Source organism: Macaca fascicularis, chromosome 11 (assembly GCF_037993035.2).
Source record: "Macaca fascicularis isolate 582-1 chromosome 11, T2T-MFA8v1.1".
Taxonomy (NCBI): Eukaryota; Metazoa; Chordata; class Mammalia; order Primates; family Cercopithecidae; genus Macaca; species Macaca fascicularis.
In genome coordinates this window covers 8407831-8696188 of record NC_088385.1, presented here as the reverse complement: position 1 = coordinate 8696188, position 288358 = coordinate 8407831, and the positions used below count along the sequence as shown (strand labels likewise).

At 40.5% G+C, this 288358-nt stretch overlaps 4 protein-coding genes, 1 long non-coding RNA gene and 3 pseudogenes across 17 annotated transcripts; 4 read left to right on the top strand and 4 right to left on the bottom strand.

The window, feature by feature from the left end:
- Window positions 1-1573: 1573 nt before the first annotated feature.
- Window positions 1574-7275, bottom strand: DPPA3 (developmental pluripotency associated 3). The gene is made up of 4 exons (XM_005570022.4): window positions 7057-7275; window positions 3733-3989; window positions 2911-2952; window positions 1574-2161 (listed from the first exon to the last, which is right to left on the bottom strand). Exons 1-4 carry the CDS (start codon window positions 7139-7141, stop codon window positions 2054-2056), a joined length of 492 nt encoding a protein of 163 aa, XP_005570079.2. The 5' UTR covers window positions 7142-7275; the 3' UTR covers window positions 1574-2053.
- A 15507-nt stretch (window positions 7276-22782) lies between these two features.
- GDF3 (growth differentiation factor 3) lies at window positions 22783-28692 on the top strand. The gene is made up of 2 exons (XM_005570021.4): window positions 22783-23097; window positions 27771-28692. The coding sequence occupies exons 1-2, from the start codon at window positions 22830-22832 to the stop codon at window positions 28595-28597; spliced, it is 1095 nt and encodes a 364-aa protein (XP_005570078.3). The 5' UTR covers window positions 22783-22829; the 3' UTR covers window positions 28598-28692.
- Window positions 28693-42380: 13688 nt separating this feature from the next.
- Window positions 42381-60795, top strand: APOBEC1 (apolipoprotein B mRNA editing enzyme catalytic subunit 1). Of its 3 annotated transcripts, XM_065523495.1 has the most exons (6): window positions 42381-42393; window positions 49469-49494; window positions 53615-53642; window positions 56434-56831; window positions 58499-58617; window positions 60503-60795. In XM_065523495.1, the coding sequence occupies exons 2-6, from the start codon at window positions 49479-49481 to the stop codon at window positions 60650-60652; spliced, it is 711 nt and encodes a 236-aa protein (XP_065379567.1). In that variant the 5' UTR covers window positions 42381-42393; window positions 49469-49478; the 3' UTR covers window positions 60653-60795. The 3 variants fall into 3 exon arrangements, with proteins under 3 accessions (XP_065379567.1, XP_065379568.1, XP_065379569.1); XM_065523496.2 differs by lacking the exon at window positions 42381-42393 and having other exon boundaries at window positions 49451-49494; XM_065523497.2 differs by lacking the exons at window positions 42381-42393; window positions 53615-53642 and having other exon boundaries at window positions 49451-49494.
- A 23388-nt stretch (window positions 60796-84183) lies between these two features.
- Window positions 84184-252583, top strand: CD163 (CD163 molecule). 11 transcript variants are annotated; one of them, XM_074005845.1, is made up of 19 exons: window positions 84184-84441; window positions 89826-89913; window positions 217553-217661; window positions 218749-218835; window positions 219873-220196; window positions 222121-222441; window positions 224215-224535; window positions 225934-226254; window positions 235369-235683; window positions 235783-236097; window positions 236469-236561; window positions 236642-236956; window positions 238042-238362; window positions 239807-240115; window positions 240481-240519; window positions 240721-240837; window positions 242230-242325; window positions 243891-243944; window positions 252358-252583. In XM_074005845.1, exons 3-18 carry the CDS (start codon window positions 217616-217618, stop codon window positions 243911-243913), a joined length of 3363 nt encoding a protein of 1120 aa, XP_073861946.1. In that variant the 5' UTR covers window positions 84184-84441; window positions 89826-89913; window positions 217553-217615; the 3' UTR covers window positions 243914-243944; window positions 252358-252583. The 11 variants fall into 11 exon arrangements, with proteins under 11 accessions (XP_073861946.1, XP_073861948.1, XP_065379746.1 ...); XM_074005847.1 differs by lacking the exon at window positions 217553-217661 and adding an exon at window positions 85017-85143; XM_065523674.2 differs by lacking the exon at window positions 217553-217661 and adding an exon at window positions 85017-85143 and having other exon boundaries at window positions 243808-243944.
- Window positions 97714-98189, bottom strand: LOC102136194 (clathrin light chain A pseudogene; annotated as a pseudogene).
- On the top strand, window positions 101195-102500 carry LOC102135790 (MKI67 FHA domain-interacting nucleolar phosphoprotein pseudogene; annotated as a pseudogene).
- LOC141408124 (WW domain-binding protein 11-like) lies at window positions 154941-156501 on the bottom strand (annotated as a pseudogene).
- LOC107126633 (uncharacterized) lies at window positions 217159-219883 on the bottom strand. The gene is made up of 2 exons (XR_001483248.4): window positions 219825-219883; window positions 217159-217562 (listed from the first exon to the last, which is right to left on the bottom strand). It is a non-coding gene; the product is annotated as an uncharacterized lncRNA (long non-coding RNA).
- Window positions 252584-288358: the final 35775 nt, after the last annotated feature.

Below are 288358 nucleotides of genomic sequence, written 5' to 3'. Positions count from 1 at the left end.
AACTCCATCTCAAAAAAAAAAGAAATAAAGAAAAAAAAAGAAATATAACCAATGCTCAAGTCTACCCCACGTTGTACTTGCTGGTAGACCATGTTAGATTTAGTTCTTCAGTGGGGTAACTTCTGATGACCAAACTTGGCAGTGTGGTCCCGCACTCCAGCCTGGGCAACAAAGTGAGACCCCATCTCAAAAAAACAAAAAACAAAAACCACAAAGAAATCACTGGATAGCATCTTCTTGGGTTATTACATATCATGCAGATATCCTTTCCAATTCTCCCTGTGATATTATGAAATATATTTGTTCTTAGTGACCATTTCCTGTCATATAGCTCCTAAAATCTTCGAAATCTCTGGAGTAATAACTTTTGTATGCTAATGCTGGCTGGGGGCTCCAAGATAGCCTCAGGATGTGGGCTGGTTGCCAGGAGAAACCACCAAGTGACTGGAGGGTTGAAAGTTTCACTCCCATTCCGGGACCTCGGGGGAAGGGACAGGGGCTGAAAGTTGAGTTGATAAACCAATGGCCAGTGATGTAATCAATCATGCCAACCTAATGAAGCTTCCCTAAAAACACAAAAGGAGTGAGTTCTGAGGGCTTCTGGATAGCTGCACACATGGAGGCTCCTTAAGGGTGGTTCACCCTGCTTGTCTTTTCTCCTGTACCTCGCCCTATGCACCTCTTCCATCTGGCTGTTCATCTGTATCCTTTGTAATATCCTTCACAATAAGTAAGGTGTGTCCCTGAGTTCCGAGTCACTAGAGCAAATTAATCAAACTCAAGCAAGGGGTCAAGGGAACCCTGATTTGTAGCTGGTCAGTCAAAAGCACAGGTAAGACACCCTGAAGCTTGTGATTGGCATTAGAAGTGCAGGCAGTCTTGTGGGACTGAGCCTTCAACCCGTAAGATCTGGAGTTATTTCCAGGTAGATAGCTGGAATTGAATTAGACACCCAGCTGATATGTAAGGGCAGAATTGCTTGCTTGGAGGCCAGGCACCGTGGCTTACACCTGTAATCCCAGCACTTTGGGAGGCCAAGGAGGGCAGATCATCTGAAGTCAGGAGTTTGAGACCAGCCTGGCCAATATGGTGAAACCCTGCCTCTATTAACAATACACAAGTTAGCCAGGAGTGGTGGCAGGCACTTGTACTCCCAGCTACTCAGGAGGCTGAGGCAAAGAATCGCTTGAACCCAGGAGGTGGAGGTTGCAGTGAGCCAAGATAGTGCCATTGCACTCCAGCCTGGGCAAGAAGAGCAAAACTGTCTCAGAAAACAAAACAAACAAAAAATAATTGCTTGCTTGGTGTGAGGACCCCTGCATATTTCCTATCAACAACATAGGAAGCTCTACTTCTGTTCTATCTCCTTCCGATTTTCCCATCTCTAATGGGAAGCTGATATTTGCAAATATCTGTGCCTATGTTTCCAATCTCACCCATATGTACAATGACGTTTCTTCCCAGTGGGAAGATATCACAAAATATTAGAATGCCAGATATTTACATTCTAGGAATGTAATGATAAAACTATTGATCGTCTAATTGTTAGCAAGAATAAGAAAATCAAGAACAATTTTTAAAAGGTACTCAAATGTCAACTTTATTGTTTCTATATAAACACCTTTTTGTACTGAAAACTGTAAAAATAACAAAGTGTGCTGTGATTGCAATCCAAATTTTTGAAAGCCAGAAAATCTAGTTATTATGCTATAGCCAAACTACCTAATGCTTTCTTTATCCACAAGTAACTTTGCTTCAATTTCTTGATGTTGGGTTTCATCTCACTGACTTTGGGCTTCTAAGACACATGGGAATACTTATGTCGTCTTTGGGTCAAATCAAACAGTAGAGCTAAAGTTATTCAAATACATTCAAATGACACAGATCCCTTACAAATTACTAGTATCATAGTAGGAAGAAAAAGATACAAGAAGAAAAATACATCCTAGAACTCATTAATATTGTTGGTGTATAGTCTATACTAGCATAGAGTAGCTTTCACAACCTGCTACATAAAATTACCAGCAAGAAGAAAAAGGTGCAAGAGTAAGTTTTATGGCTGAAGCGGCTTGGTGTCGTAATTCCCTATTCTAGCATTCTCAGAAGGATCCCATCCATTGGACACGCAGAAACTGCAGGGACATTTGAATGGTCTTGATTCCTTAAAAAATGATGAAATGGATTAATCAGAATATTGTACCTCAGAGAAATGTAATAAACCCTCAACTAGAATGTTGTTTATTTGGGTAAGCGTTGGAATGGGGAACTCACACAAAAAGGGCATAGAAGCCAAAAGCAAAACATTTTAGGAGACAAAAAAGAGGGAGGGTGGAAATATGGGTATCACAGAATGGCAGCTTGCGGGTCATTTTGTAATGGTAACAAGTGCAGATGGTCAATAAAACATTCTGGTCTCCGTTCTCTGAATGCCTTAAATGTAACTCATTCTGCTGCTAGACACGCTGCTGAAGCATTTGTCCTCTCACTATACCGTGCTACCGCGAAGATATCTGTGACAGCACGTGAAAGTATAAACCTAACACCAAGAGTGACCCCTAGTGTAAACTATGAACTCTGGATGATAATCCTGTCAGGGTAAATTCATCGGCTGCCAAGTGTGCAGTTCTGGTGTGCGACGTTGACAGTAGAGGCGGCATGTGTGGGGGAAGGGCATATATTGGAACTCTACACTTTGCTCAATTTTGCTATCAACGTAAAACTGCTCTGAAAAATAAAGAATATATTTAAAGAATATATTTTTTAAAACTACAAACATGAATTGACTTATCCAGGGCTCCTGGGGATTCAGAAAGTCCAAGCAAATTCCCTATTCCGACAAAAGGAAACAAACCAGATAGATACCCATCCACATATAGAGCCAAAAAGAAAAAGAAAAAAAATTATACTTACCCTAACTCCCTTAAGCCCAGTGTTTGTTAGTATTCTTTGATGCTACATGGGAAGAAAAAAATATGTTTATTGAAACCTCTATCAAGAAAAAGATTACTAATATTACACATCAATATAAGGGAGAGAAACTAGGGAATTTGTTATTGAGACAGGGTCTTTCTCTGTTGCCCAGGCTGGATTGCAGTGGAGTAATCATGGCTCACTGCAGCCTCAACCTCCCAGACTCAAGTGATCCAGCTGTGTCAGCCCTCAGCCACCCGCCCCACAGCAGCTGGGACTTACAGGCACATACCACTACACCCAGCTAATTAATTTTTTGTAGAGATGGTTGATTTTATTAATTTTTTATATTGCCTAGGCTGGTCTGGAACTCCTGAGCTCAAGTGATACTCCCATCTCAGCCTTCCAAGGTGCCTGGATTACAGCCGTGAACTGGGGAGTCTTTTTTTTTAAGACCGAGTTTCGCTCTTGTTGCCCAGGCTGGAGGACAATGGCACAATCTCGGCTCACTGCAACCTCTGCCCTCCAGGGTTCAAGTGATTCTCCTGTCTCAGCCTCCCGAGTAGCTGAGATTACAGGTGCCCACCACCAGGCCCGGCTAACTTTTTATATTTTTAGTAGAGACAGGGTTTCACCATGTTGGCCAGGCTGGTCTGAGCTCCTGCCCTCAGGTGACCCACCTGCCTCAGCCTCCCAAAGTGCTGGGATCACAGGCCTCAGCCACTGCACTGGGCCTAGAGCTAGGGAGTCTTAATTAGGTCTTAATTTATGAGTGTCACTTCCTGGAATCGGGCAGCCCCCACCCACATCATATCAACATACCGTACGAACTCTGCCGAGTAACATGTATCTGAATCTTGCCATTCTTTCTCTCTGCACAGACAGCAATGTTCTTACTCCTCTCCTCCTGTAAATCAAGTCATCTCTGATTTCCCTGAGGACTGGTGCTCTTGCAGCAATTCCATCTATCACTCGATGGAGTGAATCTTCTGACAGAGGGGAAGGGGATTCGTTACTGGCGTTGATAGTCAAGTTACTAAGGTTCTTTATCAACATCTCGGAACAGATCTCAGAGGCCCCTGAAAGAGAAGGTTAAAAACCATTACATTAAGGGGATCTTCAACATTCACACTTCAACGAGGTCTGCCCTTAAGCAGGGGAACAGACAGCTGTGTGGGAAATTTCTCAGAGTGGAAGGTTACAGTAAACAATGCACAACCTCTAGTCTTTTCTCAAAAAGAAAGTTAGCCTGGTGCGGTGGCTCACACCTGTAATCCCAGCACTTTGGGAGGCCGAAGCGGGCAGATCACCTGAGACCAGCCTGACCAACATGGAGAAACCTCATCTCTCCTAAAAATACAAAATTAGCCAGGCGTGGTGGTGCATGCCTGTAATCCCAGCTACTGGGGAGGCTGAGGCAGGAGAATCGCTTGAACCCAGAAGGTGGAGGTTGCAGTTGACCCGATTGTGCGCCATTGCACTCCAGCCTCGGCAACAAGAGCAAAACTCCCTCTCAATAAAAAGGCAAGAAGACGTGGCCGGGCTTAGTGGCTCAAGCCTGTAATCCCAGCACTTTGGGAGACCGAGACGGGCGGATCACGAGGTCAGGAGATCGAGACCATCCTGGCTAACACGGTGAAACCCCATCTCTACTAAAAAATACAAAAAACTAGCCGGGCGAGGTGGCGTGCGCCTGTAGTCCCAGCTGCTCGGGAGGCTGAGGCAGGAGAATGGAGTAAACCCGGGAGGCGGAGCTTGCAGTGAGCTGAGATCCGGCCACTGCACTCCAGCCTGGGCGACAGAGCGAGACGCCATCTCAAAAAAAAAAAAAAAAAAAAAAAAGGCGGGAAGTCAAGGCAGGAAGAAATCACTTGTACAGAGGCACATGGTAACACGGTTGACCCTTGAACAACACAGGTTTAAACTGTGGGTCCCACTTACACGAGAATTTTTTCCAACCAATCACAAAATTCGAAATCCCCACACACATTGTTAACTTTTCTGAAGGTTTCTCAGGGCCCACTGTGGCACTTGATTACTCACAGATTTTGGGGATGCCCTGGAACCAATTCCCAGAGTATAACCGAGGGATGACTGCAATCCCTTGGTCTCTAGACTGTTATTTTTTGAAACAGGGTCTCACTCTGTCACCCAGGCTGGAGTGCAGTGGCACGATCATGGCTCATTGCAGCCTCCAACTCCCAGGCTCAAGCGATCCTCCCACCTCAGCGTCCAGAGTAGCTGGGACTACAAGCGTGTGCCACACCCTGCCCTGAGCTACCTTTTACTGTTTACTTACACTTAAGAGATCCACTGAGTATCTCACAAGCATTACCTACTGTGCATTCTGTGGAATCTTGTGAAACAGACAAGAAAAACCCATATACTATTTTCTCCCAGAATCCTCATCCTTAAGCAAAACTGGGCAGTCGAGGCGGCTGTTACCCTATCCAGTTAGCCCTAATTTAGTTGCCCAGCTCCTTCACGGTATTAGATCTCCTCACTCAAACTCAATTATTTTGGGAAATCAACCACTCATTCTTCCTTTCTCATCCGAACTGCGATGCGTATCCCATACATACGCATATCTCATATAATAAGACGGTTATCGTTAACTGCCCCCTGTATATGTGTTTTGTTTTGTTTTTTGCCCTCTATATGTGAAAGTATTAAACAATATCAAAGTTTGAGATCGATTCTCAAAGTCTAGGGACCTGTGCACATAGAAACGAGGATCCTTTGTGGAACTGTCAGTTACTAAGACGCAAGGAAAGGGAGAGACTGGGGATACGTTAATTCATTTTTCTTTCCCACTCGGATATATGGACCAGCATTCTTTCTTCTGGACGCAGGGGACACAGCCAAGATCAGGCGCACAGGGCGTCAGCGCGCCAGCGGCCCAGTTCCCAGACCTCCTGGCATCGGGGAGTTTCTGCCGCCACCACCCTAGACACCCAGCCCCGCCGTCAGGGTCATAAATAAGACTTCAAACCACGTGGAAGGCTTCTGTGGCCAGGCCCGCGCTTGAGTCCTGCTGTAAGAAAGGAGTTCCTCCACCGGAAGACCTGGCCTATCAGGGACCAGAATTACCGGAGCAGTTTCTAGTTAAGCCGCCCTCCGGTGTAGGTCCTGCTACTAATTTACATTACGGAGCACGTTTACAGCCTCTGCCTTCCATTTCCCCGATAAAGCTGCTGGTCTGTTTATTAACATTCCTGAAGGGTACATTTAGCTGGAAAGCCAGTCTCAAAAATGTTGGCTTAGAGCCCGGCCTCGGTGGCGCACGCCTGCAGTCCCAGCTGCGCAAGAGGATGGCCTGAACCCAGGTGTGGATAGCAGCCTGGGCAACATGGAGAGCCCCACTGTCAAAATAAATAAATAAATAAATAATAAAAATAGGCCGCGGGCGGCGGCTCACGCCTGTAATCCCAGCACTTTGGGAGGCCGCGGCGGGCGGATCACGACGTCAAGAGATCGAGGCCAATCTGGCTAACACAGTGAAACCCCGTCTCTACTAAAAATGCAAAAAATTAGCCGGGCGTGGTGGCGGCGCCTGTAGTCCCAGCTACTCAGGAGGCTGAGGCAGGAGAATGGCGGGAACCCGGAAGGCGGAGCTTGCAGTGAGCCGAGATCGCGCCACTGCACTCCAGCCTGGGGACAGAGCGAGACTCCGTCTCAAAAAAAAAAAGAAAAATTTTAGCTTCAACTTAAGTTTAAGTTTCTCATATTCTTTCATTTTTTTTTTCCTATCTTTTATTTGGTCTCTGTATTTGTTCCTTTTTACCGTTCCTGACATGTGTTGCTGCGGGGGTAGATGCTGATGCAACCACGCTATGAGCCGCGTTTTGTGATTCCAATTATTTCTCCCCAGAAACTGGTCTTAGAAATCTGAAGTACTCCTAAGCATAGTGAATAACATAATACAATTCTCACCACCACCATCACCGCTTTTAAAATAAAGTCTTTGACCTCTGTGTTTTCTCACTGGAGGAAGCTGGACTCCCTCTGGTTTGAGGTTTACTTAAATACATTCCTCTTCCAAAGACTGAAGTCAACATTAAAAAAAAAAAAAAAAAAAGACGGCAGCCTTTTGACTTCCCAACCCCGCTATAGTCTTACAGTCAAGAAGGGCATTATCTGACTTACCTGAATCGTCCCGAGAATTTTCTTGGGTCAGCATTTGTGAAGACTCTGGGATGGAGGCTGGACTAAACTGCTGTGATGGGTCCATCTGCGTCTTGAACACTAAGCTTCTCCTGGATCTTTGAAACCAAGCAGAAACTGACGACTGACCCTCAAATTGCTACAAGGTAGCCCGGAAAGAGGCTGAAAACCCGAGCTCCAACGAATGGTCAAAGAACCGACGTAAAATGTAGGTCCGGCTTCCTCTTAAAATACAGATAAGCCAATCTTCCAGGATATTTGAATGTTAATGATCCAATGATTAGAGGATTAAGGGGTCCAAATGATTAAAGGTTAATGGGCGTAGTTTAGACTAGTAGGGTAGTTCTTCACTGCTTTGCATTAAAATAATATGTCCTATGTCATAGCTGCTAGAAAATTTATAAAACGCCTCTCTTTCGTTGTTCTGTCTCCCTAAGGTTGCCTTACATATAAGTTGGTTTTTTTCTTGCTATTTTTTGTTTTCCCAAACTCTACTCCTGAAGATGGCTTCTGTTTTGTGAACTGGGCTTAAGTGTTCTAGTGTAGAGAGGAGAATGGCAGTTTTTACCGCCCCCACCCCACCACCACCACTGCCCATAAACTCCCAATTAAGCTAAGAAAGTTTCCTTTAAGTTTTCCTTGCCTAAATCATCTTAAACCTTTGCTGCTACGAAGAAGACAGGAAAAATGAACAAGTATCTGTTATGAACACTTTCATAGCTTGATATTTTAGGGACATGTATTTTTTATTTGTTTCATAAACTATAAACCTAATAGTACTTAACATTTCTGAGCAGCTGAAATTAACTAAACTTACAAATTGCTACTCCTTCCCCACCAAAAAATGCTTGTATTCCTAGCAAAGCACACCAACATTTAACCACTGATTGTCTACAGGAGGTGGAAGAACAAGTCCCCAGCTGCCCCGCTCATCTTTTTACCTCTTACTCAAATACGCACCCTCCCCCATTCTCTCTCTAGGTGGAAACCACGAGAAAATACTCAAAGGCAATCTTGTTTGGGTTTGGTAAAAAGCAAAAATTGAAGTTATGATTTAAGAAATATTTTCATAGAGAATGAGCAACCACAGACATAGACTGTGTCTCAACACTTTATGCAAGTGATTCTCAAAAGTGTGGTCTCCAGGATGGCTTAATCACCCAGGAGGTGATTGCAGTGACCTATGATCATGCCACTGCACTCCAGCCTGGGAGACAGGGCAGGACCCTGCCTTTACAAAAAAAAAAAAAAGGTGCGGACTACAACAAGCACCTAGTTAACTTAGATACACAAATTCTGAGCCCCGACCCAGCCCTACTGAATCAAAGACTGGGGCCCAGTGGTCAATGCTTTAACAAGCCTCCCAGGCAATTCTGCACTTAACCAGAAGACCCAGAAGCTACCCCCAGGTGATTCTGATGGGTGCTCAAGTTAAGCAGCCCTGCTTTATGGCACTGTGAACTTTCTACTTCTGTTGTTCAGCTCTTGGCTAATCTCCCTCATGCCCTGGGAGTCTCTCTGATATCAGTCCCCAAGAATTCCACTGGAGAGATAAATACAAAAAAATCCCATTGCAGGGGGTTTAGGATTAGGTGGTGAGACAACAAAAAGGGCTGAAATAGACTCTCATTTATAAAAAACCTAGGCTGGGCACAGTGGCTCACGCCTGTAATCCCAGCACTTTGGGAGGCTGAGGCAGGTGGATCGCTTGAAGCCAGGAGTTCGGGACTAACCTGGCCAAAATGGTGAAACAGTCTCCACTAAAAATACAAAAATTAGGCCACGCACAGTGGCTCACGCCTGTAATCCCAGGATTTTGGGAGACTGAGGCGGGCGGATCACAAGGTCAGGAAATCGAGACCATCCTGACTAACACAGTGAAACCCCATCTCTACTAAAAATACAAAAAATTAGCTGGGAGTGGTGGCGGGCACCTGTAGTCCCAGCTACTTGGGAGGCTGAGGCAGGAGAATGGCGTGAACCCCGGAGGCAGAGCTTGCAGTGAGCCGAGATCGCGCCATGGAACTCCAGCCTGGGTAAGAGTGCGAGACTCTGTCTCAAAAAGAAAAAAAAAAAGGCTCCATCTCAAAACAAAACAAATATAACAATTAGCCGGGCATGATGGCAACCACCTGTAATCGCAGCTACCCAAGAGGCTGGGGCAGGAGAATCACTTGAATGTAGGAGGTAGAGGTTCCAGTGAGCCGAGATTGCACCACTTCACTCCAACCTGGGTGACAGAGCAAGACTCAGTCTCAAAAAAAGTAAAAATAAAAAAGAAAAGAACCAAATTAGAAGGATGAGGAACCAAATTTGAAATATGTTAATACATGATAAGGAAGAGGAAAAAAGCCACATCTGCAAGTTAGAAGTCAAGAAAGAATGCCTAAATGGAAAAAATCAAGACATATCATTACAAACTTGCTCTATAGGCCAGTAACGGTGGCTCATGCCTGGACTCCCAGAACTTTGGGAGGCCAAAGTGGTGGATCACCTGAGGTCGGGAGTTCGAGACCAGCCTGGCCAACATGGTGAAACCCCATGTCTACTAAAAATACAAAAATTAGCCAGGCGTGGTGGTGCACGCCTGTAGTCCTAGCTACTCTGGAGGTTGAGACTGAAGAATTGCTTGAACCCAGGAGGCAGAGGTTGCAGTAAGCTGAGATCATGCTGTTGCACTCCAGCCTGGGCGACAAGAGTAAAACTCCATATGAAAAACAAAACAAAACAACAAAAAAACTTTCCCTATAGAAATACACAAGGGCTGGGCACGGTGGCTCAAACGCCTGTAATCCCAGCACTTTGGGAGGCCAAGGTGGGCAGATCACTTGAGACCAGGAGTTTGAGACCAGCCTGGCAAACATGGTGAAACCCCACCTCTGCTAAAAATACAAAAATTAGCCAGGCGTGGTGGCAGATGCCTGTAGGCCCAGCTACTCGGGAGGCTGAGGTAAAAGAATCAGTTGAACCTGGGAAGCAGAGGTTGCAGTGAGCTGAGATCACACCACTGCACTCCAGCCTGGGCGACACAGTGACAGACTCTGTCTCAAAAACAAAAACGAAAACAGAAAGAAAAGAAATACACAAATACCCCCCAAAAGCCATCCAAACCAAAGTTTAAAGTGGGTGCTTCCAGGAAAAAGAAAACAAAGAATGCAGCATAGGACGGCAGTTGGGACATGTGTCTGTTTTACGAAACTTAGAACTACTTGCTACTTTATAGTATATGCACGTACAACTTCTTGAATTTAAAAAAAGCCGGGGGAAAAGGGGGTAAAGGGGCCAGGCATGGTGGCTTATGCCCATAATCCTAGCACTTTGGAAGGCCAATGGAGGGGCAGATCACTCGAGGCCAGGAGTTTGAAACCAGCCTGGCCAACGTGGAAAAACCCCGTCTCTACTAAAAATATAAAATTAGCTGGGCGTGGTGGCACATGCTTGTAATCCCAGCTCCTTGGGAGGTCGATGTGGGAGAATCCCTTGAACCAGGGAGGGGGAGGTTGCAATGAGCCTAGATGGGCCACTGCACTTCAGCCTGGGCAACAGAGCAACACTCTGTATCAAAAAAAAAAAAAAAAAAAAAAATGCAGGGAAGGAAAGAGGGGAGTAAGAAAAAGAAAAAAATGGGGGAGAAAACAGTTATCAGATGTAAAACACATAAGAGAAGGGGAAAGGGAAGCAAGAATGAATGTAGGGAAATCCATAAGAATATTGCATTGCAAGAGTCTGGATGAGTAATGAAAATTATTTAAGTGTTTAATAATACATGATAAAGTTAGAACTTTAAAAAGTTCATAAATTCAGTTAAGAAAGTCTGTTATGTGTATAGAGGAAACAGGGCCGGGCCTGGTGGCTCAATCCTATAATTCCAGCACTTTGGGAGGCGGGAGCCAGAGGATCTCTTGAGCCCAGGAGTTTGAGGCCAGCCTGAACAACAAAGCGAGGCAAGGTCTCCACAAAAAAAATGTAAAAATTAGCTGGGGCTGATGGCACAGACCTGTGGCCCCCTATATGGGTACCCAATAGGGGTCACTGAGGCAGGAGGATGGCTTGAGGATGGCTTGAGTCCAGGAGTTGAAGACTGCAGTGAGCTATGATTGCACCATTGCACTCCAGCCTGGGCCACAGACACCCTGTCTCAAAAATATATATTTTTTTGCCCTCCCATTTTGAAACAAATTCATATAAATAAACACACATGTATACGTGTGTGTGCGCGTGTAGGTGTGTGTATCGTATTCCAGAGAGCGAAAGCCTGGTAAGGGGAAGAGAAGGGCTGCTATTTTGGAAAACTCTATCAGACATGCAGCTATTTTTCTTTTTTCTTTCTTTATTTTTGAGACACAGTTTTGCTCTTGTTGCCCAGCTGGAGTGCAATGGCACGATCTCGGCTCACCGCAGCCTCTGCCTCCCAGGTTCAAGCAATTCTCCTGCCTCAGCCTCACCAGTAGCTGGGATTACAGGCATGCACCACCACGCCCAGCTAATTTTGTATTTTTAGTAGAGATGGGGTTTCTCCATGTTGGTCTGGCTGGTCTCAAACTCCCGACCTCAGGTGATCCGCCCGTCTAGGCCTCCCAAAGTGCCGGGATTATAGGCGTGAGCCACCGCGCCCGGCCTGCCATTTTTTTCTTTCTTTCTTTTTTTTTTTTTTTTTTGTTTTTTTTTTTTGTTTTTTGAGACGGAGTTTCGCTCTTGTTGCCCAGGCTGGAGTGCAATGGCTCCATCTCGGCTCACTTCAACCTCTGTCTCCCGGGTTCAAGCAATTCTCCTGCCTCAGCCTTCTTAGTAGCTGGGATTACAGGAATGCGCCACCACGCCGGGCTAATTTTGTGTTTTTAGTAGAGACGGGGATTTCTCCATGTTGGTCAGGCTGGTCTGGAACTCCCGACCTCAGGTGATCCGGCCACCTCGGCCTCCCAAAGTGCTGAGATTACAGGCGTGAGCCACCGCGCTCTGCCGACATGCAACTATTTTGCTTGCAATCTTTCCATGGTTTCTGACCCTGGCGGCCCAGGCGTCCCCCGGGCCTCTTTGCCCCGGAAGCCCCACCTCAACCCTAGGCTCCCTTTGCATTGGCCCTCACTCTCCACCCTAGCATACGTGCGGTTCAAACCGTACGTTTCCACCTGGCTTTGAAGGTTACCCGCCTTGCATTCCTGCAGTGGAAGCCCAAGGGGCACGATGGAGTCGAGCAGCCCCGCTGGGGTGGGGCGGGAGGGTCCGGAGTTCACCTCGGCGGGACGCCACAGGCGAGCAAAACAGCTCCTGGCGTCCACGCCTCCTCCTCACCTCCCACGGCCCTCAGTTACCTTCCTCTCCAGGAATCCTTAGTTTTTGGAATTCTACAGTGAGAAATTAATACTCCCAGGGCCAATTATTTAATAGCTTAGTGGAAAATACTTAATGATGATTTAAGACGATGACAGCCCTCTAAAGAGCTTGCTGGAAGAAATGGTGGCTCTGATGGAAAGAGAGGAAGATGGGTGGTAGATTTCCAGAATTCGCTGTTTGAGTGAAGATAGCTGGAACCCTGACTAAAGGTCACTTCGGCCTCTCAGAAGACGGTAGTAAATACTGTTAGCATTCCCAGGTTTGCTTAAGGATGGGATTTCAGGAAAGACTTGTTTTCTTTGTCTATTTATAGGGCCCCACAGAATGTACAGGAAGTAATGATGGTGGGGTGTTGCCTGAGAATAACTTCGTGTTTCATTGTTTCCTTTTCTTTTTTTCTTTTTTGAGACAGAGTCTCGCTCTGTCGCCCAGGCTGGAGTCCAGTGGCACGATCTCGGCTCACTGCAACCTCAGTCCTCCCTCATCAAGCGATTCTTGTGCCTCAGCCTCCCAAGTAGCTGGGATTACAGGCACGTGTCACCATGCCCGGCTAATGTTTGTGGGTTTTGTTTTTTTGTTTTTTTGGTTTTTTTTTGAGACGGAGTCTCGCTCTGTCACCCAGGCTGGAGTGCAGTGGCCGGATCTCGGCTCACTGCAAGCTCCGCCTCCCGGGTTTACGCCATTCTCCTGCCTCAGCCTCCCGAGTAGCTGGGACTACAGGCGCCCGCCACCTCGCCCGGCTAGTTGTTTGTATTTTTTAGTAGAGACGGGGTTTCACCGGGTTAGCCAGGATGGTCTAGATCTCCTGATCTTGTGATCCGCCCGTCTCGGCCTCCCAAAGTGCTGCCGGCTAATGTTTGTGTTTTTAGTAGAGACGGGGTTTCGCCATGTTGGCCAGGCTGGCCTTGAAATCCTGTCCTCCGGTGATCCGCCGCCTGGGCCTCCCAAATGTTGGGATTACAGGCGTGAGCCGCTTTACCCGGCGACATCTTACTTTCTAATAACATTCTCCAATTAAAAAAAAAAAAAAAAAAAAAAAAAAAACGAGAGCTCCTTGGAGAAATGGCTAATTCTAGGACTGGGAAGAAAATATGTAAGATAAGAGCATTGTAAGACCAGGCATGGTGGCTCACACCTGTAATCCCAGCACCTTGGAAGGCCAGTGCAGGTGGATTACTTTGATACGGCTCCGATGAGTGAACTAACACCAGGGCTCTTGTCTCTTGTTGAATTAGATAAAACAACAAGGCCAGGAGCGGTGGCTCATGCCTGTAATCCCAGCACTTTGGGAGGCTGAGGCCGGCGGATCACGAGGTCAGGAGTTCAAGACCAGCCTGGCCAATATGGTGAAACCCCATCTCTACTAATAATGCAAAAATCAGCTGGGCATGGTGGCGCACACCCATAATCCCAGCTACTCAGAAGGCTGAGGCAGAAGGATTGCTCTAGCCCAGGAAATCAAGGCAGCAGTGAGCTTCGTTCATACTACTGCACTCCAGCTTGGGTGACAGAGCAAGACTCTGTCTCAAAGGAAAAAAGAACCAAAAACAACACACCTATTGTTAGGCACACAGGAGCCAGCTAAAAGACCTGGAACAGCTTCAGCCACAAAATCAATAAGTACTATTAGATTATAACCCAAAGTTTAAAAGAAATACTCGTGAGGTCACTCTGATACAAATAAATGATAGGACAAATTAATAATTGGACAGAAAGTGACAACTCTCTGGGCTGTTTTTTGTTTGAGAAAGTCTCCCTCTGTCACCTAGGCTGGAGTGCAGTGGTGTCATCATAGCTCACTGCAGCCTTGAACTCTTGAGCTCATGCGATCCTCCCACCTCAGAGACTCCTGAATAGCTGGGATTACAGGCATGAACCCCAACAGTCAATTATTTTTAAAGTTTTGGACAAGAATTCCAACTCCCTTTAGAACTGCAGAAGAATTACAAACAATGTATGCTCAAGGGGGGTGGGCACACCCCACTACCCACTTCTTAGGTGCGAGCTGCACATAGTGACTCCTTTCAAAGTGTACAGTATGGCCGGGTGCGGTGGCTCACTCCTGTAATCCTAGCACTTTGGGAGACCAAGGCAGGTGGATCACGAGGTCAGGAGTTCAAGACCAGCCTGACCAACATGATGAAACCCCGTCTCTACTAAAAATGCAAACATTAGCTGGGTGTGGTGGCGCATGCCTGTAATCCCAGCTACTCAGGAGGCCCAGGTAGGAGAATCGCTTGAACGTGGGAGGCGGAGGTTGCAATGAGCCGAGATCACACCACTGCACTCCAGCCTAGGGGACAGAGTGAGACTCTGTCTCTAAAAACAAAAACAAAACAAACAAAAAAAGTGTACAGTACGGCGTGGTGGCGTCGTGGCGTGGTGGCTCATGCCTATAATCCCAGCACTTTGGGAGGCCAAGGTGGGTGGATCACTTGAGGTCAGGGATTCAAGACCAACCTGGCCAACATAGTGAAACTCTGTCTCAACTAAAAATACAAAAGTGCGGCCGGGCGCGGTGGCTCAAGCCTGTAATCCCAGCACTTTGGGAGGCCGAGACGGGTGGATCACGAGGTCAGGAGATGGAGACCATCCTGGCTAACACGGTGAAACCCCGTTTCTACTAAAAAATACAAAAAACTAGCCGGGCGAGGTGGCAAGCGCCTGTAGTCCCAGTTACTCGGGAGGCTGAGGCGGGAGAATGGCGTGAACCCGGGAGGCGGAGCTTGCTGTAAGCTGAGATCCGGCCACTGCACTCCAGCCTGGGCGACAGAGCGAGACTCCGTCTCAAAAAAAAAAAAAAAAAAAAAAAGTTAGCCGGGCCTGGTGATGTAGGCTAAGGCACGAGAATCGCTTGAACCCAGGAGGCAGAGGTTGCAGTGAGACTAGATTGCACCACTGTACTCCAGCCTGGGCGACAGAGCAAGACTCCATCTCAAAAATAAAATAATAAAATAAAATAAAATAGTGTTGGGATTATAGGCATGAGCCACCAGGACTGGCCCTTTATGTACCCTGAATTGATAATTAGACATAATTTTTTTTCTTTTTTGTTTTTTTGAGACGGAGTCTTGCTCTGTCGCCCAGGCTGGAGTGAGGTGGCGGGATCTCTGCTCACTGCAAGCTCTGCCTCCCGGGTTCACGCCATTCTCCTGCCTCAGCCTCCCTAGTAGCTGGGACTACAGGAGCCTGCCAGCACCCCAGGCTAATTTTTTTTATTTTAAATAGAGATGGGGTTTCACCATGTTAGCCAGGATAGTCTCGATCTCCTGACCTCGTGATCCACCCGCCTCGGCCTCCCAAAGTGCTGGGATTACAGGCGTGAGCCACTGCGCCCGGCCTATTTAGACATAATTTAATAAGAAGATAATATAGCTGGGCTCGGTGGCACGCGCCTGCAATTCCAGCGAGGAGGCCAAGGAGGGCAGGTCACGAGGTCAGGAGTTCAAGACCAGCTTGGCCAACATGGTGAATCCCCATCTCTAGTAAAAAAACAAAAAATTAGCCAGGTGTGGTGGCAGGCACTTGTAATCCCAGCTACTCGGGAGGCTGAGGCTGAGGTAGAAGAATCAATTGAGCACCTGGGAGGTGGAGGTTGTGGTGAGCTGAGACCACACTACTGCACTCCAGTCTGGGCAACAGAGCAAGACTCCATCTCAATAAAAAAAAAAAATACAGGCCGGGCGCGGTGGCTCAAGCCTGTAATCCCAGCACTTTGGGAGGCCGAGACGGGCGGATCACGAGTTCAGGAGATCGAGACCATCCTGGCTAACACGGTGAAACCCCGTCTCTACTAAAATACAAAAAAAATTAGCCGGGCGAGGTGGCGGGCGCCTGTACTCCCAGCTACTGGGGAGGCTGAGGCAGGAGAATGGCGTGAACCCGGGAGGCGGAGCTTGCAGTGAGCTGAGATCCGGCCATTGCACTCCAGCCTGGGCAACAGAGCTAGACTCCGTCTCAAAAAAAAAAAAAAAAAAATACTATAAAATGTAGATAATTTTTTTTTTTGAGATGGAGTCTCGCACTGTCGCCCAGGCTGGAGTGCAGTGGCACGATATCTGTTCACTACAGCCTCTGCCTCTAGGGTTCAAGCAATTATCCTGCCTCAGCCTCCCGAGTAGCTGAGATTACAGGTGCCTGTCACCACGCCCGGCTGATTTTTTTTTTTTTTTGCATTTTTTTTTTACTTGTTTTTTTTTTTTGAGACGGAGCCTCTATCTGTCGCCCAGGCTGGAGTGCAGTGGTGCGATCTCGACTCACTGCAACCTCCGCCTCCCGGGTTCACTCCATTCTCCTGCCGAGTAGCTAGGACTACAGGCGCCTGCCAGAACGCCTGGCTAATTTTTTGTGTTTTTGGTAAAGATGAGGTTTCACTGGGTTAGCCAGGATGGTCTCGATCTCCTGACCTCGTAATCTGCCCACCTCGGCCTCCCAAAGTGCTGGGATTACAGGCGTGAGCCACTGCGCCCGGCCTTTTTTTGCATTTTTAGTAGAGTTGGGGTTTCACCATGTTGGCCAGGATGGTCTGGATCTCTTGACCTTGTGATCTGCCCACTTTGGCTTCCCAAAGTCGTAGGATTACAGGCGTGGACCACCGTGCCTGGACATGAGATTATTTTCAAAAGTTATTTTTGGTATGTTGGCTTCGTGTGTACCCTTGGCAAATTCTATTCAACCTATTTCGATAATGTCTCATGGCCTGTGCTCATTTCCTTTCTTTGAAAACTAGTAAGAAAGGTAGAAATGGTCACTAGGGCATGGCGTGTAATTAGTACAGGAAATCTCAAGGAGTTTTCCTTAATTTCTGAAGATTCTTCTCAACTTTCTTTTTTTTTTTTTTTTTGAGACAGTCTCACTCTATTGCCCACGTTGGAATGCAGTGTCGTGATCTCGAATCACTGCCACTTTTGCCTCCTGGGTTCAAGGGATCCTCATGCCTCAGCCTCCCAAGTAGCTGGGATTACAGGTGTGTGCCACCATGCCCAGCTACTTTTTGTATTTTTAGTAGAGATGAGGTTTCATCATGTTGACCAAGCTGGTCTTTAACTCCTGACCTCAAGTGATCCGCCTGCCTCGGCCTCCCAAAGTGCTAGGATTACAGGCATGAGCCACCGTGCCTGGCCTCAACTTTCTTATATCCCCACTAATGATCATATCATGTTTAGAACAGATGGAGGATGTGTCCACAATTCAATTGAGGAAAAAAAGGTTCAAACAACAACAAGGAGACATTTCTATTAGGAAAAGAAGCTCATTTATCAATGGGAGGGTGTAGAGTGTAAGGATTGAAAAAGAAGCTTCATTATGTTTGAAGTTCTCCTCCTGAGTGTTTGTTTGTTTGCTTTTTTCCAAGACAAGCTCTTGCTCTATCACTCAGGCTAGAGTGGAGCAATTACACTTTTTTTGTGTGTCTTTTTTTTTTTCTTCCTTTTTGTGGAGAATGGGGTCTCGCTATATTGCCCAGGCAGGTCTCGAACTCCTGGGCTCAAGCTATCCTCCCGCCTCTGCCTCCCTGAGAGCTGGGATTACAGGCGTGAGCCACCGCGCCGGGCTGAGTTGAGCAATTACGTAGTGGAGCAATCATAGCTCCTGGGCTCAAGGGATCCTCCTGCCTCTGCTCCACCCAAGCACTGGGATTACAGGCGTGAACCACCATGCCCAGCTGGGTTTTTGAATTTTTTTATTTTTATTTTTATTTTAAAATTTTAAATAGAGGTGGGGTTTTGTCATATTGGCCAGGCTTCTCTCGAACTCCTGGCCTCATGTGATCCACCCTCCTTGGTCTCCCAAAGTGGTAGAATTACAGGCGTGAGCCACCGCGCCTGGCCAGAAATAGTTTTTAAACTTTTAGCAATATTACAAATTTTTCCTCCGGATAAGTTATGTTAATGTGTACCCAGACCTGTGAATAACAGTGTTACTTTCCTTGTTTCCTCATCCACACAAGCTGTTGTCTTTTTTCATCTTGCTAATTGGATAGACAAAGACATTTCATTGTTTTAATTTGCATTTCTTTTTTTCACTAGTGAAGTTGAAAAGTTTTTATGTTTATGATAACAATAATTCTGCTGCACTGATATTTTTCTCATTTTATTTTATTGTATCATTTTAACTTTTATTTATTTATTTATTCTTGAGGACAGAGTTTCTGTTTGTCGCCCAGGCTGAAGTGCAGAGGCACAATCCCGGCTCATTGCAACTTCCACTTCCTGGGTTCAAGCGATTCTACTGCCTCAGTCTCCCGAGTAGCTGAGATTACAGGTGCGCGCCCCCATGCCCAACTAATTGTTTTCATATTTTTAGTAGACCCAGGGTTTCACCATGTTGGTCAGGCTGGTCTCGAACTCCTGACCTCAAGTGATCTGCTCGCCTTGGCCTCCCAAAGTGCTGAGATTACAGGCATGAGCACCTGCACTCAGTCCTTAACTTTTATTTTAAATTCAGGGGTACATGTGCAGGATGTGCAGGTTTGTTACATAGGTAAATGAGTGTCACGGGGGCCCGTTGTACAGATTGTTTAATCATCCAGGTGTTAAGCCTAGTATCCATTCATTATTTTTGCTGATTCTCTCCCACCTCCTTTTCTCATTTTATGGATTAGAAAACTAAAGATTGGAGAAACAATTTCTCCAGGACCCCACAGCCGGTAAGTGATTGAGTTAGGATTTTAGTCTTAAGTCCATGACTGCAGAACCAGTTCTATACTACCTAGCTATGTTGCCTTGATTTGGTTTTCTTTTTTCTTTCTTTTTTTTTTTTAAACGGAGTCTCTCTCTGTCACCCACGCTGGAGAACAGTGGCGCGATCTCAGCTCACTGCAACCTCCACCTCCCGGGTTCAAGTAATTCTCCTGCCTCAGCCCCCTGAGTAGCTGGGATTACAGGCATGTACCACCACACCCGGCTGATTTTTGTATTTTAGTAGAGATGGGTTTTCACCATGTTGGCCAGCCTGGTCTCAAATTCCTGACCTCAAAGGATCCACCCGGCCACCGCACTTGGCCGATTTTGAATTTTCTGATTTGGGCTCAAAGTCCAGAATTACAGTGGCTTTGCTTATAGAATCTTTTTTTTCTTTTATTTTTTGTTTGAGACAGAGTCTCATTCTGTTGCCCAGGCTGGAGTGCGGTGGCATAATCTCCGCTCAGGGCAAACTCTGCCTCCCAGGGTCAAGCGATTCTCCTGCCTCAGTCTCCCGGGTAGCTGGGATTACAAGTGTCTGCCACCACGCCCCACTAAGTTTTGTATTTTTAGTAGAGATATGGTTTCACCATGTTGGTCAGGCTGGTCTTGAACTCCTGACCTCAGGAGTTCACGTCGGCCTCCCAAAGTGCTGGGATTACACGCGTGAGCCACCGCACCTGGCCTGCTTATAGAATCTTTAAAAACAATAAAATTCAATCCTGTGATTTCTTAGGTAAGCAAAGTGAGGCCCAAATAGGTTAGCCCTGTATGACATATCAGACCATTCCAATTCTTCACTTTGAAAAATTTCCATGTCTGAGTATATATCATAAAAGACTGAGTGAATTGCCTAAGATTACATTGTTTATTTATTTATTTATTTATTTATGAGCTGGAGTTTCACTCTTGTTGCCCAGGCTGGAGTACAATGGTGCGATCTCAGCTCGCTGCAACCTCTGCCTCCTGGGTTCAAGCGATTATCCTGCCTCAGCCTCCTGAGTAGCTGGGATTACAAGCATGTGCCACCACTCCAGGCTAATTTTGTATTTTTAGTCGAGACGGAGTTTCAGTATATTGGTCAGGCTGGTGTCAAACTCCTGACCTCAGGTGATCTGCCCACCTCAGCCTCCCAAAGTGCTGGGGTTACAGGTGTGAGCCACCGCGCCTGGCCTACGATTACATCATAATTGGAGATGCTGTGCTTAACTCAGATCCCCTGACTGATTTGGTGCTTTTTCTGCTAGGCAACTGCACATTCTCTATTACTTCTTTTTTCCTCCATGATCAAACTACCTCTCTCCCTACTTTTTTTTTTCTTTTTCTTTTTCTCTTAGCTGTGCTCCGATGAACCTTTTTATTTTCCCTTTAGGAACTGGGTCTTGCTATAGTACCCAGGTTGGCGTCGCACTCCTGAGCTCAAGGGATCCTCCCACCTCAGGCTTCCAAGCGGCTGGGACTACAGGCACAAGCCACTCCACCTGATCAACCTCCTCTTTAATTAATAATAATGACGATAATAATAATAGCTAACTTTTATTGAGTGCTTTCCATTCGGCAGACATTGTCCTGAGTGTCATATATACATTATTTTATGAGTTGCCCTCAGCACCTTAACAAAGAATGTTTTATTCCCACTTTACACTTGAGTGGCTTGCTCATGGTCACATAACTAATCAGTGGTGGAACCAGAATTTGAACCAGTTAGTCTGATTTCTGACCTTAAGTCAGGAAAATCAAATAAAGAAAACCCAAATGCAACCTACTCTTATTGTTGAAAAAAGGTTAAGATTGTAGATTAATTTAAAAGTGTTAGATAAGATACAAATAGGAGATAAGAGAAGTGGGACCTGGGAGTGGTGGCACATGCCTGTAGTTCTAGTTACTTGGAGGCCGAGGCAGAAGATTCCCTTGATCCAGTAATTCAAGGCCAGCCTGGGCAACATAGTGAGACACTCCCTAAACCTAGTCTCTAACTCTAAAAAAAAAAAAAGGAATGAGGAAAACCTCACTATATAAAAGAGTGAGACCTCTAGAAATAGCAACCAATTAATTCCTTAATTTATTATTTGCACAGATATTTATCGAATGTCTACTACCTGCCGGACACTTTCCTCACCAGTGGAGATACTTTGGGGAAAAAAGACACACTGAAGATACTTAGGCAAAGAGACGCAGTTCTGATCCTCAAGGCATGAGTTGTCTGAAAGGGAGGGAGGCACACTGTAAAATGCACTGCAAAAACTGGAATGGAGGGCAGGGCGCGGTGGCTCACACCTATAATCCCAGCACTTTGGGAGGCCGAGGTGGGCGGATCACCTGAGGTCGGGAGTTTGAGACCAGCCTGACCAACATGGAGAAACCCCATCTCTACTAAAAATACAAAATTAGGCGGGCATGCTGGCACATGCCTGTAATCCCAGTTACTAGGGAGGCTGAGGCAGGAGAATCGCTTGAACCTGGGAGGCGGAGGTTGTGGTGAGCTGAGATAGCGCCACTGCACTCCAGCTTGAGCGACAAAAGTGAAACTCCATCTCAAAAAAACAAACAAACAAAAAACTGTAATGGATGCCCAAGTATGGCTGAGTGGGAGAAAGAAGTATCTCAATCTATTTTGGTGAGTCGAAATTGTGGAAGTAGAGGTGACCTTTGCACTTGGTCTGTGTAAAGGCTCTGAGAAGAAATCAGCTCACAGAACTACAAATAGGTCAATATAATTAGAGCCTCCACACTAAGGATGGTGGGTGGTGAGAAATAAGGCTGGTGGCAGGGTGTGGTGGCTCATGCCTATAATCCCAGCACTTTGGGAGACCGAGGTGGGAAGACTGCTTGAGGCCAGGAGTTCAAGACCAGTCTGGACAACATGGCAAGGCTCCATCTCTATAAAAAATAAAACAATTAGCTGGGAGTGGTGCCCTACGCCTGTAGTCTCAACTACTCCAGAGCCTAAGGTGGGATGGTTTCTTGAGCCCAGGGAGTCGAGACTTGCAGTGAGCCAAGATCAGGCCACTGCACTCCAGCTTGGGCGACAGAACAAGACCCTGTTTCGAAAATAAATAAATACATAAATAAAAATAAAATAAAATCATGAAATCTACTTGGGTATTTGTCTAATACAGGGGTGTCCAATCTTTTGGCTTCCCTGGGTCACACTGGAAGAAGAGGAATTGTCTTGGGCCACACGTAAAATATACTAACACTAATGATGTTAGCTAACACTAATGATAGCTGATGAACTAAAAAAAAAAAAATCACAAGAAAGATTCATAATGTTTTACAAAAGTTTATGACTTTGTGTGAGGCTGCATTCAAAGCCGTCATGTGCCTCATGCGACCCTCTGCATTGGTCTGTGCAGATGATGAATTATAAGTCTATGAATTATTCACTGCTCTGTTCCTAGCACCTACCTCAGCACCTTGCACATAATAGATGCTGAGTAACTGTTTGTTAAATGAATAAATGCATGTCTCCTTTTCACTCTGTCTACTGCCGACAACCTCACATAGTTGTAGAGTTTATGTCCATGCATTGGTAATCTTTATTCTGTGAACTTTTTCCTGGAATAGTAGAGCAAGAGAAGAGAAAAAAAAAATTCCGTCTTCACATCCAATGGCCTTTGAGGAGCTGGGAAGAGAGCAATTCACACTTGATTATCTTACATCAGATAAATTAGCAGCCCCTGAATTGTTGGGCAGTCTGGCAGTGGAGCTCTCCCCAGCCTGATAGCCACTCTAGAGGCCATGCTTCGATTCTTGCCAGATTTGGCTTTCAGCTTCCTGTTAACTCTGGCTTTTGGCCAGGCAGTCCAATTTCAAGAATATGTCTTTCTCCAATTTATGGGCTTAGATAAGGCGCCTTCACCCCAGAAGTTCCAACCCGTGCCTTATATCCTGAAGAAAATTTTCCAGGATCACGAGGCAGCAGCGACCACTGGGGTCTCCCGAGACTTATGCTACGTAAAGGAGCTGGGCGTCCGTGGGAATGTACTTCGCTTTCTCCCAGACCAAGGTAAGGAAATAGGAGTGTTATCCAGAAAAACATCTGGAACTGGGTGGTGTGAAGAAAGGACAATAGGAAATGGCAATTACTAATGTGGCCTTGTGCTGGTATTTTTCATATTTTATCTCATTTAATTCCAGCCCTCGATCCTGAGAGGAAGTTAGATATTCTTATCAAGTTTCTAACAGTAAGGAAATGAGGCTCAGACAGTAGGTAACCTGTAATCTATTCAAGATCATACAGCTAGTGTGTGAGAAAAAAGTCAGAATTTGAAACAGGTTTTTGTTTTTTGAATCAACTGCTTTGTGCTTCAGTTGAGATGAAAGAGGTGAGGGAGGAATCGGAGCTCAGTGTCCCACTCTTCAGCCCATATATACACATCCTGCCATCTTCTGTGTGGCAAGCAGGGTATAAAAATTTTGAGGTTGGTTTGCCCAGGACTCCTGCTTCCCTTATTTGCACCTCCTGGCTACTCTTGTTGGGTGGCAAAGGTTATTCTAGATTTGTGAATAGAGAGTAATAATATATACAGTTGTCATATCCTTTTTTAAAAGGATCCCAGGGAGTGGCATCCAATACTTTCCCAAACTGACCACCCACCAAATAACTTAGGTCTTCCATTAACAGTAGATCCTCCAACTCCATTCCTGCCCCTTGTTCTCCCCACCCAATTCTTATTCAAAGTCTGAAATGGGTGTTGAGAATCTGCATGTCTATACAACCTCCCGGGTGTTTCAGATGCAGAATTTAGAGCCTGGGTTAGTTTTACAGCAACTGGAGAGGAGATTTGAATATTTATTTGTCCAAGAAGCACTTATTGGATACCTATGGTGAGCAGGAACTGTGTATGGCCTTGAGAATACAAGATAAATTTTGCTTTTTTTTTTTTTTTTGAGAGTCTCCCTCTGTCTTCCAGGCTGGAGTAGAGTGGCACGATCTCAGCTCACTGCAACCTCCGCTTCCTGGCTTCAAATGATTCTTCTGCCTCAGCTTCCCAAGTGGCTGGAATTACAGACATGTGCCACCACACCCAGCTAATTTTTTAGTAGAGACAGGGTTTCACTATATGTTGGCCAAGCTGGTCTTGAACTCCTGACTTCAGGTGATCTGCCTGCCTCAGCCTCCCAAAGTGCTGGGATTACAGGTGTGAGCCACTGCACCCAGCCCAGAATTACCTTTTTAAAATGCATATTGAGTCATACTGCTCCTCCACGTAAAATTCTCGTCTGCAGAATTCTGCAGGAGTTGACCCACCGTGCCCTGCCTGTTCTGACGCTGCTGCTTACTTCCCCAGTCTCACCTTTTACAACCTCTGCTTGCACACTCAACTCTAAGCTCATAGTCTATTCCTCCTAGAGCATGCATTCTTTGCTCATCTTCAAACGTGCTATATCCAGGCTACCTGAAGTACTCCCTCAGAATTTGCCTGGTCAAGTACTTCAGGCTTTTCTTTTTTTTTTTTTTTGGAGACGGAGTCTCGCTGTGTCACCCAGGCTGGAGTGCAGTGGCCGGATCTCAGCTCACTGCAAGCTCTGCCTCCCGGGTTTTTACGCCATTCTCCTGCCTCAGCCTCCCGAGTAGCCGGGACTACAGGCGCCCGCCACCTCGCCCGGCTAGTTTTTTGTATTTTTTAGTGGAGACGGGGTTTCACCGTGTTAACCAGGATGGTCTCGAACTCCTGACCTCGTGATCCGCCCGTCTCGGCCTCCCAAAGTGCTAGGATTACAGGCTTGAGCCACCGCGCCCGGCCAGGCTTTTCTTCTTCTTCCTCTTCCTCTCTTTTTTTTTTTCCCTTGAGACAGGTCTTGCTGTGTCACCCAGGCTGGAGTGCAGTGGCACAATCTCAGCTCACTGCAGCCTCCACCTCCTGGGCTCAAGTGATCTTCCCACCTCAGTTTACCGAGTAGAGTAGTTGGGACTACAGGCTACAGGTGCGCACAACCACGCCAGGCTGATTTTTGTATTTTTTTTTTTTTTTTTTATAGCGATGAGGTCTCGCCGTGAGGCTGGTCTCTAACTTCTGAGCTCAGGCAATGGCCTGCCTTGACCTCCCGAAGTGCTGGGATTACAGGCATGAGCCACCTTGCCCAGCCAAATTTTGTTACGTTTTGAATGATGCTTGAGAATGAAGAGGCATGGTGGTGGGGCGCCTAAGAGTGTTTGGGTTTGAGTTGCAATTTCTCCCCAAGCTGAATGACTTTAGAAAATACCTATTTAGGCCGGGCGCGGTGGCTCAAGCCTGTAATCCCAGCACTTTGGGAGGCCGAGACGGGTGGATCACGAGGTCAGGAGATCGAGACCATCCTGGCGAACACCGTGAAACCCCGTCTCTACTAAAAAATACAAAAAACTAGCCGGGCGAGGTGGCGGGCGCCTGTAGTCCCGGCTACTCGGGAGGCTGAGGCAGGAGAATGGCGTAAACCTGGGAGGCGGAGCTTGCAGTGAGCTGAGATCCGGCCACTGCACTCCAGCCCGGGCTACAGAGCGAGACTCCGCCTCAAAAAAAAAAAAAAAAAAGAAAATACCTATTTAAGGCTGGGCGCGGTGGCTCACACCTGTAATCCCAGCACTTTGGGAGGCTGAGGCAGGCAGATCATGAGGCCAGGAGTTTGAGACCAGCCTAGCCAACATGGTAAGCTCTCCCGCCCGCCACCCCCACCCCTGTCTCTACTAAACATACAAAAAAAAAATTAGCCAGGTGTGGTGGCGAGCACCTGTAATTCCAGCTGAGGCAGGAAAATCCATTGAACACCCAGGAGGCGGAGGTTGCAGTGAGCCAAGATCGCACAACTGCACTGCAGCCTAGGTGACAGAGCAAGGCTCCGTCTCAGGGGGAAAAAAAAAAACAGAAAATACCTACTTAAGCGTGAAGTCATCCTACCAAACAAAATGATGGCGTTAGGCCAAATAAGTTATTTGTGGAAAGGGAAAAATTGAAGATGCAAAAAATAAAATAGTAAAAGTATACTTATTGGGTCTTTTCCTAGAGGAATAGGTAAAATTTGAAAATTCAGGCAGGAAAGTTAGCTTAGAAAACGGAGAGCACACTTGTAACTTCAGAAGAAGGGCATCCATGGACAAAAATCAAAGAATCACATTGTACTTCAATATGAGGAGAGGCTGGAGCAGTGGCTCATGACTGTAATCTCAGCACTTTGAGAGGTGGGAGGATCCTGTGACCTCAGGAGAGCAACATAGGGAGACCCTATCTCTACAAAAACTTAAAAAAAAATTGGCTGGGCGTGGTGGCTCACGCCTGTAATCCCAGCACTTTGGGAAGCCAAGGTGGGCAGATCACCTCAGGTCAGGAGTTTGAGACCAGCCTGGCCAACATGGTGAAACCCCGTCTCTACTAAAAATGCAATTAGCCGGACATGGTGTGCTCCTATAATCCCAGCTACTCCAGAGGGTGATGCAGGAGAATTGCTTGAACCCGAGAGGCTGAGGTTGCCATGAACTGAGATTAAGCTAAGCCACTGCACTCTAGCCTGGGTGACAAAGCAAGACTCCGTCTCGGAAAAAAAAAAAAAGTAAAGCCAATCTGAATGATTGGACTTTGGCCAACAACACCTGACAGTCTAGGTTACTCTTTTTTTTTTTTTAATTGAGACGGAGTTTTGCTCTTGTTGCCCAGGCTGGAGTACACTCGTGTGATATCAGCTCACCACAACCTCTGCCTCCCAAATTCAAGCGATTCTCCTGCCTCAGCCTCCTGAGTAGCTGGGATTACAGGCATGTGCCACCATGCCTGGCTAATTTTTTTGTATTTTTAGTAGAGATAGGGTTTCTCCATGTTGGTCAGTCTGGTCTCCTGACCTCAGGTTATCTGCCCGTCTGGGCCTCCCAAAGTGCTGGGATTACAGGTGTGAGCCACCGCGCCTGGCCCAGTCTATTGATTTTTTCTCAGAATAATGGTTTAAGTGCCTGAAGTAAAATATTTAGGATTTCAAAAGAAACCAATTAAGTATTGAAATACAGTTTTAAAATATTTTTTAAACAAATGTATATATAGTAATGTATATAATGCTTTATCAATGTATTACATAACAAGATCTAGGGAGGTGACTATACGTATAGCTACCATAAATTTCAGTATAGTGTTAGCATAAGTGTTTTTTTTTTTTTTTTCTTTTCCTTTCTTTATTTATTTTTTGTAGAGATGGAGTCTCACTATGTTGCCCAGGATGGTCTCAAACTCCTAGCCTCAAGCAAATCTCCCATCTCAGCCTCCCAGTGTGCTGAGATTACAGGCATAAGCCACTTGCCTGGCCTCCATAAATGTTTTCAGTTATTTGCAACAACTAAATGTATGAACACACCTATGATTATTAGTGATAACAATGTCATAGGCCCTGATGATATTACTGGGATTTGTTGCCTATATTCATAATGAAGGAAATGCTAAATTTCCTTTAGTTTAGTGGAAATAATGATGTAATTATTTTTCCCATCTAAGTTCGTGCACCCTCTACATTTCGTCCAGGAATCTCTGGGAACCTGTGGATGTGAAGATAAGAACCTCTGGCTTTCAGGAATAGAGAAACAAACCCTACCACATAATAGGGCTTGGGCTCTTCCCTGCCCTTATATTGTATATGTGGATATCTGACATTTATATCATATAGGTGGATATGAACTAAAAGGTATTATTATGACTCTGACATGTCTCTTTTCCCATCTAGGTTTCTTTCTTTACCCAAAGAAATTTTCCCAAGCTTCCTCCTGCCTGCAAAAGCTGCTCTACTTTAACCTGTCTGCCATCAAAGAAAGAGAACAGTTGACACTGGCCAAGCTGGTCCTGGACTTGGGGCCCAATTCTTACTATAACCTGGGACCAGAGCTGGAACTGGCTCTGTTCCTGGTTCAAGAGCCTCATGTGTGGGGCCAGACCACCCCTAAGCCAGGTAAAATGTTTGTGTTGCGGTCAGTCCCATGGCCACAAGGTGCTGTTCACTTCAACCTGCTGGATGTAGCTAAGGATTGGAATGAAAACCCCCAGAAAAACTTTGGGTTATTCCTGGAGATACTGGTCAAAGAAGACAGAGACTCTGGGGTGAATTTTCAGCCTGAGGACACCTGTGCCAGACTGAGACGCTCCCTTCATGCTTCCCTGCTGGTGGTGGCCCTCAACCCTGATGAGTGCCCCCCTTCTCGGAAAAGGAGAGCAGCCATCCCTGTCCCCAAGGTTTCTTGTAAGAACCTCTGCCACCGTCACCAGCTGTTCATTAACTTCCAGGACCTGGGTTGGCACAAGTGGATCATTGCCCCCAAGGGGTTCATGGCAAATTACTGCCACGGAGAGTGTCCCTTCTCACTGACCATCTCTCTCAACAGCTCCAATTATGCTTTCATGCAAGCCCTGATGCATGCAGTTGACCCAGAGATCCCCCAGGCTGTGTGTGTCCCCACCAAGCTGTCTCCCATTTCCATGCTCTACCAGGACAATAATGACAATGTCATTCTACGACATTATGAAGACATGGTAGTCGATGAATGTGGGTGTGGGTAGGATGGCAGAAATGGTAATAGAAGGAGTGTTCTTAGGATAAATCTTCTAATAAAACTACCTATCTGGTTTATGACCACTTAGATCGGAAATGTCAATATATCTGTGTTTATAATTTGTCTTCCTGAAAAACCCAGCATAATTAATGATGCCCATACTTGCATGTGCGTGCACACAGACACACACACACATACACACACACACACACACACACACTGGAGCCCTAATAATCATGGTTAATTTCTGTTCTAACATACTCATTATGCATATGACAGTATGGACACTGGCATTTACTGATGGCCAATTATGGGCAGGCATTATCCTATGTGTTACTTTACAAACATTTCACTGTTGTTTGAGGGAAGCATTGTTGTTTATGCTTTATAGATAAAGAAGCTGAGGTTTAGAGAAGCTAACAAATTTTCCTAAGGTCAGCAGCTATCCCTGGCTCTCCCTGGCAGATCTGATATGCTAATAGTGTTACATTAAAAAATTTTTAGACCGGGGGCGGTGGCTCATGCCTGTAATCCCAGCACTTTGAGAGGCTGAGGCAGGCGGATCATGAGGGCAGCAGATCGAGACCATGTTGGCCAACATGGTGAAACCCCGTTTCTACCAAAATACAAAAAATTAGCCGGGTGTGGTGGTGCTTGCCTGTAGTCCCAGCTACTTGGGAGGCAGAGGCAGGGGAATCGCTTGAACCCTGGAGACAGGTTGCAGTGAGCTGAGATCGTGCCAGTGCACTCCAGCCTGGCTACAGAGCAAGACTCCATCTCAAAATAATAATAATAATAATTTTTTTAAAGGAAGCCTCGGCCTCCCAAAGTGCTGGGATTGCAGGTGAAAGCCACTGCGCCCAGCCCTAGTTAGACCAGCGCCTTCTGGTCTTTTATTGATGTTCCATTTGATTCCTATAGTGCAGATCACATTGTACATACAATTTTATTTTATTTTATTTTATTTTATTTTATTTTGAGGGCTGGGCACGATGGCTCATGCTGTAATCCCAGCACTTTGGGAGGCTGAGGTGGGCAGATCACCTGAGGTCGGGAGATCGAGACCATCCTGGCTAACTTGGTGAAACCCTGTCTCTACTAAAAATACAAAAAATTAGCTGGGTGTGGTGGCACATGCCTATAACCTCAGCTACTTGGGAGGCTGAGGCAGGAGAATCACTTGAACCTGGGAGGTAGAGGTTGTGGTGAGCTGAGATCGTGCCATTGCACTCCAGCCTGGGCAACAAGAGTGAAACTCTGTCTCAAAAAAAAAAAAAGAAAAATTTTGAGACAGGGTTTCACTTTGTCACCCAGGCTGGTGTGTAGCGGCACCATCTCAGCTGTCTGCAGCCTCTACCCACTGGGTTCAGTCGATTATCCTGCCTCAGCCTCCCGAGTAGCTGGCATTATAGGCACAGGCCACCATGAACAGCTAAGTTTTTTGTTTGTTTGAGATGGAGTTTTGCTCACGTTATTCTATTTCTCTACTAGAATCTTCATGTTCGTCAGACCAGTCTACAATAGGCAGAGTATGCACCCTGTAGGCCAAGTTATTGGCTGTAATTTGGGCAGATTGGGGCAAGATAGGACTCTTTATTCCAAAATTTAAGTAAATTAAGCATGTGTGTACAGCACAGCTATTTCAGAACATTTTAAGACTCATGATTTTATTTAATGGCAGTAATTTTTACCATCAATTTAACTTATTTCTATTCAATTTCACATTTACTGAATGCCTTTGTTGGAGGAAAGAGATTTCTTTCTTTACCCATTGCTAAATTCATGACTGAGGCACATATAACATGAGAAAAGAAGGATTGGTCGGGCACGGTGGCTCACACCTGTAATCTCAGCACTTTGGGAGGCCGAGGTGGGCAGATCACGAGGTCAGGAACTGAGACCATCCTGGTCAACATGGTGAAACCCCGTCTCCACTAAAAATACAAAAATGAGCCAGGTATGGTGGCGTGCGCCTGTAGTCCCAGCTACTCAGGAGGCTGAGGCAGGAGAATGGTGTGAACCCGGGAGGCGGAGGTACTGCGGTGAGTGGAGATTGCACCACTCACTCCAACCTGGTGACAGAGCGAGACTCCGTCTCAAAAAAAAGAAAAAAAAAAAAAGGATTAACAAGAGAAAAGCAATCAAATTTATTTAAGTTTTAGTGAGCCGGGCGCGGTGGCTCAAGCCTGTAATCCCAGCACTTTGGGAGGCCGAGACGGGCGGATCACGAGGTCAGGAGTTCGAGACCATCCTGGCTAACACGGTGAAACCCCGTCACTACTAAAAAATACAAAAAACTAGCCGGGCGAGGTGACGGGCGCCTGTAGTCCCGGCTACTCGGGAGGCTGAGGCAGGAGAATGGCGTAAAAACCCGGGAGGCAGAGCTTGCAGTGAGCTGAGATCCGGCCACTGCACTACAGCCTGGGCGACACAGTGAGACTCCGTCTCAAAAAAAAAAAAAAAAAAAAAGTTTTAGTGAAAAGAGAATCTTCAGAAATGAAGACTCAACGAAACAGGGAAACTTGTGCTAAGTTTGATAAAGGGGTGGACAGTTGTGCAGAAGTATGATTGGACAAAGGGAGTCTGATCTAATGGTAATATACTGGGAATGGCTGGGCACTGTTGTGTGAGCCTGTAGTCCTTGCTGCTTGGGGGGCCAAGACATGAGGGTCACTTTAATCCAGGAGTTCAAGACCAGCTTGACCAGCTTGGGCAACGTGGTAAGACCCCCACCTCCAAAAACAGAAAAACAAACAAACAAAGGAACTGGAGAACTTAGCAAGGCCTGTTTGTTCAGATTCTTCTTAGTGCCTCTGTGTCTTTAAGGATAAAGATATTCCTTTTCTTTGGGAATAGAGAGGATACATCTAGAATGAAGGTTTTGTGCAGAGGAAGGGCAGAGCATTCTTTCATGGCCTGCTTTAAGAAGAAGGGCAGGAGAAAGTGCAAGAGACTTTCAGGCTTCTGTTTCCTCAAATACCAAGGTGCTGTATTTTGGGGTAGCATGTCCTGAGCCCCATTACCTTGAAACGGAGAAAAAAAATAAGATACAGATTCTGCCTTTGAGTAGTAGTTTATCGTAAAATTGTACTTTCTCAGATCAGACTGGGTTTAATTTTTGTTTCTTTTTTTGTTTTGTTTTCTTTCTTTTTTTGCGGGGGGGAGGACGGCGTCGCTCTGTTGCTCAGGCTGGGGTGCAGTGGCATGATCTCAGCTCACTGCAACCTCCACCTCCCGGGTTCAAGTGATTCTCCTGTGTCAGCCTCCTGAGTAGCTGAGATTACAGGCTCATGCCACCACGCCCAGCTAATTTTTCTATTTTTATTAGAGATGGGGTTTCACCATGTTGGTCAGGCTGGTCTCGAACTCCTGACCTCGTGATCCACCCACATTGGCCTCCCAAAGTGCTGGGATTACAAGTGTGAGCCACCGCACCTGGCAATTTTTCTTTTAAAATAAAACAATCTTTGCTCCTTATCCACTCCTGCTGCTTCACTTGACTAGCCTAAAATAAATAAATAAATAAATAAATAAATAAATAAATAAATAAATAAAACCAGGCTCAGTGACGTGCACTCAGCTACTCAGGAGACTGACAGGGGAGAATCACTTAATGCCAGGAGCTCCACTCCATCCTAGGCAACATAGCAAGAAATTAAAATCCCTAAAAAATTTAAAATGAAGGGATTCATTTTTATGAGATGAAGGGACTAATATAGGCTCACGCCTATAATCCCAGCAGTTTGGGAGGCCGACGTGGGCAGTTCACTTGAGGTCAGGAGTTCGAGACCAGTCTGGGCAACATAGTAAAACCCCATCTCTACCCCAAAAAAAAAAAAAAAGAAAGAAAAGAAAAAAAAAATTGCTGGGTGTGGTAAAGCGGGCCTGTGGTCCCCAGCTATTTGGGAGGCTGAGGCGGGAGCATTACTTGAGCCTAGGCAGTGGAGGTTGCAGTGAGCTAAGATCACGCCACTGCACTCCAACTTGGGTGACAGAGTGACGCCCTATCTCAACATAATAATAATTAAAAATGAAAAAATTAAAATTACATAAAAAAGCAATGGAGCATAAACATCAGTACACCAGGGGTTGTTGTAGGATTGTTTTCTCAACATTTTATTGTCTCCTCAAAATGATGTTGAACACTTCAACTCTTATCGCAGTGGTTTCTGTGCTTTGCTTTTGAGTGGAATATTTGGAGCATGTGTCTTTAAAGATCTGAATCTGTTGACTTTTGACAAGAATTTTGACTGAAAACAGGCACCTGTTTCAACAGGAAAAGGGTATGTTCTGTCGTTTTTTTCCACTTTTTGTAGGGTAGAAATCATTGTCAGTGATTGCATATGCCGAGATTTTCTCCTGGACCAAACTTTGGTCGGGCTCTTCTGAGCTTGCTTTTCTACTCAGCCTGACCTTGAGCTTTTTTGTTCAGTTCTGGCAAGAATTCCCCACCTTGATATAAGATCACCGTCATTAAGCGACCAAATTCCTCATCCTGCATTGCCCCCAGGTGATGTCTGATCACCTTGGCCTGTCTTCAGCAAGAATTCTGTTAGGTTGATTTAGCCAGACTCCCCCTTTACTCCTAATGTTTTTTCATAGTAATTTTCCATCAGAGATAAAAGTTTTCCGTCAGAGACTGGAAAATTACTGGTCCTTGGCACTTCATACTTTCATACCCATTTTTCCTTGTTATATTTGGAATTAAGCCCATTCTAAACTAGGCCCCTTTTCCCCTATTGCAATTGTCCTGAATAAAATCTATTTTGACCACTTCAGCTACTGTTTAGCTCTGGGTTTTCTTCAATACATGCAAACGTATATGCATTCCTTTAGGTCCGGGCACAGCGGCTCATGCCTGTAATCCCAGCACTTTGAAAGGCTGAGGCACAAGGATCTCTTGCGCCCAGGAGTTTGAGACTAGCCTGGGCAACACAGGGAGATTCCATCTCTACCAAAAAAAAAGAAATTAGTCGGGCGTGGTGGTAGGCCGTGTAGTCCTAGGCTGCAGCCGCATCTGAGATGGTAGGACCACTTGAGCCTGGGAGTCGAAGGCTGCAGTGAGCTGCGATTGCACCACTGCACTCCAGCCTAGAAAACAGAGCAAGACTCTGTCTCAAAAAAAAGAAAAAGAAAGAAAAAGAAAAAGAACATGTATATCACACAGACACACATATGTACCACACACATGCATACATATATATATATATTCAGGTGGGTTTAATGGACAGATAGATTCTTTCTTCTCTCTTATAATAACAAAAAGCTTTAAACAGCAAGAGTAGGGGTAATTCTTTCTAAGCAAAAATTTATCACTGCCATCATTTTACCCTGTTGCGATAACGTAGAATTTATCTTTCTGAGACAGTGAAACTTAATTGAGAAGTGTTTTAGCCACAAACTATTTCCTGCTTCTCCTCCTCCTTTGTTTTGAGACAGAGTCTCACTCTGTTGCCCAGGCTGGAGTGCAGTGGCTTGATCTCGGCTCACTGCAACCTCTGCCTCCCGGGTTCAAGCGATTCTCGAAACTCAGCCTCCCGAGTAGCTGGGATTACAGGCATGGCACCACACTCAGCTAATTATTGTATTTTTAGTAATGACAGGGTTTCGCCTTGTTGGCCAGGCTGATCTGGAACTCCTGACCTGAAGTGATCCACTAGCCTCGGCGTCCCCAAGTGCTGGGATTACAACTGCGGGCCACCGGGCCCAGACCTATTTTCATCTTTCAAAAAGTAAATCATATGTAATAATTATGTGGTAAGTGATATGGGAGCTTTAGGCTCCTCATGGGGTAATTGTTTTTTTTTTTTTTTTTTTTTTGAGACGGAGTCTCGCTGTGTCTCCCAGGCTGGAGTGCAGTGGCGTGATCTCGGCTCACTGCAAGCTCCGCCTCCCGGGTTCACGCCATTCTCCCGCCTCAGCCTCCCAGGTAGCTGGGACTACAGGCGCCCGCCACCATGCCCGGCTAGTTTTTTGTATTTTTAGTAGAGACGGGGTTTCACCATGTTAGCCAGGATAGTCTCGATCTCCTGACCTCGTGATCCACCCGCCTCGGCCTCCCAAAGTGCTGGGATTACAGGCTTGAGCCACCGCGCCCGGCCTAAAGACTTAGTCCAACTAAATAAAAGAAGAGGTAGGACGCGGTGGCTCACGCTTTAATCCCAGCACTTTAGGAGGCCAAGGGGGATGGGTCACCGGAGGTCAGGAGTTCGAGACCAGCCTGACCAACATGGTGAAATCCTATCCCTACTAAACACACAAAAATTAGCCAGGCGTGGTGGTGGGCTCCTGTAGTCCCAGCTACTCGGGAGGCTGAGGCAGGAGAATCGCTTGAACTCAGGAGGTGGAGGTTGCAGTGAGCAGAGATGGCGCCATTGCACTCCAGCCTGGGTGACAGGGCAAGACTCCATCTCAAAAAAAAAAAAAAAAAAAAAAAAAGAAGAAGAAGAAGGGCTGCTTATCTTGATATGGTTATTCAGAGATAGTAGTATTTTGACAGAGGGAGATGTCAGGGAATTTGATCTAGAGCAAAAGCAGGAAACAGATGGCAGAAACTGAGAGAGACTCAAGGGGTTTTAGCAATTTCTGTATTGTTGTTGGCTCTGCTAATTCTATTGTTTTTCTGCCCTCTGCTGACTTAAATGGGGAAAAGCAAATCTATGAAAACATGGTTCCTTTCATCTGGGGGATTGAAGGACCCATTAAGAGCCTGATAAAACATGTAGACACTCCCCCAGAAAATAATGCACATAAACACAAACTATTTTGCACATAATTTCAGTGGCTTCATGGATAAACCATGGGATGATGAAAAGCACACTCCTCTTGAGTCAGGTATTTTCCCTTTGTCTCTGTTTATAATTGTGTGTGTGTGAGTACGCATGAACTCCTTCGTAATATTCAATTCCTTTTAAGAAACCTATTTCCCACTCCAACTCTTTCTTTCTCTTCCCGTATGGGGTTTCACCATCTTGGCCAGGCTGGTCTCAAACTCCTGGCCTCATGTAATCTGCCCGCCTCAGCATCTCAAAGTGCTGGGATTACAGGCGAGAGCCACCGCGCCCGGCCAAAATTGGGTTTCTATTTCAGGTTTGATAGATGATTAAATAGGGCTTGGAGTCCTTGGTTACAGGTATATTATTTTTGAGACTCTGGCTGCATTTTGAGAACGGCAGTACAGGAATTGGAGACTAAAGATTTTGATTTATGGCTTGATCACCCAACAGAGGTGTCATAGTGCCAGATGGTCTCAGAGTCAGTGGCATGAAGGAAAAAGGAAGTCTGTGGACCTCACTGTAAGAGGCTCATGACAATAAAATTGAGTCTGAGGACTCTTCTCAAGCTAATATTTTTAAATAATAATCACTTGGCTCATATTGATTGAAAATTTAGGTTGGGTGCAGTGGCTCACACCTGTAATCCCATTGACTTAGTACAAAATGCAGCTGGTTCAAATGATTCTGGCTGGGATGCCAAATATATAATTCAGATGTTTATCTTAGAAGTATTGTTGTTTCCCTTTTTCCTCTGTTAAATAGCTATTTACACACACTCACACACACAGACATATATACAATACTCTAGGACACCAAGTGAGTATTTTTTGCAACCCAAACTGAAAATCCATAAGCATGCGCATGGCAAACCAAATGGTAGAGATAAAAAAGAGAAGTATTCTTACACAGAAGGCCCTCATCTCCTCAAAATTCCTGAGTTGACATTTAATGTCAATGATGTTCTTGCCATTGAAACAAACATAAAACAGGCATCACTCTGTTGACTTGACTAGAGTACCGGTGGTGTGATCATAGCTCACTTCAGCCTCCTGGGTTCAAGCAACCCGCCTGCTTCAGTTCCTAGTAGCTGGAACTACCCTGAGGAAGCTGAGTGCAGTTTCCCACACCCGTAATTCCAGCATTTTGGGAGGCTGAGGAGGGAGGATTGCTTGAGCCCAGGAATTTGAGATCTGCCTGGGCAACATAGTGAGACCCAGTCTCTACAAAAAATTAAAAAATTAGCTGAGCATGGTGGCAAGTACTTATAGTCACAGCTACTTGAGAGGCTGAGGCAGACAGGCTGCTTGAGCCCAAGAGTTCAGGATGCAGTGAGCTGTGATTGTTTCACTGCACTCTAGCCTAGGCAACAGAGACCTTATCTCACTTAAAAAACAAATACAAAAGAAAACAAAACACTTAGAGGGATCTCAGAGAGATCTTTGCACACCTGTGTTTATAGCGCCACAATTCACAATAGCCAAAAAGTAGAAGCAATACAAATGTCACTGACTAATGAAAAAGCAAAACGTGATATACACATATAATGAACATTATTCAGGCTTTAAAAAGAAGCAAATCCTGTCACATGCTACAACACGGATGAATCTTGAGGATATTATGTTAGGTGAAATAAGAGTGGTTGGGTGTGGTGGCTTACACCTGTAATCTCAGCACTTTGGGAGGCCGAGGCGAGTGGATCACCTGAGGTCAGGAGATCAAGATCAGCCTGACCAACATGGTAAAACCCCGTCTCTACTTAAAATACAAAAAATTAGCCAGATGTGCTGGTGGGCACCTGTAATCACAGCTACTCGGGAGGCTGAGGCAGGAGAATCGGGAGTCGGGGAGGCGGAAGTTGCAGTGACCAGAGATCTTGCCACTGCACTCCAGCCTGGGCAACAGAGTGAGATTCCGTCTCAAAAAAAAAAAGAAAAAAAATTACAAAAAGCCAAATATTGTATGATTCCACTTGGCTGAGGTATCCAAAGTAGTCGAATTTATATAAATGAAAAGTAGAATGTGGATGCCAGGGGCTAGGGAGGAAGGGGAAGTAGAGATTTGTTGTTTAATGGGTATAAAGTTTCAGATTTGTAAGATGAACAAGTTCTGAAGATCTACTGCACAGCAATATGAATACTCCTAACACTGCTGAACTGTACTCTTTTTTTTTTTTTTTTTGAGACGGAGTCTCGCTCTTGTCGCCCAGGCTGGAGTGCAATGGCACAATGTTGGCTCACTGCAACCTCCGCTTCCCGGGTTCAAGTGATTCTCCTGCCTCAGCCTTCTGAGTAGCTGGGATTACAGGTGTGCATCACCATGCCTAGCCATTTTTTTCTCTTTTTTTTAGCAGAGACAGGATTTCACCATGTTGGCCAGGGGCCAGGCTGGTCTCAAACTCCTGACCTCAGGTGATCCGCCCGCCTTGGACTCCCAAAGTGCAGAGATTACAGGCATGAGCCACCGCATCCGGCCCTGAACTGTACTCTTCAAAATGGTTAAGATGGTGTATTTTATATTATGCCATTTTACCACGATTAAAATTAAAATAAAATGAATTGACCATAGATGTGCAGGCTTATTTCTGTGTAGAGGTCTTGCATATGCCTTTTTTCTTTTTCTTTTTAAGTCAGAATCTCGCTCTGTCGCCCAGGCTGGAGTACAGTGGCATGATCCTGGCTCACTGCAAGCTCCACCATCCGGGTTCATGCAATTCTCCTGCCTCAGCCTCCCGAGTAGCTGGAACTACAGGCCCCCGCCACCGTGCCTGGCAAAATTTTTTTTTTTACTAGTTTTAGTAGAGACGAGGTTTCAACGTGTTAGCCAGAATGGTCTCCATCTCCTGACCTCGTGATCCGCCCTTCTCGGCCTCCCAAAGTGCTGGGATTACAGGCGTGAGCCACCGCGCCCGGCCTTTTTTTTTTTTTTAAGATGCAGTTTCACTCTGTTGCCCAGGCTGGAGTGCAGTGGCATGATCTTGGCTCACTGCAACCTCTGCCTTCTGAGTTCAAGAGATTCTCCTGCCTCAGCCTCTGGAGTAGCTGGGATTACAGGCATGCGCCACCACGCCTGGCTAATTTTTGTATTTTTGGTAGAGATGGAGTTGCGCCATGTTGGCCAGGCTGGTCTCAAACTCCTGACCTCAGGTGACCCACCCGCCTCGGCCTCCGAAAGTGCTCAGATTACAGGCGTGAGCCACTGCGCTTGGCCGCGTGTGCTTCAAGAGATAAAAAGAGAGAGAGAGGGGGAAAAAAAATCAAGGTTAAGAGAGAGAAAGGCAATAAAACTGCAAATATGGATAAAATAAAAAGAATGATGAGAATATTATGTGATAATTCAATATTAACAAAGGGGAAAATCATATAAATCATCCCAATAGACGCTAAAAAAAAATCATATGATAAAATCCATACCCAGCCGGCACAGTGGCTCACGTCTGTAATCCCAGCACTTTGGGAGGCCATGGTGGGTGGATAACCTGAGGTCAGGAGTTCTAGACCAGCCTGGCCAACATGGCGAAATCTCATCTCTACTAAAAATACAAAAATTAACTGGGTGTGTTGGCGGGCACCTGTAATCTCAGCTACTCTCGAGGCTGAAGCAGGAGAATGGCTTGAACCTGGGATCCCGAGGTTGCAGTGAGCCTAGAATGTGCCACTGCACTCCAGCCTGGGTGACAGAGCAAAATTCTGTCTGAAAAACAAAAGAAAACAAACAAACAAAAAACCACACCCATTCATGATGAAGATTCTCAACAAAATAGAAATAGAAGGGAGCTTTAACCTGATAAAGGGCATCTATGAAAAACCTACAGCTAACATCATGTTTAATGGTGAATAACTGAACAGTCCACTTAGACTGAAAACTAGGCAAGGATGTTCACTTATACCTTCTCTATGCAACATTTCACTAGAGTTTTTAGTGACTCCACTAAGGTAACAAGAAGAAATAAAATGGCATACATATTGAAAAGGAACAAGTAAAACTGTATTTTTTTTTTTTTTTTGGAAATGGAGTTTCACTCTTGTTGCCCATCAACAATGGCTTGATCTCGGCTCACTGCAACCTCTGCCTCCTGGGTTCAAGTGATTCTCTTGCCACAGCTTCCCGAGTAGCTGGGATTACAGGCACACGCCACCACGCCTGGCTAATTTTTGCGTTTTTAGTAGAGATGGGGTTTCACCATGTTGGTTAGGCTGGTCTCGAACTCCTGACCTCAGATGATACACCTGCCTCAGCCTCCCAAAGAGCTGGGATTATAGGTGTGAGACACTGTGCCCGGCCTGTGAAACTGTCTTTAAATGAAGACAACATGACCACATGCCTGGAAAATGCTAAGGAATCTACAAAAAACCCTACTCGAAATAAATGAGTTTAAGCCGGGTGCAGTGGCTCACGCCTGTAATTCTAGCACCTTGGAAGGCCAAGGCAGGGGGATCACCTGAGGTCAGGAGTCTGAAAACAGCCTGGTCCCCGTCTCTACCAAAAATACGAAAATAGTCAGCCGTGGTGTCGGAGGCCTGTAACCCCAACTACTCGGGAGGCTGAGGCACAAGAATCGCTTGAACCCGAGAGGCAGAGGTTGCAGTGCCACTGCACTCCAGCCTGGGTGACAGAGTGACACCCTGTCTCAAAACAAAACAAAACAAAAAGTAAAAATAATAAATAAATAAATAAATAAATGAATTTAGCAAGATCACAGGTTAAAAGGTCAGTATACAAAATCAATTCTATTTCTATACACTATGAATGAAGAGTCAGAAAATGAAATTTAAGAACCAATACCAACACACAATGGGGACTTTCAGAGGGTGGAGGGTGGGAGGAAGGAGGGGATCAGGAAAAATAACTAATGGGTACAAAGCTTAATACCTGGGTGATGAAATAACCTGCACAACAAACCCCCATGACACGAGTTTAGCCATGCATTACAATAAACCTGCGCTTGTACCCCTGAACTTAAAAGTTAAAAAAAGGAACCAATACCATTTACAATCACAACAAAAACAATCAAATATTAAGGAATATACATAATAAACTATGTGTAAGACTTATACACCAAAAATTATAAAACATCGCTAAATGAAATGAAAGAAGACCTAAATAACTGGAGAAATATACCGTATTTGTGATTTGGAAGCCCTTTTATTGTTTATGTTTCAATTCTGTCCAAGTTGACCTATAAATTTGACACAATGGCAATCAAAATTTCCATAGGCATAGCTATAGAAATTGGCAAACTAACATTTATTCTTCCAAAGCCGCTTTAAAATTTTGGAAAAATCAGGATTTATACTATCTGATTGTAAGACTTACTATAGCTGGGCACAGTGGCTCACGCCTGTAATCCCAGCACTTTAGGAGGCCGAGGCAGGTGGATTGCCTGAGGTCAGGAGTTTGAGACCAGCCTGGCCAATATGGTGAAAACCTGTCTCTACTAAAAAATATGAAAATTAGCCATAATTTCATAAAAATTGAAAATTTTCATAAAAATTTTCATTTCATAAAAATATGAAAATATGGTGGGCTCCTGTAATCCCAGCTACTCAAGAGGCACCATTGCACTCCAGTCTGGGTGACGAGAAACTCCGTCTTAAAAAAAAAAACTTACTATAAATTTATGATAATCATAACAATGTGGTGTAAACATAATAATGGACATATAGATCAATGGAATGAGAGGATTCCAAAATGAATTCATGCACATATATGGCCAATTAATTTTTTTTTTTTTTTTTTGAGATGGAGTTGTACTGTTACCCAGGCTGGAGTGCAGTGGCATGATCTTGGCTTGCTGCAACCTTTGCCTCCTGGATTCAAGCAATTTTCCCGCCTCAGTCTCTTGAGTAGCTGAGACTACAGGCACAGGTCACCACACTCGGCTAATTTTGTATTTTTAGTAGAGACGGGATTTCACTATGTTGGCCACACTGGTCTCAAACTTCTGACCTCAAGTGATCCACCCGCCTCAGCCTCCCAAAGTGCTGGGATTACAGGAGTGAGCCACCGCACGTGGTCTTTTTTTTTTGTTTGAGATGGAGTCCCGCTGTCACCCAGTCTGGAGTACAGTGGCATGATCTTGGCTCACTGCAACCTCCACCCTCTGGGTTCAAGTGATTCTCCTGCCTTAGCCTCCTGAGTAGCTGGGATTACAGTTGCACACCACCATGCCCAGCTAATTTTTGTATTTTTAGTAGAGATGTTTCACCATGTTGGCCATGCTGGTCTCGAACTCCGGACCTCAAGTGATCCGCCTACCTCAGCCTCCCAAAGTGCTGGGATTGCAGGCCTAAGCCATTGCACCTGGCTGCCAATTGATTTTTTATTTTTTTTTATTTTTTATTTTTTATTTTTATTTTATTTTTTATTTTTTTTTTGAGACGGAGTCTCGCTCTGTCACCCAGGCTGGAGTGCGGTGGCCGGATCTCAGCTCACTGCAAGCTCCGCCTCCCAGGTTCACGCCATTCTCCTGCCTCAGCCTCCCGAGTAGCTGGGACTATAGGCGCCCGCCACCTCGCCCGGCTAGTTTTTTGTATTTTTTAGTAGAGACGGGGTTTCACCGTGTTAGCCAGGATGGTCTCGATCTCCTGACCTCGTGATCCGCCCGTCTCGGCCTCCCAAAGTGCTGGGATTACAGGCGTGAGCCACCGCGCCCGGCCTATTTTTTATTTTTTGAGACTGAGTTTTGCTCTTCCGCCCAGGCTAGAGTGAAGTGGCTAGATCTTGGCTCACTGTAATCCCCGCCACCTGGATTGAAGAGATTCTCTTGCCTCAACCTCCCAAGTAGCTGGAATTACAGGCACCTGCCACCACGCTCGGTTAATTTTTGTATTTTATTTTATTTTATTTTATTTTTTTTTGAGAGGGAGTTTCGCTCTCGTTGCCCAGGCTGGAATGCAGTGGCTTGATTTCGGCTCACCACAACCTCCACCTCCCAGGTTCAAGCAATTCTCCCACCTCAGCCTCCCGAGTTGCTGGGATTACAGGCATGCGCCACGATGCCCAGCTAATTTTTGCATTTTTAGTAGAGGTGGGGTTTCACCATGTTGGTGAGACTGGTCTTATACTCCCGACCTCAGGTGATCCGCCTGCCTCGGCCTCCCAAAGTGCTGGGATTACAGGCATGAGCTACAGCACCTGGCCTAATTTTTGTATTTTTAGTAGAGAAGAGGTTTCACCATGTTGGCCAGGCTGGTCTTGAACTCCTGACCTCAGGTGATCCACCTGCTTCTGCCTTCCAAAGTGCTAGGATTACAGGTGTGAGCCACGGCGCCCAGACTACCAACTGGTTTTTAAATAAAGGTGCCAAGATAATCCAATGGGGAAAATGTACATACACATACACACACACATATATGTATTTCTTTCTTTCTTTCTTTCTTTCTTTCGAGATGGAGTCTCACTCTGTCACCCAGCCTGGAGTACATTGGCGAGATCTTGGCTCACTGTAACCTCTGCCTCCCAGGTTCAAGGAATTTTCCTGTCTCAGCCTCCCGAGTAGTTGGGATTACAGGTATGCACCACCATGCCCGGCTAATTTTTGTATTTTTAGTAGAGACAGAGCTTTACCATGTTGGCCAGGTTGGTCTTGAACTCCTGACCTCAAGTGGTCTGCCCACCTTGGTTTCCCAAAGTGTTAGGATTACAGGCATGAGCCACAGTGCCTGGTGGGAAAAGTATATATTTTTTGAAACAAATGATGCTATAAAACTAAATCTCCATACGGGGGAAAATAATGCAGATATTCATATGTACAGAAAAGAATCCTGGCCAGGCGCAGTGGCTCTTGCCTGTAATCTCAGCACTTTCAGAGGCCATGGAGGGTAGATCACTTGAGCTCAGGAGATTGAGACCAGCCTGACCAACGTTGTGAAATCCCGTCTCTACTAAAAGTACAAAAAAATTATCTGGGCATGAGGCTGCACACCTGTAATCCCAGCTCCTTGGGAGGCTGAGGCAGGAGAATCACTTGAACCCAAGAGGCGGAGGTTGCAGTGAGCCGAGATTTCGACACTGCACTCCAGCTTAGGCGAAAGAGCAAGACTCCGTCTCTGAGCCTGACATCACACCACATACAAAAATCACTCCAAATGTATCACAGGCTTAGTGTAAAAGCTAAAACTAAAAATATATAAGCACCAGAAGAAAATATAGGAGAATATCTTTGTGCCTTTTGAGTAGACAATGATTTCATAGACAAAAAGCACTAACCATAAAAAGTAATCCTGCCGGGCGCGGTGGCTCACGCCTGTAATCCCAGCACTTTGGGAGGCCGAGGCGGGCGGATCACAAGGTCAGGAGATCGAGACCACGGTGAAACCCCGTCTCTACTAAAAATACAAAAAATTAGCCGGGCGCGGTTGTGGGCGCCTGTAGTCCCAGCTACTCGGGAGGCTGAGGCAGGAGAATGGCGTGAACCCGGGAGGCGGAGCTTGCAGTGAGCCGAGATCGCGCCACTGCACTCCAGCCTGGGCGACAGAGCGAGACTCCGTCTCAAAAAAAAAAAAAAAAAAAGTAATCCAATTGATAAACTGAACTTTACTAAAACTTAATTAAACTTCTGCTCTTCAAAAGACACCATTAAGGAAATAAAAAGGCAAACCAGAGGCTAAGGGAAATATATACAGACAGTCCCCAGCTTAATGATGGCATGACTTAGATTTTTCAATTTTACAATGGTGTGCAGGTGATATGTGTTCAGTAGAAATTCTATTTCCAGTACCCATAGAGCCATTTGATTTTTCCTGTTAAGTGCAGTATTCAATGAATTGAATGAAATGTTAAGCACTTCATTTAAAAATAGTCTTGTGTTGGATGATTTTGCCTAAGTGTGTGCTAATATAAGTGTTCTGAGCATGTTTAAGGTAGGCTAGGCTATGATGTTTGGTAGGTTAGGTATATTTTTTATTTTTTTATTTTTTTTGAGACGGAGTTTCGCTCTTGTTGCCCAAGCTGGAGTGCAATGGCTCAATCTCGGCTCACGGCAACCTCCACCTCCTGGGTTCAAGTGTTCCTCTTGCCTCAGCCTCTTGAGTAGCTGAGATTACAGGCATGTGTCACCACGCCTGGCTAATTTTTGTACTTTTAGTAGAGACGGGGTTTCTCCATGTTGGTCAGGCTGGTCTCGAACTCCTGACCTCAGGCGATCCACCCGCCTTGGCCTCCCAAAGTGCTGGGATTACAGGCGTGAGCCGCTGCACCCATCCAGGTTAGGTGTATTAAATGAATTTTCAACTTAACCATATTTTGAATTTATAATGGGATTATGGAGACATGACTTCATTGTAAGCTGAGGAGCATTTGTATACAGATATGACAAAGCTTGTATCCACAATACGTAAAAAACTCTTACAACTCAGTAATGAGACAAAGAACCCAATTAAAAAATGGGCAAGGCCAGGCGTGGTGGCTCACGTCTGTAATCCCAGCACTTTGGGAGGCTGGGGTGGGTGGATCACCTGAGGCCAGCAGTTTGAGTCCAGCCTGACCAACATGATGAAACCCCTTCTCTACTAAAAATGCAAAAATCAGCCACGTATAGTGGTGCGCGCCTGTAATCCCAGCTACTCGGGAGACTGAGGCAAGAGAATCACCTGAACCCGGGAGGTGGAGGTTGCAGTGAGCCAAGATAGCGCCATTGTACTCCAACCTGGGCAGCAAGAGCAAAATTCTGTCTCTGGGGTGGGTGGGGGGTGGGCGACACAGGAAGGGAAGACAAAAAATTTGAACACGTTTCAGAAAAAAGATATATAAATAACTAATAAGTACATGAAAAGACGTTCATTGCATTTAATTTTAATGCAAATTAAAATTACAATGAGATACTAACACACACTCACAAGTATGATTGTAACTGACAGGGCTGACATTACTAAGTGCTGATGAGGTTGTACTCTTACACACCTGATGACAATGGAAACTGGTAACAACAATTTGGCATTTTCTTCAGTTAAGTGTCGCTGGGTGTAGTGGCTCACACCTATAATCCCAGAACTTTGGGGAGGCCAAGGCAGGAGGATTTCTTGAACCCAGGAGTTTAAGACCAGCTTGGGCAATACAGTGAAACCCTGTCCCTATAAAAAATAAAATCAATAAAAAAAGAAAGAGTTAAATGTGCATTTACCTATTTGATCCAGCAATTCCACTCTTGGGTATTTACCCAAGAAGAAGAAAAAGAAGCATGTGTTTACACAAAGAATTGTACCCAAATGTTCACAGCAACTTTATTCATGAAAGCCTAAAATTGGAAATAACCCAAAGTACATCACACTGACAGAAGAATATACAAATTGTAGCATACCTATGTAATGGAATACTATCCAGCAGTGAAAATTAGCCACCAATACACCTAATCATGTAGACCAATTTTACAGAAAAGCTGAAGACCAGCCTGGCCAACATGGTGAAACCCCATCTCTACTAAAAATACAAAAAGTTGTATAGTGAGATCCTGTCTCAAAAAAAAGAAAAAAGGAAAAGCTGAGTAAAGAACACACAAAAGTGTATACAATGCACGATTCCATTTGTATGAAGCTCTATAGTAGTCAAAACTAACCTATAGGGACAGAAAGAGCAGTATTTGCCTGGGACTAGGAGTAGGAGGATAATGGCTAACACAGAGAATTGTGGGGTGGGGGCTGGCCAGGCATGGTGGCTCACGCCTGTAATTCCAGCACTTTGGGAGGCCGAGGTGGGTGGATCACTTGAGGTCAGGAGTTTGAGACCAGCCTGGCCAACATGGTGAAACCTCATCTCTACTAAAAGTACAAAAATTAGCCAGGCATGGTGGTGCGTCTCTGTAATCCCAGCTACTTGAGAGGCTGAGACATGAGAATGGCTTGAACCTGGGGGGCTGAGGCTACAGTGAGCCAAGGTTGAGCCACTGCACTCCAGCCTGGGAGACAGAGCAAGACCCTGCCTTAAAAAAAAAAAAAAAAAAAAGAACTTTTGGGGCGATGGGAATTTTAAATATCTTGACTGGAGCAGTTACATAAGTGTATGTATACATTTTTCAAAATTCATAAATTTCCAGATGCAGGACAGACTTAAACTGAATAGCTACATTTCATACTTGATTATCTTTGACCTCACTTACAAATAATTAACCACATGATAGCCTATCATATGTCATATTTCCAAGTTTTCTTAAACAAAACGGAAGGCGGATGAAGCGCTCAGTAGGCATTCTAGTAGAAAACAAACCCAAGTTTTGCATCCTCTTGGCTGCTGCACGTTTACTTCCTGGGAGCATGTCCTACCATATCAGTTTCCTGTTGCTGCTTTACAAAATTGCCACACACTTAATAGTAGTAAATGACCCACATTGTCTTATAGTTCTGGAGGTCTGAAGTACAAAACGGGTCTTAATGAGCTGACATCAAGGCGTCATCAGGGTAGCATTTCTTCTGGAGGCTCTGGGGGAGAAGCCATTCCCTGCCTTTTCCAGCTTCTACAGGCTTTCCTCATTCCTTGAATCGTGGCCCCCTTTGAGCCAGCAAGCAGAACTCTGCTCTCATCCTCACATCTCCATTTCACATCCTGACTCTTGACTCTTCTACCTCCCTCTTATATGGACCCTGTGATTAGACTGTGCCCGTCTGGATAATCCAGGATTGTCTTCTCATCTCAAGATTTTTAATTAATGACAAAGACACTTTTGGCATTTAAGTTCACATGTTTAACAGATTCCAGGGATCAGGACATAGATACTGCTGAGGGCTATTAGCCTACCTTTTTTTTTTTTTGAGACATAGTCTCACTCTGTCGCCCAGGCTGGAGTTCAGTGGTGCCCTCTCGGCTCACTGCGAGCTCCGCCTCCCGGGTTCACGCCATTCTCCTGCCTCAGCCTTCCGAGTAGCTGGGACTACAGGCGCCCGCCACCACGCCCGGCTAATTTTTTGTATTTTTAATAGAGACGGAGTTTCACCGTGTTAGTGAGGACAGTCTCGATCTCTTGACCTGTGATCCGCCCACCTCGGCCTCCCAAAGTGCTGGGATTACAGGCATGAGCCACCACGCCCAGCCTTTTTTTTTTTTTTTTTTTTAGATGTAGCCTCACTCTGTTGCCCAGGCTGCAGTGCAATGGGGAGATCTCAGCTAACTGCAACTTCTGCCTCCTGGGTTCGAGCAATTCTCATGCCTCAGCCTCCTGAGTAGCTGGGATTACAGGTGCCTGCCACCACGCCCAGCTGACTTTTATATTTTTGGAAGAGACTGGGTTTTGCCATGTTGGCCAGGGTGGTCTCGAACTCCTGGCCTCAGGTGATCCTCCCATCTCTGCCTCCCAAAGTGCTGGGATTACAGGCGTGAGCCACTGCGCCTGGCCTAACCTACTTTTATTCTACAATTATTCTACTCTTGCCTAGCTTAGAAAAATTTGGTCTCTGAAGGGCCTCTATTGATGATGTGGGATTTCTGCCCCTTCTTCAAAACACTGGTCTGTCCCTGTCCAAACACCTGCTTTATCTCATGGAGGCTCCAGATTGACTTTCATAACTAAGTAAAGTCTTGCATGTAGGATTCAAGTTTCAGGTTCATGGGGCCTTGAGATTCAAAGTTCAGGGGTTCTAGATTTGAGACACTAGAGGGAGACTTAGGCCTTGAGAAAGTGACCTCAATCTAGAAGTAGGTGATGATACTCAGAGGAATTTTTGACTTGAACTTGACCCAGGGTTCAGGCAACAGAGAGCAATGGCACAGGGAAGTACGGCATTTACTTTTTCAAGGGGGATAAAAAAGCGGAAGTGGCCGGGTGAGGTGGCTCACGCCTATAATCCTAGCACTTTGGGAAGCTGAGGCGGGTGGATCACCCTCGGTCAGGAGTTTGAGACCAGCATGGCCAACATGGAGAAACCCCGTCTCTACTAAAAATATAAAAATTATCTGGGCGTGGTGGTGGATGCCTGTAATACCGGCTACCCGGGAGGCTGAGGCAGGAGAGTCACTTGAACCCGGGAGGTGGAGGTTGCAGTGAGCCGAGATCGTGCCACTGCACTCCAGCCTGGGCGACAAGAGTAAAACTCTGTCTTTAAAAAGAAAAAAAAAAAAAAAAAAAGCAGAAGTGGACTTGGCCACACGCTTAATCTCAGCTTCAAGGATGAAGAGAGCACCAAAGACTGGCACACAAATGAGCTGACTCAGAGGCCAAGGTCCTTGTCGTTTTGCATCTAATAGTGCCCCTCCCCTCTTCAACAGGGATGTGGGGCAAAGAGCAAAATGAGAGGAAGTTGGAAATAGGTGAATAATAGCTGAAAGCCAAGGCCACAGTGTGCTTACCAGATAACATAAAAATTTTCAAGCTATAGTTACAGGTTAAATTTCTCTTAACTTTATTCTTCCTCTCATCTCTCCATTAAAGAATGATGGATGCATCCTAGGCTAGGCCCGGTGGCTCACGCCTGTAATCCCAGCACTTTGGGAGGCCGAGGCGGGTGGATCACCTGAGGTCAGGAGTTCTAAAACAGCCTTACCAACATGGTGAAACCCTGTCTCTGCTAAAAATACAAAAAATTAGGCGGGCATGGTGTTCGATGCCTGTAATCCCAGCTACTCGGGAGGCTGAGGCAGGAGAATCGCTTGAACCTGGGAGGCAGAGGTTGCAGTCAGCCGAGATCGTGCCATTGCACTGCAGCCTGGGCGACAAGAGCAAAACTCTGTCTCAAAAAAAAAAAAAAAAAAAAAGAATGCTGCATGTTTGATGCAGAGTAGGAGATAATGAAAAATAAATAAGTAAAACAAAACAAAAAAATATACAAAGAATTACAGATGATCCACCTTGCCTTAATCTTTATTTAAAGAAAGAGAAAGGTTACTAAATTCAGATGTCATCGGAGAAGAACTTTGGAATTTGGTAACCCCAGTGATCCACTCTACAGAATTCATGTCATTTGCATCGCAGGCTTTCTCATCACTGAAGATGCAAATCCCCACGATAAGGTCCCTCTCAGTCAGCCCCCTGTTTGTACAGGCAGCCCAGATTCCCATAACTGCCTGAGATGCAGGAATGAGTCATCCTCTGCCCAAGCAGGTGGCAGTGGGCACACCTGAAGAAACAAAGTACAGGAACAATCAGCACAACTTATGACTCCAGAGGAAGAAGTCCAGAGACAGAGCACCATGACTTCTGAGAAAGGTAAAATGGATCTGGGGGCCTGGCAAGTATTCTTGAACAATGCAAGAATGGTGTGTGTGTGTGTGTGTGTGTGTGTGTGTGTGTTTTCTGCTGATTCTTGCATCTGTGGGTGTTTTCAAACTTCCCCATTATTGATTAATATATTAGTCTTAAATAAGATGATTTATTATTATTAAGTATTTACATGTTCAAGTGACTTTAGCCAAATCAGTGTTTGTTTCACCATAATAAAAAATTAAGTAGCTGGGTGTTGTGGCTCACACCTGTAATCCCAGCACTTTGGGAGTCCAAGGAGGGTGGATCACTTGAGGCTCAGGGTTCGAGACCAGCCTGGCCAACATGGTGAAACCCTATTTGTACTAAAAATACAAAAATTAGCCAGTCATAGTGGCGCATGCCTGCGGTCCTAGCTACTCCGGAGGCTGAGGCAGGAGGATCGCTTGAACCCAGGAGGTGGAGGTTGCAGTGAGCTGAGATCATGCCATTGCACTCCATCCTGGGCAACAGAGCAAGACTCTGTCTCACAAAAATAAAAAAAAAATTTAAGTAAAAGTACAACTGTTTAAATAACAGTTTAAGGAAACAACAGATGTGATAGCATGAGAACAATGTGCTAACTGATAAATGAATTGACAATAACTAATTGATAAATTAGTGCCCAGTAAGTGTTAGAAAAATGCATGGGAGAGGAAGAACACTTCAGGCTGAAGGAAATAATTTCAAATGAGGTAGGATTTGAACTGGATTCTTTTTTTTTTTTTTTTTTTTTCTCTGAGACAGAGTCTCGCTCTGTTGCCCAGGCTGGAGTGCAGTGGCGCGATCTCGGCTCACTGCAAGCTCCGCCTCCCGGGTTCACGCCATTCTCCTGCCTCAGCCTCCCGAGTAGCTGGGACTACAGGCGCCCACAACCGCGCCCGGCTAATTTTTTTTTGTATTTTTAGTAGAGACGGGGTTTCACCGTGGTCTCGATCTCCTGACCTTGTGATCCGCCCGCCTCGGCCTCCCAAAGTGCTGGGATTACAGGCGTGAGCCACCGCGCCCAGCCTGAACTGGATTCTAAGAGACGTGTAGACCTAAAATTTTTTTTATTTTATTTTATTTTTAGGGACTAGGGGGTTGGTTCACTACTTTTCCCAGGCTGGTCTTGAACTCCTGGGCTCAAGCAATTCTCCATCCTTGGTCTCTCAAAGTACCAGGAATACAGGCATGAGCCACCATACCTGACCAATTTTTTTTTTTTTTTTAAGACTCGCCCTGTTGCCCAGGCTGGAGTACAGTGGTGTGATCACTGCTCACTGCTGTCTTGACCTCCTGGGCTCAAGAGATCCTCCCGCCTCAGCTTCCTGGGTAACTGGGACAACAGGCAAGGGTCACCAGGCCCTGCCAATTTTTTTGTAGAGATGAGGTTTTGCTTTGTTGCTCAGGCTGGTCTTGAACTCCTGGGCTCAAGTGATCTACTAGCCTTGGCCTCCCAAAGTACTGGGATTACAGGCATAAGCCACCATGCCGGGCCAGAAGGCAGACTTTGCATCGACAAAGAAGAGGAGATTGCAGGTTGATTGAATCCTATTGATAAACAGAATTTAAAAGCTTTAACAGAGACTTGTGTCTGGAATATAATGAATAAACTGGTTAGGCTACAAAACAATTTATGTAAACAATTTGCAGTAAGACTAGAAAGCAAATTTGAAGTGTTGTTATACCATAGAGGACTTTGAATGCTAGGTTCAAGGAATGAAAGTTTTTCTTTATGGTAGAGGGAGTATCTTTGGAGAATTTATGAATAGCACAGAGATATGACTAAAATAGTGCTTTAGACACATTTACTTGACATGTGATGGGTTTTGGACTGGAAGCAAGGAGACCAGTTAGAAGACTATTGCAATAGTGTGAGTGTGATGGGGCAGGAGGTAACATAGGTAACAGTTTGGAGTTCAAGTAACAATTTATTTTCTCCATTATGTTCTCCATCTACTAGAATTCTTTTTTAAGTTCGGGCATGGTGGTTCACACCTGTAATCCCAGCACTTTGGGAGGCCAAGGCAGGTGGATCATCTGAGGTAGGGAGTTCGAGACCAGCCTGACCAATATGGAGAAACAATGTCTCTACTAAAAATACAAAATTAGCCGGGCCTGGTGGTGCATGCCTGTAATCCTGCTACTTGGGAGGCCGAGGCAGGAGAATCGCTTGAACCTGGGAGGCGGAGGTTGCAGTGAGCCGAGTTGCACCATTGCACTCCAGCCTGGGCAACAAGAGGGAAATTCCATCTCAGAAAAAAAAAAAAAAAAAAAGAATTCTTTTTTAAGTGGCATACTGGGGGAAAGACCTAACACATTATTTAATTGTAGTATCTACTACCTTCCCTGGACTTTTCTTATGAAGGTGGTGTGTTCTATACCTCAAACTGTCCCCAGTCATGTGGCTGGTATCCTCGTCTTTGCACCCCAGGAATAATATTGTAGACACAGCATATATCTCACTGTCCCTTTCTGAACTTCTCACTGCTGCTTCAGTTCCTTCAGAGAAAGTGTCTTCCCATCATCAATATGCCTTTTTCCTATGATACGGCCTCTGTTTTTGTAAGGCTCCCTTGGAGTGGATTACCGGTTCAAGGGCCCCAATTTGTACTAAGGTCTGAGAAGAGCTCATTTCAACATGCCAGCCACGCCCTTCCTCCTTCCTCCCAATGCTCAAATTCCCCATTCCTTCTTTAAAAGAGATTTGTTCTTCAGGTCACACTTGGAATAGTGTTTTCTGACTTCATCCTATTTCCTAGATATCTGGCTAATTTCTCATTTTAGTTCCTCTCCCCAGCTAGAACCACTCTCCATCTACCAAAAAAACATGCCATGGCCAAGAGTCCTTTCTACGACTCCTCTACCATCCAGTGCAGATGCATAAAAAGTAACACACACAGACAGGCACACACACAGCCTAGGGTAAAGCGTGCTCTGTTTTAAAGGAAGTGTCTCCCAGAGCCTGTGACTCTTCTTTGTTCAAAAGTAGCACCTGCGAGTTAAGGTTTGGCCAGAAGAGTGGGATGAATTTCTTGCCTGAATCTCCCCAAATCACCCTTAGAGGTTCAGGCCTTGTCAGTGCCCATTTTTTTGCTAGGAACATCCCCAAGGCTCTGAGTCCTGAGAGGCGCAGGTCTCTAAAATCCAGTACTTTCCCTTGAATCATCCCCATATTCTCTAACGGCTTCTTACACTTAACATACTATCCAGTGCTGGTAAGGCCGTATGGCTTACTCCTTCCATTGCCCATCTCCCTCCACTGCATGTCTTGATCACTCTGACCCAGCCAGGCTGACTTCCTTGCTCTTCGTTGAACAAGTCAAGGTCCACACTTCAGGTCGTTTGCACCTGCTGTTCCCTGTGCTTGGAATCCTCTCCCCTTCCCCAATGTCCACATGTCTTGCTCTCTAACTTTACCTTCAGGTCTCAGCTTTAATGTCCCTCTTTACAGATGTCTTCTCTGACCGCCATCTCTGATGTGGTTGATATGGTGCCCCCACCACCTTTTGTCTCCTTCCAGTACTTTTCTTCTTCTTCTTTTTTTGTTTGAGACAGAGTCTCTCTCGCTCTGTCGCCCAGGCTGGAGTGCAATGGTGCAATCTCGGCTAACTGTAACTGCCACCTCCTGAGTTCAAGTGATTCTCCTGCCTCAACCTCCGGAGTAGCTGGGATTACAGGCACGTGCCACCAAGCCCGGCTAATTTTTGTATTTTTAGTAGAGACAAGATTTTGTCATACTGGCTAGGCTGGTCGGTAACTCCTGACCTCATGTGATCCACCCGCCTTGGCCTCCCAAAGTGCTGGGATTACAGTCATGAGCCACCACGCCCAGCCTCTAATTGCGCTTAATCATTTTTGTTGAAGCCTTAAGGCAGACTACCTTGCTTGGGATTGGGCATCTGGGAAAACAGATTTTGGCAAAGCCCTTAAAATCTTGCTTTTCTTGGGTGCAATGAGCTGGTCCAATACAATTCATCCATGAAAGAATCTTCAAATTCCCTCTTCTGAGATGATTTGCAGGTTTGGAATAATAGAACACTTTTTCTTAGCAACTCATTTGATATTTGAGTGTTATTTGACACAATCCTATCTTGGTCAACAGGTCCTTCAACAGGTGACCCCACTCTGAGGTAAGAATAATACTATCACAGTGCACATTTAATTCGATCAAGAATCACTGGGTGTTTAAGAGCTGTGCATGGTGGCACATGCACCTATAGTCCCAGCTACTCAGGAGGCTGAGGCAGGAGTGGGAGGATCGCTTGAACCCAGGAGGTCAAGACTGCAGTGACCTATGATTGCACCATGGCACTGCAGCTGGGGTGAAAGACTGAGACCCTGTCTCAAAAAAAAAAAAAAAAAAAAAAAAAAAAATGGAGCTGTGGATATAGCTTTCTTTATTGTTCCTTTTCTCTTTTGTCATTTTCCCATTCTTTCTTTCATTTTTGCCTTTTCCAACTTCATTTTCTATGGTTATTGTTTTTTATATCTTTATAAAAAGATTTTCATTGCTTTAAATAAATGATTTTCTAGCTTGCTTATATGTTATTGTCTTTCAATTTCTCTTCTCTTTTTAAATCGCATGCTTTTATAGCCATCACTGAAATACCTGGGAAACTCATTTGCCACTTTAACTTCATCTTATTTTATACTGTCTGCCCGTTTTTCAGACATATGACAGGGAAGTCATGTCAAGAAATATATTATCTAGTGATAGGTGGAAGGATTGATCTATATAAATGAATGTGATACTTTAGGGATGAGTGGGAACTATTAGGATGTAATAAGCTTGTGACTTAACCATATTTCTTTCTTTTTTTTTTTTTTTTTTTTTTTTGAGACGGAGTCTCGCTCTGTCGCCCAGGCTGGAGTGCAGTGGCCGGATCTCAGCTCACTGCAAGCTCCACCTCCCGGGTTCCCGCCATTCTCCTGCCTCAGCCTCCCAAGTAGCTGGGACTACAGGCGCCGCCACCACGCCTGGCTAATTTTTTGTTTTTTTGTTGTTGTTGTTTTTTGTTTTTTGTGGGTTTTTTTGTTTTTTTTTTTTGAGACGGAGTCTCGCTCTGTCGCCCAGGCTGGAGTGCAGTGGCGCAATCTTGGCTCACTGCAAGCTCCGCCTCCCGGGTCACGCCATTCTCCTGCCTCAGCCTCCCGAGTAGCTGGGAACTACAGGCGCCTGCCCCTGCGCCCGGCTAATTTTTTCTCTTTTTTTTTTTTTTTTTTTGAGACGGAGTCTCACGCTGTTGCCCAGGCTGGAGTGCAGTGGCGCGATCTCGGCTCACTGCAAGCTCCGCCTCCCGGGTTCCCGCCATTCTCCTGCCTCAGCCTCCTGAGTAGCTGGGACTACAGGCGCCCGCCACCGCGCCCGGCTAATTTTTTGTATTTTTAGTAGAGACGGGGTTTCACTGTGGTCTCGATCTCCTGACCTTGTGATCCGCCCACCTCGGCCTCCCAAAGTGCTGGGATTACAGGCGTGAGCCACCACGCCCGGCGACTTAACCATATTTCAAAGAGGACTCTGCAGCTCAATTCTGAGTTTCCCTTGAGTCACGGCTTTCAGACATAGAGAGTGCTAAATCTAAAGATACCACTGAGAGCAATTAGAATTTCTTTCTTATAGGAGTTAGTATATAGAATCCTACTGTGGAAGAATCTTGAGGCTAAATTGCTCTTTTGTCTGTTCTTGACAATACAATCTTGTTGGCAATTTGGGGCTTCAACACTTGAGAAAATCTGGTTAGAGTCCCTTGAGGAATAGAAAAGATAAGGATTGGAACATGGCACCTTTAGGTGTGAAAGAGAAAAATTGGAATATAGCTAGGCATGGTGGGGCACACCTGAAGTCTCGGCTACTCAGGAGGCTGAGGCAGGAGAGTAGCTTGAGCCCAGGAAGCAAGACCAGCCTGGCCAGCTTAGAGAGACCCTGTCTCAAACAAAAACAAAAACAAAAACAAAAACAAAAAACAGGTTAGAATATAGTGAAGGAAACTTTAAAAGAGAAACAAAGCACACAAAGTCAAGACTGAAATATAATGGTATTAGAGAGTGGTCACCAAATAATGTGACCAGGGTAAAAATCCTGTGTACTATGTTTGTGAGAAAAAAAATCTGATAATTCAAACAGACCTCTTCAGATAACTTCGAGACATATACTAGAAAAAGAAGTTTCCTGAGATGTTATGCCTCAGATCAGCCTGATGGAAGAGGGGAGCAGGGGCTGGGCGCCGTGGCTCACGCCTGTAATCCCAGCACTTTGGGAGGCTGAGGTGGGCGAATCGCGAGGTCAGGAGTTGGAGACCAGCCTGGCCAGCATGGTGAAACCCCGTCTCTACTAAAAATACAAAAAATTAGCTGGACATGGTGGCAGGAGCCTGTAATCCCGGCTACTTGGGAGGCTGAGGCAGAAAAATCTCTTGAACCTGGGAGGCAGAGGTTGTGGTGAGCTGAGATCACACCACTGCACTCCAGTCCAGGCAACAGTGTAAGACTCCATCTTAAAAAAAAAAAAAAAAAGAGGCCGGGCGCGGTGGCGCAAGCCTGTAATCCCAGCACTTTGGGAGGCCGAGACGGGCGGATCACGAGGTCAGGAGATCAAGACCATCCTGGCTAACACGGTGAAACCCCATCTCTACTAAAAAAAAAAATACAAAAAACTAGCGGGGCGAGGTGGCGGGCGCCTGTATTCCCAGCTACTCGGGAGGCTGAGGCAGGAGAATGGCGTAAACCCGGGAGGCGGAGCTTGCAGTGAGCCGAGATCCGGCCACGGCACTCCAGCCCGGGCTACAGAGCAAGACTAGCAAGACTCCGTCTCAAAAAAAAAAAAAAAAAAAAAAAAAGAAAGAAAGAAGAGGGGAGCAGGAAAAGATTTCTAAGATCTCTCTAAATATGGCATGACAGCGTGGGCTGCTTTTTGCATTTCAGGAGAAGAATCGAACCCTGGGAGTTTGACATCTTCTATGACCCCAGAGAACTTCGTAAAGAGGCCTGTCTGCTCTACGAAATCAAGTGGGGCATGAGCCCGAAGATCTGGCGAAGCTCAGGCAAAAACACCACCAATCACGTGGAAGTTAATTTTATAGAAAAATTGACGTCAGAAAGACGTTTTCACTCATCCATCAGCTGCTCCATCACCTGGTTCTTGTCCTGGAGTCCCTGCTGGGAATGCTCCCAGGCTATTAGGGAGTTTTTGAGTCAGCACCCTGGTGTGACTCTGGTGATCTATGTAGCACGGCTTTTTTGGCATACGGATCAACAAAATCGGCAAGGTCTCAGGGACCTCGTTAACAGTGGAGTAACTATTCAGATTATGAGAGCATCAGGTAAAAACAGTAAACAAAGAAACTTCATTGTTTCCAAGAAACTGTGGTGATAGGAGCTGTCTTTAGGCCAGAAGATTGGTTAGTCCAGGCTGGAAGTCTCAGAAGTAAAAGTCCAAAATAATGTGATAAAGGACTAGGTCTGAAATTCATGACAAGGAAAGTAACAAAAATACAACTCCTGGCTGGGTATGGTGGCTCATACCTGTAATCCCAGAACATTGGGAGGCCAAGGCAGGAGGATCACTTGAAGCCAGGAGTTCAAGATCAGCCTGGGCAACATAGTAAGACCCCATCTCTAAAAAAAAACTAAAAAATCAGGCCAGGTACGGTGGCTTACTTCTGTAATCCCAGCACTTTGGGAGGTGGAGGCGGGCGGATCAGGAAGTCAGGAGATGGAGACCATTCTGGCTAACACAGTGAAACCTGTCTCTACTGAAAAATACAAAAAATTAGCCGGGCGTGGTGGCGGGCGCCCGTAGTCCCAGCTACTCGGGAGGCTGAGGCAGGAGAATGGCGTGAACCCGGGAGGTGGAGCTTGCAGTGAGCCAAGATCCGGCCACTGCTCTCCAGCCTGGGCAACAGAGCGAGACTCTGTCTCAAATAAATAAATAAATAAATAAATAAATAAATAAAAATAATAAATAAATAAAATAAAGTTAAAAAATCAGACAGGAGGCCGCGCACGGTGGCTCAAGCCTGTAATCCCAGCACTTTGGGAGGCCGAGACGGGTGGATCACGAGGTCAGGAGATCGAGACCATCCTGGCTAACACGGTGAAACCCCATCTCTACTAAAAAATACAAAAAACTAGCCGGGCGGGGTGGCGGGCGCCTGTAGTCCCAGCTACTCAGGAGGCTGAGGCAGGAGAATGGCGTAAACCCGGGAGGTGGAGCTTGCAGTGAGCTGAGATCCGGCCACTGCACCCCAGCCTGGGCGACAGAGCAAGACTCCGTCTCAAAAAAAAAAAAAAAAAAAAAAAAAAAAAATCAGACAGGCATGGCGGCATGCACCTGTAGTCCTACCTGCCTGGGAGGCTGAGGTGGGAACATCTCCTGAGCCCAGATGTTCAAGGCTGCAGTGAGCTATGATTGGATCACTGCACACTGGCCTAGGTGACAGAGCGAGACCCTGTATCAAAAAAGAAAGACAAAAGCAAACAACAACAACAACCCTTTTTTTTTTCTTTTTTTTTTTTGAGATGGAATCTCGCTCTGTTGCCCAGGCTGGAGTGCAGTGGCGGGATCTTGGCTCACTGCAAGCTCCACCTCCCAGGTTCACGCCATTCTCCTGCCTCAGCCTCCCGAGTAGCTGGGACCACAGGCAGCTGCCTCCACACCCGGCTAATTTTTTATATTTTTAGTAGAGACAGGGTTTCATCGTGTTAGCCAGGATGGTCCAATCTCCTGACCTTGTGATCCACCCGCTTCGGCCTCCCAAAGTGCTGGGATTACAGGTGTGAGCCACCGTGCCCGGCCAACAACTCTTTTCTCTAGTCTTGCCTCTCAGCCATCTTTAAATGAACTGCTTTATTCTTTTTAGGGGGTCTAATGTCCAGCAGCAACTAGACCAGAGACTAGAGGCTTTCTATATGGTAAACTAGGTTGGGGATCTTCTTAAGTAATTTACCACTGTGCTTGTTGAATGAGCCAAGATTCGTGTTTCCTTAGAGTATTATCACTGCTGGAGGAATTTTGTCAACTACCCACCTGGGGAAGAAGCTCACTGGCCACGATATCCGCCTCTGTGGATGATGTTGTACGCACTGGAGCTGCACTGCATAATTCTAGTAAGTTACTTTAGAGACACAAGTGCTGATGCCAAAAGAAGCATCCTTCTTCAAAGTTCTTTCCTGAGAATTTGACTCATATCTTCTCTTTGACGTTTATATTGAGATTTAGTTATTTAACTAGCTAGCCCGTCTTAAGAAAATCTCGCAGCCAGGTATGGTGGTGCACACCTGTAGTCCCAGCTACTCAGGACGCTTGAGTCTAGGAGTTGCAAGCTGCAGTGAGCTATGATCGCGCCAATACGCTCCAGCCTGCGTGGTAAAACAAGACCCTGTAGGCCGGGCGCGGTGGCTCACGCCTGTAATCCCAGCACTTTGGGAGGCCGAGGCGGGCGGATCACAAGGTCAGGAGATCGAGACCACGGTGAAACCCCGTCTCTACTAAAAATACAAAAAAATTAGCCGGGCGCGGTTGTGGGCGCCTGTAGTCCCAGCTACTCGGGAGGCTGAGGCAGGAGAATGGCGTGAACCCGGGAGGCGGAGCTTGCAGTGAGCCGAGATCGCGCCACTGCACTCCAGCCTGGGCGACAGAGCGAGACTCCGTCTCAAAAAAAAAAAAAAAAAAAAAAACAAGACCCTGTTTCTAAAAAACAGCTGGGTACAGTGGCTCATGTCTGTAATCCAAGCACTTTGGGAGGCCTGGCCTGGCCAAGATAGTGAGACTCCATCTCTGAAAAAAAGAATTAGTTATCAAACAAACTAAACAAGCAAACAAACAAACGAACAACATCTAAGCCTAAGAACAAGAAGTACGTTTGTGGGAAGTAAGTGGGAGAAGGGAATTTGGGTCAACAGATCTAAGATATGGGTGGTCCCCATATTAATTACATTTTGTCATCTTTATTCTTATTTTATTAGTATTGTCTTTTTTTTTTTTTTTTTTTTTTTTTGAGACGGAGTCTCACGCTGTTGCCTAGGCTGGAGTGCAGTGGCGCGATCTCGGATCACTGCAAGCTCCGCCTCCTGGGTTCATGCCATTCTCCTGCCTCAGCCTCCTGAGTAGCTAGGACTACAGGCGCCCGCCACCGCGCCGGGCTAATTTTTTGTATTTTTAGTAGAGACGGGGTTTCACTGTGGTCTCGATCTCCTGACCTTGTGATCCGCCTGCCTCGGCCTCCCAAAGTGCTGGGATTACAGGCTTGAGCCACCGCGCCCGGCCCTAGTATTGTCTTTTAAGCCACAGGGTCTCGCTGTGTTGCCTAAGCTGGGGTGTAGTGGCTATTAACAGGCACCATCACAGCACACCACAGTCTCAAACTCCGAATTCCTAGCCTCAAGCAATCCTCTGACCTCAGCCTCCTGGGTAGCTAGAACTACAAGGATATGTCATCATGTCTGGCTTTATCGTTATTATTGTTCTTGTTACTACAACACACATTGGCTCTACTGTATTTCAGACATTCTCCTTTCCCTTATTAGTGCGTGTAGTCTTATTGAAGAGAATGTACGTGTTCCATTGGATTATCTTGAAAGTGGTTCAGGCCGGGTGCAGTGGGTCATGCTTGTAATCCCAGCACTTTGGGAGGCAGAGGAGGGTGGATGGCTTGAGCCCAGCAGTTGGAGACCAGCCTGGGCAACATGGTGAAACCACATCTCAACAAAAACACACAAAAATTAGCTAGGTGTGGTGGTCCCAGCTACTTGGGAGGCTGAGGTGGGAGAATTGTTTGAGCCTAGGAGGTTGAGGCTGCAGCGAGCTGTGATTGCAGCACTGCACTCCAGCCTGGGTGAATATGCAGTAAGTCCAGAGCAAGACCCTGCCTGGGGGAATAAAATAAAAAAAGTTCAATTGTCTTCCAATTGACATTTTAAAATGTTTGTGGTGATAATACTATTAATTAAAATATTTATCCTAAGGATTAAATAGAATCCTTTTTTATTCCAGAGTCTTCCACCCTGTTTAAAGATTTCAAGAAGATGGCAAAATCATCTTACATTTTTCAGACTTCATCTTCAAAATTGCCATTACCAAATGATTCCACCACACATCCTTTTAGCTACAGGGCTGATACAGCCTTCCGTGACTTGGAGATGAATATAATGATTCTATGTGCGTACTGATTCAAGAACAAGCAATGATGACCCACTAAAGGGTGAATGCCATTTAGAATCTAGAAATGTTCACAAGGTACCCCAAAACTTTGCAGCTTAAACCAACAATAAATATGTATTATCTCTCACAGTTTCTGTGGGTAAAGAATTTAGAAGCAGCTTATCTGTGTGTTCCTGTCTCAGGTCCCCCATGAGGTTGCAGTCAAGATGGCAGCCAGCGCTGCAGTCATTTGAAGGCCTAACTGAGGCGGGAGAATATGCTTCCCAGGTGGCAGGCTCAGATGGCTGGCAAGTTTGTGCTAGTGGCTGGTAGAAGGTTTCAGTTTCTTGCCACGTAGACCTCTCCACAGGGTTGCTGAAATAACCTCAAGACAGGGCAATTGGCTTCCTACAGGTTAAGTTACCTTTTGAAATATTTCCTGGCCGGGCGCGGTGGCTCAAGCCTGTAATCCCAGCACTTTGGGAGGCTGAGGTGGGCGGATCACAAGGTCAGGAGATCGAGACCACAGTGAAACCCTGTCTCTACTGAAAATACAAAAAATTAGCCGGGCGCGGTGGCAGGCGCCTGTAGTCCCAGCTACTCAGGAGGCTGAGGCAGGAGAATGGCGTGAACCCAGGAGGCGGAGCTTGCAGTGATCTGAGATCGCGCCACTGCACTCCAGCCTGGGCAACAGCGTGAGACTCCGTCTCAAAAAAAAAAAAAAAAGAAAAGAAATATTTCCTGCAGAGATGGAGTTTTGCCGTGTTGCCCAGGCTGGTCTCAAAGTCCTGGACTCAAGTGATCCACCAGCCTTGGCCTCCCAAAGTCCTGGGATTACTGGTGTGAGCCACCTTACCTGGCCCAGAGCAAGTGATCTAAGAGAGACCAAGGTGGAAATTTCCATGACTGCAATGAGTTCATTTTGGAATCACACCCTATTTCTTCTGCAGTATTCTATTTGTCACACAGGACGGCCATGATTCAGAGTAAGAGGGGACTTATCCACAAGGATCTGAAACTCAAGACGTGAAAATCACTGGACGCCATCTTGCATTTTCCCTGTAGGGGCTTTCTCTGTTTTCAGGACAAATAATTACATGGAACCAATTTCTGGAGACACAGCTAGAGGGAAACAAAAGACAAAGTAGTAGCACCTGTTTTGATTTGTTTCTTAATTAGAATATCATAAGATATAGGTGATCTATAGAGGACTGGATGACCAGATGCAGAGAGGAGCTCCCCTCTCTGTGAGAGCTTCAGAAACCTGCAGAGACATTGCGCGAAGTGCCTGTGGACGTTGTGTGATAGGAATTCTCATCGGGTTACAGAAATAATATTGGTTAGTGATTGGCTGGACATGGTGTCCAGCACGGGGCATTTTGTGGCTGCTTGGCGTCAGTCTAGAGCCCATGTTGCAAGGGGCTTTAAGAGGTAATTAGCTCAAGCAGAGAGTGAGCTGTGATTGCTGTCACATTTAAAATGTTCTTCTGGGCTTGATAATTTAAAGGAGCTCACATTCCTCAAATAAAACGTTCATTTTCTTTCTCAAACCTAAACATAATATTAACCACTGCTATATTATTTTTAGTAGGAGGATGAGAAGGGCTAAGTCAGGCACAATTACAAAAAACTCTTAGCCTATTCATCAATTACTCGTATAAGCTGAATAACAGCAATTCTAATTTATAGCTACTTTATAATAATATTAAATCTACTAATGAGGCTGGGCATGGTAGCTCATGCCCGTAATCCTAGCACTTTGGGAGGTTGAGGCAGGCGGATCATTTGAGGTCAGGAGTTCGAGACCAGCCTGGCCAACATGGTGAAACCCCGTCTCCACTAAAAATACAAAAATTAGCTGGGCGTGGTGGTGGACGCCTGTAATCCCAGTTACTCGGGAAACTGAGGCAGGAGAATAGCTTGAACCTGAGAGGCGGAGGTTGCAGTGAGCCGAGATCGTACCATTGCACTCCAGCCTGTGGGACAAGAGTAAAACTCCATCTCAACAACAACAAAATATATATATATATAATAAATAAATAAATTTACTAATGAGAGAAGAGAGCAAAAAGAATCAGTTAGGCAGATAGCTAGGACAAGTCCTTGGTAGAATTCCTTTCTAACAAAGAAACAGCTTGAAAGATGAAACTGCAAGCACAGATAAGGGGGCAAGGTCCACCATAAAAATGCGTTCTGTGTAACTAACAAGGGTCACATATACATGCTAGGGTTCGGTGAACACATCCCTTTCCTTTTTTGGACATACTCAGATAAGGGAACTTGCATAAAAGCGGGAGGGCTTATTTGAAAGATACCTGCAGCTGCACACATAAGGGGAGTTATATAGAACCAGACATGTCCGCAATGGAGAATTCCATCCCCTAACACATGCACAGTAAGGGAAATTAAACCACATGGAGTCACTTAGGCTAAGAATGCACATGTGCACTACAAGGACAGGGTCAGGAATTCAAAGGGGCTGTCAGGAATTCACACTTTATGCAAATGAAGCACCTAGCCCTAACTGATTTTTTGTGCCTTATGTAAATGAAACATCCCTCCTACCAACCTGTTTATTAAAGGCTTTGTATTCAACTGTAGAATGGCAACCCTCTTTCGGGTCCCCTCTTTGCTGTGGGGAGCTTTGTCCTTTCACTTATTAAACTCTTGCTCCAACCTCACCCTTGTGTCCATGCTCCTTAATTTTCTCTGTTGGTCCTGAGACAACACTGAATCCTACGTCAAACCACAAAATCAAAACATTGTGGTGCATTGGCAAGACTGCAACACGAGTTTATAATTTATACTACATCAACATCAACTATGTTCATGTTATCTAAATATATGTACCACAGCATTATCATCATCATACACATGAAACAAATTACCACTCTGAGCAACCACAGTCTGTTATTTTCCTTAAGAAGTCTACCATCACTTACTGAATTTTACCTAAATGAATTTTTTTTTTTTTTTTTTTTTTTTTGAGGCGGAGTCTCGCTCTGTCGCCCAGGCTGGAGTGCAGTGGCGTGATCTCGGCTCACTGCAAGCTCCGCCTCCCGGGTTCACGCCATTCTCCTGCCTCAGCCTCCCGAGTTGCTGGGACTACAGGCACCCGCCACCTCGCCCGGCTAGTTTTTCCTGTATTTTTTTAGTAGAGACGGGGTTTCACCGTGTTAGCCAGGATGGTCTCGATCTCCTGACCTCGTGATCCGCCCGTCTCGGCCTCCCAAAGTGCTGGGATTACAGGCTTGAGCCACTGCACCCGGCCTAAATGAATTATTATAAATGTCAAAGAACAATGGTATTATCATACCAACATTTGTAGCTATCATAGCATTACTTAGTTTATATTTTTATGTATGACTGATTTACTCCACATCACTTAAAATATTGCCAACTACCAACAACATAAAACCAAAATGCCAGGTCAAGAAAACAAACAAAATAGCCTTTTAATCCCCACTTACGATATTATCAATCCTTTCTTTCTCCCTTGCACAAATATTTTTAGCATTGGATTAAGAATTTAGGTTAGCCAGTACAAGAACCCTCAAAACCTTAAGCAAGTATGTTAGACTTAATTCCTGAAAAAATAAGGATTGTAAAACTTTATCTTACATTAATTGAATGCAAATAAAACATTTTTTTAAAGCAAAAGCCTCATTAGACTGGTAGGCTCTAACCTCATGAAAATTTAGTTAGCAGCTAAATATCCTAACCAACTGACTTTAATTTACCTTTCCCTCCCTAGAGGAAAAAAGGCAGGAGAATCTCCCCTCTCCTGCCCCCACACTCCAGAATTGAAGCTGCTCATTTAACCTTGCAAATTCAGTGTGAAATTTCACCTCATGACTTGGTAAAAAGAGGGTTTAATCTTTTTTTTTTTTTTTGTGTGTGTGTGTGTGTGAGACGGAGTCTCACCCAGGCTGAAGTGCAGTGGCAAGATCTCGGCTCACTGCAACCTCTGCCTCCTGGGTTCAAGCGATTAACTTCTGCCTCCTGGGTTCAAGCAATTCTTCTGCCTCAGCCTCCTGAGTAGCTGGGACTAAAGGCAGGTACCACCACACCTGGCTACTTTTTGTATTTTTAGCAGAGATGAGGTTTCAAGATATTGGCCAGGCTGATCTGGAACTCCTGACCTCTTGGTCCACCCGCCTTGGCCTCTGAAAGTGCTGGAATTACAGGTGTGAGCCACCAGGCCCAGCCCTAATCTCTTTCTTTAGATTTATAGACTAATGCTTACTCAGCCATTTTTGCCTTGCTTTTTCCTATGTTCATTAATTGTTGATTATTCTCAACAAACCACAAAGACATTGGCACATCATGTTTACAAGTTGGTGTCTAAGCCAGAATAGTGGGGACCGTCCTCCATTTTCTTTTCTTTATTTCCCAATTTTAATTTTTATTTAAGTTCTGGGGGTTCAGGACATGTCCATACTGAACTGGGTCAACCAGGAGTTATGTGTGAGGAGATGATCAAATCTGTAATGTTATTATTGCTGCCTATACATTTGTAATAATTTTTCATGGTTTTACCTATTATAATCAATGGATTCAGAAATTGATTAATTCCATTAATAATTGAGGCACCAGATAAAGCATTCCCAGGAATACATAATAGGTTTCTGACTTCAGCCCCTATCATTCCTCCTCTTCCAATAGTCTAAGCTGCTCTTAAACAGGGTGAATGTTCTATCCATTTGTTTTCTTTAAAAAAGGAGATAAAAGGCTGGGCACAGTGGCTCATACCTGTAATCTCAGCACTTTGGGAGGCCGAGGCAGGCTGATCACGAGGTCAGGAGTTCAAGATCTGCCTGGCCAACATGGTGAATCCCTGTCTCTACTAAAAATACAAAGTTTAGCTGGGCATGGGGGTGCGTTCTTGTAATCCCAGCTACTCAGGAGGCTGAAGTAGGAGAACTGCTTGAACCGGAGGAGCTTGCAGTGAACTGAGATTGTGCCACTGCACTCCAGCCTGGGCTACAGAGCAAGACTCTGTCTCAAAAAAAAAAAAAAAAAAGGGATAAAGTATGATTTCATGAATCACATGGTTTATCGCTATACAAAAAGAATTTTTCTTCTAATCACTGGCATTTGCGTGTCAAAGCTTGCCGGCCTGGTTTTTCAAGCTGCCTGTTAGAAAAGAAATGATTTGGGGGTTGCTTCTCATTACAGGAAAATTTCCACTGAGAATCTTGACCCTTTCTAGCGGCCTAAAAATTATTTCTTAATAACTCCTGTATTATTCCCTGCCTCAAGAGAAGTAAACGTAACTGCTGTCAGGGGGTGTTGGACGACGATTCTTTCTGGCTGCTTCCTGTTGAAAAGGCACCTCATGTGAGGGAACAGCAGTTGGTCCTCCTCCTGAGGTTGATCTAAGCGTTCTCGGAAGAATAGTGTGTCCATGTGTGGCTCTGCTCGCAGCATTGTTTGGAGTTCGATTGCTTCTAGGTGAAAAGAGATAAATTTTACAAGAAGGTTTAAAATATAGGGTTAGAGTATGAGTATTAAGATGACCACGGTTAGTGGGAATCCTGTAGACCATAACTGAGTTTAAGATCTGTTAGTGACACCAAACGATTGCAGTACCGGTTTCCCTCCACTAGATGTCGTTGTACATTACCAGAGATTTTAATATAAAAGTAACGTTTTTCCTGAGAAAAGCATACATTTTCTTCTTGACTTCCCATTAGAGAATAATTTTAGGCATAGGCCATTTTTATGAGTTGCAATATGATTGGAAGAAATAAGATATTGGGTGGCTAAAATAACTTTAGCGTTAATCTTGACAATTCCTTTCCTTTAATTAGTAAATTCTTTTGTGACATTCACAGACCCTCTTAGGACATACTCAAACTTTCTGACCTGTCCTAAACATCCTTTCTGTAAACGACTAGTCATTTCCTTTTAGGACAAGAATTTACCATCCTTCCTTATATAAAATCTCTTTCTTTACAAACTTCTTTTAATAGAGTGCATCCTATTACCAATTTTCAGTAAAAAGTTTTATTAAACTTAATGATAGTAAAACTTTTATACTTTCATGCTTGCTTCGTTTTTTTTTTTTTTGTTTTTTGTTTTTTATTTGAGACGGAGTTTCGCTCTTGTTGCCCAGGCTGGAGTGTAATGGCGCGATCTCGGCTCACGGCAACCTCTGCCTCCTGGGTTCAAGTGATTCTCCTGTCTCAGCCTCCCGAGTAGCTGGGATTATGGGCATGCGCCACCACGCCCGGCTAATTTTGTATTTTTTAGTAGAGATGACGTTTCTCCATGTTGGTCAGGCTGGTCTCGAACTCCCATCCTCAGGTGATCCACCCGCCTCGGCCTCCCAAAGTGCTGAGATTACAGGCATGAGCCATGGCATCCGGCCTTATGCTTGCTTCTTATCCATAACTATCACTCCTGCTATAAGCAAAATAACCTTGACTAAATCTTTTCTGCAATTATTAATCCTATGATAAGGAAGATAATAAGGCAAAATATTACAGCAATTAGAATTTTACAACCAAAATTCCGCATTGTGGGTGCCACGGTGTATAGTTCCATTGCGAATAGTGGTGGAATTATAACAATTCCCACAAGAGTGGCATAGTAAATAATTTTCATTTACATTTTTACTTGCCAAGATATAACATTTCCCTTTGGGGATCTACAAAGTTACAAATGCAATCCCATGTATAATTACATCTCGCTGCAAATATGCCTTAAAGGGGGTTTTAATATTTGGTGGCAGATTTTGAAAGGAAAGGCAGAAACAATAAAAAGTATCCAGTGAGGTAGGAGCAGTCCTCACTCAGTTACCTATCTTTTACGATTTTCAGCTTAAGATCTTCTATTTCTCCACACTGATATTCAGGACGTTCCTCTGGGCTGTGAGGGGTTGCTCCCTCAGCTCTTCAGGCTTTGATTTGAATGTGATGTATCCAGGAGTTGATTCCTGTAACTTTTACTGTCAATGGGGTTGAAAGAAGAACAGCGTAAGGCCTTTCCCAGCTTGGCTTAGGGAAGGAGACAGAGATGAGAGTTTTGCTAACACCAACTTTCCTGGGTTAAATAAAGGTGGTTCTGTTTGCTGAGGCTGGACTTCTGCTAGTTGTGTTAATTCTTGTTGGAAGTGAGCTAGAGAGGTTAAGTGCTTAACTAATTTAAGAGGTTTCCTGCCTGAAAACAATCTCTGAGCACACTGGTAAGTTTTATCCTTTCCCAAGTGAAAAGCTTGGTGAAGGATTTTAAGGACATTGGCTGGAGGCTGGCAAATGGAGTTTGCCATCCCCTGACTGTAGCCTTCCTGAGGGCTGGGAAGAACGTCCTTGAAAACTGGCCTATTTCTGCAGAGGAATATTGAGGTTTAAGTTTTCTTATGGAGCCTTCCTAGATTAGAAGGGGCTTGAAGTACGTTAATGACTTGAGGCTTCCTTGCCTCTGACTTAACTGCCTGATCAGCTAACCTATTTCCTTTGGCTACCTCATGTGTTCCCTTTTGACGTTCCTTACAATGCATTCCTGCTATTTCTTGTGGAAGAAAAACTGAAGATAACCTGCTAATTTCCTGGTGATATTTTTACAGGGGATCCATTAGTGGTAAGAAAATGTCTTTTCTGGCCGGGCACGGTGGCTCAAGCCTGTAATCCCAGCACTTTGGGAGGCCGAGACGGGCAGATCACGAGGTCAGGAGATCGAGACCATCCTGGCTAACACGGTGAAACCCCGTCTCTACTAAAAATACAAAAAAAAAATAAGCCGGGCGAGGTGGCGGGCGCCTGTAATCCCAGCTGCTCGGGAGGCTGAGGCAGGAGAATTGCGCGAACCCGGGAGGCGGAGCTTGCAGTGAGCGGAGATCTGGCCACTGCACTCCAGCCTGGGCGACAGAGCCAGACTCCGTCTCAAAAAAAAAAAAAAAAAAAAAAAAAAGGAAAATGTCTTTTCTGTCAAATGGCAGCATGAGCATGGAGAACCAAGAAAGCATACTTAGAATTAGTATAAATGTTAGCTACCTTTCCCTTGCTTAATCCAAGTGTGCTTGTAAGAGCTAATTGAGCGCTTGTGCCTGGGGAGAGACGTTATTTAGAGTGACTGCTGCTTATCCTACCTTATGTACTTCTTGCTTTACTGGCTGTTTGTTGGCTAAGAGCTCCCCCTAGAGGACAGTAATCCTGCCACATTATGTGGCGTGTAAACAGTTAAATTATTTCCTAAGGTTAACTTGGAGGCTTTTCTGATGAGTAGCGCTATCATGACAATGACTTGGAAGCATGTGTCAACTAAGCTTGAGAAAAATACTAGATTAGAGTTTTTCCTGAGATGCCTCTTCTGGTTGTGCTATGGGCAGAGGGGAGGCCTGGATTAGAGAGGAGAAAAAAGAGAGACTTGCTCAGTGTTTAGAAGGAGGTCTACTTTCCTTCTTTTAATTTCCGGAATCACCCGGCGCTCCTGTGCTATAATGGCAGTTTGAGCCGCTGGAGCCGGAGTTTGAGCCCCGGGACCCGTCAGTTCTGTGGGATTATCTGTGAGACTGGTTCTGAACCCAGTGACCTTCACCTCTGGGGGCAGTTCCATCTCCTGTGCTCTCTGCCCCAGGCTGGAGAGGGTTCGGGTGGCTTTGTCTTGCTGTATGGGCATTCTTTCTTAACATGCCCTGGCCTGCCACACTGCTAGCAACCAGCAGATGCATCTCCGGGTCCTGGACTTTGCCAGCCTGCAAGCTGCTGCCAGAGCCTCTGTCCTTCTGACCATTCTCTCTTTCTTTTGGGCCTCCTACTGGTTCCTATTACAGAAGACCACAGTGGCCACTTTCAGGAAGTTCTCTAAGGTGCTCTCTGGTCCTATAGCTTGCTTTTGTAGTTTTCTTTTAATATTGGGAGCTGCCTGTTTAAGAAACTTCTCCTTTAGGATGAGCTGTCCCTCCACTGAATCAGGGGATAAGGAGGGGTGTTCTGTTAGTGCCGTTCTCAGTTTTTCCATAAAGGCTACGGGATTCTCATCTGGCTTTTTGTTTATCCTGGACAGTTTAGAGTAATTGAGAGGTTTAGCCCTGGTTTTCTGTAGGCCCTGTAATGCACACTTTAAAACGGGCTTCCTTTTCCATTCATCTCCTGAGTTACTGGGGTCCCAAATAGGGTTGTCAAGGGGAACTGCTTTCCTCACAATTGGGAATGGCATTTCTGCTATTTCTTCTCTTTCCTTATCTGCTTTTTTCCCTTTTGGTGTATTATAGGAGATCTGTTGCTCATCTCGGAAATCAGAGCTGCCTGCTTTTCAGCTGCAGTGAGGGTCTGGCTTAGGAGCAGCATAACATCTTTCCATGTGAGGTGAAATACCTGAGTTAAATTTTGGAAAGCTTTTTTTTTGAGAAGGAGTCTCACTCTGTTGCCAGGTGGGAGTTCAGTGGCGCGATCTTGGCTCACTGCAACCTCTGCATCCTAGGTTCAAGTGATTCTCCTGTCTCAGCCTCCCGAGTAGCTGGGATTACAGACGCAAGCCACAATGCTCAGCTCAGATAATCTGTTACCCATCTAGAAAGAGAAGCAGAATAAAAGTGTCCTTTTAGTCTGCTTCGTTTCCCTGTGACCCCCGATGGAGAATAAAACAGTGGAGCGTCCTCCTGTTTTCCTTCCCTCGTTCCTGGGTCCTGGCACCCTGTTAAATGTGCCACCCATGGTTGTAGGCATGATCCTCCAAACCATGGGACCAGATGAGCTAAGTGATGGGACTAACTATGCTTTACTTATGCAACCTTAACTTATCAGCCTTGTGTGATTCCCTTTGACTTCCTAAACCTTTGTGATCTACCTGGCTCCCCAAAAAATTGATCTTTGGAGAGACTGTTGTTTTTGGGCAAGGCTCCTTTAACAGAGGCAGTGTGCTAGACTGCCTGCTATTACGGCCCATGCTAAAGCATTTACCCTCAGAAAAATGGTTCTGGTTAACCTCTGAACTTAAAATCTCCTTACTAATTATACCATTTTAACAGGAAACAGACTAGGTGTCTTTAAAAAACGTAGGAACAGAATGGCCATTTTCCTGCTTATGGGACAATATCGAGACTAAAATTTGGCAGGAGACATATTATTTCTTTTTGAGACAGAATCTCACTCTGTTGCCTAGGCTGGAGTGCAGCTCACTGCAACCTCTGCCTCCCCGTTTCAAGCAATTCTCCTGCCTCATCCTCCGGAGCAGCTGGGACCACAGGTGCGCACCACCAGGCCCAACTAATTTTTGTGTTTTTAGTAGAGACGGGGTTTCACCATATTGGCCAGCTGGTCTCGATCTCCTGACCTCGTGATCCACCCGCTTCAGCCTCCCAAAGTGCTGGGATTATAGGCGTGAGCCACTGAGCCCTGTTGAGGGCATATTACTTCTAACTGCTGAAGGCAGAACTTTCCCGTTCACAGAAGTAGCTTAGAACCTGATTTCTAGCGGCGCAAAATGAAGCTAATTGTTACTCTAAAAAATGTGCCTCCTGAAGAGGATTTCTACTTCCACTAGGTGGCGATGTTGGCTTAGAAATACCATGTATTCCCCAGAGACGCCATAGAGCGCGCGCTTACTGAGTTACTGCCTGCAGTGTTTGCCATTTTTCCTAACAGACCTGTTTCACTGAACTGTAAAAATCCCTGCACTTTTCACAGAGGGAGAGAGAGTAAGAGACCGCGGATAGAGAAAGAAGGAAAGTTTTGCAACAGGATAGTAGGAAGAGAGCTTTGAGATTAAAGGAGAGATTTGAGGTTGGGGCTTGCTCTGCAGTCACCACTCCAATGAATGAATTCCCGGCCAATGCAATCAAAATGATACTGCTCTAATGAATGGAGGAACAGCAGGGTCCTTGGTCTAGCATCATTTAGATAAAGCGACATGGACACAGAGAGTGGTTTTAAGGAGTGGAGAGTTTAATAGGCAAGAAAGAAGGAAGAAGCTCCCCATTACAGAGACAGAGGGAGGGGGGCTCCGGGAGAGAAACCCCGTGCGTGGCAGAGTAGTTGGTTATATTAGGAGGCTGAAGGAGGAGGTGTCTAATTTGCATGGGGCCCAGGAGATTGGTTCACGTAGCCCGAAAAACCTGGCACTCCCACCTTAACCTTTAATATGCAAATACAGGCAACCACGATATCCTGAACACGTGTGAGTTAATCTGGAGGCTGCCATGACACTTGGCACGTGTGGAGACAAGGAGGAGAGGGAGGCACTTGTCATGCTGGCCATGTTGGGTGGACCTAGTTTCTAATCGCCTGCATTTGCATATCAAAGTTTGTCGGCCTGGTTTTTCAAGCTGCCTTTCTGCTAAAAAATAAATGGTTTGGGGGTTGCTCTAATTACAGGAAAATTTACACTGAGAACCTTTACCCTTTCTAGCTGCCTACAAATTATTTCTTAATTCCTGCTTTATTTGGAGGTGTTTGGGTCATGTGGGTAGATCCCGCATGAAGTAATGAGTTCTCACTCTGTTAGTTCACACAAGAGCTAGTTGTTGAAGAGTCTGGCATCTCTCTTGCTCCCACTCTCACCTTGTGGCACACTGTCTCCCCTTTGCCACCATGATTGTAAGCTTCCTGAAGCCCCCATCAGAAGCAGATGCTGGCACTATGCTTCATGCACAGCCTGTAGAACTATGAGTCAACTTAACCCCTTTTCTTCATAAATTACCCAGCCTCAGGTATTCTTTTAGAGCAATGCAAGCAGACTAACACAGAACTCGTTATATATTTACAGTAGAAATGGATGTTGATACATGAGCATATTTTATATGAGCCAGTATAATTATTGCTATTCTTATAGGAGTAAAATTATTCAGCTGATTAGCAAACTTTCACAGAGAAAATATCAAATGGTCATTAGCTGTACGATGAACTTTAGGCTTTATTTTCTCATTTACAGTTAGTTGGAGGCTCAACAAAAATTGTATCAGCTAAATTATCATATTATCATTTGATATCAACCTTCACGATAGATATTGTTGTAGTGAAGTAAAGCAAAGTTAAAGTAAAGTAAAGTAAAAGCAAAGTAAAAGGCTACAGAGTGTTAGAAGCAATGAATCCTATTTTAAATGGACTTGCCAAGGATACTGGTAATTTTTTTTTTTTTTTTTTTTTTTTTTTGAGACGGAGTCTCGATGTGTCACCCAGGCTGGAGTGCAATGGCGCGATCTTGACTCACTGCAACCTCTGCCTCCCAGGTTCAAGTGATTCTCCTGCCTCAGCCTACTGAGCAGCTGGGATTATAGACATGTGCCATCACGCCCAGCTAGTTTTTGTATTTTTAGTAGAGACGGGGTTTCACCAAGTTGGCCAGACTGACCTCGTGATCTGCCCGCCTCAGCCTCCCAAAATGCTGGGATTACAGGCATGAGCCACTGCGCCTGGGCAGATATTGGTAATGAAATAAATGAACAGGCCATGTGAAAATCTGGAGAAAGATTATTTCAAGCAGATGGAAGAAGGTGCTGGCATGCTAAATCAGAAAAAAAAACCAAACTTGGCATTTTTTAAAGAATAAAAAATGTGGTTAGAGTGCAATAAATGAGATGAGAAAATGAAGATCCAGCCAGGGAGACAAGCAGGGGTAAGATTATGTACGGGGGAATAGGCCATGGAAAGAAATTTGGATTTTCTTTTGAGTAAACTGTATTTAAAAAATTTGTGATAGTGCAGGATTTGTAATGTATTAACAAGAACCGTTGCCTGCTGTGTGGAAAACAGGTATAGTGGGGCAAAAGTGAAGTAAGGAAGTCCTGTTAGAAATGCAGCAGATATCTAGTGAGGACTAACCTCTGATTTTTTATCTCGCCCAAATTAAGGGATATGGGGAGTCACGACCTACAAACCATAAATTCTCATCAGATGGGTTTTATTTAATCCTGTATATTGTGACTTACTTTCCAATCTGACTCTGGCATAACTAGAAAGAAAATAAAAATGTTTTACCCCAAAATATATTTTCTCGCTATATCTTGAAATTGCCTGCAAAGTCTCTTGTGGGAAAAATCCACATTCTATAGAGAATCCCCTCCCCTTTTGTTTTCCTTCCTTCCTTTCTCGATCCAGGAGATAATCAACTAAGAGCCAGGCACCCTTTTAAGTCTGGTAGGAAACATTTTACAACCTGCTCTCTCTAAAGTCTGCTATCTGAGAGCTTACTCTACACGATAAACCTTTTTTTTTTTTTTTTTTTTTTGAGACGAAGTCTTGCTCTGTTGCCCAGGCTGGAGTGCAGTGGCGCGATCTCGGCTCACTGCAACCTCCGCCTCCTGGGTTCACCATTCTCACCATTCCCACCATTAAATAATTAAAATTAATTCTAAAATTACCATTCTCCTGCCTCAGCCTCCCGAGTAGCTGGGACTATAGGCGCTCGCCACTACGCCTGTCTAATTTTTTGTATTCTTTAGTAGAGACGGGGTTTCACTGTGTTAGCCAGGATGGTCTTGATCTCCTGACCTCGTGATCCACCCGCCTCGGCCTCCCAAAGTGCTGGGATTACAGGCATGAGACACCGCGCCCGGCCTTGCACGATAAAACTTGATCTCCACAATCCTTTATCTTAACCTGAACATTGCTTTCTTTTTTTTGAGACAGAGTCTTATTCTGTCACCCAGGCAGGAGTGCAATGGCGTGATCGCAGCACACTGCAGCCTTCGCCTCCTGGGTTCAAAAGATTCTTGTGCCTCAACCTCCCAAGTAGCTGGGGTTACAGGTGCTCACCACCATGCCCAGCTAATTTTTGTAGTTTTAGTAGAGACAGGGTTTCACCATGTTGGCCAGGCTGGTCTCGAACTCCTGACTTCAAGTAATCCACCTGCATTGGCCTCCCAAAGTGTTGGGATTACAGGCAGGAACTACCACACCCAGTCTGAACATTTCCTTCCTGTTGATTCCAGGTCTTCAGATAAACTCAACCAATTGTCAACCAGAAAATGTTTAAATTTACCTGTAACCTGGGAGCCCCTGCTTTGAATCGTTTCGCCTTTCTGAACCAAACCAATGTATTTCCTAAGTATTTGATTGAAGTCTCATGCCTTCCTAAAACATATAAAAGCAAGCTGTGCCCCATCCACCTTGGGCACATGTTCTCAGGACCTCCTGAGGGCTGTGTCATGGGCCATGGTCACTCATATTTGGCTCAGAATAAATCTCTTCAAATATTTTACAGAGTTTGACTATTTTCATCCATACTAGGAAATGTGACTATTATCTCTACTGAAATAAAGATACAAGTGGTGAGAAGTAGTAAGATTTGGGATACATATTAAAGGCTTAGTTGACAGGATTTGTTGATGGAATAAATGTATGCTATAAAGGGAAAACTCATGACTTTTAGGTTTTTAGCAAGAACAACCAGATGAATGATACTGTCATTTACTGAAATGAGGAACACAGGGCTAGGAGTGGTTTGAAAGTGAAGACAAGAGTTCCATTTAATTATGTTAACTTTTAAAATGTTTATTAGACATACATGTGGACAGTTATTCATGTGTGAATTTGATAGAAAAGGTAAAATCTGGGGATAAAAAAATGGGCTTTATCAACATATGCATTGTCTTTTTTTTTTTTTTTTTTTTTTTTTTTTTGAGACGGAGTCTCGCTGTGTCACCCAGGCTGGAGTGCAGTGGCCCAATCTCGGCTCACTGCAAGCTCCGCCTCCCGGGTTTACGCCATTCTCCTGCCTCAGCCTCCGAGTAGCTAGGACTACAGGCGCCCGCCACCACGCCCGGCTAGTTTTTTGTATTTTTAGTAGAGACGGGGTTTCACCATGTTAGCCAGGATGGTCTCGATCTCCTGACTTCGTGATCCACCCGCCTCGGCCTCCCAAAGTACTGGGATTACAGGCTTGAGCCACCGCGCCCGGTCTTTTTTTTTTTTTTTTTTTTTTTTGAGACAGAGTCTCGTGCTGTCACCCAGGCTGGAGTGCAGTGGCACGATCTCGGCTCACTACAAGCTCCGCCTCCCGGGTTCATACCATTCTCCTGCCTCAGCCTTCCAAGTAGCTGGGACTACAGGCACCCGCCACCACGCCCGGCTAGTTTTTTTGTATTTTTAGTAGAGACGGGATTTCACCATGTTAGCCAGGATGGTCTCAATTTCCTGACCTCGTGATCTGCCCACCTCGGCCTCCAAAGTGCTGGGATCATAGGCGTGAGCCACTGTGCCCGGTCGCATTGTCTTAAAGTCACAGGAATGGTTGACCTTACTTAGATATGTGAATATGAATTGTGGAGATAAGAGAATTGGAGGTCAATCCACAGGATTTACCAGCATCTGGAGATCAAGACAAAGATGAAAAAACGGCAAAGCTGGCTGAGTAGCAGCAGTCAATAAGATAAAAGATAAATCAGAAAACTTTTATCCCAGAAGCCAAGTGGAGAGAAAAGTGTTTTAAGAATGAAGATGGGGAAGATTCTAGGTAGGTGGTTTTAGTACAGTGCACTTTAAAAATCTGCATCTAGGGCAGCAAAACCAAGGAGCAATGAACAAAATCCATTTATAGCAAAACTAGATGGTAAGGTTTCCCCATGAACTTTCAATTATGAGAAGATGGTGACAAGTTATCAATAACTACACAACCCACAAAGTATCAGCCTCTGTTTGGGCAGTTGAACAAGATCCAACTCAGGAAAATCTAACAGGGCCACAGTGCAATAAAGTCTAAGGATGTTTGATAAGTCTGGGCCCTACAGACTACCTTTTTAAAGTTTTGTTTAACTTTTAAGTTCAGGGTACATGTGCATGTTTGTTACATAGGTAAACTTGTGTCATGGGGGTTTGCTGTACAGATTATTTAATCATCCAGATGTTAAGCCTAGTACCCATCGTTATTTTTCCTGATCCTCTCCCTCCTCCCACCCTTCACCCTCCAATAGGCCTCAGTGTGTGTGTTGTTCCCCTCTATGTATCCATGTGTTTTCATCATTAGCTCCCACTTATAAGTGAGAACAGGTGGTATTTGGTTTTCTGTTCCTGCCTTAGTCTGCTAAGAATAATGGTCTCTAGCTCCAGCCATGTTCCTGAAAATGACATGATGTTTGAGCTCATGGATATCACAATTACTTTGATTTGATTATCACATACTGTATGCCCGCATTTGATTATTACATACTGTATGCCCGCATCAGAATATTACATGTGTTCTATAAATATGTACAACTATTACGTATCAGTAAAAAATAAAAATAAACCATGGCAGTCATTTTCAAGCTACAAAATAAAAAAGGCAGTTAGGTCCTACATATGTGCTTTTCCATGTCATGTAAGTCTAACGTGGCTTGTAAGATCACAATCAATATCCTACATGGGAATTTGGGACTTTAAGAATTTTCTCTTAGCTTTTAATTTTCTTTAGCTTCTAATACTTCTGTAGATAATATGCCAGTATATTGGAAGTACATATATCACATGGGGGCAACAGTTATTTTTCCATGTAAGAATGTATTCCCCAAATAGTTATTCAACATTTACAATGTGCCAGCCTTGAGTATAAATTAGGAAGCAAATTAGACATATTTCCTATTATGAAGAGGTTACACTTACATATGAGTAGATATTAAAAGCAAATAAACAGGCAGTGTTGTAAGTCCTAAGACAAGGTAAGAAAACCAAATAATGCCTCTTAACTTAGACTTGGAAGAGCAAGGATGTCCTCCTGCAGGGAATGACAACTCAATAAATTTGGTCACTAGTAGAAGTTACGTAGCTGAAGAATTGAATGAGGGCTGTTCTGAAAATTATCACTCTTGGAAAGTATAGCAGTGTGAAGACCCAGGACTAAAAGAAAACGTTGCAGGTATAAGGCTAGAAATTGGGTGAAGCATGATGTGAATGGGTTTGGAGGTCATGGTCAAAAATTAAATTGAATTGCTAAGTGGGAACTTGTAAACGATGTTGAAAGAGTATAAACCTTTTTTTAGAAAAGCATGCAAAAGGGAAAATAAGGTTTGCTACAGAAAGCCTGTGGCAATAGTGGAGAATGGGAGGAAATTGACATTAGGCAGCTATTGTTGAAAGCCAAGAGAGATATGATCATGTAATAGTAAGGAGTGAGAGTGACGATGGAGAAAACTAGACAGACAGATATTAGACCTGAGAAGAATTTACCTACAAGCAGCAAATTCATAGCACAATAAGTATTTAATTTCTTTTTTCTTTTTTTGACATGGAGTTTCGCTCTTGTCATCGAAGCCGGAGTACAATGGCACGATCTTGACTCACTGCAACCTCTGCCTCCCAGGTTCAAGTGATTCTCCTGCCTCAGCCTCCCAAGTAGCTGGGATTACAGGCATGCGCCACCATGCCTGGCTAATTTTTTGTATTTTTAGTAGAGACGGGGGTTTCTCCATGTTGGCCAGGCTGGTTTCGAACTCCTGACCTCAGGTGATCTGCCTACCTCAGCTTCCCAAAGTGCTGGGACTACAGGCGTGAGCCACCGTGCCCAGCTAGGTATTTAATTTCTACTGAGAAGACAGGTTCTAGATTTTTCTGAAATAGGCCACAGAGATAATTTTGCTGTATCTTATGTTGCAATGTCACAAATTATAGAGATCTAGGATCATCTAAAGCACAATCCAGTTAGTGTGACAGGAGGAGCTTGAGTGGAGGGACACACCGATTGCCAGAGGTTAGTCTTGCCAATTTACCTTATTGATCCTAAATGGAGTTCAGAACAAGACATGTTGATTCTCAGGCTGACATTCTAGTACTACATGCTACTTTGTCTTCCTAGGTTCCAAGATGGCCGAGAGATCCGAAGTTTTGGGTGTGGCACCTGTCATACTGCAGATGAGCAGAGATCCCACCAACTTCTACATAGGGCGAGCACTGTGGTTCAGCATTGCTCTTCTTCATGCTTCAGTTGTGCATGTAGGGCACATCCCCTGGCTTGATATCAAGGAAGAATTCCAGTGCCACGGGAATAGTGGAAGCCTGTCTAGCAGAGTGCTATGAGAACCACTTCACATGGCCTGTTCCAGGAGTGTGGGACATGGTTGGCTTTATCTTCTCCTCCATCCTTTTTGTGATGGAGTTTGTTGTCTCTCAGAATATGCATAAACAAACCAAGATGCATAAGAAGCAGTCTGTAGATGAAGAAAGATCCCATGACATTGTCAGTGATGCCGACGACGCAAAGATGGAAGACATGACTTTTGACCTATCCCAGCAAAAGTCCCTGTTGAAACAGTATCTGGTCTACTTTCTGGGACACATGTCTCTACAAGTGATCTTCTTGGCCATCCTTCCTCACTATCACTGACCACTGACCACAAAACCCATTTGGTGCAGTGATCATTTGTGTCCTGGGCCTTATTCATGTGTGTTAATGGAGACACAGGAAAAGATAATATCCATCATACTGCTGATTACACTTTCAGTCTTATCATGACTCTCTGTCTTATATGCTTCATGTGCACCCTGAGCTCACTCACGGTGGCATTCTGTCAGAGACAAAGGGACTTCATGAAATCCTAACAGAAGACAAAAACAAAGTAGCATCAGGTGGAAAGAATGACTGCATTTCAGCCCATCTATCCATACAGTCCCTGCTGTTGTCGTAAGTGCTCTCAGCAAGGGTACTCAATTGTCTTAGGTGAGAGGAGCATGCTGAAGATATTTTAGGAGAGTGTCAAAGAGAAATAGGCTTATTTCATAATATTTCTTATTATTCTCTCATGTACTAACTCCTTTTTCGAATTTTCGCTTATCAGTCTGTCTTTCTTACCGGCTTTTATTCTCCAACTTCTTCCCATAGTTTATTCAGCTCTCTAGATAGTAGTTATCCATCCTGTTTTCTCTCATCACAAATTCTCAGTGTCATTTCCTTCTTTTTCTAAGTTACGTACCAACCTGTGCCAAGCAACCCACTTCAGCCAACAGTTCTATGACAGCCCCAACTGTCATAGAACCCCCATGGGTACCTGGATGCAGATGCTTAAACGGGAGTCTTCACCACTTCTCTGTGAGGAGTACTTGTTTGAGATGGGTTAATGGACTCATTGGTATCATTTCAGGCTATTCCTAAAGTCAACATTTCCAAAGCCTTTCACCAATTTCAAAACCTGTTTCTGATTAACCAATCAGGAAGAATGAATCAACATATAATAATTATTGCCTTCTACTGGAAGAACAGATTAAGTTTCTCATTTGCTCTTCATCCTGCTGTTCATTTGAAATTTTCATTGGTTCACAGATATTTTGAGCATCAACCACAGTTTTGAGTGCAGACAATGAATAAGACAGTTATTGCCTTGAATTATACATCTGATGGTGTGAAGAGTAGTTTGTTTCCCAGTCAGTCTATCATGACCTCCGTGGCTCCTGTGATTTATTTTCCTTTCTATGAACCAAAAACACGTCATCAGACCGATTTACTAATAACCTACTGTAACAGCCAGCACCTGCTCTAGCCCTCCCTGCCAACATGGCTGGGGCTCTCTTGTGCCTGAGCTGCAGTTCAGATTCTTCCTCAATCCCATTCTGCTCTCTCACCATCGCCACTCTGCTTCCTGTCACAGGTATTCATTCTAGCACGTGTTTTGAATCCCTCACTCTATTTCAGAATTTGCTTCTGAAAAACACAAACTGCAAAACTCCTCCTCAGATCTGTGGATGCCTGGGTGGCAAGCCATACCCACAGACAGAAGGGTTCTTTCTCCAGCCTCGAGGTCACAGTTACTCTACAATTCACTAAGCTTCATCCTTGCCTCAGAGCGCTCTGAAAATAACTCACTGAGCAGAGAGAATTGACAGGCTTGCATCAACTATCTCTGTGAGGATTTCCACAGAGCCTGAAGTCTTACATGTTCCACCAAGGACTTGCTGGACTGGTGATTTTAGCTGCTGCTCAACTTCACAGAGGAGAATGCATTGCCATTAAAATTGGAGGGGAGGAAGGTTTCCTTCAGATACTGAAATATGTCTGACATATCCACCTAACTTTTTAGGTTCTTTAAAAATGTTTTTCTAGTTTCTTCAGTAGAATTTTTACTACACTCTGAACTTGTCTTTGAAGTCTAAATGCGTAGAAAAAAGTACCCAAGTTGGTGGGCGCGGTGGCTCACACCTGTAATCTCAGGACTTTGGGAGGCCAAGGTGGGCAGATCATGAGGTCAGGAGATTGAGACCATCCTGGCTAACATGGTGAAACCCCGTTTCTAATAAAAATACAAAAAAATTAGCTGGGCATGGTGGCAGTGTCTGTAGTACCAGCCACTTGGGAGGCTGAGGCAGGAGAATGGCATGAACCCAGGAGGCGGAGCTTGCAGTAAGCCAAGATCGCGCCACTGCACTCCAGCCTGGGCGACAGAGTAAGTCTCTGTCTCAAAAAAAAAACAAAACAAAGTACCCAAGTCACATTGTTCTGACCTATACCTTTCATAGATTGAGCTCACTCATGTAACTGTCATCCAGGTCAAGAAAAAAACGTTACTGACACCCCCAATCCCATTTGTACATTCCTTCAGTTACCATCCTCCATCACATAACCAAGAGGTAAACATCTCACAATGTAGTTTCCAATATGCTTTGGAAATGCATATAAATAGAATTATAAAGAATAGAATCTCCTCTGTTGGATTTTTTGTTTTATGTATTGTTTGTGAGATACATGTATAATCTCTTTGGCTGTGGTTGTATTTTTTCATTCTTGTTACTGTATAGCACTCCAGTGTGTGAAGAGACCACATTTTACTTATTCACTTTACTGCTGGTGTTTTCCAGTTTGGAGCTATTATAAATAGAGCTGTTATGACTATTTTGTACGTGTCTTTTTTTTTGAGACGGAGTCTTGCTCTGTTGCCAGGCTGGAGTGTAGGGGTGTGATCTCAGCTCACTGCAACCTCTGCCTCCTGGATTCAAACAATTCTGTCTCAGCCTCCTAAGTAGCTGGGACTACAAGTGCACACCACCAAGCCCAGCTAATTTTCTGTATTTGTAGTAGAGATGAGGTTTCACCATGTTGTCCAGGATGGTCTCGATCTCTTGACCTTGTGATCAAGGCCTTGATTCTCTGACCTTGACTTTCCAAAGTGCTGGGATTACAGACATGAGCCAGCACACCCAGCCTGTAAATGTCTTTTGATGTATTAGTAATCTACTCCCATAAGCCTGAGTGATCTATTTGCTCCATATCCTCATCAACACTTGGAATTTTCAGGTATTTTTAATTTTAGCCATATAGTGGGGATGTAGTTGTATCATATTATGGGTTTAATTTGCATTTATTTGATTATTAACAAAATTGAGCAATTTTCTTTTTTTTTTTTTTCTTTCTTTTTTTTTTTTTTTGAGACAGAGTCTTGCTCTGTTACCAGGCTGGAGTGCAGTGGTGCAATCTCGGCTCACCACAACCTCTGCCTCCCAGGTTCAAGCAATTCTCCTGCCTCAGCCTCCCAAGTATCTGAGATTACAGGTATGTGTCACCATCCCTGGCTAATGTTCAATATTTGGGTGATGAGTACACTAGAAGCCCAATCCCCTCATTAGCTGTATATCCATGTAACAAACATGCACGTGTACCCCGAGTCAAAAATTAACCCAAAAAAGGAGATCTGAACAAGTCAGAGAAGTGAATTAAACCTTTTCTGAGGGGTGACATTTGAGCTCAGTTTGAATTTACTGAAAGAACAGAAAACAAGGCAAAGAAGAGAAGAGCCTTCTAGATATGAGGAAGGGCCCTGATATAGGAATGAGCATGGCAATTATAGAGGACAGAATGCCAATGCATCTAAACCTATCCCTGGACAAATGTACTTAATATTTGCATACAATTTCAGAAACATTGACATCCCGAGGTTCATAAGCTCCAGTACTGCTCTTCTGTCACATGATAGCCATGAAAGAACAAAATGATAAAACCCCTATGGAGGAGAATTTGGCAAAATCTATAAAATCACGTGTTTATCCTTTGACCCACCAATCTCACTTCTTGGATCCTATCTCAAAGATATGCTTGCAAAAATACGAAATGGCATATGCATGTGGTTATTTTCACCATTATTTACAATAGTAAAACTGGAGCGCCATCTGAATATTCATCAAATTCAGGACTGATGAGGCAGAGCAACGCAATGTATTATTATGCAGATATACTAGAGAATGCAGAAGTTCTAAAGTAGAGAGTGAACTCTAGGACACAGGGCGAAGTGAAGAAAGCAAGGTGCAGAAATTGCACACAGTATGCCATCTTTTGTACTGGGGAAACGAATTCAAAGCAGCGGAGAAAGGAATGTGCATGCATGTATATGTAAATACAGTCATTAAAACTGAAAACAAAGTGGCACGAATAAGTCTAATTCCCTAGCGAGTTGGCATTGCTGTCTTAACCACACAGAGGAAAGTATTATTATAACTGACTTTGGAACACAGTATCTTCACTGTATTTCTTCAGTACGATATAGTCCAAAGACAAAAATACTGCATAGACATCTCAATGTCACTTGAAGTGAAATAACATAAAAATGGGAACAGACTCCTGCTGCTGCGCCAGAAAGATGAACATGAGAAGGGGACCATCATCTCTAACGGGAAAACTTCCGGCCTAAGGGTTGGGCCAAGTCGAGGTTCTGTGTGGGAATTCTGGGCATATCAGCCGGAAGTGGGCAAGGCTTGTCATCTCGCTGAGGACTTGTTTCTTGTCCATGAACGACGAAAATAACATATCTTTCCTGTTTTAAGTAGTGTTCTTTTTCTTTTTCTTTCTTTTTGTTTTTTGTTTTTTTTTTTTTTTTTTTTTGAGACGGAGTCTCGCTCTGTCACCAGGCTGGAGTACAGTGGCGCGATCTCGGTTCACTGCCACCTCTGCCCCCCAGGTTCAAGCGATTCTTCTGCCTCAGTCTCCCAAGTAGCTGGGACTACAGGTGCGCGCCACTACGCCCAGCTAATTTTTGTATTTTTGGTAGAGACGGAGTTTCACCGTGTTGGCCAAGATGGTCTTCATCTCTTGACCTCGTGATTTGCCCGCTTCAGCCTCCCAAAGTTCTGGGATTACAGGCCTGAGCCACCGCGCCCGGCTTAGTAGTGTTATTTTTCATATACACCAATAGGCATCTTCGCTCAACATACGAAAGCCCCTTTCCACAGAAACAGCTGCCTCCAGCCTGAAGAAGTTGCCACAGGACATAGAAGGAGGCTCCTTGCCCAAGCCTGGGAGACCCAACCAGAGTGGACAGGGAAGCGGCCCGGGCCACGGTGCCAGACTCAGCAAATAAACACAGCACTCCCAGGTAACTCTGAATTTCAGATAACCAACGAATATCTTTGCATGGTACTATATTTTCACTCAAAAGTAACTCGTTTATCTGAAATTCAAAGTTGACTGTGCATGCGGTACCGTATTGCATCTGACAACGCTGCACCCGGAGCCCTCAGGTTTGTGGAAGGGGCGCCCCCTGTTCCGCAGGTGCGGCAGCGCTCTCCACCCAGGAGGAGGAGGGGGAGGGGGAGGAGGAACTCGGCACTGATTGGAGACCCTGGTGCGTCCCAATCAACTCACAGGGCCCAACGGTCGGAACCGCCTCTGTGGTGGGCGCGCAGCCTACGCACGCGCGTACGCTCAATCCGGGAGTCGCCTCAGGCCACTGACTGGAGACGCGGTCGAGTCCTAAGCAACTGACAAGGCCCAACGGTCAAAACCGCCTCTGTCCTGCGCCCTCACCCAATGCACCGGCCTACTCTCTATCTCATTCCGGGCGTCGCCTCCGGTTGCCAGGCAACGAGGGCGCGCGCAGCAAAGAGAAGGCGGTACTGATGGATGAGGAAATCCAGGTTCGGACCGACGGCGTGACTTGCTGAAGATCTCACAGCTAACAAGAGGTAGAATCAAGACTGGAACTTGGGGGGCCGGGCGCGGTGGCTCATGCCTGTAGTCCTAGCTACTCGAGAGGCTGAGGCAGGAGAATCGCCTGAACCCGGGAGGCGGAGGTTGCAGTGAGCAGAGATCGCGCCACTGCACTCCAGCCCGGGCGACAGAGCGAGACTCCATCTAAAAACAATAACAAAACAACAACAACAGCAACAACACAAAATCGCGCCACTGCACTCCAGCCAGGATGGTGAGACCTTGTCTCAAAACAAACAGCAGCAACAAAACAAACCCAAAAACCAAACCAAATAAAAAAACCCTGAAAGTTGAACTTGGTCCCCAGGATGGAAACAGACTACCTGAAGAGGTGCTTTGGAAATTGCCCGCGCAGGCACTGGCACTTGACATGCAGGGAGTATATTCTTCCACGTACAATTACATATGTGCATTCATATGATTAAGTACAGTAGTAGTAGATTATTACATGTTGAAGAGCACTAACACACCACGTACATAATAGAACTGTATTTAATATTTATTTTTGGTAGTGATATGGCACATGAAAATAATTTGTTTTCTCATGTAGAAAACGCAGTGAATGGCTTAAATAGAATTTCAGCTTTGGGAGCTCACGAGTGAGAGGCTTCTTCCTTGATTACCCTGGGAAGGAAGAAATCTTCATTTTTGGTTTGCAAGACCATGAAAACAAGACAGTAAGTACAACAAATGAAATACTTTACACTCAAGGAAACATGTTTTATAAAACAGAGAAGATATAGAAAACTATAAGTAACATATTCAAGGAGACATTAAACGATATTTTATTAATTTTTTTTTTTTTTTTTTTTTTTTTGAGACGGAGTCTCGCTCTGTCGCCCAGGCTGGAGCGCAGTGGCCGGATCTCAGCTCACTGCAAACTCCACCTCCCGGGTTTACACCATTCTCCTGCCTCAGCCTCCCGAGTAACTGGGACTACAGGCGCCCGCCACCTCGCCCGGCTAGTTTTTTGTATTTTTTTAGTAGAGACGGGGTTTCACCGTGTTAGCCAGGATGGTCTCGATCTCCTGACCTCGTGATCCCCCCGTCTCGGCCTTCCAAAGTGCTGGGATTACAGGCTTGAGCCACCGCGCCCGGCCTATTTTATTAATTTTAAAAGCCATAGATTATAAAAATAAAAATTTGCCCTATGAAAATAGAAAGAAAACCTTTAAGATAATAAGTGAAGAACAGAATGGATAATGCCAGAAAAATTGTTGACCTGAGAGACCTAAGTAATTCTCCTAAAATACAGGAAAATGGGAATAATGACAAAGAGTATAAAACAGAAATGGAGGATACACATACAGAAATTTCAATATGCATCCAAGTTATAGAAATATTAAATGGAGTAGAGGACAATCAATAAAAATTATTAACTACAACAGATGAGACATTTTCAGGATTTAGCTAAAACATAAATCCTCATCTAAATTTCAGAGTGGAAAAACACACAATTCTCAAAGGAAATGCAATTATACTGACTTCCAATTTCTCATCACCAACACTAGGAAGAAGAAATTTAAAAGAAAAATCTTTGTCACTTTGGGTAAGCAGGGAGTTCTTGGACATAAGACCAACACCAAAGGATAAACTGATAAGGTAGATATTATGAAAATTAAAAACTTTACTTCTTCAGAAGACCCTTAAAAGATTGAAAAGCAAGCCATAGTCTGGAAGAAAATAATTGCACATCATATATTTGATAATGTTTGTATCTAGAATACATAAAGAACTCTCATAACTCAAAAAGAGTAAATAATAGGCAAAAAGATTTTAAGAGACACTTCCCCAAGGAAGATACTCAGAAAATAAGCACCTGTTTAAAAACTAAAAAAAAAAAAAAAAAAAAGAAAATAAGCACCTGAAATTAACATCACTAGTCATTAGAGAAATGCAAATTAAAACCACAACCAAATACCAATACCCAATGATTAGAATAGCTAAAATAAAAAGACTTTACAATACCACATACTGGCAAGGAGGAGTACCTAAAAATTTCTTATTGTTTAAATGCAAAATGGTACCATGGGGGTTGGAGCCTACGAGTCTAATGAGGTTTTACTTTAATAAAAGTGTTTAATTTTCATTTATTTAATGTGAGATAAAGTTTTACAATCCTTATTTTTCAGGAATTAAGTATGATATACTTGCTTAAGACTTCGAGGGTTCTCGTTCTGGCTAACCTAAATTCCTAATCCAATGCTAAAAATATTCGTGCAAGGGGGAAAGGAAAGGTTGATAATATCCTAAGTGGAGATAGAAAGGCTATTTTTTTTTTTTTTTTTTTTTTTTGAGACGGAGTCTCGCTCTGTCACCCAGGCTGGAGTGCAGTGGCCGGATCTCAGCTCACTGCAAGCTCCTCCTCTCGGGTTCACGCCATTCTCCTGCCTCAGCCTCCCAAGTTGCTGGGACTACAGGCACCCGCCACTTCGCCCGGCTAGTTTTTTGTATTTTTTAGTAGAGACGGGGTTTCACCGTGTTAGCCAGGATGGTCTCGATCTCCTGACCTCATGATCCGCCCGTCTCGGCCTCCCAAAGTCCTGGGATTACAGGCTTGAGCCACCGCGCCCGGCAGAAAGGCTATTTTATTTGTATTCTTGACCTGGCATTTTGTTTTTATGTTGTTGGTGGTTGGCAATATTTTAAGTGATGTGGAGTAAATCAGTCATACATAAAAATATAAACTAAGTAATGCTATGATAGCTACAAATGTTGGTGTAATAAACTATTGTTCTTTGACATTAATAATAATTCATTTAGGTAAAAATCCGGTGAGTGATGGTAGACTTCCTAAGGAAAATAAGATAACTGAAATTGTGGTTGCTTACAGTGATAATTTGTTTCATGTGTGTGATGATGATAATGCTGTGGTACATATATTTAGTAATAACTGCCTTCTACTGGGAGAACAGCTTAAATTTCTCATTTGCTTTATACCCTGCTGCTCATTTGAAATTTTCCTTGGTTCACAGATATTTTAAGTAGCAAACACAGCTCTGAGTGCAGAAAATGAAAGAGTTATTGCCTTGAATTATACTTTTGATGGTGTGAAGAGTAGCTTTTTTCCCCCATCATACTTGTGACCTCTGTGGTTCCTGTGATTTTTTTTTCCTTTCTATGAACTAGAAATACATGATCAGAACAATCTATGGCTGGCACGCCTGTAATCCCAGCACTCTGGGAGGCTGAGGTGGATGGATCACCTGAGGTCAGGAGTTCGACACCAGCCTGGCCAACATGGCAAAACCCTGTCTCTGCTAAAAATACAAAAAGATTAGCCAGGTCTGGTGGTGTGCGCCTGTACTCCCAGCCACTTAGGAGGCTGAGGGAAGAGAATTGCTTGAACCTGGGAGGCGGAGGTTGCAGTGAGCCGAGATCACGCCATTGCACTCCGACCTGGATGACAAGAGTGAAACTCCATCTCAAAAGAAAAAAAAAAAAAAGAACAATTTATTATTGAAATACTGAGTCAGCACCTCCAGCCCTCCCTACCAAGATGGCTTTGTGGCAGGCCAGGTCTCACTAATACAGGCCTCCATAACAACTGTTTCACAGTGGTTAACGATTAAAAGCCAGTGCTCTTATACAAAGGTTGGAATGTAACAAAAGCCCAGCAAGAGTTTTGCCTAGGCCTTTCCTGAACTTTAAAGCATGATTAAACACGTTTATTGGAAGTCTGAAGGAACTCCCCAAACCTCTGTGATTTAGCAGGAGACAAGATAAGGGTAAGTACCCCAGCACCTAGACTCATTTCGACTAAGCAAATTTACTAAGGCTCCAGAGGAAGGTCGTCAGGACTCAGACCTTAGTTACAGATTAAAAGAAGTGAATCACTGGCCGGGCGCCGTGGCTCACGCCTGTAATCCCAGCACTTTGGGAGGCCGAGGCAGGCGGATCACAAAGTCAGGAGATCGAGACCACGGTGAAACCCCGTCTCTACTAAAAATACAAAAAATTAGCCGGGCACGGTGGCAGGCGCCTGTAGTCCCAGCTACGCAGGAGGCTGAGGCAGGAGAATGGCATGAACCCGGGAGGCGGAGTTTGCAGTGAGCCGAGATCGCGCCACTGCACTCCAGCCTGGGCGACAGAGCGAGACTCCATCTCAAAAAAAAAAAAAAAAAAAAAAAGAAGTGAATCACTTATGTCTTTAGATGAATGCACACTTACACATAGACATACAGCTTAGAAGGTATATGAGCTCTGGAAAACTTTGTAATTTTGAGTTGGTCTGGTGATAATTTCCGGGCCTTTTCCCTGTAACCGGTTACAGAGATAAAAACTCTCTTCCTCCCCAGTAAGTCAGCATCTTGTTATTGGGCCATGAGAAATAGCAGCCCGACCCTCAGTTTGGTCCAGGTACTCAGCTTGGTCTCTGTTGTGCCTGGATCACAGTTCAAATTCTTCTTGTATCACCTTTTGTTCTCTCATCATTCCCCAGCTCTGCTTCCTTTCAAAGTTATTAATTCCTAATACATGTTTTGCCACCGCCACTTTGTTTTAGCATCTGCTTCTGAAAAATCCAATCTGCAACACTCCTCTTCAGATGGGTTGAAGCCCAAGGAACAAGCCATGCTCCCAGGGAGCAGGGTTCTCTCTCTAGCCCTGGGGTCACAGTTACTTTACAATTCACTATGCTTCATCCAAATAAACTCTCATTAACACAGAGAAATGGCAATCTTGCATCAACTATCTCTGTAAGGATTCCACAGAGCCTGAAGCCTTACATTGTCTACCAAGGCCATGTAAGGATTTTAGCTGCTGCTCAACTTCAGAAAGGGAAATGCCTTGAAAGTAAAATTGAAGGCGGGGGTAGGATCCATTCAGATACTAAAATATTTCTCACATTCTAGGTTACTTAAAACTATTTTTCTGGTTTCTTCAGTAGAATTTTTAGTACTCTTTAAAGTTATTTTTGAAGTTTGAATGCATATAAAAAACCATACAATTATATTGTTTTCTTCTACACCTTTCATAGATTGAACACACTCATGTAATTGTCATCCAGGTCAAGAAAAAAACATTACTGACATCCCCAATCCCATTTGTACATTCTTTCAGTTACCATCCTCCATCACATAACCAATAGGTAAACATCTAACAATATAGTTTCCAGTGTCCTTTGGAACTCCATATAAATAGAATCATAAAGGGTATAATCCTCTGTTGATTTTTTATTTTATATATTGTTCGTGAGATCCATGTACAATATCATTGGCTATGGTTGTGGTTTCTTCATTCTTGTTACTGTATAGCACTCCATTGTGTGAATAGACTACAGTTTATGTATTCACCTTACTGCTGGTGTTTTCTAGTTTGGCGCTATTATGAATAAAGCTGTTGTGGTTATTTTGTACAGGTCTTTTGATGTATTGTGTCTGGAGCTGGTTCCTTCTGGTGGGTTCGTGGTCTCGCTGACTTCAAGAATGAAGCCTCCGACCTTCATGGTGAGTGTTACAGCTCTTAAAGGTGGCATGGACCCAAAGAGTGAGCAGCAGCAAGATTTATTGTGAAGAGCGAAAGAACAAAGTTTCCACAGCGTCGAAGGGGACCTGAGCGGGTTGCCACTGCTGGCTGGGGTGGCCAGCTTTTATTCCTTTATTTGTCCCCACCCATGTCCTGCTGATTGGTCCATTTTACAAACCGCTAGCTCGCTACAGACTGCTGATTGGCACATTTTACAATCCTCTTGTAAGACAGAAAATTTCTCCAAGTCCCTACTCCACCCAGGATGTCCAGCTGGCTTCACCTCTCAGTATTAGTTATACTCCCTCAAGCCTGAGAGATGTATTTGCTCCACATCCTTACCAACACTTGGAATTTTCAGGTATTTTTCATTTTAGCCATTATGGTGGGATGTAGTTGTATCACATTTGAGTTTTCTTTGGTGATTAATTAAATTGAGCAATTTTCAAATGCTCTTTGGTTATTGGAAAATCACTTTTTGTGACGCATCTGTTCAAGTATCTTGCTCATTTCTTTCTAAGTTGTTTTATCTTTTTTAATTACCTGTAGGAATCGTTTATATATTCTGGATATAAGCCCTTCATAGACATCTGAACTGCAAAACTTCTCCCTTTACGAGAGATACCTTTAAAACTTTTTTAGTAGTGCTTTTTAATGAACAGAAATTCTTAATGTAGACTGGGCACGGTGGCTCATTCCTGTAATTCCAGCACTTTGGGAGGCCAAGGTGGGTGGATCACCTGAGGTCAGGAGTTTAAAACCAGCCTTGCCAACGTGGTGAAACCCTGTCTCTACTAAAAATACTAAAGTTAGCTGGGCGTAGGGGCAGATGCCTGTAATCCCAGCTATTCGGGAGGCTGAGGCAGGAGAATCACTTGAACCCCGGGAGTGAGGAGCGGAGGTTGCAGTGAGCCAAGATTGTGCCTTTGCACTCCAGCCTGGACTCCATCTCAAAATACATAAATGAGTAAAAGAAATTCTTAATGTTAATATTGTTGGAACTTGTGTTTATTTCCTGTGGTATATGTATACTAGTTAAGAAAACTACTTACTCCAATGTCATGAAGATGTTCTATGTTTTCTTCTGAAAAGTTTATTGCTTTATCTCTTTATGTACTTTATATTAAAGTATACTACAGTAAAATATACCCTTTTAGTGTATTAGTTCTGCAAATGTTGACAAAGGGATATAGTCATGTAATCACCACCATAATTAATATACAGAAAAGTTAAATTACAACAAAAAATTTCCCTCTGTCCCTTTGTGATTAACTTCTCCTTTGCCAAACCCTATGCTTTCTATTCCTATAGTTTTGTCTTTTCCAGAATGTCATTCAGTGAATTCATGCAGTATGGAAACTTTTGTGTCTTGCTTCATTCACTTAGCACAATGCATTTGCGATTCATCCCTGTTGTAGCATGTATAGGTAGTTCTTCCTTTTTATTGCTGAACAGTGTTTCATTGTTTGGATGTTCTGCAACTTGTTAATCCATTAACTAGTTGAGAGACATTTGGGTTCTTCTGGTTTGGGTAGTTACATATAAGGTCACTATAAACAATCATGTACAGGTTTTTGTGTAAACATTTCATTATGGTAATATGTAGGAGTAGGGTCTCTAAGTTATGTGGTACATTTATGTTTACCTTTATAAGAAACCACCAAATTGTTTTCCAAACGTTGGTACTATTTTGCATTTAAACAATAAGAAATTTTAGTTACTCCTCCTTCTTGCCAACGTGTGGTATTGTAAAGTCTTTTTATTTTAGCTATTCTAATCTTTGTGTATTGGTATTTGGTTGTGGTTTTAACTTGCATTTCTCTAATGACTAATGGTGTTAATTTCAGGTGCTTATTTTCCATCTGAATATCTTCCCTGGGGAAGTGTCTGTTCAAACTTTTCTGCCTATTGTTTACTCTTTAAAATTGAGTTATGAGAGTTCTTTATGTATTCTAGATACAAACTTATTATTAAATATATGATGTGCAATTATTTTCTCCCAGCCTATGGCTTGACTTTTCAATCTTGTATAAGCCATATCAGGCTTATACAGTGAATCTTAGGGAACCAATAGATATTGTGTTTTGGACTATTCCTATGTAACTGAATAATTCTTTTTTCCTGAATATGTTACAACATGTGAAACTCTTCTAAATCTGAGTAAAATAAGAATATAGACTTCTGTAAGAGAAAAAATCAGAAAAAACTTTGATATAAAATTGAGTCTCCTCTTTTTGTGGGATCAAACATAGTAGTATTAAGGTATGTTTGTGAATAGCACAGGTATAGTAATACCAGGGCTAAAACTAGAAGAGAAAGTAGTAAGAGCACAGCTGTAATTAATACAGGTCAAATAAATATAAATTTTTGATGTTGGATATAGTTTGTGGTTGAATATTAATAATTGTTATAATAACATTAGTAGCATCTAACATTGATGAAATACTTGCTAAATGTAATGAGAAAATGGTTTGATCTATAGAGGCTCCTGCCTAGGCTAAATTTCCAGCTAAAAGTGCTGTTTTAAAGCTTTAAAATGATTTCACGTCTATAGTTTGCTACGTGAGTGACTATGGAATATATGGAATATATTTTGATGTGATAAGAAAATGTATTGTAATTTCCCTTCCCTGCAAGAGTGTTATGTCACACCTCATCAGACCACATATGTGAGTAATTGACCTTAACTACTAGACTCCAAAATACATATAAACCTGAGATTTTGAGAGACACTTTGACAGCTCAGACTGTGGCAAAGCCCCAGACAGGTGGGTAGACTGGTCACCCTGTTTACCAGCAGCTTAGACTATTGCAGGAGGAGGAATGATAGGGGCAGAAATCAGAAACCTATTATGTATTCCTGCGAATACTTTTTCTGGGGCCCCAATTATTAATGGAATTAATAAATTACTGAAACCATTGATTATAATAGGTAAAACCAAAAAAATTATTGCAAATGTATAGGCAGCAATGGTAACGTGACAGATTTGATCATCTCCTAACACATAGCTCCTGGTGGACCAAATTCAGTAGGGATACGTCCTGCACATGTACCCTAGAACTTCAAATAACAATACAAATTTTAAAAAGCCCACAAGCTACAAAAACAAAAAAACAAACAAAGAAGATGGAGGGCAGTCCCCACTATTCTGGCTTAGGCACCAAATTATAATGTGTCAGTGTTTTTGTGGTTTGTTGAGAATAATCAACAATTAACGAACATAGGGAGAAGCAAGGTAAAAATGGCTGAGTGAGCATTAGTCTGTAAATCTGAAGACAGAGATGGGTGGGCAAATGAGAGGAACTGGTTAAGTTGATCTCTAAGAGTTAAACTGATAAATTCTACATACAGTAGGGTGAGGTCAGATCTTTCTGGTTTTTTTTTTTTTTTTTTTTTTGAGATGGAGTTTCGCTCTGTTGCCTGGGCTGGAGTGCAGTGGCTCCATCTCGGCTCACTGCAACCTCTGACTCCCAGGTTCAAGCAATTCTCCTGCCTCAGCCTCCTGAGTAGCTGGAACTACAGGTGTGCACCACCATGCCTGGTTAATTTTTGTATTTTTAGTAGAGATGGGGTTTCACCATGTTGGCCAGGATGGTCTCAATCTCTTGACCTCATGATCTGCCCTCCTCTGCCTCCCAAAGTGCTGGGATTACAGGCATGAGCCACTGTGCTCGGCCCTCTGATTAGTTTCAAAGATTTCTTGATTTTTGCCTTAATTTTATTGTTTACCCAGAAATTGTTCTGGAGCTAGTTGTTTAATTTCCATTGAATTGTATGGTTTTGAGTAATTTTGTTAGCATTGATTCTATTTTTGTTGCACTGTGGTTTGAGAGTGTGGTTGGTATGATTTTTAGTTTTTTTTGGTATTTGCTGAGGGTGTTTTGTGTCCAATTGTGTGGTCAATTTTAGAATGTGTCACATGCACAGACAAGAAGAACGTATATTCTGTTGTTTTTGGGTGGGGAATTCTGTAGACATCTATCAGGGCCATTTTGTCAAGTGTTGAGTTAAGGTCCAAAATGTCTTTGTTGTTCTTCTGCCTCAATGATCTGTCTAATACTGTTAGTGGGGTGTTACATTCTACCACTATCATTGTGTGGTTATCTAAATCTTTTCATAGGTCTCTAAGAACTTGCTTTATTAATCTGGGTGGTCCTGTGTTGGGTGTGTATGTATTTAATAGGTCTTCTTGTTGAATTGAGACCTTTACCATTATTTAATTCTCTTCTGTGTCTTTTCAGATCATTGTTAGTTTAAAGTCTGTTTTGTGTGAAATTAGAATAGCAACTCCTATTTTCCATTTTCCATTTGCTTAATAGATTTTTCTCTATCCCTTTACTCTGGGCCTATAGGTGTCATTGCATGTGACATGGGTCTCTTGAAGAGAGCATACAATTGGGTTTTGCCTCTTTATCTAACTTGCCACTCTGTGCCTTTAAATTGGGGCATTTAGCCTGTTTACATTCAAGGTTAGCTCTCATATGTGTGGATTTGATCCTGTCATCATGTTGTTAGCTGGTAATGATGCAGGCTTGTTTGTGTGCCTGCTTTATAGTGTCACTGGTATACGTGCTTAAATTTTGGAGTTTTTTGGGGGGTACTGGCTGGTAACAGTCTTTCCTTTCCATATTTAGCACTTTCTTGGGAAACCGTTGTAAGGCAGGTCTGGTGGTAACAGTTTCTGTTAGCATTTGCTTGTCTGAAAAGGATCCTATTGCTCCTTTGTTTGTAAAACTTTGGCTGAATATGAAATTCTTGGTTAAATTTTTTTTCTTTAAAAATGCTGAATATAGGCTCTAATCTCTTCTAGCTTGTAGGATTTCTGTTGAAATGTCTGCTATTTGCCTGATGGGGTTCTCTTTGTAGGTGAAATGTCCCTTCTCTCTAGCTGCCTTTAACGTTTTTCTTTCATTTTGTCCTTGGAAAATCTGATGACTATGTGTCTTGGGAATGATTTTCTTGTGTAGTATTTTGCATGGCTTCCCTGTCCCTGCACTTCCTGAATTTGAATGTTGGCCTTTCTAGTGAGTTGGCAAAAATTTTCATGGACAATATCCTGAAATATGTTTTTCAAGTTGCTTAGTTTCTCTTTCTGTCTCTCAGGCACACCAATGAGTCATACACTGGGTCTCTTTACATAAGCCTGTATTTCTCAGAGGGTTTTGTTCATTCTTCTTTATTGTTTTTCTTTATTTTCTCTGACTTATTTCAGAGAGCCAGTCTTCAAGCTCTGAAATTATTTTTTTAACTTTGTCAATTCTGCTGTTGATACTTATGATTACATCATGAAATATTTGTGGAGTATTTTTCAGCTCTCTCAGATAATTTTAGTTCTTTTTTTCAATGGCCATTTCATCTATTTTCTCCTATATTGCTCTGTAATCCTTAGATTTCTTGGATTGGATTTTTACTTTCTCATGTATATTAATAATCTTCATTTTTATCCATATTTTGAATTCTGTCTGTCACTTCAGCCATCTTAGTCTGGTTAGGAACCATTGCTGTGAAACTAGTGTGGTCATTCGGAAGTAAGAAGACACTCTGGTTTTTTGAGTTGCCATAGTTCTTGCACTGGTTCTTTCTCATCTTTGTTGCCTGATGTTCCTTCAAACTTTGAAGTTGCTAACTTTTGGGTAGGTTTTTTTTTCTTTTATTCTTTTTATGTCCTTGGGGATTTGATTGTGATATAAGGTGGGTTCAGGCAACTGGCTTTGTTTCTGGAAGATTTTAGGGGTCCAAGGCTCAGCTCAGGACTTCTGGACTGGACTGTGGTGCTCTAACTCTGAGCAGCTGGTATCAACCCCTTGCTTTCTTTTGTAGCTCCCGAATGTTAGAAGCCTGCTATATTGGAGGGACCAATTTGTTCCTGGACCACTGGTCACAACACTGTGATGGATGGTACCAGCTACAGCACTTTGTAGCATGGTAGCAGTGGGATTCATCCTCACTTGCATATGCCAGCAACAGCAGCAGTGCAGTAGGCTGCATGCTCATCAGCTGTAGTAGGGTGCTGGTGGGTGCAGATATGCCAGTCACTGTACAGGCAGTCACAGCTTTGGTGGTGGCTGTATGGCATGGGGGGTAGGGGACCCCACTGGTGCCCACGCACACATTTGCACTGGCAGTAGTGTTGGCAGAGCACTGGTTGGCATGGGCTTGTGTACATCCTCTGTATGCACATTAACATGGGCAGCATCTGCCACTGAGTTGGGGACAGGTCTGCTGGTCTCCCTCGGTAGTTTTCTGCCAGTGGCAGTGTTGGCATGGGGGAATGGTGCTGGTGGGTGCAAGTCTGGTGGTTTCTGTGCCTGTGAATGCTGTTTTCCAATGGTAACAGCGGCACAGCAGGGTGTTGAAGGTGTGCAGTGTACTCATGCTGGCAGCTGTGGCATGTCAGGGTGCATGCCCACATAGGAACTGACAGGGAAGTGGAGGCAAGTTCTGCCCACAAGCACATGCGCCAGCAAAGCAATGTACTACACTTTCTTTATTTAATCTGTCGTTGACTACCATTGATGAGCACCTGAGTTGATTCTTTGTCTTTACTACTGTGAATAGCACAGGGATGAATATACCAGCGCATGTGTCTTTTTGGTAAAATTATATATATATATATATATATATTTTTTTTTTTTTTTTTTTTTTGAGGTGGAGTCTCACTCTGTCATCCAGGCTGGAGTGCAGTGGCGCAATCTCAGCTCACTGCAAGCTCCGCCTCCCAGGTTCACGCCATTCTCCTGCCTCAGCCTCCTGCGTAGCTGGGACTACAGGCACCCGTCACCATGCCCAGCTAATTTTTTTGTATGTTTAGTGGAGACGGAGCTTCACCGTGTTAGCCAGGATGGTGTGAGTATATATACAGTAACAGGATTGCTGAGTCACATGGTAGCTCTGTTTTAAGTTTTTTGAGAAATCTCCAGACTGCTTTCCAGAGTGGATGAATTTACATTCCCACCAGCAGTGCATAAGCATTCCCTTTCTCCACAATGCCACCAGCATCTGTTGGTTATTGACCTTTTAATAATGACCATTCTGACTCATGTGATAGTATCTATTGTGGTTTTGATTTGCATTTATCTGAAAATTAATGATGCTGAGTATTTTTTTTTTTTTTTTTTTTTTTTTTTTTGAGGCAGAGTCTCGCTCTGTAGCCCGGGCTGGAGTGCAGTGGCCGGATCTCAGCTCGCTGCAAGCTCCGCCTCCCAGGTTTACGCCATTCTCCTGCCTCAGCCTCCCGAGTAGCTGGGACTACAGGCACCCGCCACCTCGCCCGGCTAGTTTTTTGTATTGTTTAGTAGAGACGGGGTTTCACGGTGTTCGCCAGGATGGTCTCGATCTCCTGACCTCGTGATCCACCTGTCTCGGCCTCCCAAAGTGCTGGGATTACAGGCTTGAGCCACCGCGCCCGGCCGATGCTGAGTATTTTTAATAGGTTTGTTGGTCACTTGTATGATTTCTTTTGGGAAGTGTCACATCCTTTGCCTGTTTTGTTTTTTTTTAAATAGTTTGAAACAGAAATTTATTCTCAAAATAATGCACAAAAGCACAGGTTGAGGCTACTGTTGAGATACTTCCCTCCCTTCTTCTTCGTACTCCCGCTACTCTCGGAATGCCGGGTAGAACACAGTTGAAGAAAACATGCAATCATGAAAAATGATCAGCTCTAAAGACAAAAAGATTTGGTCCAAAAGAACTCAACATAATTAATCCAATGACTATGAAGAGCTTCGCTGATTTGGATTAAGATCTTGCAGATGTAGTGTATCCACAGGGTGGCTCCTCAGTGCACCAGCAGGGCCTGCTTGAGGGAGATGAGGACTGAGTGCCTGTGTGAGATGTCTTTGGCCTGCTTTCTGAACTTGAGGTTAAAGTTACACAGACAGGCCACACATTCCTACTCAGTGCCTGGGAACAACTGGTCAATGTCATTTACAAAGGCTTCTTCTGCTGCCCTGTTTGTTTTCATTTTCTGTAGCTGCTCCTCCTATCTTGCATATCACACCTCTAACTTCTTTATTGCCTTTTCTTTCCACTCTGCTTCATGCTCCTGAGAATTGGCATCAAGGGCTTCCAAGTGTTCCGTTTGCTTTTCTCTCCGTTTATGGATACTTTCAGGCTCTGCAATCTATCCACTTGTGAAATACTGCACAACTGTCTGTTGGATCATTACTTTCCTGGTAGTATTTGCCATTCATTACTCCATCGAGCATCTGGACCCCCAGGCAGCTTGCCATGTGGCTGGGGCCTGGGGGCACCACCGTCCAGGATGGTGAAGTCCTCGTCATTCTTTTTTTTTTTTTTTGAGACAAAGTTTTGCTCTTGTTACCCAGGCTGGAGTGCAATGGCATGGTCTCAGCTTACTGCAATCTCTGCCACCTGTGTTCAAGTGATTCTCCTTTCTCAGCCTCCTAAGTAGCTGGGAATACAGGAGTGCTCCACTACATCCAGCTAATTTTTTTGTGTATTTTTAGCAGAGACGGGGTTTCACCATTTTGGCCAGGCTAGTCTTGAACTCCTGACCTCAGGTGATCTGCCCACCTTGGCCTCACAAAGTGCTGGGATTACAGGCATGAGCCACTGTATCTGGCTGGCCTCGTCATTCTTTTTCTTTTTCTTTTTTTGAGACAGAATTTTACTCTTGTTGCCCAGGCTGGAGTGCCGTTGCATGATCTTGGCTCACGGCAGCCTCCACCTCCCAGGTTCAAGCAATTCTTCTGCCTCAGCCTCCTGAGTAGCAGGGATTATAGGCACCCACCACCTCACCCAGCTAATTTTTCTTTTGTATTTTTAGTAGGGATGGGGTTTCACCATGTTGGCCAGGCTGTTCTCAAACTCCTGGCCTCAGGTGATCCACCTGCCTCGGCCTCCCGAAGTGCTGGAATTTCAGGTGTGAGCCACCATGCCTGGCCCAGCCTTGTCATTCTTGATGCCTGCAATTTCACTCTCCTGCTGTGCCAAGAAGGCTGTGGCCAGATCTTCTTCACTGGCGCTGGCCACTCCGTTCCCCACTGTCGGACTGCCAGGGGTGCAGCAGGTCACCAAACTCAGCCAGGGTGGTTTGATCCAGCTCAGCCAGGGCAGTCAATTCAATGGCACAGACACAAATGGTGAGAGACAAACCAACCAGCCCATGGACACCATACCTGGCAGCCACCACTGTGGTGGCAACGGGGAGAGGAGGACAAGTGAGAGGAGGGAGAAGACCTCTGCCTGTTTTTTAATGGGATTGTTTTTGGCTTGTTGATTTAAGTTCCCTGTTTTCTGGATGTCATGTCTTTGTCAGACAGAGTTTGCAGATATCTTCTCCCATTCTGAACATTGTCTATTTGCTCTTGTGAGAAACACATTCACCCATCCAAACCCAAAGAAGAGACATGAACAGTGGAAGTGAGACTTTTTATTTTTTAAGATGGAGTCTTGCTCTGTTGCCAAGGCTGGAGTGCAGTGGTATGACCTTGGCTCACTGCAGCCTCCACCTCCTGGGTTTAAGCAATTCTCCTGCCTCAACCTCCTGAGTAGTTGGGATTACAGGCACATGCCACAATATCTGGCTAATTTTTGGGTATTTTTAGTAGACATGAGGTTTCACCATATTGGCCAGGCTGGTCTTGAACTCCTGACCTCAAGTGATCTGCCCACCTTGGCCTCCCAAAGTGCTGGGATTACAGGCATGAGCCACTGCACCAGGTGGGAGTGAAACTTTTAATAGCAGTCTTGCAAGATCAGGTATCTGGTAGGCAGGCACACCCAGGGCAGTTACAGCAGGCAATTTGTTTCCTAGCACACAAGTCCTTCCCCCAGTTCCTCATTAGTCGAGTACTATTGGGTTACAATCTTCCCAGATGTCACCTAAGTTTCACTATCTCCTTATAGGGTCATACCCTGGTCCCCTTCCTTGCTTAAGTTTTGATTTCCGAATAACAAAACTTTATTCCCTTTTATGGGCTAACCTTCCTCTACCTTCTGTTTGCTTATTATGACTTCCTTCATGCATAAGCAGTGCAGTTTGTCACATCCACAGGCTGACTGCGAGTACTTAGATCTATCATGCCTTGAAAATGGACCATTAGGCCAGGCGCGGTGGCTCAAGCCTGTAATCCCAGCACTTTGGGAGGCCGAGACGGGCGGATCACGAGGTCAGGAGATCGAGACCATCCTGGCTAACACGGTGAAACCCCGTCTCTACCAAAAAATACAAAAAACTAGCCGGGTGAGGTGGCGGCGCCTGTAGTCCCAGCTACTCGGGAGGCTGAGGCAGGAGAATGGCGTGAACCCGGGAGGCGGAGCTTGCAGTGAGCTGGATCTCACTCCAGCCCGGGCGGCAGAGCGAGACTCTGTCTCAAAAAAAAAAAAAAAAAAAAAAGAAAATGGACCATTAAAATGTTTTCTTACAAGTTCCCTTTTCTTTTCTTCTCTTTCTCTGTCTCTCTTTCTCTCCTTCTTCCTTCCTTCTTTCTTCTTTCTTATCTTTTGGTCTTATTTTTACTTTAATCTTTAGGTACTTTGGTCCTCAAATCATTTTAGGACTACTTTACTTTCTTTTTCATAGTCTGGTTAAGTGTCTAACAACAGTAAGTTATTTTGCTGATAGGTCATGGGCATTTGTTTGTTAATAGCTGTTCCAATTAACCTTTGTGCTAGTCCCCTTAAACAAGGGATAATGTAGCATCCCACTGCTGTTAATGCCCCTGCTACAATTATTAGAGATATAAGAACTGAAGCTACCACACCTTTCCATTTCCCAAACCAACCTTCTAGCCAACCAGTAAATCGATCATCAATTCCAGCATTTTCTTCCAGTTGGCAAGAGTTTTCAGTCCTTGTAATGCTTTTGCGATAGTTCAATCTGGGGCAGTATTCTTGGGAATGAAAATACATTTCCCACCCAGCATAACACATAATGCCCCCTTTATCTGCTAGTATCATGTCTAGTTCAAGCCTCTTTTCCCAGGCCATTCAGCCGGTGGCATGTAACTGGCTAGCCACCCCTTTGAGGATGTCCCAAGTATAATTGATGAATCTCTGTTGATAATAATAAATAGAATTAATCCAATCTACATTTTTATTAATAGTTGATCATGAGAAGAGTGTTGACTGAAACCCAGCAGCTGTTTGATTTCAGGCCTTAAATTCATTAAGCACCTCCTCTAGGGACTCCTATTAAGTCAACATATATATTATGATAAGAAAAATTTGTCAGGGAGCTGAGAACCTGACATTTCCAGGAGTGCCTCATGGATTTAGTGATGGCCACTTTTGGCATGGCAGCATTTTCTGTCCCAGCTGGGCCAATCCTGTCACTTAACCCACAGGAAGATGTCGAGTTTCAAAAGGAGGTGGTACAGGTTCGCAAGCGCACAACCCAGCAAAAAGAACAAGAACAACTTACTCCTGCAGTCGTCTTTGTGTGCCACCCACTTAATGAAACCCAGATCTTTTCGTATTTCTCCTAGTTTGGCACTGTTACATGGTTCAGACTGTTCAGAAGTAAAAGGACTGGAAATAGCAAAGGCTCTGCATCTGTGAAGTTTGAGTTTGAGGATGTTGCCAAGATGGTTGCTGAAACAATGAACAACTACCTGTTTGGTGAAAGACTCGTGGAGTGTCATTATATGCCACCTGAAAAAGTACATAAAGAAATCTTTAGGCCAGGCGCGGTGGCTCAAGCCTGTAATCCCAGCACTTTGGGAGGCCGAGACGGGCGGATCACGAGGTCAGGAGATCGAGACCATCCTGGCTAACACAATGAAACCCCGTCTCCACTAAAAATACAAAAAAATTTGCCAGGCGTGGTGGCGGCGCCTGTAGTCCCAGCTACTCGGGAGGCTGAGGCAGGAGAATGGCGGGAACCCGGGAGGCGGAGCTTGCAGTGAGCCGAGATCGCGCCACTGCACTCCAGCCTGGGCGACAGAGCGAGACTCCGCCTCAAAAAAAAAAAAAAAAAAAAAAAAAATCTTTAAAGACTGGAATGTTCCATTTAAGCAGCCATCATATCCATCAGTGAAATGGTATAATCAGAATTGGACACTAACAAAAGCTACGGATGGAGGAATGATTTAAAAAGAAAGAAAGATTACTCAGAAAGAAATGAACTAAAAAGGAATTGATTATGATTTTCCTTCTTTGGTTTTACAGAAAACAGAAAGTATTTTAAAAACTAATCATCAGACATCTACAAAAGGTCAGGTTTTATGAAAGAAGAGAAAGGTTTTAGGCATTCTTGACACTTCTGAGAAGACTGTGGATAGCCAGGGCCCCATACCAGTTTTTACACCAACATTTTTGGAGAGACAAAAATTTGAAGTGGCTGAAATGAATGATGATGATAAAGATAATGAAATAGTTTTCAAACAGCTCATATCTTGTATAAAAGAAGAAATACAAGAGACTCAGACACCTACACATTCATGGAAAAAAGAAGAAAAAGCAATGAGTGATTTTCAATGTATTATATGTAATATTTCTTCTGAAAAATATAATATTTTTATGAGAAAAAAAGAATTGTCAAGTCTCTCTAGTTTCAATGGCCTTGTGTATTTTCAGGTATTTTATGGAATGCCAGGGTGAAGGGAATGGCCAACTGAACTAAAGCCCCAGTCCTGGTCCAATTAGATGGTAACAGGTTACCAAGGTTCCTGTTCCCATAATACCATCAGACATCAGCCCAGGGTATGTAAGAGCTGAGTAATTGCCATTGCCTGACTTACCAGTGATGTTTAGGATGTGGGTACAAGTCAAGAGTTCTCCTACAGGCTTAATGAACTCTGCCCCTGCCTAAAGAGGCAAGAGGAGTGGTTGATATTCCCTATAGAGAAGGAGAGGATTGCTCTGGAATCTGATCTCCACAATGTCAGAAAGATCAATGACAGACTCCTATGAACCTCATTTCCCCATGCATTCTTGTCCTGGTATGGAGCCTGAAGGGGTGGCCTACCCCTCCACACCTGTGGGCGTTTCTCGTTAGGTGGAACGAGAGACTTGAGAAAAGAAATGAGACACAGAGACAAAGTATAAAGAAAAAGTGGGCCCAGGGGACCGGCGCTCAGCATACAGAGGACCCACGCCACATCAGCCACACCAGTGTCTGAGTTCCCTCAGTATTTATTGATAATTATCTTTACCATCTTAAAGATAAGGGAGTGGCAGGACAATAGGATCATTTTAGGGAGAAAATTAGCAGTAAGACATATGGATAAAGATCTCTGTGACATGAATAAGTTCAAAGGAAAATGCTGTGCCTTGATACGCATATGCAAACATCTCCATAAACCTCTTAGCAGCATTACAGCCAGCAAGTCCCGCCAGCAAGTCCCACCAGCAAGTCTCACCTTATGTCATAAGGTGGTTTTCTCCTATCTCAGTAAACAGAGCATACAATCGGGTTTTACACCGAGGTGTTCCATTGCCCAGGGACGGGCAGGATTTTTAACCAGCAAGCTGCCTTCAGGCACTTGTTTAACAAAGACACGTCCTGCACAGCCCAAAATCCATTAAACCTTGAGTCACCACAGCACATGTCTCTTGCAAGGACAAGGTTGGGGGTAGGGTCACAGATTAACAGCATCTCAAATACAGAACAAAATGGAGTCTCTTATGTCTACTTCTTTCTATATAGACACAGTAACAGGCTGATCTTTCTTTCTTTTCCCCACAGGAGCCAACATGCAACACATTTCTTCAGGATCAATATCCCAGGCTAGGGGAAACAGAAACACCTGTGCCTGAGGTCCTCCCACAGCACACATGTAGTAGATGCTCTTGTTGAGTGTCTATACCAAAAATTTGAGCCATTTGACCCAGGCATTCACATCTCTGTTCTCTGTCTCAATTTCTAAGATTTGCTTAGATTTTCTTACAAGTCTCAAATTCTTAGGTTTCTAAGGAATCCTTTACTTCAATTATTTCTACTCTTTTAGGGTCATTATTTGGTGGATTAAAGTGTTTGTTAGGGTCTGGGGTTGGAGTAGTCCCAGGCAAATGGGGTTGGTCAAGTTCTCGATCAGTTTGAGAACAAATCACCCTATGGCGTCTTTTCTTGTGATGTCTGCCCCTAACCATATACTCGAGACAGTACGTTTGGTTCTTGGTCTAGAATGGCTGGATTGTCAATGGTGATAAGTGTAGGATTTCATTCTATATTCCAGCAGTTATTTGGTGGGGAGCCCTTGGACAGATGTAGTTTATTCTTCAAGGGTCTCCAGCTCAGTGTTACCCACCTCATGTTTATTGTCCAACCATGAAATTTGGTAGTCCATCATACATCATTCCAGCTGGGGCAGGGTGATGCCCTGTCATAAGCTATATCTTGTTCAGAACAAATATATTTATCCACCTGCAAGAGCTGTCTCTGGTTTTCTAAATTCCCATGAGATAAAACCTGGCAGGCATCAAATCTTATAGTGTGGGGTGCTACTGTCTTGGTCACATTAACCACTAACCTGATTGGGTATGGAGGGGTCCCCTGCCAATTTCCATTTTGACTTTCTGCTCTTTGTATAGTAACCCATCCCAGCCATATTGACTTCCAGAGATAAGGCCAGCTCATGTTTTCTTTTTAGGTTTTTCTCAGAGTTAACTTTAAGGTTTCCTTGGGTGACCCATGCACTTTGCATTGGTTTTCTTTTCTTCTTCTTCTTCTTCTTTTTTTTTTTTTTTAAGTGGGGCCTTGCTCTGTTGTTCAGGCTGGAGTGCAGTGGTGTGATCTTGGCTCCCTGCAAACTTCACCTCCCAGGTTCAAGTGATTCTTCTACCTCAACCTCCTGAATAGCTGAAATTATAGGCATACACCACCATGCCGGCTAATTTTTATATTTTCAATAGAGACAGGGTTTCACCATGTTGGCCAGGCTGGTCTCAAACTCCTGACCTCAAGTGATCCACCCACCTCGGCCTACCAAAGTGCTGAGATTACATGTATGAGTCACCCTGCCCTGCCTCCCATTTTTTTTTTTTTTTTAATCTCCCTTCTGTTTTTTGTTAGTTTGTTTGTTTTTACCAGTTCCTTGACTTGAGTAAAGTGAGTCCACTTTTGTTCAGCTGTTTGCATATCTGTTTTCATGGTCAGGAGCACTTGATAGGGACTCTCCCAACTTGGGTGGATCTTGTCTTTTTTTCAAGTCTTAATTAGCACTGTGTCACCAGCCTGGGAGTGGTGAGTCATGAACTCAAGAGGTGGAGTTTCAGTCAGAAGTCCTTTTAACCTAAGGGATGACAGGATGGAGAGTATGGCCAGTATATAATTCCTTAAGAATTGGTCCCTGGTTTCCCTAGTAGGAAGATCTGTAGCTCTGTCCAAACAAGGGAACCCATATAATAACTCATAGGGAGACAATCCCAAGTATTTTCTTGGGGCTGTCCTAATCCTAAGGAGTGCTATTGGGAGATATTTGCTCCAAGGCATTTTCGTTTCTAAGATTAGTTTGGTAATATGCTTTTTGAAAGTTTGATTCATTCCCTCTACCTTTCCAGAGGAAGGGAGATGCCAAGGGGTGTGATAATCCCATCTAATGTGTAAACCTTCCATAATTCCCCTTAGCATCCTTGAGGTAAAGTGGTTTCTATTGTCCAAATCAGTATTTTCCACCAGGCCAAATCTAGGTAAACTCTGTTCTAATATTATTTTTACCACATTCCAAGCAGTGGCTGTCAGAAAGGGAAAGGCTTCCACCCAGCTGGAAAGGTGATCTATGATCACCAACAAATACTTTAGTCTTCCTACCTTGGACATTTCTGTGAAATCTACTTGAATGCTCTGAAATGGTCTTAGTCCAGGAGGTCTTCCTCCAAAGGCCTGTTTTCTAATCACCTTTTTGTTTATTCTTTGACAAGTTACACAGCTTCTACATAGTTGTTTAGTGAGGGTGTAAATCTCTATACATCCATAATTCTTAAGCATTACATCACACAGAGCCTGGGGTCCCCAGTGACTCCGTTTGTGTAACATAGACATTAGTTCTCTCATCTGGGGTTTACTTATCATTTCTCTCCCATCAGGAAGTACCCACCTTCCATTTTCAGTCTGAGTGGCCCCTATCTTGCCTAGTTTCTCTTTCTCTTCTCTAGTGAATTGGGACCTTAGTATTAACTTCAGGATGTCTGGAATTAAGTTAAATAGCCTAATTTCTTCCTGCAGAGAGGCTTGTTTGGCAGCTTAATCAGCAAGCCTGTTCCCTACAGCTTCCATAGCGTTCCCTTTCTCATGGCCACTTAAATGAACTATGGCTATCTCTGCTGAAAGCAGAAGTCTCTTTAAGACCTGCTGACTAGTTTCCCATGTATCTGTTCCTTTCCCTTGCTATTTCTTAAGCCCTGCTCTGTATAGATTTTCTCCAAAAGTGTGTACCATCCCAAAGGCATATTTAGAGTCAGTATATACAGTGCCTTCTTGGCCTTCAAGGAGCTTTAGGGCCTAGTTAAGAGCATATAATTCACAGGTTTGGGCCAACCAGCCATTAGGTAATCTACCTTCCTCACATAGGGAGTATTCATTTCCATCAATGACAGCATAACTATTATATATCTTGCCATCTGTCACTTGGGATGACCTATCCACAAACAACCTAATCCCATCATGTAGTGGAGCTTCTCTAAGGTCTGGTCTAACTTTGGTTTGGCATTCTATGATGTCTAAGCAGTTATGGTCTCATGCCTCTTTGTTCTCCTCTCCTTCCCATAGGAAACTGGCTGGATTCAGTCAAGTATCTGTTGTTACAACCAAATCATCTTTTTCTAGTAATACGACTTCATATTTTAGAATATGAGAATCCATTAACCATCTCCTAGATTTTTGATTTAATATATTCCTGACCTGATGTGGGGTGCTCACTATTAGGGCCCCACCAAAGATTAGCTTTCGACTTTCCTCTGCCAGTGGGGCTGTGACAGGTACTGCTTGCACACATTAGGGCCACCCTTGAGAGTCACAATCAAGAAGCCTGGGGACAAAAACAACAGATTGCCTCTTCCCTCCCCAGGTTTGAGTGAGCACCCCAAGGACAACACCCTGGTCTACCATTACAAACAGATGGACTGGTTTCTCTAAAAATAGGAGGGCTAGGATTGGGGATGTCATGAGGGCCTGCACCTACAGTAGCCAGTTAAACCTAACATATTTTGGAGCTCTCTCTTTGTTTTAGACAAAGGCAGAACCACTATTCCTGATATTCTTTCTGGGTTTATTTTCCACTTTCCTTCACTAATCAGGTATCCTAAATATTTAACTTCTTTTTCTATAAATTGCAATTTGTTCTTTTTTATTATTATTATTATTGTACTTTAAGTTCTACGGTATGTGTGCGAACGTGTGGTTTTATTACATAGGTATACACATGCCATGGTGGTTTGCTGCACCTATCAACCCATCACCTACATTAGGTATTTCTCCTAATGTTACCCCTCCCATAGGCCCCCACTCCACAGACAGGCCCCAGTGTGTGATGTTCACCTCCACATGTCCTTGTGTTCTCATTGTTCTACTCCCACCTATGAGTGAGAATATTTGGTGTTTGGTTTTCTGTTCTTGTGACAGTTTGCTGAGAATGATGGTGTCCAGCTTCATCCGTGTCCCTGGAAAGGACATGAACTCATCCTTTTTTATGACTGCATAGTATTCCATGGTGCATATGTGCCACATTTTCTTTATCTAGTCTATTATTGATGGATATTTGGGTTGGTTCCAAGTCTTTGTTATTGTGAATGGTGCTGCAATAAACATACATGTGCGTGTGTCTTTATAGTAGCACAATTTATAATCCTTTGGGTGTATACCCAGTAATGGGATGGCTGGGTCAAATGGTATTTCTAGTTCTAGATCCTTGAGGAATCAGCACACTATCTTCTACAATGGTTGAACTAATTTACACTCCTACCAACAGTGTAAAAACATTCCTATTTCTCCATATCCTCTCCAGCATCTGTTGTTTATTGACTTTTTAATGATTGCCATTCTAACTGGTGTGAGATGGTATCTCATTGTGGTTTTGATTTGCATTTCTCTAATGATCAGTGATGATGAACACTATTTCATATGTCTGTTGGCTGCATAAATGTCTTCTTTTGAGAAGTGTCTGTTCATATATCCTTTGCCCGCTTTTTGATGGGGTTTTTTTTTCTTGTAAATTTGTTGAAGTTCTTTGTAGATTTTGGACATTAGCCCTTTGTCAGAAGGATATATTACAAAAATTTTCTCTCATTCTATAGGTTGCCTGTTCACTCTGATGATAGTTTCTTTTGCTGTGCAGAAGCTCTTTAGTTTAATTAGATTCCATTTGTCAATTTTGGCTTTTGTTGTCATTGCTTTTGGTGTTTTAAACATGAAGTCTTTGCCCATGTCTATGTCCTGATTGGTATTGCCCATGTTTTCTTCTAGAATTTTTGTGGTACTAGATCTTATGGTTAAGCCTTTGATCAATCTTGAGTTGATTTTTGTATAAGGTATAAGGAAGGGGTCCAGTTTCAGTTTTCTGCATATGGTTAGCCAGTTTTCCTAACACCATTTATTAAATAGGGAATCCTTTCCCCATTTCTTGTTTTTGTCAGGTTTGTCAAAGATCAGATGGTTGTAGATGTGTGGTGTTATTTCTGAGGCCTCTGTTCTGTTCTGTTCCATTGGTCTATATATCTGTTTTTGGTACCAGCACCATGCTGTTTTGGTTACTGTAGCCTGTAGTTTGTAGTCAAGTAGCATGATGCCTCCAGCTTTGTTCTTCTTGCCCAGGATTGTCTTGGTTATGCGGGCTCTTTGTTGGTTCCATATGAAGTTTAAAGTAGTTTTTTCCAGTTCTGTGAAGAAAGTCATTGGTAGATTTATGGGGATAGCATTGAATCTATAAATTACTTTGGGAATTATGGCAATTTTTACAATATTGATTCTTCCTATCCATTAGCATGGATCGTTTTTCCACTTGTTTGTGTCCTCTCTTATTTCCCTGAGCAGTGGTTTGTAGTTCTCTTTGAAGAGGTCCTTTACATTCCTTGTAAATTGTATTCCCAGGTATTTTATTCACTTTGTAGCAATTGTGAATGGGAGTTCACTCATGATTTGGCTCTCTGTTTGTCTGTTGTTGGTGTATAGGAATACTTGTGATTTTTGCACATAGATTTTGTATCCTGAGACTTTGCTGAAGTTGCTTATCAGCTTAAGGAGATTTTGGGCTGAGACAATGGGGTTTTCTAAATATACAATCATGTCATCTGCAAACAGAGACAATTTGACTTCCTCTCCTCCTATTAATACCCTTTATTTCTTTCTCTTGCCTGATTTCCCTGGACAGAACTTCCACTACTATGTTGAATAGGATTGGTGAGAGAGGGCATCCTTGTCTTGTGTTGGTTTTCAAAGGGAATGCTTCCAGTTTTTGCCCGTTTAGTATTATATTGGCCGTGAGTTTGTAATAAATAGCTCTTATTATTTTGAGATACGCTCCATCAATACCTAGTTTATTGAGAGTTTTTAGCATGAAGGGGTGTTAAATTTTGTCAAAGACCTTTTCTGCATCTATCGAGATAATCTTGTGGTTTTTGTCATTGTTTCTGTTTACGTGATGGATTACATTTATTGATTTGCATATGTTGAACCAGCCTTGCATCCAAGGAATGAAGCCAACTTGATCATGGTGGATAAGCTTTTTGATGTACTGTTGGATTTGGTTTGCCGGTATTTTATTGAGGATTTTTGCATTGATGTTCATCAGGGATATTGACCTGAACTTTTCTTTTTTGTTGTGTCTCTGCCAGGTTTTGGTATCAGGATGATGCTGGCCTCATAAAATGCGTTAGGGAGGCTTACCTCTTTTTCTATTGATTGAAATAGTTTCAGAAGAAATGGTATCAGCTCTTCTTTGTACCTCTGGTAGAATCTGGCTGTGAATCCATCTGGTCCTGGACTTTTTTGGTTGGTAGACTATTAATTACTCCCTCAATTTCAGAACTTGTTATTGGTTTATTCAGGGATTCGAGTTCTTTCTGGTTTAAACTTGGGAGGGTGTATGTGTCCAGGAATTTAACCATTTCTTCTAGATTTCCTAGTTTATTTGCATAGAGGTGTTTATAGTATTCTCTGATGATAGTTTGTATTTCTGTGGGATCAGTGGTGATATCCCCTATATCATTTTTTATTGTATCTGTTTGATTCTTGTCTCTTTTCTCTATTAGTCTGGCTAGTGGTCTATTTTGTTGATCTTTTAAAAAAATCAGCTCCTGGATTCATTGATTTTTTGAAGGGTTTCTTGTGTCATGTCTCTATCTTTTTCAGTTCTGCGCTGATCTTAGTTAACTTTCTTGTCTTCTGCTAGATTTTGAATTTGTTTGCTGTTGCTTCTGTAGTTCTTTTAATTTTGATATTAGCGTGTCAATTTTAGATCTTTCCTGCTTTCTCTTGTGGGCATTTAGTGCTATAAATTTCCCTCTACACACTGCTTAAAATGTTTCCCAGAGATTCTGGTCCATTGTGTCTTCATTCTCATTGGTTTCAAAGAACATCTTTGTTCCTGCCATTATTATGTTATTTAGCCAGTAATCATTCAGAAGCAGATTGTTCAGTTTCCATGTAGTTGTGCAGTTTTGAGTTAGTTTCTTAATCCTGAATTCTAATTTGATTGCACTGTGGGTCTGAGAGATTGTTTGTTATGATTTCCATTCTTTTGCATTTGCTGAGGAGTGTTTTACTTCCAATTATGTGGTCAATTTTAGAATGAGTGTGATGAGGTGCTGAGAAGAATGTATATTCTGTTGATTTGGGGTGGAGAGTTCTGTAGATGTGTATTAGGTCTGCTTGGTACAGAGCTGAGTTCAAGTCCTGAATATCCTTGTTAATTTTCTGTCTCATTGATCTAATATCGACAGTGCCTGTTAAAGTCTCCCACTATTATTGTGTGGGAGTCTAAGTCCCTTTGTAGGTCTCTAAGGACTTGCTTTATGAATCTGGGTGCTCCTGTATTGGGTGCATATATATTTAGGATAGTTAGCTCTTCTTACTGGATTGATCCCTTTATCATTATGTAATGCCCTTCTTTGTCTCTTTTGATCTGTTAATTTACAGTCTGTTTTATCAGAAGAGTAGGATTGCAACTTTTGCTTTTTTCTGCTTTCCATTTGCTTGGTAAATATTCCTCCATCCCTTTATTTTGAACCTATGTGTGTCTTTGCACATGAAATGGGTCTCCTGAATACAGCACACTGATGGGTCTTGACTCTTTATCCAATTTGTCAGTCTGTGTCTTTTAATTGGAGCATTTAGCCCATTTACATTTAAGGTTAATATTGTTATGTGTGAATTTGATCCTGTCATTATGATGCTAGCTGGTTGTTTTTCCCGTTAGTTGATGCAGTTTCTTCATAGTGTTGATGTTCTTTAGAATTTGGTGTGTTTTTGCAGTGGCTGGTATCAGTTGTTCCTTTCCACGTTTGGTGCTTCCTTCAGGAGCTCTTGTAAGGCAAGCCTGGTGGTGACAAAATCTCTCTGCATTTGCTTGTCTGTAAAGGATTTTATTTCTCCTTCACTTATGAAGCTTAGTTTGGCTAGATATGAAATTCTGGGTTGAAAATTCTTTTCTTTAAGAATGTCGAATATTGGCCTCCACTCTTCTGGCTTGTAGGGTTTCTGTTGAGAGATCTGCTGTTAGTCTGATGGGCTTCACTTTGTGGGTAACTCGACCTTTCTGTCTGGTTGCGCTTAACATTTTTTCCTTCATTTCAACCTTGGTGAATCTGATGATTATGTGTCTTGGGGTTGCTCTTCTCAAGGAGTATCTCTGTGGTGTTCTCTGTATTTCCTGAATTTGAATGTTGGCCTGTCTTGCTAGGTTGGGGAAGTTCTTCTGGATAACATGCTGAAGAATGTTTTCCAACTTGATTTTATTCTCCTTGTCACTTTCAGGTACACCAGTCAAATGTAGATTTGGTCTTTTCACATAGTCCCATATTTCTTGGAGGTTTTGTTCATTCCTTTTCATTCTTTTTTCTCTAATCTTGTCTTCATGCTTTATTTCATTAAGTTGATCTTCAATCACTGATATTCTTTCTTCCTCTTGATTGATTTGGCTATTGAAACTTGTGTATGCTTCATGAAGTTCTTGTGCTGTGTTTTTCAGCTCCATTAGGTCATTTATGTTCTTCTCTACACTGGTTATTCTAGTTAGCAATTTGTCTAACCTTTTTTCAAGGTTCTTAGCTTCCATGCATTGGATTAGAACATGCTCCTTTATCTTGGAGGAGTTTGTTATTACCCACCTTCCAGAGCCTACTTCTGTCAATTTATCAAACTCATTCTCTGGTCAGTTTTGTTCCCTTGCTGGTGAGGAGTTGTGATCCTTTGGAGGAGAAGAGGCATTCTTGTTTTTGGAATTTTCAGTGTTTTTGTGCTGGTTTCTCTCCATCTTTGTGGATTTATCTACCTTTGGTCTTTGATGTTGGTGACCTTCGAATGCGGTCTCTGAGTGGATGTAGTGTTTCTTTCTGTTTGTTAGTTTTCCTTCTGACAGTCAGGCCCCTCTGCTGCCAGTGTGATGGAGTTTGCTGGAGGCCCACTCCCGACCCTGTTTGCCTGGGCATCACCAGCAGAGGCTGCGGAACAGCAAAGATTGCTTCCTGATCTTTCTTCTGGAAGCTTCATCCCAGAAGGGCACCTGCCAGATACCAGCCAGAGCTCTCTTGTATGAGGTGTCTGTTGGCCCCTACTGGGAGGTGTTTCCCAGTCAGGATACATGGGGGTCAGAAGTCCACTTGGGGAGTCAGTCTGACCCTTAGCAGAGCTCGAACGCTTTGCTGGGAGGTCTGCTGCTCTCTTCAGAGCTGTCAGGCAGGAACATTTAAGTCTGCTGAAACTTTGCCCACAATCTCCCCTTTCCTTAGGTGCTCTGTCCCAGGGAGATGGGAGTTTTATCTATAATCCCCTGACTGGGGCTGCTGCCTTTTTTTTTCAGAGTTGCCCTGCCCAGAGAGGAGGAATCTAGAGAGGCAGTCTGGCAGCAGTGGCCTTGCTGAGCTGCAGTGGGCTCTGCCCCGCTCAAACTTCCCAACAGCTTTGTTTACACTGTGAGCAGAAAACTGCGTACTGAAGCCTCAGCAATGGCGGATGTCCCTCCCCCCACCAAGCTTGAACCTCCAGGTCTATCTCAGGTTGCTGCTGTGGTGGCATCAATAATTTCAAGCCAGTGGATCTTAGTTTGCTGGGTTCTGTGGGGGTGGGACCCACCGAGCCTGACCACTTGGTTCCCTGGCTTCAGTACTCCTTTCTAGGGAAGTGAATGGTTCTGTCTCACTGGCATTGCAGATACCACTGGCATATGAAAAAAAGGAACTCCTACAGCTAGTTTGGTGTCTCCCTAAATGGCTGCTGAGTTTTGTGCTTGAAACCCAGGACCCTGGTTGCATAGGCACTGGAGGGAATTTCCTGGTTTGCAAGTTGCAAAGACCATGGAACAAGTGCAGTATCTGTTTCAGAGTTCCACAGGCTCAGATGCTCACAGCTTACCTTGGGTAGGAAAGACGATTCCACAACTCCTTGCCCCTGGGTGAGGTGATGCCCTTCGGATTGCCTTCCACGGGTGCCCGGCATCCACTGTCCAACCAGTCCTAATGAGATGAACTGGGTGCCTCAGTTGGAAATTCAGAAATCACCTGCCCTCTGCAATGATCTTGCTGGGAGCTGTAGATCAGAGCTGTTCCTATTAGGCCATCTTGCTAGTAATCACCCCAGCTTACCAAAAAGAGCCACACAGGAGTTTCAGCACAAGTCCAGCTAACTGTAACATGGCATTTTCTTCCCCATTGTCTTCGGTACACTTTTTTCCATGGAGAACCTTGGGAGAAAAGGGGCAGCTCAGCCCCTTGGCTTACCAAGGTAACCAGATACCCCTAAAACTTCCTAAAGCTCAAAATGGCCCCTAACATGCCGCAATTTGTTCTTGAAGACTCACAATTCCCTTTCTTTTTGGAAATTAAGCAAGCTTATGGTGGTTTCTGAAACCTTGGCTCTCCTCTCTCAAGAAATTAAAAGATCATCCACATATTGTAATAACTGGGTTCCCCTGGAAGGTTGGATTTCCTCCAGGACTTAAGACTTGACTAAATAAATGTGGGGCTTCTGTAAAACCTTGTGGCAGTACAGTCTAGTGGTACTGTTGTTTTCTCCCATTCATGGGATTTTCCCATTCAAAGGCAAAGAGGTCCCTACTCCTAAAGTCTAGGGGACATGTTCAGAATCTATCTTTTAGATCTATCACACTAAACCACTTATGTTCATAGGGTATCTTACTGAGGAGGGTGTAGGGGTTAGGCACCACAGGGTGGCAGGTTTGGGCAATTCGATTTATAGTCCTTAGATCTTGCACTAATCTATATGACCCATCAGGCTTCTTAACTGGGAGAATTGGGGTATTGTATGGTGGCATGGAGGGTTACAATAGTCCATCTCTAATCAACCCCTCTATTACTAGTTGGAAACCTTTTCTCCCTTCAATATGAATGGGGTATTGTTTTCTGCAAATTACTTCTCCTGGTTGTTTTAGTTCAGTGTATAAGGGTGTCATTTTTAACACTCCCTTGTTGCCTTCCCTAACCCACACAAGGGGATCGATTTTTCTTTCCTTCCTCTCTATTTGGAGGTCCACCATTACTTTTATTTGTTCCTCCTCTATTCCTAATCCTAAACCCAGTCTCACAATCAAGTCTTGACCCAGGTTAGTTCCTGCTTCAGGAACATATAGGAGTGACCCCTCAATTTGATCTGGTCTCAATATAATTAAAATTTTCTTGAATATCAGAACCCAAAATACCTCCCCTTTTACCCTTGATACTGTCAAGTTTTCCTTAGAGAGTTCTGTACCCTTTGGTTGTTGAGTTAGGGAGGAGCGAATCTCCCCAGTGTCAACCAAGAATGTCACTTTTTCCCCCTTGGGTCCCACCCTCAAATCTATCAAGGGTTCCTGGTGGTACCTACTCAGAAGGAACCCCTGACCCCCTGCAACCTTCATCAAAGGTCATAAGGGGGATCACCTTTTCTTCTTTTTTCCTTTCAGGAAATTCTCTTTTAAAATGCCCTGGCTTTCCACACTTGTAACATCCATTTGTAGTCTTAGGAGCTTTTCCCTGCATTTCCCTTCTTTCTCTATGTCAAAATTTATCATTCCCTTGTCTCTTTTGAGGGAGATCTTAATCTAACCTTTTTCTAACTACCTCTTCCACAGTGAAAAACATGGTTTTCACTTTTTGTTTCTGCTTCTCTTCCTCTCTCCTTACAAAGACCTTCTGAGCTTCCCTCAGTCATTTTTTAATCAGTTTCTCATTCCATCTACCAATATTTTGTAGTTTCTTAGTAATGTCAGGCAGCTTTTAGTTACAAAGTTAACCTTCAAAAGGCCTTACCCTACTGAGTCCTGTGGATCTAATCCTGAGTATTTCCTCATTTGGTCTCTGAGCCTCTGCAAGAATGAAGAGGGGATTTCTTCTTTTTCTTGTTGAATCTCAAATGCTTTAGAGATATTTTTTGTCCTAGGAGTGGACTCTTTAATCCCTTTAATTATTATTTCCCTGAGGTACTGCATTTGGGCGTGATCCATGGGATAATTATTATCCCATTCAGGATGGACATTTGGAAATTTTTGTTCAGCTGATGAGACTCCTTTTCTGAGAGGATGTTGCCTCTCCCAGATAGTCATGGCCACTCTCCCAACCATTCCCCTTTCTTCTCCTATGAATAGAATATTTATAATAGGTATTATTCAGCCCAGGTGTAAAAGCTGGGCCATAGGAATTGGTCCAACTTATCTGCTAAACAAAGGGGATCTTCTAGGAGTGGGTTCATCCCCTTTTTGAAATCGCTAACTTCAGTACTTGTAAGCAGAGCATTTACAAAGCCAGTCTCTTCCTGTCCCGTGGGAAGTTCCCTAATGGGGAACATGCGAGATGTCTGCTGTTTGGAAAGGATAGAGTAGACCTTAATATCCCTTTTACATTGTTCTAATCCTTTTCTTAAATTTGGATAAGGCTCTAAAGGAGCATTTGGTTTGGCTCCCCCGCAGTCTCCAGGTCTTTCTTCCTCTAACCCTCCTGCTGCCCCTTGATCTTCCTGGCCCTTATTCTGTGAGAAATATGGAGGGGGAAAGCATGACAAGGGGTCCCTGGGCTTTTCACCAGACGAGGGCTTTTTATTAAGCTCTTTTTCTTCTTATTCCTTGAGGGGCAACATGGGGGCTAATTCCTTGATCCAACAGAGAAAGTAACGTATCTCTTCTTGTGAGGATGCGGTTTTATCATTCACATAGAGAATTAAAGCTTGGCACACCCAATCCTCATCTGAGCCAAACTTAGGCCAAAACATTGATATATGAAAAGTCTTTGAGCCAGATAAAACAGAAATACTTCATCATCTTTTGCTTTTTCTTGTCCCTGGTTCAAGGGTTGTCTCTCCAAACCTGCAGAATTCTCCCCAAGGAACTATCTGGGGGAATGTTGGAGGAAGTCTTTTTGGCTCCCTCTTTCCTTTGTTCCCTAGGCCTAGAATTTTTGTTTGCCATTTTTGGTAAGTCTCTGTGTCTGTTTTCTTCCTACGTACTCAACTCCCCCTGCTGGAGATTTCTTGCACACCTAGAGAATTGCTTCATTTGTCTGGCTGTTTCCCTCTCTTGGGAGAACGGAATGGTGGATTGGGACTCCGTACTTGCTTGTATCTGGGATATGTCTCAGTCACGCACACACGACCTCCAAAAATGCCCAACCACCAAGGTAGTACTTACAGTCCAACTTTCCTAGCTTGGCTCATGCAGGAGGTTGACTGGTTGCCATGGTGCCAGCTTTTTCTCCCTGCATCACCTTTGCTGCTTCCTGAATAACAGTCTTGGATTTGTCTGTGGCCTCTGTGGGGAGCCAAAATGCTCAGAGTGGGCCATCTAAAATTGGGTGGGACACATCTCCCCTCTCAGCCAGAGTCCCACCTCATGCAGGCGCGGATGAGCCCCCAAGCTTGTGAGAAACACATTCACCTGTCCAACCCCAAAGAATGGGCTCAGAGACACAACAGCAGAAGCAAGAATTTAGTGGCAGTCTTGCAAGATTGGGTGTCTGGTAGGCAGATACACCTGGGGCAGTTACAGCAGACAATTTATTTCCCAGCATGCAAGCCCCTCCCCTAGTTCCTCATTGGTTGAGTACTATGGGGTTACATCTTCCCGGATGTCGCCCAGGTTCCGTTATCCCCTTATAGGGTCATACCCTAGTCTGTTTTCCTGCTTAAGTTTCAATTTCCCAATAACAAAACTTTATTCCCTTTTACAGGCTGACCCCCTTGTCCACATTCTGTTCACTTATCATGGCTTTTTAGGTGCATAAACCATGTGCTTTGTCATGTCCGCAGGCTGATTGCCAGTACTTAGATCTATCATACCATAATGATGGACCATTAAAATGTTTTTTCCACACTATGTTGATCATTTCTTTTGTTGTGCAGAAGCTCTTTAGTTTAATCATGTCCCACTTGTCTATTTTTGTTTTTGTTGCAATTGGTTTTAGGGACTTAGCCAAAAATTCTTTGCCAATGTCTGATGTTGATAAGAGTATTTCCTAGGTTGTCTTCCAAAATTTTATAGTTTGAGGTCTTACATTTAAATCTTTACTTCTTTTTGAGTTAATTTTGCTTGTAATAAAAGGTAGGGGCCTAGCTTCAATCCTCTGCATATGGCTAGCCAGTTATTCTAGTACCATTTATTGAATAGGGAGTCCTTTCTCTAATGCTTGTTTTTGTCAGCCTGGTCAAAGGTCAGGTGGTTGTAGGTGTGTGGCTTTATTTCTGAGTTTTCTGTTCTGTTCCACTGGTATATTTGTCTGTTTTTGTACTTTTTTTTGGTGCCTGTTTTGTGCCAAGCTGTTTTGGTTACTGTGGCTTTATAGTATATTTTGAAGTTGGATAGTTTAATGCATCTGGCATTGTTCCTTTTGCTGAGGATTACTTTGGCTCTTTGGGATCTTTTTTTGATTCAATATGAGTTTTAGATTAGTATTTTGTAAATCAGTGAAGAATGATGTTGTTATCTTGATAGGAATATCTTGAATCTGTACATTGCTTTGGGCAAATATGGCCATGTTTACAGTATTTATTCTTCCAATCCATGAGTATGGAATGTTTTTCCATTTATTTGTGTCATCTCTGATTTTTTTCTGCAGTGTCTTGTAGTTGTCCTTGGAGAGATCTTTCACATCCTGGGTTAGCTGTTTTCCTAGGTATGTCATTTTCTTTGTGGTTATTGTAAGTAAGATTGTATTCTTGATTGTATTCTCAGCCTGGATGTTATTGGTGTATAGAAATGCTCCTGATTTTTCTACATTTTTTTTTTTAAATCCTGAAACTTCACTAAAGTTGTCTATCAATTCTAGGAGCCTTTTGGCAGAATCTTTATGATTTTCCAAGCATAGAATTATATTGTCAGTGAAGGGAGATAGTTTGACTTTTTTTTTTTTTTTTTTTTTTTCTATTTGGAAGCCTTTTTATTTCTTGTCTGATTGCTCTGGCTAAGACTTCCAATACTACATTTAACGGGAGTGGTGAGAATGGGCATCCTTGTCTTGTTCTAGTTCTCAAGGGCAATGATTCAACCTTTTGCCCAATTAGTATAATGTTGGCTGTGGGCTTGTCATAGATAGCTCTTATTATTTTGGAGTATGTTTCTTCTATGCCTAGGCTGTTGAGGGTTTTGTCATAAAGGGATGTTGGATTTTATTGAGAATTTTTCTGCATGTATTAATATGATGATATGGTTTTTGCTTTTGATTCTGTTTATGTGAGAATCAAACATGTTTATTGATTTGCATATGTTAAATGAGCTTTGCATCCCAGGTATAAAGCCTACTTGATTGTGGTGTATTAACTTTTTGGTGTGCGTCTGGATTGAATTTGCTAGTCTTTTGTTGAGGAGTTTTGCATCTATGTTCATGAGAAATATTCATCTGAAGTTTCTTTGTTTTGACTCTGGTAGACTTTGGTTTCAGGCTAATGCTGGCTTCATAGAATGCGTTAGTGAGAAGCATATCCTCTTCAATTTTTTGGAATAGTTTCAGTAGGTTAAGTATCAGTTCTTGTTTGTATGTCTGGTAGAATTTGTGAATCCATCTGCTGAAGACTTTTTTGCTGTTTTTGATAGGTTCTTTATTACTAATTCAATTTTAGAAGTTGATATTGGTCTATTTAGGGTTTTAGCCTATTTTCTTGATTTAATCTTGGAAGATTGTACACTTCCAGAAATTTGTTTCCTCTAGATTTTGTAATTTGTGTCATAGAGTTGTTCATAATAATTTTTGAGGATCTTTTGTGGGATCAGTGGTAATATCACTTTTTTTGTTTCTGATTGTGCTTATCTGGATCTTCTTTCTTGTTGTTGTTGTTGTTGTTAATCCAGCTAGGGGGGTCTATCAATTTCATTTCATTTAATTTTTTTGAAGAAACAACTCTTTGTTTCATTGATTCTTTTTGTATAAATTTTTGTATCTCAATTTCATTACATTCTTCTTTAGTTTTAGTTATTTCTTTTCTTCTGGTTTAGAGTTGGTTTGTTCTTCTTTTCCTAGGACTTTATGTGCAAAGTTAGATTGTTACTTTGAAACCTTCCTAGCTATTTTATTAAGGCATTTAGGGCCATAAACTTTCCTCTTAACATTGTTTTGTCTGTATCCCAGATTTTGGTAAGTTTTGTCCCTATATTCAATAATTTCAAAGAAATTAAATAATTTCTGCCCTAATTTTTTTTTTTTTTTTTTTGAGACGGAGTCTCGCTCTGTCTCCCAGGCTGGAGTGCAGTGGCCGGATCTCAGCTCACTGCAAGCTCCGCCTCCCGGGTCCACGCCATTCTCCTGCCTCAGCCTCCCGAGTAGCTGGGACTACAGGCGCCCGCCACCTCGCCCGGCTAGTTTTTTTTTTGTATTTTTTAGTAGAGACGGGGTTTCACCGTGTTAGCCAGGATGGTCTCTATCTCCTGACCTCGTGATCCACCCGTCTCGGCCTCCCAAAGTGCTGGGATTACAGGCTTGAGCCACCGCGCCCGACCTTCTGCCTTAATTTTGATGTTCACCTAGTAATTATTCAGGTGTAAGTTGTTTAACTTCCATGTATTTGTGTAGTTTTGAGAGATCTTCTTAGTATTAATTTCTATTTTTATTGCACTGTTGTCTGATATTTTCCTTGGTATGATTTTAATTTTTTTCAATAGATTGAGGCTTGCTTTATGACCAATCAAGTGTGGTTGATCTTAGAATTTGTTCCGTTTGCAGATAAGGGGAATGTACATTCTGTGTTTTTTGGGTGGAATATTCTGTAGATTTCTCTTAGGTCCAATTTAACAAGTATTGAATTTAAGTCCAGATTTTCCTTGTTATTTTTTTGCCTTGATGATCTAACATGGTTAAGTGGGGTTTGAAGTCTCCCACCATTATTGTGTGGTCGTCTTATGTGTTTGCATAGGTCAAAAAGTTGTTTTATGAATATGTATGCTCCAGTGTTGGGCACGTATATATTTGGGATAGTTAGGGCTTCTTGTTGGATTATACCCTTTATCACTATGTAATGCTCTTTATGGTTCTTCTTTATTTTTGTTGGTTTAAGGTCTGTTTTATCTGATATAAAAATAGCAACTCCTGCCTTTTTTATTTTATTTTTTGTCTTCTCTGCATGGTAGATTTAAATCCACACTTTTACTTTTAAACTCTGGGTATTGTTACATGTGAGATGGGTCTCTTGAAGACAACAGATGGTTTTGTCACATCTTTTTATCTAGCCTGCCACTCTAGGTCTTTTAAATGGGTCATTTACCCCGCTTATATTTAAAGTTACTATTGAAATGTGTGATTTTGATCCTGTCATCATATTGTTAGTGGGTTATTATGTAGACTTCATTGTGTAATTGATTTGCAGTGGCTGTGGGTTACATGCTTAAGTGTGCTATTATGGTAGTAGGTGTTATTCTTTCAAATCTATGTTTAGCACTTTCTTAAGAACCTCTTCTAAGGCTAGTCCAATTGAAATGTATTCCCTCAGCACTTACTTGTCTGAGAAGGATTTTATTTCTCCTTTAATTATTAATCTCAGTTAGGCAGGATATAAAAGTTTTTGTTCAAATTTCTTTTCTTCAATGATGTTGAAAAGTATGTCCCCAATCTCTTCTGACATGTAAGGTTTCTCCTGAGAAGTCTGCTGCTGCCTGATGAAGTTTCCTCTGTAGGTAACCTGGCCCTTCTCTCTAGCTGCCTTTAAGATTTTTATTTATTTATTTATTTATTTATTATTATTATTATTATTATTATTTGCATTGACCTTGGAGAATCTGTTTACTAGGTCCCATGGTGGTGATCATATTGTATAGTATCTGGCTGGGGTTCTCCATATTTCTTGGATTTGCATCTTGGCCTTTCTAGGAAGATTAGGGAAATTTTTGTGTACTATATCTTCAAATATATTTTCTAAGTTACTTATTTTGTCTCCTATCTCAAGAATGCTGATGAGTCATATATTTGGTCCCTTTACATAATCCCAAGTAAGTGGATCCAAAGAAACTGTCTTTGAACTCTGAGATTCTTTCCTTGGCTTAGTCTCTTCTGCTGCTAATATTTTTTATTGTGTTGTGAAGTTCTTTCAGTAAATTTCAGCTCAAGAAGTTCAGTTTTGGTCTTTTGTAAGATGACTGTCTCATATTTCAGCTCTCACATTGTTTTACTGGATTACATGGCTCCCTTGGATTGAGTTTCAACTTTCTCCTCAATCTCAATCAGCTTTCTTTGCCATCCAGATTCTGAATTCCATTACTGTAATTTCAGACAATTCAGACTGATTTAGAACCATTATTGGGAAGCTAGTGGGCTTGTATAGAGGTTAGGAGACACTCTGGCTTTTTGAATTGCCAGAGTTCTTGTGCTAATTCTTTCTCATCTAGGAAGGCTGGTATTCCTTTAACTGTGTTGTAAATTGAATATAGTCCATTGACTTTGTTTCTGGAAATTTTCAGAGGACTTAGGCTCTGTACAGGGTCTTTCTTCGTCTTTTCCTTAGTTTTGCAGAGGGCATAATTAGTGAAGTGAGTTTTGGTGTTGTAGTTTGATTTACTAGATGGCGTTTCAGAGCAATGGGCAGTAGATAGGCTTTTGTTCAGCCACATGGTTCTTTGTAGTATCTTTGAATTTGCAGTTGTTTCTGCATGCAAGGGGAAGAGGTGACCCCCTCAGCAGGTCTGCTAGTGAGCCTTGGGAGAGCCACCTCAGATCACTGGCACTGTGCCCATATTTTTGTTGTGTTAGAAATAAATTTTTGGTGCATTAAAAAAAAAAAGAAAAAAAGCACTTGAGCATAAATTTTCTCAGCAAGGCAATTTACTTCTGTAGAAGCATGCATCTCATGGATGGAGCAATGGTGAGAGTACACCTGAACAAGGGAGGGGAAGGGGTTCTTATCCATGACACAGGTAGCCCCTACTGCTGTGTTGTTCCCCTATTGTCTAGGGTTGGACTGCACAGTCTAAGCTAATTCTGATTGGCTATTTTAAAGAGAGCAGGGGTATAAGCTGGAGTGGCAGGGTGAGTAGTTTGGTGGGAAGGATGCTTGCAGAACAGGTGACTCAGGATGACTTGGGTCAGAGCAGTTGACCAGGGGTGACTTAGGATGGAGCAGGTGACCAGGGGTGACTCAGGATGGAGCAGGTGACCAGAGGTTACTCAGGATGGAGAAGGTGATAGAGGCTAGGAGGGTGTTTTTTACTGAAACTAGAGGCAAGGAGATGAAGAGAATGAGGAAGTTAAACTTTAAAATGCAGATCAAAGAACAGGGGAGCTGAACATACTGATACATTAGTTCTTTGGAGAGGATCTCAGAACTAATTGTACTTAACAATTGACAGACTAAAACATTTGAAGAGGAATTTATTATATCCTACAGTTGTTAGGTCGTTCTGGCCATGAGGCTCCATTGGGGAGATGTCTGATCAGGAAATAGGCCACATGTTTACTAGACCAGCCCTGTGGAGGGAGACACAACTAGGTCCCATGCCAGTCCACAAACCTGTTCAACTCAGCCTTAGCCATTTTCTGAGAGTATGGGCTCCTCTCCTGTTTAAGTGCTGAGCACAGACCCCAGCTTGGTATTCCTGAGCTGCAGGCTGCTGTCCCGGGGTACTAGGACCTGATGGTGCTCTCTCTCCAGATGCTGGGGGTTGGGTTCTGGCTGCAGTGTGGGAGCTGAAGGGCTCCTAGTCTGAACAAAAGCACTTAGGTGGAGCAAAGCACCTAGGCTGGGCAGCAGAGGCTGCACTGTGTACACACTCCTACAGGACAGCCAGGCGAGTGGGCAAGTAGGCCTGCAGGATAGATGTGCCCCATTTCCGCAGAGAAGCAGTCCCCACTTCTCCTCCAGCAGTTAGCTGGTGCCAGGGCCTCTCAAAGGGAGGGAGACAGGCAGCCCTATGGGGTGTGTGCTTATGGCCAATCTCCCTTGGAGCTGATGCATGGTCAAAGGTCCTAGGATCTGTGCCTGCTTCATCTCTCTCTGTCTAATCTCTGGGGAGATTCTCCTGCCAGCTCACATGTCCATGGTAAAGTGAAGTCCTCTGAAACTAGGATCCCAGAGGTCCACAGCAGAGTGAGCAGTTCTCCAGCCCCTTTACTCACTCACCCCTTTGATAGGTGCTGTTTAGGGCCTGGAACCAGCCACAGCATTTGGGCACTCTACATGGGATTCCCAGCTTTCCCCCTCTTCAGACTCAGCAACTGTGTCTTTTCTCTATCCACATTTGGTATTTTCTCGCCAAAGATCTGTTCAAATTATGTTAGTGTAGTCAAAATTTTGGTTTCTCTCTGTGAGAGCAGCACTTCCCAGCTGCATTTAGTCAGCCATCTTTGATAAAGTCCCTCATTTTATTTCTGAATAGGCATCTAAAGATTCCCACTCTGCCGAGATGAGTCCCATCAGTTTTGCTTTTCATTTTCCTCTCAGTTTCACCTCATCAAGGTTTCTAAAATTCGCCCTATTTCTTAATAACTATTTAAACATTTCCACTTTCCTGGGATGAGTCCTTAATCTCTACTCTTCACCATTCTTTTCTTAACCTATTATTTTTATTAGCATTTGTAAGACTCATGAGAAGAAGCTGAGATAGCAAATTTGATAAGGTCTCTCTGACTGTAACTTGATTTTGCAGTGGTACATTTACATGAATGCCCATGCAAAAAGGGCATTCCCCCATCCCTTTTTTAAACATGACCTGGGTAATGGGCATGTAGAATGTGAATGTCTCAGTTCCAGTTTTCATAAAGCCAGTCCCACATGGATTGCATATGAAGTTGCTTCTTCTGTGGTGTTCCACTTGACATTTATAGATGGAGTTGAACAGTCTGCCTTCTCAGGGTAAGCAGACCTTACAGTGGCTTTTTTATCTCATCCACCAGGTTGGCTGTTCCCTTGGGAATAACCTCTTGTATGTCAAAATCACATATAGCCATCTGTGATTGTTCAATAGTGAGCTCTGGGTCCTGCATCAATCCAAACATATTCTCCCACTCTGCATTTAAAATAAAAGACACTTCTCCTATACAAGTTACTCTTATAATGCATTTTAGTAAAGGTTCCTTAGGGAGCTGATAAGACCAATAGTTTTAATAGTTTCTTGGTTGTTTCCTTCTCCCACATTGATAACCTTTATAGTAACCACAGGTCTCAAATTGTGTTGTCCCTGAATAATTTTGCCCTTATGGGGCAGCTTTGAGGCTAGTGATGAAGCTCAAACTCACTGAAATCTAAGCTTGATGTAGCATCAAGGTGAAACCCAGCACACTCATTTCATTTCATGTTAGCTGTTACAGATAACAATAACCAAATGATTGGATATTTTGCTTTTTCCTTATTAGTTTGCATTTCTTTATGTGTCTAGTGAACCAACTCCCTGTGAGTTGGATTCATCTCTAAATTCCACTGGTAAGTTTTGCCTTTAGTCGTCTTCTACCCACCCATTCTTTCCATGAGCCAGGGCCATTCTAGCAAATCCCACTTCTAACACCAATTGTGTGTAGAAAAAATAAAAATAAAACCTCAAACTGTGTTTTTCTTCTGCTTTCACACCACAGTGATCAACACAGAAGACTTCCATGACCAAATGTGGGAGGGGCTTTCCCCACCAACAAGGAAGCAATCAATTGTGCAGCAGATACCCACTGGGTGTCCTCCAATTTAATTCTGATGTTATCTACCTAAAACTAGTGTCAGATTCCACATGTTGAAGGCTAAGTGTCCACGACTGCTCCTTCCAATTTCAGACATGAGTTGCAAGTTTGGGCTGCCAGAACATCTGATCAACCAGTGATAAATCGACATTCTCAAGACCGCCCCCCCCAACCCTTGAGTTCAGTTAATTTGCTAGAGCTGCTCACAGAACTCAGGGGAAACACTTACTTACATTTACCAGTTTTTTTTTTTCTTTTTTACAAAGGATATTTTTAAAGAGATGAATAAATGTCCAGATTAAAAGATACATTGGGTGAAGTCTGGAAGGATCCTTAGTGGAAGAGCTTCTGCCCCTGTGGAATTGGAGTGCTCTACCTCCTGACACATGGATGAGTTTTTGTTCATCTTCCTATAAGCCTCCACATGTTTAGCTTTTTGAAAGCTCTCCAAACTCTGTCTTTCGAGGTTTCTATCTAGGCTTTGTTATGTAAACATGACTGGTTAAACCTTGGCCAGTAGTGATGAACTTAACCTTCAGCCTCTCTCCTATCCCCAGAGGTTGGGGGTAGGACTAAAAGACGCAACATTCTAATCCTGCCTTGATCTTACTGATAACTAGTCCCATCCTGCAGCTACCTAGGGGCTGCCAGCCATCAGTCAATCATTAGCACACAAAAATACATCACTTTGGAAACTGTAAGGATTTAAAAAATTGTATGTCAGGAAATAAGGTCAAAGACCAAACATGTTTTATGATATCACAGGGCCATATTTCTCTCTTTTCTGTGTTGGTTATAAATTTTTTTCTAGGATTTGGGTATTTGTAAAAACAACTATATCTTTCAGTCTTTGTGTACTAAATTTGTGCAAAGGACAGTCTTCACCAATCACCTCAGCTGGAAGTTCTAGGACCTCTCAAATCTTTTCTGATCTCTGTTCACCTTGGTGTCTGCTTATAGAACTGCAGTTCTAATATGTTGCTGTCCTGTGTAAAGCAGCTTCCAAACTCTGCTGCTGTTCCTGTCTGTGCTCTTAGGTGAAATAGGAACTAATCCCTGGGAAACCCCTAGATAAGCCAGAATGTTTGACACACAGTCCACTCTTGCTCTAATCCCAGAGATGAGCCCCATTATTGAGAGGCAGAGATTTTCTCTTTATTACTCCATGGATTGCTGTGTAACAGGGGGATCATGAATGGACATGCCAAATGCCATACATTTTTCTATCATTTTTGCTTAAATTCCTTCTTGACTTTACAGTGGTATGGTTGCTGTAGCTTCTCAACTGGTCTTTAGAGTTCTCACAGATGTATACTGATCAATGTATTAACTCAATGCTCATGGGGGAAAGAAAGCTTGTAGTTTTCTATCTGCCATCTTGCTTATCTTACCAACATATATTATTAGCTCAGTTAAAATATTTATATTATAGAACATTAATAATATTTGTATTATAGAGCATTAATGGCTGTCTAATATAATATAAATATAATGCTAGTCCATGTGTCGTTAAAAATTTTTCACTGTGAACATTTTCAAAATGTAAAAAGCAACAAGTGAAATTTATTTTACTAACGTAGTTTATTTAACCATCATATCCAACATATTATTATATCAAGATGCAATCAATATAAAAATGATTAATGAGATACTCTACATTCTTTTTCTATAATTTGTCTGAATTCTGTAGTATATTTTATACTTATAACACATCTCAGTTTGAACTAGCCACATTTGAGGAACTCATAACCACAAGTGTTTTTTTTGTTTTTTTGTTTTTTTTACATTTTAAGTTCTAGGGTACATGTGCACAACGTGCAGATTTGTTACATATGTATACATGTACCACGTTGGTGTGCGGCACCCGTTAACTCATCATTTACATTAGGTATATCTCCTAATGCTATCCCTCTGCCCCTCCCCCCACCCCACAACAGGCCCCATGTGTGTGATGTTCCCCACACTGTGTCCAAGTGTTCTCATTGTTCAGTTCCCACCTATGAGTGAGAACATGCAGTGTTTGTTTTTTTTGTCCTTGTGATAGTTTGCTGAGAATGATAGTTTCCAGCTTCATCCATATTCCTACAAAGGACAAGAACTCATCCTTTTTTTATGGCTGCATAGTATTCCATGGCATATATGTGTCACATTTTCTTAATCCAGTCTATCATTGATGGACATTTTGGTTGGTTCCAAGTCTTTGCTATTGTGAATAGTGCCGCCATAAACATATGTGTGCATGTGTTTTTATAGCAGCATGATTTATAATCCTTTGGGTATGTACCCATTAATGGGATTGCCAAGTCAAATGGTATTTCTAGATCTATATCCTTGAGGAACCGCCACACTGTCTTCCACAATGGTTGAACTAGTTTAGAGTCTCACCAACAGTGTGAAAGTGTTCCTATTTCTCCACATCCTCTCCAGCATCTGTTGTTTCCTGACTTTTTAATGATCGCCATTCTAACTCGTGTGAAATGGTATCTCAATGTGGTTTTGATTTGCATTTCTCTGATGAGCAGTGATGCTGAACATTTTTTCATGGGTCTGTTGGCTGCAAAAATGTCTTCATTTGAGAAGTGTCTGTTCATATCCTTTGCCCACTTTTTGATGGGGTTGTTTGATTTTTTCTTGTTAATTTGTTTGAGTTCTTTGTAGATTATGGATATAAGCCCTTTGTCAGATGAGTAGATTGCAAAGATTTTCTCCCATTCTGTAGGTTGCCTGTTCACTCTGATGGTAGTTTCTTCTGCTGTGCAGAAGCTCTTTAGTTTAATTAGATCCCATTTGTCAATTTTGGCTTTTATTGCCATTGCTTTTGGTGTTTTAGACATGAAGTCCTTGCCCATGCCTATGTCCTGAATGGTATTGCCTACATTTTCTTCTAGGGTTTTTATGGTTTTAGGTCTAACATTTAAGTCTTTAATCCATCTTGAATTAATTTTTGTATAAGGTGTAAGGAAGGGATCCAGTTTCAGCTTTCTACATATGGCTGGCCAGTTTTTCCAGCACCATTTATTAAATAGGGAATCCTTTCTCCATTTCTTGTTTTTGTCAGGTTTGTCAAAGATCAGATGGTTGTAGATGTGTGGTATTATTTCTGAGGACTCTATTCTGTTCCATTGGTCTATATCTCTGTTTTGGTACCAGTACCATGCTGTTTTGGTTACTGTAGCCTTGTTGTATAGTTTGAAGTCAGGTAGCATGATGCCTCCAGCTTTGTTCTTTTGGCTTAGGATTGACTTGAAAACGCAGGCCATTTTTTGGTTCCATATGAACTTTAAAGTAGTTTTTTCCAATTCTGTTAAGAAAGTCACTGGCAGCTTGATGGGGATGGCATTGAATCTATAAATTACCTTGGGCAGTATGACCATTTTCACGATATTGATTTTTCCTATCCATGAGAATGGAATGTTCTTCCATTTGTTTGTGTCATCTTTTATTTCTTTGAGCAGTGGTTTGTAGTTCTCCTTGAAGAGGTCCTTCACATCCCTTGTAAGTTGGATTCCTATGTATTTTATTCTCTTGGAAGCAATTGTGAATGGGAGTTCACTCATGATTTGTCTCTCTGTTTGTCTGTTATTGGTGTATAAGAATGCTTGTGATTTTTGCACATTGATTTTGTATCCTGAGACTTTGCTGAAGTTACTTATCAGCCTAAGGTGATTTTGGGCTGAGATGATGGGGTTTTTTAAATATACAATCATGTCATCTGCAAACAGGGATACTTTGATTTCCTCTTTTCCTAACTGAATATCCTTTATTTCTTTCTCCTGCCTGATTGCCTGGCCAGAACTTCCAACACTATGTTGAATAGGAGTGGTGAGAGATGGCATCCCTGTCTTGTGCCAGTCTTCAAAGGGAACGCTTGTAGTTTTTGCCCATTCAGTATGATTTTGGCTGTGGGTTTGTCATAAATAGCTCTTATTATTTTGAGATATGTTCCATCAACACCTAATTTATTGAGAATTTTTAGCATGAAGGGCTGTTGAATTTTGTCAAAGGCTTTTTCTGTTATCTATTTAGATAATCATGTGATTTTTGTCTTTGGCTCTATTTATATGCTGGAGTTACATTTATTGATTTGCTTAGGTTGAAACAGCCTTGCATCCCAGGGATGAAGCCCACTTGATCATGGTTTATAAGCTTTTTGATGTGCTGCTGGATTCTGTTTGCCAGTATTTTATTGAGGATTTTTGCATCGATGTTCATCAGGGATATTGGTCTAAAATTCTCTTTTTTTTGTTGTGTCTCTGCCAGGTTTTGGTATCAGGATGATGCTGGCCTCATAAAATGAGTTAGGGAGAATTCTGTCTTTTTCTATTGATTGAGATAGTTTCAGAAGGAATGGTACCAGCTCCTCTTTGTACCTCTTGTAGAATTCAACTGTGAATCTGTCTGGTCCTGGACTTTTTTTTGGTTGGTAGGCTATTGATTATTGCCTCAATTTCAGAGCCTGTTATTGTTCTATTCAGGGATTCAACTTCTTCCTGGTTTAGTCTTGGGAGGGTATATGTGTCCAGGAATTTATCCATTTCTTCTAGATTTTCTAGTTTATTTGTGTAGAGGTGTTATAGTATTCTCTGATGGTAGTTTGAATTTCTGTGGGATCAGTGGTGATTGCCTCTTTATCATTTTTTATTGCATCTTTTTGATTCTTCTCTCTTTTCTTCTGTATAAGTATTTGCTAGCAGTCTATTAATTTGTTGATCTTTTCAAAAAACCAGCTCCTGAATTCATTGACTTTTTGAAGGGTTTTTTCGTCTCTGTCTCCTTCAGTTCTGCTCTGATCTTAGTTATTTCTTGCCTTCTAGCTTTTGAATGTGTTTGCTCTTGCTTCTCTAGTTCTTTTAATTGTGATGTTAGGGTGTCAATTTTAGATCTTTCCTGCTTTATCTTGTGAGCATTTAGTGCTATAAATTTCCCTCTACACACTGCTTTAAATGTGTCCCAGAAATTCTGGTATGTTGTGTCTTTGTTCCCATTCGTTTCAAAGAACATCTTTATTTCTGCCTTTATTTCATTACGTACCCAGTAGTCACTCAGGAGCAGGTTGTTCAGTTTCCATGTAGTTGAGCAGTTTTGAGTGAGTTTCTTAATCCTGAGTTCTAGTTTGATTGCACTGTGGTCTGAGAGACAGTTTGTTATAATTTCTGTTCTTTTACGTTTTCTGAGGAGTGCTTTACTTCCAACTATGTGGTCAACTTTGGAATAAGTGTGATGTGCTGAGGAGAATGTATATTCTGTTGATTTGGGATGGAGAGTTCTGTAGATGTCTATTAGGTCTGCTTGGTGCAGAGCTGAGTTCAAGATCTGGATATCCTTGTTAACTTTCTGTCTCATTGAGCTGTCTAATGTTGACAGTGGGGTGTTAAAGTCTCCCATTATTATTGTATGGGAGTCTAAGTCTCTTTGTAGGTCTCTAAGGACTTGTTTTATGACTCTGGGTGCTCCTGTATTGGGTGCATATATATTTAGGATAGTTAGCTCTTCTTATTGAATTGATCCCTTTACCATTATGTAATGGCCTTCTTTGTCTCTTTTGATCTTTGTTGGTTTATAGTCTGTTTTATCAGAGACTAGGATTGCAACTCCTGCTTTTTTGTTTGTTTGTTTTCGATTTGCTTGGTAGATCTTCCTCCATCCCTTTATTTTGAGCCTATGTGTGTCTCTGCACGTGGGATGGGTCTCCTGAATACAGCACACTGAGGGGTCTCGACTCTTTATCCAATTTGCCAGTCTGTGTCTTTTAATTTGGGCATTTAGCCGATTTACATTTAAGGTTAATATTGTTGTGTGAATTTGATTCTGTCATTATGATGTTAGCTGGTTGTTTTGCTTGTTAGTTGATATAGTTTCTTCCTAGTATTGATGGTCTTTACAATTTGGCATGTTTTGGCAGTGGCTGGTACTGGTTGTTCCTTTCCATGTTTAGTGCTTCCTTCAGGAGCTCTTTTAGGGCAGGCCTGGTGGTAACAAAAATCTCTGAGCATTTGCTTGACTGTAAAGGATTTTATTTCTCCTTCACTTATGAAGCTTAATTTGGCTGGATATGAAAATTGTTTTCTTTATGAATGTTGAATATTGGCCCCCACTCTCTTCTGGCTTGTAGAGTTTCGGCCAAGAGATCTGCTGTTAGTCTGATGGGCTTCCCTTTGTGGGTAACCTGAGCTTTCTCTCTGGCTGCCCTTAACATTTTTTCCTTCATTTCAGCTTTGGTGAATGTGACAATTATGTGTTTTGCAGTTGTTCTTCTCGAGGAGTATCTTTGTGGTGTTCTCTGCATTTCCTGATTTTGAATGTTGGCTTAGCTTGCTAGGTTGGGGAAGTTCTCCTGGATAAAATCCTGAAGAGTGTTTTCCACCTTGGTTCCATTCTCCCCGTTACTTTCAGGTACACCAATCAGATGTCGATTTGGTCTTTTCACATAGTCTCATATTTCTTGGAGGCTTTGTTCATTTCTTTTTACTCTTTTTTCTCTAAACTTCTCTTCTCACTTCATTTCATTCATTTGATCTTCAATCACTGATACCCTTTCTTCCAGTTGATTGAGTCAGCTACTGAAGCTTGTGCATTCATCACGTAGTTCTTGTGCCATGGTTTTCAGCTCCATCAGGTCATTTAAGGACTTCTCTACATTGGTTATTCTAGTTAGCCATTCATCTAATCTTTTTTCAAGGTTTTTAATTTCTTTGTGATGGGTTTGAACTTCCTCCTTTAGCTCGGAGAAGTTTGATAATCTGAAGCCTTCTTCTCTCAACTTGTCAAAGTCATTCTCCATCCACCTTTGTTGTATTGCTGGTGAGGAGCTGTGTTCCTTTGGAGGGGGAGCGGCGCTCTGATTTTTAGAATTTTCAGCTTTTCTGCTCTGTTTTTTCCCCATCTTTGTGGTTTTATCTACCTTTGGTCTTTGATGATGGTAACGTACAGATGGGGTTTTGGTGTGGATGTCCTTTCTGTTTGTTAGTTTTCCTTCTAACAGTCAGGACCCTTAGCTGCTGGTCTGTTGGAGTTTGCTGGAGGTCCACTCCAGACCCTATTTCCCTGGGTGTCAGTAGTGGAGGCTGCAGAACAGCGAATATTGCTGACCAGCAAATGTTGCTGCCTGATCATTCCTCTGGAAGCTTCGTCTCAGAGGGGTACCCAGCCATGTGAGGTGTCAGTCTGCTCCTTCTGGGGCTGCCTCCCAGTTAGGCTACTCGGGGATCAGGGACCCACTTGAGGAAGCAGTCTGTCTGTTCTCAGATCTCAAACTCTGTGCTGGGAGAACCACTACTCTCTTCAAAGCTGTCAGACAAGGACATTTAAGTCTGCAGGGGTTTCTTCTGCCTTTTGTTCGGCTATGCCCTGTCCCCGGAGGTGGAGTCTACAGAGGCAGGCAGGCCTCCTTGAGCTGCAGTGGGCTTCACCCGGTTCAAGCTTCCTGGCTGCTTTTTTTACCTACTGAAGCCTCAGCAATGGTGGGCACCCCTCCCCCAGCCTCACTGCCATCTTGCAGTTCGATCTCAGACTGCTGTGCTAGCAATGAGTGAGGCTCCGTGGGTGTGGGACCCTCTGATCCAGGTGCAGGATATAATCTCCTGGTGTGCCATTTTCTAAGACCATTGGAAAAGTGCAGTATTTGGGTGGGAGGGACCCGATTTCCAGGTGCCATCTGTTACAGCTTCCCTTGGCTAGCAAAGGGAATTCTCTGACCTCTTGCACTTCCCGGGTGAGGCAATGCCTTACCCTGCTTTGACTCACACTCAGTGGGCGGCACCCACCGGCCTGCACCCACTGTCCAACAAGCCCCACTGAGATGAACCTGGTACCTCAGTTGGAAATGCAGAAATCACCCGCATTCTGTGTCACTCATGCTGGGGGCTGTAGACTGGAGCTGTTCCTATTCAGCCATCTTGGAACCACCTACAAGTGATTTTTAATTACCACATTAGACATTGCAGGTATAGAGAAATTATCCTGATTATCCAGAAGAAAAAAAAGTAATAGTATTTAGAAAAAAACTATAATGGTTAAAGCTTATGCCTTTTGCACATTGAATCACCTAGAATGCCATATATGTATGAACATTTTGTGTGTGTGTGTGTGTGTGTTTGTGTCTGTGTGTCTGTGTTAGCCTGGAAACAGCTAATATTCCAAAGTAGAATTTAAATTAAATTTTAAATTTAGCTCAAGAGAATTGAGTGTAACATAAATATCGCTAGTCAAAAGAGATATAGTTCTTTTAAAGTAAGAAACATCATTTTTAGCAGAAATGTGTTTTAATATAATAACTAGGTTAAGAGCATCCATAAATTAAGAACTTTATAGTTTCTATAAGCTGTATTAATTATATATAACTCTTAACAAATTGCCTTTAAATTTAACTGTTAAAACAAATTTTTATTAGCTCACTGTTCTATGGGTAAGGCATAGGAGCAAGTTTGATGGGTCTTCTAGCTCAGGATATGCTGAAGGTCTTCAATGAAGGTGTCTAAAGGGGTTATTGTCTCATCTGAAGATTTGACTGGTGAAAAAAAATGTCTTCCACACTCTCTCACATGGATACTGTTGGGATTCAGCTATATGTGGGCTTTTTGACTGAAGGCTTTAGTTTTGGGGGGCTGTTGGCCACTTGCCTCCCTCAGTTCTCTTCCATGTGAGCTTCTACATATGACTGCTTAAAATATAGCAGCTGGTTTGCAGCAGTGAAAATGTAAGAGAGCAAGAGGGACTGAGCAAGGTAAAAGTTAGAACCTTTTTGTACTGAATCTTGAAAGTGACATCCCATCACTTTTGGTAAATGTAATTCATTAGAAACAGTTACTAAGCCCAGTCAACACTTAGGAGATGGAGTTACACAAGAACAATGCTAAACATTCTGAGGAAAGATGGATGCAGTTATGATAATTGGTAACAAATATTTTAGAAGCAAGAGACTATGGTGAATGGTTAATAGATGGAATAGTTCCTAAGTTGAGATAGCTGGGTAGCCAACAAGGTTTTTTTATTATAAAAGCAGAAAAAAGCCTATAACATCAGAGACTATGATGGTAGTTGCAATCCCTTGAATCCTGTTTTTGGACCTAAACCAGTTGACAGACATAGAGCCAATTTATTAAAGAGAGATTTGGCAATTTGGTGAAGGTCAAAAATGTGGAAAAGATATTTCATGCAAAGGGAAACCAAAAGTGAGCAAGAATAGCTATTTATATCAGATAGAATAACGATATAACATAAAACAGACTTTAAAGAAACAACAGTAAAAAAGAAAAAGAAGATCATTATATAATGATAAAATGATTAATTCAATAAAAATATGTAACAATTATAAATATATATGCACTTAACTCTAGAGCTTTAAGATTCATAAAGCAATCACTACTAGAACTAAGAAAAGAGATAGAAAACAACAAAATACTAGTGAGGGAATTCAACACTCCATTGACAGCACTAGACTGATCATCAAGGCTGAAAGTGTAGAAGGAAACACTGGTCTTAAGCTGCACTCTAGAACAAATGGGCCTAACAGATATTTACAAAACATTCTACTCAACAACTGCAGAATATACGTTCTTCTCATCAGCACATGGAACATTCTCCAAGATAGACCATGTAATAGGCCATAAAACAAGTCTTAATACGTTTTTAAAAATCAAAGTCATATTAAGTATCTTCTTAGATCATGGTGGAAAATAAACCTAGAAATCAATTCCAGAAGAAACCCTCAAAACTATACAAATATGTAGACATTAAATAGTCTGGTATACATATGCTATAGATGATATGGTTTAGCTATGTCCCCACCCGAATTTATCTTGAATTGTAGCTCCCATATTTCCTATGTGTTGTAGGGGGACCTGGTGGGAGATAATTGAATCATGGGGGTGGTTTCCCCATACCGTTCTCATGGTAGTAAATAAGTCTCACAAGACCTGATGATTTTATAAGGGGTTTCCCCTTTTGCTTGGCTCTTATTGTCTCTTGCTTGCCACCATGTAAGTAAGATGTGCCTTTCGCTTTCTGCCATGATTGTGAGGCCTCCCCAGCCATGTGAAACCGAGAGTCAATTAAACCTCTTTTTCTTTATAAATTACCCAGTCTTAGGTATGTCTTTATCAGCAGTGTGAAAACAAACTAATACAGTGGAATACTGCTCAACCATAAGAAAGAATGAAATGATGTATTTTGCAGCAATTTGGATGCAACTGGAGACCATTACTGTAATTGAAGTAACTTGGGAATCAAAAACCACATACCACATTTTCTTGCTTACATGTGGGAGCTAAGCTATGGATATGCAAAGGCATACACAGTGGTATAATAAACATTGGAGACACAGAACAGGGTAGGTTGGGAAGGGGGTGAGGGATGGAAAACTACCTGTTGGGAGCAATGTACACTACTCAGGTGATTGGTGCACTAAAATCCTAGACTTCACAAAAATCCTAGAGTTCACCACTGTACAATTCATTCACGTAATAAAAGGCCACATGTAATCCTAAATTTCTGACAGCTTTTAAAAAATAAAATGTAAGTATATGTAGTAAATATTCTTCTAATATTTCTTCAAATGGACTTAGCTGCTGTCAGAATTCTTACATAGGTTTAATGACCTGCGGAATAAGAGCAGTTATGGAAGAAAAAGTTAAGTGAAAACCATTAATCTACATCTGTCCCTCAGCACCCCACTCTCAGAGATAGCTAATCAGACATAATTTCACCTTTCTGGGGAGAATTGCAGATATTAGTATGACCAATAAAGGTTTTAAAAATAAAAGGGTGGTGGTCCCTTTCATATTTTCATTTTTTATTCATTTTGTTTTTAAACAGTTTTATTGAGATGTAATTCATATAACACAAACTTTACCCATTTAACCCTGATACCAAAGCCAAAGACACTGCAAGAAAAGAGAACTACAACTCAATACTCCTGATGAACATGAATGCAAAAATTCTGAACAAAATACTAATAAATTGAATCCAATGACACATTAAGAACAACATGCATCATGACCCAGTGTTACTTATTCTTTATTGGTGGATGACATCAATTATTTATTTTATGTCTGATCCTCTTTTGTCTTTTTGAGCAGTCAGATTTCTACAAATATAATTAAAATGTATCATAAAGTATTTACATTGAATAAGTATATAAAATAAATGTGAAAATTTCCTCTTTCATTATGAATCATAGCATCCAGGTATGGTAACTTAAAAATTTGATATACGAAATTCAATGTGGTATACTAGACAAGAAATAAACAATTATTCAAAGTGAGAATTAGAGAAGCCTTTTGGGGGTGGTGGGTAACAAAACTTTAAAAGCAAGAGGCAGAAGGTCAGTTGGCAAATGGTGTATTCAATTTATTTACTCATTTAAAGTATACAATTCAATATTTTTACTATATTCACAGTCATTTGATGATAACCTAAAAATAATTTTAGAAATTTTCTTCATCCTGTAAAAAATTCTATTTCCTTTTGCAATCATTTTGAATTACCTCCTCTACCACAGACCTATGAAAACTCAAGTTTACTTTTATTTTCCATAGACTTGCCAACTCTGTGCATTCATATGAATGCAATCATAGAATGTAACAATTGTCCATATTTCATTTATTTAGCTGAATATTACATATACATCATTTTATTCATTCATTTACTAGTTATTGAACATATAGGTTTTCACTTGTTCGATTTTCTGAATAATGCTACTATGAACATATATATAAGTTTTTCTTGAGCAGAATGTGCATTTTACTGTTGTTGAATGGCATGTTATATAGATACCTGTTAAGACTACTTGATTCACTTGGCTAAGTCTTCCATTTTTCTTTACTTTTCTGCTTAGTTGTTCTATTTATTATTGCATACAGGATAATGAAATTATTGAATGTCTATTTCTGTCTTTGTATTTGTCAATTTTTGCTATATTTTGAAACGTTGTTAGGTGTATACATGCTTGAATTGCTATATTTTCTTAAACAGTTGACTCTTGTCTCACTATGAGATATATGTTTTTCTATGTAAAAATTGTTTTTTGTTTGAAAATCTATTTTGTCTCAATGTAGACATGTGAGCTATTTTACAGTTGAGGTCTTCCTGGAATCTCCTTTTCTATCATTTTACTTTCAATCTCTTTATATCTTTGACTTTAAAGTAGGTCTCCTGTAGACACCATATACTTGGGTCTTGCTTTTTAAAATTTTAACTGACCATCTCTACATTAATGTTGTTATTAATGAGGTTAATTTCCATCTGCCTTTTTGCATTTTGTTTTACATATATATCCTATTTTATTTTTTGTTTCTTTGCTTCTTCTTTACTGCTTTTTTGTATTACTGGATATTTTCTAGTATAATTCCCTTAATATTTTGAAAATAATTTGAGTTATTTTAAAAATAATTGTTCTATGACTTACGATGTGTTCATTAATTTATCAAAAACTACTTCTGATTTATCCTAACTTAATTTCAATGAAATACAGGCAATTTACTTCTATAGAGATTCAGTCTTTCCACCATTTTGGGGTTTATTATTTTTGTGCATATTACATCTCTATATATCACATACTCAAAAATTCGCTCTAAATAATTAATATCACATAGTATTATTTACTGTAGCTTTGTAATAGGTCTGGAAGTTGAGTAATGTCTGTCCTCCAACTTTGTCCTTCTTTGATATTGTGTTTGCTACTCTGCTTTTTCTGCCTTTTCATATAAACTTTACAGTCAGTTAGTCAATATCCACAAAACAACTTACTAGGATGACATTTGGGATTGGATTAAATTTATAATTGATTTTTGTTTTATCCTTTTTATTATTTTATCGCTTTGCATTTCTGTTTTCAAAGTTTCTACAGACATATCTTCAAGCTCAATGATTCTTTCCTTGGCCATGTCTAGTCTACCAATGAATTCATCAAAGGCATTCTTCATTTCAGTTACAGTATTTTTGAATTTTGTTCTTTTAAATTTTTTCTTAAAGTCTCCATCTCTATTCTTACATTACCCATCTTTTCTTGCACGTTATTTACTGTTTCATTATAGCCCTCAGCATATTATTTATCATTATTTTAAATTCTCAGTCAAATAATTCCAAAGTTTGTACCATAGCTAAGTCTGGTTTGATGCTTGCTTTGTCTCTTAGAGTGCTTTTGCCTTTCAGCATGCCTTATAATTTTCTTGTTGCTGTTGAAAACTGGACATAATGCAGCAAGTAAAAGGAACTGAAGTAAATACGCCTTAAATGTGAAGGCTCACATTTTTCTGGCTAGGAGTTAGCCTGTTTACTATGTGTTGTAATGTCAGAGGCTAAGATTTTCCCCTTTATGGCCATGTTATTGACTCCTTATTTTCTTTCGATTTTCTTAGAGACTCTCTAAATAGGGTGTGAGCCTTGTAGCATTTTGTAGCTGTAATTCACAGTGTTTATAGTGGAGCCCTGTTGATGTGATGGGAAAGTGTCAGGGGAGGGAAATACTTTTATAGATTGTCTTAGTCTTTTAATGAGCTTGAACTGGTATTTGCCTTCTCACACATCCAGGGTTAGATGGGGCTGGAGTTGTATATTTACCTTTCCCCGGGTCAGTTAGGCTTTGGTAAAACTCCAATAGGTTAGGCTGTGGTAAAATAGTTTCCCTTGAAGAGCAGATACTAAGGAAAACAGAGACCTCAGTGCCTATTTCAAAATGCTTACTGTTCTCCTCCCCCTGCTGGATGCATGACAGGGTTTTTCTCTGGTCCTTAGCATGAGAACCCAAAATTCAAGAAAGCATCCCCCCACCCTGTGCCAATCCCCACTTACCCCCCACCTCCACTGTCAACAATGACTTCCTCAGACATCTTAACTCTCAAGTGAAGCTACGCTGAGCTTCCAGAATTTCATCAATTACAGTTTAAAGTATTTCTACCAATGCTGGCTCCAGGCGTTGGCTTTGCTCTGAACTTTTCTGCTCCTGATAAGTTGTGATTGTCAGTATTTGCCCTCCAGCCTCTAGTTTTAGGGCAGCAATTTTTCCTGTGACCTCAATTCTCTGATGACTCTAAAAAGAGATGTTGATTGTTGGATTTTTTTCTTGTTCTGAGGACCAGGGTCATGACTTCTCAACTTTTTACATATTAGACCAGTAAGTGGAAGTCTCACACAATGTATTTTTGAAAAATAAATATGAAATTCTGATGTACAATTTACATGTTATAGGTCATGAAATAATTCATAAATTCATAATTATATCTTACCTGTTTGACATAGTTTTTATAACTTACATTAAACATTTTGTATGATTCATTCTATAATTGTTTGCTACTTACTATTGCTAGATACTGAGGATATGATAATGAGGAAATGGAAGCAATATGGTCTATATTTTTGTGGATCCTCTATAGTTATGGTCTCTCTCTCTTTCTCTCTTTTTTTTCTTTTTCTTTTTTTGAGATGGAGTCTCTCCCCAGCTCTGTCGCAAAGGTGTGATCTCAGCTCACTGCAACCTCGGCCTCCCAGGTTCAAGCAATTGTCCTGCCTCAGCCTCCCAAGTAGCTAGGACTACAGGCGTGTTCTACCATGCACTGCTAATTTTTGTATTTTTAGTAGAGATGGGGTTTCACTGTGTTAGCCAGGATGGTCTCCATCTCCTGACTTTGTGATCTGTCTGCCTCGACCTCCCGAAGTGCTAAGATTACAGGCATGAGCCACCATACCCGGCCCTCTCTCCCTCTCTCTCTCTTTTTTTAAGTAATGAGGAGATTTAACTTTTACATATAACAGGAGGAACTTTAGAAGTAAGAAGGTCAAGAATTATGCAGTGACTCAGTGATGTCATGGCACTTTACTTGTGTCTCTGCCAAGTCCTCATGGTTGCAAGAAGGTTGCCAGTGCTCCTAGTCAAGGAGAGATCCCAAAGAAGGAAGAGTGAAGTGGGTGAAGCAATACTTTTACATTAATTGTTTTCCTTCACTCTTAAACACAGATCCAAGTGATTTAATAGCAATGAATATCCAGTCGAAGCTACAGATTTATCATTTTCAGCACAGTTAATGTGTGTGTTGTCTTAACTCTAATTTTATGAGACATAAACACATTGACAGTGTCATCAATTTTTTTTCTGTTTTGACTCATATAAATGCAATAAAAGAAAATTGCTGAAAAATATTTAAATAAGTGTACCAACAAAGGCTTCTATCTGAAGCTAGTGGCATTGACTGTGATACTTACTGGGATGTATAATCATGAAACACTTTCAATTATTGATTTATATATAAAAACCTATTTGATATATGAGTAAGAGAACATGATGACTTTATATAAAGTATAAGTATGGTTGTGTAAAAGATGGATAATTAAAAACTGAACTGAAAGGTACACTTGGGTCAACCAGATACTAAAGTAAAAAAGACGCATATAAATCTAGAAAAAAATTATCCAAAGTTTGATGGTGCACAATAAATCCAGTTAAGCATGGGCATTAAATCTAAATTAATTAACCTAACAGAGTTACAAAACAGCATGAATGTAATAACTAATCCTTAAAAGAGAAATTGAAAGCCTAGAGAAATTAGTGATTATAACAGCAATAATAATAACAGTGTGATTCAGAGATCTTTATTTTAGAAACCAAAAATGCAACAGGGTGAGGAGGTAAGAAAGGAAGTAAAATAGGTACATTTCTTAAATTTTCAGGATGTATACTTTTTAATTATTGATGTTGCAAAAGTTAATTGTGAATCGCTTCTCTGTGAATTCAGCATTATTCTTTTTTATAGTTTGACCATAAACCCTGTTTTATATACAATGTATAAAGAGTATATAAAACAAAACTGGGAGAGTATTAGTGGCATATAACACTTATATTTCCCTCAACATCTCCAATATCACTCTTAAAATGTAATTAAGATTACAGTTTAATGCTTGTCTAATATGTCTTAGAGAACGTAGTAAGCATTTTATAAATATTGCCTCATTTAATCTTAAGAGACTTTCAATAAAGCAGGAATGATACAGAGAAGCACCAGTATAGGACAAGGTCAATTTATTAATCTCTCTCTCATTTAGATATAGATATGGAAAAGGAGGCAGAAAACAAGTTACCTTCACTGGTAAGTCAAATTGTAGGTCTAAGAGAGTGAAGTAAGGGGTAAACAAGCCTGTATAGAATAAATCCAAGATGCACAAGAAAATAACAGGAGTATGACCTGTTTGAGAAGTGAAGAATGTGAAAGGTGCAAAAGAGGACAGAATACATCAGCTGGGAAACATAAGAGAGTGTGGGTAAAGAATAAGGAAATTCTGGAAAGAGAAAAGTTATGAAGCAGCCTTAGTTGTTGGGAGCTACACCAATAGGAAGCTACACCAGTAGGAATCAAGGAAGAGATGGACACATGGATACACACACACACACACACACGTATTTGACAAGATGAGACCCAGGAGCTACAACATCAGTGAAAGCTTATCTAACAGATAGACAAAGAATGTCTAATTATGGCATTCAAAGTCGATCAGGGAAACCTTTCATATTTTAAATAACAGTAAAGCATTGAAGGAGTAATTGTTGGGACATAATCTAGAATCTTTCAAAATGTTTTTATTTTTAATTTGTATGAGTACATAGTAGGTGTATATGTTTATGGGTTACATGAGGTGTTTTGATACAGGCATGCAATGTGAAATAAGCACACCATGGAAAATGCGGTATCCACCCCCTCAAGCATTTATCTTTTGTGTTACAAACAAATCAATTCCATGCTTTTAGTTATTTTAAAAGTACAATTGTTATTATTGACTATAGTCACCCTGTTTTGCTATCAAATAGTATGTCTTATTCATTCTAAGTATTTTTTTTTTTACCCATTGACCATCCCCACCTCCACCCCAGTCCCCCACTACCCTTCCCAGCTTCTGGTAACCATCCTTCTACAGTGTATGTTCATCAGTTTGATCGTTTTCATTTTTAGATCCCACAAATAAGTGAGAACATATGATGTTTTTCTTTCTGTGCCTGACTTATTTCACTTAACATAATGATCTCCAGTTTCATCCATGTTATTGCAAATGACAGGATCTCATTCATTCCCTTTTTATGGCTATATAGTACTCCATTGTGTATAGGTACCAGATTTTAAATCTAGAATCTTGTTGAACTTCCTTATTCATATTGGAGTGCTTAATTGTTTTTAATCAGTTATATGGAAGAGCACCATAAGGTGTTCAGGGTTTAAAAGACCCTGAAAGTTTTAATCTGTCTCTCATACAACTCTAGCTACTATTTCTTTTTTATCCCCCATGTCTGTGTAAGAATCACTAGCATTCAAGTAAGATCAAACAAATATTGTATATCATGGTCACAAGGGCAAAAACTGACACAGAAAATTAATGGTCCTTCAACCCAAAGTCATAGCCTTCTGAATCATATGAACTTTCCTGAACACACTGAAATCCTCATTTTCATTGCTGTACTTCAGAATTTACTTCCTTGCTCTGTTTAGGAAAAGGTCATAGGCCTCACATTGACTACATTTCTTCACTCCTTCTAAACTTACTTCCTCTTCATGCTTACTTTCTCCTTCCTTTGCTAGCCCTAGAGACAGTAGCCAGGGAAGGAGGACTGGGGAAGGAAGAACATGGCAAGAGGGAAAAAATGCAACCTCAGATTCTCCTAAATAATAAACTCAGCATTTCCTCTCAGGCTGTTTTGCTGATTCCAAAGGGACTTGCCTAGTACGTCCTGCTGACACACATTTTCTTCTCACTCCCCTTGCTTTCCTCCCTCTTCTGCTTTCCCATATCTTTCTTAGTCATTATGTTTTTGTCTTCCTGAAGTAATTTTGGACACTGTGTGCAGGTGCACATTTTCTAAAACATTGCAAATCTAAAATGTCCTACCATCCTCACACATGACAGATGGTTGGTTGAGAACTACTGGGTCATAAACATTTTCTTACAATAATCCATTATTCTATGTTCATTGTCACCTGTTGCAGAAAATAAGTCTTAGGCCAGTATAATTTTGTTCCTTTATGTTATAGTTTACCTATTTTTAAAATTTATGATTTTTTCTCATATTTTTTCTCATATACTTAACATGTTGCCAAATAATATGAATAAGTCTCTTTTCATTATTTATTTCCCAAAATACAATGATCCTTTTAAATCTACATGTTTAATTTATCTTTCTCCATTTAGAAAACTTTTGTTATTCCAATCAAATTCTTGATTATTTGTTTTATTCCATTTACTGTGAGTCATACTTAGGGAAGAGCTCTATTCCTCTGGTTGTATTATTCATATCTGCCCCCTATAGATTATTTTTGTCTTACTCCTCAATGGTCTAATGGAGTTTCTCAGTTTCATCTTCCTTTTATACATTTATTTTTCTGGACTGTCGGTTATCTTTACTTGTTCTAATACAGATTTTAATTATACTATTACATTTTTAATGTTCCACAAGGCTTTTCAACTTCACCAAGCGCCCATTCCAACTCTTCCTATGTTTATATTATCTTGCTCTCTTCCCATGTGTGTTTGTTTATGTCTCATAAAGGTCACAACATGTGTAAACCTATTGAAGATGACAAAACATCTAACGATTTTTCTGCCTCCTTCCTTTCCTCAAGTGTTGCTTGCCCTTCATGTTGACAGTCCTTGTCTCACCTATTAATTTTTAGTAAATATATTGCTGATTTTGTTTTTATTCCTTCAGTAGGTAAAGTATACTCATATAGGTTTTGCTCGTGTTTACTTCCTCATATCTACAGCGGGAGGACAGTTTGATGGGCACTGCTTCCTATGCAGTTCCAATTTCTGGAGTTTATTACTTTACTTTAGCCCAGCTGGACTTAAGTAAATTGCCATTCAATGCTTACTGTCTGGTTTTCACACGTTCAATGTGTGGAATATTTTGAAAATTATAACTAATTCCCATTATTCATACAAGATGTGGACACATTTCAATTCATTTTCTACCACCTATCAGTAATTTTGGTATCATAGTTTTCAAAAGGATATCACATTGGTTTTCTTCAAAATCAGAGAAAATAGAATAGAATGGTGGCTTCCCAGTTTTCTCAGGTAAATATAGGTACAGACTTTGTATTCTTGAGGCAGAAATAGAAAGTAGGAAAAGGATGAGCGATTAGTGAGACAATTGTAAACATAATCATAAAATAGAAGATTATTGTTGTGTAAAACATGATTTCACCCACCCAATACCAGAACGCATAATTAGCTAGAGTCCACATAACAGCATTTTAGGTAATTTAATTGTTCTCTTGATAGCAACTAACATTATTTGAGCTGAAGCACAGGTCTGAGCAGTGGATCTTGATCCTTTGGTGTACTATCCAAAATTTTCACAATCTCCTCCAAATTGTCAGTTAATGTTACCTCCAATTACCAGGAAAAATAACAGAAATATTATTCAGAGAAAAAGGAGGAAACTAATTATGTCGCCCTTTCACGACTAAGACATTTGCTGTTAGATATATTATTTTATTCTAGTAGTTTTCTGATAACTTGTGGGACAGAAAATGTAATTTCAAACACTGGATAGATCTGGACAGTCGTAATTTTTAAATTGTATATATTTAAAGTATTACAACATGAAGTATTGATATACATATACAAGTGGAGTGATTAGTATAGTCAAGCAAATTAATATACCCATCATCTCATATTTCATTTTTTTGTGGCTAAAGTACCTAAAATCTATCTCTTAGCAAATTTCCAGTATTCAATACCATATTATTAACTACAGTCTACATGCCTCACACTAGAGCTCTAGGTTTATTTATCCTACATAACCGAAACATTGTATCCTTTGACTTCCATCTCCTCATTTTCCCCACCATTACCTGTGCCCCGGTAACCATCTTTCTACTCTGTTTTTATGTATTTGAGTTTTGTAATTAAAAAATAATCTTCCACATGTGAGTTCACATGGTATATTTTCCCTGTGTTTGGCTTATTTCACTTAGCATGATGTCCTCTAGGTTCACCTATATTCTTGCAAGTGGCAGGGTCTTTTTCTTTTTTAAAACTGAAGAATATTCCTCTCTCTTTGTGTATGTGTGTGTGTGTGTGTGTGTGTGTGTGTGTGTGTGTCCCACAATTTTTTTATCCATTCTTCCATCGACAGGTTGTTTCTACCTCTTGGCTATTGTGAATCATGCTGTGATGAACACAAGAGCACAGTGTCTTTACAAGGTGGTGATTGCATTTCCCTTGAGTATATGCCCAGAAGAGGGATTGTTAGGATACATGGTGGCTTTTTAAAAAAATTCCATTAGAAACCTCCATATTTTTTTCCCATAATGGCTGCACCAATCTACATTTCCACCAACAGTGTACAAGGGTTCCCTTTTCTTTATTTTTTTTTTTAGACGGAGTCTTGCTCTGTCCCCCAGGCTGGAGTGCAGTGGCCGGATCTCAGCTCACTGCAAGCTCCTTCTCTTGGGTTCACGCCATTCTCCTGCCTCAGCCTCCCGAGTAGCTGGGACTACAGGCACCCGCCACTTCGCCCGGCTGTTGGCCATTTTTACTTCTTCTTTGGAGAAATATCTGGTCAGGTTATTTGCCTACATTTTAATAGGATTATTTGTTTCTTTTGCTATAGAATTGTTTGAGTTCCTTATATATATATATATATATATATTTTTTTTTTTTTTTTTTTTTTTTTTTTTGAGACGGAGTCTTGCTCTGTCCCCCAGGCTGGAGTGCAGTGGCCGGATCTCAGCTCACTGCAAGCTCCTTCTCTTGGGTTCACGCCATTCTCCTGCCTCAGCCTCCCGAGTAGCTGGGACTACAGGCACCCGCCACTTCGCCCGGCTGTTGGCCATTTTTACTTCTTCTTTGGAGAAATATCTGGTCAGGTTATTTGCCTACATTTTAATAGGATTATTTGTTTCTTTTGCTATAGAATTGTTTGAGTTCCTTATATATATATATATATATATTTTTTTTTTTTTTTTTTTTTTTTTTTTTTTGAGACGGAGTCTCGCTCTGTCACCCAGGCTGGAGTGCAGTGGCCGGATCTCAGCTCACTGCAAGCTCCGCCTCCCGGGTTCACGCCATTCTCCTGCCTCAGCCTCCCGAGTAGCTGGGACTACAGGCGCCCGCCACCTCGCCCGGCTAGTTTTTTTTTGTATTTTTTAGTAGAGACGGGGTTTCACCGTGTTAGCCAGGATGGTCTGGATCTCCTGACTTCGTGATCCGCCCGTCTCGGCCTCCCAAAGTGCTGGGATTACAGGCTTGAGCCACCGCGCCCGGCCGAGTTCCTTATATATTTTTGATCTTAACCCTTTTTCTTATACATTCTTCATAGATATTTTCTCCCAATCCATTGGCTGTCTTTTCATTTTGATCATTTTCTTTGCTGTGTAGTGTTTTAGTTTGATATAGTTCCACCTGTTTCTTTCATTCTTATTACCTGTTCTTTTTGGTGAGATATCAAAGAAAACCCTTGTCAAGGCCAATATTGAGATTTGCCTGTTTTCCTCTAGGAATTTAATGGTTTCAGGTCTTTAATATCCTTCTAGTTTATTTTTGTGTGCAGTGTAAGACGAGGGTCCAGTTTCATCCTTTTTGCATGTGGATATCTGGTTTTCCAAACACCATGTATTGAAGAGACTATCCGTTCCTCATTGTGTCTTCTTGGTAGCTCTGTCAAAAATTAATTGACCGTATATGCTTAGATTTATTTACAGGCTCTCTATTGTTCTATTCTGTTCCATTGGTCCATATGCCTGTTCTTTTTTTTTTTTTTTTTTTTTGAGACGGAGTCTCGCTATGTCGCCCAGAGTGGACTGCAGTGGTGCGATCTCAGCTTACTGCAGGCTCCGCCTCCCGGGTTTTTACGCCATTCTCCTGCCTCAGCCTCCCGAGTAGCTGGGACTACAGGCGCCCACCACCTCGCCCGGCTAGTTTTTTGTATTTTTTTAGTAGAGACGGGGTTTCACCATGTTAGTCAGGATGGTCTCGAACTCCTGACCTCGTGATCCGCCCGTCTCGGCCTCCCAAAGTGCTGGGATTACAGGCTTGAGCCACCGCGCCCGGCCTTTTTTTTTTTTTTTTTTTTTTTTTTTTTTGAGATGATGTCTCACTCTGTCGCCCAGGCTGGAGTGCAGTGGCGCAATCTTGGCTCACTGCAACCTCCGCCTCCCAGGTTTAAGAGATTCTCCTGCCTCAGCCTCCTGAGTAGCTGGTATTACAGGTGCCTGCCACCATGCCCGGCTAATTTTTGTATTTTTAATAGATAGAGATGGGGTTTCACCACGCTGGCCAGGCTGGTCTTGAGCTCCTGACTTCAGGTGATCCACCCAACTCGGCCTCCCAAAGTGCTGAGGTTACCGGCATGAGCCATCGTGCCCAGCTATATGTCTGTTGTGTCTGTTTTCATACTGCTTCACTATGCTTCTTTTGTGATATAATGTGAGATTAGGAAGTGTGATGCCTTCAAGTTTGTTTTCCTCAACATTGTTTTGGTTACTTGAAGCATTTTGTGGTTTCACACAAATTTTAGAATTGTTTTTCTATTTCTACGAAAAATATCTTTTTTTTTTTTTTTTTTTTTTTTGCTGAGTACAGGGGACTTTATTGATGTTAAATGACAAGGTGGGGCTCCCTAGGTCTTTCCTTCTTCAGAGGGTCTGGAAACTGTGAGGAGAGGAGATTCTGTGTGGTGGGGGACTGAGTGCAGCAGGGAATCCCCAGCAGCTGAGGGTCCCTCTCTTCTTCCCGTGCTCTCCCTGGGGTTAGTGATTGGGGGATTTTACTCCTTAGAGGCCATGTGTACCATGAGGTCCATTACCTTGTTACTGTAGGCAAAATTCATTGTCATAACAGGAAATGAGCTTGACAAAGTGGTCATTGATGGCAATGCCAGCCCCAGCCTCAAAGGTGGAAAGGCAGGTATTGCTGTTCAATTCCGAAGAGACAACCTGGTGCTCACTGTAGCCCAGAATGCCCTTGAGGGGTCCTTGTGTGCCTGCCTCACCACCTTTTTGATGTCTGAAGAAACCTGTCTGGCAGGTTTTTCCAGACAGGAGGTCAGTTCCACAACCAACACTGGTGTTGGGAACACGGAAGACCATGCCAGGGAGCTTCCCGTTAAGCTTAGGAATGACCTTGCCCTCTCATGGCCCATTAACTTGACAGCACCAGTAGATGCAGGAATGGTGTTCTGGAAAGCCCCATGGCTGCCATGCCAGAGTTTCCTGGAGGGGCCATCCACTGCCTTCTGGGTAGCAGTGATGGTGTAGACTGTGGTCATGAGTCCCTCCCTGATGCTGAAGTTGTCATGAATGACCTTGGCCAGGGGATCTAAGCAGTTGGTGGTGCAGGAGGCGTTGCTGATGATTGTGAGGTTGTTTTCATGCTTATGGTTCATGCCCATCACAAACATGGGGACATCTGCAGAAAAGATGCAGATGATGAACCTTTTGGCTCCCTTCTCCAGGTGAGCCCTAGTCTTCACCAAGGTAGTGAAGATGCCAGTGGACTCCATGACATAATTAGCACCAGCATTATCTCATTTGGTTTTGGTGAGCTCTCACTGCTGGAAAATAGTGACAGGGTTTCCATTGATGACAAGCTTCCCATTCCTAACCTTGATGGTACCATGGAACTTGCCATGGGTGAGATCATAACGGAACATGTAGAGCATATAGTTGGGGTCAATGAAAGGGCCATTGGTGGTGACGATATCCACTTTGCCAGAATTAAAAGCAGCCCTGATGACCAGGCATCTAATATGGCCAAATCCATTTACTCCAGCCTTCACTTTCACTCTGGTGTCTCAGGAAGAAGGCTGGTGCTGCATGAGAAAATTGGATATTTGTCGAATGGGAGAAGCAGAGAGGTCACTGGAATTTTGATGGGATTGCACTGAAAATGCTTATCACTTTTGGTGGTATAAACAGTCCTAATATCTTGAGACCAAAGATGTCAGGTATTTATACCTGTTCTTTCCAGTTCCTTCTAGATACCCTCAGCCAAAACAACTAAAAAACATGCATGTCTTATATATGAAATAAGGAAAGTATAAAATGCTAGTGTTACAATTACAATTGTTAAAAAGCCAGTGATAATTCTGTTCAGAGATACAACATACCTACTGTTGACACACACTTAAAGTATTTAACCTGGAAACAAATTATTGCTGGGGTTATAATGCTATCGCTTGAGATAGGAGCCCAACTTAATATACTGCTACTCTTAGCTCATAAATCCCATCCCCCAACCTCTTTTTTTAAATTATTATTTTACTTTAAGTTCCCAAATACATGTGCAGAATGTGCAGGTTTGTTACTTAGGTATATCTGTGCCATGGTGGTTTTCTGCACCTGTTGACCCATGCTCTATTTTCCCTCCCCTCACCCACCAACCCCGCGACAGGCCCTGGCATGTGTTGTTTCTCTCCCTATGTCCATGTGTTCTCATTATTCAGCTCCCACTTATGAGTGAGAACATGCGGTGTTTTGGTTTTCTGTTCCTGTGCTAGTTTGCTGAGGAGGATAGTTTCCAGCTTCATCCATGTCCCTGGAAAGGACATGATCTCATTCCTTTTTTATGGCTGCATAGTATTCCATGGTGTAGATGTACCACATTTTCTTTTCCATTCTACCATTGATGCATATATCCTTTTTAAATTGATTCCAACAAAAGTTATGTTTCCTTTTTTTTAAACCAAGAAAAATAAGCTTGGATAAAAGTTACGTTTTCCTAATAAAGAGACATACTTCTTTTTTTTTCTTTTTTTTTTAAATTATACTTTAGGCCGGGCGCGGTGGCTCTAGCCTGTAATCCCAGCACTTTGGGAGGCCGAGGCGGGTGGATCACGAGGTCAGGAGATCGAGACTATCCTGGCTAACATGGTGAAACCCCGTCTCTACTAAAAATACAAAAAAAACTAGCTGGGTGTGGTGGCGGGCGCCTGTAGTCCCAGCTACTTGGGAGGCTGAGGCGGGAGAATGGCATGAACCCGGGAGGCGGAGCTTGCAGTGAGCCCAGATCATGCCACTGCACTCCAGCCTGGGAGACACAGCGAGACTCCATCTCAAAAAAAAAAAAAAAAAAAATTATACTTTAAATTCTAGGGTACATGTGCACAATGTGCAGGTTTGTTACATATGTATACAAGTGCCATGTTGCTGTGCTGTACCCATTAACTCATCATTTACATTAGGTATATCTCCTAATGCTATCACTCCCCTGTCCCCCGACCCCACAACAGGCCCTGGTGTGTGATGCTCCCCATTCTGTGTCCAGGTGTTCTCGTTGTTCAATTCCCACCTATGAGTGAGAATATGTGGTGTTTGGTTTTCTGTTCTTGTGATAGTTTGCTCAGAATGATGGTTTCCAGCCGCATCCGTGTCCCTACAAATGACATGAACTCATCCTTTTTTATGGCTGTATAGTATTCCATGGTGTATATGTGCCACATTTTCTTACTCTAGTCTATCATTGATGGACATTTGGGTTGGTTCCAAGTCTTTGCCACTGTAAATAGTGCCACAACAAACATATGTGTGTATGTGTCTTTATAGCAGCATGATTTATAATCCGTTGGATATATACCCAGTAATGGGATGGCTGGGTCAAATGGTATTTCTAGTCCTAGATCCTTAAGAAATCGCCATACTGTTCTCCACAATGCTTGAACTAGTTTACACGCCTACTAACAGTGTGAAAGTGTTATTTCTCCACATCCTCTCCAGCATCTGTTGTTTCCTGACTTTTTAATGATCACCATTCTAATGGGTGTGAGATGGTATCTCATTGTGGTTTTGATTTGCATTTCTCTGACGGCCAGTGATGATGAGCATTTTTTCATGTATCTATTGGCTGCATAAATGTCTTTTATTGAGAAGTGTCTGTTCATATCCTTTGCTCACTATTTGATGGGGTTGTTTGATTTTTTCTTGTAAATTTAAGTTCTTTGTAGATTCTGGATATTAGCCCTTTGTCAGATGGGTAGATTGCAAAATATTTCTCCCATTGTGTAGGTTGCCTGTTCACTCTGGTGGTAGTTTGTTTTGCTGTGCAGAAGCTGTTTAGTTTGATTAGATCCCATTTGTCAATTTTGGCTTTTGTTGTCATTGCTTTTGGTGTTTTAGTTATGAAGTCCTTGCCCATGCCTATGTCCTGAATGGTATTGCCTAGGTTTTCTTCTAGGGTTTTTATGGCTTTAGGTCTAACATTTAAGTCTTTAATCCTTCTTGAATTAATTTTTGTATAAGGTGTAAGGAAGGATCCAGTTTCAGCTTTCTACTTATGGCTAGCCAGTTTTCCAGCACCATTTATTAAATAAGGGATGCTTTCCGCTTTTCTTGTTTTTGTCAGGTTTGTCAAAGATCAGATGGTTGTAGATGTGTAGTATTATTTCTGAGGGCCCTGTTCTGTTCCATTGGTCTATATCTCTGTTTTGGTCCCAGTACCATGCTGTTTTGGTTACTGTAGCCTTGTAGTATAGTTTGAAGTCAGGTAGCATGTTGCCTCCAGCTTTGTTCTTTTGGCTTGGGATTTTTCTTGGCAATGCGGGCTGTTTTTTGGTTCCATATGAACTTCAAAGTAGTTTTTTCCAATTCTGTGAAGAAAGTCATTGGTAGCTTGATGGGAATGGCATTGGATCTATAAATTACCTTGGGCAGTATGGCCATTTTCACGATATTGATTCTTCCTGTCCATGAGCATGGAATTTTCTTCTATTTGTTTGTGTCCTCTTTTATTTCATTGAGCAATGGTTTGTAGTTCTCTTTGAAGAGGTCATTCATATCCCTTGTAAGTTGGATTCCTAAGTAGTTTACTCTCTTTGAAGCAATTGTGAATGGGAATTCACTCATGATTTGGCTCTCAGTTTGTTATTGGTGTTTAGGAATGCTTGTGATTTTTGCACATTGATTTTTTATCCTGAGACTTGCTGAAGTTGCTTATCAGCTTAAGGAGATTTTGGGCTGAGACAATGGAGTTTTCTAAATATACAATCATGTCATCTGCAAACAGGGACAATTTGACTTCCTCTTTTCCTAATTGAATACCCTTGGTTTCTTTTTCCTGCCTGATTGCCCTGGCCAGAACTTCCAACACTATGTTGAATAGGAGTGGTGAGAGAGGGCATTCCTGTCTTGTGCCAGTTTTCAAAGGGAATGCTTCTAGCTTTTGCCCATTCATATTATATTGAATGTGATTTGTCATAAATAGCTCTTACTGTTTTGAGATACGTCCCGTCAATACCTAGTTTATTAAGAGTTTTTAGCATGAAGGGCTGTTGAATTTTGTCAAAGGCCTTTTCTGCATCTATTGAGATAATCATGTGGCTTTTGTCTTTGGTTCTGTTTATATGATGGATTACATTTATTGATTTCTCTGTGTTGAACAAGCCTTGCATCCCAGGGATGAAGCCAAATTGATCATGGTGGATAAGCTTTTTGAAGTGCTGTTGAATTTGGTTTGCCAGTATTTTATTGAGGATTTTTGCATTGATGTTCATCAGGGATATTGGTCTAAAATTCTCTTTTTTTGTTGTTGTTGTCTCTCTGCCAGGCTTTGGTATTGGGATGATGCTGGCCTCATAAAATGAGTTAGGGAGAATTCCCTCTTTTTCTATTGATTGGAATAGTTTCAGAAGGAATGTTACCAGCTCCTCTTTTTACCTCTGGTAGAATTCAACTGTGAATGTGTGTGGTCCTGGACGTTTTTTGGTTGGTAGTCTATTAATCATTGCTTCAATTTCAGAGCCTGTTATTGGTCTATTCAGGGGTTCAACTTCTTCTTGGTTTAGTCTTAGGAGGGTGTGTGTGTCCAGGAATTTATCCATTTCTTCTGGATTTTCTAGTTTATCTGTAGAAAGGTGTTTATAGTATTCTCTGATGGTAGTTTGTATTTCTGTGGGATCGGTGGTGATATCCCCTTCATCATTTTTTATTGCATCTGTTTTATTCTTCTCTCTTTTCTTCTTTATTAGTCTTGCTAGTGGTCTATGAATTTTGTTGATCTTTTCAAAAAACCAGCTCCAGGATTCATTGATTTTTTTTTAAGGGTTTTTTGTGTCTCTGTCTCCTTTAGTTCTGCTCTGATCTTAGTCATTTCTTGCCTTCTCCTAGCTTTTGAATGTGTTTGCTCTTGCTTCTCTAGTTCTTTTAATTGTGATGTTAGGCTGTCAATTTTCTATCTTTCTTTCCTGCTTTCTCTTGTGGGCATTTAGTGCTATAAATTTCCCTCTACACACTGCTTTAAGTGTGTCCCAGAGATTGTGGTATGTTGTGTCTTTGTTCTCATTGGTTTCAAAGAACATCTTTATATCTGTCTTCCTTTCGTTATTTACCCGGTAGTCATTCAGGAGCAGGTTATCCACCTTCCATGTAGTTGTGCAGTTTTGAGTGAGTTTCTTAATCCTGAGTTCTAATCTGATTGCACTGTGGTCTGAGAGACAGTTTGTTATGATTTCTGTTCTTTTACATTTGCTGAGGAGTGCTTTACTTCCAACTATGTGGTCAATTTTGGAATAAGTGCAATGTGGTGCTGAGAAGAATGTATATTCTGTTTATTTGGGGTGGAGAGTTCTGCAGATGTCTATTAGGTCTTCTTGGTGCAGAGCTGACTTCAAGACCTGGATATCCTTCTTAACTTTTTCTCATTGATCTGTTTAATGTTTACAGTGGGGTGTTAAAATCTCCCATTATTATTGTGTGGGAGTCTAAGTCTCTTTGTAGATCTCTAAGGACTGGCTTTATGAATCTGGGTGCTCCTGTATTGGGTGCAGATATATTTAGGATAGTTAGCTCTTCTTGTTGAATTGATCCCTTTACCATTATGTAATGGCCTTCTTTGTCTCTTTTGATCTTTGTTAGTATATAGTCTGTTTTATCAGAGACTAGGATTGCAACCCCTGCTTTTTTTTTGGTTTGTTTTCCATTTGCTTGGTAGATCTTCCTCCATCCCTTTATTTTGGGCCTATGTGTTTCTTTGTACGTGAGATGTGTCACCTGAATACAGCACGCTGATGGGTCTTGACTCTTTATCCAATTTGCCAGTCTGTGTCTTTTCATTGGGGTTTAGCCTATTTATATTTATGGTTAATATTGTTTTGTGTGAATTTAATCCTGTCATTATGATGTTAGCTGGTTATTTTGCTCGTTAGCTGATGCTGTTTCTTCCTAGCATTGATGGTCTTTGCAATTTGGCATGCTTTTGCAGTGACTGGTACTGGTTGTTCCTTTCCATTTGTAGTGCTTTCTCCAGGAGCTCTTGTAAGGTAGGCCTGATGGTGACAAAATCTCTTAGCATTTGCTCATCTGTAAAGAATTTTATTTCTCCTTTGCTTATGAAACTTAGTTTGGCCAGGTATGAAATTCTGGGTTGAAAATTATTTTCCTTAAGAACATTGAATATTGGTCCCCACTCTCTTCTGGCTTGTAGGGTTTCTGCAGAAAGATCTGCTCTTAGTCTGATGGGCTTGGCTTTGTAGGTAACCTGACCTTTCTCTCTGGCTGCCCTTAACATTTTTTCCTTCATTTCAGCCTTGGTGAATCTGATGATTATATGTCCTGGGGTTACGCCTCTTGAGGAGTATCTTTGTGGTGTTCTCTGTACTTCCTGAGTTGAAATGTTGGTCTCTTTTTCTAGGTTGGGGAAATTCTCCTGGATAATATCCTAAAGATAGTCCAACTTGGTTCCATTCTCCCTGTGACTTTCAGGTACACCAATCAAATGTATATTTGGTCTTTTCACATAGTCCCATGTTTCTTGAAGGCTTTGTCTCATTACTTTTCATTCTTTTTCTCTAATCTTGTCTTCATGCTTTATTTCATTAAGCTGATCTTCAGTCTTTTATATCCTTTCTTCTGCTTGATCAATTCAGCTATTGATACTTGTGTATGCTTCACAAAGTTCTCATGCTGTGTTTTTCAGCTCCATTAGGTTGTTTATGTTCTTGTCTAAACTGGTTATTCTAGTTAGCAATTTATCTAACCTGTTTTCAAGGTTAGATGAACCTAGAAAACCTTTTTTCAAGATTTTCTTAGCTTCCTTGCATTGGGTTAGAACATGCATTCAGACCTGACTTCTTTTCTTCAGTCTTGTCTCTCTCGTCGTCATCATCATGGTACACAAATTCACCCCTCACATTCTCCATCTGATCTGTCAGTGTCAGTATCATCAGTACTGTCATCATGCTTATCTTGATCCATGTCCTCAGGAGAGCCATCATTTTCACTGATGCTGGAAACATCATCATTGTGACCCTGCTGGGCAAGTTCAGGACTATATAACATGTCTTCATCTCACCTACAAGGAGGAAAATCTGGGGCAAAGCCCACTTTCGAGCCATAAATCTGCAAGACTTGAGGAGGAGGTGGACCAGGAGGAAGGCCAGGACATAAATGTGGAACACCATGACCAAGAAGAGGAAGTATATAAACTGCCTGAGTTGGAGGTCCACAGGCTGAGGTTTTCTTAAGGTTAAAGGGTGTCTGGGCCTTCCACCAGGAAGTGGAATGTCCTGGATCAAAATGGAAGTAGCATGTGACATATCTGGCAAAAGAATACTCTCCACTTCCCAAAGGAATACTCTCCACTTCCACATGCTGAGCATTCTTGACAGCAACAAAATATTGGCTAAGTTGAGCCCTCTTCTGTTCATAGTCTACTTCTAGCTTTCTTGATTCTTTGTAAATATTTAGATTCTCTTTTTCATAGAGTCATAGAGTATATTCAAAGTTTTCATGCAGCTTTCTACTTTCTCATTTAATTGTGGCTGTTGCACTGCATTAAATTTCTTACATCTAATTTCTCCATATTCCAGATAATCTGTTTGGGATCCCTCATTTTTAAAACTGCAACTTGGCCGGGCGTGGTGGCTCAAGCCTGTAATCCCAGCACTTTGGGAGGCCGAGGCGGGCGGATCACAAGGTCAGGAGATCGAGACCACAGTGAAACCCCGTCTCTACTAAAAATACAAAAAATTAGCCGGGCGCGGTGGCAGGCGCCTGTAGTCCCAGCTACTCAGGAGGCTGAGGCAGGAGAATGGCGGGAACCCGGGAGGCGGAGCTTGCAGTGAGCCGAGATCGCGCCACTGCACTCCAGCCTGGGCAAGAGCGTGAGACTCCGTCTCAAAAAAATAAATAAATAAAAAATAAAACTGCAACTCATACCATCACGCACTGTTTTTTGTTCTTTAATTCTTTCTTTCTAGCTTTCTTTCAGGCTTAGTCTGTGGGGTTCATAAATTTTCCACTCTTAACTGGGTGCAGTGACTCATACCTGCAATCTCAGCATTTTGGGAGGCTCAGGTGGGGTCGCTTGAGGTCAGGAGTTTGAGTTCAGCCTGAGAAACATAGCAAGACTCTATCTCTACAAAAAAATAAAAAATAAAAAAATAAATTTTCCACTTGGTGGATGATGTAGATTTCTGTCCCATGTTGATAATTTGTATAGTTTACTTGTTTATTAAAAAACAAAAATGAAAACAAAACACGTCTATTGTGGTGCCAAGACTGGGAGAATGGATAATTCCTGACTTCTTTTACTTTGTTCATTTTATTTATTTAATGTATTTATTTGCTTTTAACTGATTTTCCCCCACTTGAAGATTATTGTTTTGTTTTCTCCATAAGTTATTGAGGTATAGGTGGTATTTGGTTACATGAGGAAGTTCTTTAGTGGTGATTTCTGAGATTTTGGTGCACCCATCACCCAAGCAGTATACACTGCACCATATTTGTAGTCTTTTATCCCTTCCCCCAACTCTTCTCCCCAAATCCCCAAAGTCCATTGCATCATTACATATATATATATGCACACCATAGTTTATTTATCTACTCATTGATTGATGGACATTTGGCTTGGTTCCATGATTTTGCAATTGTGAATTGTGCTGTTATAAACATGCGTGTGCAAGTATCTTTTTCAAATAATGACTTCTTTTCCTCTGGGTAGATACCCAGTAGTGGGATTGCTGGGTCAAATGCTAGTTCTTTTAGTTCTTTAAGAAATCTCCACATTGTTTTCCATAGTAACTGTACTAGTTTACATTCCCACCAGCAGTGTAGAAGTGTTCCCTGTTCACCACATCCACACCAATGTCTGTTTTTTGATGTTTTGATTATGGCCATTCTTGCAGGAGTGAGGTAATATCTCCTTGTGGTTTTGATTTGCATTTCCCTGATCATTAGTGATGTTGAGCATTTTTTCATGTGTTTGTTGGTCATTTGTATATCTTCTTTTGAGAATTGTCCATTTATGTGCTTAGCCCATTATTTGATGGGATTTTTTTTTTTTTTTTAACTGATTTGTTTGAGTTCGTCGTGGATTACGCGTATTAGTCCTTTGTCAGATGTGTAGATTGTGAAGATTTTCTCCCACTCTGTGGGTTATCTGTTTACTCTGCTGACTGTTACTTTTGATGTGCAAAAGCTCTTTAGTTTAATTAGGTCCCAGCTATTTGTCTTTGTTTTTATTGCGTTTGCTTTTGGGTTCTTGGTCATGAAATCCTTGCTTAAACCATTGTCTAGAAGAGTTTCCCCAATATTATCTTCTAGAACTTTTATAGTTTCAGGTTTTTAAAAAATTATTTATTTATTTTATTATTTTTTTGTGTGTGTGAATTTTCATGCTTGTCACACAGGCTGGGGTGCAATCGTGTGATCTCGGCTTACTGCAACTACCGCCTCCCAGGTTCAAGTGATTCTCTTGTCTCAGCCTCCCAAGTAGCTGGGATTACAGGCACTCACCACCATGCCCAGCTAATTTTTGTATTTTTTTTTGTTAAGTAGAGACAGGAATTCACCATGTTAACCAAGCTGGTCTCGACTCCTGACCTCTGGTGGTCCACCCACCTTGACCTCCCGAAGTGCTGGGATTAGAGGCATGAGCCACCATACTTGGCCACAGTTTCAGGTCTTAGGTTTAAGTCCTTAATCCTTCTTAGGTTGATTTTTGTATATGGTGAGAGATGAGGATCCAGTTTTATTCTCCTACATGTGGCTAGCCAATTATCCCAGCACCATTTGTTGAAAAGAGTGTCCTTTCCCCACTTTATATTTTTGTTTGCTTTGTCAAAGATCAGTTGGCTGTAAGTATTTCTGTTTATTTCTGAGTTCTCTATTCTGTTCCATTGGTCAACATGCCTACTTTTGTACCAGGACCATGCTGTGTTGGTGACTATGGTCTTACAGTATAGTTTGAAATCAGGTAATGTGATCCCTCCAGATTTGTTCTTTTTGCTTAGTCTTGCTTTGACTATGGGAGCTCTTTTTTAGTTCCATATGAATGTTGGAATTGTTTTTTTTCTAATTTTGTGAAGAATGATAGTGGTATTTTGATGGAGATTGCACTGAATTTGTGGATTGCTTTTGGCAGTAAGGTCATTTTCACAATATTGATTCTACCCATCCACGAGCATGGGATGTGTTTCCATTTGTTTGTGTTGTCTATGATTTCTTTCAGCAATGTTTTGTAGTTTTCCTTGTAGAGGTCTTTTGCCTCCTTGGTTAGGTATGTTTCTTTTTTTTTTCTTTTTTTTTTTTTTTTTGAGATGGAGTCTCGCTCTGTCACCCAGGCTGGAGTGCAGTGGCCGGATCTCAGCTCACTGCAAGCTCCGCCTCTCGGGTTCACGCCATTCTCCTGCCTCAGCCTCCCGAGTAGCTGGGACTACAGGCGCCTGCCACCTCGCCCGGCTAAGTTTTTGTATTTTTAGTAGAGACAGGGTTTCACTGTGTTACCCAGGATGGTCTCGATCTCCTGACCTCGTGATCCGCCCGTCTCGGCCTCCCAAAGTGCTGGGATTACAGGCTTGAGCCACCGCGCCCGGCCTTGTTAGGTATGTTTCTAAGTATTTTACTTTTATTTTGTTTTTTTGCAGCTATTGTGAAAGGGGTTGAGTTCTTGATTTGATTCTCCAGTTGGTAACTGTTGGTGTATAGAAGAGCTACTGATTTGTGCACATAAATCTTGTATCCGGAAACTTTGCTGAATTCTTTTATCAGTTCTAGGAGTTTTCTGGAGGAGTCTTTAGAGTTTTCAAGGTCAACAATCATATCATCAGCAAACAGTGACAGTTTGACTTCCTCATTAATGATTTGGATACCCTTTATTTCTTTCTCTTGTCTGATTTCTCTGACTAGGACTTCCAGTACTATGCTGAAGAGGAGTGATGAGAGTGAGCATCCTTGTCTTGTTGCAGTTCTTAGAGGGAATATTTCCAACTTTTCTCCATTCAATATTATGTTGGCTGTGGGTTTGTCATAGATGGCTTTTATTGCATTAAGGTATGTCCCTTGCATGCTGATTTTGCCAAGAGTTATAATTATAAAGCAATACTGGATTCTGTTGAATGCTTTTTCTGCATCTATTGAAATGATTATGTGGTTTTGTTTTTAATTCTATTTGTGTGATGTATCACTTATTTATTTATTTATTATGTATTTATTGAGACAGAGTCTCGCTCTGTTGCCCAGGCTGATCTCTCTGCAAATTCTGCCTCCCAGGTTCAAGTGATTCTCGTGCCTCAGTCTCCTGAGTAGCTGGGATTACAGGTGGGCATCACCATGCCTGGCTAAGTTTTGGATTTTTAGTAGAGATGGGGTTTTGCCATGTTGGCCATGTTTCACCATGTTGGCCAGGTTGGTCTTGAACTTCTGGTCTCAAGTGATCCACCCACCTTGACCTTCTTGACCTCCCAAAGTGCTGGAATCACAGGTATGAGCCACCACCAAATGTATCACATTTATTGACTTGCATATGTTAAACCACCCCTGCATCCTGGTATGAAACCCACTTGATCATGGGTGGATTATCTTTTTGATATGTTGTTGGATTTGGTTAGCTAGTATTTTGTTAAGGAATTTAGAGTCTGTGTTCATCAAGGATATCGGTCTGTAGTTTTCTTTTTTGGTTATGTCCTTTCCTGATTTTTGTATTAGGGTGATACTGGTTTCATAGAATGAATTAGGGAGGGTTCATTCTTTCTCTGTTTGTAGAACAGTGTCAAAAGGATTGGTACCAATTCTTCTTTGAATGTCTGGCAGAATTCTGCTGTGAATCCGTCTGGTCCTGGACTTTTTTTGTTGCTAATTTTTGAAATGCCATTTCAATCCCACTGCTTGTTATTGGTTTGTTTAGGGTATCTAATTCTTCCTGATTTAAGCTAGGAGAGGAGAGTTGCATTTTTCCAGGAGTTTATCCATCTCCTCTAGGTTTTAGGTATTCATAGTAGCCTTGAATGATGTTTTGTATTTCAGTGGTGTCAGTTGTAATATCTCCTGTTTTGCTTCTTAGTGAGGGTATTTGGATTTTTCTCTCTTCTTTTCTTGGTTAATCTTGCCACTGGTCTATCAATTTTATATTTTCAAAGAACAAGCTTTTTGTTTCATTTATCTTTTGTATTTTTTTGTTTCAATTTCATTTAATTCTGCTCTAATCTTGATTATTTCTTTTTCTTTACTGGGTTTGGGCTTTTTTTCTCTCTCTAGTTCCTTGAGTTGTGACCTCAGAGTGTCAGTTTGCACTCTTTCAGTATTTTCGATGTTGGCATTTAGGGGTATGAACTTTCCTCTTAGCACTGCCTTTGTTGTATCCCAGAGGTTTTGATAAGTTGTGTCATGATTGTTGTTGAGTTTGAAGAATTTTTAAATTTCCATCTTGATTTCATTTTTGACTCAATGGTCATTCAGGAGTAGGTTATTTAATTTCAATGTATATGCATGGTTTTGAAGGTTCCTTTTGAAGTTGATTTCCAGTTTTGTTTCACTGTGGTCTGAGAGAGTACTTGATATAATTTAAATTTTCTTAAATTTATTGAGGCTCATTTTATGGCCTATTATATGGTCTATCTTGGAAAAAGTTTCATGTGCTGTTGAGTACAATGTCCATACTTCAATTTTTGGATGACATGTTCCACATATATCTGTTAAGTTCATTTGTTTCAAAGTTTAGTTTAAATCTATTGTTTCTTTGTTAACCTTCTGTCTTGAAGACCTGTCTAATGGAGTCCCCCACTATTATTATGTTGCTGTCTATCTCATTTCTTAGGTCTATTAGTAATTGTTTTATAAATTTGGGAGCTCCAGTGTTAGATGCACATATGTTTAGGATTGTGATATTTTCCTTTTGGACAAGGCCTGTTACCCATTATATAATGTCTCTCTTTGTCTCTTCTAACTGCTGTTGCTTTAAAGTTTGTCTTGTCTGATATAAGAATAGCTACCCCTGCTTCCTTTTGGTGTCTATTTGCATAAAATGCCTCTTTCCACCCCTTTACTTTAAATTTATGTGAGTCCTTACATGCTAGGTGAACCTTCTGAAGGCAGCAGATAGTTGGTTGGTGAGTTCTTATCCATTCTGCAGTTCTGTATCTTTTAAGTGGAGCATTTAGGCCATTTACATTCAATGTTAGTATTGAAATGTGAGGTACTGTTGCATTCATCATGCTCTTTGTTGCCTGTGTACTTTGTTTTTTGTTGTTGTTGTTTTTTGTTTTTGCTTTTTAATTTGTATTTTTGTTTTATAGATCCTGTGTGATTTATGCTTTTAAGAGGCTCTGTTTCAATGGTTTCCAGGATTTGTTTCAAGATATAGAGTTCCTTTTAGCAGTTCTTGTAGTGGTGGCTTGGTAATGGTGAATTCTCTCTACATTTGTTTATCTGAAAAAGACTGTATCTTTCCTTCATATATGATGCTTAGTTTCACTGGATACAAAATTCTTGGCTAATAATTGTTTCATTTGAGAAGGCGGAAGATAGGGCTGCAATCCCTTCTAGCTTGTAGGGTTTCTGCTGAGAAATCTGCTGTTAATCTGATAGGTTTTCCTTTATAGGTTACCTGGTGCTTCTGTCCCACAGCTCTTAAGATTCTTTCCTTCATTTTAACTTTGGATAATGTAATGACAATGTGCCTAGGCAAAGGTCTTTTGCAATGAATATACCGGGTGTTCTTTGTGCTTCTTGTATTTGGATGTCTAGGTTTCTAGCAAGGCTGGGGATATTTTCCTTGATTATTCCCCCAAATATGTTTTCCAAGCTTTTAGAATTCTCTTATTTCTCAAGAACACCAACTATTCTTAAGTTAGGTCATTTAACATAATTCCAGACTTCTTGGAGGCTTTGTTCATATTTTCTTATTCTTTTTTTTTTTTTTTGTCTTTGTTGGATTAGGTTAATTCAAAGACCTTATCTTCTAGCTCTGAATTTCTTTCTTCTACTTGTTCAATTCTATTTCTGAGACTTTCCAGAGCATTTCACGTTTCTAAAAGTGTGTCCAAAGTTTTCTGAAATTTTTATTTTTAAAAAACTGTTTATTTCCTTGAATATTTCTCTTTTCACTTCTTGTATCACCTTTTGGATTTCCTTGCATTGGGCTTTGCCTTTCTCGGGTCCCTCCCTGATCAGCTTAATAACTAACCTCCTGTATTCTTTTTCAGATAAATCAGGGATTTCTTCTTGAGTTGGATCCATTGCTGGTGAACTAGTGTGATTTTTCAAATGGTGTTGAAGAGCCTTCTTTTGTCATATTACCAGGGTTGGTTTTCTGGTTTCTTCTCATTTGGGTAGGCTCTATCAGAGGGAAGGTCTGGGGCTGAAGGCTGTTGTTCAGATTCTTTTGTCTCATGGGATGCTCCCTTGATGTACTACTCTCTCCCTTTTCCTATGGATGTGGCTTCCTATGAGCTGAACTGCAGTGATTGTTTTCTCTCTTCTGGATCTAGCCACCCAGAAAGTCTACCCAGCTCCAGGTTGGTACTGGGGATTATCTGCACAGAGTTCTGTGATGTGAACTATCTATGGAGCCATGGATAACAGTGCTTTTTCTGGTTGAGGTGGCAGGGGAGTGCAATGGACTCTGTGAGGGTCCTTAGCTTTGGTGGTTTAATGCTCTATTTTTGTGCCGGTTGGTCTCCTGCCAGGAGGTGGCGCTTTCCAGATAGCATCAGCTGTGGTAGTATGGGGGAAAAACTCGCAGTGGGTGGGGCCCTAGAACTGCCAAGATTATACGTCCTTTGTCTTCTTCTACCAGAGTCAGTAGGAAAGGACCATCATGTGGGGGCAGGGCTAGGTGTGTCTGAGCTCAGACTCTCCTTGGGCAGGTCTTGCTGCCACTGCTGTGGGGGATGGGGGAGAGAGTCCTAGGTCATTGGAGTTGGGTACCTAGGAGGATTATGGCTGCCTCTGCTGAGTCATGCAGGTTGCCAGGGAAGTGGGGGAAAGCTGGCAGTCACAGACCTCACCCAGCTCCCATGCAAACCAAAGGGACCATCTCTCTCCCACAGTGCCCCTGCCAACAACCCCCAGTCTGTTTCCAGGCAGAGTGCTGTATGGGCTTGAAAACCTGTCCCAGGCTATTCACCTCCCAGCTGGGAAAGAAAAGGACTTGGTTCTTCCCCGACCTGGAAAGTCTGCGCACTGGATTTGCACCCTCCCCCAGGTACTGGCAAGGAGGCTTCTCATTGCATTCAAATTGTTACAAAGTTTTAGCTAGAGATTTCCTTCTTCCTGTGTAGTTTTACTTCCTGCTCCTCTCCCGTTGGATCCCTGTGGTGCCAGGCAGGAATTCCTGCTTGGGGACTCAGCGTACAGGGCCTTTCTGCTGCTTCCTCTACCCCTGTAGTTCACTTGGCTCTCCAAATTGATTCGGCTCCAGGTAAAGTTGGAAGTTTCTCCTGCAAAAAGACCTTCAGTTTCTCCATTGAGGGTGTGTTTTCAGAAGAGGAGGGTCTCCCAGCCCAGTTCCACAGTTGAGGGACTCACAGTTTTGGGGGTGGTCTCCCAGTTCCTGCAGGAGCAGTCCGCTTCCTTCAGAGTGTCTGTGGGTCCTCTTGGGATTGCTGGTTTGTTCTTGCAGTCGATCTGGAGCTGAAATTCACAATGAGAGCACCCACACGCTGCTCTGTCTGGAGCTGCAATCTAGTCCTGCCTCCCGACTGCCTTTATCCACAGTATCCCGGCTTCTTTTACTTTGTAAAGGTCTTCAACTCAGCCTCTCTGTTCATCCCTCAGCCTCCACCATCTTGAAACCTCCAAAACTGTACTTTTTATGTTTAGGAACTATATACCAACATTTCAATATAATTATGTTGTTTTGAGTATGTGCCAATAACTGTAATCATAACTAAACCTAGAACAAAATTTGTCATCTGGAATTAAAAATTAAAGTGAAGCAAAAATTTTAAATGAAGTAAAAAATAGCAAAGTTAGCTTGTACTTTCCTAGTCTTGGAATTAGCCATTTCTCAAAGGAACTCTGATTCATTTTGTGGAGAATGGCATTTAGAAACCAACATACAAACACTAAGTGAGATACTTGATTTTGGGATGTCATTGCTGGTCGTTTAAGCAGTCAGAACTACTTAACATACACACACACACAATGTATATCTATGCATCTATCTATCTATCTATCTATCTATCTATCTATCTATCAATCAATCAATCAAAAACCACGAAATCATGTTGACATCTCCAAAATCCAATCCAGTATCACAGGATTCATTCTAACTTCTCTCATTCCATATTTGTAACTCTCTTCTTCCATAGTGACAAATGTCTCCCAGTATATTTATTCAATCCCGGAATACACAGAAGCCTTAATCAAAGGATCAAATTGAACCTCACTAGTAGAAAAACAAACATCCTTTGTCCCTGATATAGTGACTATGAAGGATTTAAAAATGCCTAACCTGAATCTTCTGGATTTAATACAATTTTAATGTTTATTAGTGCATAATCAAAATAACATAATCATAATAAAATCTTTGTAAATAATTGTTAGATAAAAAATGTATTTTTTTTTTGAAAAGCCTCTCTAACTTAAGTAGATTGGGCTTGGTAGTTGTGGTGGGAGAAGAAGTTATTTACATATCCTTAAAGTATATTTCCACAAATTACTTATGTAGAAGGAAACATAGTATAGTGACACAATGAAGAAAACTGATAGATACCACTTAGCCAAATAATCAAAAAAACAGATGGTCTAGGATTTACTTTTGCTATAGGGGACATCACTGAAAAAATTAGCAAAATCTGATTAAGATCTATGAATTAAATACATAAGAGTTAGCATCCATGCTAATCTCTTGATTTTAGAAATTTCTCCTGATTTTGATATTCCCACTATGGTTATAAAAGAAAATGTCCTTATTTTTAGAAAAACACGAGGAAACAAGAAAATATTTGCCTGTTTTAATAAAGTATTTAGGATAAAATGGACATCATGTCAACTTTTGGGTTGAGAGAAGAAAATGGGTGTGAGAGAATCATTTCAGATGTTATGTAAGTGCCATTATTGAAACATAACTGGAAACATATAAACATACATTCTTTCCCCTATCCTTTTATATAAGGCAAAAATGAATTATTCATTTTTGATTGGTTTAACCACCTGTAGTTCTGCCTCCTTATTCTTGAATAATCTTATATATAAAGCATTATATAAAATAACTAGTTTCCGATTCTTTAGAGTCAGAACTTAAAGACATTTTTTCAAGTAATCCCTGTGTAGGATCTCTCTAGATTTTTAGAATTTTTTGATATTTTAAAATTTTCTTATATTTAATCTAATTACTTTTTAGTGACTCATTTTCCTGAAATGCTCACTTGATCTTTATAGAAACAACTCTTAATTTAATTCATATTTGATCTATTAGTGAAATTTTATTTATTTAACTATGCACAAGACAATTCCTAAAGGGTACATGATCTGGAATATCTCAACTTGTGTTGGTTTCTCTAAATAAATACATTTGAAAGGAGGTCCAATGAGATATTATTAATTGTAGTATTTAAAATATTAAATTGTAATAATGTTCTGGGCCAGGCACGGTGGCTCATGACTGTAATCCCAGCACTTTGGGAGGCCAAGGTGGGCAGATCACGAGGTCAGAAGTTCAAGACCAGCCTGACCAACATGATGAAACCCTGTCTCTACTAAAAATACAAAAATTAGCTGGGCGTGGTGGTATGTGCCTGTAATCCCAGGTACTTGGAAGGTTGAGGCAAGAGAATCGCTTGAACCTGGTGGCTGAGGGTGCAGTGAGCCAAAATCGTGCCACTGTACTCCAGCCTGGGGGACAGAGTGAGACTCTTTCTCAAAAAAAAAAAAGTTCCAAAAATAAGAGTAAGGTGCCATGATATGTGGGTCTCTTCATCACCTCCCACCGAGTGTTAGTACCAATGAACATAATCAGTTGTTCAGTGTGGGGGAAAACTTGTTCATGAACTACAGTGACTGGGATACATGGCACTAACTGATTTAGAAACAGTCATAACTGATTCTCATTAGTCTACTAAAAAATATGTATAAAGTATTTTTCTAAGTGCTTAGAACATATCAGAGAACAAAATCCCCACCCATTATGGAGCCAATTTTTAGATGTGGGATGTGGAGAAGGGGAGAGATGTACCCCCAGGTAAAAATAGACCAAATCAATAAATAAATTACATAGTATGTTAGAAAATAAAAATTCCACAAACAAAAAGAAAAGTGAATACAGTAATGGAGTTATAAGGATGGGGGAAATGTTTTTAAAAATAATTATGGAAAAGACTAGCTGAGAAGCTGAGTTAAGATTTGAAGGGAGTGAGGGCATTAGCCCCAGTGGCTGTTTGGGGAAACAATATTCAAGGAAAAGGGAACAGCCAGTGCAAAGGCCCTGAAGCAGGACTAGAATTGGGGTGCTTGAGAACAGCAAGATTGCCAGTGTGAGTAGAAATTAATGAGTAGGGAAATAGTCTAAGAAGACTCAGAGAGGTAAGGAGAGTGGTGTAGTGGTGGGGTAAGCTGGTTACTTCCCTATAGACTGACCATTTTAAGTAACTTAGCTTTTATTCTGAATGAGATAGGGACCCTTTGAAGGGTTTTGAATTAACCAGTAACATGATCTGACACAAAATTTTAAAAGTTTACCCTAGTTTTCTTGATGAGAATTGATACTTGGGAAAGGCAAAGGTAGTTAGGAGGCTGGAGCAGGATTCCAGGCAGGGAACAATGGTGACCCTGATCAGAATGACAGTAATGGATGTAGATGTATTTCGGAAGTGGTGCAAATGGGATTTCCTGAAGAACTGGATATGGAACATGGAAGTAAGAGAGGGATCAAGGATGACCCCAGGAATTTTGCTCTGAACACTGAAAATTGGTGGTGTTGCCATCAATATCCTTTTCATGTATGTGACAGTGAAAACCTAGGATCTATATTGGTAATACATGGATTTTCCCCATTTATATCTTGTAATGTCTAATTATACTTAGATTAACAAAGTTGTTCCCAGAGATTTTGCTGCCTGTTTCAGGTTGCCTTTTTAATTTTCTTTATGGAGTGGAGAAAGGATTAAAGCTGAGCTCCAATCTGAATTGGAATCAGTCCCCAGAAATACCCCATTCAGACTTACATAGCTATCCATCTTGGCATATTTCTTGAATCGTTGCTCATACTGGCTCTCTAACAATTTTTCTCTTAGCATCTGAGTCACATTCTTGATTTGGTGTTCAAAATGATAGATGTCATTTATCTTGTTCATAAAAACTGTCACAGAATAATAAACCACTTTTCTTAAATAACAAATGTCTTTTTAACCTACCTGCCATACTTTTCCTTTTTATCAACTGACCCTTGGTCATTACTGTTGGGCACTTGTTTTTCTGCCTACTTGTACATTGAATTTTTTGGGAAGTCATGAAATAGATGAATATTTTTCTCTTTTCTTATTCACTCTCTGAAGATTTTCACTTTCTTTTTTCAGTGCCTCCCCATAATGCCAGACACCTGAGGATTAACTTTTTCAGAATAATCTCAAATTCATATTGAACGTTAAAACACTCGTGTACCCAAAAACTTGTGTACCAATATTTGTAACCACATTGAAGATCCCTCTGATCTTCTCCAACCTAGTTGCTTGGCAAAAAATCTGGAAGTCATCTACACCACTCCATTAGTGCCTGCATCCATTAACCAAGTTTATTTACTTCTTTATTCTAATATCTATTAAATATCTTCTCTTAATGTGCCCTTGCATTAATTCAGGGCCTTATCAGTTCTTTCTTGAATTACTCCTGCACCACAAACAGCAAAAAATTACTGATTTATAAGCTGTTCCTAGTTACTTCAACATTTAGGAATTGCAGAAGTCATGTTTAGGGGCTCTTTTGTTTGGGAGAACTCAATTATCCTCGATTATGCCAGGTGAAAGCACTTAGCCAAAACTAGGAGGGAAAGTTCTGCAAAATAAAGCAAAATGATTATTTTTATCGGTGTCAAGGTTACTATATATTAAATAATGACAGATTATTATATTTTTACTTGTAGGGGCCGTGGTAAAGATGTAATAACAAAGAGAGGCCTCTGCTTTGAGTAGAAGCAAGTCCCAGAAACATGAGAAGGTTGGGGCTAAAAAGGGAGTTGTTGGTTCGCCACTAAAGAACCTCTGTGACAGGGCAGTGTTAATGGTCACAGGGCAAGGATTATCTGATACTCACTTTTAAGTTTTCTGTTTTGTCTTGTTTTCCTCATGAATTCTTTAAATCTTCATGAAAGGTTATTAGCAGCAATATTAGGAAGAAAAATGTATAAGAGAACAGAGGTGATCCTAGAGAAGGGAGAAGAGATACTTTGAGAAGTGACCAAATCATGTAAACATCCATGGGAGAGTTTTGGAGATTCTAGGCACAAGGACTGAGTTCTCTGCAGGACCACAGGATAAGGACTCAAATTACAGATAATTTACTATTAAACTGAAGAGTTTTGTTGGTGGTGGTGGTTTTTTTTTTTTTTTTTTTGAGACAGGATCTTGCTCTGTCACTCAGGTTGGAGTGCAGTGGCACAATTATGATTAACTGAAACCTTGAACTCCTGGATTCAAGCAGTCTTCCCTTCTCAGCTGCCTAAATAGCTAGGACTACAGGCACACAGCACCATACCTGGCTAATTTTTCTATTTTTTGTAGAGATGGGGTCTCACTGTATTGGCCAGGCTGATCTCAAACTTCTGGCCTCAGCAATCCTCCTGCCTTGGCCTCCCGAAACGCTGGGATTACAGTGAGCCACTGGGCCCAGCTAAACTAAAGATTAACTTTAGATATCAGGAGATTTCATATTCACTTTGAATACACACTTTGCTTTTCATTTTATTTTTTATGCTCCTTCTCAGTTATCTTTCTGTGTTTCAAACGTAATCATATTCCCCTGATAAATTACACTTAGGGAACCCTATGCTATTTTAAAAAGTTATTTCCTTTAATATAAAATAAAATATATAGTACAGGTCAGTCAGAAATAAGTATAGTTTAATTTTTATCATTTCAGACCTTTTAATATATACATATATATGTATAAAAATGTAAATATGTGTATTTGTAAAATGTAATTATATATTTTAATGTTCTGCAACCTTCCTAACTTATAAAATAATACTGATTTTCTATATCAGCACCTAGAGTGACATTATTATCTTTAATAGCTGCATAATAGTCTGTTGAATCGATGTCCTAAATTTTATTGAAAATTTTATCCTCTTATTGGATACACATTTATTTCAAAATTTTCACTACTCTAAATAACTCTGCATATGTATCTTGTTCACTTGTTTCCTTAGGATCGATACCTACTAATAAATTCTTAAATATTTTTGACTTAAGGATTTAATAATAAGCACATGGGGAAAATCTATGCTTCGTACATTTTGTACTCAGTTTTTATTGTGGATGTAAAAGGCTGAGGTTTTCAGCAAGTAACTGGATGTACTGTTTCTGGGTTTTGCAAGCAGCTACTTTTAAAAAAGGGAAGCACATTACGCTCTTCCTTTAAAACTCCGTTTATGAAAACATTCATCTCTATGCTCGTAAGCTTTAAAGAAGCTTAACAAGGATGACCATAAATCCCACATACCACTTTTGGAATTTAAGAGAAAGAATAAATTTGGTTGTTATCTGACTTATTACTCCTTTTTTTTTTCTGTAGAGAATAAGAGAAATGATTCCATACTATAAATACGTGGTAACATTCTTCCACCTGGAGCATTGACAATAAAGAAATGATACAAATATTTCTCAGGCCCACTATGTTATCTTTGCCCATTTGTACTGGCACTTTCACTATGGATTTAAGTTTTCCTTAGAGTTTACATTTTTTTTTTCATTTTTCCAACTTCTTTAGCCTAAATGAAAGTTTCTGGTCTCTGGGATTGTGTTTTTTATGATGAAAATTCATTGTGCAATTTGCTTTCCTTTGCCTTAAAGTTTTCTGGGATCTTTTTATAAAAAGTCTTCTAATCCAAACATAGAATATGTTAAATGGAAAGGAAAAGGGCATGGAGTCCATGTGTCACTGTTTCAATCCTTGTTCTTCTACATAATACAATGTTGAGTAAAGCATTTAACTTATTTAAGCCTCAGTTTTCTTATCTGCAAGATGCAGAAATTATTAATGATTTTACAAAGTGCCTGGCAAGATGAAAGGAGGCCATGTGCCTGAAAATGCACAGCACATCCCCTGGGTAAAGAATGGGTCCTCTGCCATTGTTAGTAGACAGGATTGGCTTGACTTCTGCAAAGGCCTTAGTTTTCTTTCTTTTGTTCTTTTATATGTTAGAATCTGGTATTTGTGCTTCTTTGCTCCTGAAGCTATATTTTCCTTTTTCATGTTGAATATCTTATTATTATTATTATTTTGACAGAGTCTCACTCTGTCACCCAGGCTGGAGTGCAGTGGCTTTATCTCGGCTCATTGCAACCTCCGCCTTCCGGGTTCAAGCAGTTCTCCTGCCTCAACCTCCAGAGTAGCTGGGATTTACAGGCATGCACCATCACACTCGGCTAATTTTTGTATTTTTAGTAGAGATGGGGTTTCACCATGTTGGCCGGGCAGGTCTCAATCGCCTGACCTCAGGTGATCCGCCTGCCTTGGCCTCCCAAAGTGCTGGAATTATAGGCATGAGCCACCACGCCCAGCCCTAATATCTGATTTTTAAAGTGACTTCTTAATTTTTAAAGGTCTAATTTTTTACAGCTTTGATACATACTTTCTAGACTTTATGATTTTGAAGAAGTAAAAAGACTTCTGCAATGCCCATTTTCTCTCCTGAATATTCTTTGACGTTGGCCATTATTGAAGTTACAAACTTATGGTGGCAATCCTGCTTTCTTATACAAGCATAGCATCAGCATTTTGATGAACCAGAGGTGTGCCATTTTGTCCTACATTTTTGCCTGGTCACTACAACTGGGCTCCACTCCTGCCTCATATCCTGTTTCTATTTTTAACACTAAAGGAAACATTCTCATGTCCTAAGCAGTCTCTGTAATCTGATCAGTCTGTGCTTTCCCCCGACTTCAGTCATTCTAATTTCGTCACTATTTACTGGACCTACTTTTAAATAGTCTTTTATATCCTGCTTTTTTGTTCTTTTAACTTTAAATTATTGGATTTAAAGTGCATTGAAAATTGAACTTCTTATTATGTGCCACTTGAACCATGAAATAATTCAGTTGCTAAAGCCAAAACAAAAACAAAACAAAACAAAACAAAACAAAAAAACCCACCATGGTTTAGAAGACATTTGTGGAAATGCAGTCAAACCACCATTTGAGAAGGTCTCTGAGGGCTTATAATATAATACTTATAATATAATACTATCCTCTGCTTAAATACTTACAGGTTTTTATTCTGTATCACTTATTTACTTATATAAGTATTTAAAATAGGATTATCTGACATTATTGAACTGGAATTTGTTTTGAACCTTCAATTAGAGTACTAAGAGCAGAGTTAATAGGTTCTTTTTTATATATATTCATAATATCATTCTTTGTGTAAATCTTATAACATCATTTGTAATTGTCTAGTCCCCAGATAATAACATGGTAAATTCTTTGAGGGCAGGGATCATGCTTATTTTATTCCTTGCACTTATCACAGTTTCTAGCATGCATTATCTAAGCTATATGAACTAAGTTAAAGAATGGACAAATAGATCCTTTAAATAAAAATTTTCTCCGTGGTACACCCAGACATTATTTTAGAGCAAGACTCAGATGAGGGGATGTGTATAAAATACCTTTTGAACAAAATATTCTAAAACTAAAGTAGATTCATTCATTTATTCCATAAACAAGCTTTCATTCAGTGCTTAATATTATCTGCCAGGGTTAATATTATGTGGCAGGGTTAATATTATGTGGCATATGGAATGGTAGGTAGTTTTATCCTTTGAATTATTTTATAAATTTAAATTTTCTTTTTGGTAACTTCATTCTAGGGTTCACATTCTAGATGTCTGTTGGTATTTTATATCCCTTGCATTTCTCCTTAGGGACTTTCATGACAGAGTCCTATCTTCCTCTATATTTCATTTCTAAATTCTTGACTTTTTAAAACTGTGCTTTCCTTTGCCCTCCCTGTGAGTTTCATAAGCTTTTAACAACTTATTTGGTAAAGAAATCTCTGTTAGATTATTAATATGTATTAATGGGTTCATATGTCGTTATTCTGTGATATAATATTTGTGTTATCTCAGAAACAGCTCATTAGGTTTTTTCCCCAGTAATATTTTCTAATTCAGATATCATTTTCCCCAGGCAGAGTTGCTTTCTGAGCATATATATTTTACTTTTGTGTATGAAAGGGTAAAATCTGTGCATATTTTAAAAATAATTTCATCCAGATGGTTAAATTTTAGAAATACCTTCTCATGCAGAGGTGAGGTTTTCAATACCTAAAAGTAATTGTCTAAACTTTTGAAAACGTATTTTTTTTTTTAAATTTTTATTTATTTTTTATTGCTGGAGTTACAACATGAAATACAATTTTGTGTGTTTATCTTTTACCTGCAACTTTACTAAACTGAATTATTATTTATAATAGCTTTTTAAAATTATGCTTTAAGTTGTGGGATATGTGTGCAGAATGTGCAGGTTTGTTACATAGGTATACACGTGCCATGGTGGTTTACTGCACCCATCAACCCCTCATCTACATTAGGTATTTCTCCTAATGCTATCCCTCCCCTAGCTCCCTGCCCCCTGACAGGCCCCCATGTATGATGTTTCTCTCCCAGTGTCCATGTGTTCTCATTGTTAAACTCCACTTTTGAGTGAGAACATGAGATGTTTCGTTTTCTGTTCCTGTGATAGTTTGCTCAGAATGATGGTTTCCAGCTTCATCCATGTCCCTGCAAAGGACATGAGCTCATCCTTTTTTATGGCTGCATAGTATTCCATGGTGTATATGTGCCACATTTTCTTTATCTAGTCTATCATTGATGGGCATTTGGGTTGGTTCCAAGTTTTTGCTATTCTTAACAGTGCTGCAATAAACGTACATGTGTATGTGTCTTTATAGTAGAATGATTTATAATCCTTTGGGTATATGCCCAGTAATGGGATTGCTGGGTCAAATGGCATTTCTGGTTTTAGGCCACACTGTCTTCCACAATGGTTGAACTAATTTACACTCCTACCAACAGTGTAAAAGCATTCCTATTTCTCCACATCCTCTCCAGCATCTGTTGTTTCCTGACTTTTTAATGATTGCCATCTAACTGGCATGAGATAGTATCTCATTGTGGTTTTGGTTTGCATTTCTCTAATGACCTCTGATGATGAGATTTTTTGGTTTTTTTGGCCACATAAATGTCTTCTTTTGAGAAGTGTCTGTTCATATCCTTCACCCACTTTTTAATGGGGTTGTTTTTTTTTTTTTCTTGTAAATTTGTTTAAGTTTCTTGTAGACTCTGGATATTAGCCCTTTGTCAGATGGATAGGTTGCAAACATTTTCTCCCATTCTGTAAGTTGCCTGTTGATTCTGATGATAGTTTCTTTTGCTGTGCAGAAGCTCTTTAGTTTCATTAGATCCCATTTGTCTATTTTGGCTTTTGTTGCTATTGCTTTTGGTGTTTTAGTCATGAAGTCTTTGCCCATTCCTATGTCCCGAATGGTATTACCTAGGTTTTCATGGTTTTAGGTCTAACATTTAAGTCTTTAATCCATCTTGAGCTAATTTTTGTATAAGGTGTAAGGAATTGGTCCAGTTTCAGTTTTCTGCATATGGCTAGCCAGTTATCGCAACACCATTATTAATTAGGGAATCCTTTCCCCATTGCTTGTTTTTGTCAGGTTAGTCAAAGATCAGATGGTTGTAGACGTGTGGCATTATTTCAGAGGCCTCTGTTCTGTTCCATTGGTCTATATATCTGTTTTGGTAACAGTACCATGCTGTTTTGGTTACTGTAGTCTTGCAGTATAGTTTGAAGTCAGGTAGTATTATGCCTCCAGCTTTGTTCTTTTTGGTTAGGACTGTCTTGGCTATACAGGCTTTTTTTTGGTTCCATATGAAATTAAGTAATTTTTTTCTAATTCTGTGAAGAAAGTCATTGGTAGCTTGGTGGGGATAGCATTGAATCTATAAATTACGTTGGACAGTATGGGCATTTTCATGATATTAATTGTTCCTATCAATGAGCATGGAATATTTTTCCATTTATTTGTGTCCTCTCTTATTTCCTTGAGCAGTAGTTTGTAATTATCCTCGAAGAGGTCATTCACATCCCCTGTAAGTTGGATTCCTAGGTATTTTATTCTCTTTGTAGTAATTGTGAATGGGAGTTCACTCACGATTTGGCTCTCTGTCTGTTATTGATGTATAAGGATGCTTGTGATTTTTGCATATTGATTTTGTATTCTGAGACTTTGCTGAAGTTGCTTATCAGCTGAAGGAGATTTTGGGGTAAGATGATGGGGTTTTCTCAATACACAGTCATGTCATCTGCAAACAGAGGCAATTTGACTTCCTGTTTTCCTAATCGAATACTCTTTATTTCTTTCTCTTGCCTAGTTGTCCGGGCCAAAACTTCCAACACTGTGCTGAATAGGAGTGGTGAGAGAGGGTATCCTTGTCTTGTGCTGGTTTTCAAAGGGAATGTTTTCCACTTTTGCTCATTCAGTATGATATTGACTATGGGCTTGTCATAAATAGTTCTTATTATTTTGAGATATGTTCCATCAATACCTAGTGTATTGAGAGTTTTTAGCATGAAAGGGTGTTGACTTATATTGAAGGCCTTTTCTGCATCTATTGAGATAATCACATGGTGTTTGTCATTGGTTCTGTTTATGTGATAGATTATGTTTATTTATTTGTGTATGTTCAACCAGCCTTGCATTCCAGGGATGCAGACGACTTGATTGTGCTGGATGAGCTTTTTCATGTGCTGCTAGATTCTGTTTGCCAGTATTTTATTGAGGATTTTTGCATCGATCTTCATCAGAGATATTGGCCTGAAATTTTGTTTTTTGTTGTGTCTATGCCAGGTTTTGGTATTAGGATGATACTGGCCTCATAAAAAAAAGTTATGGAGGAATCTCTTCTTTTCTATTGTTTGAAATAGTTTCAAAAGGAATGGTACCAGCTCCTCTTTGTACCTCTGGTAGAATTTGGTTGTGAATCTGTCTTATCATGGGCTTTTTTGGTTGGTAGGCTATTCATTACTGCCTCAATTACGGAACTTGTTTTTGGTCTATTCAGGGATTCAACTACTTTCTGGTTTAGTTTTGGGAGGGTATATGTCTCCAGGAATTTATCCACTTTTTCTAGATTTTCTAGTTTATTTGTGTAGAGGTGTTTATAATATTCTCTAATGATAGTTTGTATTTCTGTGGGATCAGTGGTGATATCTTCTTTATAATTTTTTGTTGCATCTATTTGATTCTTCTCTCTTTTCTTCTTTATTAGTCAGGTTAGTGGTCTATCTATTTTATTAATCTTTCCAAAAAACCAGCTCCTGGATTGATTTGATTTTTTGAAGGTTTTTTTTCTGTCTCTATCTCTTTCAGTTTCGCTCTGATGTTAGTTATTTCTTATCTTCTGCTAGCTTTTGAATTTGTTTTCTCTTGCTTCTCTAGTTCTTTTAATTGTGATGTTAGGTTGTTGATTTTGGATCTTTCCTGCTTACTCTTAGGGGCATTTAGTTCTGTAAATTTCCCTCTAAACACTGCTTTAGCTGTATCCCAGAGTTTCTGGTACATGTCATTTGTTTCAGATCACTTAATCATTTCTGCTTTAATTTTGTTATTTACCCAGTAGTCATTCAGGAGCAGGTTGTTCAGTTTCCATGTAGTTGTGTGGTTTTGAGTGTGTTTCTTAATCCCGAGTTCTAATTTAATTGTATTGTCATCTGAGAGACTGTTAGTTATGATTTCTGTTCTTTTGCATTTGCTGAGGAGTGTTTTACTTCCAAGTATGTGGCCAATTTTAGAATAAGTGTGATGTGGTGCTGAGAATAATGTATCTTCTGTTTATTTGGGATGGGGAATTCTGTAGATGTGTATTAGGTCCTCTTGTTCCAGAGCTGAGTCTAGGTCCTGAATATTCTTGTTAATTTTCTGTCTTGTTGATCTGTCTAATATTGACAGTGGGGTGTTAAAGTCTTTCACTATTATTGTGTGGAAGACTAAGTCTCTTTGTAGGTCCCTAAGAACTTCGTTTATGAATCTGGGTGCTCCTGTATTGGGTGCATATATATTTAGGATAGTTAGCTCTTCTAGCTCTTCTTGTTGAATTGATCCCTTTAACATTATGTAATGGCCTTCTTTGTCTCTTTTGATCTTTGTTGGTTTAAAGTCTGTTTTATCAGAGACTAGGATTGCAACCCTGTTTTTTTTTTTTTGTTTGTTTTGTTTTTTGCTTTCCATATGCTCAGTAAATATTCCTCCATCCCTTTTTTTGAGCCTATGTGTGTCTTTGCACATGAGAGGGGTCTCCTGAATACAGCATACTGATGGGTCTTGACTCTTTATCCAATTTGCCAGTCTATGTCTTTTAATTGGGGCTATTAGCCCATTTGTATTTAAGGTTAATGTTGTTATGTGTGAATTTGATCCTGTCATTATGATGCTAGCTGGTTATTTTGCCTGTTAGTTGATGCAGTTTCTTCATAGTGTCTATGGTCTTTACAATTTGGTATATTTTTGCCATGACTGGTACCCGTTTTTTCTCTATGTTTGGTGCTTCCTTCAGGAGCTCTTGCAAAGCAGGCCCGGTAGTGACAAAATCCCTCAGCATTTGCTTGTCTGGAAAGGATTTTATTTCTCCTTCACTTATGAAGTTTAGTTTGGTTGGATATGAAATTCTGGGTTAAAAATTATTTTCTTTAAGAATGTTGTATATTGGTCCCCACTCTCTTCTGGCTTGTAGGGTTTCTGCAGAGGGATCTGCTGTTGGTCTGATGGGCTTCCCTTTGTAGGTAAGCTGACATTTCTCTCTTACTGCCCTTTTCTTCCTTCATTTCAACCTTGGTGGATCTGACAATTATGTGTCTTGGGGTTGCTCTTCTCAGAGAATGTCTTTGTGGTGTTCTCTGTATTTCCTGAATTTGAATGTTGACCTGTCTTGCTAGGTTGGGGAACTTCTCCTGGATAATATCCTGAAGACTGTTTTTTTAACTTTGTTCCATTCTTCCTGTCACTTTTAGTACACCAATCATACATAGGTTTGGTCTTTCCACGTAGTCCCATATTTCTTGAAGGCTGTATTTGTTTCTTTTTATTCTTTCTTTCTCTAATCTTGTCTTCGTGCTTTATTTCATTAAATTGAGCTTTAATCTCTGATACGCTTTTTTTCTCCTTGATCAATTTGGCTATCGATACTTATGTATGCTTCATGAAGTTCTCATGCTGTGTTTTTCAGCTCCATCAGGTCATTTATGTTCTTCTCTAAACTGGTTATTCTAGTTAGCAAATTCTCTGTTTTTCAAGGTTCTTAGCTTCCTTGCATTGGTATAGAACATGCTCCTTTAACTCGGAGGAGTTTGTTATTACCCACCTTCTGAATCCTACTTTTGTCAATTCATCAAACTCATACTTCATCCAGTTTTGTTTCCTTGCTGGCAAGGAGTTGTAATTCTTTGGAGGAGAAGAGGAGTTCTGGTTTTTGGAGTTTTTAGCCATTTTGTGCTGTTTTTTCTTCATCTTCATGGATTTATCTACCTTTGGTCTTTGATGTTGGTGACCTTTGGATGGGGTTTCTATGTGGATGTCTTTTTTGTTGATGTGGGTGCTATTCCTTTCTGTTTGTTCACTTTCCTTGTAACAGTCTGGCCTCTCTGCTGCAGGTCTGCTGGAGTTTGCTGGAGTTCTGCTCCAGACCCTGTTTGCCTGGGTATCACCAGTGGAGGCTGCAGAACAGTAAAGATTGCTGCCTGTTACTTCCTCTGGAAGCTTTGTCCCAGAGGGGCACCTGCCAGATGCCAGACAGAGCTCTGCTATATGAGGTATCTGTTGACCCCTGCTGGGAGGTGGCTCTTAGGAGGCACGGAGGTCAGGTACCCACTTGAGGAGGCAGTCTGTCCCTTAGCAGAGCTTGAGCACTGTTGGCTGCTTTCTTCAGAGGTGGCAGGTAGGAATGTTTAAGTCTCCTGAAGCTGTTCTTTCAGCCACCCCTTCCCCTAGGTGCTCTGTCCCAGGGAGATGGGAGTTTTAACTATAAACCCTTACTGGGGCTGCTGCCTTTTTTTCAGAGATGCTCTGCCCAGAGAGGAGAAATCTAGAGAGGCAGTCTGACTACAGCAGCTTTGCTGAGCTCCAGTGGACTCCACCCAGTTCAAACTTCCCTGTGGCTTTGTTTACACTGTGAGGGGAAAACGGCCTACTCGAGCCTCAGTAATGGTGGATGCCCCTTCCCTTACCAAGCTTGAGCATCCCGGGTTGACTTCAGACTGCTGTGCTGGCAGCAAGAATTTCCAGCCTGTGGATCTTAGCTTCCTGGTCTCCATGGGGGTGGGATCTGCTCAGGTAGACCACTTGTCTCTTTGACTTCAGCCCACTTTCCAGGGGAGTAAATGTTCCTGTCTTGCTGGCATTCCAGGCGCCACCAGGGTATGGAAAAAACAAACAAAAAAAAAAAAAAACAAAAAACCTCCTACAGCTGGCTCGGTGTCTGCCCAAATGGCTGCCCACTTTTGTGCTTGAAGCCCAGGGCCCTGGTGGCATAGGCACTTGAGGGAATCTCCTGGTCTGTGGGTTGCGACATGGGAAAAGCATAGTATCTGGGCCAGAGAGCACCCTTCCTCACAGCCCAGTCCCTTATGGCTTCCCTTGGCTAGGGGAGGGAGTTCCCTGACCCCTTGTGCTTCCTGGGTGAGGCAACAACCCACCCTGCTACAACTCACCCTCTGTGGGCTGCACCCACTGTCTAACCAGTCCCAATGAGATGAGCTGGGTACCTCAGTTGGAAATGCAGAAATCACCCACATCTGTGTTGATCTTGCTGGGAGCAGCCAGTTCCTGTTCCTATTTGACCATCTTGCCAGCAACCCTTGAAAATGGGTTGGCCAGGGGTGGTGGCCACACCCGTAATCCCAGCACTTTGATAGGTCAAAGCAGGTGGACCACTTGAGGTCAGGAGTTTGGGACCAGCCTGGCCAACATGGTGAAACCCCATCTCTACTAAAAATACAAAAATTAGCCAGGTGTGGTGGCTCATGCCTATAGCTCCAGCTACTTGGGAGGCCGAGGCAGGAGAACCGCTTGAAACTCGGAGGCAGAAGTTGCAGTGAGCTGAGATCACACCACTGCACTCCACGCTGGGTGACAGAGCAAGACTCCATCTGAAAAATAAATAAATAAATAAATAAATTAAATAAAAGGAAAGAAAAAAGAAATAACGTAAGTTATAGGGAATACTTTGGTAACAAATGACTAGAAAGTAGAAGTCATGTTTGATTTGTCAACTTTTGAAAAGATGGAATAAAGAAAAATGCAAATAAAAAATCTGTAGAACTATTTTTATAAATTAAAGATAAAAGTAAACAACCATATATTCTAAATTATAAGGTTTCCTACATTCTGAGGACTAAGATTTAGTGTTTTGGGGACTTAACGATAATATAAGCCTCAAATACAATCGGAGATTTAAAAGATGTTGTCTATTTTTCTTTTTCTTTTTCTTTTCTTTTCTTTTCTTTTTTTTTTTTTTTAAAGAAAAAGAGTTTATTTGGCTCATAATTCTCATGGCCAGAAACATTGGGCATCTGCTTCTGATAAGAGCCTCAAACTACTTCCACTCATGGGGGAAGGCTAAGGAGCACAGTGTGAGGAGATCACATGGTGAGAGAAGAAGAAAACAGACGGGCAGGTTCCAACCTCTTTTTAAAAAAAAATTTTAATTTTTGTGGGTACATAGTAGGTGTATATATTTATGGGGTGCATGAGATATTTTGATACAGCGATACAATGCATAATAATCATAACAGGATATATGGAATATCCATCACCTCAAGCATTTATCGTTTCTTTCTTTTTTTTTTTTTTTTACTTTTTATATGAACTTTTTTACTTAGTAATATGCACTTAAGGTTTCTCTATGTGTTTTATAACTTGATAGCACATTTCTTTCAAGTGCTGATAAAATTCCAATAATTGAATATATCCAAGTCCCTTTATTCGTTCACCTATTACTAAAATTCCATTGATTGAATGTACCCAAGTTCATTTATACATTCATCCCATTTTGGATGCCTCTAAATTTTGACAATGATGAATAGAGCTGCTATAAACATCCATGTGCAGGTTTTGTGTAGAATTAAATTTTCTATTTTTTTCTTTTTTAATATTTTAAGTTCTAGGGTACATGTGCACAACATGCAGGTTTGTTACATAGGTATACATGTGCCATGTTGGTTTGCTGCATCCATCAACTCATCATTTATATTAGATATTTCTCCTAATACTATCCCTCCCCCAGTTCCCCAACCCCCAACAGGCCCTGGTGTGTGATGTTCCCTGCCCTGTGTCCAAGTGATCTCATTGTTCAACTCCTACCTATGAGTGCGAACATGCGGTGTTTGGTTTTCTGTCCTTGTGATAGTTTGCTGAGAATGATGGTTTCCAGCTTCATCCATGTCCCTGCAAAGGACATGAAGCCATCCTTTTTGATGGCTGCATAGTATTCCATGGCATATATATGCCACGTTTTCTTAATCCAGTCTATTATTGATGAACATTTGGGTTGGTTCCAAGTCTTTGCTATTGTGAATAGTGCTGCAATAAACATATGTGTGCATGTGTCTTTATAGTATTATGATTTATAATTCTTTGAGTATGTACCCAGTAATGGGATCACCTGGTCAAATGGTATTTCTAGTTCTAGATCCTTGAGGAATCACCACACTGTCTTCTACAATGGTTGAACTAATTTACAATCCCACCAATAGTGGAAAAGCGTTCGTATTTCTCCACATCCTCTCCCGCAGCTGTTGTTTCCTGACTTTTTACAGATTGCCATTCTAACTGGCATGAGATGGTATCTCATAGTGGTTTTGATTTGCATTTCTCTGATGACCAGTAATGATAAGCATTTTTTCAAGTGTCTGTTGACTGCATAAATATCTTCTTTTGAGAAGTGTCTGTTCATATCCTTTGCCCACTTTTTGATGGGGTTGTTGTTTTTTTTCTTGTACATTTGTTTAAGTTTCTTGTAGATTCTGGATATTAGCCCTTTGTCAGATGGATAGATTGCAAAGATTTTCTCTCATTCTGTACATTGCCTGTTCACTCTGATGATAGTTTATTTTGCTGTGCAGAAGCTCTTTAGCTTAATTAGATGCCATTTGTCTATTTTGGCTTTTGTTGTCATTGCTTTTGGTGTTTTAGTCATGAAGTCTTTGTCCATGCCTATGTCCTGAATGGTATTGCCTAGGTTTTCTTCGAGGGTTTTTATGGTATTAGGTCTTACATTTAAGTCTTTAATCCATGTTGAGTTAATTTTTTTGTATGGTGTAAGGAAAGGATCCAGTTTCAGCTTTCTACATATGGCTAGCCAGTTTTCCAAGCATCGTTTATCAAATAGGGAATGCTTTCCTCATTGCTTGTTTTGGTCAGATTTGTTGTAAATGTGTGGTGTTATTTCTGAGGCGTCTGTTCTGTTCCATTGGTCTATATATCTGTTTTGGTACCAATACAATGCTCTTTTCATTACTGTAGCCTTGTAGTGTAGTTTGAAGTCAAGTAGCATGATGCCTCCAGCTTTGTTCCTTTTGCTTAGAATTGTCTTGGCTACGCAGGCTTTTTCTGGGGGGGTATATGCCCAGGAATTTATCCATTTCTTTTAGATTTTCTAATTTATTTGAGTAGAGGTGTATATAGTATTTCCCGATGGTAGTTTGTATTTCTGTGGGATTGGTGGTGATATCTACTTTATCATTTTTTATTACATCTATGTGATTCTTCTTTTTCTTCTTTATTAGTCTTGCTAGTGGTCTATTTTGTTGATCCTTTCAAACCAACTCCTGGAATCATTGATTTTTTGAAGGATTTTTCGTGTCTCTATCTCCTTCAGTTCTGCTCTGATCTTAGTTATTTCTTTCCTTCTGCTAATTTTGGAATTTGTTTGCTCTTGTTTCTCTACTTTTTTTTTTTTTTTTTTTGAGACGGAGTTTTGCTCTTTCACCCAGGCTGGAGTGCAGTAGTGTGATCTGGGCTAACTGCGACACTCACCTTCCATTTCAAGTGATTCTCCTGCCTCAGCCTCCCGAGTAGCTGGGATTACATGTGCCCACCACCACACCTGGCTAATTTTCGTATTTTTAGTAGAGACGAGGTTTCACCATGTTGGCCAGGCTGCTCGTGAACTCCTGACCTCATGATCTGCCCACCTCGGCCTCCCTAAGTGCTGAGATTACAGATGTGAGCCACCGTGCCCAGCCTCTCTAGTTCTTTTAATTGTAATGTTAGGGTGTCATTTTAGATCTTTCCTGCTTTCTCTCGTATGCATTTAGTGCTATAAATTTCCATTTACACACTGCTTTAAATGTTTCCGAGATTCTGGTATGTTGTGTCTTTGTTCTCATTGGTTTCTAAGAACATTTTTATTTCTGCCTTCATTTCGCTATTTACCAAGTAGTCATTCAGGAACAGGTTGTTCAGTTTCCATGTAGTTGTGCAATTTTGAGTGAGTTTCTTAATCCTGAGTTCTAATCTGATTGCACTGTGGTCTGAGAGACAGTTTGTTGTGATTTCTGTTCTTTTACATTTGCTGAGGAGTGTTTTACTACTAATTATGTGGTCAATTTTGGAATAAGTGTGATAAGGTGCTGAGAAGAATGCATATTCTTTTGATTTGTGGTGGAGAGTTCTGTAGATGTCTGCTAGTTCCACTTGGTGCAGGGCTGAGTTTAAGTCCTGGATATCTTCATTAACTTTCTGTCTTGTTGATCTGTCTACTATTCATAGTGGGGTGTTAAAGTCCCTCATTATTATTGTGTGGGAATCTAAGTCCCTTTGTAGGTCTCTAAGGACTTGCTGTATGAATCTGGGTTCTCCTGTATTGGGTGCAGATATATTTAGGATAGTTAGCTCTTGTTGCATTGATCCCTTTACCATTATCTAGTGGCCTTCTTTGTCTCTTTTGATCTTTGTTGATTTATAATCTGTTTTACCAGAGTACCAGAGACTAGGATTGCAACCATCCCCCCTGCTTTTTTTTTTTTTTTTTTTCTTTCCATTTGCTTGGTAAATATTCCTCCATCCCTTTATTTTGAGCCTATGTGTGTCTGCACGTGAGATGGGTCTCCTGAATACAGCACACAGATGGGTCTTGACTCTTTCTAATTTGCCAGTCTGTGTCTTTTAATTGGGACATTTAGCCCACTTACATTTAAGGTTAATATTGTTATATTTGAATTTGATCTTGTCATTTTGATGTTAGCTGGTTATTTTGCCTGTTAATTGATGCAGTTTCTTCATAGCATTGATGGTCTTTACCATTTGGCAGGTTTTTGCAGTGGCTGGTACCAGTTGTTCCTTTGCATGTTTAGTGCTTCCTTCAGGAGCTCTTGTAAGGGAGGCCTGGTTGTTGCAGGAAGTCAGGGACCCCAAACGGAGGGACCGGCTGAAGCCATGGCAGAATAACATAAGTTGTGAAGATTTCATGGACATTTATTAGTTCCCCAAATTAATACTTTTATAATTTCTTATGCCTGTCTTTACTGCAATCTCTAAACATAAATTGTGAAGATTTCATGGACACTTATCACTTCCCTAATCAATACCCTTGTGATTTCCTATGCCTGTCTTTAATCTCTTAATCCCGTCATCTTCTTCATAAACTGAGGAGGATGAATGTCGCCTCAGGACCCTGTGATGATTGTGTTAACTGCACAAATTGTTTGTAGAGCACATGTGTTTGAACAATATGAAAGCTGGGCATCTTGAAAAAAGAAAAGGATAACAGCAATGTTCAGGAAACAAAAGAGATAAGACTTCTGGCCACCGGTAAGCCAGATGGAACAGAGCCATATTTCTCCTCTTTCAAAAGCAAATAGGAGAAATATTGTTGAATTCTTTTTCTCAGCAAGGAACATCCCTCAGAAAGAGAATGTGTCCTGAAGGTAGGCTCATAGATGGCCCCTGTAAGGCATGCTGCCTTTTATGGTCAAAGCCAAAGGGATGAAATAAGCCCCGGTCTCCTGTAGCACTCCCAGGCTTGTTAGGAGGAGGAAATTTCCCGCCTAATAAATTTTGGTCAGACAGGTTGTCTGCCCTCAAACCCTGTTTCCTGATAAGATGTTATCAATGACAATGCGTACCCGAAACTTTATTACCAATTTTAACTTCACCCCATCTGGTGGTCCTGTGATCTCGCCCTGCCTCCACTTGCTTTGTGATATTTTATTACCTTGTGAAGTATGTGATCTCTGTGACCCACACCCTATTCATGCTCTCCCTCCCCTTTTGAAAATCGCTAATAAAAACTTGCTGGTTTTACGGCTTGGGGAACATCATGGATCCTGCCAACATGTGATGTCTCCCCCGAACACCCAGCTTTAAATTTCTCTCTCCTGTGCACATCTTTCCCTTTATTTCTCAAACCAGCCAAGACACTTAGGAAATAGAAAGGAACCCACATTAAACATCAGGAGCGGGTTCTCTCGACATCTGGTGATGACGAAATCTCTCAGCATTTGCTTGTCTGTAAAGGATTTTACTTCTCCTTCACTTATGAAGCTTAGTTTGGCTAGGTACGATATTCTGGGTTGCAGTTTCTTTTCTTTAAGAATGTTGAATATTGGCCTCCACTCTCTTCTGGCTTGTAGAGTTTCTGTAGAGAGATCCACTGTTAGTCTGATGGGCTTCCCTTTGTGGGTAACCTGACCTTTATCTCTGGCTGCCCTTACAATTTTTTCCTTCATTTCAACCTTGGTGAATCTGACAATTATGTGTCTTGGGGGTTGCTCTTCTCGAGGAGTATCTCTGTGGTGTTCTCTGTATTTCCTGAATTTGAGTGTTGGCCTGCCTTGCTAGGTTGGGGAAGTTCTCCTGGAAGAGTTGGATATTCTCCTGAAGAGTTGGATATTAACTAACTTGGTTCCATTCTCACTGTCATTTTTCGGTACTCCAATCAAACATAGATTTGGTCTTTTCACATAGTCTCATATTTCTTGGAGACTTTGTTCATTTCTTTTTACTCTTTTTTCTCTAATCTTGTCTTCTTACTTTATTTTATTAATTTCATCTTCGATCACTGATATCCTTTCTTCCACTTCATCAAATCGGCTATTGAAGCTTGTGCGTGCATCACGAAGTTCTTGTGCCATGGTTTTCAGCTCAGTCAGGTCATTTAAAATCTTCCCTACACTGTTTATTCTAGTTAGCCATTTGTCTAACCTTTTTTTCAAGGTTTTTGTTTTTTTTTTTGCAATGGGTTAGAATATGCTCCTTTAGCTCAGAGAAGTTGTTATTACCAACCTTCTGAAGCCTACTTCTGTTAACTTGTCAAACTCATTCTCTGTCCAGTTTTGTTCCTTTGCTGGCGAGGAGCTACAATACTTTGGAGAAGAAGAGGCACTCTATTTTTTTTTTGAAATTTCAGCTTTTCTGCCCTGGTTTCTCCCCATCTTTGTGGTTTTATCTACCTTTGGTCTTTGATGTTGGTGACCTAGAGATGGGGTTTTAGTGTAGGTGTCCTTTTTGTTGATGATGCTAATCCTTTCTGTTTGTTAATTTTCCTTCTAACAGTCAGATCCCTCAGCTGCAGGTCTGTTGGAGTTTGCTGGAGGTCCACTCTAGACCCTGTTTCCTGGGTATCACCAGCGGAGGCTTCAGAGCAGCAAATATTGTCGCCTGATCCTTCCTCTGGAAGCTTCATCCCAGAGGGGCACCCACCTGTTTGCAGTGTCTGTTGGTCCCTATTGGGATGTGCTTGCTAGTCAGGCTACACAGGGTTCAGGGACCCACTTGAGGAGGTAGTCTGTCCATTTTCGGAGCTCGAACACTGTGCGAGAGAACCACTGCTCTCTTTAGAGCTGTCAGACGGGGACGTTTCAGTCTGCAGAAACTGTCTGCTGCCTTTTGTTCTACTATGTCCTGTCCCGAGAGGTGGAATCTATAGAGGCAGTAGGCCTTGTTGAGCTGCGGTGGTCTCCACCCAGTTCGTGCTTCCTGGCCTCTTTGTTTACACTGTAAGCTACTCAAGCCTCAGCAATGGCAGATGCCCCTCCCCACATCAAGCTGCTGCATCGCAGGTGAATCTCAGACTGCTGCGCTAGCAGGGAGCAAGAGTCGATGGGCGTGGCACCCACCGAGTCAGGCACAGGAGGGTATCTCCTGGTCTGCTGGTTGCTAAGACTGTAGGAAAAATGCAGTATTTCATCAGGAGTGTACCGTTTCTCCAGGTACAGTCTGTCACAGCTTCCCTTGGCTAGGAAAGGGAAATCCCTCAACCCCTTGCCGTTCCCAGATGAGGCAATGTCCCGCCCTGCTTCAGCTCACCCTCCATGAGCTGCACCCACTGTCCAACCAGTCCCAGTGAAGTGAACCAGGAACCTCAGTTGGAAATGCAGAAATCATCCGTCATTTACATTGATCTCGCTGGGAGCTGCAGACCAGAGCTGTTCCTATTCGGCCATCTTGGAAGTGTTCTCCAAGATATTTTGTTGAGATGCAAATAATTTGAATGCTCTTTCAAATACTATGACAGAACAGCAAGGCCCACACTTCTCCTTCTTCCACTTTATCAGTTCAACCTAGCAGGGCCAGAATTCAAACTCATGTTCATAGAGATTTCATTTAATTTTCAGCAAAGAGCATTGGGTAAATCAATACATTCTTTCTTGTTTTTCATTGCTCCTTGGAACTATATACAGGTGTGCTGTGATTATGGTGGACTGGAATCAGCACAGGATGTAGGAACTCTTGTTGGTCTGCACTGCTGTTTTTCTCTGTTTGCTTTTCTGATGGTAGGTTATGTTAAAGTTATCTTTCTTGTCTTTAATTTCTGAGTTGACACAAAGTAAACAATCTGATATTCCTTTAAGAAACATACTATTCCTCTTTCTGAAAACATTGACATTTGACTTTCATTTTAGGAAAACTTTTACTATCTCTGCTTTTGGGAACTGCAGTGAATGGTTAAGAGTACCAGAAGAACTTGTCATCTATAGCATTCCTGTTAGAATATTTCACAAGGACTAGAAATCTTTTCAGACAGTAAAGTGGAACAGAAAGAATGGGAAGTAGCTCTTTCTTGGCAGGGTTGCAGTATACTGTTTTCTGGAATTAATAAGAATGATGAACTGTTACACAATGATGGGGAAGTTGTGAGTGGGTGACCCAGAGAGACATCATAGCTAAATTTCACTTGGATCCTGTTTCTCATTCTGCTTTCCTCCTTTGGCTGTGACCACTGCTGGATAAAACAATGCAGCAGAGCAGATAGAACACACTTTAAATTACTCTCCCTATCCTCACCTGGGTCCTCAGTTCTGTCATTCAGCTCACTCTATCACAATCTGTACTACATCATTTATTCATATTTCACAAAAAGGAAAAATAGCTTCACTGAAACTCTTCTCACCAAGTTCGTTATTGACCTGCACTCTACAAATCCAAAAGAGTCTTTTCAATCTTTATTTTATCTGATGTGTTAATATGATTTGATACATAGACAATTGTCTCTGTTTTGAATATTTCTTTTTTTTGGCTATGGGGTCTCACCTCCTCCTGGATTTTCTTTTCTTTTTTTTTTTTTTTTTTTGAGACGGAGTCTTGCTCTGTCACCCAGGCTGGAGTGCAGTGGCCGGATCTCAGCTCACTGCAAGCTCCGCCTCCCGGGTTTATGCCATTCTCCTGCCTCAGCCTCCCGAGTAGCTGGGACTACAGGTGCCCGCCACCTCGCCTGGCTATTTTTTTGTATTTTTTTTTTTAGTAGAGACGGGGTTTCACCGTGTTAGCCGGGATTGTCTCTCGATCTCCTGACCTCGTGATCTGCCCATCTCGGCCTCCCAAAGTGCTGGGATTACAGGCTTGAGCCACCGCGCCCGGCCTCCTCCTGGATTTTCTTACATAGATCTGGCCATTCCTTCTATGTTTCTTTTGAAAAGAAAGATCCTGGTAGGTGATCTCTTTGACATCTTTGATTTTCAACTGCCATTGAAGACCAGCTGTTGTGATTTTCCTCGAATTTTTGTTCCAGAAGAGGTTGCAGTGGGTGTTTACAGTGTGTCTTCCATGGGACACTTTTTTATCCTGGAAGGCAACTCATTGCCTAAATGTCTGCCCCTTCACCATGTGTTCCTCTCACAGGAAACTTTTTTAAGCTAGCAGATGTTCTTGCACACTTCTCTCACCTGTGTCCAGTTTATTCCTACCAAGATAGCCACTCTCTAAGAGAGCCCTGCCTGGGAGGAGTGTTCAGTTCAGGTGTATTGCTCAGGTAAGAAACAGAGGAGCCGACACAACAAAACACGTGAAATAACAGAAGCAGTGTATTACTTACAGATCCCAGAGAGAAGAGAGCAGCAAGAAAAATTCTGAGGTCAAATGTTCATTATTTGAACTCTCTCAAGAAACAAAACAAAACAGACGACAAGCAAACTCTACAACTATGGAGCAAACATGTAAAACTTTCTAAGTTTTGTGTCTATCTCTACTTTTTTTCCTGCCTACTTTGAATCTGATAACTCTTCTATTGGTGTTGAGATAAAATGGATGGCTTATGGTGCTCCAGCCAAGACTTTTTAAAAAGTCTTAAAAAGCTTTCAACTTAATGGCTCTACAAATTACAACAGCTTCATTATAACCAACAATCTAAGCACCTTTTGAAAATGTAAATATTTAGTTAGGCTTGTATGACCAATGTATGACAGGGTGATGGAACAGTTAGTTGAATAATTAGTACTTAAAAAAAAAAAAACAACCAGACAAACATTTACAAAAAGTTAGGCTCTCAGATTAAACAGATCAAAATCTTGAGCTCAGAGAAATAATGTAAACTGTATCTGTCTGCCACAAAAATTGCTTTGTCTGCCACACAGGGACCAACAGACAAAGCAAAACAAACAAACAGACAAACGTAACTTTTAAAGTGCTTCTCCATCTGCATTGACTAGTCAACCAAACATAAAGTACCTCCTTGCATATGATTTGCAGGATGCCTCACTGCCTTTTGCTCTTTCTCTTTCTCCCCTTAAAAAGGTGTTTGTTTTAATTAGCTGGGGTGATAAATCTCCCCTTCAACTTTTTTGTCAGCTCCCGCAACTATTTTTCTCCAGTTCTAAGTCTGCTATTATGGACTGATGCTAAAATGTTTGCCTTTATATGAGTACTCATTTACCTAAGACAATCTGAGTAAAATTTCTTAAGATATTTCTGGCTGACTATATCAGATTTTACCATGTAAACACAATATATGACATAATACATTTACACATGGATAAACACACCTAAACACACATACATTCACACAAATATATTACAGCTTTTATTTTAGAATTTTAGCCACAAGACAGTAAAACAAACTTACTGGTTTACAAAAGGCAGTTGGATAAAAAAACTGGATATAGGATATAGTGGCTCATGCTTGTAGTCTCAGCTTCTGAGGAAGCTGAGATGAGCGTCTCCCTTGAGCCCAGTAGTTTGAGTTCAGTCTGGCCAACATAGTGAGATCCTTTCTAAAAAAAAAAAAAAGAAAGAAAAGAAAGAAAGAAAGAAAAGAAAAGCAGTTGGATCCAAATTATATTTTTGACAAAATGGGGCCTGTTCACATGGAAAACATCAGTTTTCCTAATTAAGTTAATGGGCCAAAATTTGGGGTAAAGCAGATTCCATAGCTGTTTGATTTTTAGCAGCCTATTTTTATGCTTTTTTTCAATTTTAAATAACTGTAGGGTTACATTTTTAATGTTTACATTTTAGCTAGAACTGGCTGAATTGTATAAAAAAGCTTTTCCTCAATTTGATTCAGTACTAGTGGTTTTTTAAAAAAATGTTTAAATTGTTCCATGTATCCAGGATACTTCCCATACTGTTCTGAAAATCCATGTATTCCCCTGCTCAAGAGAATAGTTTCCTTGTTTGCATTCCTCTATAATACGTGGTACACTCATAGCTTTGGGCATCATTATTCCCACATCTGATTAAAATCAAGTGCCTTCTTCGTCAGATTCAACCTCAAGGATATCTAAATGGCTTTCCCATAAGGAGAAGCAATCACAGTGAAGGAGTTTTTGTTTTAGTTTTTCAAATTCTTTTTTATTTTTTTTAAACTTTTTTGGTAACCAGTCTAATAAAAAAAATTTACATTTTATCAGGATAATTTTCCAATGTCATCTTTATCAGTTTTTTAAATTAGAAAAACAGAACTTTGAGAGGTTTAAGGTTTTTTAAATGCATATAACTTTCTTTAATGCTTTTGTAGTCTTTATTGTCACTATGGTTCAATAAATGACTACTATTTCATAGTGACCTATTATTCTGTTTTGATCAAGTGTTTTGAAAATTTTGATATCTTTGGCAGGCTTTTCAAGGACCAGAATTCTAAATGAAATTTTTTTGAACTAAAATTAACTTTGAAATTTTCAAGTTGAACCCCTAGAGAGACTGAAAGAACACATCTCTCATCCTGCAGATTTTAAATGATTAGGCTTATTTGATAAATGATATAAAAAGCATAGTCAAATGATAAGTGATACTAGATCTTTTAGTTGTACTTATGGATAAATTATTGAGATGAATATTTCAAAAATTATATAAATTTATAAAAATCTAATATGTTAGTCATAATTTTAGTTATTAGGTTAAATCTTCTTTTAAGTTATATTTTTATGGATATGTTATTGGTCTAAGTATTCTAAAGATTAAGTGAAATTTATGAAAGTCTGGTGGACCTGTTATGAGCTCACAGTCATGATTCTGGTTGTTATCTTAAAATGTGGTAAAGAAATGACAAGAATACTAAATTTTCTTTTCAACTGTGAACTTTCATCATATTTTAATCTTAGCTATTCTAAGTCTTTGTCATTCATAGTTATTATTATTTTTCTCTATAATTATTTATAATTGGCTATAGTCCAAAATTGCTTTTCATAAAAAAGACTCTAAAAAGTACTCTTAAACTCATATTTCTAACAATTTTAAAATTAATAGACTAAATAAAATTTTCCAGAATTCTGATGAAGAAACTGATGGGCTCAGGAAACTGCTAATCAAGGTCAAGCAAACAAAATTTTAATTACATGAGATTTAACAATTGATGAAAATATTACTTTTATAACTTTTATGTAAAACATTATGAGACGGAGAAAGCAAAGGAAGAGAACAAGAGTCTCTGCCTAGTAATTTAGATAATTCTCACAGATCTGGTCCAAGACCATCAGTGTGACACACCTACAGGTTTGCAAGAACCACAGTATTACTGGGCTTGAGGTGCCCCCTAAAGCAAATACAGCTTAGATCAAAACACCCAAGCCCTGTGGAATATCTGGAAAGCCTTCTCAAGAAGGATGGGTACAAAGAAGCCAAGACAGTGAAGACTACAGTAAATGCCTAACTCTCCCATGCCCACAGACCAAAGAATGTCTATGAGTATCAACACCATCCATTAAAACATGACCTCACAAAGTGAACTAAATAAGACACCAGGGACCAATCCTGGAGAAACAGAGATAATATGACCTTTCATATGGAGAATTCAAAATACTTGTGTTGAGAAAACTCGAAGAAATTCAAAATAACACTGAGAAGGAATTCAGATTTCTGTCAGATAAATTTAACAAAGAAATTGAAATGATTAAAAAGAATCAAGCAGAAATTCTGGAGGAAAAAATTGCAGTTGTCATACTGAAGAACACAACATAATCTTTTAATAGCATAATTGATCAAACAGAAGAAAGAATTAGTGTTGGCCAGACACGGTGGCTCATGCCTGTAATCCCAGCACTTTGGGAGGCTGAGGTGGGTGGGTCACCTGAGGTCAGGAGTTCGAGACCAGACTGACTAACATGGAGAAACCCTGTCTATACTAAAAATACAAAATTAGCTGGACACAGTGGTGCATGCCTGTAATTCCAGCTACTCAGGAGGCTGAGGCAGGAGAATCGCTTGAACCCAAGAGGCAGAGGTTGCAGTGAGCCAAGATCATGCCATTGCACTCCAGCTTGGGCAACAAGAGTGAAACTCCATCTAAAAAAAGAAACAAACAAACAAAAACAGTGAAGCACACCTACAGAATCTAGAAAATAGACTCAAAAGGGTAATTCTAAGAGTTATTGACCTTAAAGAGGAAGGAGAGAAAAACATAGGAATAGAAAGTTTATTTAAGGGCTAATAACAGAGAACTTCCTTATTGGAAGGGTTAAGAACAGAGAACTTCTCTTCAGAACCTAGAGGAAGATATCAATATTTGAGTTCAAGAAGGTTATACAACAAACAGATTTAACCCAAAGAAGACTACCTCAGGCATTTAATAATCAAACTTCCAAAGTTCAAGAATAAAGAAAGGATCTTAAAAGCAGCAAGAGAAAAGAAGCAAGTAACAAACAAGGGAGCTCAATACATCTGGCAGCAGACTTTTCGGGAAACCTTGCAGGCCAAGAGAGAGTGGCATTACATATTTAAAGTGCTGAAGGAAACAACAACAACAACAACAACAACTTTTACTCAAGAATAGTATATCTGGTGAAAATATCCTTCAAACACAAAGGAGGAATAAACACTTTCCCAAACAAACAAAACTTGAGAGACTTTATCAATGATATACCTGTCTTATAAGAAATGCTAAAGACAGTACTTAAATCAGAAAGAAAAAAAACATAATGAGAAATAAGTAATCATATGAAGGTATAAAACTCACTGGTAATAGTAAATACACAGAAAAACACAGAATATTGTACCACTGCAATTGTATTTTGTAAACTACTCTTATCCTAATTAGAAAGACGAAGCAATGAACCAATCAAAAATAATAACTATGACAACTTTTCAAGACATAGTCAAGACAAAAAGATGTTAATAGAAACAAGAAAAAGTTAAGTTGGGGGATGAAGTTAAGGCATAGAATTTTTTTTCTTTTTGCTTGTTTGTTTATGCAAACAGTGGTAAGTTATTATCAGGTTAAAATAATGGGTTATAAGAGAATATTTGCAAGCCTCATGGTAACTTCAAACAAGAAAACACACAAGCAATACCAAAAAAAAAAAAAAAAAAAAAAAAAAAGTAAAAGAAAAAGAGAAGCAAGAGACTAAATCCTATCACCAGAGAAAATTATCTTCACTAAAGGAAAGAAAGAAGAAAGAAAAGGCCACAAATAACCAGAAAACAACAAAATGGCAGGAGTAAGTTCTCACTTAATAATACCATTGAATGTAAATAGACTAAACTCTCCAATTGAAAGACATAGACTGGCTGAATAGATGAAAAAACAAGACCTATTGATCTGTTGTCTACAAGAAACGCACTTCACCTGTAAAGACACCAGAGGACTGAAAATAAAGAAATGGAAAATGATATTTCATGCCACTGGAAACCGGAAAGGAGCAGGAGTAGCTATACTTACACCAGAAAAAATAGATTTCAAGGCAAAAACTGTATGAAGAGAAAAAGAAAGTCACTATATGATGACAAAGTGGTCAATTCAGCAAGAGGATGTAAAAATTTTAAATATATATGCACCCAACATGGGAGTAGTCAAATATATAAAGCAAATATTATTAGCACTAAAAGGAGAGATAAGCTCCAATGCAATCATAGCTGGAGACCAAAATCTCACTTTCAGCATTTGACAGATCATCCAGACAGAAAATCAGCAAAGAAATATCAGACTTAATCTGCACCATAGACCAAATGGATCTAAAATATATTTACAGAACATTTCTTCCAACATAAGAATTTAAAAATTTTAAAAAAATTGAAATAATACTAAGCATCTTCACTGACAACAAAGGAATAAAACCAGAAATCAATAATGAAGAATTTTGAAAATTATATAAATACATGGAAATTAAGCCACGTGTTCCTTAATGACTAGTGGGTCAATGGAAAAATTAAGAAAATGTAAAATTTTCTTGAAACATAAGATAACGGAAACACAACACACCAAAACCTATGGGATACAGCAAAAGAAGTACTATGAGGGAAGTTTATAAGTGCCTACATTAAAAAAAAGAGAGGAAACTTTAGATAGACAATCTAATGGTGCACCATAAAGAACTAGAAAAGCAAGGGCAAACCAACGTCAAAATTAGTAGAAAAAAAGTAATGAAAGGGGATGGAGCAAAGATGGCCAAATAAAGACATATCTGCTCTAAAGCTCCCACTGAGAAGGATGGTGTATTAGTCTGTTTTCATGCTGCTGATAAAGACATACCCAAGACTGGGAAGAAAAAGAGGTTTAATTGGACTTACAGTTCCACATGACTGGGGAGACCTCAGAATCGTGGCAGGAGGGAAAATGTACTTCTTACACAGCAGTGTCAAGAGAAAACTGAGGAAAAAGCAAAAGCAGAAACCCCTAATAAACCCTTCAGATCTAATGAAACTTATTCACTATCATGAGAATAGCACAAGAAAGACTGTCCTCCATGATACAATTACCTCTCCCTGGGTTCTTCCCACAACATGTGGGAATTCTGGGAGATACAATTCAAGTTGAGGTTTATGTGGGGACACAGCCAAATCATATCTTCCCACCCCTGACCCTTCCAAATCTCATGTCTTCATGTTTAAAAACCAATTATGTCTTCCCAACAGTCCCCCAAAGTCTTAACTCATTTCAGCATTAACCCAAAAGTCCACACAGTCCAAAGTCTCATCTGAGACAAGGCAAGTCCCTTTTGCTGATAAGCCTGCAAAATCAAAAGGAAGCTAGTTACTTCCTAGACACCATGCGGGTACAGGTATTGGGTAAATACAGCAATTCCAAATGGGGGAAATTGGCCAAAACAAAGGGATTACAGGGCCCACGCAAGTCCAAAATCCAGTGGGGCAGTCAAATTTTAAAGCTCCAAAATAATCTCTGTTGACTCTGGGTCTCATATCCAGGTCATGCTGATGCGAGAGGTGGATTCCCTTGGGCTTGGGCAGCCCTGCTCCTTTGGCTTTGCAGGGTATAGCCTCCCTCCTGGCTGCTTTCATGGGCTGGCATTGAATGTCTGTGGATTTTTCAGGTGTACGGTGCAAGCTGTCAGTGGATCTACCATTCTGGGGTCTGGAGGATGGTGGCTCTCTTCTCACCATTTTACCAGGTGGTACCCTGTAGGATGGTACTATAGGACTATGTGTGGGGGTTCCAACCCCACATTTCGCTTCCACACTGTCCTAGCAGACGTTCTCCATGAGGGCCCCCCCCCCACAGCAAACTTTTACCTGGGCATCCAGGCATTTACACACGTCTTCTGAAATCTAGGCAGAGCTTCCCAAACCTCAATTCTTGACTTCTCTGCACCCAGTGGCTCAACACCACATGGAAAATGCCAAAGCTTGGGGCTTGCATCTTCCGAAGCCACAGCCTGGGCTCTACGTTGGCCCCTTTCAGCCATGGCTAGAGTGGCTAGGACACAGGACACCAAGTCCCTAGGCTGCACACAGCATGGAGACCCTGTGCCTGGCCCACAAAACCACTTTTTCCTCCTGGGCTTCCAGGCCTGTGATGGAGGGTCTGTCATGAAGGCCTTGACATGGCCTTGAGACATTTTCCCCAAGGTCTTCAGTATTAATATTAGGCTCCATGCTACTTAATGCAAATTTCTGCAGCTGGCTTGAATATCTTCTCAAAAAATTGGTTTTTTTTCTGCAAATTTTTCAAACTTTTATGCTCTGCTTTCTTTATAAAACTGAATGCCTTTAACAGTACCCAGGTCACCTCTTGAATGCTTTGCTGCTTGGAATTTTTTTTTTTATTATTATTATACTTTAAGTTCTAGGGTACATGTGCACAAAATACAGATTTGTTACATATGTATGCATGTGCCATGAAGGTGTGCTGCACCCATTAACTTGTCATTTACATTAAGTATATCTCCTAATGCTATCCATCCCCATCCCCCCAACTGACAGGCCCCAGTGTGTGATGTTCTCCATCCCATGTCCAAGTGTTCTCATTGTTCATTTCTCACCTATGAGTGAGAACATGCAGTGTTTGGTTTTCTGTCATTGCAATAGTTTGCTCAGAATGATAGTTTCCAGCTGAATCCATGTCCCTACAAAGGACAGGAACTCATCCTTTTTTATGGCTGCATGGTACTCCATGGTGTATATGTCACATTTTCTTACTCCAGTCTATCATTGATGGATGTTTGGGTTGGTTCCAAGTCTTTGCTATTGTAAATAGTGCCACAATAAGCGTATCTGTGCATGTGTCTTTATAGCAGCATGATTTATAATCCTTTGGGTATATATACAGTAATGGGATGGCTAGGTCAAATGGTATTGCTAGTTCTAGATCCTTGAGGAATCACCACACTGTTTTCCACAATGGTTGAACTAGTTTACAGTACCTTCAACAGTGTAAAAATGTTCCTATTTCTCCACATCCTGTCCAGCACCTGTTGTTTCCTGACTTTTCAATGATCGTCATTCTAACTGGTGTGAGATGGTACCTCATTGTGGTTTTGATTTGCATTTCTCTGATGGCCAGTGATGATGAGCATTTTTTCATGTGTCTCTTGGCTGCATAAATATCTTCTTTTGAGAAGTGTCTGTTCATATCCTTTGCCCACTTTTTGATGGGGTTGTTTGATTTTTTCTTGTAAATTTGTTTAAGTTCTTTATAGATTCTGAATATTAGTCCTTTGTCAGATGGGTAGATTGTAAAAATTTTCTGCCATTCTATAGGTTGCCTGTTCACTCTGATAGTAGTTTCTTTTGCTGTGCAGAAGCTCTTTAGTTTAATTAGATCCCATTTGTCAATTTTGGCTTTTGTTGCCATTGCTTTTGGTGTTTTAGTCATGAAGTCCTTGCCCATGCCTATGTCCTGAATGGTATTGCCTAGGCTTTCTTCTAGGGTTTTTATGGTTTTAGGTCTAACATTTAAGTCTCTAATCCATCTTGAATTAATTTTTGTATAAGGTATAAGGAAGGGATCCAGTTTCAGCTTTCTACTTATGGCTAGCCAGTTTTCCCAGCACAATTTATTAAATACGGGATTCTTTCCCCATTTCTTGTTTTTGTCAGGTTTGTCAAAGACCACATGGTTGTAGATGTGTGGTATTATTTCTGAGGGCTCTGCTCTGTTCCATTTGTCTATATCTCTGTTTTGGTCCCAGTACCATGCTATTTTGGTTACTGTAGTCTTGTAGTATAGTTTGAAGTCAGGTAGTGTGATGCCTCCAGCTTTGTTCTTTTGGCTTAGGATTTTCTTGGCAATGAGGGCTGTTTTTGGTTCCATATGAACTTCAAAGTAGTTTTTTCCAATTCTGTGAAGAAAGTCATTGGTAGCTTGATGGAAGTGGCATTGAATCTATAAATTACCTTGGGCAGTATGGCCATTTTCACGATATTGATTCTTCCAATCCATGAGCATGGAATGTTCTTCCATTTGTTTTTGTCCTCTTTTATTTCATTGAGCAGTGTTTTGTAGTTCTCCTTGAAGAGGTCCTCACATCCCTTGTAAGTTGGATTCCTAGGTATTTTATTCTCTTTGAAGCAATTGTGAATGGGAGTTCACTCATGATTTGGCTCTCTGCTTGTCTGTTATTGGTGTTTAAGAATGCTTGTGATTTTTGCACGTTGATTTTGTATTCTGAGACTTTGCTGAAGTTGCTTATGAGCTTAAGGAGATTTTGGGCTGAAACAATGGGATTTTTCTAAATATAAAATCATGTCATCTGCAAACAGGGACAGTTTGACTTCCTCTTTTCCTAATTGAATGTCTTTTATTTCTTTCTCCTGCATGATTGTCCTGCCCTGACCAGAACTTCCAACACTATGTTGAATAGGAGTGGTGAGAGCGGGCACCCTTTTCTTGTGCTGGTTTTCAAAGGGAATGCTTCCTGTTTTCGCCCATTCAGTGTGATATTGTCTGTGGGTCTGTCATAAATAGCTCTTATTATTTTGAGATATGTTCCATCAATACCTAGTTTGTTGAGAGTTTTTAGCATGAAGCGCTGTTGAATTTCGTCAAAGGCCTTTCCTGCATCTATTGAGATAATCATGTGGTTTTTGTCTTTGGTTCTGTTTATATGATGGATTACGTTTATTGATTTGCATATGTTGAACCAGTCTTGCATCCCAGGAATGAAGCCAACTTGATGGTGGTGTATAAACTTTTTGATGGGCTGCTGGATTCGGTTTGCCAGTATTTTATTGAGGATTTTTGCATCGATGTTCATCAGCGATGTTGGTTTAAAATTCTCTCTTTTTGTGTGGGTCTCTGTCAGGCGTTTGTATCAGGATGATGCTGGCCTCATAAAATGAGTTAGGAAGAATTCCCTCTTTCTCTATTGATTGAAATAGTTTCAGAAGGAATGGTACCAGCTCCTCTTTGTACCTCTGGTAGAATTCCACTGTGAATCCGTCTAGTCCTGGACTTTTTTTGGTTGGTAGGGTATTAATTATTGCCTCTATTTCAGAGTCTGTTATTGGTCTATTCAGGGATTCGCCTTCTTCCTGGTTTAGTTTTGGGAGGGTGTATGTGTCCAGGAATTTATCTATTTCTTCTAGATTTTCTAGTTTATTTGCGTAGAGGTGTTTATAGTATTCTCTGATGGTAGTTTGTATTTCTGTGGCATCTGTGGTGATAGCCCCTTTATCATTTTTTACTGCATCTATTTGTTTCTTCTCTCTTTTCTTCTTTATAAGTATTTGCTAGCGGTCTATCACTTTGTTGATCTTTTCAAAAAACCAGCTCCTGAATTCATTGCTTTTTTGAAGGGTTTTTTGTGTCTCTATCTCCTTCAGTTCTGCTCTGATCTTAGTTATTTTTTGCCTTCTCCTAGCTTTTGAATGTGTTTGCTCTTGCTTCTCTAGTTCGTTTGATTGTGATGTTAGGGTGTCAATTTTAGACTTTCCTGCTTTCTCTTGTGGGCATTTGGTGCTATAAATTTCCCTCTACACACTGCTTTAAATGTGTCCCAGAAATTCTGGTATGTTGTGTCTTTGTTCTCATTGGTTTCAAAGAATATCTTTATTTCTGCCTTCATTTTGTTATGTACCCAGTAGTCATTCAGGAGCAGGTTGTTCAGTTTCCATGTAGTTGAGTGGTTTTGAGTGAGTTTCTTAATGCTGAGTTCTAATTTGATTGCACTGTGGTCTGAGAGACAGTGTGTTATAATTTCTATTCTTTTACATTTGCTGAGGAGTGCTTTACTTCCAAGTATGTGGTCAATTTTGGAATAAGTGCGATGTAGTGCTGAGAAGAATGTATATTCTGTTGATTTGGGGTGGAGAGTTCTGTAGGTGTCTATTAGGTGTGCTTGGTGCAGAGCTGAGTTCAATTCCTGGATATCCTTGTTAACTTTCTGTCTCATTGATCTGTCTAATGTTGACAGTAACATTAAAGTCTCCCATTATTATTGTGTGGCAGTCTAAGTCTCTTTGTAGGTCTCTAAGGACTTGTTTTATGAATCTGGGTACTCTTGTATTGGGTACATATATTTAGGATAGTTAGCGCTTCTTATTGAATTGATCCCTTTACCATTATCAATGACCTTCTTTTTCTCTTTTGATCTTTGTTGGTTTAATATCTGTTTAATCAGAGACTAGGATTGCAACACCCTGTTTTTTGTTTTGTTTTGTTTTTTGCTTTTGATTTGCTTGGTAGATCTTCCTCCATCCCTTTATTTTGAGCCTATGTGTGTCTCTGCACATGAGATGTGTCACCTGAATACAGCACACTGATGGGTCTTGACTCTTTGTCCAAGTTTCCAATCTGTGTCTTTTTATTGGAGCATTTAGCCCATTTACATTTAAGGTTAATATTGTTATGTGTGAGTTTGATCCTGTTATTATGATGTTAGCTGGTTATTTTGCTCATTAGTTGATTCAGTTTCTTCCTAGCATTGATGGTCTTTACAATTTGGCATGTTTTTGCAGTGCTGGTACTGGTTGTTCCTTTCCTTGTTTAGTGTTTCTTTCAGGAGCACTTGTAAAGCAGGCTTGGTGGTGACAAAATCTCTCTGCATTTGCTTGTCTGTAAAGGATTTTATTTCTCCTTCACTTATGAAGCTTAATTTGGCTGGATATGAAATTCTGGGTTGAAAATTCTTTTCTTTAAGAATGTTGAATATTGTCCCCCACTCTCTTCTGACTTGTACAGTTTTGGCTGAGAGATCCGCTTTTAGTCTGATGGGCCTCTCTTTGTTGGTAATCCGAGCTTTCTTTCTGGCTGCCCTTAACATTTTTTCCTTCATTTCAACTTTGGTGAATCTGACAATTATGTGTCTTGGAGTTGCTCTTCTTGAGGAGTTTCTTTGTGGCATTCTCTGTATTTCCTGAATTTGAATGTTGGCCTGCCTTGCTAGGTTGGGTATGTTCTCCTGGATAAAATCCTGAAGAGTGTTTTCCAACTTGGTTCCATTCTGCCCGTCACTTTCAGGTACACCAATCAGATGTAGATTTGGTCTTTTCACATAGTCCCATGTTTCCTGGAGGCTTTGTTCATTTCTTTTTACTCTTTATTCTCTAAACTTCTCTTATCACTTCATTTCATTCATTTGATCTTCAATTACTGATAGTCTTTCTTCAATTTGATTGAATTGGCTACTAAAACTTGTGCATGTATCACATAGTCCTCATGCCATAGTTTTTGGCTCTGTCAGTTCATTTATCTTCTCTACACTGTTTATTCTAGGTAGCCATTTGACTAATCTTTTTTCAAAGTTTTTAGCTTCTTTGCGATGGTTTCAAACATCCTCCTTTAGCTCAGAGAAGTTTCTTATTACCGATCATCTGAAGCCTTCTTCTCTCAACTTGTCAAAGTCATTCTCCATCCAGCTTTGTTCCATTGCTGGTGAGGAGCTGTGTTCCTTTGGAGGAGAAGAGGTGCTCTGATTTTTAGAATTTTCAGCTTTTCTCCTTGGTTTCTCCCCATCTTTGTGGTTTTATCTACCTTTGGTCTTTGATGATGGTGACATACAGATGGGGTTTTGTTGTGGATGTCCTTGCTGTTTGTTAATTTTCCTTCTTACCATCAGCAACCTCAGCTGCAGATCTGTTGGAGTTTGCTGAGGTCCACTCCAGACTCTGTTTGCCTGGGTATCACCAGTGGAGGCTGCAGAACAGCAAATATTGCAGATGTTGCTGCCTCAACCTTCTTCTGGGAGCTTCATCTCAGAGGCACACCCAGCTGTATGAGGTGTCATTCGGCCCCTACTGGGAGGTGTCTCCCAGTTAGGCTACTCGCGAGTCAGAGACCCACTTGAGGAGGCAGTCTGTCCGTTCTCAGATCTCAAACTCCATGCTGGGAGAGCCACTACTCTTTTCAAAGCTGTCAGACAGGGATGTTTAAGTCTGTAGAAGAGCCGGGCGTGGTGGCTCAAGCCTGTAATCCCAGCACTTTGGGAGGCCGAGACGGGCGGATCACGAGGTCAGGAGATCAAGACCATCCTGGCTAACACGGTGAAACCCCGTCTCTACTAAAAAATACAAAAAAACTAGCCGGGCGAGGTGGCGGGCGCCTGTAGTCCCAGCTACTCGGGAGGCTGAGGCAGGAGAATGGCGTAAACCCGGGAGGCGGAGCTTGCAGTGAGCTGAGATCCCGCCACTGCACTCTAGCCTGGGCGACAGAGCAAGACTCTGTCTCAAAAAAAAAAAAAAAAAAAAAAAAAAGTCTGTAGAAGTTTCAGCTGCCTTTCGTTCAGCTATGCCCTGCCCCTAGAGGTGGAGTCTACAGAGGCAGGCAGGCCTCCTTGAACTGCAGTGGGCTCCACCCAGTTCAAGCTTCCCGGCTGCTTTGTTTACCTACTCAAGCCTCAGCAATGGTGGGTGCCCCTCCCCCATCCTCACTGCCACCTTGCAGTTTGATCTCAGAGTGCTGTGCTATCAGTGAGTGAGGCTCTGTGGGCATTGGACCCTCCGAGCCAGGTGCAGGATGTTATCTCCTGGTGTGCCATTTGCTAAGACCATTGGAAAAGTGCAGTATTAAGGGGGGAGTGTCCCTATTTTCCAGGTACCATCTGTCTTGGCTTCCCTTGGCTAGGAAAGGGAATTCCCCGACCCCTTGCACTTCCCAGGAGAGGTGATGCCCCACCCTGCTTTGGCTCACAATCCATGGGCTGCACCCACTGTCCGACAAGCGCCAGTGAGATGAACCCACTACCTCAGTTGGAAATGGAGAATTCACCCATCTTCTGCATCACTTACGCTGGGAGCTGTAGACTGGAGCTGTTCCTATTCAGCCATCTTGGAACTGCAACCCTGCTGCTTAGAAATTTCTTTCACAATATACCCTAAATCATCTCTTAAGTTCAAAGTCCCACAAATCTCTAGGACAGGGGCAAAATGCCTCCAGTTTCTTTGCTAAAACATAACAAGAATCACCTTTACTCTAGTTTCCAACAAGTTCTTCATCTCCATCTGAGACCTCGGCCTGGACCTTATTGTCCATATTGCTATTGGCATTTTGGGAAGAGCCATTCAAAAAGTCTCTAGGAGGTTCCAAACTTTCCCATATTTTTCTGTCTTCTTCTGAGCCCTCTAAACAGTTCTAGCCTCTGCTGTTACCCAGTTCCAAACTCACTTCCACGCTTTTTGGTATCTTCTCAGCAATGCCCTACTCCACCAGCAGAAATTTATTGCATTCGTCTGTTTTCATGCTACTGTTAAAGATATACCTGAGACTGTCAAGAAAAAAGAGGTTTAATTGGACTTACAGTTCCACATGGCTAGGGAGGCCTCAGAATCATGGTGGGAAGCAAAAGGCACTTCTTACATGGCAGTGGCAAGAGAAAAATGGGAAAAAGCAAAAGCAGAACCCCCTGATAAACCCATCAGATCTCGTAAAACTTATTCACTATCATGAGAATAGCATGGGAATGACTGGTCCCCATGATTCAATTACCTCCCCTTGGGTCCCTCCCACAACTCGTGGGAATTCTGGGAGATACAATTCAAGTTAAGATTTGAGTGGGGACACAGCCAAACCATATAAGATGGAAACTGTGAGTGAACTCTGCATCTTTAATTGAGGTATTAAAGTTCTCTTATTGGGACTGGCTAGGTGGAGAGCAAGCAACAACAGGGTGAAGCAAGATCCCACCCAGGAGCTGCACATGCAAAAGGAGTTCCCTCCCACTGCCAAGGGAGACAGTGAGGAACTGTGCTTTCCCTCACTGAAAACGAGGTTTTTCCTATAGATCCTTGCAACCTGCAGATGAGGAAGTCCTCTTCTGAGCACATGCTACCAAAGCCTTGGATCCCAAGCACAAAGCTATGCAGAATCATGGCAGCTGCTCGGGTACGTGGCCACTTTGAACAGGCACTGAGACACAGTAGTGTTAGCATACTCCAGCTCTCAGAAATCCCATGAGGAAGATATCTGTCCACTCTCATAAGGAGGGGACCGAAGCCAGGGAGCCAAGTGGCCTTGCTTCCATAGAAGCAAGCCAAAACCTGCTAGCTTGGAATCCTCCCTCAGCCAGCACTGCCAGCTAGAAACTGCCTAAGAAGACTGAGTTCCCCAGGGAGAGGGGCAGCTGCCACCATGTGGCTCCAGGCAGCTGCTTTCCCTCACCACTGGCACAAGTGAGATGGGGAAGATACACTCCTCCTCACTGGGTGGGGCCTCCTTGTGGGAATCTCAGCATCCCCAGCCAGTGATTTATGGACAGAACACTGGCAACTCTGAAGGGAGCCCCTAGGAAGAGTGGCAGCTGCAGTATCATGGATCAATGATCTTAGTCTTTTCTGTTTGCTGGGTCTGGAGAGGCAGGGCAGCCCAGATGAAGGTAATTTCTCCAAGTTCATTACACCCACCCTGTCAAGGGTCAGACACACTGCTTATTTAAGTGGGTCTCTGACCCTGCTCCTCCTCTCTGAGTGAGACTTCCCAACAGGAGTCTCCAGAACACCTCGTACAGGAGCATTCTGGCTGGCATCAGGCCAGTGCCCCTCTGGGACAGAGCTCCCACAGGAAGGAGCAGGCTGACATCTTCGCTGGTCTACAGCCTTCACTGACAATATCTCCAGGGACAGGAAGGACCCAAGTGAATAGGGGCTGGAGTAGACCCCAAGAAAACTGCAGCAGCCCTAAAGAAGAGACGCCTGACTGCTAAAAGAAAAACAAACAAAATGTAACAACATCAACAAAAAGATGCCACAAAAACCCTTCCAAAAATCAGCAGCCTCAAAGATCAAAGGTAGGTAAACCCATGATGATGAAAAAGGATCATTGCAAAAATGATGAGAACTCAAAAAGCCAGAGTGCCTCTTCTCCTCCAAAAGGTAGTAACATGTCTCCAGCAAGAGTACAGAACTGGGCTAAGGCTGAGATGGATGAATTGACAGAAGTAGGACTCAGAAGATGGGTAATAATGAACTTTGCTGAGCTAAAGGATTATGTTTTAATGCACTGCAAAAAAGCTAAGAACCATGATAAACATTACAGGAGCTGTTAACCAGAATAATCAGTTTGGAGAGGAACATAAATCACCCGATGGAGCTGAAAAACACACCACGAGCACTTCATAATGCAAACACAAGTATCAATAGCTGAATAGACCAAGTGAAAGAAAGATATGAGCTTGAATACTGTCTTGCTGAAATAAGGCAGACAGACAAGATTAGTGAAAAAAGAAGGAAAAGGAATGAGCAAAACCTCTGAGAACTATGGAACTATGTTAAAAGACTGAACCTATAAATGATAGGTGTACATGAAAGAGATGGGGATAACGGAACCAAGTTGGAAAACACACTTCAGGATATAATCCAGGTGAAATTCCCTAACCTAGCAACCCAGGCTATCAATCAAATTCAGGAAATCCAGAGAACCTCAGTAAAATACTCTATGAGATCAACCCCAAGACACATAATCATCAGATTCTCCAAGATTGAAATGAAGGAAAAAATGTTAATGCTAGCCAGAGAGAATGGCCAGGTCACCTATAAAGGGAAGCTCATCAGACTAACAGCAGACCTCTCAACAGACAATCTACAAGCCAGAGGAGATTGGGGGCCAGTTTTCAACATTCTTAAAGAAAGAATTTTCAACCTAGAACTCAATACCCTGCCAAACTAAGCTTCATAAATTAAAGAAAAATAAAATATATTTCAGACAAGCAAATGCTGAGGGAATTTTTCACCACCAGGCCTGCTTTGCAAGCACTCCTGAAGGAAGCATTAAATATGGAAAAGAAACACCATTACCAGCCACTACAAAAACACACTGAAATACACAGATCAGTGACACTACGAAGCAAACATGTAAACAAGTCTGCAAAATAACCAACTAGCATCATGATGTCAGAATCAAATTTACGCATAACAATACTAGCCTTAAATGTAAAATGGCTAAAAGCCCCAATTAAAAGACATAGAGTAGAAAGCTAAATAGAGTCAAAATCCATCAGTGTGCTGTATTCAAGAGACCCATTGCAAATGCAAGGACACACATAGACCCAAAATAAAAGGATGGAAGAAAATTTACCAAGCAATGGAAAACATAGAAAAGCAGGGGTTGCAATCCTAGTTTCTGACAGAATAGACTTTAAGCCAACAGAGATCAAAAAAGACAAAAAAGGGCATTATGTATTGGTAAAGGGTTCAGCTCAACAAGAAAATCTAACTATCCTAAATGTATATGCACCCAATACAGGAGCACCCAGATTCATAAAGCAAGTTCTTAGTGACCTACAAAGAGACTTAGACTCCTACACAATAGTGGTGGAAGACTTTAACACCACACTGTCAATATTAGACAGATCTTTGAGACAGAAAATTAACAAAGATATTCAGAACTTGAATTCAGCTCTGGACCAAGTTGACCTGATAGACATCTATAGATCTTTCCTTGCCAAAACAACAGAATATGTATTCTTCTTGGTGTCACTTACTCTAAAATTAAACACATAATTGGAAGTAAATCACTCCTCAGCAAATGGAAAATAACTGAAATCATAACAAACAGTCTCTCAGACCAGAGTGCAATCAAATTAAAACTCAAGAGTAAGAAACTCACTCAAAATTATACAACTACATGGAAATTGAACAACCTGCTCCTGAATGACTCCTGGGTAAATAATGAAATTAATGCAGAAATTAAGAGAAAACCAATGAAAACAAAGAGACAATGTACCAGTATCTCTGGGATGCAACTAAAGCAGTGTTAAAAGAGAAATTTATAGCACTAAATGCTCACATCAAAAAGCTAGAAAGATCTCAAATTGATACCCTAGCATCACAATTAAAAGAACTAGAAACCAAGCACAAGCAAACCTCAAAGCTAGCAGAAGACAAGAAATAATCAAGATTAGAGAGGAGCTGAAGGAGGCAGAACAAAAAAAAAAAAAAAAAAAAAAAAAAAAAAAAAACCTTTCAAAAAAATCAGTGAATCCAGAAGCTGATTTTTTTGAAAAAATTAATAAAATAGACTGCTAGCTAGACTAAGAAGAAAAGAGAGAAGAATCAAATAGACACAATAAAAAATGATAAAAGGGATATTGCCACTCACCCCACAGAAATACAACCATCATCAGAGAATACTTTAAACAGCTCTATGCAAATAAACTAGAAAATCTAGAAGAAATGGATATATTCCTGGACATATACACCCTCCCGAGACTGAACCAGGAAGAATTTGAATCCCTGGATAGACCAATAACAAGTTCCCAAACTGAGGCAGTAACAAACAGCCTACCAACCAAAAAAAAAAAAAAAAAAAAAAGCCCAGGACCAGATGGATTTACAGCTGAATTCTACCAGAAATACAAAAAGGAGCTGATACCATTCCTTCTGAAACTATTCCAAACAATTGGAAACGAGGAATTCCTCCATAAGTCATTCTATGAGGCCGGAATCATCCTGATAGCAAAACCAGGCAGAGATACAACAAAAAGGAAAACTTCAGGCCAATATCCCTGACGAAGGTAGATGCAAAAATTTTCAATAAAATACTGCAAACTGAATCCAGCAGCACATCAAAAAGCTTATCCACCACAATCAAGTAGGCTGCATTTCCAGGATGAAAGGCTGGTTCAACATACATAAATCAATAAATGTGATTTGTCACATAAACAGACCTAAAGACAAAAAACACATGATTATCTCAATAGACACAGAATAAACCTTTGATAAAATTCAACATACTTTCATGTTAAAAATTCTCAACAAACTAGATATTGAAGGAACATACCTCCAAATAATAAGAGCCACTTATGGCAAACCCACAGCCAATATCATACTGAATGGGCAAAAGCTGGAAGCATTCCCCTTGAAAACCATCGCAGACAAGGATGCCCTCTCTCACCACTCCTATTCAACGTAGTTTCGGAAGTTCTGGCCAGGGCAATCAGGCAAGAGAAAGAAATAAAGAGTATTCAGATAGGAAGGGAGGAAGTCAAAATTTCTTTGTTTGCAGATGACATGATCGTATATCTAGAAAACCTCATTGTCTCAACCCGAAAGCTTTTTAAGCTGATAAACAACTTCAGCAAAATCTCAGGATACAAAATCATTGTGCAGAAGTCACAAGCATTCCTATACACCAACAACAGGCAAGCAGAAAGCCAAATTATGAGTGAACTCCCATTCACAGTTGCTACAAAGATAACAAAATACCTAGGAACACAGGTAACAAGGGAAATGAAGGACCTCTTCAAGGAGAACTACAAATCTCTGCTCAAGGAAACCAGAGAGAACACAAACAAATGGAAAAATATTCCATGCTTATGGATAGGAAGAATCAATATTGTGAAAATGGCCATACTGCCCAAAGTAATTAATCAATTCAATGCTATTCCCATTAAAGTACCACTGATACTCTTCACAGAATTAGAAAAAACTACTTTAAATTTCATATGGAACTGAAAAAGAGCCCGTATAGCCAAGATAATTCTAAGCAAAAAGAACAAAGCTGGAGGCATCACCATACAGGACTTCAAACAATACTATAAGGCTACAATAACCAAAACAGCATGGTACTGGTACAAAAACAGACATATAGACCAATGGAACAGAATAGAGAACTCAGAAATAAGATCACACATCTACAACCATCTAATGTTTGACAAACCTGACCAAAACAAGCAATGGAGAAAGGATTCCCTATTTAACAAATGGTGCTGGGAAAACTGGCTATCCATTTGCAGAAAATTGAAACGGACCCCTTCTTCACACCTTATACAAAAATTAACTTAAGATGGATTAAAGACTTAAATGTAAAACCCAAAACTATAAAAACCATAGAAGAAAATCTAGGCAATATAGTTAAGGACATAGGCATAAGCAAAGATTTCATGATGAAATCGTCAAAAGCAACTGCAACAAAAGCAAAAATTGACAAATGGGATCTCACTAAACTAAAGAGCTTCTGTAGAGCAAAACAGATTATCATCAGAGTGAACAGGCAACCTGCAGAGTGGGGGAAATCTGCAATTTAGCCATCTGACAAAGGTCTAATATCCAGAATCTACAAGGAACTCAAACAAATTTACAAGAAAAAAAAAAAAAAAAAACTCCATTAAAAAGTGGGCAAAGGACATTAATAGACCCTTCTCAAAAGAAGACATTTATGCAGCCAACAAACATATGAAAAAAAGCTCAACATCACTGATCATTAGACAAATGCAAATCAAAACCACAATGAGATACTGTCTCATGCCAGTCAGAATGGCCATTATTAGAAAGTCAAGAAACAACAGATGCTGGTGAGGTTGTGGAGTAAAAGGAACACTTTTACACTGTTGGTGGGAATGTAAATTAGTTCAACCATTGTGGAAGATGGTGTGATGATTCCTCAAAGATCTAGAACCAGAAATACCATTTGACCCAGCAATCCCGTTATTGAGTATATACCCAAAGGAATATAAATTATTCTATTACAAAGATACATGCACATGTATGTTCATTGCAGCACTATTCACAATAATAAGAACAATGGACTCAACCCAAATGCCCATTAACGATAGACTGGATAAAGAAAATGTAGTACATATACACCATGGAATACTATGTGGCCATAAAAAGGAATGAGGTCATGTCCTTTGCAGGGACATGGATGAAGCTGGAAGCCATTATCTTCAGCAAACTAATGCAAGAACAGAAAACCAAACATCACATGTTCTCACTTATAAGTGGGAGCTGAACAACGAGATCACATGGACACAGTGAAGGGAGTAACATACACTGGGGCCTGTCAGGTGGTGGGGTGGGGGCAGGAAGAGTATTAGGAAAAAGCTAATGCATGCTGGGCTTAATATCTAGGTGATGAGTTGTTAGGTGCACAAACCACTATGGCACATGTCTACCTATGTAACAAACCTGCACATCCTGCACATATACCCCAGAACTAAAAATAAAAATTTGAGGTAAAAAAAGGAAAGTCATTCTCCTGCCTCTGCATCCCAAATAGCTGGGATTACAGGCGTGTGCCACCACCCAGCTAATTTTGTGTTTTCAGTAGAGGCAGAGTTCCACCATGTTGGTCAGACTGGTCTTGAACTCCTGACCTCAAGTGATCCCCGCTTCTGCCTCCCAAAGTGCTAGGATCACAGGTGTGAGCCACCACTTCCAGCCCAGTCCAGCTTTCTTCCATGGTATTATTAAAAACAAGAATTGCTCTGTTCCTGAACTCCTATAAGCTGAAACTAGATGAATTTTAAGGAGTAAGTCTCATGCTTGATCCTTTGGTCACAAGAAAGTTACCAAACCACCCAATTCCATAATTCCATCTATAAACCATGATGAGAAGTTGATGTTTCCATGCTGTAGAGAGCTTTTCTGAAGGTTTCACAATAAGACTTTATGTCATAATGAGACTCCTATCCCTCTTAATGCCCATTTTTTTACTTGAGAAGATAATGGTTACTTGATTTATTCAATTCGTTGTTTTTAGCTTGTGTTCACGGCTCAAAACCATCATGCAAACTCGGATTGTCATATTAGTATGAATTTCACTTTGTACTTTCCCTTTTAAAACTTCTTATCTGTCACTTGTTAATTTTTTTTCAGAAGTACAATTCCTGGCAAAATAATACTGGCCTAACACTTTGGGATGTTAACAAAAAGCTATGGAATAGACAAAATTAAACTTTATAATGGGCACCATCCAGGTAGACAGCCTGACAGTCACTTCCTTCAAAACTCCCTTCTTGCTCAAATGTTACTAAAAGGGTTTTGACACTGACTGTTAGCCTCCTTTTACTCCTTCCAGTGTGAGATTAGACCAGCAACCTAGAACAGGTTCATCCCAGCACTGAGGGATGTCAAAACCTAACTACAAGTTGATTGATCAATTATGATTTTGGAGAAAGATCTTGATCAAAAGGGGAAAATGAGAAAGTTCTCAGAATCAAGATGGAGTCACTAGTGTTTTGTTTCTTTTCTTTTCTTTTCTTTTCTTTTTTTTTTAAAAAAAAGCAAAAACCAAACCAAAACAGAACAAACTCTGACAAATAGAGCTGGGGAAGGCTGTGACGAGAGGGTTCTCATACACAAATGCCTGATAACAAAAATTATCACAAAAAACTGCAAAAAATACAAGGCCATCGCATCCATACACACACAAAAATGCTTCTGCAAGGACATCTGTCCAGCAATTTCCTGTCTAACCTTGAATTGGTATCACCCCTGTTATTGATCTTTGTAGCCAAGAATAATTATATCAAAATATCAGGTAATCCTCTTCATTTTTTCTTTAAAAAACTTTGTCTTTCTTCTCTGAACATGCACATAGTTTACGATGGCATGTGTTTTCTCATTGCAATGCCATATTCCTGAATAAATATCCTTTTCTTCTAGAAAGCCTCTGTTTGTTATTTAGGTTGACACACATATCCATTTATTTTCTGTTTCTTCTACTTTTGGATTTCAAGCGGACATAATTGAATCAATGATAATCCTTGGGAAATGGAATATTGTTATTGGTACATGTATATACTTTATTTGGTATATACTTTATTTAGTACATGTATATACTTTATTTGGCAGTCATTTACTCCAGTAGTAATTAAACACTGGTGAGCCCACCTCTACATCCCATCATTTCTACCACACTATATGACCCTTCTATAAGGCATTCTTACATCTACTTTTGCCCTTTTGCAAGCTCTCTTTTATACTGTAGTCAGAGTCATTGTTGAAAACAGAAATTTGATCATATCACTATTCTGCTTGCCAAACTTCAGGGTCTTCCTTATTACCCTATGTTCTATTTCCATAAATATTTTTTGGAAAGCAAGACTCATTTAGACTGAGTTTCCAAATGCATAGCTTAAATTTGTATTCAACATACAGGAATAGTAAGGGGGAAATAATCTGAGATAAAGAACAAAATTCAGTTAATTAAAGAGTAAGAGGAGTCAGGGCTGGGCGCGGTGGCTCACGCCTGTAATCCCAGCACTTTGGGAGGCTGAGGCGGGCAGATCACGAGGTCAGGAGATCGAGACCATCCTGACTAACATGGTGAAACCCTGTCTCTACCAAAAATACAAAAAATAGCCGGGCATGGTGGCGGGCGCCTGTAGTCCCAGCTACTCGGGAGGCTGAGGCAGGAGAATGACGTGAACCCGGGAGGCGGAGCTTGCAGTGAGCCGAGATCGCACCACTGCACTCCAGCCTGGGCAACAGAGTGAGACTCCGTCTCAAAAAAAAAAAAAAAAAAAAAAGTAAGAGGAGTCAGAAGACACTGTGCTATGGGGTTTTGATGGGGAAAAAATCTGATATGAGCAATTAAGAACTTTCAAAAATGGCTGAAAAGGATAGCTGAAGAAATTGAAACCATAGTTCTAACACTCTAGCAGAAAGGGTAATTAAGTCTAGATGGCCATTCTACCTGAACTGCAACAGATGGCTGGACAATTAATTTTATTCAGTGATTAGGCTGGGCACAGTGGCTCAGGCCTATAATCCCAGCACTTTGGGAGGCCGAGACAAGTGGATCACTTGAGGTCAGGAGTTTGAGACCAGCCTGGCCAGCATGGTGAAACCTCCTCTCTACTAAAAATACAAAAGTTAGGTGGGTGTGGTGGCACATGCCTGTAATCCCAGCTACTCAGAGGCTGAGGCAGGAGAATCACTTGAACCCGGGAAGCAGAGGTTGCAGTGAGCCAAGATCATGCCACTGCACTCCAGCCTGGGCGACAGAGCGAGACTCCGTCTCAAATAATAATAATAAAAATAAAATACATAAAGAAATGCAGCCTTAAAAAATATTTTTTGTATCCTGCAAATTTACTGAGTTCATTTATTCTAACAGCTTTTTTTTGGGGGGGGAGCGGGTAAAGTCTCTAGAGTTGATAGTATATAAGAAAAAAAGAAAATAACACTATTCAGTGATTGAACCTAAGAAAAAGAAGAAGTTGAACTTGAGTTTGCTCAGCATTCTAAAGAGGCTATATATTGGACAAATTAAGAAGAGAGCACAGATTCTGTCTTGTTGGGTGGTAGAAAACTGAGTAAGAAAAAGGCATAGGCTTGTTCTAGAATTTACATAATAATACCATACACCTGCAATTTATATGTAGAGCTTTTCAATGCAGCAATACAGAAACTTATTTCACTGTTAAAAACCTATCTGACTGACAAAATTACTTTATGCCAAAAAGGGACACAATGAGATTACTAACAAGCCTCAAATCTATTCCAAAATTCAGAACAAGTTTCAAAATCTGATACCACTCCCTTTATTTATTCCTCTTCTTTTTCTAATTCTGCATAAATATGCCCACACAAAAATGTCACAGATTTCTGAGTAAATCATCTGCTAACTTCCAGGTCCACTCAACATTTTGGTATCTTCAGCTACCCCCAAGCCTGGCCCTTTTTGGAGGGTTTGACCTGTACCATTATTGTTGTAAACCTTAAAGATTGAGCTGCTGGTGGACTTCTCTCTTTCTTTTGTCCTCCACCAGTGATAGCTCACAAAGATTTGTAAAAACAGCTTTATTGGAGCATAGTTAATATACACTAAGTTGCCCATATTTAAAGTGTTCAATTTGTTTAGTTTTGATGTATGTGTATACCTGTGAAATTACCAACACAATCAAGACAATGAACATATCAATTACTCTAAAAACTTCATCATGATTATCCCTTATTGTGATTCTTCCCTTGAACTCCTTCCCATCCCTCTCTAAGCAGCCACTGCTTCTAGTCACAATTGATTAATTTTCACTTTCCAGAATTCTATATAAATAGAATCATGCAGTATAAGATTTGTAAGAATATACTGTCCAACACCGCTATTGAAATTAACCTATTTTCTGCTTTTACAGCACCAATAACAATTAGCTTTTAAACTTTATCTTTTGCCATTAACTAGCCTTGCACAGTTAATCACATTTTACAAGAGTAAAATTTCACAGATCTCTTTCACTGTGTCATAAAATACAGTAAGAAGGAATCAATTTAGTTTACCCAATACCAAATCTGTATTAGTCAGGGTCTTTCAGAGAGGCGGATCCAGTAGGATATATATATAGACATTGAGAGTGAATTTATTAGGGGAATTGGCTTGCATAATTTTGGTGGCTGAGAAGTCCCATGATAGGCGGTCTGTAAGCTGAAGACCATGGGATGACTGTAGCATGACTCAGCCCAAGTCCAAAGGCCTCAGCACCAGGGAAGCCCATGGTGCAACTCTCAGTCTGAGGCTAAAAGTCTTAGCATTCTGGAGCCACTCCAGATATAATTGCTGTAGTTGAAAGGCCAGTGAGCCTGCAGTTCTGCTGTCCAAAGTAGCACAAGAAAAGTCTGTCCCAGCTCTCAGAGAGAGATCAATTTTCCTTCTGCATTTGTTCTCTCTGGTTCCCTGACACAGGCCAGCACTGAGGGAAGATCTTCCCCACCTAGTCCACTCAGACTCACACACTAATCTTATCCATTATTTCGGATGTGTCTGGAAGCACTCTTACAGACCCATGGAAAATAATGCTTTATCAAGTGTCTAGATCGTCCTTAATCCAATCAAGTTGACACCTAAAATTATGTCTATAAATGCACCCCTTGTCAACTTGGCACCCATACTTAATTGCATCTCCTTAAACTATACTTAATTTCCAAATAAAGGCGATACCAAAGGAATAGTTCTGTCTAACATGTTGTAATTAACAGAATGCACTATCCTGTATGCAACCAAAAATGTACCGATGTCTTCCCCAGAATTCAACTTTCAGAATTTCAACATTCTGAATTGTAATTTCTGCAGTTTTTGATGTTAGGAATTTTTAGATTTCAGAGATGTTGATCTTTAGGGATGTTGAACTTTGGGATTTTAACATTTAGGATTATGGCATTTCTAATTGCATGTTTTGAGATTATAATCAGTACTCCTCCCGACTCCCCAAAAAAGAAACTACACAACATGGACTCAGAGGTTTGTAAACAGCAATTTATTTCTTTGTTTTGGAGGCTGGGAAGTCCAAGATCAAGATCCTGTCAGATTCAGTGTCTGGTGAGAGTCCACTTCCAGGGTTATAGATTACCATTTTTAAGCTGTACTTCACATGGCAAAAGGGATCAGTCGTCTCTCAGGGATCTCTTTCATGAGGGCAGTAACCCCATTCATGAAGGCGGAGCCCTCATGACCTACTTATCTCCCAAAGGCCCTACCTACTAATACCTTGGAGGTTAGGATCTCAACATATGAATTTTGAGGAGACACAAACATTTAGACCATAGCACTAAGTAATATTTTGTTTAATTCCAGACGTCGTAAACTAAACTTTGCTGAGTTTTAAATTATTTTTATTGCTTTAGATATTTCAAGGTTTAGTCTAGAACACTGTTATGTTCTTGGAAACAATTTGATTCTTTGGATCTTGTCTTTAAAATTTGTTAGGTGGGATCCAAACAGCAAGTAGCTAGGGCTAATTATTTCCCACCACTGTAGTAAGACTCATCTGTGAACTCTACCAAATACCCCATGAATTGTGAGTTTTCCATGTGAACGGTCACTTTTCCTGGCCCTGTGTGTAACTCTAATCCTTTCATTATTCTTTCCCCAAACTCAGGTAATTTGCTCACATGCATGCACTTAACAATACTCAGCTGAATACTCAAAGGGGACTCTACAGATATTCAGCTCTCTCTCCTTGCCTCCTCCCTACTCCTGCTCTCTCTCTCTCTCTCTCTCTCTCTCCCCCTGCAACTTTCTCCTCTATGAGACTATTTCCTGTGAATCCTAGCCACCTTAGTCTCCCAGATTCTCAGCTGCTTCTCCCCAACTCTGGTACTCCTCTGATCATTCTCTGGGTTTCCTACTCCATGGTAGCCTGGAAACTATCTCAAGGCAGTAAACTCAGCTTAGCTGCTCATCACTCATGGATCACAATCCTTGAGATCCAGGCAACAACTATTCTTGTTGCCTCATTTTCAGTGTCTTGAAAATCACTGCTACACATATTTGGTTTGGCTTTTAGTTGTTTCAGGTGGGATGGTAAACACACTTCCTGTTTCTTCATTTTGAATGAAAGCAAAAATGTCTTGTTCACCTAGCTTTTTAATTTTGCACCAGTCTATTTCTTCCATTTTTCTACTATATCTTTTCAAGTAGGCTCTTATTCTACTAGGTTTTTGCTATAATATTCACTTTCACTGCATTTAGTCTTGCTCTTATTTCCATTTTTACCCTGGCCACCAATCATCCTCAAAGTTGCTAGCAAGATGAAATATGTAAAAGACAAAGCACTTTAATATTCATGTTTCAAACTATTTAATGTCATTACTTGCCTGCAGTGTAAAATTATAATTCTTTACCTTGGTATATAAAACTCCTCTTCATGTAGTCCTTGTTTACCTCAGCGATGATAACAACATTATCAACAACAACAAAAAGGTAATATCGAGCCTACCATCTGGGAGGGACTGGTAGATGTCTTTTTTAAAAAAAGGCAGTTCCTATCCTGGTATCTTAAGACTAGCAAGTAAGATAAACAATAAATATAAAAACATAATCGACAGTCCTCATAAGTACAGGGTATCTTGAGTGTTTATTTTCTGGGGTCATTCAGGGTTGGAGTTATTTCTCCTAATGAAGGGATGATTAACTGAGAAATAAAGTATACGTGAGTAAGAATTATCTTAGAGAAAGGTACTGGTAGGGAGGCAGTAAACACAGAAGGAACAATATGTATGACATACCATGAGGCAGGGAGAGATTTGGCATGCCCAAGAAATGGAAGAAAGCAGGGTGCCTTTGTTGACTGGGTTCTAGTGAATGTTTCTTTGGAAGGCTGGAGGTGCTACTTTAATTCCCCATTTCAGGCCCATCACTAACACCTGACAATATGTATGCCATGATGAACTATTAGTAGTTATTTTGAGCTGATGTGTTTTTATATATAAATATTCATTTGTATGTGCTATTTCTTATGCCTTAAACTCCTTTATCATTTGTCCCTTTGGCAATGTTTTTCTCATCTTTTAGGACACAATTTAAGCCTTTCCTCAGAGAAAAGAGTTTTCTGACTGTTCATTCCTTTCTCTCAATAGATAGGACTACTTCATCCATTATTTTTACCCCCACACTTTAACTTTATGTTCATTGTTGTTATCATATGTGTTTCTCTTACTTGAATCTGAGTTATATAGAGCTAAAACCATGTTTTGCTAATTTTTGTTTCACCATTTGTAATATCAGTAATAGTCATGGCTAATTCTCTTGGTGTACTTCATCCCATTAGAAAAGAAATGACAAATGCTGTGTCTCAACAACTTACACAAAATTACTCATTAGACACATTTGATTATGGAAATAAAATTAAAAGTGGATATAATAAAACATTAATTATTTAATTATGTTTTATCTGTTTTGCTTTAGTTTTTTTACATAATTTTTCTACATGACAGTACCTTTTTGTATCTCATATATTTGTCCAAAATGAAGTTCAAAAATGTAAAATATTTAATTAAGCAACAGCAGCATATGAGTTAGTATTTCCTCTAATTTTTCGAAATCTGTGGGAAGTGTTTCCCAATTTCCTTTGGTTGTTTCATGTCCCATATTGAAGAAAACATGAGTACGAAATGGAACCTCAGCTCTTTCAATGACTTCCCTTTTTGGGTTGACTCCGCCTCCGTATGTAGCCTTTTCATTTTCATGAGAGTGAAGTGATTTTTAGAATTCTTAGTCCTTTTCTTTAGAAGAACATTTCTACGGAATAATACAAGAAGATTTAAGAATCATTGAAGTTATAAAACTTTGGAATGAACAAACTCAGAATGGTGCTACTTGAAGACTCTGGATCTGCTGGTAAAAGCTTCTCATTTATTCTACATTTCCCCTTTAATGGGGTATATTATTATGACAGTCAATGGATGTGATTTAAAAGTGATTGGCATGAGGAGAGTAAGGAGTGGAAAAAGGACATAGGCTTATATGGCAGCATCTTTGATTTGCCATAGATTCAAAATTGAAGATGTGATATAGGAATCAGAGTTGGCATTAATTTTGTAAAACTGCTGAGGTGAAATTAAGTCAGGAACTAAAGTTAACTGAAATGTATTGAGTATGAAAAAATCGTTGTTAGAAAAGATGGAATACGCAGAAATGAATATGGATAGAGAGTTAATTACATAAAGAAGATTATCTACTCTGATAAGTGAGTTATCTATTTCAAGAGTTATTTGGACATGTTAAAATCATTTAGCAGTTTTAGTTTTAAATTAGTGTTGGGTTAGAGTAATAAGAAGATATGAGAGTAATAACAGCATTAAAGAGTGTATTATGTGATAATGATACAGGTAAAGATGACAAGATTTAATATTTGAGCTTTTCAGATATGAATATCGTCACTTTATTCCATCAAGGTATTGTTCAGCTAGCTACCATTTGGCAAGCATCAAGCCAGGTACTGGTGAAATTATGGTGAACATGATAGATATAATTCATTTACTCATGGAACTTATCCTCTATCAGTGCGGCTCAGGTAGTCTTGAAGATGGGGGCATCCGTTATTGAATATCGAGATGGTTAGGGAATAGAGAAATCTCAGGATACCTTCCCTGTGCCTGCTGGGAGAATTGTCTACTATAAGTTTCACTGATGTTGTTCTCATTTTCCAAGTTTTAAGGGTTGCCCTTGCAATTCTCATTTCCACCACCAACCTTCTTCTAGTCCCTCACCTCTAGGTTGCCTATAAACATAAACATTTTCAAAGCTATTTCACTGAAACTATATGAGCCTGGGTATGAATGTTTCCTGCCCACCTTGCAATTTAAAAGGAAGGGTTTTCTGTCTTGGTTTGACCTTCTTTGTTAATTAACCTCTGAAACTGTCTATCTTCTCCAAAGTCTTTTTTTGGGAAGATGCTACTTTTGCCCTCTTTTTTTTTTCACAGACGTCAGAAGACATTTTGTCAACTTGAGTCCCTTCACTATTGCTGTGGTCTTACTTCTCAGTGCCTGTTTTGTCACCAGTTCTCTTGGTGAGTACTCTGTCAAATTTACTTACAGCCTTCACCCACTCTGACAAGAACAGTTAAAAAGCAAACAATTTTTCTGAAGGCTGAGTAGCATCTAAAAACTAGGTGACATGCTCCATGTATTCAAAGGATCAGATATTATTAAAAGCACACAATAAAAATCTAACCATGCGACACCAAAATATTAGCATGGTTCCTCACCAAATAAAATAAACTCACAGCAGAAAGATGAATTTTACTTAAAGATTAGAAATAATGTTGAGCTAAAAAATAGGAAAGAATACAAAGGAGGAGAAACTTCAGAATCATTAGAACAAAAGTGAATTTGGGAAACACATTAGTAAATTCAAATGCCAAAATTTATCTAAAAATGTATTGAGAGATGCCTGGTTGGTGGGACCACTGGATTCCTAAATAAAGCTAAAATAATGCCAAGGAGGCAACTGAGATCATCTATCATCTGGGGGTGGGAAGAGAGTACAAACAGGTTTATTTTATGGTAGAAAATAGCAGGAAAATATATCCATCTTAATTTTTATTTAAGTAGATAAGTTTCAGTCTAGTGTTTTTAAGATTTATGCTATTTTACATATTTGTATGAAATAAGGGTTAAATTTCTTACAACTAGTCTTTTCATCTTCATAAATTCTCTATTAGCCTTCTTTCTATCGACCTTACGATTTTGGAGAAATGTAAAAAGTTCATCCCCATAACGTTTTGTAGAATCTTATTTAACTTGAAAACGCTTCATGGAAATTATATAAATTGCCACTATTAAGACTCTTCAACCATAAAATAAAGCTATTAAACATTATTGAGTTACTTGCCTTTACTGGTTATATAGCACTGCTTAATTTGAAACCAGTAATACTGATACTTATATTTGAATGACTGTGAAATAACGTTCTTCTATTTTACCATGTATAGAACTGGGATGGTTCTCAAATCTGAGTTTGAAGGATAAATAATTTATGTAAAAAATAATTTTTTACCTGCTTTTTGCGACCTTGGCCAGTGACTGTCTTAATCCACTGTTGCAGGAGGAACAACCAAGGAGCTGAGGCTAGTGGATGGTGAAAACAAGTGTAGTGGGAGAGTGGAAGTGAAAGTCCAGGAGGAGTGGGGAACGGTGTGTAATAATGGCTGGAGCATGGAAGCGGTCTCTGTGATTTGTAACCAGCTGGGATGTCCAACTGCTATCAAAGCCACTGGATGGGCTAATTCCAGTGCAGGTTCTGGACGCATTTGGATGGATCATGTTTCTTGTCGTGGGAATGAGTCAGCTCTTTGGGACTGCAAACATGATGGATGGGGAAAGCATAGTAACTGTACTCACCAACAAGATGCTGGAGTGACTTGCTCAGGTAAGACTTGCATTAGTCAAAGCCTCAACACAAAATCCTTGGTGGGGAAGAAATATGCAGATGGGTTAAAACCTAGAATAAGCCACTTTCCTGTAAGCAATCTAGTTCCTGCATAAAAGTACTCAATCCATTGCTAGAAAACCACAAAACACAAGGGCATTTTTTTTTTAAATGAAAATAATTCTGAACACTGTGATTAATGAGGAAGTGACTGGCTTCAATTTTATACGTGATCTTAACCAAAAAGCCAAAAAGTGATAGCTTAAATTTTATATTCAGTAAGCTTAATGTAACCTACTATTCCTATATCATAGAAATATCATGACATCTAAGTTATTTCCTTTTTCTCTTTCCCAGTGACTTATTTTGATGTGTTGACCCACAAATTATTACCCTTTTGTCCATTAACTGACAATCAACTTAGTGAACAAAAATCAACTATTTCTAGCTTTAATACATCATTTCTTGTTGTAGGAAGGATTCTTTGAAAGTATAATTGCTTGATCCAGTGTGCAGTGCTATTCATTTCATTTACGTTGTGGTTTTAATTTACAAAACATCTTCATATGTTTTATTGCAATTGGCCCCACAATAACTGAGAAAGCCATGTGTCAGGACTTTCTGCTGGCAAATCCCAAGGGCACATTTCTGACCCAATTCAGATTCCTGGGCTCCCCGTTTCTCCTTGTTTGTTTCATTCTTTTTTTTTTGGAAACGAAGTCTCACTCTTGTCCCCCAGCCTGGAGTGCGATGGTACAATCTCGGCTCACTGCAACCTCCACCTCCCAGGTTCAAGTGATTCTCCTGCCTTAGCCTCCCGAGTAGCTGGGATTATAGGCACCTGCCACCACACCTGGCTAATTTTTATATTTTTAGTAGAGACGGTGTTTCACCATGTTGGCCCGGCTGGTCTCCAACTCCTGACCTCAGGTGATCTGCCTGACTTGGCCTTCCAAAATGCTGGAATTACAGGCGTGAGCCACCATGATTGGCCTGTTTCATTAATTTTTTATGCAACCCTCTCACCTCCCAGCCTCTCTCTCTCCCAGAGGACCGACTATAGAAAGGACTTATCTCTGTCCAGGTATTGTGATGTGATAAGAGAAACACACAGTAGCATCTAGAAAAATGCTGAAATAAATTTTCCATAGCTAATATCCTATGATTTTGTGCAAGTTGTCAAATCTCTTTAAACTTCAGTCTCTGAGGACTCAATGATATAATACATGTAAAACTACTGGCATACTGTTTGGTAAGTAACAGTTGCTGAAGATTCTCATGGTTCTCTTGGTGACTCAGTTCTCTTTCTTCTTTCTCCTCTTCCTCTTTCATCTCCTCCTTCTTTCCTCTTATTTTTAACCACTATGGGAGGTGTGAAATGGAGAATAACAAAAGTAACATCTACTGCAAAGTTTAAAATTATCATAAATTTTAGCAGGCTCTTATCATAATTATTGCTGTCTATAGAACGGGCTGTTTAGCTAAAACATCAGTGTAGTACGTTTAGCTCTTATTTTCTGTTGTTTTATAACTACCAGTGGAGTTAATCAATTTGCTTTTTGAAATTTATACACCTAAAGCTTTAGCTGGAGTCAAATTTAAATAAGTTGAGTCGAATTTATCTATTTCTATATAAAAAGTATTTACATCTGTCCTAGTAATGGAAGGAAACAAAACAAAACAGAAAGTTTAAAAACTTTAATCTGTAAATATTTTCCTTTGTAAGTAGATACAGATAAAAATCCTAATTGCTTCCTAGATTTTAACATACTAAAATTCTCCACTGTGTGGAGCTGGGCAACATCCAAAATCAGGCACCATTTTAAGGACAACATCAAATCCCAAGTGTCCAGAGGAAACTTATTTTCTAAAATCACTTCTAAATGAATGTAACTTCTGAACTCTGGTCTTTTCTCCGCTCCAGATGGATCCGATTTGGAAATGAGGCTGACGAATGGAGGGAATAAGTGTTCTGGAAGAATAGAGATCAAATTCCAAGGACAGTGGGGAACAGTGTGTGATGATAACTTCAACATCGATCATGCATCTGTGGTTTGTAAACAACTTGAATGTGGAAGTGCTGTCAGTTTCTCTGGTTCAGCTAATTTTGGAGAAGGCTCTGGACCAATCTGGTTTGATGATCTTATATGCAGCGGAAATGAGTCAGCTCTCTGGAACTGCAAACATCAAGGATGGGGAAAGCATAACTGTGATCATGCTGAGGATGCTGGAGTGATTTGCTCAAGTAAGGACTGATCTTGGCTCATTCTATTCTCCAGGAGAGGACAAAAGAAAGGGGTAATAAATCTTAAAAGCCTGAACTCTTAAGAACATAATGAAATCTGCTTCTTTTGTCACCACATTTTAACCTAACTTCAGGTTTCAGTTCTGATACCTGTGGACTTTTTACCTTACCTGAAATTAGGAGAAATAGGTTAGGGAAGAAGGGTGTATAGTGAAACTGAGATCCAGGTCATAAGAAAAGAAGACAGTGTTTAGGAAAAGCCCATAAAGAAAGGGAGAGACCGAAAAGAAAAAGAGGGGAAAAAGGAAGGAAGGAAGGGCTTTACTAGGAAATTTTGCACTATGAAGTTTTAAGACAAAACCACTCCAGTTATCATCTAATCTACAAAAGCCTCCTCATTAGCCTCATTAACCCACTCTTTCCCAAATCATTTTTCAAATTCACAGAAGCAAATCACTTTTTAAAAATCAATATTGGTTTCCCATTAAAATTTTATTTATACTGGATATGCATTGTATCTGTCTAGAGACTTTCACGTTGATACTCAGACTGGGGGCAGGTACAATGGTTTGTGTGTGCAGAGAACCACTCTTCGTTTTTCTGTTGAATTCTTAGTATAAAAGGAGATTGAGTGTGTCTTGAACCCCAGAGAACACTTAGGAAAATAAGAGTAAAAAAATCCCTATCTTCACCAGGTTTCTTTCTCTTTCTCTCTCTCTCTCTCTCTCTCTCTCTCTCTCTCTCTCTCTCTCTCTCTCTCTCTTTCTCTTTCTCTTTCTCTCTCTCTCTGTGCAAATAAATGAACTTCCATTCAAACTCATTTAAAACAAAGAGAATACTGGCTCACAAAACTGGGAAATTCAGAGGGTATAGTTAGCCTCATGCATGGTTGGATTCAGGTTCTTGAACAATGTCATCTGGGTTCTATCTCTTTCTGCATGTCTTGAACAGGCTTTTTCTTGTTGAACAATGTGATCAGCTATAGCCTGAACCACAGTGAATGGAACTCCTATAAGAAAGATAGGTTTTGTTAGCTGAAGAATGTGAAGAATTTGGAGTAGAAAAACCACAGACTATACCTTCCATTCTCTTTTACCCATCAAAATTTCTCTAGGCCCCCAGTTAGCACATGCTGAGGAATCACAATAAATAATATTGTGAGAATGAAAATGGAAACTGCCAGAGGAAAAAACCAGTTTAATTTATTACAGAATATTCTTCAGAATCAACGTCTATTCTTTGAAGAATATTGATTTGGGGAAGGTGAAAATTGTAGTACTGAAGCCTCCTTTCTCTTTGCTCTGCTTTTAAACTAAGGAAGTGGACACAACAGGTTCAGGTATACAACACAGGCTAGGTAGTATCAATGGAGAATGCAGTCAGAGGCAAAAGGGATTGCTAAGTATGGAGGCAAACTGAAGGATGCAGGTGCCAGTTAAACACGTGCGAATATATATTAACCAGAAAAAGTAAACAGTTCTAACAAGAACTCTGTGGTGGTCAAATAGCAGGTCTCTAGATGAAATTCAGTCCCTGGATCTCCTGTTAGAAACACTTCCTGTAATATATGCTGTCTATACTGAGATGTCCATCTTCTTGCCTGATCCACTCCTCCTTCCATCTTGAATGATTTCCAGTGCTAGTACAGTACATCACAGTTTTCTCTGTCTCCACTTACATCTCTCCCGTTTTCCTGAACTCATCTTAGGTACAGCTATTTATAGTCTCATGTTCTTACTTCCTTATCGCAGACCTGTTGTGTATCTGTTACAGAGGGAGCAGATCTGAGCCTGAGACTGGTAGATGGAGTCACTGAATGTTCAGGAAGATTAGAAGTGAGATTCCAAGGAGAATGGGGGACAATATGTGATGATGGCTGGGACAGTCATGATGCTGCTGTGGCATGCAAGCAACTGGGATGTCCAACTGCTATCACCGCCATTGGTCGAGTTAACGCCAGTGAGGGATTCGGACACATCTGGCTTGACAGTGTTTCTTGCCAGGGACATGAACCTGCGGTCTGGCAATGTAAACACCATGAATGGGGAAAGCATTATTGCAATCACAATGAAGATGCTGGCGTAACATGTTCTGGTACGTTAAAACCAAAACCAAAGCACTAAACAAAAAGAAAAGCAGAAAGAGAAAGTCCTGTGCTCCTTAGGAGTAGGAATAGATGTAAGAAGTAGAAATGCCTAGTAGATTCCTTGCTGGGAATTCCTTTATACTTGTAATCTTTGACATGTTCTTTATTCAACTAGTTTGGAGAGTTGTCTGACGTCATTCTCTGTAATAATTACTCAGACTACTGTTATGGAGCACACTTCAAACTCAGAATCTACCTGGAGCTCAGAGAGACAAAATTTCGTAGGAATCTCTTTGTAAAATTTTAAATTTACTTATTTTTTTAACTTTAAGTTCTGGGATACATGTGTTTAATGTGCAGGTTTGTTACATGGGTATACATGTGCCATGGTGGTCTGCTTCACGTATCAACCTGTCATCTAGGTTTTAACCCCCCATGCATTAGGTACTTGTCCTAATGCTCTCCCTCCCCTTTCCCCCCACCCCCTGATAGGCCCCAGTGTGTGATGTTCCTTTTCCTGTGTCCATGTGTTCTCATTGTTCAATTCCCAGTTATGAGTGAGAACATGAGGTGTTTGGTTTTCTGTTCTTGTGTTAGTTTGCTGAGGATGATGGTTTGTAGCTTCATCCGTGTCCCTTCAAGGGACATAAACTCATTCTTTTTTATGGCTGCATAGTATTCCATGGTGTATGTGTACCACATGTTCTTTATCCAGTCTATTATTGATGGGCATTTGGGTTGGTTCCAAGTCTTTGCTATTGTGAATAGTGCTGCAATAAACATACATGTGCATGTGTTTTTATAGTAGAAAGATTTGTAATCCTTTGGGTGTATACCCAGTAATGGGATCGCTGGGTCAAATGGTATTTCTAGTTCTAGATCCTTAAGGAATCACCACACTGTCTTCCATAATGGTTGAACTAATTTACACTCCCACCAAACAGTGTAAAAGCATTCCTATTTCTCCACATCCTTGCCAACATCTGTTTCCACACTTTTTAATGATCGCAATTCTAACTGTGATGAGATGGTATCTCATTGTGGTTTTGATTTGCATTTCTCTAATGACCAGTGATGATGAGCTATTTTTCATATGTTTGTTGTCCACATAAATGCCTTCTTTTCAGAAGTATCTGTTCATATCCTTCACCCACTTTTTGAGAAATCTCTTTTAAAGCAGAATTGCTCATATCTTTCTGCCATTGACAATTTTTATCAACCCTTGAAACTACAATCCCATTTCTAACAAAAATTTGTGGTCTATCTTATTGTTTCTTAAAAAGTCAGGAAATAAGTAAGCTATAATTTCCAGTGTATCAGTATCAGAGAAGAAAAAAGACAAAAAAAATGCTCTGGAAGCTAACCTCCATATGTATCGATGGTTTAAGTTTATGTTTCTTTTGCAGATGGATCAGATCTGGAGCTAAGACTTAGAGGTGGAGGCAGCCGGTGTGCTGGGACAGTTGAGGTGGAGATTCAGAGACTGTTAGGGAAGGTGTGTGACAGAGGCTGGGGACTGAAAGAAGCTGATGTGGTTTGCAGGCAGCTGGGATGTGGATCTGCACTCAAAACATCCTATCAAGTATACTCCAAAATCCAGGCAACAAACACGTGGCTGTTTCTAAGTAGCTGTAACGGAAATGAAACTTCTCTTTGGGACTGCAAGAACTGGCAGTGGGGTGGACTTACCTGTGATCACTATGAAGAAGCCAAAATTACTTGCTCAGGTATGACTTTCAATCAACTTGTTAAGAAGAAGGGTGTAAATTTCCAGTACTGCCTTTGACATTGAAAAGAAACATTGGTCCTTATGACTAGATCATTCTAAAGAAACCAGAAAATATCTACACAAATTCCACTTGGAGAGACAGATAAGTTTACAATTCACATTTCACTTTAGATAGAAGTGTTTGGGTTTTGCTCACTTTGGTTTTTGAGTAATTTTTAAATCAATAGAAGTATAAGAGATTAAGGAGGATTAAAATTTAAAAAAGAGAATTCAATATTTTTTTCACAGGATGTCGCCAAAAGATTTAAAAATAACCATGTTGGATAAACTGACATAACCTTCAGCTCCCTCTATTGTACTGTGAAAGAATTGTCTTTTTTTTGAAAACCTGTGGATATTTCACTGCAACCTCTTTAAAAAGCTCAAAAATGAGTTGTAAACTGGTTGGGTTTGTGGATAATCTTTAGTATTTTATGCTAATTATATTTATACAAATGCTAACTTTGTTGAAAAGTGATGCTTTTAAAATAATTCTAAAGTAAATGTAACTTTTACTCTGCAACGGAAAGACTTTAGAAAACACAGTGTACAAGAAAACCATTAAACATGTAGAGACCTCACAGAATGGAAACTTGTACGTGTTGCATGTCCTCTAACCAACAGTATGGCTCCAGATACCTCCCAACCTAGGCATGCAGCGAGGGGCATTTCCCTGATGTTACAAATGGTGCTTACCTCTAGTTAAGTGGAAATTATCCTCCGATTGAAAAAAAGGCAATCATTTAAGATGTAAATTTGAATTGCTATATTACTTTTTAGAAAATATTCTTGACCTGGCAATATAATCACATGGTTTAAACTTCAAAAGAAAAAAGTGTAAACTCTTCCCCCACTACTATCCAATTCTTTTCCTCACAGTCAACTTATGTGGTTGGAATATTTATATATTATTTGAGATATTTCAGGTAAATACAAGAAAATACAAACAAATCTATATATAGCTATCATTTGCTTTCATTAGCCAAAGGGTGACATGTTGTATAAATTGTTTTGTACCTTAAGTATTCACTTAGTAAAATTTCTTGATCAAATTTCACATCAGTATTTAAAGAGCTGTCTGAAATTACTTCCATGTCTATGACATTTCTTAGTATTTATTACCGTGTGTATTCATTTATTCTTTTAATTTATTTTACCTGACAAGATTAGCCATTTTCTTAGCTAAATTTTTTTAGAAAATCATTATTTGGATTTAAAAAAATTAATATTACCTTTATTTGCTTTCGAATTCATTAAAATTTACTTTTCTTTCTAATAATTCTCTTCAGATTTCCTAAAGTTTGATTTCTTTTTGGCCCCTAACTTCTTGAGTTGAGTCTTAAGTTTTATTTCTTCTGTTTTATTAATATAAATATTTTAGTTTATAGGTTTTTCTTCTAAATTTATAATGGTTTGTATATTTTCTTATTAATTGTATTTTACATTGATTAGCATTAAGTTCTGCTGTATGTAAAAGAGAAACAAATAATAGTGGCTAAAGAAAGACAGTGTTTACTTTTTCTCATTTAAAATTAGTCAAATAGGTAAGCAGTTTAAGGCTGTTCTGGTGTCTCTGTTGTCACCAAGAAACATTCAGAATAGATTTGCTGAAGTGATTATCAAACGCTACTGGACAGGAAGGATGAGCCACCCCACAGCTCAGAGAGTTCCTTGGAAAGCCAATCTAGTAGACGACGTGCAGGCCTCTGAGAAGGTGTCTTCTGTCCACTCTCCTTCATGGGCCCCAGTGTTGCTCTCAGGGTAGTTCTTCCTGGCACATTATTCTTCACAGTTACCTCCAAGTTTGGTTTGGAGAATATCTCTATCTAAGGACAGCACACCTTTCACAATCCACCTTCTGCTAATATTGGTTTAGGGACCTTTGGATTACTTTCAAGACTGACTAATCAAGGGCTGATGTCAGCTACTCTCAAGTTCAACAAAAAAGTTCTTTACAAGGTTACTAAGCTTCCAGTCTACTTGCTTTATAACCCAATACCATCTGAAAGGAACTATAGTCCAAGGCCATATAAATATACTTTGATCTATGCTATGACCAGCCCTTCTCTTTAATTATTGACCACTGTCTTAAGGCCATTTGAAACTGTGGGTTTGGGAGGAAGGACAAGACCTAAATTCCGTCTTTGCCAGTGGACTCATTGCCTTTGTATCTGGAGCATCAGTTTTATCTTCTGATAAGGCTATAGTTTTACCACCATCTCAATTTGGGGGACAGGATACTTAGAGTTTTATCTTCAATTTTTCAATTCCAAATTATGGGACTCTTGATTAACTATGTACAACACCTGCAGGCAGACCATACCACCTTATAAAATTGATATTTCTCCTCCCATTTCTGCTTGCATTCTGACTACTGTAGTCTGAATTCATCTTTCTTGTAAATGCTAAAAGTGGCAAGAAGAATCCACGTCATGCAAATATTCTGATTTTTTTGTAGTTTTGTTTCTTGTACTTTGCCCAATAAATTCTGCATTTTTTAAGCATCAGTGAGCACATGGTTTTCTTTTCAAAGTGAGGTTTGCCCAAACATTTTACCATGTGTAAGACTCATTAGCTTTTTAGCCTCTCATACCTGAGTCATTAATCCATTCTGCCCATCGACTCCATTCAACCACACCCATATTTTAGGTTGCATTACTAGAATCCCTTACTTACGGTAACATGTTCTAAATTATTCAGGATTCTATTCAGATGTGTATAATAGAAATCATAAATAATATAAATTTGCAACTTAAGATGGGCTCCATACTTTACAGAGCTGTATTTTTGTTTGCTATTTGCCATGTGCACTTTTTATTTCCTTTTGCAAACTCCTTTGTTATATTTCTTTAGGTTTTGGAAGTTCTTCTACTTATGTTGGGGGCCTTGGTTTTTAGCTTTTTACATGTTTTGTTAGTAATATAGTTTATACTTTTGTTTCTTGATTTACTTGATACTTTCAATGATGACATACTGATACTGTCTCTGTCAATGATGACATGCTGTCTCTTTCAATAATGGACATGCTTTCTCTGTGCCTGCCAAATTCAAGCTACGAATTTGATAATATGTTTAAATTCTTTAACTTTTATATAACACAGGGCTATATAGCTGAAAAGAACCAGAAGAATTCAACTAAGCAGGAGAATTGGAAACAATTTAAGATAAATTGTTGACAGAAAAAGGTCTAGGAAATTTTGGTCATAAAATTACTTTGAATCTCAGACATTTTGTTTGTGATGTCTGTGTATGTACTAGAGAGGACATCTGACCTTAAGAAACAGTTCATCTGAGCTATGCTGTATTTCAACTTAGGATTGAGAAATAATTCTGAGATTATGATGATCTATACTTCTTCAGAGTCTGAAAAGCATTAGATATTGAAAATACATTAATGCTTCTTTAAATCATAATTGCATATTTTATTTATCACTAAACAAAAGGAAGTAATTCTAGTTAATTATATCTCTAATTATGTTAAAGCTCTTTGTAGATCTCTTCATCTTTCTAGAGAAAGAAAGGAAAACAGATTCAGTTACCTATGCCAGGGGAAAAGTTGTTGATAATGGCACTAAATCCAGGTGCAAAAATTTACTTAATGGCTTTTATGTAAAAACACAGTCAGAGATTTAGCAGAAAAAAATCAATTAGAGGGATACATTTCCAATATTCTAACCATGTCTAAAGAGTAATGATACAAGCAAAGCGACCCATAGGATAGATTAACATGTTACTAGCAGATTCACGAAATAAAGGCTGAGGATGGAGTCTCCAAGTCACTTTCTGAGTAGGAGAATTTGTCCTCTGCCCTGACTCAAATATGTTAGGACAAAGAAAACAAGAGGATATTTATAGAAGAGACTTTTTTTCAATTGCTTAATGAGTTTTCACAATGGAAAACAAAATATTTGGTTTTTTGTTTGTTTCTTTTTAACTGGTTTTCTTTTGATTTAGTTTGTTCAAGATGGATCCAAACAAAAGAGTAAGAGGTTACAACAAACCAGAATTTGACTTGATCTAGGAAATTGCTTTTACTTAAAGATTTAGGGCTGTCCAAAAGGGGTTGGGATCATATGAATACTAGTTAATGATATCTTAGAGAAATTTCATGCTTGAATAAAGATTCAAAAAGAAGAAATGAAAGACCATCCCACTCAAGGGTCATAAATTATTTGTGTTGTAGAGGTGTTGTTTGCTTTAAACTCTGACCTATGTTTAGAAAGTAACATGTTTTTCATCTCAAATTTGGATAGGAATTTGCTTTGTGCAGATTTAATGGATAATTGGTGAAATTTTGACATGCTGAGGTATTCTATATTGCTGTAGTACAGAATATGGTCATATTCAAAACATTTTCTAAGACATTTTAGTATCAGGTGAAAGGTTTATGAGAGATGAAAGTAAATCAGAGTATGTAGATTGGCGTGGGCTGACGGTGTATCTATATAATGGTGATAGTAACATCAAGAGATTACAAAAATTGTTGATATTAGATAGCAGATATCTATAAAGGACTTAAGACCTTTAGAAGGCCTCATTTTCAACTGAATTTTCTTTTTTTTTTTATACTTTAAGTTCTAGGGTACATGTGCACAATGTGCAGGTTTGTTACATATGTATACATGTGCCATGTTGGTGTGCTGCACCCATTAACTCATCATTTACATTAGGTATATCTCCTAATGCTATCCCTCACCCCTCCCCCGACCCCACGATAGGCCCCAGTGTGTGGTGTTCCTCTTCCTGTGTCCAAGTGTTCTCATTGTTCAATTCCCACCTATGAGTGAGAACATGCGGTGTTTGGTTTTCTGTTCTTGCAATAGTTTGCTGAGAATGATGGTTTCCAGCTGAATCCATGTCCCTACAAAGGACATAAACTCATCCTTTTTTTATGGCTGCATGGTACTCCATGGTGTATATGTCACATTTTCTTAATCCAGTCTGTCATTGATGGACATTTGGGTTGGTTCCAAGTCTTTGCTATTGTGAATAGTACCGCAATAAACATACGTGTGCATGTGTCTTTATAGCAGCATGATTTATAATCCTTTGGGTATATACCCAGTAAAGGGATGGCTGGGTCAAATGGTATTTCTAGTTCTAGATCCTTGAGGAATCACCACACTGTCTTCCACAATGGTTGAACTGTTTACAGTCCCACCAAGAGTGTAAAAGTGTTCCTGTTTCTCCACATCCTCTCCAGCACCTGTTGTTTCTTGACTTTTTAAGGATCGCCATTTTAACTGGTGTGAGATGGTATCTCATTGTGGTTTTGATTTGCATTTCTCTGATGGCTAGTGATGATGAGCATTTTTTCATGTGTCTGTTGGCTGCATAAATATCTTCTTTTGAGAAGTGTCTGTTCATATCATTTGCCCACTTTTTGATGGGCTTATTTCTTGTAAATTTGTTTGAGTTCTTTGTATGTTCTGCATATTAGCCCTTTGTTAGATGAGTAGATTGCAAAAATTTTCTCCCATTCTGTAGGTTGACTGTTCAATCTGATGATAGTTTCTTTTGCTGTGCAGAAGCTCTTTAGTTTAATTAGATACCATTTGTCAATTTTGGCTTTTGTTGCCATTGCTTTTGGTGTTTTAGACATGAAGTCCTTGCCCATGCCTATGTCCTGAATGGTATTGCCTAGGTTTTCTTTTAGAGTTTTTATGGTTTTAGGTCTAACATTTAAGTCTCTAATCCATCTAGAATTAATTTTTGTATAAGGTGTAAGGAAAGGATCCAGTTTCAGCTTTCTACTTATGGCTAGCCAGTTTTCCTAGCACCATTTATTAAATAGGGAATCCTTTCTCCATTTCTTGTTTTTGTCAGGTTTGTCAAAGATCAGATGGTTGTAGATGTGTGGTATTGTTTCTGAGGGCTCTGCACTGTTCCATTGGTGTATATCTCTGTTTTGGTCCCAGTACCATGCTGTTTTGGTTACTGTAGCCCTCTAGTATAGTTTGAAGTCAGTAGTGTGCTGCCTCCAGCTTTGTTCTTTTGGCTTAGGATTGTCTTGGCAATGCAGACTCTTTTTTGGTTCCATATGAAGTTTAAAGTAGTTTTTTCCAATTCTGTGAAGGAAAGTCTTTGGTAGCTTGATGGGGATGGTATTGAATCTATAAATTACCTTGGGCAGTATGGCCATTTGCACAATATTGATTCTTCCTATCCATGAGCATGGAATGATCCTCCATTTGTTTGTGTCCTCTTTTATTTCATTGAGCAGTGGTTTGTAGTTCTCCTTGAAGAGGTCGTTCACATCCCTTGTAAGTTGGATTCCTAGGTATTTTATTCTCTTTGAAGCAATTGTGAATGGGAGTTCACTCATGATTTGTCTCTCTGTTTGTCTGTTATTGGTGTATAGGAATGCTTGTGATTTTTGCACATTGATTTTGTATCCTGAGACTTTGCTGAAGTTGCTTATGAGCTTAAGGAGATTTTGGGCTGAGACGATGGGGTTTTCTAAATATACAATCATGTCATCTGCAAACAGGGACAATTTGACTTACTCTTTTCCTAATTGAATACCCTTTATTTCTTTCTCTTGCTTGATTGCCGTGGCCAGAACTTCCAAAACTATGTTGAATAAGAGTGGTGCGAGAGGGCATCCCTGTCTTGTGCCAGTTTTCAAGGGGAATGCTTCCAGTTCCTTTATTTCTTTTAAAGAATGAGTTAAAAGAAATAGTTTGTATTTCTTAAGTACTTTATATTGTGTCTGACTATTTTCAAAGAAACTCACTTATGTTGATGGTTGTGTTCCTTAACTTGACAAAGAGCATCTTCATAATATAAATTCCATTTATTATTTCTGGTGTGTCTTTTCTTTACATTTTAAATTTCAGCTACAGTAAGTTACTTATAATTCTTCAGTGACACCATGCTATTTAATGAGTATATTCCTTAAAGGTTTTTTCACCCACTCTGTATTTGGCAAACTCCTCATCTTTTTTCAAGATCCAGTTTAGATCTATGGTATTCTCTCCTACAAAGTCTAAAACAGAGCAGATGGCTCCTTTATTTGTTAGTTTTATGTCTAATATATATTTCTATTTTTGGATTCGTCACTATTAAAATATGTATATCTTGTAGTGAACTGTGTTTGTGGAGGAGAAGGCTGTTAGTGAGAAATTGAATAGCTTTGAAAAGAAGTAGCTTTTTCCTAGGTACTTAAGGTAGGGAAATACATTTTAAGTAGAAAGAAAAGTTTCTACAGAGGCACAGAAGTATGAAAATTATGGCATGCCCAAGCATCTTTAGGCTGGAGCATCAAATTTGGTTGATAAAATAATAGATATTAAAGCTTTTAAGGTAACAGCATACTATTTTAAAGTGCACTAAAGAAATAGTGTTTATCACCTCTCCTTAATTTTAATAGCTGGATGAAATTAGGGAATCTGTAAAAGCTGTTTGTGCTGCAGTTTGCTCAGAAGAAAAATGGGAGTGGTAATAGGGCCTACCTCACAGGAATTACACAGTGAGCTATAAGTACATGTTAGCTAATATGATGATGATGATTATTTTTAGTATTATCTATCTTCACTGACAGACTAAACTCTGTGGCAGCCTTTTTAACCCACCCATCATCAGATGCCTAAAATAGTCAGACAACGTTATAGGTTGTTATGTCATAGGTCGTTACACTGATACTTTTGGATTAATTACTGCGTGCATGATTATTACAGAAATCATAAGAAAGTATGTAAGGGATCATTGCATAAATTTTAAGGAAACATTAAGTTAGCTAAAGAAAAAACATCACATGAAAATATTTGAAATTTATTAATATATTTATAATCATGGCATAAATTTCTTGGAAAAAAGACTTAGAAGCAAGGAAACAATTTAGGAAGCTATTGTAGAGGTCTGCATGACAGATGATGACAAATCACTTTACGGCAATAGCAATAAATATGCAGAAGAAGAAATATGCTGGAGGACCAAGAGATATGGTGGTTTTCTACATGTGTAATGTTTCATGAGGGTCAGCACTTTAGGCTCTGGAATATGCTGTCTGGCTTCAAATTCTGTCCTCTTACTAATTCTGTAGTAATTTGTTGTGTTACCTTAGCAAATTACTACATCTCACCTCTCTATGTTTCAGATTCCTTGTCTGTAAAATCAGAATTATATTAACAATTGTCTCCTAAGGCAATCTTAAGGATTAAATGAAATAATGTTTGTTAAATGCTTATTGGAATGCCATATATATAATATAATAGATGCTCACGTAATATTCACTGCTATCATTATTACCATTATTTGTGGTGAGATAAAGTGGTGGTTCAATTTTAGGTGATTCTAATTTGGTCTGCATATCATTAATTAAATAAAGCATATAGTGGGCTTGTCATACAATAATTCATTCAACTTTGAATATTTTAAGTTCCACATGTCTAAGCAGATATGTTTGTGGATCTAAAATTAAAGAAAAAAGTATGGATGAAAATATATTTATTGGCAGTTGAGACATGTCCATTGAGCAGATGAGAAGGTTACGGACAGAACCTTGACTCAAGGAATACATGAAATGTTTTGATAAAGCAGTGTCAGAAAGAATGGAGGAGAAAATGGTGCAAAGAAGGGTCACGTATACCAAATGTAACAGACATCAAAAGGAAGAAGTCTGATGTTCATTTTGAAAATGAGAAGTATATTGAAAAGCTTTACATAGAACAATTCAAAAAGGTTGAGCAGACCCCAGATTGCAGTGCATGCAGGAATGAGTGCAAGACTAAGAGACAGCGATAGTAGATACACATTGTTTGTGGTCTCTGATGTTATTATGAATAAAGTAAGCAAAATGTTGGAAGAACAGAGTTATCATTGCTTCTGGGGATGGTTGGCTGTGCAAGGTGAAGTCCCAGAATTCTCTCAGATGGATGAGTTCAGCTAGGAATAGGGAGAACTAGAATTATCCATACCCAACTTAAGGCAGAAAAGCCAAGACAAACAAGTGTAGGAAATCACTGAGCACCCTGGTCTCCATTTCCCATTCCACACCACCTTCCTCACCCTCATCATGAATGGAAATCTGGGAATCATATTATCTCTCACTGAAATAATATTTATTTTTCAGCCCACAGGGAACCCAGACTGGTTGGAGGAGACATTCCCTGTTCTGGACGCGTTGAAGTGAAGCATGGTGACACATGGGGCTCCGTCTGTGATTCGGACTTCTCTCTGGAAGCTGCCAGTGTTCTCTGTAGGGAATTACAGTGTGGCACAGTCGTCTCTATCCTGGGGGGAGCTCACTTTGGAGAGGGAAATGGACAGATCTGGGCTGAAGAATTCCAGTGTGAGGGACATGAGTCCCATCTTTCACTCTGCCCAGTAGCACCCCGCCCAGAAGGAACTTGTAGCCACAGCAGGGATGTTGGAGTAGTCTGCTCAAGTAAGACCCAGAAAACATCTTTAATTGGTTCTCATACTGTGAAAGGGACGGGGTTAGGGAATCATAGCTGTCTTTTTCTAAAGCCCTGTCTCCTTCCAGGATACACAGAAATTCGCTTGGTGAATGGCAAGACCCCATGTGAGGGCAGAGTGGAGCTCAAAACGCTTGATGCCTGGGGATCCCTCTGCAACTCTCACTGGGACATAGAAGATGCCCACGTTCTTTGCCAGCAGCTTAAATGTGGAGTTGCCCTTTCTACCCCAGGAGGAGCACATTTTGGAAAAGGAAATGGTCAGGTCTGGAGGCATATGTTTCACTGCACTGGGACTGAGCAGCACATGGGAGATTGTCCTGTAACTGCTCTGGGTGCTTCACTATGTCCTTCAGGGCAAGTGGCCTCTGTAATTTGCTCAGGTAAGAGGATGAGGGGCAGCCAGTGATGAGTCTTAAGAGAAGGTGTACATAGGGTTGAAGAACAAAAGTGAAATGCAGTGATCCATTTTGAAGGGTCATGAAAAGAATGAATACTAATTCATGCTTCAGAGTATTAACCTCATTTGTCTTTCAGAGGGTGAGCAAACCTAATTTTGATGGACTTTATAGTTATCCAGTGCTTACTATGTGCCAAGCCCATCTCAAAGCACCTGATTTATTCCAAACGTGTTGACCATCCACCTTCCCCTCTCTCTCTAAGCTATGTTTGTCCTCAACTCATCCATATAACATTTCGTCTGACTCCCCTAACCTTTTGTATCTTGTATGACTAAGTACTTTGGTGTTTGCAGGAAACCAGTCGCAAACACTGTCCTCATGCAATTCATCATCTATAGGCCCAACAAGGCCTACCATTCCAGAAGAAAGTGCTGTGGCCTGCATAGGTGAGACTCTGTGACAAATCTATGAAAATATTAATAACGAGCATTCTGCTCGTTATTAATATTTTCATTTCTCTTTGCAGAGAGTGGTCAACTTCGCTTGGTAAATGGAGGAGGTCGCTGTGCTGGGAGAGTAGAGATTTATCATGAGGGCTCCTGGGGCACCATCTGTGATGACAGCTGGGACCTGAGCGATGCCCATGTGGTGTGCAGACAGCTGGGCTGTGGAGAGGCCATTAATGCCACTGGTTCTGCTCATTTTGGAGAAGGAACAGGGCCCATCTGGCTGGATGAGATGAAATGCAATGGAAAAGAATCCCGCATTTGGCAGTGCCATTCACATGGCTGGGGGCAGCAAAACTGCAGGCACAAGGAGGATGCAGGAGTTATCTGCTCAGGTAAATTATGCATATTACCTCTGGTCACAATTACATAGAGAAAGGACTGAGAGAGGGTAGTAAGGGGTATTAATCTTAAAGATTTTCCTGAAAAGTAGGTCCAAAAGGAACTATTGTGGGAGTCAGGACAACAGAAGTCTGGGTTTGATGTGCTGGTGGTACTTCATGAGCAAGGTAGTGTAACATTGTAAAGAGAAAAGACCAGAAATGGTCTTGTATATCATGAAAATGACAACAAAGTTCATAATGAAGGTTTTTAATAAATATATTTTGGGCTGGATATTAGATAGTGATCCAATGGCAACCCTTGATAATTACAGTGTTAATAAACAAGTAGATTTAAAGGGATAAGAAGAAATACATATGTTGCATCATTCTACAGAAAAAAAGATAATTATCATGCCCAAGCAATTTTTCATGGCAGATAAATGAGACTTACTTGTCATAGAAACAAAAATTAGTGTGAGGTTACTGCCCTTGCTTTGTATACACGGTGAGTTTTAGAAAACATTCTGAAATTTTAAAATGTACTATTTCATAATATATTGGGGGAAACAGAACTATGATTCAGTAACAAGGAAGTGAAAAACTCTGTATCCCAGAAGTGATTTATTCCTATTTTAATGACATAAATCTGGTAGAAGACATGCATAGCAAAACTATGAAGTGAGAGATGTACACAGAACATTGATTTTAGTGCCTGAGTGTCTAACAATTTTAACTATCAAAGACAGCTGCAAAAAAAAAAAAAAAAGAATATTTTTGGGAAAAAATCCAAACTATGTAATTGAAAAAGGCTCTGAGCCTTTGAGTTCTGGAAAGTCTGTTAGAATCATTGAGGGCAATCTGAAGAGGTCTCTGAGTCCAAAACCTAAGACTAAAACACCTATAATGCATTTATAGAATAAATAAAATATTTTAATAATATCTATGAAATCATCTAGAAGCTACTAACGAATTATTAGTAACTGACATATTGTACCATTGTACCTATTTTTAAAGCCATTCTTACATCAAGGTAAAGGGAAGGAGTCTCTGAATCTTCAGAAAAGATGCAAAACTACTAATTCTGTGTTTCACTGCAGAGTTCATGTCTCTCAGATTGACCAGTGAAGCCAGCAGAGAGGCCTGTGCAGGGCGTCTAGAAGTTTTTTACAACGGAGCTTGGGGCAGCGTTGGCAGGAGTAGCATGTCTGAAACCACTGTGGGTGTGGTGTGCAGGCAGCTGGGCTGTGCAGACAAAGGGAAAATCAACCCTGCATCTTTAGACAAGGCCATGTCCATTCCCATGTGGGTGGACAATGTTCAGTGTCCAAAAGGACCTGACACGCTGTGGCAGTGCCCATCATCTCCATGGGAGAAGAGACTGGCCAGGCCCTCGGAGGAGACCTGGATCACATGTGACAGTGAGTATCCATTGACCTATATGAAAATTCCATTCCGCAGTCCCACTGTCATCTTCTGATAAGGGACATTGGATTTTATTTTCCTATTCGCACACTGGCTTAAGTTGTTAGATCGAATTAAGCAAGAATGGGTAGCTTGTGGGTAATATCTGTTCTACCTGGATGGTGTAATTGGTTTTATTTAATTTGGCCTGTAGATATTCAGGATCAGCTTTTATTATTCTAAAGAATATCATACTCCCCATGATTGGCTTGAAAGATTTATTCAGTTGCTTTCTCTGAGGAGAAGAGAATATGTGATTTAATATTTGACTGTTGAGTGGTTTACCTTACCTTCCCATTTTGCTTTCAAATATTATCTTGTTACACTAATATAAGGAGAAAAGCAGTCAGAAATCAGAAAGATCAATTCTCAGGTATTTCCACATTCTACAGGTTTTTTTTTTGTTTGTTTGTTTGTTTGTTTTTTGTGTTTTTTGTGTTTTTTTTTTTTGAGACGGAGTCTTGCTCTGTTGCCCAAGCTGGACTGCAGTGGCCGGATCTCAGCTCACTGCAAGCTCCGCCTCCCGGGTTTACGCCATTCTCCGGCCTCAGCCTCCCGAGCAGCTGGGACTACAGGCGCCCGCCACCTCGCCCGGCTAGATTTTTGTATTTTTTGGTAGAGACGGGGTTTCACCGTGTTAGCCAGGATGGTCTCGATCTCCTGACCTCGTGATCCGCCCGTCTCGGCCTCCCAAAGTGCTGGGATTACAGGCTTGAGCCACCGCGCCCGGCCGTTTTTTTTTTGTTGTTTGTTTGTTTTTTTTTTGAGACTGAGTTTTGCTCTTGTTTCCCAGGCTGGAGTGCAATGGTGTGATCTTGGCTCACTGCAACCTCTGCCTTCCAGGTTCACGCGATTCTCCTGCCTCAGCCTCCCCAGTAGCTGGCTGGGATTACAGGCATGAGCCACCACGCCCAGCTAATTTTGTATTTTTAGTTGAGCCGGGGTTTCCCCATGTTGGTCAGGCTGGTCGCAAACTTTTGACCTCAGGTGATCTGCCTGTCTTGGCCTCCCAAAGTGCTGGGATTACAGGCATGAGCCACTGTGCCTGGCCTCTACATCTTCTTAAACTGTGAGATTTCTGTCAACCTGCCATCTCCCAAGATCTTGCCTATTTGAAAGAACTTGACATCACATATTTATAACGTTAACTTTAATCATTTAACATTTACTGGGTCACATTATGTATATTATGTGCAGGATGAAATATACCTAGTTGGCTGTAATGACAAGTCCTCTTATAAAAGATAAATTTTGTAAAAATTAAATTTTAAAATGCACATTCAGTAAAATTTTAAATAGGTTTTTGTTTTTTTTTTAAGTTTCAAATCTTGTTTTTCACCTATGAACTCCTGGAAACTTTCAGAAGTCTTAGAAATAGGCGACATGTCTCTGATTTTTCAGACAAGATAAGACTACAAGAAGGACCCACTTCCTGTTCTGGACGTGTGGAGATCTGGCATGGAGGTTCCTGGGGGACAGTGTGTGATGACTCCTGGGACTTGAACGATGCTCAGGTGGTGTGTCAACAACTTGGCTGTGGTCCAGCTTTGAAAGCATTCAAAGAAGCAGAGTTTGGTCAGGGGACTGGACCCATATGGCTCAATGAAGTGAAGTGCAAAGGGAATGAGTCTTCCTTGTGGGATTGTCCTGCCAGACGCTGGGGCCACAATGAGTGTGGACACAAGGAAGATGCTGCAGTGAATTGCACAGGTAAGTGCCAGAAGCCTGGATTGAGCTTGGAATCTCTGGCAGCAAAGAGGGGTTGGGCAGTGATGTGTGTTGTGTAAAACCCGGACTTATCAACACAGGGATCTGGTGGGGATTGTCATTAGAGAATCATAATGTCTCTACTGAACGAATGATGAAAACAGTTGTTATATGTTGGCCTTCACCAAGGAGACACATACAACCTATATCCCCTGTGCAGAGGAAGAAAGACTAGACGACTCTAGTTTTAGGTGGGAAAGAGTCATTTACTTGGTTGAGAGGTACTAAGGGATCAGACAAGGAAATCAAAATGTTTGTTCTATATATCACGCAAAGAATTAAGCCTCTCTCTCTCTTTTCTCCTACAGATATTTCAGCGCACAAAACCCCACAAAAAGCCCCAACAGGTATATCATGGAGTTTGTGATGATAAGACCAATTATCTGCATACATAGAATTTTTCTTGTTTAGAAATTTTAGGTAGAAGTTCTGAGGATTTGATATTTACCTCAGGGATCCTGTATTTGACCTAAGAGAGAGTCAGTAACTAGCGACCTTGGTCTTTTTGATAAGACATGATCATATCTCTTGATATTTACTTTACTTAGGTCACACATCCCGTCAGTCATCCCTTATTGCAGTCGGAATCCTTGGAGTTGTTCTCTTGGCCATTTTCGTCGCATTATTCTTGACTCAAAAGCGAAGACAGAGACAGCAGCTTACAGGTTTGAGCCAAATTAGGGTTTATCTAGTATGTCTGCAGAATAAGGGGGTTCTTGGGAAGAAAAAAAATTAGACTCAAGTCTAATGGCCAGAAAGACGGAATCTAAAAGAGATTTGAGCAGTTTCTCAAAATAGAGGGAAGGGCCAGGATGGTGGCTCACACCTGTAATCCCTGCACTTTGGGAGGCTGAGGCAGGAGGATCGCTTGAGTCCAGGACTTCAAGACCAGCCTGGGCAACAGAGGGAGCTCCAATTTCTACATATTTTTTCTTTTTTTAAATAGAGAGAATAAGATTTCAGAGGAGAAAAGGGACTTTAGGTTGCATTGATGATTCCTGTGTTCTATCTACATGCTTAATTGGAACATTATAGAATTGAAAGTTCAGAATGAATATGTTAGACATTATTTAGGATGACTTTTTTACTTAAACATTTATTTTCTCTTACTATAATCAATCTCCTTATCACAAATTTTACTGTTCTGTTGGGCAATGTATTAGGCTCTGAAGATACAGACATGGACAATAAATCTTGGTGGAACTTCAAGTCCAGTGGAAGAGATATATATGTAAACAAATATACTACAATGTAGCCATTGTACATTAATAGAAAAAAGGAACAAAAGTGGCATAGAGAAAGGCGTAATTAACTGAAAGGGGAGGGGGATTACTGGAGGCTTCAAAGAGGCTTGGGGGACATATTTCAAACATAGAGGCTCAGAGAATTGGGTGAGGAACATTCTAGAGAAGAGTATATACAAGTGTAGAGAAGCCTAAAGGATGAAGCATTTCTTGTTTTTTTTCTGAGGGGTAGGGGGAGAAAAAGTTGAGTGCAAGGAGGGAGGCTGCTAAGTCTGAAGAAGAGAAAAGGCACAAATTATGAAGTTCTGGTGTTTCACATGAGATTCATAGTCATTAGAGTATTATGTAGGGGAGTGAAATGGTCAAGATATCTTTTAGGAAGATCTTTTGGCAACAGGATCTATGAAGATTAAAGGAGGACCACATGACTGACAGGAATGGCATTTTGTAACAGTTGAGGTAAAAAATGAAAAGTACTATAACTATAGTGAGAATGGAGGGGAGAAGAAAGACTTTTAAAGATACTTAAGAAAAGCTCCAGTGAGTTATGGAAGACTGCTTACCCATATTATGGTCCTTGGGTAAAAGTAGTGGGTTTTTACATTAATACAATGGCAGTGGGGAAGATTTAGCCTCATGCCTATTTCCTTTGAGTGTGGGGCGTTATAAAGGAAGAGCTTGGAAGTAGAATGGGATAGAAACAATAGCATGGATAAGGACGAGGTATGTTTGCAGCGCTGGGAAAAAGCACACATACAGGAAGGGAAATTTTATTATGATAGCTGATCCCTAACCTAGGATCTCTGTTTTCAGTTTCCTCAAGAGGAGAGAACTTAGTCCACCAAATTCAATACCGGGAGATGAATTCTTGCCTGAATGCAGATGATCTGGACCTAATGAATTCCTCAGGTCTGTGGGGTTCTTGGAGGGTCTATTGCCCAGGGGTTCAGATCAGGGGCTGCAATTGAGGCATAGACATTTTACTTTGATAAACAGCTAAAAAATTCTGAAAATGTAATAGGAAGCTTAGATGCATATAATGGACAAGAATGACTGAAAATTATTCCTGGAGAACATCAAAATTGCAATCATAGGGAGGCCTTTAGCTTAAGAGGTCTGTGATTATTCCTGATAGAGGTAGGAAAAGAACCATGCAGCAGAATATTATGACTTGGACCTCGTTTTATTAAAACAGAAATTAATCTTATGAAAGACTGTCATAAGTGACAGTTTAACTTTTTTCTTTAAATAAATTTTGTTGTGTATATTTAAGGCATACAACATGATTTTTTTTTTTTTTTTTTTTTTTTTTTGAGGCAGAGTCTTCACTCTGTCGCCCAGGCTGGAGTGCAGTGGCACCATCTCGGCTCACTGCAAGCTCCGCCTCCCGGGTTCGCGCCATCCTCCTGCCTCAGCCTCCGGAGTAGCTGGGACTACAGGCGCTCGCCACCGCACCCGGCTAATTTTTTGTATTTTAGTAGAGACGGGGTTTTACCGTGTTAGCCAGGATGGTCTCGATCTACTGACCTCGTGATCCGCCCGCCTCGGCCTCCCAAAGTGCAGGGATTACAGGCGTGAGCCACCGCGCCCGGCCAACAACATGATTTTATGGGATGTATATAGATAGTAAAAATCTTACTAAAGCAAAGCAAATTAACATCATCTGACATAGTAACCCTTTTTTGTGGTGTTCTTGTGGCAAGAGCAGCTAAAACCTACTCACTTAACATGAGTCCTATATACGGTACAATTTTATTGCCTGTAATCCTACTGTTGTAAATTAGACTTCTAGACTCGTTCATCCTACATAGGTGCTACTTTGTATCTTCTGACCTATGTATGTCTTTCTCAGTTTCTTCCATTCCCATTTCCTGTCACTTTTTTTCTCTAGCTTGATATTTATTATATTTTTCCCTAAAAGTCGAAAACCTTAAACTTTCCATATCTTTATTGCATGAGAAGCCATCAAAATCCACAGGACTAGCCTTATTTCTCATCACATCATGCTGTTGTGTCCTTGAACTTCTGTTTAGCACCAATGCACTAATTGTGCCTCTGGGGCAGGATAACTTTACTGGGTTGGAAGAAATATCCCAAAAACCATTGTCTTTATCCATGAAGGGTCCCTGACCTTCTGAGAGGGGCCTGCCTCACTTCTTCAATCCAAAGAATTATGCATCTGCCACTGTGTCAGGGAATATATTTAAGGTATAAGAAACATGTACTGTGTCAGGAAACATATTTAAGGAATAGGAAAGACTTTCTCTGCCCTGTGACTCACCCATGCTTGCCTTCCTAGTTATGGGTAGTGTTTTCAGTTGCTCAAAGAGCCTCACAGTTACGTGAGGAGAGGTCTGGTTTATTTCCCAGTAATTATTTTCTTCCTTTCAGAAAATTCCAATGAGTCAGCTGATTTCAATGCTGCTGAACTAATTTCTGTGTCTAAATTTCTTCCTATTTCTGGAATGGAAAAGGAGGCCATTCTGAGGCACACTGAAAAGGAAAATGGGAATTTATAACCCAGTGAGGTGAGTGATGAGAATTTATTAGTCATTGTTCAAAACAGCTACATTCCTTTTGAGGATTGAGAGCTCTTCTGGCATTAGAAAGAAAGAATGTAATATACATATTTTATATGCTTATGTGCATATATTTGTATATGTATATATCTATATTGAGAATATATAAAAGCTTATAAATATGATTCATCTCTTAATTATACACATACATATATAGTAAGAAATAATAATAACACATCCATGGAGCTAAGGAGAAACTGAGTAAGCAAATATAAATTAATCTTTTGAAGACATTACAGGTATCATTTCAGGAAAAAGATAAGACATATTATACATCTGCATTGTATAATACATGCTATGGTAAAGACTGTACAAGACACTACAAGAATACAGAAAGTTTGCCTGAGAAACTTTGGGGTTGTTGTAAGGTGATGTGATATTGAAGGTAAACTTTAAAAATGACTGAAAAATAGACAGTTCCAAAGAAAGTTCACAATATGTGCAAACTAGAGGCAGAAAAAAGAACTATGCCTTTATGGAAGTATTAGAAATTTTTTATTCAAAAACATATATTGAACATATTTATGGTAGCAAGTAGTACCTCGAGCACTGACGATACAGAGATAAAAGAGACTATTGGCAAAGACATGATTGTTTAATAAAAGATATCATAGTCTATAGGTGGTAATATGAAGAGGCCATATAGAGAGAAGCGAGGTGGTTAGAATCTAAGCTGAAAAGGCTGCAGAGAGCCCTGTAATGAATGGTCTTACCTGCTATACTTTATGTTCATCTTTCATTTGGGGGTCTGTTGAAGAGGTGATGATGAGCTTTGAAAGTTTCAGATGAGACAAGATGATTAGAATTGCATTTTCACAATTTGCTTTCATGAGAAAAACATTTAAAAAATTTCAAATGTGAACAAGATGTATAGTTAAGCTACACATCAAGAGAAAAAGTTTGTGAAATGAGTTACTAGATACATTTTCTGTTTCTAAAATAATTTGGGGAAGACTACATCTAGAAATGAAATGTAGAAAAAGTTTTTTTATAGAAATACTATATATTGTATATACGAAATATAGATTGAGACAAAGGATAAGAGTTGGAATTCTTAAAGCAAACGAAATGTAAATTGTGAATATCTATAAAATGCACAGCTGATTTTACATACTATATATATACACACACAGATACATGGAGTTCTTATAAACTGTACAGAGCACAAAAGGGTTAATATATGTGAATGTAAATTGTGTGTATGTATGTGTATGTGTAACATCCAATAGATAATTGGGCAAAGCTATGAAAAGACAATTCAGACAAAATGAATTTCAAATGACGGACATTTTTAAATGTCTGGAGGATTGAAATTATAATTAACAATGAGGTATCACTTTATACAAATCAGACTAACAAAAATTTGAAATACCATCAATATTTATTACTGGCTGGAATACAGAGAAAAAGGCCATTTCAAACACTGCTCTTGGAAGTGTGAGATATGGTAGGTAGTCTTTGGAGAAAGCAATCTGGCAACTTCTATTAAAAATTATTTTCAAAGATTCATAGAGCCTTTGACCCAGCAATTCTCTCCCTGAGAATTTCTTCCATACCAATAAAGTCACCAGTGTGTAATGAGAAATACACAAAGATTCCTTTTTGCAAGGTTGTTGAAAGTGGCAACAAACTAGAAACAAAGTGAATGCCAGTTGACAGAGTAGTGGCTGGAAATATTATGGTTTAGGCAACTAAAAAAGAAAAAATCATCTATAAAATATATTAATATGATTCCATTTATGTATGGGCTATAATCAAATATAATGTTTACATCTATAAAATTATGCATTTGTATGTGCATAAAGAAGCTAAAAATTCTAGTGTTGTAAACTGAGAACCATGAATAATATTTGATTTATAATCTGAAGCATATGAATGTTTTCTGATATGATAAATAATAATTGAACTACTTTTCCCTTAAAGAGTAATCACTGCTGAATAACTGCTTCAGAATCACATGAGGGTGCTTTTAAAAAATGGCGATTCTTTTTTTTTTTTTTTTTTTAAATCTTTAAGTTCTGGGATACATGTGTTGAACATGCAGGTTTGTTACATAGGTATACATGGGTCATGGTGGTTTGTTGCACCTATCAACCTGCCATCTAGGTTTTAAGCCCTGCATGCATTAGGGGCTTAAATTTGTCTTAATGCTCTCCCTCCCTTTGCCCCCTACCCCCCGGCAGGCCCTGGTGTGTGATGTTCCCCTCCCTGTGTCCACGTGTTCTCATTGTTCAACTCCAACTTATGAGTGAGAACATGCTATTTTGGTTTTCTGTTCCTGTGTTAGTTTGCTGAGAATGATGGTTTCCAGCTTCATCCATATCCCTGCAAAGGACATGAACTCATTCTTTTTTTATGGCTGCATAGTATTCCATGGTGTATATGTACCACGTTTTCTTTATCCAGTCTATCATTGATGGGCATTTAAGTTGGTTCCATGTCTTTGCTGTTGCAAATAGTGCTGCAATAAACATACGTATACTTGTGTCTTTAGAGTAGAATTATTTATAATCCTTTGGGTGTATACCCAGTAATGGGATTGCTGGGTCAAATGGTATTTCTGGTTCTAGATCCTTGAGGAATTGCTACATTGTCTTCCACAATAGTTGAACTAATTTACACTCCCACCAACACTGTAAAAGCATTTCTATTTCTCCACATCCTCTCCAGCATCTGTTGTTTCCTGACTTTTTAATGATCACCATTCTAACTGGCATGAGATGGTATCTCATTGTGGTTTTGGTTTGCATTTCTCTAATGACCAGTGATGATGAGCTTTTCGTCATGTTTATTGGCCACATAAATGTTTTCTTTTGAGAAGTGTCTGTTCATATCCTTTGCCCACTTTTTGATGGGGTTGTTTGTGTTTTTCTTGTAGATTTGTTAAAGTTCCTTGTAGATTCTGGATATTAGCTCTTTGTCAGATGCATAGATTGCAAAAGTTTTCTCCCATTCTGTAGGTTGCCTGTTCACCCTAAATGATAGTTTATTTTGCTGTGTAGAAGCTCTTTAGTTTAATTAGATCCCATTTGTCAATTCTTGGCTTTTGTTGCAATTGCTTTTGGTGTTTTAGTTATGAAGTCTTTGCCCATGCCTATGTACTGAATGTTACTGCCTAGGTTTTCTTCTAGGGTTTTTATGCTTTTAGGTCTTATGTTTAAGTCTTTAATCCATCTTGAGTTAATTTTTGTATAAAGTGTAAGGAAGTGGTCCAATTTCTGTTTTCTGCATATGGTTAGCCAATTTTCTCAGCACCATTTATTAAATAGGGAATCCTTTCCCCATTGCTTGTTTTTGGCAGGTTTATTGAAGATCAGATGGTTGTAGAAGTGTGGTGTTACTTCTGAGGCCTCTGTTCTTTTCCATTGGTCTATATATCTGTTTTGGTACCAGTACTATGCTGTTCTGATAACTGTAGCCTTGTAGTATAGTTTGAAGTCAGATAGCTTGATGCTTCCAACTTTGTTCTTTTTGCTTAGGATTGTCTTGGCTATACAGGCTCTATTTTGGTTCCATATCAAATTTAAAGTAGTTTTTTCCAATTCTGTAAAGAAAGTCGATGGTAGCTTGATGGGAATAGCATTGAATCTATAAATAACTTTGGGCAGTATGGCCATTTTCACAATATTGATTCTTCCTATCTATGAGCATGGAATGTTTTTCCATTTGTTTGTGTCCTCTTTTCTTTCCTTGAGCTCTGGTTTGTAGTTCTCCTTGAAGAGGTGCTTCACATCCCTTGTAAGTTGTATTCCTAGGTATTTGATTCTCTTTGTAGGAATTGTAAATGGGAGTTCACTAATGATTTGGCTCTCTGCTGGTCTATTATTGGTGTATAGGAATGCTTGTGATTTTTGCACATTGATTTTGTATCCTGAGACTTTGCTGAAGTTGCTTATCTGCTTAAGGAGTTTTTCGGCTGAGATGATGCGGTTTTCTAAATATACACTTGTGTCGTCTGCAACAAGAGATCATTTGAGTTCTTTTTCCTGTTTGAATATGCTTTCTTTCTTTCTCTTGCCTGATTGCCCTGGCCAGAACTTCCAATACTCTGTTGAATAGGAGTGGTGAGAGAAGACATCCTTGTCTTGTGCTGGTTTTCAAAAGGAAAGCTTCTAGGTTTTGCCCATTCAGTATGATATTGGCTGTGGGTTTGTCATAAATAGCTTATTATTTTGAGATACGTTTCATCAATACCCAGTGTATTGAGAGTTTTTAGCATGAAGCATGTTGAATTTTATCGAAGGCCTTTTCTACATCTATTGAGATAATCATTGAGTTTTTGTGATTGGTTCTGTTTATATGATGGATTACATTTACTGATTTGCATATGTTGAACCAGCCTTACATCCAGGGATGAAGCCAACTTGATTGTGGTGGATAAGCTTTTTAATGTACTACTGGATTTGGTTTGCCAGCATTTGATTGAGGATTTTCGCATCAATGTTCATCAGGGATATTGGCCTGGTATTTTCTTTTCTATGTTGTGTCTCTGCCAGGTTTTGGTATTAGGATGATGTTGGCCTCATAAAATGAGTTAGGGAGGAGTTTCTCTTTTTCTATTGTTTGGGATAGTTTCAGAAGGAGGAATGGTGTTAGTTCTTAGCTCATCTTTGTACCTCTGGTAGAATTCGGCTTTGAATTCTATCTGGTCATGGTGTTTTTTTTTTTTTTGGTTGGTAAGCTATTAATTACTGCCTCAATTTCATGACTTGTTATTGGTCTATTCAGATTTGACTTCTTCCTCGTTTAGTCTTGGGAGGATGTATGTGTCCAGGAATGTATCCATTTCTTTTAGATTTTCTAGTTTATTTGTTTAGAGGTGTTTATAGCATTCTCTGATGGTAGTTTGCATTTCTGTGGGATCAGCGGTGATATCTCCTCTATAATTTTTTATTATATTTACTTGATTCTTCTCTCTTTTCTTCTTTATTAGTCTGGCTAGTGATCTGTCTATTCTGTTGATCTTTTCAAAAAACCAGTTCCTGGATTGATTGATTTTTGAAGGGTTTTTCATATCTCTATCCTTCAGTTTTGTTCTGATCTTAGTTATTTCTTGTCTTCTGCTAGCTTTTGAATTTGTTTGCTCTTACTTCTCTAGTTCTTTTAGTTGTGATGTTAGGGTGTTGATTCTAGATATTTCCCACTTTCGGATGTGGGCATTTAGTGCTATATATTTCCCTCTTAACACTGCTTTAGCTGTGTCCCAGAGATTTTTGTATGTTGTGTCTTTATTCTCATTGGTTTCAAAGAACTTCATTATTTCTGCTGTAATTTCGTTACTTATTCAGTAGTCATTCAGGAGCAGGTTGTTCAGTTTCCATGTAGTTGTAAAGTTTTGAGTGAGTTTCTTAATCTTGAGTTCTAATTTGATTGCACTGTGGTTTGTGAGACTGTTTGTTATGATTTACATTCTTTTGTACTTGCTGAGGAGTGTTTTATTTCCAATTATGAGGTCAATTTTAGAACAAGTGCTGTGCGGTGCTGAGAAGAATGTATATTCTGTTGATTTGGAGTGGAGAGTTCTGTCAATGTCTATTAGGTCCATTTGGTCCAGAGCTGTGTTCAAGTTCTGAATATCCTTGTTAATTTTCTGTCTCATTGATCTGTCTAATATTAGACAATGGGGTGTTAAAGTCTCCCACTACTATTGTGTGGGAGTCTAAGTCTATTTATAGGTCTCTAAGAACTTGTTTTATGAACCTGGGTGCTCCTGTATTGGGTGCATATATATTTAATATAATTAGCTCTTCTTGTTGCATTGATTTCTTTACTATTATGTAATGCCCATCTGTGTCTTTTTTTATCTTTATTGGCTTAAAATCAGTTTTATCACAGACTAGAATTGCAACCCTTTTTTCTTTTTTTCCTTTTTTTTTGCTTTCCATTTGCTTGTTATGTTTTCCTCCATCCCTTTATTTTGAGCCTATGTGTGTCTTGCACATGAGATGGGTCTCCTGAATACAGCAAACCAATGGATCTTGACTCTTTATCCAATTTGTCAGTCTGTGTGTTTTAATTGGGGGCATTTCACCCACTTACATTTAAGGTTAATATTGTTATGTGTGAATTTGATCCTGTCATCATGATGCTAACTGGTTATTTTGCATATTAATTGATGCGGTTTCTTCATAGTGTCATTGGTCTTTATATTTTGGTGTGTTCTTACAATGGCTAGTACTGGTTTTTCCTTTCCATATTTAGTGCTTCCTTCAGGAGCTCTTGTAAGGCAGGCCTGGTGGTGACAAAATCCCTCAGCATTTGCTTTTCTGTAAAGGATCTTATTTATCCTTCACTCATGAAGCTTAGCTTGGCTGAATATGAAATTCTGGGTAAAATTATTTCCTTTATGAATGTTAAATATTGGCCCCCACTCTCTTCTGGCTTGTATGGTGTCTGGAGAAAGATCCACTCTTAGTCTGATGGGCTGCCCTTTGTAGGTAACCTGACCTTTCTCTCTGGTGTCCTTAACATTTTTTCATTCATTTCAACCTTGGAGAAACTGAAGATTATGTGTCTTGGGGTTGCTCCTCTCAAGGAGTATTTTAGTGGTGTTCCCTGTATTTCCTGAATTTGAATCTTGGCCTGTCTTGCTAGGTTGGGGAAGTTCTCCTGGATAATATCCTGAAGAGTGTTTTCCAACTTGGTTCCATTCTCCCCATCACTTTCAGGTGCACCAATCAATCATAGGTTTGGTCTTTTCGCATAGTCCCATATTTCTTGGAGGCCTTGTTGTTCCTTTTCATTCTTTTTTCCTCCAATCTTGTCTTCATTCCTTTTTTCAGTAAGTTGATCTTCAATTACTGTTATCCTTTCTTCTGCTTGATCGATCTGGCTATTGATACTTCTGTATGCTTCATGAAGTTCTCATGCTGTGTTTTTCACCTCCATCAGGTCATTTATGTTCTCTAAACTGGTTATTCTAGTTAGCAGTTCCTGTAACCTTTGTCAAGGTTCTTAGCTTCCTTGCATTGGGTTAGAACATGCTCTTTTAGCTCAGACAAGTCTGTTAGTATCCACCTTCTGAAGCCTACTTCTGTCAGTTCATCAAACTCATTATCTGTCCAGTTTTGTGCCCTTGCTGGAGAGGAGTTGTGATCATTTAAAGGAGAAGAGCCATTCTGGTTTTTGGAACTTTCAGCATTTATGCACTGGTTTTTCCTTCTTCATTGATTTATCTACCTTTGATACTTGAGACTGATGACCTTTGTTGGGGTTTTTGTGTGGGGGTCCTTTTGGTTGATGTTGATGTTACTGATTTCTGTTTGTTAATCTTTCTTATAACAGAGTCAGGCCCCCTTCTGTAGTTCTACTGCAGTTTGCTGGAGGTCCACTCCAGACCCTGTTTGCCTGGATATTACCAGTGAAGGCTGCAGAACAGCAAAGATTGCTGCTTTCTCCTTCCTTTGGAAGTTTTGTCCCAGAGGGGTACTGGCCTCATGCCAGCCAGAGCTCTCCTGTATGAGGTGTCTGTTGACCCCTGCTCAGAGGTCTCTCCCAGTCAGGAGGCATGGGGGTCAGCGACCCACTTGAGGAGGCAGTCTGTCCCTTAGCAGAGCTCGTGTGCTGTGCTGGGAGAATTCTCCATGTCAGGATTTGCTGCTCTCTTTAGAGCCAGAAGACAGGAACGTTTAAGTCCGCTGAAGCTGCACCCACAGTCGCCCCTTCCCCCAGGTGCTCTGTTCCAGGGAGATGGGAGTTTTATCTATAAGCCCCTGACTGGGGCTGCTGCCTTTCTTTCAGAGATGCCCTGCCCAGAGAGGAGGAATCTAGAGAGGCCTTCTGGCCACGGCCTCTTTGGCCTCCTTAGCACTGTCAGGGGAAAACCGCCTACTCAAGTCTCAGTAATGACAGATGTCCCTCCCCTGACCAAGCTTGATTGTCCGAGGTCTACTTCAGACTGCAGTGCTAGCATTGAGAATTTCAAGCCAGTGGTTCATGGCTTGCTGCGCTCTGTGGGAGTGGGACCCGCTGAGTGAGACCACTTGGTTCCCTTGCTTCAGCCCCCTTTCTAGGGGAGCGAACGGTTCTGTCTCCCTGGGGTTCCAGGTGCCACTCAGTTGGAAAGGCAGAAACCACCCGACTTCTGCGTTGGTCTCACTGGGAGCTGCAGACTGGAGCTGTTCCTATTCAGCCATCTTGCCAGCTTCTAAAAATGGCATTTCTTAATTTTACTGTATTTCCATGGAATAAAAGTAATTCTTACACACACTGAAGTTAAAAAAAAATAGCATTTAAAATTTCTGCTCGGGAAAGTAGTATAATTTTTAACACAAGTCAGTTTGTCTCTGTGTTATAATGTAATGAATTCTTATATGCATATGAAGAGGAAAATGACAATTTTCTATTTATGGTTTTGGTTCAGCCTTGAAGATACCTTGATGAAGACCTGGACTATTGAATGGAGCAGAAATTCACCTCCCTCACTGACTATTACAGTTGCATTTTTATGGAGTTCTTCTTCTCCTAGTATTCCTAAGACTGCTGCTGACTTTATAAAAATTAAGTTTGTGAATGTGACTACTTAATAGTGTATATGAGACTTTCAAAGGAATTAAATAAGTAAATAAATAAGAATATTACTGATTTGAGTTTGCTTTAATTACTTGTCCTTCATTCTATTAATTTCTAAATGAGCTTCCTAATTTTTTGTAGAGTTTCCTAGGCGTATTATAATGTGTTTTATTTGACAGTGTTTCAGTTTTCATGTAGAGTACTATATATACTTTTTCTTATTTGGTTTGAATAATTTTTCTATTACCAAATAAAAATAAGTTTATTTTTACTTTAGTTTTTCTAAGAAAGGGAAAGTTAATGGTATTGAAGGGTCTGTAAATAATATATGGTTAATTTTATAAGGCATGACTCACAATAGTTCTTTAACTGCTTTTTGTTACTGTAATTCTGTTCACTGGAATGAAATGCATAGCCACACCTGGTAAGGGCACAAAGACTCAGTGGTTTAGTTTCTCATTCCTCAGGACATTATAACTAAAGCTGAAATAAATACATAAGCTATGTCTTTTCTATATAAATATAATGGTCATAAAGTAAGTTTGTATATTACTAAAAGTTACTTATGATACATATCCACATAAAGAAAAGTTGGCATTTAAAGTAGTACAACATTAAACTTAGGGTCCACTAACTTGCTAACTATCGTAGTTTTCTATGCAATTAATTTTTTTAAAATTTCAGTGGGTCCACCATAAGTGTGTATATTTATGGGATATATAAGATATTTTGATAAAGGCACACAATGTGTAATTGTCACATCAGGGTAAATGAGGTATTCGTCACCTCAAGCATATATCCTTCATGTTATTTTTTAAGTGACAAAATTTTACATATTTATCATGTTCAATATGGTATTTTGAAATATGTATACATTGTGGAATAACTAGATCAAGCTAATTGACATATGCATTACTTAACATACTTATTTTTTTCTGGTGGAGAACACTTAAAACCTACTCCTCTGAGTGATTTTCGAGAATACAATACCGGGATATGAACTGTAGTCACCAGTTGTGACTACAGTTGTGCGGTAGATCTCTTGAACTTTCTCCTCCTACCCAACTGAAATTTTGTACCCTTTGACCTCCCGACACCTTCCCCCAGCTACTGGTAACCACCACTCTACTCTCTGTTTCTATAAGTTCAACTTTTTCACATTCTACATATAAATGAAATAATATAGCATTTGTCTTTCTGTGCCTGGCTTATTTCACTTAACATAATGTCCTCTAGGATCGTTTGTGTTGTTGCAGAGCACAGGATTTCCCTCTTTTTAAAGGCTAAATAGTATTCCATTGTGTATATATACCACGTTTTCTTCATTCATCCATCAGTGGACACTTAGGTTGATTCCATATGTGGGTTATTGTGAATAGTGCTGCAATAAACATGAGCATGCAGATGTCTCTTCAACATACTGATTGCCTTTACTTTGGAAATGTACACAGAAGTGGAATTGCTGAATCACATGGTAATTCTATTTTTAATTTTTAAGGCTGTCCTAATTTACATTCTCACCACTAGTTTACAAGGGATCCCTTTTCCCCACAACCTCATCAATCCTCATCTTTCATCTTTTTTATTATAGCTATCTAATAGGTATAAGGTGAGGTGATGTCTCATTGTGGTTTTAATTTACCTTTTCCTGATGATTAGTGATGTTGAGCATTTTTTTTTTCATATACCTGTTGGTCATTTGTATGTTTTCTTTTGAGAAATATCTGTTGTTTTGCCCATTTTTAATCAGGTTGTTTTCTCAATATTGAGTTGAGTTCTCTCTGTAGTTTGGATATTAACCCATTATCAGTATGATGTAAACTCATTTGTTTATGTTCATCTTTGTTGTCTGTGTTTTATTTCCAAAAAATCATTGTCATGAAATTTCCCCCATGCCCCGCCCTTTATTATTATTATTATTATTATTATTATTATTATACTTTAAGTTCTGGGACACATGTGCAGAACATGCAGTTTTGTTACATAGGTATACATGTGCCATGGTGGTTTGCTGCACCTATCAACCTGTCATCCAGGTTTTAAGCCCTGCAGGTTTTAAGGTATTTGTCCAAATGCTCTCCGTCTCCTTGCACCCAACTCCCTGACAGGCCCCTGCGTGTGACATTGCTCTCCTGTGTCCATGTGGTCTCATTGTTCAACTCCAACTTAGGAGTGAGAACATGCGGTGTTTGGTTTTCTGTTCCTGTGTTAGTTTGCTAATAATGTTGGTTTCCAGCTTCATCCATGTCCCTGCAAAGAACATGATCTCATTCTTTTTAATGGCTGCATAGTGTTCCATGGTATATATGTGCCACATTGTCTTTATCCATTCTATCATTGATGGACATTTGGGTTGGTTCCAAGTCTTTGCTATTGTGAATAATGCCACAATAAAGATACGTGTGCATGTGTCTTTATAGTGGAATGATTTATAATCTTTTGGGTATATACCCAGTAATGAGATTGCTGGGTCAAATGGTATTTCTAGTTCTAGATCCTTGAGGAACTGCCACACTGTCTTCCACAATGGTTGAACTAACTTCCACTCCTGCCAACAGTGTAAAAGTGTTTCTATTTGTCCACATCCTCTCCAACATCTGTTGTTTCCAGACATTTTAAAGATCACCATTCTAACTGGTGTGAGATGGTATCTCATTGTGGTTCTGATTTGCATTTCTCTAATGACCAATGATGACAAGCTTTTCTTCATATGATTGTTGGCTGCATATATAAATGTCTTCTTTTGAGAAGTGTCTGTTCATATCCTTTGCCCACTTTTTGATGGGGTTGTTTTTTTCTTGTAAATTTGTTTAAGTTCTTTATAGATTCTGGATATTAGCAGTTTGTCAGATGGATAGATTGCAAAAATTTTCTCCCATTCTGTAGGTTGCCTGTTTACTCTGATGATAGTTTCTTTTGCTGTGCAGAAGCTATTTAGTTTAATTAGATCCCACTTGTCAATTTTGGTTTTTGTTGCCATTGCTTTTGGTGTTTTAGACACAAAGTCTTTGCCCATGCCTATGTCCTCAATAGTATTGCCCAGGTTTTCTTCTAGGATGTTTATGGTTTTAGGTCTTATTTTTAAGTTGTTAACCCATCTTGACTTAATTTTTGCATAAGGTGTAAGGAAGGGGTTCAGTTTCTGCTTTCTGTATATGGCTAGCCAGTTTTCTTAACACCATTTATTAAATAGGGAATCCTTTCCCCATTGCTTGTTTTTGGCAGGTTTGTCAAAGATCAGATGGTTGTAGAGGTGTGGTGTTATTTCTGAGGCCTCTGTTGTGTTCCATTGGTTTATGTATCTGTTTTGGTAACAGTACCATGCTGTTTTGATAACTGTGGCCTTGTAGCATAGTTTGAAGTCAGATAGCATGATCCCTCCTGCTTTGTTCTTTTTGGTTAGGATTGTCTTGTCTATGCGGTCTTTTTTTGGTTCCATATGAAGTTTAGAGTAGCTTTTTTCCAATTCCGTGAAGAAAGTAAATGTTAGCTTGATGGGGATAGCATTGAATCTATAAATTACTTTGGGCATTATGGCCATTTGCATGATATCAGTTCTTCCTGTCCATGAACCTGGAATGTTTTTCCATTTATTTGTGTCCTCTCTTATTTTCTTGAGCACTGGTTTGTAGTTCTTCTTGAAGAAGTCCTTCACATCTATTGTAAGTTGTATTCCTAAGTATTTTACTCTCTTTGTAGCAAATGTGAATGGGAGTTCACTCATGATTTGGCTCTCTGTTTGTCTGTTATTGGTGTACAGAAATGCTTGTGATTTTTGCACATTGATTTTGTATCCTGAGACTTTGCCAAAGTTGCTTATCAGTTTAAGGAGATTTTGGACTGAGAAAGTGGGGTTTTCTAAATATACAATCATGTCGTCTGCAAACAGAGACAATCTGACTTCCTCATTTCCTATATGAATACACTTTATTTCTTCCTCTTGCCTTTTGCCCTGGCCAGAACTCCCAATACTCTGTTGAATAAGAGTGGTGAGAGAGGGCATCCTTGTTTTGTGCCGGTTTTCAAAGGGAATACTTCCAGTTTTTGCCCATTCAGTATGATATTGGCTGTGGGTTTGTCATAAATAGCTCTTATTATTGTGAATACATTCCATTGATACCTAGCCTATTAAGAGTTTTTAGCATGAAGAGCTGTTGAATTTTGTCAAAGGCCATTTCTGCATCTATTGGGACATGTGGTTTTGTCATTCGTTCTGTTTTTATGATGGATTACGTTTATTGCTTTGCTTTGTTGAACCAGCCTTGCATCCCAGGCATGGAGCCTACTTGATTGTGGTGGATAAACTTTTTGATGTGCTGTCGGATTCAGTTTGCCAGTATTTTATGGAGAATTTTTGCATCAATGTTCATCGGGGGTATTGGTCTGAAATTTTTTTGTTGTGTTTCTGCCAGATTTGGTATCTGGATGATTCTGGCCTCCTACAATGAGTTAGGGAGGATTCCCTCTTTTTCTATTGATTGGAATAGTTTCAGAAGGAATGGTACCAGCTCCTCTTTGTACCTCTGGTAGAATTCGACTGTGAATCCATCTGGCCCTGGACTTCTTTTGGTTGGTAGGCTATTAATTACTGCCTCAACTTCAGAACTTGTTATTGGTCTAGTCAGGGATAATGACATGATCAAATTCACACATAACTATATTAATCTTAAATGTAAATGGGCTAAATTCCCCAATTAAAAGACAGACTGGCAAATTGGATAAAGAGTCAAGACCCATCAGTGTGCTGTATTCAGAGACCCATCTCATGTGCAAAGATACACATAGGCTGAAAATAAAAAGATGGAGGAATATTTGCCAAGCAAGTGGAAAACAAAAAAAAAGTGGAAGTTGCAATCCTAGTCTCTGATAAAAGAGACTTTAAACCAATAGAGATCAAAATAGACAAAGAAAGGTGTTACATAATGGAAAGGGATCAGTGCACCAAGAAGAACTAACTGTGCTAAATTATATGCACCCAATACAGGAGCACCCAGATTCATAAAACAAGTTCTTAGAGACCTACAAATAGACTTAGACTCCCATACAGTAATGGCAGGAGATTTTAACACCCCATTGTCAATATTAGACAGATCAACAAGACAGAAAATTAACAAGGATATTCAGGACTTGAACTCAGCTCTGGTCCAAGTGGACCTAATAGTCATCTACAGAACTCTCCACTCCAAATCAACAGGGTATGCCTTCTTCTCAGCACGTCATCATACTTACTCTAAAATTGACCACATAATTGGAAATAAAACACTCCTCAGCAAATCCAAAAGATTGGAAATCATAACAGTCTCTCAGACCACAGTGCAATCAAATTAGACCTCAGGATTAAGAAACTCACTCAGAACTGCACAACTACATGGAAAGTGAACAACCTACTCCTGAGTGACTACTGGGTCAATAAAGAAATTGGGCAGAAATAAAAATGTTCTTTGAAACCAATGAGAACAAAGACACAATGTACCAGAATCTCTGGGACACATTTAAAGCAGTGTGTAGAGGGAAATTTATAACACTAAATGCCCACAAGAGAAAGCAGGAAAGATATAAAATCAACACGCTAACATCACAATTAAAAGAGCAAGAGATGCAAGGGCAAACAAATTCAAAAGCTTTCAGAAGACAAGAAATAACTAAGATCACAGCAGAACTGAAGGAGATAGGGACATGAAAAATCCTTAAAAAAATCAATGAATCTAGAAGATGGTTTTTTGAAAAGATCAACAAAATAGCCCATTAGTCAGGCTAATAAAATCAAAAAGAGAGAAGAATCAAATAGATGCAACAAAAAATGATAAAGGGGATATCACCACTGATCCCACAGAAATGCAAACTACCATCAGAGAATACTATAAACGCCTCTGCACAAAAAAACTAGAAAACCTAGAAGAAATGGATAAATTTCTAGAAACATACACTCTCCCAAGTTGTTGTTGTTGTGTTATTGTTGTTTTGTGGGGTTTTTTGTGTTTTTTGTTTGTTTGTTTGTTTGTTTTTTGAGACAGGGCCTTGCTCTGTCATCCAGGCTGGAGTGCAGTGGCTTTTTCATAGCTCACTACACCCTCGAACTCCTGGGCCCAAGTGATCCTCCTGCCTCAACCTCCCATGTTGCTGAGACTTTAGATGTGTGCCACCATACTTGGCAAATTTTTAAAATTTTTTTTTCTAATAGAGACAGGCCCTCACTTTATTGCCTAGGCAGGTCATAAACTCCTGGTCTCAAGTAATCCTCCCTTCAGCCTCCCAAAGTGCTGCGATTACAGGCATCCCCTATGTTTTCTTGTAAGACTTAAAATTTTCAGTCTTATATTGAAGTCTTTAATCTTTTGAGTTGACTTTTATATACAGTGTGAGATGAGACTCTAATTTTATTCTAGTGCATGCGGATATCCAATTTTCTCAACACTGTCTATTAAAGAGACTGCCCTTTCTCTGGTCTGTGTTGTTGGCAACTTTCTTGAAAATCAATTGACCACAAGTGAGTGGATTTATTTCCAAGCTGTCTATTCTGTTCCACTGCTCTATACGTCTGTTGTTATGCCAGGACCATGTTGTTCTGATCACTATAGCTTTGTAATATATTTTGAAATAAGGTAAACCAATGCCTTTAACTTTCTTTTTGATCAAAATTGCTTTGGCTATTCAGGGTATTTTGTGATTTTATCCAAATTTTAGGATTACTTTTTGTATTTCTCTGAAAAAAAATGTTATTGAAATTTTGACAGTGATTGCATTGAATCTGTAGATCTTTTTGGGTAGCATGGATACTTTAACAATATCAATTTTTCTAATCCATAAATATGGGAAGTCTTTTCATTTATTTGTGTTTTCAATTTCTTTCATCAATGTTTTATAGGTTTCAGTGTACAAGTAGGCCTTTCACCTCACTGGTTAAACTTCTTCCCAAGTGTTTTATACTTTTTGATGTTATTGCAAATGGGATTTTAAAATTTCTCCCTTAGAAAGTTCATCATTAGTGTATAGAAACACCACTGATTTTTATGTGTTGACTTTGTATTCTGCAACCTTGTTAAATTTGTTAGTTCTAACAGTTATTTGGTGGAGTCCTTATTATATGTGTGTATGTGTGTGTCAGTCTGTCTGTCATCTGTAAAAAGGGACAATTTAACTTCTTTCTCTTTCATTTAGATGTCTTTCATTGCTTTCTCTTGCCTAGTTGCTCTAAGTAGATCTTCTTGTGTTGACTAGAAGTGGGGAGAGTGGACATTCTTATTCTTTCCTTATTTCAGAGGAAAAAACTTCATAATTTTTTTCAAACCTTGAATCTGGTATTAGCTGTAGGCTTGTCATATATGGCATAAAAATTACTTTGTTTAGGTACATACCTGATGGTACCTAGTTTGTTGACTTTTAATTATGAAAGGATATTGGATTTGTCAAATGCCTTTTCTGCATCTCTTGAGATGATTATACAGGTTTCTTTTTTATCATTTCTTCTATTAATGTGATATATCATACTTATTGATTTGAATATATTGAACCATCCTTGCATTCCACTTGATCATGGTGATAGATCCTTTTAATATGCTGTTGAATTTGGTTTGATATTATATTAAATACCACGTGATGTTTTGATACATGTTTACAATGTGGAATGATTAAATTGGGCCAACTGACAAATTCATCACCTCACACAATTTTTTGTGGTGAAAACATTTCAAATCTATTTTCTTGGCAGTTTTGAAATATATAAGGCATTAATATTTATTAGAGTGACTACTCTGTTAATAGAGCAGTAAAGCTTATTCTTTCAGTAAAGCTTATTCTGTCTAAATGCAACCTTTTACTTTTTATCAATATCCCTCTATTTTCCATTTACTACTCTCCACTGTCTGGTAGCCATCATTCTACTTTTCTATGAGTTCAACTTTTTTAGATTCCACATCTAAGTGAGATTACATGTCATTTGTCTTTCTGTGACTGGCTTATTTCACTTACCATGGTGTCCTCTAGATTCATCCATGTTGTCACAAATGATAGGATTTCTACTATTTTTAAGGCTGAATGGTATTCCAGTAGTATGCCAAATTTTCTTCATCCATTCATCTGATGATGGACATCTAGGTTGCTTCTATATCTTAGCTATTGTGAGTAATACTGCAATAAAAACTGGAGTGCAAATATCTTTCACATACTCGTTTCATTTCCTTTGGATGTATACTCAGAAGTGGTATTGTTAGATTATATGGTAGTTCTATTTTTAGTTTTCTGATAAACTTCCATACTTCTTTCCATAATGGCTGCATTAATTTACATTCCCACTGACAATGCCCTTTTCTGTATCCTCACCAACACTTATTATCTTTCATCTCTTTGATTGTAGTCATTCTAAGAGCTGTGAATTGATATCTCATTGTGGTTTTAATTTGCCTTACCCTGGTGATCAGTGACAATGAACATTTCTTCATATATCTGTTGTACATTTGTATATCTTCTTTTGAGAAATGTCAATTTAGGACCTTTGTCCATTTCTTGATTGGATTATTTGTTTAAAAAAATTTTTTTTTTTTGCTATTGAGTTTTTTCAGTTCCTTATAAATTTAGGATATTAGCCTCTTAACAGATACATGGTTGCAAATATTTTATCGCATTCTGTGGGTTCTCTCTTCATTCTGTTAATTATTTTATTTGCTGTAAAGAAGCTTTTTAGTTTGACGCAATTCCATTTCTTTATATTTGCCTTTTTTTTTTTTTTTTTTTTGCCAGTTCTTTTGGGGTCATACACAAGAAATCTTTGCCAAGACCAATGTCATTAAAATTTTCCCATGTTTTCTTCTAGTAGTTTTACACTTTCACTTTTTTTTTTTTGTGTACTTTATGTTCTAGGGTACATGTGCACAATGTGCAGGTTTGTTACATATGTATACATGTGCCATGTTGGTGTGCTGCACCCATTAACTCATCATTTACATTAGGTATATCTCCTAATGCTATCTCTCCCCCTCCCCCTACCCCACAACAGGCCCTCGTGTGTGATGTTCCCCTTCCTGTGTCCAAGTGTTCTCATTGTTCAATTCCCACCTATGAGTGAGAACATGCGGTGTTTGGTTTTCTGTTCTTGGATAGTTTGCTGAGAATGATGGTTTCCAGCTGCATCCATGTCCCTACAAAGGACATGAACTCATCCTTTTTTATGGCTGCATAGTATTCCACGGTGTATATGTGCCACATTTTCTTACTCTAGTGTATCATTGATGGACATTTGGGTTGGTTCCAAGTCTTTGCCACTGTGAATAGTGCCGCAACAAACATATGTGTGTATGTGTCTTTATAGCAGCATGATTTATAATCCTTTGGGTATACACCCAGTAATGGGATGGCTGGGTCAAATGGTATTTCTAGTTCTAGATCCTTGAGGAACTGCCACACTGTCTTCCACGATGGTTGAACTAGTTTACAGTCCCACCAACAGTGTAAAAGTGTTCCTATTTCTCCACATCCTCTCCAGCACCTGTTGTTTCCTGACTTTTTAATGATCACCATTCTAACTGGTGTGAGATGGTATCTCATTGTGGTTTTGATTTGCATTTCTCTGATGGCTAGTGATGATGAGCATTTTTTCATGTGTCTGTTGGCTGCATAAATGTCTTCTTTTGAGAAGTCTGTTCATATCATTTGCCCACTTTTTGATGGGCTTGTTTTGTTCTTATAAATTTGTTTGAGTTCTTTGTAGGTTCCAGATATTAGCCTTTTGTCAGATGAGTAGATTGCAAAAATTTTCTCCCATTCTGTAGGTTGCCTGTTCACTCTGATGGTAGTTTCTTTTGCTGTGCAGGAGCTCTTTAGTTTAATTAGATCCTATTTGTCAATTTTGGCTTCTGTTGCCATGGCTTTCAGTGTTTTAGACATGGAGTCCTTGGCAATGCCTGTGTCCTGAATGGTATTGCCTATGTTTTCTTTTAGGGTTTTTATGGTTTTAGGTCTAACATTTAAGTCTCTAATCCATCTTGAATTAATTTTTGTATAAGGTATAAGGAAGGGATCCAGTTTCAGCTTTCTACTTTTGGTTAGCCAGTTTTCCCAGCACCATTTATTCAATAGGGAATCATTTCCCTATTTCTTGTTTTTGTCAGGTTTGTCAAAGATCAGATTTTCGTAGATGTGTGGTATTATTTCTGAGGGCTCTGTTCAGTTCCATTGGTCTATATCTCTGTTTCGGTACCAGTACCATGCTGTTTTGGTTACTGTAGCCTTGTAGTATAGTTTGAAGTCAGTAGTGTGCTGCCTCCAGCTTTGTTCTTTTGGCTTAGGATTGTCTTGGCAATGTGGACTCTTTTTTGGTTCCATACGAAGTTTAAAGTAGTTTTTTCCAATTCTGTGAAGAAAGTCTTTGGTAGCTTAATGGGGATGGCATTGAATCTATAAATTACCTTGGGCAGTATGGCCATTTTCACGATATTGGTTCTTCCTATCCATGAGCATGGTATGTTCTTCCATTTGTTTGTGTCCTCTTTTCTTTCATTGAGCAGTGGTTTGTAGTTCTCCTTGAAGAAGTCGTTCACATCCCTTGTAAGTTGGATTCCTAGGTATTTTATTCTCTTTGAAGCAATTGTGAATGGGAATTGACTCATGATTTGGCTCTCTGTTTGTCTGTTGTTGGTGTATAAGAATGCTTGTGATGTTTGCACATTGATTTTTGTATCCAGAGACTTTGCTGAAGTTGCTTACCAGCTCAAGGAGATTTTGGGCTGAGACGCTGGGGTTTTCTAAATATATGATCATGTCATCTGCAAACAGGGGCAATTTGACCTCCTCTTTTCCTAATTGAATACCCTTTATTTCTTTCTCCTACCTGAGTGCCCTGGCCAGAACTTCCAACACTATGTTGAATAGGAGTGGTGAGAGAGGGCATCCCTGTCTTGTGCCAGTTTTCAAAAGGAATGCTTCCAGTTTTTGCCCATTCAGTCTGATATTGACTGTGGGTTTGTCACAAATAGCTCTTATTATTTTGAGATACTTTCCATAAATACCAAATTTATTGAGAGTTTTTAGCATGAAGGGCCATTGAATTTTGTCAAAGGCTTTTCTGCATCTATTGAGATAATCATGTGGTTTTTATCTTTGGTTCTGTTTTTATGCTGGATTACGTTTATTGATTTGTGTATATTGAACCAGCTTTGCATCCTAGGGATGAAGCCCACTTGATCATGGTGGATAAGCTTTCCGATGTTCTGCTGGATTCAGTTTGCAAGTATTTTATTGAGGATTTTTGTGTCGATGTTCATCAGGGATATTAGTCTAAAATTCTCTTTTTTTGTTGTGTCTCTGACAGGCTTTGGTATCAGGATGATGTTGGCCTCATAAAATGAGTTAGGGAGGATTCACTCATTTTCCATTGATTGGAATCGTTTCAGAAGGAATGGTACCAGCTTCTCCTTGTACATATGGTAGAATTTGACTGTGAATCCGTCTGGTCCTGGACTTTTCTTGGTTGGAAGGCTATTATTTATTGCCTCAATTTCAGAGTCCATTATTAGTCTATTCAGGGATTCAACTTCTTCCTGGTTTAGTCTTGGGAGAGAGTATGTGTCCAGGAAATTATCCATTTCTTCTAGGTTTCCTAGTTTATTTGCATAAAGGTGTTGCATATAGTATTCTCTGATGGTAGTTTGTATTTCGGTGGGGTCAGTGGTGATATCCCCTTTATCATTTTTTATTGCATCTATTTAATTCTTCTCTCTTTTCTTTTTTATTAGTCTTGCTAGCAGTCTATCAATTTTGTTGATCTTTTCAAAAAACCAGCTCCTGGAATCATTGATTTTTTTGAAGGGATTTTTGTGTCTCTATCTCCTTAAGTTCTGCTATGATCTTAGTTATTTCTTGCCTTCTCCTAACTTTTTAATGTGTTTGCTCTTGCTTCTTTAGTTCTTTTAATTGTGATGTTAGGGTGTCAATTTTAGATCTTTCCTGCTTTCTCTTGTGGGCATTTGGTGCTATAAATTTCCCTCTACACACTGCTTTAAATGTGTCCCAGAGATTCTGGTGTGTTGTATCTTTGTTCTCATTGGTTTCAAAGAACATCTTTATTTCTACCTCATTTTGTTTTGTACCCAGTAGTCATTCAGGAGCAGGTTGTTCAGTTTCCATGTAGTTGAGTGGTTTTAATTGAGTTTCTTAGTCCTGAGTTCTAGTTTGATTGCACTGTGGTCTTAGGGACAGTTTGTTATAATTTCTGTTCTTTTACATTTGCTGAAGAGTGCTTTACTTCCAATTATGTCGTCAATTTTGGGATAAGTGTGATGTGTTGCTGAGAAGAATGTATACTCTGTTGATTTGGGGTGGAGAGTTCTGTAGATGTCTAATAGGTCTGCTTGGTGCAGAGCTGAGTTTAAGTCCTGGATATCCTTGTTAACTTTCTGTCTCGTTGATCTGTCTAATGTTGAGAGTGGGGTGTTAAAGTCTCCCATTAATATTGTGTGGGAGTCTAAGTCTCTTTGTAAGTCTCTAAGGACTTGCTTTATGAGTCTGGGTGCTCCTGTATTGGGTACATATGTATTTAGGATAGTTAGTTCTTCTTATTGAATTGATCCCTCTACCATTATGTAATGGCCTTCTTTGTCTCTTTGGTCTTTGTTGGTTTAAAGTCTGTTTTATCAGAGACTAGGATTGAAACCCATGCCTTTTTTTGTTTTCCATTTGCTTGGTAGATCTTCCTCCATCCCTTTATTTTGAGACTATGTATGTCTCTGCACGTGAGATGGGTCTCCTGAATACAGCAAACTGATGGGTCTTGACTCTTTATCCAATTTGCCAGTCTGTGTCTTTTAACTGGAGCATTTAGCCCATTTACATTTAAGGTTAATATTGTTATGTGTGAACTTGATCCTGTCATTATGATGTTAGCTTGTTATTTTGCTCGTTAGTTGATGCCGTTTCTTGCTAGCATCGATGTCTTTACATTTTGGCATGTTTTTGCAGTGGCTGGTACCGGTTGTTCCTTTGCATGTTTAGTGCTTCCTTCAGGAGCTCTTGTAGGGCAGGCCTGGTGGTGACAAAGTCTCTAAGCATTTGCTTGTCTGTAAAGGATTTTATTTCTCCTTCACTTATGAAACTTAGTTTGGCTGGATATGAAATTCTGGGTTGAAAATTCTTTTCTTTAAGAATGTTGAATATTGTCCCCCACTCTCTTCTGGCTTGTAGAGTTTCTGCTGAGAGATCTGCCGTTAGTCTGATGGGCTTCCCTTTGTGGGTAACCCGACCTTTCTCTCTGGCTGCCGTTAACATTTTTTCCTTCATTTCAACTTTGGTGAACCTGAGAATTATGTGTCTTGGAGTTGTTCTTCTCGAGGAGTATCTTTGTGGCATTCTCTGTGTTTCCTGAATTTGAATGTTGGCCTGCCTTACTAGGTTAGGGAAGTTCTCCTGAATGATATCCTGCAGAGTGTTTTCCAACTTGGTTCCATTCTCCCCATCACTTTCAGGTACACCAATCAGATGTAGATTTGGTCTTTTCACATAGTCCCATATTTCTTGGAGGCTTTGTTCATTTCTTTTTACCTTTTTTCTCTAAAATTCTCTTCTCACCTCATTTCATTCATTTGATCTTCAGTTACTGATACCCTTTCTTCCAGTTGATCAGATCAGTTACTGAAGCTTGTGCATTTGTCACATAGTTCTTGTGCCATGGTTTTCAGCTCTATCAGGTCATTTAAGGATTTCTCTACATTGGTTATTCTACTTAGCCATTTGTCAAATCTTTTTTCAAGGTTTTTAGCTTCTTTGTGATGGGTTCGAACTTCCTCCTTTAGCTCGGAGAAGTTTGATCATCTGAAGCCTTCTTCTCTCAACTTGTCAAAGTCATTCTCCATCCAGCTTTGTTCCATTGCTGGCGAGGAGCTGTGTTCCTTTGGAGGGGGAGAGGCGCTCTTGTTGTTAGAATTTTCAGCTTTTCTGCTCTGTTTTTTCCCCATCTTTGTGGTTTTATCTACCTTTGGTCTTTGATGATGGTGACATACAGATGGGGTTTTGGTGTGGATGTCCTTTCTGTTTATTAGTTTTCCTTCTAACAGTCAGGACCCTCAGCTGCAGGTCTGTTGGAGTTTGCTGGAGGTCCACTCCAGGCCCTGTTTGCCTGGGTATCAGCAGTGGAGGCTGCAGGAGAGTGAATATTGCTGAACAGCATATGTTGCTGCCTGATTGTTCCTCTGGAAGCTTCGTCTCAGAGGGGTAACTGGCCATGTGAGGTGTGAGGTGTCAGTCTGCCCCTAGTTGGGGGTGTCTCCCAGTTAGCCTACTCAGGGGTCAGGGGCCCACTTGAGCAGACAGTGTGTCTGTTCCTAGATCTCAAAGTCTGTGCTGGGCGAACCACTGTTCTCTTTAAAGCTGTTAGATAGGGACATTTAAATCTGCAGAGGTTTCTGCTGCCTTTTGTTTGGCTATGCCCTGTCCCCAGAAGTCAAGTCTACAGAGGCAGGCAGGCCTCCTTGAGCTGCGGTGGGCTCCACCCAGTTTGAACTTTCCGGCCGCTTTGTTTACCTACTCAAGCCTCAGCAGTGGTGGGCACCCCTCCCCAGCCTCGCTGCTGCCTTGCAGTTAGATCTCAGACTGCTGTGCTAGCAATGAGGGAGGCTCTGTGGGCATGGGACCCTGTGAGCCAGGTGTGAGATATAATCATTGGGTGTGCTGTTTGCTAAGACCCTTGGTAAAGCACAGTATTAGGGTGGGAGTGACCTGATTTTCCAAGTGCTATGTGTCACAGTTTCCCTTGGCTAGGAAAGAGAATTCCCTTCCCCCTTTTGCTTCGCAGGTGAGGCGATGCCTCACCCTGCTTTGGCTCTCACTCAGTGGGCTGCACCCACTGTGCGACATGCCCCAGTGAGATGAACCCTGTACCTCAGTTGGAAATGCAGAAATCACCTGTCTTCTGTGTCGCTCGTGCTGGGAGCTGGAGGCTGGAGTTGTTCCTATTCGGCCATCTTGGAACTGCCCCCTACACTTGCACTTCTTACACTAAGTTTTTTTTTTTTTTTTGATATATAATAATTGTACATATTTATGGGATACACGTGATATTTGGATACATGCATACAACATATAACAATCATATCAAGGTAATTGGGATATGTATCACCTTGAATATTATTTCTTAATAATATTTGATTAATTATATTACATATAATTATACTATATTCTTAAAAATATATAAATGTATTATAGTCTTTAAAATGTAATTAAAATCAATTATATAATTTGTTATTTGGAAATATGCAATAAGTTATTGTTAACCACAGGCACACTATTGTGTTACTAAAGACTAGATCTTATCTTTTCTATCCAAAAGTACATTTGTACCCATTAACCGATCTCTCTTTATCCCCCTTCCCCACTCCCCTTCTACCCTCTCTATCTCCATGAGATCCATTTGCTTATATCTCATATATGAGTGAGAACATACCATTTTTTCTTTCTGTGCCTGGCCTATTTTACTTAACATAATATCCTCCAGTTCCATCCATGTTGCTGCAAATGACAGGATTTTATTCTTTTTATGGCTGGATAATATTTCATTGGATGGCATTTTCTTTGTTCATTAATCCACTGATAGATGGCTAGATTAACTCTGTATCTTGGCTGTTGTGAACACTGCTGCAATAAACGTGGAAATACCGATCTCTCTTCAATATACTGCTTTCCTTTCTTTTGGTTATATACCCAGGAATGGGATTGCCGGATCATATGGTAATTCTATTTTTAGCTTGTTGAGTAACCTCCATACTGTTTTCCATAGTGGCTGTACTAATTTACATTCCCATTTGCAGTGTATGAACATTCCAGTTGGTTACTTTCAGTACTATGTTAAATAACAGTGGTAACAGTGGGCATCCTTGTGTGTTCCAGATTTTAAAGAAAAGGCTTTCAGTTTTTCCCCATTCACTATGATACTAGCTGTGAGTCTGTCATATACGGCTTTTATTATGTTGAGATATATTCTTTCTATACCCAGGTTTTTGAAAGTTTTTATCATGAAGTTTTAAAATTTCATCATGAAGGGATATTGAATTTTATCAAACGCTTTTTCGGCATCAATTGAAATGATCATATAGTTTTAATACTTCATTTTGTTGATATGAGGTATCACATTGATTGGTTTGCATATGTTGAACCATCCTTGCATTCCAGGGATAAATCCCACTTGGTCATGATGAATAATTTTTTTAATGTATTGTTAAATTCGATTTGCTAGCATTTTGTTGAAGATTTTTGCATCAATATTCATTAGTGATACTAGTCTGTAGTTTTCTCTTTTTTTGATGTGTCCTTGTCTGGTTTTGATATTGCTGAATTTGGTTTGCTAGTATTTTGTTGAGGATTTTTGCATTAATATTAATCAGTGATATTGGCCTGTAGTTTATATATATATATATATATATGTCTTTGGTTTTGGTATCAGGGCAATACTGACCTTATACAATGAGTTTCGAAGTATTCATTCCTCCTCTATTTTTTGGGATAGTTTGAGTAAGACTGGTATTAGTTCTCTTCTTTAAATGCTTGGTAGAATCATCATTAAACCCACTGGATCCCACACTTTTTTTTTTTTTTTTTTTTAAACAGGAGATTTTTTACTATGGCTTCAATCTTATTATTGTTATTGATCTCTTCAGGTTTTGGATTTCTTACTTGTTCAATCTTCGTAGGTTGTATGTGTCTAGGAGTTTTTCCATGTCTTTAATTAGCTTATAGTCATAGTTGCCACTAATGATCCTTCGAATTTATGCAGTATCAATTTTCATGTCTTCTTTTTCATCTCTGACTTTATTTGGATTCCCCCTGTTTTTCAGTCTAGCTTACTAAACTAAAGGCTTGTTAATTTTGTTTAATTTTCATAAAACCAACTGTTTGATTCATTGATCTTTTGTATTGTTTTCTTCATTTCAATTTTATTTATTTCTGCTCTGATTTTTATTATTTTGTTTCATCTTCTAATTTTGGCTTTGATTTGCTCTTGTTTTTGCTCTAGTTCTTTAAGATGCATGATTAGGTTGCTTATTTGAAGTCTTTCTACCTTTTTGATGGACATGTTATTGATCCTGAATGGGTTTGGGGTAAATAATGAAATTAAGGCAGAAATCAAGAAGTTCTTTGAAACTAATGAGAACAAAGATACAATATACCAGAATCTCTGGGACAGAGCTAAAGCAGTGTTAAGAAGGAAATTCATAGCACTAAATTCCCATATCAAAAACTTAGACAGATCTCAAGTTAACAACCTAGTATCACAACTAAAAGAACTAGAGAACCAAAAGCAAATAAATTCCAAAGACAGCAGAATACAAGAAATTACCAGTCAGAGCTGAACTGAAAAAAAATAGAGTTATGAAAAAACATCCAAAACAAATCAAGAAATTCAGGGGTTGGCGTTTTGAAAAAATTAATAAAATAGACCACTAGTTAGACAAATAAAGAAGAAAAGAGAGAGGATTCAAACATACACAATCAGAAATGACAAGGGGGATATTACCACTAACTCCACAGAAATGCAAACAATGATCAGAGAATATTATGAACACCCCTATGCACATAAACTAGAAAATCTGGAAGAAATGGATAAATTCCTGAACACACACACCATCCCAAGACAACCAGGAAACAATTGATTCCCTAAACAGACAAATAGTGAGCTCTGAAATTAAGGTAGTAATAAATAGCCTACCAACCAACAACAACAACAAAAGCCCAGCACCAGAGGGATTCACAGCTGAATTATACCATATGTGCAAAGAAAAGCTTGTACTATTTACATTGAAACTATTACCAAAAAAATTGAGAAGAAGGAACTCCTCCCTAACTCATTCTATGAAGTTAGCATCATCCTGATACCAAAAACTGACAGAGATACAACAAAAAGAGAAAACTTCAGGCCAATATCCTTTATGAACATCGATGCAAAAATCCTCAACAAGATACTGGCAAACTGAATCCAGCAGCACATCAAAAAGCTTATCCACCACGGTCAAGTAGGCCTCATCCTTGTGATGCAAGATTGCTTCAACATATGCAATCAATAAATGTGATTCATCACATACACAGAATTAAAGACAAGAAACACATGATTATATCAATAGGTGCAGAAAAGACTTTCAATAAAATTCAACATCAATTCATGTTTAAAACTGTCAATAAACTAGTTATTGAAGGAACATACCTCAAAATAATAAGAGCCATCTATGACAAACTCACAGCCAACATCATAGTGACTATGCAAAAGCTGGAAGCATTCCCCTTGAAAGCCAGCACAAGACAAGGATGCCCTCTCTCACACTCCTATTCAACATAGTATTGGAAGTTCTGGCCAGGCCAGTTGGGCAAGAGAAAGAAATAAAAGGCATCCAAACAGGAAGAGAGGAAGTCAAACTATCCCTCTTTGCAGGCGACATAATCCTATATCTGGAAAACCCCATAGTCTCAGCCCAAAAGCTTCTTATGCTCATAAATATCTTCAGCAAAGTCTCAGGATACAAAATGTGCAAACATCACTAACATTCTTATACACCAGCAACAGTCAAGCAGAGAGCAAAATCAGGAACACAGTTGCCATTCAGAATTGCCACAAAAAGAATATAATACCTAGGAATACGCTAACCAGGGAGGTGAAAGATTTCTGAAAGAAGAACTACAAACCACTGCTTAAAGAAATCAGAGCTGAAAGAAACAAATTGAAAAACATTCCATGCTCATGGATAGAATCAATATCATTAAAATGGCCATAGTACCTGATATGGTTTGGCTCTGTGTCCCCACCCAAATCTCACCTTGGATTGTAATAAGGTGATATTTGATATATCACCTATCAATAAGGTGATATGTGGGACCAGTTATCTCCACCTGGTCCCATGTGTCAAGGGTGGGACCAGGTGGAGATAACTGAATCATGGGGGCAGTTTCCACCATGCTGTTCTGATAATGAGTGAGTCTCTTGAGATCTGATGGTTTTATAAGAAGCTTCCCCCTTCGCTCTGCTTTCATTCTCTCCTGCCACCCTGTGAAGAAGGACGTATTTGCTTCCCCTTCCACCATGGTTGTAAGTTTCCTGAGGCCTCCCCAGCCATGCAGAACTGTGAGTCAATTAAATCTCTTTTCTTTATAACTTACCCACTCTTGGGCAGTTCCTGATAGCAGTGTCAGAATGAACTAAAACAATGCCCAAAGCAATTTATAGATTCAATGCTATTTCTGTTGAACTACCATTGACATTCTTCACAGAACTAAAAAAAAGACTATTTTGAAATTCATATGGAACCAAAAAGGAGTCTGAATAGCCAAAGCAATCCTAAGTAAAAAGAATGAAGCTGCAGGTATCACGCTATCTGGCTTTAAACTATACTACAGGGATATAGTAACCAAAACAGTGTGGTACTGGTACAAGAACAGACACATAGACTGACAAAACAGAATAGAGAACCCAAAAATAAGACCACACACCTACAACTATCTGATCTTTGACAAACCTGATAAAAACAGGCAATGGAGAAAGGATTCCCTATTCAATAAAAGGTGCTGTGGCCATGTGTGGTGGCTCAGGCCTCTAATTCCAGCATTTTGGGAGACCGAGGTGGGTGGATCACTTGAGGTCAAGAATTCGAGACCAGCCTGGCCAATATGGTGAAACCTTGTCTCTACAAAAGATACAAAAATTAGCCAGGTATGGTGGTGGGTGCCTGTAATCCCAGCTACTTGGGAGGCTGAGGCAAGAGAATCGCTTGAACCCAGGAGGCGGATGTTGCAGTGAGCCAAGATCGCACTACTGCACCCCAACCTCGGCAACAGAGTGAATCTCTGTCTCAAAAAAAAAAAAAAAAAATGGTGCTGGGATAACTGGCTAATCATATGCAGAAGATTGAAACTAGACTCCTTCCTTACACCATTTACAAAAATTAACACAAGGTGGATCAAAGACTTAAATGCAAAACCCAAAACTATAAAAACCCTGGAAGACAACCTAGGCAATACAATTCAGGGCATGGGCAGGGCAAAGATTGCATGATGAAGATGCCAGAAGCAATTACAACAAAAACAAAAATAGACAAATTGAATCTAATTAAAGAGCTTCTGCACAGCAAAATAAACTATCAAGAGAGTAAACAGACAACTCACAGAATGGGAGAAAAATTTTGCAAACTATGCATCCAACAAAGATCTAATATCCAGCATCTATAAGGAACTTAAATTTACAAGAAGAAAACAACCCCATGCAAAAGCGGACAAAGGACATGAACAGAGACTTCTTAATAGAAGACATACATGCAGCCAAAAGGCATATGAAAAAAACTCGATATCACTGATCATTAGAGAAATGCAAATTAAAACCACAATGAGATACCATCTCACACCAGTCAGAACGGCTATTATTAAAAAGTCAAAAAATAACAGATGCTGACAATGTTGTGGAGAGAAAAGAATGCTATTGTTGGGAGTGTAAATTAGTTAAGCCATTATGGAAGACAATGTGGTGATTCCTCAAAGACCTTAAAGACAGAAATACCATTTGACTCAGCAATGCCATTACTGCGTATATACCCAAGGAATACAAGTCATTCTGTTATAAAGAGACATTCATGTGTATGTTCATTGCAACACTATTCACAATGGCAAAGACACAGAATCAACCTAAATGCTCATCAATGGAAGACTGGATAAAGAAAATGTGATACATATACACCAAGGAATTCTATGCAGTGAGACTGTCCTTTGCAGGGACATTATCCTTAGCAAACTAAGTCAAGAAGAGAAAACCAAATGACACGTGTTCTCACTTATAAGTAGGAGCTAAATGATGAGAACACATGAACACTTACAGGGGAACAACACACACTGGGTTTTTTGGAAGGTGGAAGGTGGGAGGAGGGAGAGGATAAGGAAAAATAACTAACAGGTACTAGGCTTAATACCTGGGTGATGAAATAATCTGTACAACAAGCCCCCATGACACAGGTTTATCTACGTAACAAACCTGCACATGAACCCCTGAACTTAAAATAAAAGTTAAACAAAAAAAGAGAGAGAATTCAAATGGGATTGAGTGGTGTTACCTAAGCCTGTGGTCATGGCAGCCTCTGAGCACTAGAGGGCACCCTAAGCCTCAGAATGCTACAATTTTTGCAGACTAAGATACACAGCCTTGGTGGACTTGGGAAAGATAAAAGAGAATTCCCTGGGTTCCCAGATGGATTCTGGGCTGCCTGGAGTTGTGAAAGGTATGATTGAGGCACTCTCATGACCACCACAGCTGGCACCACACTGAGTCACACCTGAGGCCAATGGCCTCCCAGACCAACACAGTACTTGGGCTCACCCAAAGTCTGAGGACACTACTACCTGGCTACCACTGATGTTTATTTAAGATCCACCGCTACCTGTAGTCAGCAGGTGGGGAATTCTGCTACGGTTGGGTCTGTCCCATCAGAACAGTGGATTCTCTTTTGTCCTGGGGTGGGCCTAGAAATGCTATTCAGGAGGAAAGGCTTGGAACTGAGGTCTTCAAGAATCTGGTGCTTTATTTTACTGTGGCTCAACAGGTACCTGAGTTGCCAAAGTCCTCCATATTCCTCCATCTTCTTCCCCGAAGTGGAAGGAGTCTCTCCACATACTGCACTGTCTGGAGTTGAGGGAGAGGTGATGCAGGCACTCCCATGGCCACCACAGCTGGTGTCACACTGGGTCATATTCCAAGCCCACTGTCTCCAAGACCAGTACAGCACCAAGGTTTGCCCAAAGACTGCAGTCACTGCGGCCTGACTGCCACTTGAATTTATTAGGGTTCCCAGGCCATTGTAGTCAGCCAGTGGTGAAGCTGGCTGGGACTCAAGTTTTCTTCCATTGGGATTGAGGATTCCCCTCTGGCCCAGTGCTGGTCTAAGTGGGCACTGGTAGAATGCTGCCTGGTATTGAGTTCCACTGTGAGAGGGTGGCACTGAGCTCCAATGCAAAGTCTCACACTCACTTCACTCTTCTTCCCCTAAGCACACAGATCCTCTCTCCATGCTGTGTTGCCTATGGCTGGGGGTGGGTAGTGTAGAGAATGCAAGACTGTCCTTCCTACCTTCTTCAGTGTCTCTTTCCTTGTTATTGTGTTAAAACCAGGTACCATGATCTCTCACCTGTTTGTTCTGTTTTGTTTGTTCTTATGGTTGTGCTTTCTTGCTTGGATATTTGTTCAATTTAGTGTTAGTCTCTTGTGGTCCTTAGTATTTATGGGACATCAGTTGTAATGTCTCCTTTTTCATACCTGATTTTATTTATTTGAGTGCTCTCTCTTTTCTTCTTAGTCTAGGTCAATGTTTGTCAAATTTGTTATCTTTTTAAAAATCAACTCTTAATTTTTTCAATCTTTTGTTTGCTTTTCTAGTCTGTTTGGTTTACTTCTGCTCTGTCATTTATTCTTTCCTTTTTGTACTTAGCTTTAGGGTTAGTTTTTTTTTCTTTTTCTAGTCCCTTGAGTTATAGCATTAGGTTGCTTATTGGAGATTTTTTTAATGTAGATGTTTAATGCTGTAAACTTCCCTCGTAAAACTACATTTGTTGCATCCTATAAGCTTTGATATGTTATTTCCATTTTCATTTGTCACTAAATACTTTTTGATTTACCTTTTAATTTCTTCTTCGACCCATTTGTTGTTCAGAAGCATTCGATTAATTTCCATATATTTGTGAATTTTTTCAATGTTTTTGTTACTGATTTCTATGTAATAGTATTAAGTTTGGAAAAGAGACTTGATGTAATTCTAGTCTTCCTAAATTTGTTTAGACTTGTTTTGTGACCTAACATATGATCAATACTGGAGAATGTTCCATGTGTGCTTGATAAAAATATTTATTCTGCTGCTGATAGAATGCTTTGTTTATGTCTATTAAGTGTAGTTTAATCTGATGTTCCCTTATTGATTTTCTGTTTGAATAATTTGACAATTGCTGAAAGTTGAGTATGTAAGCCCCCTACTGTTTACTGCATTAAATTCTATCTCTCCCTTTGGATCTATTAATATTTACTTTATATGTTTAGGTTCTCCTATGTCGAATGTGTGTAGATTTACAATTGTTATGTCCTCTTGATTAATTGACCCCTTTAGCATTATATAATGACCTTCTCTTTTTTTTTTCCTTTTAAAGTTTCTTTTTTCTTTTTCTTTTCTTTTTTCTTTTTTTTTTTTTTTTTTTTTTTTGAGACAGAGTCTGGCTCTGTCACCCAGGCTGGAGTGCAGTGGCAGGATCTCCACTCACTGCAACTTCCGCCTGCTGGGTTCAAGCGATTCTCCTGCCTCAGCCTCCCGAGTAGCTGGGATTACAAATGCCCACCACTGTACCCAGCTAATTTTTGTATTTTTAGTAGAGATGGACTTTCGCCATGTTGGCCAGGCTGGTCTCAAACTCCTGACCTCAGGTGATCCACCTGCCTCGGCCTCCCAAAGTGCTAGGATTACGGGCGTAAGCCACCGTGCCTGGAGCTTTTACAGTTTTTAATTTAAAGTTTATTTTGTCTGATATAAGTATAGCTATGTTTGCTCTGTGTTAGTTTCCATTTGCATGGATTAACTTTTCCCAGCATTTCATTCTCATTCTGTGTGTGTCCTTAATGTTAAAGTGAGTCACTTGTGGTCAGTGTATTGCTGAGTCCTGTTTTTTTAATCTATTCAGCCTGTCTGTCTTTTGATTAAAGAATTTAATCCATTTACATTCAAAGTAATTATTTATAAGTAAGGTCTTACTACTGCCATTTTGTTAATGATTTGCTGGTTGTTTTGTAGATGTTTTGTTACTTTCTTGCTTGCTGTCTTCATTTGTCATTAGATGGTTGTCTCTAGCGGTATGCTTTGATTTCTTACTCTTTTTAAAAATAGAGATGGGGGTCTCTGTTGCCCAGGCTGGAGTGCAGTAGCATTCACAAGTGTGATTATAGTACACTATAGCCTCAAGCTCCTAGGCTCAAGTGACCCTCCTGCCTTGGCCTCCCAAGTAACTGGAACTACAGTCATATACCACTGCATTGGTTCTGATTTGTTACTTTTTATTTTTGGGGTATCTACTATGGGTTTTTGCTTTGTAATTACCATGAGGCTTATATAAAATACCTAATAGTTATAATAGGCTATTTTTAAGCTGACAACAATGTAACTTTGGTTGCATAAAAAATAAGACTTTCACTCTGCTGCTCAATACATTTTATGTTTTTGATGTCATAGTTTACATCTTTTTACATTGTGTACCTCTTAACAAATTATTGGAGCTATTATTACTTTATTCATTTTGTCTTTCAACTATCATACTAAAGATATAAAAAATTTACATACTAAAGATATAAAAGATATAAAAATTTCATCATTGTTATAGTATTAGAGTATTCTGAATTTGACTACCTACGTACTTTTATTAGTAAGTCTTACACTTTCATGTCTTGATGTTGCTAATCAGCTACCTTTTTCTTCAGCTTGAGGAACTTCCATTAGTATTTTTTCTAAGACAAGCATAGTGTTGATGAACTCCCTTAGCTTTTCATTTTCTGGAAAAGTCTACCTCTTTTTCATTTTTAAAAGACAGATTTTCTGGGTAAAATATTCTTGTTTGTTTTTTTCTTTGGCACTTCGAATATATCATCTCACACAGTTCTGGCTTGTACATTTTCTTCTGAGAAGTCCACTGCTCTTCTTTTTGGATCTCCCTTGCATTTGATATGTGTCTTTTCTCTTGCTGCCTTTAGGATTCTCTCTTTGTCTTTGACAGTGTGATTATAATTATATGTCTTGGAGTCTTGTTTGCATTAAATCTCATTGGAGACCTTTGTCTTCCCTATACCTCGATATTTATTTTCTAAAATATGTTTTCTGGCCTTTTGTCTCTTTCTTCTCCTTTTTTAAGTCATATAATTTGGATATTTACTCATTTGATGCTGTTTCATAAATTTTTGTCATTTCATTTCTTTTTCTCCTCTGACTGGTTTTGAGTTCACATATATTATACTTTCTTCTGCTTGATCAGTTCTGTGGTAGAGGCTCTCTGTTGCATTTTTATTTCTTCATTGTATTTATTAGCTCCAGAATTTTTATTACATTTTTTTCTTTTTTAGAATTTTAACCTTTCTGTTAATTTTTAAATTTATTTTGGTAATTGTTTTCTGAATTATATTGAATTGCTTCTCTGTATTATCTTGTTCACCAAGCTTCTTTAAAACAATTATTTAGAATTCATTGTTAGACAGTTCATATATTCATTTCTTTAGAATTAGTGTCTTAGTCTGTTTTGTGTTGCTATAAAGACATACCTGAGACTGAGTAATTTATAAAGAAAAACATTTGTTTGGCTCACAATTCTCATGTCTGGAGAATCCAAGAGTGAGCATCTTATAAGAGCCTCAGATTGCTTTTACTCATGGCAGAAAGAGAAGGGGTGCCAATGTGTGCCAAGAAAACTTAGCAAGAGGGAAAGCAAGAGATAGGGTCGAGGCGTCAGTTTCTTTTTAACAACCAGCTCTCACAGGAACTTACAGAGTAAGAACTTACTTAACCTTTACCCCAGGTAGCGCATTCATCTATTCAAGAGGGATCTGCTGCCGTGACCCAAACACTTCCTATTAGGTTGCACCCCTAGCACTGGGGATCAAATGCCAACATGAGACTTGGTGGAGACAAACAACCTTATCCAAACCGTATCAATTTTTTACTGGTGCTTTATGTTGTTTCTTGGCGATGCCATGTTTGCCTGATCCTCGTGGCTGTGTTCTTGATCCTTGTGGCTATGCTGGTGTCTGTGCATTTAAAGAGGTAGGGACTTATTGCAGTCTTTGGAGACTTGCGTTGTATGGGAAAGCCCTCTATCACTCAGCCCATCCAGAAGTTATGGACAGGTCATTTGGCATGGTTCGCAGAAAAGCATGCTACTGAAGTCCTCTTGCAGGTAAGCCTGGGGCCTTGGCCAGAAGGAGGGTGAACCTGGTGTCATGATCCATGGGGTTGGGCCTGGAGCCTGGATCTACTTGAGTTTACCTTCTGATTGGGTCCGTGGGAGTAAGCATAGATCCTGGAGCCACAGGCATTGGCTTGATGCTAGATGGGCCTCAATCCTATAACTGCAGGTGTCAGTCTGGAGACTTGGTTCATGGATGCTAGCTTGATGTCTAGGGCTGCAGGAAAAGGCTGGGAGTCTGAGTCTTTGGGGAATGGCCTGGCCCTGGGATGTATCTGAAGCCCAGGACTGCTGGGGCCAGCCTGGTACTAAGGCAGTCTGCAGTCTGAGGCCATTGGAGTAGGTCTGGTGGTATGGCAGGACCCAAGACTGAGTCCAACAAGCATGGTTGGAGCCTAGGGCTGTAGGATCTGGCCTGACACCAGTGTGGGCCTGGAACCCAGTCTATGACTGCGACCCTGGAGTCTGGGGCCTTGGGCCTGCCCAGTGTTGGGTTTTGCTAGGGCAGGCTCAGTGTTGAAGTTCTAGGCAAAGTCTGATGCTTACTTCCCTTTCCAGGGAGGGTATCTGTCTCCACATCATGCTTTCTGGGTTTGGGGCAGAGGTGATGTTGATCATGTAAAACTGTCCTTCCTCTCCAATGCATCTTTTCTTATTACTGTGCTACACATATGTTCTATAGTCTGTCACCCGGTTTTCTTAGCTTTTGTGAGGGTATTTTTGTGCATGAATAGTGTTCAAATGTTTCTGTAGGGAGCGAGTGTTGGAAAACTCTATTGTGCCATCTTGCCGAGATCCAGGTGAAAGATGAAAATTGATTTTTAATCCTTTCTTAGTATCCAGGTATTACAAACACCCCGACATTTAAGTCTCCAAAACAACCCTCTGTGGAAACATGCCACTTGGCACACTTTCTGTATTTTTGTACTTCTTGTCAATTTCAAATATATATTTGACATAAATTAACTAAATTATTTAGTCATTTATTCAACAAAACTTTTTGAGCACCTACTATGTGTCAGGTATTATGTATTAAATACCCAATTATATTCCATATACTATGCATCCAATCATATGCCAGGTACTATATATATGTGTGTGTGTGTAAATATGAACACATGTATATATCTTTTTAGAGTATATATACTGAGGAACTCTGCCTATATGCTAATTAACGTAAATCTTTATGTACATGTTTCAAAGTAATATTTAATATAAAATAGAGTCTTTACTTATATTTTAGATTTTTTTTTATCAAAATTATGTTTCAGACATTAATTGTTAAAATATTTCCTGTTAATACATTCCTGGATGGTTAAAAAATATTGTTGTGGTGCTTTCAGATTTTCCATCATTGTTTGACAGAATATTAGTAGTAATGTTCTCTCCCCTTCTTTTATTGCTCAATATTTCCTCTTCATGGTGAAATCTCCACTCCATATAATAAGAGCTAACATTTACATAGTGCTCACTATGTGCTAGGGATTGTCTCAATGCTTTATATGAATTAAAAACTTAATACTCGCAATAACTTTATGAGGTACATACTTTTTAATACCCATTTTAGATTTGGGAAAGCTAAAATACAGAGAGGTTAAATGACTTGCTTAAAAGCATGCAGCTAGTAATGACAGAGCTGAAATTTGAACCCAGGTGCTCTGGATCAAGTGGCCACATTCCTCACCATCATGTTATATTGCTTTTCAAAACAAAATACAGTTTATATGGAGTCAAAACATTTCCAATTTTCATTGTCTTATACCCACTTAAGTGTAAATTTGTGAAACTGTTACTCTTTGTAGGTAACCTGTTTACTTTGATGAAACAAAGGCAAATCTAGAATAAGGGCCACCTCCATACAGATAAGAAACAAATTTATATTAGCAAAATTGTCCTCTCAAGGTTTGCTTTTGACTCCGTCTAGTCTCAATTTTTTCTTATCTTTAATGTCTATATCACTTGGCCACTTCAATCACCTAGTTAAACAAATCATGTTCTTTGGAAAATATGTACTTTAGAAATAAAAATGTTTATCTTTGCCACCTTAATAATTATTAGATTACTTTTTTTAATGACTCCTTTACAGAATTATCTCCTTCTGTTGTCCACCCAATACAATTCATTCATTATTAATAATCTCTCTTTCTCTCTATTGTATGTTGTAATATAACAGTCCTAACACTTCTTGTTTAATTGGCTCCTAAGTAAGTTTGTGCATTTGTTGTCATTATAAATGTATCTTTTTTCTTCCAATTTTTGACTGGATTATTGCTAATATAATACAGATTTCTGTTTCTCTTGAAAATCAGGAGGTCTGAAAACATTGGGCCATCATTTCAACATGACAACGGTGACTTGGAGGTGACTACCCTCTTCTTCCTTCCAACAGGACATGCACCTGCCGTTGTACCACATTCTGATCTCAACTCACTTCATGCATTTACATTAGTTGCCTCGTCACTATGGGCAAATGCATTTATTTAGGATTGGGTGAGTCATAGATACAGATGTTGGCATTACTTTGATGAAACAGTATCATGTCTTCTGCTTGGTGCTGCTGTTGACTCTGTGATCTCACCAGCTCAATCTGTAAATATAAGCCCTCCTTCTTGGCCTGTGGGGATTTCTGGGTTCTTATAGCTCTGTCTATTTTCCGTAACCTGCCACTGTCCTTTCAGACCAAAAACAAGTGCTATGTCCTCCTACCTAGTCATATCCTCCAATGTCTTGCCGTTCCTGCCTAGCATGATCTCATGGTTATCTGACAAATAGGTAGCCCTAGAGTGGTTGTAAATATTTTTTTTGTCATCTAAAATCTTGTTTGTATATGTGTTCTAGTTTTCCCTAAAGGTTTTCTAGTTAGAAAGAAAATTTTAAAGCCAAAATTAAAAAAAATATTTCTGGCCCTAGAATTCCTCACTTTTTCCTTACCATATTGTTGCTTACCCCGAATTTCTGCTATAGTATCTATAAGAAGACCACATAATCTATAGGGAAGGAAAAAGGAATTTGTCCCTCACCACTGCAATTTATTATTTTTGGAATCACAGTGGACTATAAAAACTCCTAATAAATATATCTAAAGAAAGAGTATGTTATAATTTAAGAAACTTATATTATATACATATATGTATAAATCTATAGCTGTGATTTATAATAACATCATAAATTATACAAATAGGTTATGTTTGCATTTGAAAATGTAGGGTAGCTTGCTCATTTTCCTTCTTTCGGCATATTTCCTCAAATGTTTTATAAACATACTTTTAAAAGATACACTTCTCACTTCTCTTTTAAATAAACTTTTTATATTAGAATAATTTAGATTTACAGAAAATTTGCAAAGATAATAAAGAGAGTTTCCATTTACTGCTCATCCATTTTCAGTTTCCCCTAATCTAATAATTATCATTTAATATCATCATGGAACATTTGTCAAAACTTTGAAACCAGCATTGGTACATTATTGTCGTGGACTGAATTGTGTCCCCACAGAAGATATGTTCAGGTCCTAATCCCTTGTATCTATGAATGTGGCCTCAATTGGAAATAGGGCCTTTGCAAATGTAATCAGTTAAAATGAGGCTATACTGGATTAGAGTAAGCCCAAATCCGATGATGTGTCCTTAAAAGAGGAGGAAAATGTGGACTTAGAAACCCACGGGAAGGATGCTGTGTGGTGGTGGAGGCAGAGGCTGGAGTGATGAATCTTCAAACCAAGGAATGCTTATGATTGCCAGCAACAAGCAAAAGCCAGGAAGAGGCAAGGAAGGCTCCTTCCTTAGAGCTTTTGTAGGGACGTGGCCTGCTGACACCCTGATTTCATTCTTGTCATTTCCAGAACTGTAAAAAATATATATTACTATTGTTTTAAGCCACCCAGTTAGTGGTACTGTGCTATGGTAGCCCCGGAAAACAAATCCAATTACTATTAAATAAACTCCAGATTTTTTAAAATGTCAGCAGGTTTTTAAAAATTAATGCCTCTTTTCTGTTTCAGGATCCAATTTAGGATATTACATTGCATTTAGCTGTCCTGTCTTTGTAGTGTCCTCTGGTCTATGCCATGTTCTCAGTCTCTTCTTATTTCTTATGACCTTGACAGTTTTGAAGAGTACTGGTCAGGTGTTTTTTAGCATGTCCCTCATTTGGGGTTTGTCTCATGTTTTACTTGTGAATAGATTGGAGTAATGGGGTTTGGGAAAGAACACCACAGAGGTAAAGTGCCCTACTCATCACAAAATATCAGGGCATACATGATATATACATGTTATCACTGGGGATGTGATCACTGATCATTTGTTTGAAGTGGTATTTGCTAGATTTCTCCACTGTAAATTTATTTACCATCTCCTATACTCCATGCTTTGGAAGTAAATCACTAAGCCTAATATAGATCTACTGGTAATGACGTCTCTCAAGCTTTGCTTAAGGGTTTTTAAATTTCTCCTTCGGTTTTTAAATATACATTCACTATGCAGAGTATTCTTAATCGACAGGTTCTTTTCTTTCTTTTAGCACTTAGTAGATATCATCTTCATTGTCCTCATGCATGCACAATTTTGACAAGAGGTCATCTGTAATTTTTTCTCTCTCTCTATATACACAATGTGCTTTTTTTCCTCTGGCTGCATCTCTCTCTCTCTTTCTGTCTCTCTCTCTCATGCCTGTGCAGATTTAGATATGTCATACGTAGGTAGAGTGTGTGTGAGTGTGTGTGTTATTCTTTTTTTACTTGGTGTCCTTTCAGTACATTGTACTGTGGTTTGCTGTCTGTCATTACTCTTAACCATTATTTCTTTGAGTCTTTCTTCTGCCCCATTCTGTCATCATTTTTCTCCTGGCATTCCAATTATAAGTGTGCTGCATATTGTCCTATAGTTTTTAGTTTCTCTGGTCTACTTTTTGTTCACTTTTTGTTGTAGATTTCTTCCAAAATTGTTCCAAATTATGGCTGCCTTCACATATTCGTGTTCAGTGTAATCTGCTCCCCTTGTGTGTGGGCCGGATCTAGTAACTTGCTTCTAATGAATAGAATATGGCAAAAGTGCTGAGATATCAATTTCAAGATTAGGTTAGAAAGGACTGTGACTCCATATGTCTCTCTCTCTCTCTCTCTCTCTCTCTCTCTCTCCCTGTGCAAGATTTTACACTCTTTCTGTTCTATGGGGATGTCCTCCTGGTAAGAAACTCAGGGCAGCCTCAGTCCAATTTGGCAAGAAACTGAGCCCCTCAGTACCACATTCTGCCAGCAACCATATTATGGACTGTATTAGTCTCCTCTGGCTGTCATAACAAAATACTACAGACTGGGTGACTTAAGCTACAGAAATTTATTCTCTCACAGTTCTGGAGGCTAGAAGTCCATGTTCAAGGTGTCAGCAAATTTGGTTTCTGGTGAGGGCTGTCTTCCTGGCTTGCAGACAGCCACCTTCTCTCTGTGTCTTCACATGGCCTTTCCTCTTTGCATGTGTCAAGAGAGCTCTCTGGTGTGTCTTGTTTTGTTCTTATAAGGATAGTAATCCTGGATTAGGACTTTACTCTTACAACTTTATGTAACATTAATTACTTCCCTAAAGGCCCTATCTTCAAATATAGTCACATTAGGGCTTCAACCTGTGGATTTTGCGGGGGACAAAATTCATTCCATAACATTCCACCCTCTACTCCCAAATTCATGTTATTCTCACATGATAAATATATTCATCCCATTCCAACAACACATAAAGTCTTAACCCTTTCCAGCATCAGTTCTAAAGTCTAAAGTGCAAAGTCTCATTTAAATCAGGTATGGGTGAGACTCAAGTTATGATTCATCCTGAGACAAAATTCCTTTCCAGTTATGAACCTGTGAAGCCAGACAAGTTATGTGCATCCAAAAAACAGTAGTGGGACAGGCATAAGACAGACATTCTCATTCCAAAAAAGGAGAAGTGGCAAATTCCATTAGATCTTAAGGTTCAACAATTATTATCTTTGGCTGAATCCTCTGCCCTTCAGGCCCACGGGGGTGGCATTGTCACCACTACAGCTGTAAGTAGCAGCCTGTTAAAACTTTTTGTGGACGCTCCACTCTTCAGGTACTGGATGGAGGCAGCTGGTCTATTGAAACTGAGGAGATGGTCTCATCCTCTGAAACTGAAGACAAAACAGCATTTTCCCTGGGCCTACAGTGGGAGTGATAGCACTGATGACCTCTGAATCACCTTCAAGGTCATTTATCCCTTTCCTTGAAGGATAAAGCATATTCACAGCTGAATAGCTCTGTTATTTCATCCTACAGAATCTCAGAAGTCAGAAAGCCTTCCGTGATTTATTTCAACCCATCTCTATTCTCTTTGGTCCAAACTGGCAGGGTCTCTGCTGATATAATCCCATCTCTATTCATGGCTCCTGCTAAGGTGATGAAAAAAGTCATGGTTAATTTCTCTATGGAGTGATTGAGGAGCCACACCATTGATGTTCTCTCCAGAACACATGTTATCATTTTTTTACTATATAAATAGGCCGAGAATTTTCCAAATCTTCAATTTCTGGGTTGCTTTTGTTTTTGTTTTTTCGCCTAACGATGCTGTCAATTTATCTTTCCCCTCTAGCCTTTTACCATGAGCAATTAGGAAAACCGAGGCTGTGCTTTCAACACTTTGCTCACAAATCTTCCCTTTTAAAAATCCAAAGTTGTAATTCACAAGTTCTACACTTTACGAAACACTAAGCCACAATTCAGACAAGTTATTTGCCACTTTAAAACAAAAATCATCTTTTCTGCAGTTTCCGATAACATGTTCCTCACTTCCATGGAAGACTTCATCAGAATTGCTTTTAGCATTCATATTTTTATTGACAGCCCCTTCAAGGCAATTTAGGCTTTTTCAGGCATGCACCTGAAAACTTTTCTGGCCTCTATTCACTGCCCAGTTCCAAAGGCACTTCCACATTTTTAGGTTATCTGTTACAGAAGCATCCCACTTCTCAATACCAAAATCTGCATTTGTCTGCTTGGATCAACATAACAGAGTACTGTAGACTGAGTCACTTAAAAATGACAGAAATTTATTTTTTCACAGTTCTGGAGGCTAGAAGTTTATTATCAAGGTAATGGGAAATTTTGTTTCTAGTGAGGGCTCTCTTACTGGCTTTTAGACATCCACTTTTTGTCTATGCCCTCATATGGCGTTTCTTCTGCACATATGTGGAAAGAAAGAGAACAAGCTCTGGTGTCCCTTCTTACAAGGACATCAATCCTATTGGATTAGGGCCTCACCCTTGTAATCTCATGTAACCTTAATTACCTCATTAAAGGCCCTATCTTGAAAGATAGTCACACTGGGGGTTAGGGCTTTAATCTATAAATTTTGGGGTGACACAATTCAATACATGGAATAACAGTGGCCATGGGAGCAGATCCTTCCTCAGTCAAGCTTCCAGGTGAGACCACAGCCCCAGTTTACAATGTGATTATAGCCTTGCGTGAGATCTTGAAGCAGAATATTCAGCTATTTCCCCAAAGAGATAGTTATCACATCCCTTATGCCTTTGTATCATAAAGGCAAGAAAGGGACTCATTTAGATTAGAATCTGCTACCAAATATTTGGAGTGAGAGGACTTGGGAGTCTAGAAATGGGAGAAACTCAAAACAGTAGCAAAGATATTGTGGAGGCATATGTTCTATCAAAGAATAGCAATAATCAGGTTTTTATTGTTTTCTGTTTTCAGTTCCCACTTCTGTGAGATCACTTTACCAGCAGTTAGTTTGCTGTGGATTCTGTTAGCATGAAAGAGTTTCCGGTCATACTGTATTTTAAAAATTTCAGGCAATTTTTCTCAGCGTGGTTGAGAAATAATATAGTAGAACAAGTTTCAGCATCCTCTTTTTGTGTCTTCCATTCTTCCATCATATGACCTATTCTAGTTAGTAAATTACATTTTCCCAAAGACATTTCATCGCAAGCTTTCTCAGAAAATATTCTCCCTGTTTTCTTTCTGATTTCTTCTGACTTTGGGCATCTACCTCAGTTCTGAGAAGTAAGAAAGTAACTACATTTTGAGAAAGGCACTTTATCATTTCAGAGGCACATCTCGCTAATATCTAGCAAGCTCTGATGTTTAATTGAATTCAAAATACACGGCATTAATTGCAGCAAAATTTTATTTAGCCTCTGTTATATAAAGGTTTGTCCATATCCTTTGCCCACTTTTTGATGGGGTTGTTTGTTTTTTTTCTTGTAAATTTGATTGAGTTCTTTGTAGGTTCTGGATATTAGCCCTTTGTCAGATAAGTAGATTGCAAAAATTTTCTCCCATTCTGTAGGTTGCCTGTTCACTCTGGAGGTGGTTTCTTTTGCTGTGCAGAAGCTCTTTAGTTTAATTAGATCCCATTAGTCAATTTTGGCTTTTGTTGCCATTGCTTTTGGTGTTTTAGACATGAAGTCCTTGGCAATGCCTATGTCCTGAATGGTATTACCTAAGTTTTCTTCTAGGGTTTTTATGGTTTTAGGTCTAACATTTAAGCCTCTAATCCATCTTGAATTAATTTTCGTATAAGGAGTAAGGAAAGGATCCAGTTTCAGCTTTCTACTTGTGGCTAGCCAATTTTCCCAGCACCATTTATTAAGTAGGGAATCCTTTCCCCATTTCTTGTTTTTGTCAGGTTTGTCAAATATCAGATTTTTGTAGATGTGTGGTATTATTTCTGAGGGCTCTGTTCTGTTCCATTGGTCTATATCTCTGTTTTGGTACCAGTACCATGCTGTTTTGGTTACTGTAGCCTTGTAGTATAGTTTGAAGTCAGGTAGTGTGATGCCTCCAGCTTTGTTCTTTTGGCTTAGGATTGTCTTGGCAATGCAGACTCTTTTTTGGTTCCATATGAACTTTAAAGCAGTTTTTTCCAATTCTGTGAAGAAAGCCATTGGTAGCTTAATGGGGATGGCATTGAATCTATAAATTACCTTGGGCAGTATGGCCATTTTCACAATATTGATTCTTCCAATCCATGAGCATGGTATGTTCTTCCTTTTGTTTGTGTCCTCTTTTATTTCACTGAGCAGTGGTTTGCAGTTCTCCTTGAAGAGGTCCTTTACATCCCTTGCAGAAAACCAAATACCACATGTTCTTACTCATAGGTGGGAATTGAGCAATGAGATCACTTGGACACAGGAAGGGGAACATCACACACCGGGTCCTATTGTGGGGAGGGGGTAAGGGGGAGGGATAGCATTAGGAGATATACCTAATGTAAATGACGAGTTAATGGGTGCAGCACACCAACATGGCACATGCATACATATGTAACAAACCTGCACGTTGTGCACATGTACCCTAGAACTTAAAGTATAAAAAAAAAAAAAAAGGTTTGTCATGTATCTAAGTCGAAAAGGGACAAGAATAAACAAAGTTCTTGAATTCATCGATGGAGATTTATAAGGACTTATTTATCTAAAGTATTTAGATATTGTATATCTCATTTTAATTTCTGTATATATTAGCTTCTTTTTCACTAATAGGCCTACTCGATATCGAAGTGTGGTACAAAAAATCCTGGCAAACCCTCTGATGGGCTCACTTGGGTCATTGACTTTTCCTTGAACTTGTCACTGTAATCGGGGAGACATGGGCCTGTGAAAAGATGTAATCTACCACTCTTAGATATAATCTACCATTCTTAACATATCAAGGAATGGAAAAAGCAATCTTCCCAAAGAAGCAGGGCAGGACATACAGGCCGATCCAAACACAGAGCAATCACTATGAGCTCAGAAGCCACTCATGGTTTTCTGCCTAATGGTTGGTATCATTTAAACGAATATTTTCCAAACTCATTTGATGACCTAGCTTTATTTTCTTTTACATAATCATTAACAATAAAAAAACCACTTTTAAAAGACTCCATTTTTGTTAAACATTTTTATAGACATGAACTTTTTCAAAT

What these genes read in the sequence shown, in the direction of transcription:
- GDF3 (XM_005570021.4), top strand. Translation starts at nt 22,830, where the DNA reads ATGCTTCGATTCTTGCCAGATTTGGCTTTCAGCTTCCTGTTAACTCTG. An exon ending in TCGCTTTCTCCCAGACCAAG is followed by an intron (nt 23,098 to 27,770) that starts GTAAGGAAATAG and finishes TTTCCCATCTAG; the next exon opens with GTTTCTTTCTTTACCCAAAG.
- DPPA3 (XM_005570022.4), bottom strand. Translation starts at nt 7,141, where the DNA reads ATGGACCCATCACAGCAGTTTAGTCCAGCCTCCATCCCAGAGTCTTCA. An exon ending in AAATTCTCGGGACGATTCAG is followed by an intron (nt 3,990 to 7,056) that starts GTAAGTCAGATA and finishes CTTCTCTTTCAG; the next exon opens with GGGCCTCTGAGATCTGTTCC. An exon ending in TACTCGGCAGAGTTCGTACG is followed by an intron (nt 2,953 to 3,732) that starts GTATGTTGATAT and finishes CTTCCCATGTAG; the next exon opens with CATCAAAGAATACTAACAAA.
- CD163 (XM_045364663.3), top strand. Translation starts at nt 217,616, where the DNA reads ATGAACAAACTCAGAATGGTGCTACTTGAAGACTCTGGATCTGCTG. An exon ending in TGCTGGCGTAACATGTTCTG is followed by an intron (nt 224,536 to 225,933) that starts GTACGTTAAAAC and finishes TTTCTTTTGCAG; the next exon opens with ATGGATCAGATCTGGAGCTA. An exon ending in GGACCTAATGAATTCCTCAG is followed by an intron (nt 242,326 to 243,807) that starts GTCTGTGGGGTT and finishes TCTTCCTTTCAG; the next exon opens with AAAATTCCAATGAGTCAGCT.
- APOBEC1 (XM_065523495.1), top strand. An exon ending in TCAGATTATGAGAGCATCAG is followed by an intron (nt 56,832 to 58,498) that starts GTAAAAACAGTA and finishes GTGTTTCCTTAG; the next exon opens with AGTATTATCACTGCTGGAGG. An exon ending in AGCTGCACTGCATAATTCTA is followed by an intron (nt 58,618 to 60,502) that starts GTAAGTTACTTT and finishes TTTTTATTCCAG; the next exon opens with AGTCTTCCACCCTGTTTAAA.